This window comes from Phyllostomus discolor, chromosome 10 (assembly GCF_004126475.2).
Source record: "Phyllostomus discolor isolate MPI-MPIP mPhyDis1 chromosome 10, mPhyDis1.pri.v3, whole genome shotgun sequence".
NCBI lineage: Eukaryota > Metazoa > Chordata > Mammalia > Chiroptera > Phyllostomidae > Phyllostomus > Phyllostomus discolor.
Window position 1 is genome coordinate 80,242,320 of NC_040912.2, and position 272,255 is coordinate 80,514,574.

At 43.8% G+C, this 272,255-nt stretch overlaps 3 protein-coding genes, 3 long non-coding RNA genes and 1 pseudogene across 14 annotated transcripts; 5 read left to right on the top strand and 2 right to left on the bottom strand.

Annotated features, from left to right (window-relative positions):
- The first annotated feature begins 10,623 nt into the window (after window positions 1-10,623).
- CALD1 (caldesmon 1) lies at window positions 10,624-203,178 on the top strand. Of its 9 annotated transcripts, XM_036010922.1 has the most exons (15): window positions 10,624-10,958; window positions 75,980-76,073; window positions 96,943-97,054; window positions 166,965-167,111; window positions 170,264-171,245; window positions 172,480-172,557; window positions 177,867-178,012; window positions 181,957-182,215; window positions 185,337-185,477; window positions 190,741-190,784; window positions 190,899-190,977; window positions 192,779-192,916; window positions 193,388-193,483; window positions 199,302-199,382; window positions 200,821-203,178. In XM_036010922.1, exons 3-15 carry the CDS (start codon window positions 96,984-96,986, stop codon window positions 200,824-200,826), a joined length of 2,268 nt encoding a protein of 755 aa, XP_035866815.1. In that variant the 5' UTR covers window positions 10,624-10,958; window positions 75,980-76,073; window positions 96,943-96,983; the 3' UTR covers window positions 200,827-203,178. The 9 variants fall into 9 exon arrangements, with proteins under 9 accessions (XP_035866815.1, XP_028381550.1, XP_035866816.1 ...); XM_028525749.2 differs by lacking the exon at window positions 172,480-172,557 and having other exon boundaries at window positions 10,631-10,958; window positions 170,264-170,657; XM_036010923.1 differs by lacking the exons at window positions 10,624-10,958; window positions 75,980-76,073 and adding an exon at window positions 95,766-96,232.
- Window positions 17,152-30,633, bottom strand: LOC118497189. Its single transcript, XR_004899725.1, has 3 exons — window positions 30,622-30,633; window positions 30,436-30,438; window positions 17,152-17,867 (listed from the first exon to the last, which is right to left on the bottom strand). It is a non-coding gene; the product is annotated as an uncharacterized LOC118497189 (long non-coding RNA).
- Window positions 109,677-111,910, bottom strand: LOC118497188. The gene is made up of 2 exons (XR_004899724.1): window positions 110,720-111,910; window positions 109,677-110,500 (listed from the first exon to the last, which is right to left on the bottom strand). It is a non-coding gene; the product is annotated as an uncharacterized LOC118497188 (long non-coding RNA).
- Window positions 139,594-142,115, top strand: LOC118497187 (annotated as a pseudogene).
- On the top strand, window positions 146,104-165,404 carry LOC118497190. Its single transcript, XR_004899726.1, has 3 exons — window positions 146,104-146,431; window positions 157,203-157,211; window positions 165,395-165,404. It is a non-coding gene; the product is annotated as an uncharacterized LOC118497190 (long non-coding RNA).
- Window positions 203,179-210,176: 6,998 nt separating the features above from the next.
- Window positions 210,177-228,539, top strand: AGBL3 (ATP/GTP binding protein like 3). Its single transcript, XM_036010928.1, has 7 exons — window positions 210,177-210,565; window positions 211,821-211,927; window positions 212,838-212,898; window positions 214,831-215,016; window positions 223,425-223,532; window positions 226,265-226,403; window positions 227,714-228,539. The coding sequence occupies exons 2-7, from the start codon at window positions 211,856-211,858 to the stop codon at window positions 228,495-228,497; spliced, it is 1,350 nt and encodes a 449-aa protein (XP_035866821.1). The 5' UTR covers window positions 210,177-210,565; window positions 211,821-211,855; the 3' UTR covers window positions 228,498-228,539.
- Window positions 228,540-253,037: 24,498 nt separating this feature from the next.
- Window positions 253,038-262,653, top strand: LOC118497192 (cytosolic carboxypeptidase 3-like). Its single transcript, XM_036010929.1, has 4 exons — window positions 253,038-253,307; window positions 254,773-254,969; window positions 257,902-258,133; window positions 262,155-262,653. The coding sequence occupies exons 2-4, from the start codon at window positions 254,963-254,965 to the stop codon at window positions 262,474-262,476; spliced, it is 561 nt and encodes a 186-aa protein (XP_035866822.1). The 5' UTR covers window positions 253,038-253,307; window positions 254,773-254,962; the 3' UTR covers window positions 262,477-262,653.
- The last annotated feature ends 9,602 nt before the right edge of the window (window positions 262,654-272,255 follow it).

Sequence of the window (272,255 nt, forward strand, 5' to 3'; positions counted from 1 at the left end):
CTAATTAACTTTTAATTAAGTAACTGATGAACGAATTTAAAAAATAGGATGTATATATCAAAATCAAGTCAAATAATTCAAATAGAAAGTGAGCAGGTTTGACAGCATTTTCAGTAGAAAGCTCGGAAAGGATTATTGAGCGAGGGCTGAGATTTAAAGGATGGTTTCCGGGCGGATCTGGAGCTGGAGCCTGACTGGAAAGGCCTCAGGTAAGTGTGAAGTGGGAAAAGCCACAGGACTTACGTCCCTGGGGCAGGAGGCACATTCCATGATCATATTCAGAGGGGAAGAGGGCATAGCGTTGTGTTGGGAATCATGAGAGAGGCAAGAAGAGGGGTGATCGTAGGTCATTGTAAAAGCCTGACCCAGGCTCTGACCTTATCCCATTGGTAGTAAGATATTAAAGATTTCTGAGCAAGGGCATTCAAGATAAAAACAAACGTTCAGGGCTAAATATGTACGTTAATTTGTCATATCAGAAGAGGGCATTGTTGAAAGCATAATAGTGAATACACTTTTTAAAAAAACCCAACAGATAAAAGTGACCTAGCCCTCCTCAGTTTCCCAGAGTGACCGTCGCTGCACAGAATTTTTACGGCAACACCTTCCTGACTTGACTGCACTTACGTGATCACGTGTGTCTGCCAGCACACGGCGAGCCCTCTCACGGGAAGGGGAGCTACCACGCCTCTCACAGTGCCACTGGGTCCCCAAGACTGAGAAAAGTTTTAGCATGGGAAAGGTACTTCGTAAATGTTTGTCCCGTGAATAAATAAATGAGCATTTCGCTCACAAAGCAACTTCACCTATATTTGATCTCATTTAATTCTTCTGTCTGCCCTGTGAAGTCGGTAGGTATTCCTATTTTGTAAGAGAGAGATCCTGCCTGGGCCCTGGGGGAGAGCCACATTGAGGGAAAAGAAAAATCAAGTGGCAAACTCAAAGAGAGCAGAGAGGTGAGAAGGCAGGCCAGACCCCAGCGGCAGAAGCTACTGCAGACACAGAGAGAAGCAGGAGGGGCAGGGGGCTCGGAGGACTGCAGAGGCGTCAGCAGCCTGGGGGTCTCAGACACAGGGGCTCAGGAGAGGGGGTGGCGGCTGAAGTCCAAATGCCCAGAGTCCAGGATGAAGGGAAGTCATAGAAAAAGAAGGAGGGAGGGATCCAGCATAAACGAATCACTTGGAGAAATTTGACACGAAAAGAAAAGAGAAGAGTGAAGCTAAAAGAAACAAGTCTGTCAAAGGTATTTTTCCTCCAAGCCTGGGACATGTTTATGGACAGAGGGTAGTGGCCAATGGAAGAAGAGGGAAACATGAGGGAGTTTGAGATGAGGGGAACCTGCCAGGCCCAAGCGGAGACTTGGAGAAAGGAGACAACAAACTGTGAAGCTACCTCAGGTCTCTGTCACGCTCCCTGTGACACAAAGTGACCAAATCTCCAGCATGGCTTGATCGGTGAGTTAGCTGAATCCCCCTTACCCAGTCCCTTTGCTTGTTCCAAATGGCCATCATTCCCCACGTATTACCAGACTCAGTTATCTGTTTGCAAATACAGTTTTCTTTATTTTACCCTTAAAAATAGTTTGCCCCCCAAGAGAAATCACTGCCTCTCAGAGGACATTCTTTTTAGGCCAAAGCTCCAGAACCTCACCCAAAAGAGATCAAATATTTTAAATATTTTCTTATTTGCACCCCTCACAAATATGCCTGCAATGCAAAGCCAATTATGAGACTGGCATTTTTTTTTTTCCTGAAATGAGTGGAGGATGTGTTTCCTCATTGGGCGGGGACACTGGGTCTCCGGACATGGCCTTGATTGGATTCCAGACAACCTTCATTAAGCATGGGCCAGGGTGAGGAAATGCAAGCAGCCGGGTAAACACTTGCAGAACAGGGGACCTCTCTTAGCCCCCGCCATATGGAGTCTGTCTCGTGCAAGTGTCTGAGCTTCTCCATTAGAAGGGCAGTTCTTTAAAGGCAGCCACCATGGTTTTATGAGATTATTCAAGGCACAGAGCCTAACACTAAGCCTTGCGCATAATAGACGCTGATAGGTTGGTTGAAGGAATGGGTGAAGAAAGCTATCTAGGAAACATTCAGTTCAGAGTCTAAGTGACTCGGATACCCATTGGACTCCAAGAGGAATTTCTCATGGATGCAACCTTTGCTTTCTCTGAGGGTCAAGCAAATCCAATAGCAATAAATATGGGGAAACTGGAAACCATGGAGACATCCAGTTACCTTCCTTAGCTCCAGGCATAAGGAGACAGAGATTTCCCAGGGGGAATTGGCCAGTGGAAGTGGGAAAGTGAAACACGCATGTCTCAGATGCTATTTCAGCCTGAGTTTGCGCCGATCACGCCCTCTTTCTATTGCAGCAGGTCCTCACCCTTACTCCAGTCAACCAACGCCGTTCCTCTCCCACCCACTGCCCCGAGAGACTAGCCTCTCTTCTTCTCTCCGTGCTCCATCAAATGGAATTTGGTATAGTTCTAGTCTACCCTCGCATGGATCCAAAACTAATTAAAATGAATGAGATCATTCCTTTGCTGGTTTCTGTTCACACAACAACGTGTTTTTTGAGATCCAAGTGCATCCTGTGCATTCATTTTAGCTAACATAAAGTACTGTATTCTATAGTATTCTATAGTCTTTTATTCTATTCTATAGAAGTCACCATAGTGTGTGTGACTTCTTCCCCACTGACTGCTGCTGGATTTTTTAAAAAAAGATTTTATTTATTTCTTTTTAGAGAGAGGGGAAGGGAGGGAGGGAGAAAGAGAGGGAGAGAAACATCAATGTGAGAGAGAAATATTGATCAGTTGCCTTTCTTACACGCCCCAGCTGGGAACCGAACCAGCAACGCAAGCAAGTGCCCTGACTGGGAATTCAACTTGCAGCCTTTTGCTTTGCAGGATGATGTTCAACCAACTGAACCACGCTGATCAGGGCCACCACTGGGATTTTTGCAAAAGGTATTTTTATTACAGAAAATACTCTACTAAGCTGCCTTTTATATCTCTCCTTCCGCATAAACTTCGGCTCTCGACTCCTCAGTCTCCTTTTCTAGGCTCTAAAGGTTGGGGTGTCCGTTCCCACACTTCTTCTCTTCACTGTTTGCACTTTGCTCAAGTAACTTATTCCTGATTTACAACACTATAATTCTCAACTGTGTGTCTCAAGCCTCATCTTCTCCCCTAAACACTAGAATTGTATATCACACTACCCATTTGAACTTCTCCTTGAATGCCTTTAGTCATCTTAATATGCCTAAAATGTGTCTACTGTGATTCCCGCCCCTCCCGTAAATCTACATCTCCCTCAGTGGTCCTTTCATTAAACAACCCTTCCATTCACTCAGTTATTCGGACGGTAAAAAGAGGCATCCTTGATTCCTCTCTCTTTCTCAATCCCTTATCAGGGAGGCGTAATGTATCCAAGATTCAGTACCCTAGTCCAAGCCAGCACCTCTTGCCTATGAGGAGGCAACAGCTTCCTCCTGCTTCTTTGCTTGCAGCCTCGCTCCCATTCTGTATGGGGCAGCTAGAGTGACTTTTCTCTCTTTGCTCAGAATCTTCCAGTGATTTTCCATCGTACTTAGAACAAAACTCAAAGTCCTTGAGGTGGCTATAAGGCTCTGATGATCGGATCTGGCCGTTGGCAATTGCTCCTCCCCAGTTACTCTGGACTTTGTCATTCCTTTAATACACGCCTGCAAGTCTTTGTGTAGACAATGCCGGTCCTTCATGTATTCTGCTTTCTTCTTCACTCCTAGCCACCTGCCTGTTGAAAACCTTCAGAGAGGACTTCCCTGATTTTCTCCGTCTCTTTATCCTTTCTTGCTTTTTTTAGTAGCACTTTCCACTGCTTGACATTATATATTCACGTATCAATTAATGTGTTTATCTGTCTTTAAAAAAATAAAAATTAAAAATAAATGTATTTAACCCTGGCTGGTGTAGCTCAGTGGATTGAGCGCAGGCTGTGAACCAAAGTGTCACAGGTTTGATTCCCAGTCAGGGTACATGCCTGGGTTGCAGGCCACGGCCCCCAGCAACCGCACATTGATGTTTCTCTCTCTCTCTCTTTCTCCCTCCCTTCCCTCTCGAAAAGATAAATAAATAAAATCTTTCAAAAAAATGTATTTAGTTCACAAAACTTAGAAGAGGCCCCAGCATGAGGTAGACACTAGATCAATATTTGCTTGATGAATGTACTATTTTAGGGGAGTGGTATTTATTTTCATATTCCTACATAACAGGCTAACTCTACTATGTATTAAAATTTCAGTAGTAAGCATTAACAATTGATCTCCTGCTAAACAAAACTAAGGTCAAGTTCTCTCAACCGCCATCATCCTGCCGACGGGTTCTCGCCTGTTATCCTTTGGATCTAATTACATCATCATTGCTTTAGTGAGATCCATGTGCAGTGTGTACATGGTCACGACTGTGAATGTTTCTCACAGTTGAACTGCATGTGTTCATTCATTGAACTGGATCCCCAGTGGGCCCTTTGAATCTGGAAACTTGCACCCTTCAGAATGAAGAAATTCTAATGTATTATTTCTGTGATAACACATTTTCTGTCCCTTTTTCCTGAAACATTCCGATGTTGGATTTTTTTTTAAGATTTTTTTTAATTTATTTTTAGAGAGGGAAGGGAGGAAGATAGAGAGAGAGTGAGAAACATCAATGTGTGGTTGCTGGGGGTCATGGCCTGCAACCCAGGCATGTACCCTGACTGGGAATCAAACCTGCAATACTTTGGTTCGCAGCCCGCGCTCAACCCTCTGAGCTATGCCAGTCAGGCTGGATGTTGGATTTTGAATTGACCCTGTAATGGTCTTTTCTCTCATCTTTTTTCATCTTGCCTTTTTCTTCTATGTTTCGAGGGGCATTGGTTTCTAAACTGTATCTTCTACTTCTTGAATTTAATTTTTATAAATTTGTTCATAACATTTTTCCTTTACCAGAGTTCTTACCTGTTCTCTGAAAATAGCTTTTTAAAGCATCTTTCCCTTGTGGCTACAATATCTTCTCTTATCTCCCTGAGAATAGTAATTACAGTTTTCTTAAAGTTATTTGGTAATTATAGTTTTCTGGAAGTGTTTGGTTTCTCGCCCTGCCTTTCTTTCCTCCGAGTGTCCTTTTCCATTGTCCTGATCTCTCTTTCAGAGCCTTTTCCTAACTCGACGTTCATATTTAAGAGTGAAGTGCTTAAACGGAGGGCCTTGGGCAACGGGCCAGGCGTTTCAGGGGTCCCTCAAATTAAGATTCTTTTCCACGGGCATGCCAGTCTCCCGGGAGCGGAATATTCCCATTTCCTTTCTGTGGAGTATAAAAATGTGTCCTGGGAGCCCCACCGAGTGGGAAGACTGGGAGTGTTTAGTGTTCCTTGAGTAACACTTTCATTTAGGAGTTTGTTTTCAGTACACAGCCTCTTACTTCTCCACCGCTTTGCCGACATTCTGAGGCCGGCACTTCTCTTCAGAGGATATCCTTGCAGTGTCTGTCTGTCTGGTCTGGTTGGGAGAGGGCCGTCCACCCAGCCAGCCCTCTGGCTGCGTGCGTGCGCGCAGGGTTTTTTGTTGCTTGGTTGGTTTACATGGGGTGGGAAAGATGTCTGGGCTTTTCCCTCTTCCTTCCTCATATTTTCAATCAAACCTGTTTTCTGCTTCATCTCTCTCGTCCGGAGGTTCCCAGGGCTTCTACGTCCTGAGTTTTTCTTGCTTCGGAGTCTTGATTCAGCTTCCTTCTCGTCCCTGGCCTCGTGCTCCCCGGGGCCAGAGTTCAGTTTCTCAGCTCTGGTAAGGCAATTACCCGCCGTCCGTCCATTTTCCATATTCCAAAAATTGGCTGACATCTGAACTCCGTGCTGACTTCTTTCCAGCACTCTTTGCCTTGTGGGATTTATTTATGATTTCTTATTTCTCTTCTATCGTTTTTGTGAGGTTCGGGCACACAGCAGAAATAAATGAGCATTATGCATTTGATCTGCCAAATGGAACCGTATCCTTGAATTTTTTTCAGTCTCTTTATTTGTAAGTTCTGTTTTTCATGATTTAAGAATCCTTCCATATCTTATCTGTCATAAAAACATTCACCTACAGTTTTTCCTAATGATTTTCAAGTTTTGTTTTTCACGTAACCTAGTTTCTTTTAGTAGGGGGTGGGAATTTTGAAACTAATTTTATTGTTCCTACATAATCAATTGTAATCTTACCATTAATAGATTAGTTTACTGTTTCTTCCTGATCTGTAATGTTTCTGCTATTATTTTAGAAGTTTCCATATATGCTTGGGGCAGTTTCTAGGCTTTCTAATTTGTTCTGTTGATTTATTTGTCTATTCCCGGGCCAATAACACTGAATTAGAACTGCTCTATATCTCAGTATTTATTTTTAGATCTTTATTTTTCCCTATAAATTTTCAAATTTTGGCAAGTTCTACAAAATATATTATTTAGGGATTTTAGTTGGAATAATAAATATATAGGTTAATTTGAGGAAAATTTACATCTTTATAATTTTCAGATCTGCCATTCAGGAAAGTGATAAATTTTACAACCTATGCGGGCCTTTTGTGCCCTTAATTCCAGTTTTGTAAATTTCTTGCACATGTTTTGTTATATTTATTCCCAGGTAATGCACACTTCTGTTATTAATATAAATAGTATATATTTTCCATTATATTTTAAAATTAGAGATGGCCAGTTACAGAAACGGTGGATTTTTGCATGCTGAACTTGATTCCAATAATCTTTCTAAACTCTTTTATTAGTTCTAATACATTTGTTGATTCTCTTGAATTTTCTGCATGCATAATCACATCATAGCAAATAAAGACAATTTTTTTTTCTAATTCCAGGGGCTCTTATTTTTTTTCTTTTTCTTTGTCTTGGCTGGAACCTCCAGCCCTTTTCTCAATTGTAGAAGAGACAGTCATCCTTGTCTTTTCACTGATTATAATGGATTTTTAATATTTCACCATTAAGCATGATTATTGTTGTGGTTTTCTGGTAAATTCTCTTATTATATTTATAAAGATTCTCTTGCCCTGGCTGGCATAGCTCAGTGGATTGAGCGCGGGCTGGGAACCAAAGTGTCCCAGGTTCGATTCCCAGCCAGGGTACATTCCTGGGTTGCAGGCCATAACCCCCAGCAACCGCACATTGATGTTTCTCTCTATCTCTCTGCCTCTATCTCTATCTCCCTCCCTTCCCTCTCTAAAAATAAATAAATAAAATCTTTAAAAAAATCTTAAAAAAAAAAAAGATTCTGTCACTAGTTTTTTCTAGAAGTGATTACTAATTTTACCAAGCAGTATTTTTTATCTACAAAGATGATCTTTCTGTTTTATTTTTTCTATTTCTTTCTTATTTTAAACTGCTAATATTGTATAATGTATCAGTACATTTCCAGATGTGACCATCTCTGCATTTTTTTATGCTATTGGAGTCAATATGCTAATTTTTTCACCTAGGTTCATAAGTACACTTAGTTTCTCTCTCCCTCTCTCTCTCTCTCTCATACTGTCTTTGTTGTCCAATTTGGGTATCAACATTCTACCAGCCTGATTTCATTGTCTGAGAAACATGAGTTTCTGGAAATACTTTATTTGAATAAAAGAGGGTATGTGGGGGGTGGGTAGGGCATGGGGGTGGTTGCGTTCTATTGCTTTTTAAAATGTTTGGAATATCTGTTCCGTTCGACAAAGTACATATTTTAGGCTAGAAGAATGCATGTTTTTCATGGAATTACATGAAGCGATTTCAGTTTTAAATAAAAAAAGTATGGCCTGCCCTTCCTTTTCCTGAACTGACACACGAGCGAAATAGAATAGGTCACTACTGATCTACGTGATTACGAATAGTCAGCTGGAACTGGGAGAACTCGAGTCATCCAGATGTTTCCAAATGTCTCGTTGGGTTTGTTATGGTTGGTTAGATAGGTACAGCCCATGCCAGACAAGCTGTTCTTTATCTGGGATGATCCGAGTGGGAAATATATTCCGCAGAAACTCCCTACATAAATCCTGTGTATTTTTAGTGCTGTTTACAAATGACCTCTGGAAAAAGTAAGGGCTGTGGAAGTCAAGTTTCCCATGGCAGAAATTGGCAACATTTATCTTTTTCTTTCTTTTTATTCTCTCTCCTTTCTTTTTCATTCTTGCTTAATTAAAAAAAAACCTGTAAAAACAAAAATGAAAAATTATCTTTGTATATTATGATGGATAGCACATAAAATTTGTTAAATTATTCTCCCAACTATATAGTTTCTCCATAATAAGTCTATTTTCAAATATACAGAATAGGCTGAATGGTTGCTCATCCACCATAAGCCTGTACGTGAGGTATTTAGAATTTATCTGGGGAAGCATACTTCTCTTTTCTAAAAACACAAACCCCAAAATACTTCGCCATTTATCTTCTAAAAACCATACAAAATGCATGTCCTTTCCATGTTTCCTGCTGATAATATTCTCCCCATTTGTTGCATAGCTTTTCTTTCCTCTGGGAAGCTGGTACTTATTTTATTCATAGATTGCAAATTACGCCCTGATGTTGCGCAACCAAAGAGCATTACTCACACAAGCAGAGAGAATGCTGCTTAGGATATAATCAGCAGTGGCCGAGGAAAACAGCACGTTTAAACAGGCCTCACTGAGTTATGGACCACGCCACCTGGAGACACAGGGCCCCAAATATCTCTGGACACAGAGCCCATCTTCACCCAGATGTCACTGACTGAGTTGCTTTCACTGTTCATTAATGTCTGTCCTGCAGTATCTTCAAGCTCAGCCATTTACCAGACTGTGAAGTATATATTCTACCTTCACAGCCTGTCTGGATATGGGACATCCCGAGTGGCCAAGCTGTGCTCTCAAAGTTAATTTCCAAATTCTTTACTTGGGCTTAGAAGACATTTTCCCATAGGAACAATGTTACAAAATGACGACGCTCCACAAATGCCCCGTTGAGCTACAGGTGTCCTTGAAATGTGGCACTGACGGTCCGTTCTGTTTCCCTGGGCAAGGGCATTCTGAGGCCTAACTTGGGATGCTTGCAGCTCACCTCTCTCTCTGCCTGGCAGCCTACAATACAGTAGCAGTTGGGGAGAGAGGACAGGATGGCCTTCCCAAGAGAAAAATGAGCGTAAGGTGATGCGGATGCCTCAGGGTAGCTTGTTCACGCTGCAGGGCTGAAGGAGTCCACTTCCCTTTTGGACCAGTCACTTCTCATCCTTCTGAATGAGGCACGGAGGCCAGAGACTTTTTCCTAAGCAGAGATCATTTCTAAGTCGGAGCTTCATAAACAGGGAAAGGCGTATACAGTAAAACCTCCGATTTTTGAAGACCAAGCTTCTGGAATTGTAATTAGCCAAGGAAAATATTTTAATTCTTCTTGGTCAGTGATGAAATGGTCTCCAAACACGCAGCAATAATAAGGCATAAATCTAGCACCTCGCCCCGGGCTTGACAAATAGTAGTAAGTGCTGATAATTTTTCATTGTTGTTGAATCAAGTACTGGTGGAGTGAATCCTGTGTTTAAAGAGTGCAAGACCACAGATTGAATGCACACTTGTGCCAGTGAACTTCATTCTGATCCAGCGTCTCCCAGTTCCGACCTTCTTCTAGCACACATCCTACCAGTCAAGGGTGGGATGGAGGACTTTCAAGAAGTCACTACAAACCCTGGCTGGCGTAGCTCAGTGGATTGAGCGTGGGCTGCAAACCAAAGCGTCACAGGTTCGATTCCCAGTCAGGGCACATGCCATGCCTGGGTTGCAGGCCATGGCCCCCAGCAACTGCACATTGATCTCTCTCTCTCTCTCTCTCTCTCCCTCCCCTCTCTAAAAATAAATAAATAAAATCTTTTAAAAAGTCTAAAAAAAAAAGTCACTACAGCACCAGCGTCATCTCTGTGGGCATATGCATTCATTCATCCATACCAGCCCCAAAGTAGGTGCTGGGTGTCTCCATGCCCTCTCTGCTGGGCACACTTTTCGCCACTGTCTCCCCATTGACAAGTGAGGGAACAGAGGGGAAGGACAGAGGGGGTGCTGTGGAACACCAGGAAGGCTAGCCAAGCCCCGCAGGACTCTACCTAGCTGTGTTTGTGGTACCACGCTTACTTTGGCAAACACTACCTGCTTAAAAAAAAAACAAAACACCTCAGCCTTTTTAGTCAGTTATCTTTACAACACGTGTAGACACATTTTAGGGGTTTGTGCCCCCCTCAGGTTAGAATTTAGAAGTGAGTCCCCGTCATTTCAGGCTTTAACATTACACAATGATTTTATTTCACTTCGTATTTACAGCTACTTTGAAAAGCAATACACTGTTTAAGGCTCCCTCAATTAAAAAGCCTTCCCCACCCCCACCCGGACTCAACTTACAGACTGTTAACTTTTAGTTTCCTAGACGGCTTTCTCTTTTCAAGTTCCATTTGTGTTCTACAAGACAGCCTCTTTCTCCAAGATTAACATGTCTTATGATCGTTCCTGACAATGGATTCGCTTCCAGAGGCCCTGCGAAGGATAACCAAAAAAGGGCATGGAGCAGGCTGGTTTTGGCAGCCAGCGCGCAGTTTCTGAGCTTTTTAGGTCTTGGTTTTTCTGATGAGTGATTTCCTGAGCATGCCTAGGGAATGACAGGCATCTCCACGGGCAGGCTGCATCCACCTCGGCCGAGGTGTCGTCATTGGCTGCCTATTAGAAAAACCTACAGGACAATGCATACCACCGGCTGCCGACTGTAAACACAGGGGATGTGTGTTCACTTAGCACGGACTTCTGGGAGGGGCTAAGGAAGGGCGGTCTGCCGTTTTATTGAATAGAGCAGTGTGTGCCCGGCTGCCTGCCTGCCTGCCTGCCTGCCCTCTCGCTGTGCTCCCGCTGGAAGAAATCGGTCCTTCCTTTCGGACTCGGTCCCCGGGAAGAAGTTTCAGCCTATGAGGTAAGGCACAAAGGACTTTCTTTTCATCTCTTCCAAGAGAGTCTGGGGACTTTCCCCTCCCGAGGTGCAGTCCACATTCCTGGCCGAAGTGGCCGGAGATGCAGGACTGTAAAAACCAATAAACCATGCAAACTCTCCGAGCCAGACGGAGCTTCGCTGCCCTGCAGATGTTCCCGGAAGACAAACAGGATGAGGTTTCAAGTTTTGTTCTCCGAGTTGGGACAGGAGGAGAGAGCGTCTAGAGACGTAGAGGCGGGGACCGCCGGCAACTTTGACGAGAGTAGCCTTTTGTTTAGGAGTGCGGTGAGGGGTTTACCTGGCCGCCCCGGGCCAGGGTCCCTGCGCCTGCCGTGCCCCTCTGCTCACGTCGGCCGTTTCTCCTGCATCTTTTATTACCAGAGATTTAAAAAAGGTTTTGCTTTTAACGACAACAATGACTTCTTAGGGTGATGGGAAGCCAAAAAGTGATGCACTTTTTTTTTAAAAACCAAAGGCGTTTATATTTTATTCTGCTACCAGTGTTTGAGACTAGACTTCTAGAGCTGGGAGGAAATCAGGTCAGAGGGAGACAGAGCCCTGACCCTGAGCACTGGTTGGGTGAATGTAACTGATCTGCTATTTGCTTGGGAAGAAGATGCCTACCACAGTCTGTTTCCTATAAAACCTAAGAATCCGAGAATGCATGCGCTGGTGGGTGTGTTTTTAGGAATCGCTTTCAACAGCCCACCGAACCATTTCTTGAGAAATCTCATTTTCTGTTTGAAAGTGTGCCCGAGCATGACCCGATTATTTGAAAAGCTGTAAGTTGCAAGCGTGTCCCCAGAAAGGGAGGAAACAGTTTTTCGTTGCAAGATAGTCAGACATATTTGGGCAACCGCAACAGTAGTATCAGGCAGCTGGTCAGTGGTAGCCTGGAATTCCTTTTAGAAAGAGCTGATGGTAAAGGGTGGGGGAATTTTAGTGGTGTGGCAATCCACGGTCCAAAAACGTGAATGAGAACCAAGTAGCTGGTGTTCGTAGATCCCTTGTATGAACAGGTCTGTGCAGACTTGTAAACTGGAATAGTAAATAAAATCTTTCTACTATGTTTGGCAAAACCAGACATGTAGGACTGGAGCTGGAGTGAAGGCTAGGAGACAACGTGGCCAGAAGGGCAAATCTGATCAATTTCAGAATAAATCTGGATATTCAAGGTTCCAGCTCCAAACGGCTGGCTCTATTCGATTTGCATGCATGGAGCGAGGTGGTTTTATGTTTGAGATTCGGATTCACGCAGTCGTCTTTTCGCTTTGTATTTAGAAGTCGGGGGATAATTTTCTTGAGAATGTCTCTTTCTCCTTCCAGAGGTGATACATGATAACAGAATTCCCTGTGAATTTCTTTTCCTGGAACAGTCCTGAGTACGTGTGAGAGAGAGGCTGTGGGCAAGAGCTATAGTTTGATTATCGTCCTTCCCGCGAAGAGGTCAGGTTCCAAACTATCTTCACAGTGTTTTTCATGTCAATCAAAATATGGAAAGCAATTTCTTTTCAACTGTCCTCCAAAACCATGTAGGGAATGCAGTTTGGAAGGAAATCTGTAATCTTGGGATCTGAAGATAAATTCCGTTTTGAAACCAACATCTTCAAGTCCCTGAAAGTTCAGACTTTGCGACCGCCACTTTCTCCTCGCTTCACGCGCTCTCACAACCATAAGAACGGATTTTTCAGAGTAGTCCTTTAAGTGACTCTACTCATACTGTAGTGATGGAGCAAAGGGCCTCGGTATTTTACTGTGTGTTAAACTTTAGGCAGCTCTTTGTGCTCCTTTCCTCCTGTTGAGTACCAGCTAGAACGCATCCCCCTAAACAGGGAGGTAAAGAGAGCACAATGGAACTGCTGTGCAAGAATTTTCATTCTGCTAAAATTATTTAATAAAGAGAAATACAAAGGCGCACACACCGGGAACGTGCAATGCATTAAACCATTGGTAATAACGTGCAGGGTTGTTTCCTTGTTCAAAGCCAGTAGAAATGTGCAACGTAAATATTTCAGACAAAAAGATTCCTTTAGCCCTGGCCGATGTGGCTCAGTTGGTTGGAGTGTTGTTGTCCTGTAACCAAAAGGTCATGGGTTCTGTCCCTTGTTAGGGCACATCCCTAGGTTTCGGGTTTGATCCCTGGTCCAGGCATATATATGATGCCTGGCCTGGGCATGAACAGGAGGCAACCTATTGATGCTTCTCTCTTGCATCGATGTTTCTCTCTCTCCCTTCCTCCTCTCCCTCTAAAAGCAGTGAAAAATGTCCTCAAGTGAAGACAAAACAAAATTTTTTTAAAGATTGCTTTACACAGATACAATTCTTTCATAAGAGAGGAGAACCAGGTTTGAACTGCAGCTTGAAGGGTTTAAATGAGATACATATAAGCATGCCCTGACCATGAGGCTATTAATAATTCTAACTGGCTCCAAAGACTGGCCTGGGGAATCTTCTTCTCTGGGGCAATAGGTTGGTCCTGTGCCCGGCTGTGGAAAGTTCCAGAATCCAGCCTGGGTAGTCCCTGTTCTGATAAGTAAAAAGAACCTCAGTAGGCCTTCTCTTACAAACACATGTAGTTGTCTCCATTTGTCCTATTCACGGTAGCATGTTTACTAGTCCGCCATCCTTTACGAGACACAAAAGTGACTTATCGATGGGCATGGAAAGGGGTTAGCTTGGTCCCCAGCTGCCTGCAATCTATCACATGTCTCAGAAATGTGGTGGGGCGAGGCTGTGGTGGGGGGACAGGGGAAAATGCTGACAAAGTGGTATGCAAATTACATGGTAGGGCTAAGGAGGAGGTTAAGAGGATGCTGCCAAAGAATTTCCAGACTTTAAAAAAGAGTTTTCTGGGTAAATTCTCTCAGAGCCTGAAAATAGAACCATTAGCTCCTTACTGCAAGTCCTTCATCTGTCCGGCCAACCCACGTGTTTTGGAGAGAAGCCCATAGGTTCTCAGCAGTTGGGGAATTAAAAGAGATACCCGACTGGCCTCATGGCCATCGCTTACCCAGTATCCCTAATTATCTGTTCCTTCCTCACATTTGAGGGTCCTTGCGTGGTACCTTCTGGATCTTAGTTCTTTCTAGAACTTCGAGCCCAGAGTCCAGGAAACACTGGTCCACCCCAGTGTTGTCTAAGTTTTGCGTTTGATAATCAAAGACAAAAAAGACACGAGTATCAGGAGGCGGAATAAGATGGGTCATCAGCGGTGCGAGGCCATACCCAGGAATCAGAAAATCTGAAGATTCGGTCGAGTAGAAGACCGATGACAGGGCGCTGACAACAGAAAGGCCGTAGTAAATGAGGCAGCCCCTCTGCCTCCAGCCAAAAGCATGGAACTAATCCCAGCATGTCAGGCCGGGGGCCTTGTGGGGAGGGCGAGATAATCAGGAGCACCTGGCTGTGGTTCCTGCTGAGATTGAGACCAGACTGCCCCCTGGATCTGGCCTCTCACCCCTGTGTGCCTCAGTCTTCGGTCTCCCCAGCTGGCTCTGCCAGAACCGACTACCCGTGGCACCCTGCACTTCCCTACCCCTGGTCCTCCACCCCCACCACCGTCCCCAGCTCCTCCATCCTCAGGCCAAAACGGGGCTTTCCGGATCCAACACATTGACAGTTTGCAACGGCCCAGCTCTGGGATGAGGCCCAGGGAACGGAAGGGTCAAGCCCAGATGTGTTTGAGAGAAGGAAAAGCCTCTTTCCTTCTTAAGGCAGGAGAAATGTTAGAGCAGGCAGAGTGGGGGGTACAGTGATGTGTGTGGTGAGGAGCCATGCTGCTTCTCAGCCCCAAGTGCACAGTTGGCTGGCAGAGGTGAGGGGACAGGACGGAAGGGATGACCTTGAGGAAGAAGAGGTGACGGGTGGCCCTGGCAGGTGTTCTTCTCTGTGTTGTTATGGGCGCCTTTGGGAATCTGTAAAATCTCCAAGTCCTGATGGCCCTTCGTGAACCCGCTCTTTGTGACAGACCCTGGAGAAACCCCTGAGCTGGCAGAGGGTGGGGGTGGGAGTGGTGTGAAGCCTTCATTTCCGTGGGACACAAGGATGGAGGGGTCAGAACAGGAGCAGAGGTGTTCTTTCTAGTTTCCCCCGCTCTTTGGAAGGAAGAAAGGATGTGTAAGTACCCGGATGTTTAGAAGGCGATGACCTCAGGTGGCCTCCATTTCAAAGAAGAGGAGACCACCTCTAAAGACGCATTTTCTGGGGAACTCGTAGGGGGCGGAGAGCTCAGAACAAGGATTGCCACGCAGCCTTGAGGGGACCGTCGAAGGAGAATAATTTCTTCTCAATATTTTCAGTGCGTTGGGTGTTCTTTGTAAGTACTCATTTTAGTATATGGCTTTTCTTTGAAAATATATAGGATGGATAAAGTGAAGATAAATGGCTTTTTAATCATTTCCTGAGGCTTTTGGCATTGTGCTGTGAATATGCGGATGAAAGCACTTGACTTGAAGGAAATCATCTCACTTGGAGAGAGACACATTAAGGAGGAATATATGTAATTAGTTCCTTTTACACCCACGTGTTACATTCCCAAGCTTCGAACCAGGCGGATTTCACCTCTGTGCTAACGATGGGCAGGACCAGGGCAGGACCAGGGCGGAGTGCCAGAGGCAGGAAGGACATTAGTTCCGTGGGACATGAAATGCAACAATGGGCTGCCCTGTGAGGGCGAGAGAAACGGCAGAGAAACGGCAAAGATCAGAAGTCGGGCAGAGGTTTAGAAGCCAAGGGTTTGCTTAGCAAGACAGTGTATGGGCAGGTACAGTGACCACGTGAGAGCACTTGGCACAGAGCTCGGGGCAAGGAGACCCCAATGTTAAATAGCTTCAGTAGCTCCAGCAGAGGGACAGGATCACAAGATACACGCGGAGTAGTAAAGCGATGGGATCACGAGGCAGTCCAAGAGCAGAAGCCAAGCTAGGAGCAGGGTCCAGGGAGAGTGGGGTGGGAATCAAGGTGGGTCGAAGGCTCTCAGTGGGCGTCTGGGTGCTCCCGTTACTGTAACTCAGCTGTGGCCCATGTGGCTGCTTCTTTCTGTTGGTCTGCAGACTGGAAAATTCCTTCTGTGCTTCCCGGTCAGGTTCTGAAAGGAGGATCTGATTGGTTCAGCCGGGAACTATTGTCTTTGGCAGATTTCTTAGGGGACAGGAAAGTTTACTGGCATGCTTACGGATGAATTACCAGCCGGTCTGGCAGCGGTACTCATCCCTGGGGGTGGATAAAAAGCCCAGTGGGCAATTCTAGTTAGAAGAGAAAGTTAGACATGGAAGGCAAATTAGCTAAAATGTCCAGCAGCTGTGAATGAATATCATTTGAATGTTTTTTTTGGTGACTGAATTCCTAGAGAGGCAAACACCCAACATCAAGGTTATAGAGTCTGTAATGACCACTTGGACATGGCCCGGTGAACCAGTCTTGAGGGAGGTTAGCCTAGAAGCTTGCACTGCTGATACTTGAAAAGATAAGAAATTATCCATTTTAGAAAGATTCCAAAGAAAAACACTTGGATGTTTTTGTTGGCAAGAAGCATCGTGGAGTCATAGATGTGATATGGTTCCTTCAAACTAAGGCAGTCTTTAACATTCAATAAATAATCATCTAATAATTTTAAATCATAAATTAATTTTAAAAAAACTACACCTCATGGTGAACCCCGAGATGGAAGGTTGCTGCACCAAAACTAGTGGCTTCTCTGTGAGTGTAAGGTTTAGTCCTCACCCAGGGCCACAATGTAATCTTTCATTCACTGAGCACCTGTCTCGTTGTCCGTTAAGAAGAGTCAGAAAAGGAATGTGTTCTGTTGTGGGCTCATTCTTCAGAGAAGCATTGACAAATGGGAATCCAGGGCTGAGCGTCAAAGGCCAGGGGGTGTCAGAAGAACAGAATATGAGGACCAGACAAGGGGTCTGGAGCTGTTTATCCCAAAGGAAAGAAAATGTAGGGGCCACGTGGATGTCTTCAAACGCTGGAGTACTTTCATGTAATGAAGGGAGGGGGTCTTTGTGTTTGTCAAGACACTAGGGCTGGATACACATAGATTCACAGCTTTTTTTTTTTTTAAAGGTGGGCGGGGACTTAGAAGTCATTTAGCCCAGGGAGTGCAAATCGTTTTTCATCCGTTTGCCAGCTCCAAACACTTGGTAGTGGCTACGTGGGACACCGTGTTGAGAAGGATTCTGAGGCTGAATCTAAGATGACTGGGGTGAAAATGCTGTCACCGACAGTGATGTCTCTCACGGAAGAAAAGGGCCATTGCTACCCAAGGGCCGTGTATTTAATGTTATCGATGTGGTCCTTAGGGAGGTTTCTCACCTCTGCACCCCGGATCCCAGAGGCCCTGTGGGAGGTAAACAAACCCATATGTAGTAGCAATTTTTTTGACTAAGTAAATACACCTTACATGATGTTGTGCTACTATTTTTCTAATTATATAGCTGCATCATGCTGATAACAATGTTCATTTATTTTACGTAGGTATTGGATTCATAGTAGCTTTTGCTATTGTGTTTTCTCAGTGGGCCTAAAACAAATAATTATACTGTGTGTGGGAAGGCTGGGGCAAGAAATTGGGGATCTTAATGAGAAATTCTTTTTAAAAATGAGCAGTGGTTTATTTTTTGTGTTCCTAGCCACAGCCAGTAAAATTATACATATATTTGTAGGTTTCTTTGATCAAATGTCATTAAGATTCATAAAGGCAGGAAACATCTATTTTTTTGTTATTGTTAATATGCCCCCTGTGCCTGGCACATCACAGAAGCCCGATACCTATCTGTTGAATGAAAGAACAAACCGAGTGACTTGACCAAGGTCACACAGGTACTTCGTGGCAAAGGTGGTCCCAGGACCCACGATTCCTAAGTCCCAGGCTGTTAACTGGCCACAGTACTTGCTACCTGCTTCTCCTGCCAGCAAGAGAAAAATGCCCCATTGAACCCTTTGTGGACTGGGAGTATTGGATGTAGCCCCATTTGCCTATAATCTAGTAGGTTTTGACTAGTGTCTTAAATCAGAATCAAATGTAGGGATTTTTGAAAACATACATCCCTGATGATTCTGGTCAGCGGGTCCAGCGTCTGTGGTGTGTAAAAACTCCCCGGAGATGCTGCTAAAACGCCCTGACGCAGAAACGGTTCTGTACAGCTGTGCTTAAACTAATTTATAGTATATATTTGGAGGAACTTACTCCTCAGGAACCTAGTGGTTTCGTTTTGAATCATTTCTTTCTCAAAGTTACAGCTGTATATTCCAAAGCATCGGTTTGGCTGGAGAGCCTCCCAGGGAGGACTCCAATACTTATCCCAAAATTCCTCCGGCGTCCAGTACTCTTACGGTTTGGGCACGGAGCTATCAACCCCGTAAGGTCAAGCTTTCTGATGAAATTTCCAGTGTTTGCTTTTGCAAAGTGTTGGAAATGCGGTGAGAATACAATTTCTCATGGTATTTCCACTTCCTGTTCCAGGCACCATTACTAAGTGAAATTTAGGCTTCGGGGGAAGGGTGAATGAGGACACATTTTAAGTATTTCTGTCCTGAAGGTGTTACTTTAGATATTTAAGTAACCAGGACAAACAAAGGTTTTTTTCTTTTCTTTTTTCTTCCACCCTCCCTCTGTTCTCTGCTTTGTGGTAGGGAGTGTACAGATCCTGGGTGGGAAGAGGGGAGAAATTTCCTCCACCCTCATCCCACATCTCCTGTGGCTTAGAGACTTCCCTGGGCTGCCCTTTTAGAAGCAGGTGAGCCCTAAGAGATAAGAGGTGTGGAAGGCGGTGGGGGATTTGCTTTTACAAGACGGCACCTCCATCTCTAGGGTCTCCCTTTATTCACTGGTCAGGAATGAGGTCCTCTGTGTTGCGCAGAAGAATCTACCATATGCAGAGCACCAAGTACATAAATTATATTCACTGAGGACTGTAGAGCTACAGGCACCTTCTGCATGAGCGACCTGGAACAATGAGAATGCCAGATTGTTACTATATTTGTACCGATGCTATTTGGTTTACAAAGCCGTGCTTCCACTGTGTACATGAGGGCTGGGGAAGGCTTGCTGGGGAAGAGCAGCTAAAAAGGAATTAGGTTAGGATCCACGTCTGTGTAATGACTGCATACTGACTTGGCCTCCTTCTTTCCCTCCGACCCTGGGCCCCCTCTTCATCCACCCTAAATGGCGGTGGGTGGAGCCAGCTCCCGCCAGCTCCCAAAAGCCAATCGTTAAATTGTCAAGACTTTGAGAACCAGTTCTTAAAGTCATTTTTAAAAGTTAAATTATGTAAGCACAAATAAAATATTGAAAACCAAGGTAACCAAGCCTCAAACTCATCCCGTCCTAATTATTTTATGGTGTTTTACTATTCTCTATGCCCTTGAGGTCACTTCCGCCGGTGGTGTCTGTACGATGGAACCGCTGGAGGATGCTGCGCAAATGAACTGCTCTTTCTAATTCTTTGTTCATTGATGTTACCTCGAGAGCTTGCACCGCGGAAATATGCAAATGCCACAGATCAGACGCCCCTCCCCTCCTGAGCCCCCAGAGCTCATTGTCAAATATTCACTAGCACACCTAAGGTTTCAAGATGGAAAAATTAGCCTCTACGCAGGAGAGCCGATCAGAATGCTGCTGTTGTTTATTTGCGTGCATAATGTATGTTTATAATTGCATATTTATTTGTTTACTCACCTATTATTTCTTAAGCGCCTAGAACATAAGCACCCTGAAGTCAGGGACCTTGTGAGGGGTTTTCTGTGCTGTGACCTGAGCCTAAAAAAGGGCCTTACCCCACACATAGTAGGTGCTTATTGTGTGAGTTACATGATAAAGGAATAAATGCTCATCCTTTCTTCTTGATAACTCGGAAGCCAATATTCATGTTCGAACTCACTGATTCCTTCCTAATTATATCACCACTGAGTGTTTCGAACAGTACTTGGCACAGGCTAAGCAGCTTACACCTATGTATCAGATGAAAATCAAATAAATATTCTTCAGAACAACCAAATTTACAGAGGAAGAAACTGAATGACAATGAGTTGAAGTAACACACCTAAGGTTACATAGCCCATAAGTGACAAAGCTAAGATTCAAACCTGGGTAATCCGGCTCCATAGTCCCCGTGCTCAGCTACTAATTGCACTGTCCTCTGCTAATTACTCTCCTCCACGGAAACTCCCGATGGTGGGACCTGTTTGAGAACAGACTTGGGAATCAGAAAGGCTGGAGTCTAAATCTCCAGTTTACCATTTTCTAACCTGTTTTTTTAAGCTATCACGAGGGTATTGTTATTCCTCCCTTTTGGAGGTAGGTGTTCTCAGGACTAGGAATAGTATCACTAAACTGCTTTGCACGTGAGTGGCTGTCATCCGTGACTGCCTGTGGAGACTCTCTGTAGGCCTGGGGCTCCATTGAGTCCCACCGCCCTCAGCCACGCCCGCTCCCACGGCCAGAACGTAGATGGGACGAGAGGAGCCAACTTGGACGATAGACACCCGTTCCAGGAAACCCTAGTTCAGGTCAGCATAAGCACTCCCTGACTAAGGGTCTCTGTCCCTGGGGTCGGACAGCCCTGCCCTGCAGCAGCAAGCAGCCCCCAGCCCTCCCTTCGCAGCCTCTCGCCTTCTAACTAACCTTTCCTTAGTGTGGCTCAAGGGTTTCCTTTCACCTGAGGCTGGATTGCTCTCGCGGTTGTTAGTACTTCAGACCTGGACTGGGAGAGGGAGAGAGGAGTAGATTGAGACTCACCTGCAGGAAAAAAAAAAAAAAACCCACTGAACTTGGGAGGAAGAGTGAATAGAAATGGATGGAGAGTTAACCTGAACCCTGATAGGTCAGAGGTGGTGGAGAAGATAAGCTAGCTCATTCGGCTGCCTTGAGGGCACGCTGCTCTGTGACGGGCACTGCTGTGAAGATAACCACCTCTGGGCAGTAAATTAAATAACTTGCCCCAAGTCGCACCACTGGCCAATGGCAGGGCTGGAGCCAGCAGGGCTCCCTGCCTTCCACCCTTTCCATTTCCCTACAGCTGTCTGTTCTGTGTCTCTCCTCGGGAGAGCGATGGAAACCAGAGCAGGAGGTTTCCATAACCAATCATTATAATTTGTCAGAGAGCCACACTGCAGTTCGAGCACACTGTCATTCCCTGCCATATAAGGAAGCGGGCTAAACACCATTTCTTCCACTACCGACTCGAGAGATTACTCAAGGCGGAGCGAGACAGGATGGGCTTCTAGGCCTGTGGCAGTTGAAAAAGAAAAGAAGGAGCCTGCAGAAATCCTTGGGTTTCTGTTTTTCCCCCCACCCTGGAAGCAGAGATACTTGAACAAGCAGGTTTTGCCACGTTTCCCCAACCCAAGGAGAGATGTTCTGGAATTAGGTACCGAAGGATTAAATTCTTCGTTCAAAGACATTCAACTGTTTTAGTGCTTGATTATGCCGAACTCAGATATGCCAAAGGCCACATCAGAGCTGATTCTGTGAGCACTGGGGGGGGGGAGGCGAGGACTCCTGTACCTCTCTCTGCAATGAGGGCCCATTCGCCTGGCCAGCCATTTGCAAATAGAGTATTTATCAGTAAGACTTCCTATTTGAGCTTGGCCTTCCTGCTCCAAACACAGAATATTCATGGGATCACTCTCCGCCTTAATGAGCAGGCACAGCAGGGACTTCAGAACATGGCCCCGGGCCCAAATTCATGGAGGAGGAAGAAACTGAGGCGTGAGCAGCTGGTTATTTACTCAGAATCATTCAGTACAATTTTGCTATAGATGGTGCCTACTCTTTTGGATAACTCTGAGAAGAAACTCTTTGTCTCTGGAAAATGAAAAAACTGAAAATTCTGGACAACTTCTCCTCATTCCCATCTTTGACCAGACGGCCTCTGGGATATTAGTTTTTTAAAAGCTACTGTAACAAAGGACCACAAACCAGGTGTCTTAAACAACAGAAACTTACTGTCTTTCTTTATTTCTTAGATTTCATTTCTTTATTTTTAGAGAGAGGGGAAAGGAAGGAGAAAGAGAGGGAGGGAAATATTAATGTGTGGTTGCCTCTCCCGTGCCCCCTACTGGGGACCTGGCCTATAACCTAGGCATCACAGGCTGGCGACCCTTTGGTTCACAGGCTCAATCCACGGAGCTACACTAGCCAGGGCCAGAAACGTACTGTCTTCCAGGGCGGGAAGCTTGAGGTCCAACCTCAGGGTGTCGGCCGGGTTGGTTCCTTCTGAGTGCTCCAAGGAAGGCTGTCCCGGACTTCTCTCCTTGGCGGGTAGGCGGCTGTCTTCATGTTTACGTAGCATTCTCCCTGTGTGCGTGCTTGTCTCCAAACTTTCTCCTTTTAGAAAGATACCAGGCAGATTAGATTAGGGCCTTTCCTAATAACCTCATTTTAACTTCATTACCTCTGTAAAGACCCTGTCTCCAAATAAGGTCCCATTCTGAAGTATTGGGGGGTAGGACTTCAGCATAAGAATTTTGAGGGAGACACAATTCAGCCCATAAGATGCCCTAATTCGAATTGATAGTAGAAATCCATATGCCATACTTTCTGAAACCTTAAGTGCCAAAGATCCCACAGCTGGCGGTATTCCATCTTTCTCCCTCCAGGTCTGGGGAATGCCTAGCTAGAAATCACTTGGCCTTTTGAACTTGCCCTTGACATTTACTTTCTGTCTTTCGCAATACAAAATTCTGATCTGGCAGAGTCAAAAGAGGTCTCTGAAATGACGCACAGAAGTCCAGCTTCACATTCTGTGGCCTGTCTGTGGAAGCCTGTGGCAGCTCGGGAAGCCAGGGGGGCAGACAGTCTGGTATGCGGCCATCAAATGTGGGGGAGGGGGCTTGGTGGGGACGCTGGGCCCAGGTGGCTGGCAAGTCTGAGAGGCAGAGCATGCATGGTGGAGGGCAGTGGCGTTGGAGCAACTGGCCGGGGAGGCAGCAACAGATGAGACCGTAAGCGTGCACAGAGTGGAAGGCAAGGACAGCCATTTCCAGCCATGTCAACATTTTATTTATTTACTTATATTTTTAGAGAGAGGGCAAGAGAGGGAAAGAAACTGACTGGGGATGGAACCTGAATCCTAGGCATGTGCCCCGACTGGGAATCAAACTGGAGAACTTTGGCTTTTGCCAACCAACAGAGCCACACCGATCAGGGCTATTTCCAGTCATTTTTATGCATGCTGCTCATGACCACTAATCCGCAAATACAGGGGGAAAGCACTAGAAGCCTACACGTATTTGTGCTGGGAATCATTTGTCTCCTGTCTTTGTTTCCTTCTATCTCTTCTCCATCCATCCTTAAATGTTTGCACCCTGTTTCTCTCAGTGGCCCGTGAAATGTATCTGTGTCCACCATGGTTGGTTACACACAACCCACACATCACAGCTCTGTCCTTTTCCTCTCCTTTGTTTAGCCACTCTTTCCCTGTATGCCTTCCTGAAAGTTCTTCCTGGCGTCTGTTTCCCGGCCTCGGTCCTGCTGATGGCTGCTCGCTGTCCTGGCCAGAGGCGATCTGCAGGGAGGGTGACTATACTGTTATTACCCAAATCAGGGCACTTTTCATGGGGGATGGGGGGAACAGTTCCAGACTCGGACTGGCCCCAGCAACCTGGGGTGGCTATCCTAGCCACGGTGCAGTCTTCTGCCCTCCACCCATCTCACTTCACCTAGCAAACTCTCCCTAGGTTTCTGTACCTTAAAAAAGAATCAAGCCCTGGCTGGCGTAGCTCAGTGGACTGAGTGCGGGCTTCGAACCAAAGCATGGCAGGTTTGATTGCCAGTCAGGGCACATTCCTGGGTTGCAGGCCATGGCCCCCAGCAACTGCACATTGATGTTTCTCTCTCTCTCTCTCTTTCTCCCTCCCTCCCCTCTCTAAAAATAACTAAATAAAAAAAATCTTAAAAAAAGAATCAAAACCACTATGTCCTGATTCTTCTTTATATTTGCACCCCAAAAACCTTGATAAATTTTTGTCGATGTGCATTTCTATTTGCCCTTGTCCCCTCCTCACTCCTTCTCCTACTTTATTCTGGGCCTTGTCTCACCACTTGAGTTCCCCTTCCCTTTCCCTTCTTGGTATGGCTTTGACCGTATCTCAAGGAGGGCAGTTTTGTCTGCTGTGACACACGCAGGAGAGATTCCCTGCATTTCTGAGACAGAGCTGAGCACACACACACACAGTCACTACCACCAGCAGGTGTTACAGGCTGCGCTGGGTCTCAGGTGAGTCCCATTGGATGATACAGCACTCCAATACTCGTCCACAGTAGAACGGTCTCTGCGTCATGTAAGGAGCCGTACCTAGAACTGTCATGGTCATGCAGACATGTTCTGTGTATGTGTCAGGGATCTTACAGGCCATGTCTCCGACATGTGGACACACGTACCCTTAGAGGTCAAATCATAATGCTGAAAAATAAAAAGAAAATGGCAGTTAAAGCTAACTGTGCATTGCCTTCATTATGACTTAAGCAATTGGGGCCACTTTATCCTTTCAAGTAATATACACTGAAGGCCCAGCGATGGCTGCTATAGGGTTAGCACGCCCAGATGTAAACTTTGAGGCAAAAAGACAGAATAAACAGTAACTTAGGTCCCTTTCTAATGTAGTTCTCTTAACGATTCAGTCACCTGCAACTTGGGGTTCATGCTGAAAAATTACATTTAATTATCAGTTAGGGTCGTGTGAGGAAGGACTGAGAAAGGCAGAACATTTTTCTCTTGTAAATTGCTGGAGCCCAGTCCCTGGATGTCTGAAATACTTGCCAGGGTAGCTCTGAGTCCGCTGGAAAAAAAAGTGATTCTCGTCCTTTTTATTTAGTTGTTTCCTTGGTTTAGGATTTTGACCATAATTTTCTTTCTCTCCCTTTTTCAAGTACCCTAACAATGAATGGAAGAAAAACAGTAAAAGAAAATACTTCATGGAAGGAAATAGGATTGTGTTAAAGTTCCCTCCTTCCCTCCCTCCCTTCCTTCTACCCCCGGTACCCCTCCTCCCCCAGTTCCTCCCTTCCTCCTTCTCCTTCTATTTTTGACTTATTCTCCCATTGAGATTTATACAGTTGGAAATGTTCTATTGCTGTGAGGCTTTATGCTTTAGCCGTGATGGCTCTCTGTCTCTCTTGATTAGATATATCTTTTTAAAAAAGATTGCTGAGGCAGAAGGAAGAATCAAAATGCTTCCATCACGCTCAGCAGGGTAGGCACGTAGTTGTGGTGACCGTGAAATGGAAACATCTACTGAGGAACTCTCTGTCGCCCCCTAACGGTCCGGAGTGATTATGTCCGCCGGCCAGGAACTGCCGGCCCACCCGTGTTTGAGTAAACAGGAAATGAGAAGTGGAGGATTTGGAGAATTTTTCAAAACGTTCACCCCTTTCCCTATTTCTGCTCTCAGATCTGTTGAGCAAATAAAACAATAACTCTTTCCATTGGGAGTAGTTTCTAGCCTGCTGATTATTTTTCCCAAGAGTGTTTGCACTACGGTGTCAAGTTTTTGGTATCTTGGCCCTTGTGTTTTGCAGGGGCCTCCGATTCCAGAAGGTGGTCTGGTAGGAGAGTGTTCCGGCTCCTCCCTCGTGTCCACAGCTGATAACCTGTGTGACTTTGAAGAGACTCCCTGTGCCTCAGACTCCCTGATTATAAACCAGCAATGGCTTTTCCCTCTCGGTCACACTCAGGGAGGGAGGGAGTGCTGAGATCTTTCATGTAAGGCACTTTTGCTGGTATGTGTCTTTAAGATACGGTTTCCTTTTGTTTTGGTTTTGAAATACTCTATAGAGACTTGATGGTTTTTTGTGGGGGCGGGGCATGTAAGTCATATGTTTATAAAGGAAACTCGAGATTCAGAGTTTAGAGTTGGAGGTTTCCAAAAATGAGCCCATGCATGACAGCTTCAGCTGACTTCTAGGGCGCCCCAAACCCCCTTTTAGACTTCCCCCGTTTTTTTGCTTTGCTTCTAGAGCAAGTATGGTTCTTTCCATCCTCACCTTTAAAAGCAATATTGACAGTCATCTTGTCTGGAGACAATCTGAAACTCCAGGGTGCTGGAAGAGGATGGGTAAGACAGATTATTAACATCCATTGTTAATGTTTACAGTAATGTGGTCCGGAAGGGTTTGAAAGCTTTACCCCACACGATGGCACACGGTGAACAAAGCAGTTCTTAGAATCACGCTGTCCTCAGATTCACTCGACTTGTCTTTCATTGGCATTTGCACTTCCGTTGCGTGAGATTGCACATGGAAAAGCGCTGTGCTCTGTGATGTCTTTGATTACAATATCTGTAGCCGAATATGCGGAAGTTTCAAAGTGCCCCAGGAACTTAAGGGCAAGAGCAGAGGACAAACATGGAGCCAGGCTTGAACAAGCCATCATACGGATGGGTCAAATTGTTGATGTTTATAATTTTAAAAAATATTTTTATTTTAGAATAGTTTTTAGATTTATGGAACAGCTGCAAGAATATGACAGAGTTCTCTATCATATTGTTAGCATTTCCTTTATTGTTAGCATTACTGTGCACATTCGTGAAGCTAATAAAACAATAGCGATACGTTATTGTTAACAAAACTCCTTAGTTATTTGGATTGCCTTAGGTTTTGCCTAATGTCCTTTACTTTTAAGCCCCTTAAAACAGTCATATTTTATATGGTAAAAATTTAACATGAACTTGATGGATATATTAATGGAACTCTAGTACACAAGTGAAAATTGCATAAGCAAACTTTTCTGAAACATATACAGGGTCCGGTATAAATAACACCCCCACTTTTATTACAAACTCTTTTATTACAAAATCGTAAGCATGTAATTCTGTAACGTAATAATATCACACTCAAGCACACCATGTGACATTTTGGGTGAAATGTTCAAATTAAAACTAAAAATCCTGGCTGTGGCTCAGTGGATTGAATTCTGGCCTGTGAACCAAAGGGTCACTTGATCGATTCCCAGTCAGGACACAGGCCTGGGTTGTGGGCCAGGTCCCCAGTAGGGGGCGTGTGAGAGGCAACCACACATTGTTGTTTTTCTCCCTCTCTTTCTCCCTCCCTTCCCCTGTCTCTAAAAATAAATAAATAAAATCTTATAAGAAAAACTAAAAATTAATACACCCACACTATTACCCTACCAGCCACACTCAAGCCGGCGTGATTTCTGCTGGACCCTGTGTGTGCTCACCGGACCAGCTGAGGGCTTTCCACCTGAAATACCTTCGATCTTCTCTGCTCTCTGCTTTGTTTCCCTTGAGATCACCAGCAGATTCCTCTGCCTGCTCCACGCCAGAACCAGCCGGTGCCCGAGGTGATAAGATCCAGCAGCACCGTCTACTCACTCCCATTCTACAGTATGGGGCAAACGCACCAGTAAAAATGTTAACCTGGCCATTGAGCTGCTGAAACTGTGCCTTTAAGTAACATCATACCTCAGTTACTTGTAAGACCTTTCACGTGAATGAAGGTAAAAAGGAAGACCTAATCCAATGATTGCCAAATCTTGAAACCAGTAGGATTTGACGAGTTTAAAAACACCGCTATTAATGAAAGCTACCTCCTACTAAAATATATATATATCATGGAGGGCTTGCTTTGGAGAAATCATCTCAACAAAAGCCTCCCATATACTGAGCTTCCAAATGTTCTTTGAAATAGGAGTTAGTAGCAGATAATAGCAGGAAAAAAATCTCTTTAATTCAGTTGCTGCTTTGGAGCAACTTGATGATGTCAGGCAGGTGACTCAACCTTCTGGGGCCACAGTTCTTCTCATGAGGGGTTGTGGTCACTCCCAAGGTTGCTCTAACCTCGTTTGGATTTGTGGCTTTATAACTTTCCTTCGTAAGGTTTATCGCTGTCCTTTCTGTCAGGGATCCTTCCTTAAATGTCATTGTGCTTTTACCGGCAAATCACTTTAAAGGGGAGAAACGGCCAATTTGAGTTGAAATAGTAATTACAAATGAGTTGCTTTCAAGGTAACCAGTTATTTCATTTATAACAGTTGGTTTGTTTTTAAAGTAGATTCTATGTAGAGATACACTATAACACATGCAGTGGGATGAATAAAGATGAACATATATAATGCTGAGGAAATGTAGCTATCTTCCTTGGTACCTTCATATCAAAAAAAATTAAGTGGAGAAATCTACTTATCAATGACTAAAATAAATATTTCTTGACTTAGAGGTAGCCTTTAAATCCTCCTCATAAAAACAGTATCAGCACTTTGCTTTGGTTATGTAAGTAAAGCTGATATGAGACACCTTTCGTAAAGGGAGTGATTGAATTGACTCTCAAAAAGGAAGACATCAAAGTCAAGGAAGAGAGTCAAAGCTCAAGACTCGGGGTACAAACGGTTACTGGGTTTAGCCATCTGCTTCGGTCCTTCCCGTTCCACATGTAGCTGTAGCGTTTACATAAAAGTCCCTCTCCAGAGGATCAGAAAGAACGGATTTATGGAACCAGATGTGCGTTAGCATTTCTACAGGTGTGGCTCTGCCGCTGAGAGAACACGCTGTACCAGGGATGGAGTTTCTTATTATGTAATCAATATAAATTACCGCTAGACTTTTACAGAGGTTGATAAAGCAAACATGTGTCATTCGGACTGGCCTCCTGGTATGTAAAGGAAACTTGCTTCGCTTGGGGCACCGCGTGCAAAAATGCACTATTGAGTATTTTTGTGAAAGGCTTGGTAGCGAATCCCATCAGCGTGGTCAGGAAAAGTCATTCCGTTCCGCGCACAGAGGGAATAGCTGGTGAATAGATGGAAATGGTGTTTATGTGTTTTCCTTCATCAAGAAAGACAAGGAACAGTTCATAAATATTTATAAAGTCTCTCAGCATCTGATAGGAAAGGGCCAAGAGGATGAAAATGATTAAAAGACTGGTGAGAAAAAACACACAAGAGAAGAGATGAAAAAGAGTAGCATTGGTTCAGCTAAACAGGCAAATAGCCCATTTAAATGGTACAGAGAGCCAGGCCTAAAACCAGGGCTATAAAAATGATTAACTTAGTAAATTTCAAAGCATTTGACAATGACTCACAAGAAGAGAATTTAAACATTTTAAATAGTAAGAGTAAAAATGTTGATTAGCTTTTTGTGTCAATAAATAACACAAGTGGTTTTATCTTATTTAATTTTTTTTCAAGTTTTATTTTTTAACTTTTCAATTACAGTTGACATTCAGTTTTTGTTGTTGTTGTTTTGGCTGTACAGCATAGTGGTTATGAAGTTATCCCTTTGACCATTCTAGTACCCACCTGATACCATACATAGTTATTACAGTATTACTGACTATATTCCCTATGCTGTACTCTACATCCCTGTGGCTATTTTGTAATTACCAAATTGTATTTCTTAATCACTTTACCTTTTTACCCAGCCGCCCCACCGCACCTGCCAGTTGGCAACTTGCGGTGTGTTCTCTGTGTCTATGAGTCTGTTGCTGTTTTGTTTGTACATCTATTGTGTTCTTCAGATTCTATGTATAAGTGAAATCATATAGTATTTGTTGTTGACTTATTTCACTTAGCATAATACGTAAGATTTTAGTCTTTTTTATGGCCAAGTAATATTTCATTGTACATATGTATCATTTCTCCTTTTTTCAATTGTCTATTAATGGACACTGGGTTTGCTTCCATATCGTGGCTATTGTAAACAATGCTGTAATGAACATAGGGGTGCATATATCTTTTTGAATTAGTGCTTTGGATTTCTTCAGGTATATTTTCAGAAGTGGAATTGCTGGGTATAGCGTAGTTCTATTTTTAATTTTTAAAGAAGACTTTATTTCTTAGAGAGAGGGGAAGGAAGGGAGAAAGAGAGGGAGAGAAACATCAATGTATGGTTGCCTCTCATTCATCCCTTACTGGGGACCTGGCCCACAACCCAGGCATGTGCTCTGACTGGGAATCCAACTGGTGACCCTTTGGTTCACAGGCCAGAACTCAATCCACTGAGCCACACCAGCCAGGGCTAGCTACCTTATATTTTTTTTATTGGAGCATTTAGTCTATTTATATTTGAAGTGATTATTGATGAGTACATAGTTATTGCCATTTTATTATTCATATTTCAATTCCTTTTTGCCCCCTTCATTTTAAAGAAGTCCCTTTAATCCCTTCAACATTTCTTGTAATACTGGTTTGGTAGTGATAAACTCATTTAGCTGTGTCTTGTCTGGGAAGCTATTGCTCCTTCAGTTTTAAATGATAGCCTTGTTTGCTATAGAGTAGTTTAGATTAGATGTCCTTACTTTTCATCACTTTGAATATTTCACGCCATTCTTTCTGGCCTGAAAAGTTTGTGTTGAGAATTCAGCTGACAGTCTTATGGGAGTTTCCTCATAGTAGTTTATTAAATGCCTTGCTGCTTCTAAGATTCTCACTTTGTCTTTTAACTTTGCCATTTTAATTATGATGTGTCTTGGTATGGGCTGCTTTAGGTTCATCTTTATGGGGACTCTCTGAGCTTCTGGCTGTGTATGTCTTCTTTCCTTTGCCAGATTAGGAAAGCTTTCAGTCATTATTTCTTCAAACAGATTCTCAATCCCTTGCTCTCTCTCTTCTCCTTCTGGTTACCCCTATAATGCAAATGTTGTTGTGCTTTCTGTTGTCCTAGGATAAAAAAATCCTCATTTTTAAAAGACATTCTGTTTTCTTTTTACTGTTTGGATTGGGTGCTTTCTGCTACCTTGTCTTCCAAACTGCTGATTTGATCCTCTGCTTCGTCTAATCTGCTGTTTATTCCTTCTCATGTATTATTTCAGTTATTTATGCTTATTATCTCTTTGTTGAAATTTTCACTGAGTTTCTCTGATTTTCCCCTAAGTCCCTTGGGCATCTTTATAACCATTGTTTTGAACTCTGTATCTGGTAAATTGCTTGCCCTCATTTCATTTAGTTCTTTTTTTCTGGAGATTCCTCCTATTCTTTTATTTGGGATGTGTTTCTTGGTTTTTTCATTTTGGCTGTTTCCCTGTGCTTGTTTCTGAGTATTAGGTAGACTTTCTACATTTCCCAGGCTTGGCAGGATGTCCTCACATATTAGGAGTCTTGTGGGGCCCACCGTCACAGTCTCACTGGTCAGCTGAGCTGGGAGTATGCAGGAGTATCTCTTGTGTGTATTATGTGTGCCCTCCTGTGGTAGCTGAGCCTTGACTGACAATGGCATGTCGGTGGGTGGGATTGACACTCAGGATGACTGGCTGTAAGGAATGGCCATAACCGCAGCATATTAGCTGCTGTGCGGGGACTGACCCCACAGAGCAGAATTTGCCCCAGCGGGGTCTGGCGCCTGCCAAGACCTCCCTTTGAGTGTACCACTTGCAGAGCTAATTGGGTAGTGCTCTTTTGTAGTCTGAAGCTGGCCATCAGAAGTGTTGCTTCTGGGACCTCTTGGGAGGGATTCTGGTGCAAGTCAATGTCAGTTGCTGCCCGTGACTAGCCCGGGGCTACCTGTTAGGACCTACAACGTGATCTCCAGTTTGTAGATCTGCAGCGAGATCTGTGCTAGGCTTGGTTGCATGTTGGAGGAACCACACTGCAAACCAAGACCAGCTGCTACTAGTATTGGGCCTGAGGCACATCAGCAAAAGGCCCAAGGCACCTTGAGATCTGCTACTGCTTGCTGGCTGTCCATAAAGCTCAGCTGCTGAAAGAACCTTGGGCAGAAAGCAAGCCGGGTGAGGCAGGGTCTCAGGGAGCCACCAGCGTGGGGCAAATGGTGTTTACCAGGTTACTACAGATTCAGATCTGGCACCAGTGCTGGGTCTGAGGCCCCTCAGCAAAAGTCTCAGGGTACACTGAGGCTAGCTGCCAATTGCTGGGGGCCCACAAACCTTTGTGATGACACAGGGTCTTAGGAAGTTGTAGGGTGTAGCTAGCGGGGTTCGCCAGCTAATGCAGATTCAGATTTATTTCGATGGGGGGGAGAGCTCAGTCACAGAGACAATGTTGTCTGTCCCTCCAGCCCTCGTCCTGAATCCACACAACTCAGTTTCTCCCTGCATGTCTCTGGCGCCCCCCAGGCTTGACAGAATTCCTCAAGTTTTTTAGGAAAGACTGCACTACAGGTCTAGGCTGCTTGCGGTGGAAAGAGCCTCAGCCACGAGCAAGTTGGGCGGGGTCTCAGGGAATCATCCGGGTGGAGCTGGTGGAGTTTACCAGGCTAGTGCAGGTTTATATTTAGCCTTGTGGCGGGGAGGCTCGACACAGGGTCACTGGTGATGGTCCCTCAAGCCATTGCCCTGAAGCCACATAACTCAGTATCTCCCCTTGTGTCTTGGGCACGCCTTGAGGGGCTGCCCTTCTGCTGGAGCCCAAGGCACGTGCCTCCAAGCAAGAGTTTTTACTTGGGTCCTTTAAGAGGATGACTGGGTTTCCAGCAGCTTTCTGTCTCAGCTGGGTGGATGAATCCCCACGGATTTTCACAGCTGGATGTTCTGTGAACTCCTCTTCCTGACCCTGGTATCTAGGCTGGGGAGTCCAGGGTGGGGCTGAGAACTCTTGCTTCCTAGGGGAGACCTCCGCAACTGAGGTGCACTTCCCGATGCTCAGTGACCACATGTGGGTGTGGGGCCAGCCCATTTCACATCTCCACTCCTCTTACCAGTTTGGACATGGCTTTTCCTTATATCCTTAGTAATAGGACTTCCGTTCAGCCAGTCTTCAGGTGGTTATCCACGTTGGTTGTCCTATAATTTGTTGTGGTCACGGGAGGGGGGGAGCACATCGTCCCCCTACTCTGCCATTTTGAGTGGAACCTGGTTTGAACACTTCTACTTTAATACTTCTCACTTGCTGAAAGCTTTCTTGATTTATTTTAACTCTGTTGTTCAAATTTCTTATAGCCTTACTAATTTTTAAAAGTTTCTCAATCTATGAATTTCCAAGAGACCTGAGTCAATGATCTCCCACAAAGATTGTGTCTCTGTCTATTTCACTTTTAAAATTAGCCATCATTGTTGTTAAAATTAGTCATGTGCGAAAACAGTATGGAATTTCCTCAGAAAACTAAAAATGGATCTGCCTTTTGACCCAGCAATTCCACTGCTGGGACTATATCCTAAGAATCCTGAAACACCCATCCAAAAGAACCTAAGCACCCCCATGTTCATAGCAGCACAATTAACAATAGCCAAGTGCTGGAAGCAACCTAAGTGCCCATCAGTAAATGAGTGGATCAAAAAACTATGGTACATTTACACAATGGAATTCTATGCAGCAGAAAGAAAGAAGGAGCTCCTACCCTTTGCAACAGCATGGATGGAGCTGGAAAGCATTATGCTAAGTGAAATAAGCCAGGCAGTGAAAGACAAATACCATATGATCTCACCTTTAACAGGAACCTAAACAACAAAACAAACAAACAAGCAAAATATAACCAAAGACACTGAAATAGAGAGCAGGCCGACAGTGACCAGAGGGGAGAGGGGAGGGAATTTCAGGGGAATTTCAGGGGAGAATGGGAGGGGTTTACAGGAATAAATATAAAGGACACATGGACAAAAACTAGGGGTGGTGGAAATGGGAGGGAGGTGGGGAGGGAAGGGTGGGTGGGCTGGGATGGGAGTAATGGACAGAAAACTGTACTGGAACAATGATTAAAATAAAATTAGAAAAAAATACAAGAAAATTAGTCATGTGTTTCAAAGCTATGTTGTTTGATACATATACATTCATGATTTTTAAATCTTCTTGATGGGGAATTTCTTTCATTATTAATTCACCTTAAATTCTATTTTGTCTGCTGGTAGTGTTGTTACAACATCTTTCTATTGTTATTTACTTATTATATAACTTTAAATCTTTCATTTTTCAATGTTTTTGTGAACTAAAGTGGATGTCTCATAAATAGCATGTAGATAAATATCTAAATTTAGTAAGAGAGGTTTCCCTCATTTCATGTATAACCTACAACATAAAAGTGCTAAATTTTTTAATTTTTTAAATTTTATTTTTTAATTACTTTTTTAATTTTTAAAGATTTTATTTATTTATTTTTAGAGAGGGAAGGGAGGAAGAAAGAGAGAGAGAGAGAAACATCAATGTGCAGTTGCTGGGGGCCGTGGCCTGCAACCCAGGCATGTGCCCTGACTGGGAATCGAACCTGCGATGCTTTGGTTCGCAGCCCGCACTCAATCCCCTGAGCTACGCCAGCCAGGGCTAAAAGTGCTAAATTTTTATCTCTAATAGTAGAAAGTCAATGTCTAACATTAGTAAAGGCACATATCAAGACCATTTGGTGCTGGTGGAAGAATAGACAAATAGATCTGCGAGACAGAAGAGAAGCTGCAGAAATAGACACCATCTTCCTTATCTTTCCAACATTAATATAAATGTATAAATATTGCTCCTGACTGCAGAATATACTATGATTACATTTTATGTTTTATACTACTGCCTTCCTCCCCTTTAATGACAGTTTTCTGTCACTAATGTGAACACCAAGCCCTTTTCAATATGGTCAAATTAGGTGATTAACATTTCTTAAAAATAAAGTAAGTCTTTTTGGCCCTGGCTGAGTGGCCAGTTGGTTGGAGTGTCATCCTCTACATACACCAAAAGGTTGCAGGCTCGGTTCCTGGTCAGGACACATACCGGAGGCAACCAATTGATCGATATTTCTCTCTCTCTTTCTTTTTCTCCCCTTCTCTTTTCTCTCCTTCTCTCTCTTTCTCTCTCTAAAATCAATAATAGAAAATATCCTCAGGTGAGGATTAAAAAATTTTTTTAAGTATGCTTGCATTCATCTTCTAGATTCCAGTGTTGATTTTGATGAGTCTAATGCTGTTTTGATTCCTGAATGTTTGTATGGTGCCTGACTTTTGTCCTCTCTGAACGTATATTGGGTTTTCTATTTACCTTTAATATTCTGAAATTTTACGACAATGTTTCCTATTATCGTTTGGACTTTCATGCATTCTGTTAAACACTTCGTGGGCCTGGTCCACCTAGAAAAGTACATCTTTTGGGAAATTTTCTTACATCATTTTGGTGATAATTTTTTTCTTTCTATACTCCATGTTCCCCTTCTCTCTCCTCTGGATCTCCTAAACTGATCCTCCGATTTTGTATTTTCTCAGATAATTATTTTACTTTTCTCTATCTTATGGTAGTATTTGGGAGGTTTCATTAATTTTGGCTTTATATTCATTGTTTTTAACCATAATATTTTTAAATTTCTGGTTGTTCTTTTGTTGTTGTTGTTGCTTTGAATGTTCCTTTTTATAACATACTGATTTTTTCCCCAGAGATTCAATAGTTGTATCTCCTTGGAAGTATTTATATTTTAAGTGCTCTTCTGTTCTGCCTCATCCTGTTTTCTCTGGAGTTTCTATTTTCTGTTGTTTGTGCCCTTCTCTGCCTTTTATTCTCTCCTGAGAATCCTGCTGATGTCTGACTGCCTGTCCCTGTGTAGAAGCGAGGCAATGCAAAGCTGATTAGACGCTCTGGGCACAAGGACACTAATGGGCTAACTGTCAGAAAGTGGGTCTGTTTTTTCCAATGAACAATCACCAATGTGTGTATCTCTAGGTCATTTTCCTTGAACAAGTTTATCCAAAGACGTCTTTCACAATTTCTTCCCTGTGGCTGTAAGCCAAGTTCCAGCATTCTGAGAAGTTTTAGGGCATTGCCTAGATTGTGAAGGCATCCCCATGGGGTGGATGCTTTCCCACTAGCCTTCACTGGTCCTTGTCACTTTCAGTGGTTGTAGATCATGTTTCACATCAATGTCTTGGCTGGAGTTTCTAAGCAGAGAGTTCAGATTTGGATCTCATTTCCTCATCCAGAAAGGGGCTTTCTTCCCCTTAGACCAGAGTCTGCTTCTACAGGGTAGGTTGCTTCCCCGTGAGTAGGTTACCATGGTTAGAGTGTCCCTATTTCTGTTCACAGAAGGACCACAACTTTCCTGGCTCTTGGCTTTATGAAGGAACCCAGTGGCAGTTTTCTGCCATGTTACCAATGAATGCTACCACGCCTTTAACTCAGGCTAACCTCTCTGCCTTTGGATTCCCTCTACATTCAGTAATGTGGAGATGTTTTTCTCTTGCTTTCAAGCCCATTTGAATGTTTCTATATGGTTTTCTCACTGTTTTTCTGCAACATTTATGTGTTTGAAGCAGGGTGGAGACATTTCTGGAATCTGCTCAGTTCGTCATGTTGAACAAAAATTCAGCATGGCAGACTAAGCATCATAGCGAGATTCTTGTCTCTTAGAGACTGAGTAAATTATAATCCCTAAACTTGTTTGTATATATGTGGTCAATCCCGAACCATCAAATTTTATGTGTTAAATAGCTTTCCTATTAAAAATTTTGTAGCATTTATTTTTCTATATACTATATATCAAGTATACTATATATCAAGAAGTTTAAATCACCAAATTTTGGGGTGTTAGCCAAAGGGACAGTATTTTTCTGGTAGTTTTTTCTCTCACAACATGGATCCCAAACAGTAGATCTGATAGATAAAACTGAATGCTTTGAAACATCCTAGCAGCCACTGCCATCTTACTTCGGAAATTTCAAATGTTCACCTATTTCTTCATTCAGTCTGCATTATCAGTTGACGGGAATTGAATGAGCCTAGTGGAGATTTAGCCCTGAATATATTTGGGAGGTAGTGTGTTGCCTCCTGAGATGATAGCTGTGGTGGGAGGGAGGAAGATAACTCAGAAACACAACGTTCTGTGTCCGTGTGCACGGAGAGAGCCATCGCGATGGTCAGAAAAGCTAGCCCCGGTCCTCATTCCTGCTTTTCCATGCTCAGCCTCTTAACTAGGAGTGATTTTTCTAATGGGAGAAATGGAAATCTTACTCCTTGAAGATTATGAGGAATAAGAGGTCTAGAGACCTCAGATTGTGTATATATTAGAGTATCAGTCTAACCATACAAAATTCTTTTTATGATAACGTGGCTGGTTTATTAAGAAGCTCAATTTATTGAGACTTCCTAAGCAAATGAAGGAGTATAAAGACAAATGATTTTCGATTTTTCCCTATTACTACCCCTCTTTGTTCTACATCAAACTTTCTTTTATCACTAGGTACAGGAGTCCCTTAATTGCATCTCTACCCAGCTCTTGAGCTCAAAAAAGACAAATTTGTATTTTAAAGCATAAATCTCATCCCAATCTGATTCAAAGCTCTTCTCTCACCTCCACCCCACTGTCTCCCAGGAGTAGAGTCTAGTGGCTTCCAGCTGTGGGGCTGTGCCTCTTGGACAACCCCCCTTCATTCCAGTGAGCCCCCCTGGGGGACCAGGGGAGTGGGGAGAGGTGGAAGAAAAGGTCTCTCCTGGACTGCCCACAGTAACTGCTTGTTGTAAAATGACCTGAGCTAATTGCCTGGCCCTTTATGATGAATGTCAATAGTTTCCTACGATGAGAGGTAGGCCCCGCTTCCCTCCAGATCATCTCAATGCCACACCCGTGGTGAGTTCAATGGAAACAAGTCTTAGACGCCAAGCTCCGTGCCCATACAAACATTTATTAGCCAGTGGCACAAAAGCACTTCTAAAACTTGTTCCCTTTCCCGTCTTGCGTTGCTGTGACAAGCACCTCATGCAAAAGGTTCACTCCCTGAAAATGGTACAATATTCCGATGGCAGGATCAGCTTCCCTTCTAGGCAGGCTCAGAGAGTTCATTGAAATGGGCGTAGGCTGAATAGAATCCTCGATTTATGGTACTCTTCCAAATCAGGGCTCGCCAGATTCTTTGTCCTCGGATACACAAGGATGGAGGCGCCTGTACAAACATTTCTGACCAAGCAATCATGTATATTGAACACTGAGCCTTTGCCAAGTGAAAAATTATTTCTACATCCTTTATTGCTCTTTCGCAGGCCTTTAGGTACAAATTTAGATGGTGATATTTAAAACACAGTCTTACGTTTTCTGGGGTGTGTACCCCTGACTAGAGGCCTTCATACACTAACTAATAAGTTAATGGGTTCAGATTGAAGTTAGTTTACACACTCATGTATGCACTGTCCACAGTGGAGTACTTACAAATAAATTTCCAATGATATAACACTGAGCTGACTCTTGGAATACAGGTGATGAGGGACTCATTCTCAAGGGATAAAAAAAGCAATGAAATATTTCAGATGAGCCCTGGCTGGCATAGCTCAGTGGATTGAGTGTGGGCTGCGAACCAAAGTGTCGCAGGTTCGATTCCCAGTCAGGGTACATGCCTGGGTTGCAGGCCATAACCCCCAGCAACCGCACATTGATGTTTCTCTCTCTCTCTCTCTCTCTCTCTCTCTCTCTCTCTCTCCCCCCTTCCCTTTCTAAAAGTAAATAAATAAAATCTTTAAAAATATTTTAGATGAAAATAACAAGAAGAAAATGGTACAACCAGGGGAAAGAAAGACTATCTCATAGAAAAACTATATTTTTTTACTAAGGAAATAGTGTGAAGGCTAGAATTCATCAGGTTTTTTTAAAATAATGCTCCCAGCTGCCTACTTTCAAGCTGAACATACCAATAAAAGTTCATGTATAATATTCGGGTCACACACAAAAATACATATGCTACCAATCTTGCTCCTGGCCTTTGACGGACATTGCTAATTAAGTATAGCATTCTTTCTCATAGCTTCAGAATTCTTTTCAACTCAGTATTCCAAGCAGCTGAAGCCGGGAGATTAGAACTGATAGGCCAGGGAAAGCTGGATGTAGGGAAAAAGACGGGCCCGTATCATCTGCCAGGCCTAGGTAAAATATTGAACCCTTTTGAGCCTCCATTTCCTCTTCTGTAAAAAGGTGGGGGTGGACATTATAAGAACTAAATGAAATAATACAAATAACTTAGGAGATACCTCGTAGAGCTTCGGTCCGTGTTAGCTCCCTCTTCCTGTAGCCGTGAATTTCTTTTTACCACGTTGAGATATGTTACTTTTAGCGCATGGCTTTTGCAGGTGAACACCACTTCGTCTGGAACAACATGGACATTCAGCAGGGGAGAGCTGTCTCTATTTTGACTGTCAGTTTTAGTCACGTCTGTCATTTTCTATTTCCCAACATGAAAAGAGAGGTTTAGAGTAGTCACATTGGAAAACAAAGAAAATGAGATTAAAATTCCCTCAACTCAACTTTGGAGCCACTAAAATATTAATGCCTGGACGGCTTAGTCACAATTGCAGGAGGCGGTGGGCCAACATTTTGCTTTGTATTGTGGAGGTGATGAGAACATATCTTCCTTGCTAAAAAAAAATTAAGCTATACAGACAGAAATGGGACATAGGAGCCAAATTCCACGAGAACACCCTCGAGTTGAAGGCTTCCCCCCATATTTTGACAATATTTAGAAAACCAAATACTATAAAGTTTTAAAAGGAATCTTGGATGGCTTACAGCTAGAGTAAGGTCTCCCAAACACTTAGTAGATACTGAATTTTTATAAAAGTATTTAAAATGATGAATATTATTCTCAGAAGTAGCATAAACTTAAGAATCATAAATGCTTACTAGAAGTAAACATATTATGACTAGTTGTCAATTGCTATATAATCAGCTCATTTGGCCTAATCCTGCATTTTCAACAAATCGACTTAAATCCTGCCCATATGAAATAAATCACATAGTTGGAGATGGCCAGTCGTCCAATGAGTTACTCCAAGCTGTCTTAATCAGTGTTTTCTAAATATTCTCAGTTTCTGAGGCACCTTTGAACTGCCAGATTATGCCTGGTGAGGGATCTATTCTCTCTTTCTCCAGTTGGTTATAATTATACCATGATTTATTTATAAGAGTATATGCCATGAACTCACTGTCAGTAGGACTGATATGTGTTGTTCTTTCCAATCGTGAATATACTCTTGCCCAGCACCATAGGGCCACAGCGTGCCCGCTGAGGTGCTCCACGGAGTAAGAAGCTAGTCTGCAAACCTTGAACAGGCCAATGAGAGGATCAAACCGTTGACTTCTTCCTGAGTGCGCCCTCTTGTGGTGGAAGGCTTTCTCTTTTCCTGCAACTCAAGTGTGTGCCAATTTTTGAAACGGTAACTTTCGTGACACCCACAGGTTACCTGTGAGGTCTGCTATGGTCTTCATTCTGTTCTCAGCCTTCGCATTCTCAGCGTGCCAGCGCCCCCGTTCCTCCTTGGCTGACAGTGCGGCAGCCCCGCGTGCGGGGGCAAGCTTCCTGGCAGCTCCCGGTCCACGCAGGAAAGGCTTACCACCCAGGTTGCTTACTTATTTCCCTAAGAACATGTCTGTCAACATGAGCTGTCAGCTAAGAAGACTCTTCTTGGGTCTTGGGTGCTTCTTCCTTCTATCTACTGATTGAAAGTTAATCCATAACTCCAGGTTTAACTCATATCCCACCGCCTCTTTGCTCCCGTCAGAATGAACGCTTCTCCTCCTGGGTCCCCACGTCTTCCATGTCTGTGTGCTGTGTCTGACCAGTGGGGTTCACTGTCGTTCCCTCTACTTCACCATCAGGCAGGAACAATCTTTAAAAAGAATTTTTGTTTAAAGGTTTTATTCATTTTATTTTTAGAGAGAGGTGAAAGAAGGGAGGGAGGAACAGAGGGAAAGAAACATCAAACAGTTGCTTCCCACACACCCCCGACCTGAGACCTGGCCCGCAACCCAGGCATGCGCTCTGATGGGGAACTGAACCAGCGACCCTTTGGTTTATAAGCTGGCACCCAATCCACTGAGCCACCCCAACCAGGGCAAGGAACAATCTTCATTAACCTTTGTATATCCTGCCTTCAATTCCACTGCCAAGCTCAAGGCAGAGAGGGTCAACAAATGCTGAACTGAACTCCATGAACTGAAGACAGGAATGTTCATTGACCCTCTTCATATTTCTAATATTGCCCTACCTCCCTGGGGAATGTTACCTGAAGAGAGGGGTTGCCAATTACAGTCAGAATCAACTGGTAAGTTGTTAAAAATTACACAGGTTGATAGTGTGGATTGTTCAAAAAGCTACTCAGGACACTCTGAAATGATCTCTGCCTACTCCTCACCAAGCCTCACCTTGCTTGAGAACTTTCAAAGAAGTCTTTCTGTCCCAGAGACATCATTAAGAAGCTTCCATTAACTCCTTTTCATTTAATGAAACCTCATAGAACTAGCCATGGACACGTTCTCATCACCTTTGAAGTATAGTTGACTGATAGCTCAGACACAAAGACGGTACTTAGATGGATTCATTTAAATTACATTTAAACAAAACCATTTACGAGCGGTCTCTTCAAAATCGACTTCTTAGATGGGCTATTTTTAATGTTTCCTAAACCAGTTGCTGTAGGTGGGCCAATTTTTCCTCTCTGCGTGTCACTTTAAAAGCCCATTCAGACAAGTCCTCTTTCTGCTGGTTCTCTCGCCCCACTGGCCACAGGGTAGTGCATTTTTGTTTGAAAGGGTCCAAGCCTTCGGAATCTGACATCCAAAATATGTGCTCTTTTTTTTTTTTCCTGGAGTCAAAGCCCCTGAAGTATAAATTCTTTTTAAATGAAGAAAGCAGTGCCAAAAGGAATGAAACATTTTTGGTCCCTCTCCAAAACAGAGAGATAGCGCTGAAGCAGGAAGTGGATGATTTAAATATCCACTCGGCATCTTGGCAACGTAGTTCTGTTTAAGGGACTTAAGGTTAAAAGGTTTTAGTCTGGCCTGGGAACACTCTATCTTCCCCAAGGGTTTGGCAGTTTGGGGAAAACTTTAAAGCACTTATCAAATATGTGCCATTAGCCACTTTTCTGAGACCAGACTGTCACTGGGAATGTCCTATAGGACGGTGTTCCTGTTGCTTGGGATTATTATCTCTTTAGCAATCTGCTTGGTGTGGTAGAGCGTAGCTGTATTTTCTAGAAAGAAAGAAGAATGCCGTTCCCAGTTCTTTTAACTACTTCTCCCAAAGCTGGAACTGCCCAGAATGTTGGAACAAGCAGAATGCAAAATTGGGGTTTATTGGATTTTATATAGGCCCTTCCCAAGGGTCACTGAAGGGCCCCAACCCCCAGGAACTTCCTTCACCCCCGAGTTACATGCCTCTGTCTTCCCACAGTGGCACATATGTCCATACCACTAGCCTTTCTTGCCTTTTTCTTTTTTTTTACCCTCCCTCCATTCCTCCCTCCCTTCCTCCCTCCCTTCCTCCCTCCCTCCCTTCCTTCCCTCCTTCCATTCCTCTTCTCTACCCTCCCCTCCCCTTTTATTCTTTCAGTTAGAACCTTGTAGGCCATTTGTTGGACTTTGGCTTGTATTCCGTCTGAGTCGGGAGGCAGTTGGAAAGTCGTCCTTCAGAGTTTACATCTGGCTTCTGTGCTGAGAACAGAATGGCGGGGTGAGGGAGCGGTGGGGGCGACCATGTAGCTGAAAGGTAGTGATGGCTTGGGTGAGGGCGGCAGTGGCGGAAGCAGTGAAAAACGATCATATTCTAGATAGGCACGTTAAATGTGGGATTTGCTAATGAATTGGAGGAAACAAAGGAAGAGGCAGTGGTGTTCTGGAGCCAGCTCCTTTGGGCTCGTGAGAACCGAGAGTTAAATCTTGAGGAATTCTGTGAGCCAGTTGTTAAACACACGCCATACTGCAAATTAGATCATGTAAACTTCCAGTTGAATAATTATATTAAGACAAAAGGTAGTAAATGCTAAAGGTTTATCACTTCCTGGTTATTTTACTACATTTTACGATGATCCATGCCCTTGACATTATTTACATCCTTTGTACCTGTCTGGTGGAGATACTGCACAATGGGGTGCCACTGTGCGTCTCTTCCCAGCTCAGTGTTCAGTGAAGTGACATTTGTAGCTAGAGATGGGTGGCGGTGGGGGTATTTACACAAGGAAGCTGGGCCTCCCGCTATGACCTGCCCTTCAGAGCTGAGAGAGCCTGCTATTACATGTTCACCAGCATACCACTGGGAAGAGGAGTCAGAAATGAGCTCAAGGTTTTTGGGTTTAAGAAACTGGAAGATGGAGCTTCCATTTACCAAGTTTAGGAAAAATGTAGACAGAGGAGTTGTGGGGGTGGAAGTCAGTTGTTCAGTTTGTGCATTTTATTTTTTTTTAAGATTTTATTTATTTATTTTTAGAGAGGGAAGGGAGGAAGAGAGAGAGAGGGAGGGAGAGAGAGAGAGAGAGACATCAATGTGTGGTTGCTGGGGGCCATGGCCTGGAACCTAGGCATGTGCCCTGACTGGGAATCAAACCTGCGATGCCTGGTTCACAGCCCGTGCTCAATACACTGAGCTATGCCAGCCAGGGCCAATTTGTGCATTTTAGATTTGATGTGACAATTATGCATTTGATTGGAACTGTTACATGGGCAGTTGGATCTACAATGTACAAGTCTTGGGTTCAGGGAGAATCCTGGGGGAAGATAAGTATTTGGGAGTCATCAGCTTTTGCATGATATTTAATGCCAAGAGATGCAATCAGGGCAGTGAGTCAGATAGAGAAACACAGTCCAGCACAATTTCTGGAGTCTTCCAACCTTTAAAGATCAGAGTGAAGACCAGGAACCAGCACAGGAGACCAAGAAAAATAGCTAATGGTGGAAGGAGAGCCAGGAGGGTCTGATGTGCCAGAAAACAACTGAAGGAAGGACTTCCAGAGGGAGGAAGTGATAGACTGTGTCAGATGCTAATAGGTTGCGTTGGACAATGACTGAGAATCGATCATTGGATTTAGCAATGTAGAAATATTAATGATCCTGAAAAAAGTGGAGAGAAAGACTGATAAGCATGGATTCAAGAGAGGATGGGAGGGAAAGAAGTAAAAACAATGAGTAGAGACAGCTCTTCTGAGAATTTTTGTTGAAAAAGGAACAGAGGGTTGAAATAGCTGCTGGAAACTCGTGTGAATTTAATTCTTTTTTTCTTTTCTTAATTTATGATGAGATGTATTTAGGTGTGCTTGTATGGCGATGGGAATAATCCAGTGGAGAGAGAGGCACTGGTGGTGCTGAAGAGAAAGGACAGTGCCAGAACAATGAATAGCCTTTGGGTTGGCGGGAGAGGATGGAACCCAGATTGTAAGTGGAAAGGTTGGCCTTCGGTGGAAGCTGGGACAAAACAGACATCGTTGCAAGAGGAAAGGCAGATTATCTGATTCAGCTCTGGGTCCATTGGAAAATCTGGTGGTGGAGCCAGTGGAGTTTTCATCTGATTGCCTCCATTTTCTCAGTGAGATGAGAAGCAAGTTCATCAGCCAAGCGTAGGAAAAGAGGAAGTTCAGGAGATTTTAGAAGAGAGGATGTCTGAACTTGGGAAATACACTGCAGTTTCAAGACAGCGCTAAGGACCCATCTGACGTAAATGGCAATGAAGTTAAAGAAAAACCAGTTCATTTAGCTGTGAACTTTCCCCCAGCTGAGTTCAGCTGCCTGCCTGCTACACCCAACGTAGTGTTTAGAGGGATGAATCATCTGATGTTATCTGGGGAAGGAGGTGGACGGACAGCTGAGGTATGTCGAAGGACGAGATCACTGGAAAAGAGGAGCTCAAGGAACTAAGAGGCCAGGGTATTAGAGGGATCACACACATGGCTATTTGAAATTACTGAGAATTATGTTAGACATTGTATTGAAAAGAGTTACTACCAGGAGCTAAAACCTTCTAGAAATGAAGGGGAGTAAAGCAGAGATCAGCGAATGACTGCAACAAGGAGGAGTCGTGGGTGGTATTTGAGAGAAAAAAAATAAGGGATGAAAAATGGCAAAGAGGAGAAAGGAGGACGCCTCCTATACCCCCCAAGCTCTGTGGTACAAGTGTGTGGGTGTTAGAAGGACTGTACATTGTAAGGGGATGGATGAAACATGGAGAGAACATTCACAGAAGAGTTTGAGATACAGGATCTTGGCTGATGACTGATCCTGAGTTCTAGAGAAGCCAGGAAGGGGGTGTCACGTGGGATCAGAGCAGGAGATGCACAGAGCCGGATGGGCTGGGAATTTGGGTGATGCAGGGGGACCTGGAAGCCTTGGGAGTCTTGCTGAACATTAGGGCATGACCCAGCCAGCCCTGATGGTCTCACGTGCAGACTGTGATCATGTGAGTGAGACCGTTGCCGAGGAGGGAGGGATTTCCTTTCAGTAGCATGCAGAATTCTGGGGGTATTTTTTCACTCCTGCTGAGAGTTCAGTGGGGGCTGGGGAGGGGTTTCCTGGGAGCACACAAGACTGTATAGCCCACCTTCACTCCTGCACAATATCATTCCCTCTTTTCAGCACGTACCTCACCGTGAATTAGTAACGTGTTCACTTGACAGTCTTCCCCACAACTTGAACTTTACCTTGCTTATGTCTGTGTCCTTAGTCCTACCTTTCTCCTGTAACGTGCTCGGGAATATTACATAAATCAGTGGATGAATGAGCGAGGAAATGAGTGGATGGCAAATCTTTAAAGATTTAGCACCAGGGGCAGGAGCAGAAGCAGACAAAGTGAGAAGCAGCTTCTGCTCCCATCCTAGATCTCTCAACAGACTTCTCCCTCCTGAATCTAGAACTCGCTGAACTCTTCTTGGCTTCATTTGCAGTGTCTGCCCAATCCTTTGCCCTTTGTCTTTCTGACTGGACTTTACTATCATCTATGACTGGTTGTAACCCCAGTAGATGGGTCCTAATGACCAAATCCCAAGTCCCCTGAGCCTGCCTCACGTCACTGCTTACCAAACTCTGAGAGCTTAACTGAGATCCCCTTAACTGAGCTCAAGATTTGCCCCTTCGCTGATGTGTTTAGGACGAGCTCTTGGTGAACTACGTTGGCTAACTTCAGTGGCCCACAGAAGCAGTCTCCTGCCTGCTTCATCCCATTTACCTGAAACAATCATTGTCACTGACAGCTATTGGTTCTTCAGAATACTTGGTTCAATAGTGCTATCTTGTTTTGTAAGGGAATGCTAATTCTAATTAGCTTCAGGAGGCTTCAACTTGAGAACTCTTGGAGTGAATACGATGGGTGGTTTAGGGGATTTAATGTGTCTTATACTAACTGAGATTTACTTAAAAGATTTAAATTGTACATTTAGAACCATCTGTCTTTCTAAAAATAATAATGGTTTTCAATGAACTGTATTTGTTGTCACACTGGTGAGCTGTGAGAAGATTATAAAGAGGAGCAAAGTCAGAGATTTTGAGATTGTTGGAATGTGGATGAAGCTAATGATCGCACATAAAACCATAGACAGCGGGGTAAAATGGTGTGTGATTAATGATAGAAGGTAGACTCACACCCCTAGACAGAAGACAAGAGGTCATGTGAGAGCTGTAATGATCCAGCAAGACATCTTGGAGGAGATGGGTTTTAATTGGGTCTTTAAGATTAAGTAAGATTAATCAGATGGCAGTATTTCTATTAAAACACAACAACACAGACGTTATTATGAGACTATCTGGGGAGTTTCCGGCCCTGACGACAGTGGAAGGTGCATGAACACGCAGCAGTAATGAAAGGTACGGTGGAGTCCGCAGTGGTGCTGCGGACATGGCCTCTCAGGTCTGCCGCCGGGAGTGAAATTTAGCGATGCCTCTGCAGCTGCGCTCTGAAACCCACGTTCTTGCCGAAGCCACATTTCCGGTGGAGCTCGACAGGGGTATCGAGGCAAGTTCATTCCCAGGAGATGTGTGACTCCTGTGCTGGGGCAGCTGTGCTGTGAGGGCTCTCCTGGGCCTCGCCTGACTCGAGTTTAGAACACTCGCATCCCACCTGCCTCCTCCTTTCCCTCCTTTATGGAGGCCGGGCCTGCACTGCAATCCACCCTGCAGCTCCCCCCGCCCCTCCTGGGGCCTCATGGTCACGGGCCGTGCTCGTTCCTCAGAGGAGCTGCAGTGGTATCTTCACCTGCGCCTGCTGGAGGCACCAATATTATATTCTTATAATTGGTGTAGGGGGTGACCCTCGCTATTTTGTATGGTTTTTAAGGTTCAGGGGATGTTAGTCTTATAAGATCCCAGTCAAGAGTTTTACTTTCGCTTCTAGAAGCTGGCAGATCATAGGGTTCAAACTAGACTGAGCAAATTGAGTGAAGTAGTTAAACTAAGAAATGTGGTGTTTGAACCAAATACATAGAAAGAATGAAGTGGAGATGGGATACTTACCATAATGTAGAAATGTAAGATATTTTCAAAAGAACTTGTTATCCAATAACGCATTTTTAAAAAATCAATTCTCAAAGAAGACAAAGTATATTACTTTTAAAAAAATTTAACCTCTAGACAGCATCTATTCCTTTAAAAAGTTATCAGTTCCTTAAGAATCTTCCTTTTAATTACGATCCTGTTAACCAGGATCATTCACTCGTGAATTGGTCCAGTGTCTTATTGACCAAATCTAGAATGCTAGTTTTTCCCGGTGCCATTCTGGTTTGCTAGTTCAATTCCGTTAGATAACTTCCTATGGCGATGACAGTCATCCTTCAGCCCTAACACTGAATTTGTCTGGGAAGATATAACAGCTAGGGACACAAATATGGACTCCAGGGTTTTAAAATGAAACCAAAATTTACATCCAGTTAGAGCTGGTCACCTGTGTGACATTTCAAATTACCAGCTGTGTTCTGAGCTCTGTACTGAGTAGGGCTGAGGAGCATAGGGACCCTGGCCATGGCCTTCAGCCCAGGAGTCTCACAGTTTATCAGTTACCAACTATTTATGGAAGGAAATTGCTGGAGTTCCTGCATTTCCCATTTATAAATTTTCCCATGCTGGAGAAGGTGGGAGCTTGACCAATTACATTGAGTTAGTGATGTCAAAACGACCCCAAACCGTTTTACAGGGCTTATGGTCATTCTTCGACCCCGTGTACATTCTCAGAAACAAAGCCATTCCTGAACAATCTCTTTCCGTTCGGCTAATTGGAGCTAGCAGTTGGCTGTTTTGTATATACAGCATCAATTAGTTTGGAAGGCTCATGTTTATGTTGCTGCTTTGACTGAACTGGCATCTGGGAGGTTTTTTAGAGTCTTCAAATGAATGGGTAACATTTCCAGAGCAAAGGGCACTTTGAAGTGAACGCGACGCTGTCACGTGATCAGCATCTCCAGCCAAATCCTGGAGAAGACAGCTCAGCCGGTTCCAGCGCTAGTTGCACTTCATTGTCATTTCCACAGCTTTAGCAGGTGGGGCTGTACTAAGTCAGAAGGTAGAACAATGAGCTTAAGTCTCCTTGGTCTTCTCTGACGGTGTCTTGTTTTCTTTCTGGCTTCAGAAATAGTTATTTACCGTTTGTTTTGGAAGAGTGGCTGTGAGGGGGATAGAGACAGGATTCACTCGGTTGGATTATTTGTGGGAGAGAATGTTAGTGTGAACACCAGAGCAATGCAATGAAATGCTGTGTACATTTACTGGGAAATCGTGATTGCTTCTGTTTTCTTTATATCTTATTTTTAAAAATCTCTAGCCTTTTTATGTAGGGTCAGTACTGTCAAGAGTGTACCTCGGGAGAGTGGTACAAGGAAGGCAAGTTTACTGGGAGCGGGCTGGTCCAGTAAGACCGTGTTAAAGAAGACTTCTGTGTAACATGTCGTCTCAACAGACAGACATGGACTGTCTTGAGCTGGTTAGAAAGGCTGGAGCTGACTTTTTTCTTTATTTGCTCTTTTGGACTGCTGACATTATTAATTTGAATATTTTTCATTTTGTAACTTGGTGTTGAAATAATTATAGGCAGGAAGTTTCAAAAATAGTACAGAGAGGTCCCAACAACCCTTCACCCAGTTTTCTCCAGCGCTGACATCTTACACAACTACAGTGCAGTGCGGAAACCTGAGGACTTGACATTGGGACCATCCCCGACCTTCAGGCAGGAAGGACTTGGTCAATCAAGAGAGGATTCAGGGCAACCACAGGCTTCCTCTAGAACCTGTCTCTTTTACGGAGAAATACCCGGGCTTTGTTTATCCAGCAATTTCCCACACTTTTAAGAGACAAACTCACTAGCAACTAAGCTCTTTTTAAAAATTACATTTTTTTCCCTAAACAATGATCTTCCTACGGCCTAGTCTGTTAAGGATGGAGGACAGTTATGTCTCCATTTCATAAAGTACACAAAAGCCAAATGGTCAAACCACATGGGAGGGCAGAAATCAGCTGGCACGAAATTTGGGACTCTGAGTGAAGCAGGAATTCTCTGACTCAACCCGCTGTTTAAGGAAACTTTCAAGACAGAAGATAGTGTTGTTTACTTCCCCATGCAGGATTTGCTTGCGAAGTCACAAGTGTGCGTCGACAAGATTGGGAATTTCAAACAGTGGTGTTCCTCACAGTGACTTTAACCATTTAGCTATAATATCATCTGTAACGAAACCACAGGAGTTCACCCTTTTTCCCTTTGCCTTTAACTGTTTTTGAGTCATCGATGCAAAGAGTGTGTTCCTTGTAGGAGGCCCTTGTTTTAATTTTTCTTACAGTATACTTACACTACTCTGAGTGCAAATGGCCACATATTCGGAGGGGACCACGATATTTTAATTTTCCAGATTTGTATTTTATTAGCAATGAATTTCGTTTTGCGGGGCAAGGATGGAACCCAAGTGTGGAAGTATTTCCTTAAGGTCAACGGTAAACCTGATACCATCCAGACCGGATTGAAGACTGATTTGAGGTTTCAATTAGAGTTTCACCTGACATACCTTGGGCTTCTTTGGTCTTAATACTGGCTGATAAAAGGAAGAGTAAACTGATTTCTGGTAACTAATTATTGCAGGGGGGCCTCTACTGAAAACATAGATGCATTTTATTCACGTGCTTCTCTGGTTCGATAGAAGGGTTTGATGTTTATTTGAGGGAGGTTTATGTCAATTATCTAATCAGAAGCAGACCCCAGACTCCGCCAGAGATATTTTGGAATGTACGGCCTACTTCAAAGGAAGGTTCCATGTCTCCTTACCCAGATGAACCCAATTTTTCACAGTGAAGAGCTAGGTAATTAGATTTTCTTTTTTCAGAGCAAAAAAAATTATTTTTAGGCCGAATTTAATGGGTCATATTTCTGGGCTCGGTAAGTCTTGCCATTATTGCTCCACTCTGGAAAATGTAACTTGATGAGCCACCGCGGTGCCAGAGCTTCTGTGGGTCACCACAGAGCAGGTCAGGTGGCAGCTGTGCTCCCAGAGGCAGCCGGACGCAACGCGAAGTTGGTGTCGGTGACACACTCCGAGATCGAAATCCAGCGGTCAGCCGGTGGCAGGGGTCCACAGGCCGACATCTTTGTTTGTTTGTGATGGAGAACTTTGGAAGGTAAAACCAGAAGCCTGTGTGCCAGCGGGTGGTGGGAGAGATTTCAGTCATGTCTGGTCATGCTAAGGAAGGCCTTTTTTTTTCAAGGAAAGGCAGCAAGTCCAGATCCCAAATCCAGACAAATGTCTTCTCCTGTCTCTTCCGAGAGCTCTTCTGTCTTTGCACAAAGCAAGAGTGACTGCGGAGGACAAGGACTCTGACCAGTGGCTGGAGTGACTCCAGTGAGGCCCAGGGGGGAAAAAAGCAAAGGCCTAGATTGGAGAACACACGTGAGGCGTGAATGACATTCTCTGGGAAGTTCAGAAGGATTCTCCACTCCATCCCACACCCTCTTACTCCACCTGAGGTCTCAGCTCAGGTATCACTTCCTCAGGAAAGCTTAACGGCCTCAGGGTTGACTAATTCCCTTCCTCTGTGCTCGACAATGCCTGATTTCTTCTCTAGGGCAGGATTGTCACCCAGTATTGTGATATTGAGTATCTCCACCCCTACTAGACAGCAAACTTAATAGGACTGGGACAATATCTCTTACATTTGGAATGCTGTCTGTTTACTACTCTGGGATCCACAAGATGTTGGGAGAAAGGTGTGAATATAAGGGGAAAATCATCTTGGCCTCTCTGGGAAGATGGCTTTTTGACCGCATTACCCCCCAGAAATGTTTGGGGGTACTCTGAAGATCTGCCTTGCCCCTTAGGAATTCATGTAACTTAAAATGAGATTCTCTGCAAACACTCGATGTCCATAGCTTCTCATTAAAGAGACCCCAAACTCGGTAATATTGGCCAAACATTTTTTTTTCCTGGGGTAGGAAGAAGCAGGGTCTGGTGAAGAATGATAGAAGTTTTGACTTTAAAATATGTATTAGCATTTCTATTATTTTAAAAGTTTTTTTAAAGACTAATAATGTAGCATGTGGACAATGGGATTCATTCCTTAGAATAATGTAAGTGGTGCCCTGAAACCACAATGGCCGTTAGAAGAAGGGAGAGGAGGAGAAAAACTTTGCAAACTATTTACTTGCCTTTATTCACCAGAATGCAATCATTTTCGATTATTCTTCTATTTATTCTATTTAAATATAAAACTAAGGCTAAACAGCTCTTGGTATTATGATGAAAAATGTAAATGTTATATGCTTCAGCAGTGTAAAAATAATGATATCACTTTAAAGTGGGGAAGGGAGGGACGTGAGGAAAAAATGTACTGAAAAAATGTCCTTATGTTTTATAGTAAAAACAAATAATGTCTAAAGATGCCATCTGTAGTTCAAACAGCAGTTATAACTCTGGTCTATGTATCTATCTATCTATCTATCTATCTATCATCTATGAATCATCTATCTATCCATCTATGTATTATTTCATTGTTTCCTTCAAAGATTTAACGATCGATTCTTATAAAAGTGAGTAAACTGCGACCCACTGAACTCTCCTGTTGGCCAGACACTTATAGGGGAAAGTCTGAAGCTATTAATAAAATTGTTGAGGCTGGGTTCACAAAACAACTGACAGCTTTGTGGCTTTTCACCAAATTCTTGTTCAGGGCTGTGCCAATCCGCGGGCAACCCTGTATTATTTTGGGCACAGTACTGCTTGCTAAGTTGAAGTTTAATGTTGAGGGGAAATCAGAAATGTTCACTTTTAGAATTGTCTATTTGGTAAGGTGCCAATGGCTAGCTTTTACCATGTCTGGGCCCAAAATAAGGTTTGCCAGGTCTATGGGAAAATGTTATATCTCCTAGCTTTCTACTGACAGTTTATTTGGTGAATAATAATGGGTAAATGGGATGAAAAGAGACTTGCTAGAATTTCTAGAACCCTGTGTTTGAACAAGACATAAATTTGGTCAGTACAGTTGTGAAACAAACTCATTGCCCAGCGGAGTACAAACAAGTCATTTAGCAGACTGGCCAAGGTTTTATTCTTCACTTGCATGTCATAATATACTGATTTTCATAAGAAACGACAACATTTAATGTTACACAATTTTTAAAGAAAGGTACAGACTTGGCTAGTATACTCCTTGGACGATGTAGGTGTTTGATCAATGTATGAATGAATGCTAACACTCAGTATAAATAATTGATGACATTGATACTTCCAAAGCATTTCAGGTTTCTAAAATATCTCCTGGCCCTGGCTGGCGTAGCTCAGTGGATTGAGTGCGGGCTGCGAACCGAAGTATTGCAGGTTCGATTCCCAGTCAGGGCACATGCCTGGGTTGCAGGCCATGACCCCCAGCAACCGCACATTGATGTTTCTCCCTCTCTCTCTCTCTCTCTTTCTCTCTCTCTCTCTCTCTCTCTTTCTCTCTTTCTCCCACCCTTCCCTCTCTAAAAATAAATAAATAAAATCTTAAACACACACACACACCAGAAGTGGCAAAAAAAATAAATAAAATAAAATATCTCCTTATACCATCTCTTCAAACTTCTTCTCCGAAATCCTAAAACTTGTTCTCCTTCATGTGAAGAGAATTGGGTACATTTTATTGCCTTTTTCACACCGAACCTTCTATCGGGTGACATAGTTGGTTGTGTTTGTCTCCCTGACTGGGTTGTATACTGTCTGAAGGCCGGAGCTCTGCCTTCATTCACCTTTGCTCCCCTCCGTCTGCACCGTGACCGGCTCAGACCTTCCACTTGGAGACCCTGTGCTCGAATCCACCATCGCTGAGTTGACACGAGATGAAATTGACAAGTGGAAGAAGTTTTGATAAACTGGTGTCAGTGGCTGTCATCACGCCCATTCCTAGGTTGGAAAGTTTAACTTCAGAGCCCTTAAGCAACAATTCCAGAAGGTCTCCATGTATCCCATTCACTCACTATCATTCAGCAAACAGATTGATCGCCCCTGGAACAGTCCCTCCTCCCGGGGTCATCCTGCCCAGCCCAGCCCATCCCAGCCGACCCCTCGCCTGCCTTCCTTAAAATACCGGAGTTGCTGATGGGGTTGGGGAGGACTTGTCTTGAGCATTCTTCTCCTAAATATACATAGACATCATCTCAAAAGTAGAATCTGTGTGATTTTTATCCAAAAGGTGTTTACGAGAACATAAACAAATTGCTGAGGCCTTACGGTCCCGGTAGAATGAATGCAGTATCTAGATATTTGCAGGTTTCGCAGACTCATTTTGAATCTAACCACAGGGCAGTGAGTATCTGCATGAAAATTAAAAAATTCAGCCTTGTAGATGACTGATTCCAGCTAGCCAGACATTCAGTCATGTGCCATCCACGTCTGGTTGTTACAATGGGAATTCCTCCCTTTTCATCCAGATGGCTTCGGCCATGGATAAAGCGTGGAGACTTTTTCACATTTTACATGGTACTTGGTGTTGCAGAATTCAGCTCTTGTGCCTCTCTCTCCCCTCTTCTCGCTATTGCCTGGATCTCATTAGAAACCATTAGTGATGTAATACTAAACCTATGGAATCTTAAACATGCTTTTAAAATCCTGTGGAATAAAGATGTCTCCCTACCAAACCAAAAATGCAGTGGGAATAGACAAAGTTACATTTCTTTAAGAAAAAAAAATGACTCATGTCATAGTTTCCAAACTGTTTTGACTGAAGCTTCTCAAAATAAACTTTCTGCAATATGCAGGCCTTGATGTCTGACTCTGAAAAAAAAATCATTTCTCGAAGATACAGTTCAATCCTTTTGGGGTGTTCATGTGCTTTTGCAGATAACCTGCTTTTTTTTTCAACCAGTGAATGGCGCAATATTAAATAGCCATCAGACTAAGAAAGAAAAGTATGTTTGAAGTGGTCTTAACTCCTACATAAACCAAATATAAAGAACATGCCATCTAATTTTTAAAATTACCACAAAAATAGAATTTTCAGAACATTACCAGAAGGGGGATTTGGCCCATTAAGAAAAACAAAACAGTTTAGATGTCATGAAAGTGGAAGATTAGGAATGCAGTTAAGCTTAGTAATGATATTTTTGATTCATATGCTATTTCCTAGGCTAGGCAGCATTTTTAATTTTTCACAGTCTTGAGCCTTAATCCTTGAAGGGTAATTCAAGTTTCAGAGCTTACATACTGCAATTTGTTTGGGGTGGCAATTTGCCATTAACTTGCCTCTGGGGTTTTTTTTTTTTTTGTACTCTTTCAGCTGGGGGACTCAAAGGTGGTCAGTTATTAAGTCCAGGTCTACATATGGCCACTGAAGCAAACTGGTGTTCAGTCAAATCTCATTTAAAAATCCAAACAATCAGTTTGTGTTCAGTTGATCAGATTGATTTAAGACATCAATTGCTTCTGTTCAAACAACAGAAGTTACTTCAGTAAATGAAGTAACTGAGTAACTGGATTCTCTCTCTCTCTCTCTCTCTCTCTCTCTCTCTTCCTCCCTCCCTCCCTCCCTCCCTATGAAATGGTAGAAAGGGGATAGATTAAGATCTATATTCTCTAGCCCTGGCTGGCGTAGCTCAGTGGATTGAGTGCGGGCTGCAAACCAAAGTGTCGCAGGTTCGATTCCCAGCCAGGGTACATGCCTGGGTTGCAGGCCATAACCCCCCAGCAACCACACATTGGTGTTTCTCTCTCTCTCTATCTCCCTCCCTTCCCTCTCTAAAAATAAATAAAATCTTTAAAAAAAAAAGATCTATATTCTGATTCCAATGCTTTCGCCTCTAGGTTGTGCTTACAAGTTTTTTAACCACTCAAGCCCCCATTTCTTAAATCTATAAATAGAGAGAAAAAAAAACCACTTACCTCGTAGGCTTGTTGGGAACATTAAATAAGAGATGTGCGGCATTTGATACACACTTGGTATACACTCTATGTAAATTTCTCCCCAGTTGTCTCCCAGTGGCTCACATGGGGTTTTCTGCTTTTCCATGTCCCATTGTGATGGGACCTTATCAACAACAACAACAAAATGAAGGCAATACTCAACACTTAACCCATTAGACTATTATAAAAATTATAATTTAAGATGTATCTTACTTGGTCCAATCTGAGTTTAGAGCCCAGCGTCTCTGATGATGGCAAGAAGTGGCCTTTGTTGGGATTTGTGTTACTATTCCCTGAGACTTTTAATGTTATTTTACAATTCTCTTTTCCTTTCCTTCAGCAGTCCTTGTAAATCTATCATACAAAAATAAAATAAAATAAATTAAAAAAAACTATCATCCACAAATGCCTCAGAAGTCCTCTTGAACCCTATATGCATTTTTAGCCTGGCACTAGCACTTAGTGTACTCTAAGTGTTTAAAAGGTTCTTCTAGGATTTGACTTGAAACTATCATTTAAAAGCATTAAGATTAAGATAAAGTGGGGAATGGAGGATGGGAAAAGGGCAAGACAACGAACATTTTTAAGATGACAGGCAAGTTTAATGGGAGATAAATGGGCTGATACATTCAGGAAGACCTGGACTTAGATTCCAGCTCTGTCTCATTCTAATGCATCGAGTTGTTAAGAGGATGTTATATATCTAGTTAAGGCAAATTTGCTTTGCTCATTTTTTTATACCACCAGAAAGTTAATTTTAGATTTCCTCTTTCAAAGCATTTTAGTTTAATGAGTAAGTAAGGCAGTTCAAGGATCTCAAATTGCTCTCAAACATCTGCATATTAAAGAGGGAGAGAAATAACTATTTTTCCCTCTCTACAGATAATTTCATAGCCTAGCTTTGAGATTTGTAGGAGTCTTATACTATGTATATTCTTTCAAAATAATGAAGATTTCTCCTTTAGTGAAGTCATTTGGAGTTGTTTGTACAATTTACAAAATTACATTCAATTATGTAATTAATGTAAAGACCTCTAATTGCAAAGTAACCTGAGGTCATTATATAGTTCCAATAAAAAAATGATCTTGGCCCTTCCTGTAGACTTGATCTCCAAAATGATTTATTAATCATTAGTAGCACAATTTTTAGACCTAGGGTCAGAGCTCAGTGTTGCATCTGGTAGGGGATCCCTCTATAAATTAATCAGAGGAGACTGGGATATGCTCTGGAGAAATAAATGCACATTTCTAGAGTCTACACTGACTGCTTTTTCCTCCAAAGATTAAGTGCAAAATTGACATCCAAGGATGTAATTAATACAACCCACTTCCCGAAGCCCACCTAGGCAAGCTATCAAACGCCCTCACTCATGAATCCAACTTGTGGTGTTTCTGCTCCAGTGAGCAAGAGTGAAACACCCTCACTCTTCCTTTCTGACGGTCAGAATCTTCACTTTCCTCTAAGAGGCAATCTTCTGGAAGCCTGAGTTCAGCAACCCATCAAACCAACAAAGTTTTTCTAGTCCATTCTTCATCTTTTTTTTTTTAGATTTTATTTATTTATTTTTAGAGAGGGAAAGGAGAGAGAAAGAGAGAGAGAGAGAAAAACATCAATGTGCGGTTGCTGGGGGCCATGGCCTGCAATCCAGGCATGTGCCCTGACTGGGAATCGAATCTGCGATGCCTGGTTCGCAGCCCGTGCTCAATCCACTGAGCTACGCCAGCAGGGGCCCATTCTTCATCTTTGTACCGCAGGGGACACAGGCCTGCAGAGTCACAGTGCCCAAAGTCACATGGCTAGTTAGGAATGTCACCAGAACTTAAAATCGAAATCTTTTAACATCATCCAGCATTTTTTTAGCACACAACAGCTGTCTGAATTGCTTAAACTAACCGTGACAACAGGCATTTTGATTATAATATCGTTTTTTGTATTGTTGGAACCTTGTTCGTAAGTGTGTAACCTGGAAATAACCAAGTTTTTCCTGGGTTCCTCCTTCCTTTTGTGTTCAAATAGAATTATTTGGGCCACCATCCCAGTATGTCTGGGAATCCCCAAGAAAGAGACAAAGTGGTAGGCAAGCCCATGCTTTCTGTCACACCCTGCTCCCAATTCCTGTCACCTCTCAGTGTCCCGTCTTTTCCATTCTCTGTGGGTTTCACCCTGGCATGGAAAAGTTCCTTTTCCCCTCGTTCCCACAGAGCTGCTGTGTTGAACAGACTGTGACGAATGGTTTGGCTGGATCGCAGTCTAAAATGAAGTATTAGACAAGGTGGTCAGTGGGGCTAAGGAGGAAGAAGGCTAATGAGAAGTTACCTGAGGTTGGTAAGGCTGAGGAAAAAAACCAGTTTTTTAGCTCTTTGCCTTAATTTTCTCCCAAGGAGTTCAGGGGTGAGGACATGGTTCACCTTTTACAACCACGAAGGAAAATCAAGAAGTTTACACAAACAAAACTGTCATCCACCCTGAGCTTATGCCCTTAGTAACTCTAAGAAGCAACACCTTTTTGCCGTTAATTTTTCTTTAACTTGGGCCACATTAAATACTTGGGCGGTGCTTCTTCCTCACTGACCAGGGCACCTTTCAGGAGTCAATGGGTGTATTTTCCCCTTTCAATTTCCGCATCTGTGGTTGGAAAGCGAAAGAATTGAACAAGATTGTGTAACATTTCCTGAGATCAGGAAGGGGACAGACGCAGAACACGGAGTTCGCTGGTGGCAGCTGAGCGTCACCTTCCTGTCAGGTGCCATCCTACCGCGTGCACCTCATTAAATTCCCCCAACAGCGATGCCAGGTGGACAGGGTCCACGTTAACAGAGAAATTAAACAGTTTATGGAAGTCACCCAATAAGCGGCAGGTCCGGAATTCAAGTGAAACCTGTCGGACTTTAAAACATTTGCCTTGGCCTCCGAACTACTGAAGAGACTGTGGTGGCAAGTCCCGGCCGACAGGTGTAACGGTGCAGGTGCAAGGGAGTGTCCGGACGATGGGAATGGCAGTAGGAATGGAAGCGAGGCAGCCCTTGTGGCCGAAGCACCCAGGCACACTCCTCAGCTGCGATGACTGTTCATTGTATTTGTGATGAGAGAGAGGGTGACGTTTCCGATGATAGTGATATTTCCAATGCATCGGAGTCCTGGGAGTCAGAAGAAACAGGAATGTCCATCGGAGGTGCCGTTGGAGGAAGATGACGGTCGATCCGTGGTGGGCCCCAGATGGGAGACGCAGGACACAGATCCGCCCTTCTTCTGCTGCAAGCTGTTTAATTTTACACAAAGCCAGAGGGCCTTGGCATCTGAGCTGGGTATCCCCAGTCACTCAGTTTTTATAACCCAAGAAGGGCAACACATCCAATAGACTATCCCCGGGAGCCTTTTTGGGCAGCCTGTGTTTGTTCGCCCTGCCTGCGAGTGGGCAAAGGGCGCAGGTGTCTGCTTTTCATTACCGCGCAGAAATACAGCTACGGCTCCGTTGATGTGAGCGGATAAGCGCTGTATCTTAATTGGAGTTCTGTCTAAACAAAGGACTCTGTGGCACTTTTCTTACTAAAAAGTCGTGAAGTTTGGCAATCCTCACCCTGTTCCAGTCAAACATTTTCTTAGCCATATTAGGTTATGGGGACAGAAGCCAGCATCACGGCTGGCGTATGGGGAGGACCTCTGCACCAAGGCAGTTTTCTTGAGAGCCCTCTCTCCCTAGTTTAAAAGGATTCGAGGCAAGTGGGGCTCGGAGTGTGTTTTGAAATAAGGCTGGAAAGAAAAATAAAGTCTCACCGATCTCCAAAGCAGTGGAATAGCAGTGGAGACCAAAGTGAGATTTGTAAGCTGAAAGGCTTGGAAAGATTTGGGTATTTGTTTATTTCCTCTTGAAAGGCTGTATCAATGTATTAAAACCTTCATCAGAGATTCCGGGGAGAGGATCAGAACAAAAGCCCGTCAGCTCTCCGATGGGTTTCCAGGCTTGCTCGTATTTCTTAGTCTCTAGGGTTAGGATGCTGGCATTTGAGTTCTGGGTCCACTACAGTCTGGGCAGTTGGAGACATTGAACTTAAGTTCATTGTCAGATGGCGGTGATGTGCTGTCTTCCTCACCGGGTTCTGATGAGACAATGCACGATTCAACTATTACAATGTAAAGCACCTTTGTGCATTTTCTGTACATTCTCTTTCAAAGTACAACTTTCAGAGAGAAGTTGTAGTAGCAGAGAAAATAACACTTAGGCTATGCAGTAACTGGCTGCTTTGGTACGGTGGTGTGTCCTTGATTCAGAGCTTAACCATGTCCTGCCCTGAGAGCTAATACATATTCATATACTCATTCATCTATTTAGTTTATCGATCCCTTAGCAAAGGCCACACTCTGACTCAGTATCCTCTCTGCAAATACGTGGTAAGCCTGCAGAGCTTCCCTGGCTGTCTTATCACTCGATACTCCTTTGAAATATTTCTGCTGTTTGTTTGGCCACTTAATTCATTCCATACATATTTGGTGAGTGACTACTCTATTTTAGGTAACTTCAAAGGTCTGAGGAGTCAGTGGTAAAAACAAACAAAAAGCAGACATGCCCTTATGCAGCTCTCCATCTGGTAGGAGAGACACAAACATTCACTAGAGAGGCACCCCGACATAAATGTCAGCACAGATTGTAATTGTACGTAAAGATAAATAACAGAGCTGTAAAAAAGAATAACACAAAGGTAATACACTGAAACTCTGTACTTCTGACACAACAATTTTTAACTCACTGTCCCTCTGCAGTCAGGAGATGAGATGCTTGAAGCCTTCCACATACATCTTGGGCTCTACCACAAAAATCAGTGCCAATGCCATCCCGACTTTGACGTTGTGGGTTTAGGGAGAGCTGAGAATCATCCAAGTGAGAAATGTGCTAGTTCACTAGGTAGAGGTGGGGCAATCACGTTAGTCTTGGAGAACAGCAGGTCCCAAGGTAAGTTCCGAAAGAAGGACACACCACCGAACCAAAGCAGCCAGGTATTACATAACCTAAGTGTTATTTTCTCTGCTAGGGTCTATGCAAGAAATGGAAAGAAAGCTAGTGTGACCGGATCACAAAAGAGAGTGGCAAAGAGGAAGCTGGAGAGGTAGGCGGGGCCAGATCACACACAGAGTTGTGGGTCACAGTAAAGCATTGAATCTGTATTCTAAATGCACGGTGAAGCTATTGAGGTATTTTAAGCAGGGCAGTGATGTGATCAGGGCAATGTTTTCAAAAAGATTGTTGCTTGCAGAAGGCCCGAAGATGGAAACAGAGAGACCAGTAAGGATGCTTCTGAACTGGTCCAGAGGAGATAGGGTGGATTGAATCAGGGGGACAGCAACGACGACAAAGAGGGGGAATCACTGAATTCAGTCATTGCCTGTCTGGGAAGTAGGGAGATACGGGTGGTGAGGAAGAGGTGTCTGCAGTGAGTTTCAGGTGCAGGCTACCACACGGGTGTCATCTCTAAGAAGGGAAAAATTCGGGGACTATGGACTCTGTGTAGTTACATTGTTTTTGCTGAAAGAAAAAGTCGCAGTGCTTGAATGTTTTGTGAGGTGTCGAGAGGAAACGAAAGCACAAAATATAATCTCCACCTTCAGGGTGTTTGCACCCTAACCTTGAGACTCACAGGTGACACTTCTTCACAGACCTTCTCAAACCACCAGCGGCTCTGTTGGGATGCACTGGGATGTGCTGGGATGTGCTGGGATGCGCTGGGCTCCCTCCCTGCCGGGGCTTTCTGCCCCCTCCACTGTGTGTCTCCCTGTAACATGTTTGGCTTTAATTTTTTAATTTACTGTGCCTTTGAAGTAGCTCGTTTCTTGAGGCTCAAATGCGTCCGTCTTAAAAAATACGGCTTTTAAAGACAACTTTTTTGGAGGGCTCTTCTATAATCCTGGCAGTGAATGGAAGCTACTAGAGGTCTTAACCATTTTGCCCACTGATATTTCCTGTACTGTACCTAACTCAACCACAGATACTTCGGTGGCATTGCAATTACCATTCCAACTTCTCCAGTTGCTTGTTTGGAAACAAGGAGAATTCATAGAAAGAAAACGTGATCAATTTGATCCCCCCGAGAGTTACTAAGCTCTCTGTTACTGACCAATTCAAAGCAAAGCGGTCAAGATTTAGGGATAAAGATGTATGTGAAGGGAAGTCCATTATAGCATTACTTATAATAATAGCCTAAACTTGCAATATGCTGCATGTCCAATAATAGAGGAATGATTATGTAAATCACATTGTTAATCATGTTAAAAGAATGGTGTAGGGAAACATGTATAAGTGAAAAATTAAATACATGGCATTAAATTTTCCTTTGAAATAGGATCCTATTTGTTACTAAAAATAAAACTAGAAGGAAATACACTGAAACTTTAAGGTAATCTCCGGGTGGGAGGCATTAAAAGAGGCTAAACATTGTTTTTTACATACAAGGTCCAACAGAAGTAAGGCTCGCTTGGGTGTGGCTGGCAGGGTATGTGAATTATCTCGCACGAGATGGACAGCAATTTGAACACTTCACCTAAAATGTCATATGGTGTGCTTGAGTGTGATATTGTTACGTTACAGAATCACATGCTTATGGTTTCATAATAAAAAGTGGGCATTATTTGTGCCGGACCTGGTATATTTTGGTACTTTCTATAATGAAATGCATATTCATATATTCTTTATAATGAGAGGGATTATCTATGTAGCATTCAGAGATAGGTCTGACTTTACAGATGATTTGGAACCTTTGCAGTGGAGTAAAATGGAAACGAAAGTAGTGTTGAAAACCACCAACTATCTCACTCACTCGGCAGGCGTCGTCAGCTGTCCTGGGGATGGAAAGCAGCGTACACATGGGATGGCCCAGGCAGGCAGCTCATGGTCCAATGCCCGCACTCCTGGATCGGACTCCTCTGGGTTCAGACAGCCTACACCCGTAATAAGGGCAGTTTTGATGTTCATCTCTGAGTTTTCCCTTTTGTGCCACATCAGGAAAGAAAAGGGCTCAAAGAGAGCGCGTGAGAGAAATAAAACACTCCCCAGTCTGCACAGTGTCGATACCTTGTAATTCTGGCTAAATGTAACGTTTTCCTTCCTCACTCTTCCAGCATTCTTTACACAATGTATTTGTAGTTCCTGTGGAGGTCCTGAGATGGCATTCGTATGGAAGCTTAGATGTTTCAAGTTACTCAGGCGTTTGTTTTTCATTCTTTCACAGTCATTTGTCACAGTCACATTTTTATGTTGCAAACACACAGAACTGTTGTCATATCTGGAAAGTTTCTTTTAGAGCTTTGCCTTCTGAAGCTGAAAAATATGTTTTATAGTTATGCATGTCAGCTCTCTTCAGCCTATAATTGTACCTTCCTGATGCCAGAATTGTCATTTCAAAAAGAGACAGAGCTAGCTACCCAATAATTATTTGGAGACAATTGCCCAAAAGGTTTTATTAAACTAATTTATCTTTTTTTTTCATTTAATTCAATCAACTCTGCTATAAATGTTGAACATGATGAGGCTTCTGTTGGTATTTTTGTTGGCATATGAATAGAGGCATTGCTATGTCCAAGAAATGCTATTCTTATTTATTATGGGATATTCAATTAGAAATATTGTATTCATGTGGACGTGGGTTTCATTGACCCATCTGTATCTTCACTCCATCCTCCAGTTGGTGAATAGCACACTTTATTTTTTTAAAGATAGCAGCCCGGGTTTCAGTTGGTGGCCACAACAGATCGAAGACGAGATGTGTTCTGCCTTACCACCAACCATCTAATACGATTGCCAAGTACAATGTCAGTGCCCAGCTTCGGTGAGATTCTGATTACTCACCTTGTGTCCACTTTCAGCCTCATCCCTCGCAGAAGGACACTAGATAATGAACCAAGATTTAGAAATGAAAAGGTCTGAACACCTGGGGACCTCATTTATTATTTCTTCACTCAGCCCGTATTTATGGAGAAACTAGTGTGCTCAGGACTAGGTGAGACATTGGGGGCATAGAAGCAAATAAAACATTAAGAGGACACATCACACGTTCAGTGTTCTAACCACATTTTAAAAAGTAGCTCAGCCCTGGCTGCTGTAGCTCAGTGGATTGGGCGCGGGCCTGCAAACCCAATGGTTGCCAGTTCGATTCCCAGTCAGGGCACATGCCTGGGTTGCAGGCCAGGTTCCCAGTAGGGGATGCATGAGAGGCAGCCTCACGCTGATGTTTCTCTCCCTCCCTTCCCTTCTCTCTAAAAATAAATAAATAAAATCTTAAAAACAAAAAGTGAGTCAAGAAAAAGAAGTAAATAAGTCATCAATAGTTCAGTGTTTATCTTCCGCCCCCAGAGACAGCTGCGTGAGGGCAGAGGTCTCGTCTCTTTCCATCTCTGCCGTGTCCTTAGTAACTGGAAACAGAAGCCCAAACTGGGGTTGGCATCTTGTCTCACGAGATAGAAATAGTAGAAGAGCAAATCTCAAAACATTTTTCTCCGTGTGACGTACGTGACGGATGGTGTGTCCACAGGAAGATGCCACTCACCGGAACTCACGCAGGTCGGCCTTTTTCTCCCACTCAGGAGAGATTCCTAGGATGGAGTCGCGTGACAGTCAAGTTTATAGGAATGCTCTCGAATCCTTTGTGATGTTTTAAAAAAGTAAGCCACGTGGAACTTCCCACTTCTGCTGACACACATCCCTGGTCACGGTGCTATGATGGACACTGTGGGGAGCCACAGCGGTGGGCCACCCTTCCTGGACAGATCTATTCTGATGTCCACGGGCTTTGCGTTTGGGACAGTTGCTTGAAGGATTTATTACTTGTTAGACCCTCGCCTCTGTGATCACTGCAAAGACGGTCTAAATGCCAGAGGCCTCAGAGAATCCAGTCTCCAGCCTGTTTCTGTGAAAATGTTCAGCCCGTGATAGCAGCTGGGGGTCGGCAGTGGATTGATCTGATTTCCAAAAACAAAGGTATCGATTGATGTGTCTCACAATAAAGGTAACCAGCTCCCGATGAAGGAACATGGTTGTGCAGTAACCGAACAGATAGAATGGTGTTCTGCGAAGAGAACAGACTTGGGGGCCCAGATCTAACCACCACTAGCTGAGAGGCCTTGGGTCAGCCTTTTAACCTCTCTGGGCCTCTCGAGGTCCCGTTTATAAAATGTTGCCAGTAATATTTGTCTTACTCCAGGGCTGCCGTGAAAATCACTTGAGAAAGGGGATGTGAAAGCTCTGTTTACTGTAAAAGTGCTGTGTGTTTGTATTCTTAACCCATTCGTGATACCACGAGCCACTTGGAAATCAGTCCACGGAGGGCTGCTCTCCCTGAAGCTAGACGCTGGATGGCCCTGTGACCAGCCCACTTGGTCCCTACCAAGCATTCCAGACATTTCAGCGCGGGACCAGAAGCTATGGGAAAAAGTCAAAAGGAGACTGATCAGAGGAATTCCACTGGCCCTTCCCAGGGCCCTGTGCACAAAATGGTCCCCTGTGCATTGTTACTTTGCTGTGCTTGCTGATGCCCACAGTTTCCAGGACAATCACAGACCAGTAAATGGGCGATGAAAAGCAGACGGAGAGAGAGTGATGATGTACCGGTTTTCTAGAGCAAAGCCCTCTGTGTCTCGTCCGTGGGGTTTGCAGTGTTCACTGGCTACATTCCTTTTCCTTGGAAGTGACAACAGAGAGCGTACAGAGGTGGACTAGCTTTCAAAGGCCAAGGATGACATCAAGCAGCGGATTTTTTCAGAGCTACACCCGGATGGTTTTGCCTTTTGTTACCTGGGTAGGACCAGGTGACTCCAGGTTCTGACCTGAGCCCTGAGTCCCACCAGCGCCTGACGTCAGAGTTTCGTGCTTCACCGTGACCAGGCTCAGGGCTGCGGATCGGGTCTCGGCTCGCAGCTGCGGGGTGGACGGGAGCGAGGCGCGCTGGCTGGTGAGAGGGTGGAGAAGAGCAACAAGATCGTTCCACTTGGGTGTATTATTGTGCTTCGTGTTTTTGCTTCTCTGAGCCACTGGCTACGAAAGAAATATAATGTACAGCTCTGTCCTTGGGTAGCTAAATTTCCATCGGTAGCAACACTAACACGAGAGAGAGTCTTAAGAATACTGGAAATAAAGAAGCACATTATTGTACACCAAGAGTATCAAAATCAATTCACTAAATCAATAAAGCATACTTAAGTTTTCCACTGAGTTGATGGAACTGAAAAAAAAAATAATTCAGTTGCTTTGATGACCTATCGTCTTAACCAGAAAGGACTGAATTAGGATGTTGCTTCTCTGTAAATATGAACAATTCCTGAGCCCGACTTCATTGATGAAATTGTTGATACATCGAGAATATCCTGGAAGTAAAGGAATTCAATTTAGATAAACTAGCAATTTAAAACTATTTTATATGCCTAATGCTGTGCTGTGTGGCAGATCTCTCCTGCATGTTCGTCTTGTGCAGGGAGGATGTGGGAAAACCGGAAACCCCCTACGCTGCTTGTGGGAACATGCAAGGGTGCAGCCACTTTGCAGACACGACTCCTAGTCCCTCGAACAGTTAGGCATAGCATTACCACATGGCCATGCAGTTCCGCTCCCAGCTGTGTACCCAAGAGAAATGAAAACACATGTCTCAACAAACACGTGTACACAAGTGTTCATAGCAGCATTATGCATAGTAGGCAAAAGATGGAAACAACCCACATGTCCATCGACAGATAAACAAAATGCGATGTGTCCACACGGTGTCACATTGTTGGACCGCAAAAAGGAATGAAGTACAGATACATGCGACCACAGGGGTGAATCTTGAACACTGTGCACTAAGTGAAATTATGTATTTACCAAAGACTACATAGCATATGATTCTGTTCATATGAAATGTCCAGAACAAGGAACTCTGTAGGAGATAGAATATAGATCAGTGTTGCTTAGGGTTGGGACATACAGGAGGGCGATGGCTGCAGGGTTTTTTTCTGATTGAAATGTTCTAAAATTGATGGTGGTGGTGGCTGCATGACTCTGAACATATAAAAACCATTGAATCATGCACTTTCAATGGGTGGATTGTATGGCATGTGCACTCTACCTTAATAACACTGTTGTTTAAAAATAAAATAATGCCTGATAAAGAATGTATACTCAAGAAAAAAATAAAAAAGCCATACATAGACTCCTAGGCAGAAAGGACCAAGAACACTGTCTCCATTGGGAAATGCAGTCTTTAGGAAAATTGAGTGTGCCTTTCTGATTGGTCACCGGCACCTAAGCATCTAACATAGTGCTTTACGGATCAGACAGCGAACATCAGTGCTGAGAACAGCAGCAGGCGTGGTGGTGGTGATGGTGGGGAAAACAGACGTAACTGCTGTGATCTCTCTCCAGTCTTTGGACCTTCTAACATCGCCCTCAGGTCTTTGTTGACGTGTGACCGTTAAACTACAGTCCAGCTTCAGAGACACCCCGATTGTGTAGGAACGACTACATTTCTCTCAGGAGCCAGCATCTTCTCGGCCAGTAGCCCCAGGAAGCTTACTAAACGCTGCCACCAGCCACTTTCCCGTGAGAAGTCCAGAAGTTTCACAATGCCACCAATGACTTTCTCTTTCCTCTTTGCTTCAGACAAGTGGAGCACTTTTTATAAAATGTGAAAATAAACATCCGACTTTCACCCCGCGGTGGGTGCATTTCTCGGACCAGAAGTTATCTTGCCTGTAAAAACCCACTTCCATTCTTCTGCTAACAATTGAACGGTCTTGGCTGGGGCAAACAGTGTCGTGGGTTATTCTCAACTCAAAAAATGTCCAAGGAAAACATAGGACAAGCGATGGCACAGAGGCACTTGCTTTAAGACGTAAAACAGCCCTTTCTTTGTAGCACGATGTGATCTTGTTCCGTTTCAATAAGGAAACATTTTGCTTCTTCATAGTTGTACAGAATGGCTCTTCTGAGAATATACACCTAAGCATTGTCCTCTGCATTCCATGGAATTTCCAGGGGAATTCAGCAAAATTCCCCTGGCTTCCTTTGCTAGTCCTGGCCTCCTAAGGTATAGAAATAAGCTGCGAGTTGATTCCTTCTGCTTTCTAGATTCAGAGTAACAGGAAAGGAGGCTCACAGCATTGCGGGTTCAGTAAGAGGCACTTTGTTGTTATTCATTCATTCACTCACTCAGCTAACAAACTATGGAGCATATGTTACATACCATGGAATATGCTAAAAAAAACCGCTTGGGATAGAGTTATCAGTAAGACCATGTCCTTGCTATCAAGAAGCCGATTCTCATACAATGACAGTCCGGTGTGGCAATGCCACCATAAAGGCATTAACAAAATACTGCGGGGACACAGAGGAGGAGAAGCCCTTCAAGGCAGTTATTGTTATCCTGCTTTTCAAATAAGTAACTGGTAGCTGACAGGGAACTTCCCTAAGGTCATACCTCTATAGTGAACCCACAACCTGTCTCCTTTCACAATCCACGCTGCTTCCGAGCGAGGGAGCGACATCCAATCTAGTGGAGTTGTTTTAAGTTCGGTCAGGAAGCCAGTGGGTCTGGTTGTTGAAGAATTCCAAGAGAATTTTTACTTTTGTTGAATAGCTGACATTTTCTGGAATCGTAAAAACAATTCCCATGGTCTTTCCCTTCGTTGAGCCTGCTTGATGGATAAATTCCTAACATAGTGTCTTATTAATATACACCTTGCTCCTCCTACCTACTAACTTAGGCAAATATCTGTATATATATATATATCTGTGCATAATTCCATAGTGAAAGAAAAATGTATCCCATGAAAATCAAGAGATTCTCCTACAGACATACACATTGACCCTAAAATATAAGCATACTATGGCCAAATGTTACTCAGGGCACACGGGCAGAAACTTAACTGGAAACACACAGTTTAAACAAGCTAAGAGGAAGTCTGTGCAAGGACTTGATGGGCACGTGAGCCAGTGGAGACGTGTTGTGGAAGGTGGGTGGTGGGAAGTGAGGAGGAGAAGGTGAGGTTAGTGAGCCAGGGGCCAAATGTGCTGTGAAGTTTCCCAGCATCTTGAGATGCGAACAGGTCCTGTGTTTGAATTGCTTCAGCACGGGCCACTTGCAAAAACATTCAATATTTCCCTTCTAAGATACAGTAAGCCAAAATATATATATGGAAAGTTCACTAAGTCACTGGTAAATAATCCCGTGTTGACTTTTAATTTAGCAATAACTGGCCAAATTGATCCCAGCCTTCCCGACGACAGTTTTCCCACTGCAGCGTGCATGGAGTTGTCTTACCTTATTGTTTTCTCTCATTGTTTCTCTCTTTTTTAGTGATTTGGTTTTCCTTCTGATATAATATATGACCTTAGATATTGAACTTGTATGATTGTATATATTTTGAGCTCATAAATTCCTTTGTCACCTTTCCAGACTGCAGATTTATCTTCCCTTCACACGTTATAAAAACAGTGCTTTTTATCGATGGATAACAGAGAAGAGTGTACAAGTCCTAACTCTATGGCATGATGAGTGTTCACGATGAGTGGGGTAGTCAGCACCCAGATCAAAGACACGGAACAGTATTAGCACCCCAGAAGCCCCGCCCCCTCTCGGAGTCCTGTCTCCTCCCTCCTCCCACTGCCCCAGGATAACCGTTATTCTGATTTCCAGTACCGAGTGTTAGCTTTGTCTTGGTTTTGAACTGCCTACTAACGGAATCCTATAGTGCGTGTGCGTACGTGTGTGAGAGAGACTTCTGTTACTGAACGTCGTGTTTCTGAGATTCGTTGCCTGAGCAATTTTTCCGTCATTCTAATCTCTGTACAGTACTTCATTGTTTGCTGGCCATAATTTATGTGTTTTACTATTGATAAACACTGGGGGTGATTTCCAGCATGTGGCTGTTATGAATAGTGCTGGCTATGAGCATGCTAGTCCATGGTATTTGATGAATACATGCATGGGTTTTTGTTGTGTGTTTACCTAGGAGTAAGGTTTCTGGGGCACAGGTTATACAAATATTCAGCTTTAGCAGATAGTGCCAGCATATTTCTTAAATGACCGCACCAACTGACATTTGCACGGCAGAGCACGAGAGGTCCAGTTGCTCACCAGCACTGTGAGTTGTCTTTAAGTTTTTAGCTATTCTAGAAGTATGTAGTTTAAATTTGAATTTTTCTGGTGACTAATGAGAGTGAGCACTTTTCACATGCTTATTAGCCACATTAATATCCTCTTTTGTGACAGGTTCATTTAATAGGGAAGTTGACCCATTCCCTATTGGGTCAGCTATCTCTGCATTGTCGATTTGTGGAAATTCTTTATGTATTCTGGATACAAGTCTTTTGTCAGATGCTGCTAATATTTTTTTTCTCAACCTATGGCTTGCCTTTTCCCTTTGCCTTTTCACCTATTCTTAATTTTAATGTGGTATAATTTATCAGTTTTATTCCTTTACGGTTAGTGGTTTTTAATGTCTTGTTTACAAAATCTTTGCCTAAACCAAGATCATGGAGATACCTTTTACTTTATCCTAAAATCTCTAGTGTGTAAGTTGTCACATTTAGAGCTACAATCAAGTGGAGGGGGGTATGGTGTTAAATAGAAGTTAAGGTTTGATTTTCTTTTTTTCATACGGATATTCAGTTGAAGTGCTGGACGATGTTACTTTCCTCCAGTAAGCTTACACTATCTTCTGGTAATTTAGTAGAGTTGGGAAGTTCACTTCAGTTAAATGAAGGCTAACGTGATTTGAAGCTCATCTCCCATTTTTTCCCCTTTAATTTCTTCATTTACACTTGTACATATTCAGGATCGGTCCATTATATTATTTTGTGTGTTTTACATTTCAGGACAACATTGTGATATACATCAGATTCTGTTTCTTTTCCTTTTCTTTTTTCTCCTTACTAAACCTTGTGTTTTAAGATTCTATTCTGCTTTAAGATGTGAGATTGAATTAAAGCACAATATTTGGTGAACTAGCTCAGTTTTATCTACATATACCATATGTTCATTGGGCCATGTACTTATCATGTAAGAGTTTCCCCCAATTCTTTGCTGCAATGAGTATCCTTGAATGTGTCATTTTAGGTATCTTTTGCGGGGTTATTTTTCTAATGTATCCCTAAAAACAGAACTGGATTATAGACTGTAATACACATGTTAATTTTACTGAACACTTCTAAATTGCCCTACAAAACCTACCAATTTTTTTGTATGAAGCCACAATCTTTAGTTTGACCCTGTTTCCATGGGTGATCTCACCAAGGGTCCTATCTGAGATTACATCCCAAAACATGTTCTTCTTTTTTTTTTCTTATTTCTATTTTTTAATCAAAGTATAATTTACAGAGAGTAGACTGTACTCTTTTTAGTGTACATTTCTGCAAGTTTTGACAAATGCATACAGTCGAATAACTACCACCACAGTTAGATGAAACATCTCTACCAACTTCAGAATGGTTCTTCCTCCTTGAACTTCAAGTTTTTCCCAGTCAGCTGCAAGAGACGTTGCAAACTCTGCTGTGTGTTTTGTAAACTTTCTGCTTGGTTTCTTATTCTCTTCCATCCTCTTGTACTCTGTATCTTAAGGATTCAGCCAACGCCTTGAGGGAGAAATCACTGCGTGTGAGGTCACTTTTCCAGACCTTGTTTCTCTCCAGATGTCGGCCCTCAAACCTTGGTTACTGCAACAGCTCTCCGATGGCTTCAGAGTTTGGTTTTTCAGAATTTTATGCAGATTGTCTAGTTCTCAGTGAGAGCGTTAGACTGCCACAGGTTGTGGCAAACACCTAAGTCAGTCTCTCTACATGAAACAGACTCATTAAGACCCTCTTCCAAAACGTTTCCTTTGGTGTGGATCTCAAAGGGTCTAAGGAATGTCATTGTTGGCAGCCATGACTACCCCACGTGTTCAATCATGGAAGGGGCTTGGGAGTCGAACAACTGGATTCCAGTTCCAACTCTGCTACTTATTAATCATGGGACAGGGAATCTGAATGTTTCCTTTCTTTCCAATGGGGACAACAAAAACAACTGGTTTTACAGTTCTCTGTTGAAGACTGAATGAGATTACAGATCAAGTGCCCTGCACCTGGTAGGCATTCAATAACTTGTAGATATTATTATGTGATCTATTGCCATTTCTCCAGGAGCTGCAGAATACACTCCTCTCTTAGAGATGACGGAGAAGGTGTGGGAGTGGGTGGTCCCTTCGTGCTAGTTGCTGGAAAGGGCGAACTTGATTGAACTTGTTTTAGTCGCAACTGTAACGAGATATACACAGTACTTTTTTCCTTAAAAATTCATAAAATTATACACAAACCATCTGAGTTGGAGGGATCTTAAAAATCTGTTCCAAATGCTTCATGTTACAGATGAAAGAACTGAGGGGCCAAGAGTGGTTAAATGACTCGGTCAAGGTCAATCCACTCGTTAGTATACACTTAAGTGACCCAAATTCCCTAGGATCGCGTATTTCTTCCCTTCTAAAATCCCTCTTGCTCTCATATTCAACTATAAATGTAAAACAGAGACAATTCGCAGGAGACAATTATTAATGTTTTATTGTTACTGGCTCATTCTAAAACCCATAGACCTATTTTTAAATATTTTATTTTAATTTCTCTCCACACAAATTACGGACTTCCTGCCAACTAAGACTGAAATAGCTGCTTGCCATTCCTTTCCCATTCCAAAGATGTGTCCTGTAGCTTTTATTTTTTTCTATTATTATTAAGAAATATGCTGCTTTATCCTCACATGCCTAAGACAGAAAGGAGCTTGAGTAAACCGACCGAAAGCAGCTCTCTTCACATTTACCAAGTGAGGGGGGCCCAGGGGGACCTCTACCGTGCGGGGCACTGGGTGCACAGGGGGCCACGTGCATCCCTGGCTCTCTCCTCTGTGGGCGTGGCCACAGCGCCAGCACCACTGCCGCCCTCATATTTTCCACCAAAGGCAGCATTTTGAGGGTCATTTTTTTTTTGGTGGGCCCCTCTGCTGAGCACATCTCAGCAGTGTGTATTCTACTAACGGACAAACCAGCCCAAACCCCATGTGGACCAAATAACTTGGAAGAGCCTCAGGATCACAGAGCATCTCATAAAAGCCTGACGGAACAAACACCCTCTCCCTGGATCTGCCCCGGGGTGACTCCTTCCGAGAAAGGGGTTTTCAGCCTAGATGTCTCCTCTTCGAGCGAACATCCCTCGCCACCCAGGCTCCCCGGGCCCTCTACCACAACACCCTGTTGTATGCACTCACTATAGGAAACCCGTGTGCCGTCGGTGCCCCACCAGAATGCAAGTCCTGTGAAGGCAGCGCCCTTGCTCCTCACGCTGTGCCCCGTTCTGGCTCCGAGGACCCACTCAGCGAATAAGTGAGTGTGGGCACGTGTCCTTCCAACATTGCTGTCAGCCTGCCTCAGTCTCTGAGTTGGACTCCTGGCTTCACCCCTTACTAGCTGGGTGAACTAAGCCCATGACTAGAATACAGTGAACTTCTCAGTGCTCATCCTGAGATACGAATGCGTGTCTCGCTAGGTCGTTGCGGTCAGCAAATGAGATAGATGTGGGCGATGTGCTTGGAACAGGCCCTGGCACTAAAGCCCTTCATGCGCAGTAGTTGTTATTGTTCTCACAATTAAAGCACGGCGTATTATTGTAAAGGAGTCACGGGGAGGTTACGTAAATATTAAAGTTGAAATCAGGGGGTCTTAATGCAATCACATAAAGCCAAATTTTTAATTAATTGAAACCAGGTTCTTCTTGTTGGCTGGACCAAGTTATTCATTTTTATAAAGCGTCCCTTACTCAACCTTTGTGATAACCCTCTGTTACAATAAATGATCATTTGGGACCTTCTCCTTCACCCAACCCCTTGGGATCCGTTTGGAAAATGGCGTCTTTCTGTGAACACATGTGGTGAGATTTTTAAAGTAGAATTTTAAACACTTTTTACCGATGTGTATTGGCAACGATTTTCCACTGGTGTCGTCAGCAAGGTGCTACTTTCGTTTTTTTGTGCTTCTGAATGGTTTGGACCAGCAGCATCCTGAGGCTTTTAGGAAAATCACTGCTCTTGGAGCACCAAGAATCTAAGTGGGAGGAGAGAGAATCCTTCTTTCCTTTATTACACCTGGATTCTCCCCTAGTGAATGAATGCTTTCATACAAAACCCGCATTTCCCCACGTGCTGCTGGCTCAGGCAAAGGTGCCGTGAGTAAGTAGCGCCTGGCTCTTTGCCACTGGCTGGGAAGGAGGCTGTGGAAGGAAGACCCACCCATCTGCTCAATGCAGCCCAGCTCTCTCTCCTGCACATCCCCGGGGTCTTCTTTCCCTTCCTTACCATGTCCGGTCCAGACGCAGCCTTGTCTGCAGAGAATTTCAGCAACTACCTCTGAGCCAGGTCAGCCAGAATCTGTGCGTCGGACAGTGAATTAAAAGCTGGCTTAAGGGACCATGAGTAAGGGAGCACCCAGGCTTCTGTCTGAAGTTCCAAGGTGACTGACAGTAGAGAAAGATCTTAAAACAAGGTGTGAGAGAATTTTATCCCCTTTCCAGCCCTTTGATCCTAAATCTGAAAATAGAAAAGTATATCTGCAGGGAAACTCCGCTGCTAGTCCCTTTGCCACTCACTTGATGCTTTCTCTCAGAAGCCTTTCTAGCTTTGTCTCGCTAACAAGACCTATCCATAGACTCTAGAGACCCAACAAAGTTTTCCACTGATAGTATTTTCCTCCTCAAATTTGCAAATAAAAACACTGCAGGAAGAGGAAGCAGGGAGAGGGAAATTAGACAAAAATAAATACTGACCCTGCCAGTGGTTTGGAGGAAGATACTGTGAATTTTGTTCTTTACAAATTTAAATGTCTCTCCATCGGTACCTTTACCCAACCAGGCAAGTAACTCCTTGCTTCCTTCTAGTCTCCTGTGCCTTCCCTGAAGCCTGAGGGTCGAGGATGGGAGGCCTTGTGGGAGGTTCTGCAGTCCACATCAGCACTTGACTGCAGGGAATTGTTCTCAAGGTGAAAATTCCTGGGCACCTCTGAGGTGTATCCTATATATATATTTTTAAATTAACATCCCCAGAAGGTTCTGATGTGCAGCCAGCCTGAGAATCCCCCTTTTGGGTGGCGGTATATGGTAAGTGCCGTGAGGCCAAGTACGAGGCTCCGTGCTCGTAGTTGTGTGCCCGTCCTCTTCCTGGCACACAGGGGGCACTCGATCCACGTTTGTTTATAAACTTACCCAGAGGAACACTTTGTAATTGGCCCTCATCTAAATTCCATCCTCTAGTACCCTGCAAATCACTCAGCAAGTGGTTGGTTCATTTTTTTTAATTAAGGCATTTAAAGTTTTTTTTAAAAGATTTTATTTATTTATTTTTAGAGAGGGAAGGGAGGGAGAAAGAGAGAGAGAAGGAAACATCAATGTGCGGTTGCAGGGGGCCATGGCCTGCAACCTAGGCATGTGCCCTGGCTGGGAATCGAACCTGCAATGCCTGGTTCGCAGCCCACGCTCAATCCACTGAGCTACGCCAGCCAGGGCAGCAAGTGGTTCTTAATCAGGAGGTGGTAGGGGCGTGGCGAAGGGAGCCTGAGATAGCTTTGGGAGATCAATAAATGCTCATGAAAGCTCAAACACACAAAATTTGGCCCACAGTTTCGGGGAATTCACAGACTTCCCTGAAACTCGTTCATGATTTCTGTTTATTCATTCACTCATCATTCATTTCGTAATGCCCTAGTGGTCACTGGCGGGGGCTCAGAGATGTGAGGGCCCAGGGTACGCACGAGGTTAGGCAGGATTTCGGCTAGGAGAGGGCTCACAGTTTTCTGTCCTCGTCTCCTCGGGTGTGTAGAAAAGACCTCCAAAATTTGGCCCACAGGAGAAGAAAAGGAATTTCAGTGAGATTTGGAGCTCTTACCACTTTCTGGCTTTGAAAAAGAAGTGTCATGATATGTTTTATCACTCCAACTAGATTTTTAGCTCCTGTAAGGCAGAGCCCACATCCCGTGTATGTTGAACAAGGCACTTCAGAGGCACCCACAATACAATATCGGGTGGGTGCACTCGTGCCGAGTAGGAGGAGACGGTACATCATATTCAGGGCAGGGAGCTAAGGTAGCCTGAAGTGGCTGTTCAGAGTAAGGAACCGGGGGGCAGCTGGTTTTGCCGACTAATTCAGGAGCCCCGATTCCTCGTGTGCAAACCAGCCTTCCTCAGATGCAGACAAACCATAGGTGCCACACTAGGCAGGTTTCCGTTTTGGTTTGATTTGTTTATCTTTTTACCTATAAAACCTGAAATGAGAATGTAGGCCTCCAGGACCAATTTCCAGCAGTGCTATTTCAAACCAGCCCCTTGACCTTGACAGAGGGTGGGGTTGGGGGGTCCCGTTGGGACCCATGTTATTCTGCTAAATGAAAGGCAAGCATTTGAAGGCCAGCGTTGCGATTCCTAGACTCATACTCATTAGCATCCCTTGTAGTATCGCATCAGGGAGGTTTAGGGATGTGACGGTGCTGTAGGGTCACAGTTATGATTATTTTGGTCTAACGTTGAGTGTCTATTGCTGTGTTTCAAGTGCAAGAGAGTTCACCCTAGATGATCTACTAGCGCGTTCTTTCCTATGGTCATCTCTCACCCTCCAGCACCTCCTCTTCTACGACTGGTTGAGTTCTTGACCATCAACAGCAGGAGACCTTGGACAAAGCAAGGGGTCTTTGAGAGTCTGGAACTTGGGAGGCCTGAAGGCTGAGCTTAGAGACAGGATGTTCCTCACTGTGGTCTAAGGCCTTCGTCTCTGACTCTTGGCGTGTGTGGTGCTCCGTTTTGTATGAACTATACCACCTTCTCCACCCCATTGTTTAGAATAATTTAGGGGTTGCTTCTGTGGTGATTGTATTTATTGCCTTTGAAATACACAGCGTACATTCATATCTATGCCTCATTTCCCCTTTCAGGGCCTAGCTGAGAAGAAGACCTGAGGGAGAAAACACAATATTATATAATGTATAGTCTGCATTAATAAAAATTCATTCCACTTAATTGTGCTTCCATTTTCCTTTTATACCAGGTATCACTGAAACATCCCGAGGTCATCCAGCCGAATTCCGCAGGGATTGGTGACCAATCAGAGGGCGTAGACGTGGATATCTGACTGCTTGCCTGTGAGTACGGTTTACGTGACTTGTGGGCAGGGGGCTCTTTTCTTAGCAATTCTGTTGCCTCTCAGCCTGATTTCCTAAGTTCTTGCACCGAAAGATGAATTGTGAGAAGCCAAGTTTTCTGCGATGCCCCTCCTCATTCACTTCCCAGGTAATCAATCTATCAAGTTCAGAAAGAATTGTTTTGTAATACAATTTTTTGCTTTATTTTAAAAATTTTTCCTGCATATATAATATCTTAAGCAGCTCAGTCCCCTTCAGTAGAGAAGTCCTCCCTTCCCGCAGAGAATGCTGGTGACATGAGGGAACGTAGAGAAGAGGAGTCAGTGTTCCAGGGGGGGATAAGCCCACGGCGCACAAACACTGGTGACGTCAGGAGTGTTAAGTGCCCTCAGTTTCCACCAACTCTCCTCAGTTGGGGCCGAAGTTCTACCTGGGCAGCAGGAAGAGGGGATTTTAAAAGGCAGGGGATGGAGAAACTAAAGAAAACTTCACTTGTGCACAGTTTTGCAGAAGTTGGCACCCATAGGAAGAGCAGTTTTTCAGGAATTCAGCGTGGTTCTCAGGCAATTATTGCTTCAGGACGCTCTCAGTTACACCCTCCACCCATCTGCTGTGGCCACCACAGCAAAATACCACAGCTGGGGGGCTGAAGCAACAAAGATTTATTTTCTCAGAGTTCTGGCGGTTAAAAGTCTAAACCAAGATGTCAGCAGGTTTGGTTTCTCTGGAGGGCTCTCTCCTTGACTTCCAGATGACAGTCTTCCCCTGTGTTGTCACACAACCATCATCCCACTGCGTGAGCGTGTCTGGAGCCTCTGTGTGTGTGTGTGTGTGTGTGTGTGTGGTCCAAACTTCCTCTTCATGTAAGGAAACCAGTCATATCAGGTCAAGGCCCACCCTAATGACCTCGTTTTAATTTAATCACTTCTTTGAAGACCTGATCTCTACATTCTGAGGTGCTGGGGGTTAGGACTTGAGCATATGGACCTAGGGGAACACAGTTCAGTCGGTAACACCCGTCGTCACCTCCTCTCTAACGTGCTGATGTTCAGCTTATAGCCTGTGAACTTCTAGTTCTCCTCTCCCGAACTCCCTCAACCTCTGTGTCCCTCTCAGAGCGCTGTTCTGCGCCGCAGTTCTCGAGCGTTCTTTGTGTGCACAGCTCTCATGTCCCTGTGGCGCTTCATGATTTTTGGAACTGAAGAAGGTGCCTTTTACATCTCTCACAGCCCTAGCGGAGGGTTGGGGTACAGTAGACATTTAATAGTATTTAGTAAATGACTGACTGAATGAATAAATAAGTGAAAAGATTAGACGAAGCCTCTGAATCTACAATTTACGTGCTTTAAAACTACTTTTAAAGGATGGTTGTCGGTGGCGCTTTCTCTTTATTTGCCACCCCTCTGTCCCCGGCAACGGGTGGAAATAGGTCAAGGTCAAGGCTGGTGAGGGGCTGAAAGGAAAATGATTAACTGATGGCGGAGAGTTACCTCTCTCCTCAGAGAGGCAGGAAACAGGCAGTAAATAGCATGCGTTTGCCCCAGATAAGGTCACTCTCCCTTGAGAACATGGCTTGGGAACCCAGAGGGAAGGGTAGTGAGTTTTCGCTGGGACGGAGTCTGAGGGCCTGTGAGGCATCCAAGGGCACAGGTCTAGAACATAAGGGGTATGCATGTCCGAAGCTCAGGTGGGGACTAGAGACAGAGATGTTCACGGTCCTAACCTCCACGCAGGAGTCAAAACCGTGACAGTGGGTGAGGCCACCCAGAGAGATTGGGTGGAAGGAGGGGAGCGGGGCTTTAAAAATGCCACCCGGACTTGTATGTAGCAAGTTTCCCTGTTAAAGAAGAGGAGAGAGACCCTCTCAAGAGAAAGAAATCTTCATGCTACTTCTAATGAGGGTTTGTAAGAACATGTGTATTAGCGAATGTGTATGTCTAGCTATTTCTCTGTCCTCTTATTTCTTTAGGTCTTTTTTTAAAATTTTTCCCCAAGGACATGCTCCTTGCTTTTTAGAGAGGGAGGAAAGAAGGGCGCAAGAGAGAGAGAAACATTGACCACTTGCCTCCCTTATGCTCCCTGACTGGGGATCAAACCTACAATCTAGGTATGCACCCTGACTGGGGATCGAACCCGTGACCTTCATGGTGTATGGGACAACGCTCCAACCCACACATCAACACCTTCCTTTGGGACCATTTTCATCAGCCAGTCAGAACTGGCCAGACTGGATAGTGGGAGGGACCCAGGATTCCGTCTGAAAAGATAGAAAAGTCAGGTCCCTTTCAGGGTCAGGTGCCATGGAATATTGTCTTGTCTGGACAGTAAAGGGACCAGTTGGGGAGAATGTACCTCTTTTGCTCCCTGAACTCGCTCCTTAGTCCGTGGTTCTCTGCTGATCTCCCCGCATCTCCTGTGCTTTAGTGAAGCTTCGGAAACAGTTTAGAGTTTCCCAGCAAGGCCGCAATGGGGGCTGGTGGGGTGTCAATGGGCCATGGGTCATGACCCCATAACAGGCTTCTCCCCTCTGGGCTCCACCATCCAATATCACATCTAACGGGGTCATGTTTACCCCCGCGCTGAATTTCCCTAATTTTTCCTGCTTACTGTGATGCAAGGAAAAGGGGAAAAGGTATTTGCTTCTCTTTTATCTCCCAAAGTGTTATTTCTTGTAAGTTCCCTCCTTGCTTATTTTTCTCTCTCCCTTAGTTCTCTTTCTTTAGCAGAAACCCTTGATCTTTCCTCGAATTGCCTGATTATTAGCCAAAGAGGCCAACAGAGGTCTAGAAGCTTCCTCCTTCTTGTCTGCATACCCCCACCCATTTTTCAAACAACGAACTTAAAGATACCAGCTTTCTTCAAGTAACTTCTTACATGCTTTCCTCTTGGTGTGCTTTGGGTAGCCCGGAAACAGATTCCACTTTTCTCATAGCTACCCAGAAATGCCAGTGACACTGGCATCAGTGGTTTTTGTGCACATTGCTATTTACCTACAAGGAGAAGGGCGAAATTCTGAGGTCAAGAGGAAACAGTCCTGCGGTCTATGAATGGGCGAGGTGAGCGGGTCCAAATGAATGGTGGCCGGTGGCCAGCAGAGGTGCCTCCTGACTGTGTTTCATTAATTTCAGGCAGCTGAAGGACTTGGACAGAAAGATAATTTTCCCATGAACACGTAAAAGAAGTGCTTTCAGTTGTGTGCAGGCTTTGCCCTCGTTTCAGAATAGCATAAATGGGAGACTTTATAACCACTGTGGGCCAGTATTTTTGGAGTCACTTGAAGCTCCAGATGGAGTGGAAAGAGAAGAGGTTTTTTTTTTTTTCTTCCTTTTTCCTTGAGTTGTGTTGAACAAGCCTCCCTGGACACCCTCGACAAAGCGTTGGGTCTCCGGTTTAGTTCAAGTGTGCCCAGACTTCTTGCAGTAAGATCTAAAGGGGCCTCTCCCACAACTCAGGGTCTCTCCCACCGACTTCTGGTTGTGGATGTGCAGCGAGGCTCATATGTGAGAAAGCCTGGAGACCACTCCTTCCCCAAGAGTCTTACCCCACGGAGCCTGCTTTCAGGCCCCTCTCATGGGGCCTGAGAAGGAAAACATACCATGAGCTCAAGTTTGGTTGGGGGCTGAGAGGATATGAGGAACACGGATACCGTGGTTTCCCAACATGCTGGAAACCTTCATCATAAAGAGGGTGAGAGAACATTCCAGCATCACCCACGTACAGATTTTTGGCCCAATGCTGGCGTTTTCCAGGCCAGGGGATTACGCCTGGCCCACCAAAGCACCTCCGTGAAAGCACACAGCCCTGCCTAGCACGGCCGTGGATGGAAATCGGTTGTGCCAGGGTGGACACGCCCTGGCGGAGGGCACAGACAGCAGGGAGAAAAACAGACAATGGTACCAGGAGTTCTTTTCTAGAACTTTCCGGCCTTTAGTTTCAGTAAGCGTGAGTTAGTAGGCAGTGAAGAGAAACAAGATGATTGTGTTATATAGCTTTCAACCAAAACTACCAAGTCTTTGTTATTGTTATTCTATTACAGTTGTCCCAGTGTTTCCCCCTTTGCCCCCTCCACCCAGCCTATCCCCTGCTCCCACAGTCCATCCCCACACCGTTGTCCACGTCCTCAAATTCTTACCTGAGGTTCCAACTCTGATGAAATCTGCCCAGTTCAAGGACACAGACTCAACTGCTTCCCAACTCTGCTTTGGGATGTTCAGCAAAACACAGTTGGGACAATCTTGTGCTATTCCACGCGACAGACCTCCAGTGGGATTAAGTAGAACAAGCCCTCAACCCTCGGAGGCCCAAAAGTCTGAGACGTTTTCCCTCCCACCGTTCTCTGTGTCTCAGGTCCAACCTCATGTCGAATTAAATCTAGATATTTTTAAATTGACTTTTACTAGAGGAGACGGCAGGACTGCATTCCCGGAAATAGGTATTTTAGGCCAAACTTCATTCTTAGGTTTTGTTTTTTTCCTCCTCCTCTTTTTTTTGCTAATGCAAAACAACATGTCCATCATTCACTCTAACACCAGCCTTTAAGAGCTGGAGACAAATGGAGTCTGAATATTCACGCCCATGTGCTACAAATGAGCTGTGATTTCAGGATGCTGGCTGCTGCTCTGACAGGGGAAAAGAGCGGTTGACTCGTTTAATATTTTTGGCTGAAAACACTTCGTTCAAGGGGGATGGAGAAGGCCAACATTAATATTGAGTCCTGTTATTTAATGACCCAAAATGATATACCGTGGAATGGAGCATCCTGGGTCTGGGAAAAAATTGGATTGATCACATCCAGAGATGCGGAGGGGGAGTGAGTGCAAACATATGGGGGGCCCGGAAGGAAGGGGCGCTTCTAGAAAGCCTTTTCTCCCGATTCTTCAAAGAATTGCACCCTTAAATATGTTGTGCCCATGGGTGGGAATGTGCTTCCATCACAGACGTACAAAATGTATACACATACAGACGTGTGTTACAATGAGAGACTCTGGGGATGTATCTAATGGCCTCCCCCAGATCGCCTGCTAACGCTTTAGAAATAAAAGATGCAGTTGGGGTTGTTGGGGAGGCTTGTGACCGCTATTAGCACCATCTGTCTTTCTTCTTGTTCTTCAAACATATATTCAGTCACTCATTAAGTTATTCATTTTCCAGCTGTATATTGAATTGGACCCCCTCCATCCCAGGTGCTATGTGAGGTCTGGGCTGCATTAGCGATTCGAGCGTTCCTTCCCTCTCTCCTATAAAGTGGACTTTTGTTTGATTCCATGCAATGGAAAATTTGGTGAATCCAATAATGTGGTCATTGACGTAAATTGTGATTTCTGATACTTTTATTTGTTTTTTCATGGGCTTCATCTTGGCGAGGAGTCACAATATTTTAAATTTCTCTGCCCTCTCATCCACCTATCATACTTAACTATGTGGTTTATGGGCAGAACACGGCGATGCACTGGCTCTATCTGTAATTCTCCTTTTCTGCAGATTACTTTGAAGGATGATGCATAATGGATCCCCAACACCATGTTTCCTAAATTCTGGTTTTCATGAAGCATTTTCTTTAAGGGGGCGGGGGTATAATAGCAGTTTTGAAGTAATTGAAAAGTAGAAGCAAAGGAACAGTGCTGCGGTGGTTTTTATGGAATGCTCATAAGAATCCAAGGTGAGAGACCCAAGGTGAGAGACCCCCATGGCGGATTTGCCATGCAACCAGTGGAGCTTAAGCCGTGGGGCCGTTCCCTTGGACAGATTCCTGCCTGGTCCCTTGTGCCTGACTAGTAACACACATTTCATATCGCGTTCTCTCCCTTCAAGCAGGCCTCCCACAAAACCTGGGTCTGCCCTGAGGCCGACACAAGCAGACCAACTTAGATGACACAGCGGGTAGCTATCGGTAAACAAGCGAAACAAAAGAAATGGTGGAAACTGAGAGGTATTCTACATGGATCTTTCAATGTAGAATGAAGTCAGCTTATTGTCTAAGGTGAAACCCACTTAAACGAAATAATACATCGGTTTGCCAAAGCACCGGTGGGCATAAACAGGGTTTTTACTTCATTTATGAACATCAAATAGGAACTTCCCCTAACGTGGAGCAGGCCCAGCACAGGGCTTTTAGGAAGGGGCTTTGCAGAGGAGCGGGGATGCTTCCAGACAACCACATGGTCGTGTCATCACTGAGGATCTTGCCACGGTCTGCCTGTGTTACGCATTTACAGGTCGTGTGAGACGGAGCTCAGTAGCGTGATTAAAAGTACAGACAGGGAGGCCCGGCTGTGGGGTGTAAATCCCTGCTCTGCCATTCACTAGATCCGTGACCTCGAGCAAACGACTCACCTTCTCTGGGCCTCAGTCTTCTTATCTAAAATGGGGACACTAGGATTATTATAAAGGTTTAAAGTGATATTCATAAACTTGTTAGAACTGGGCTTGGTAAATAGTGAGTGCGACGTTACCGTTGGCTAAGTAAGTAAATTTCTCCATCTGGACCCACGTGGAGCCCACCACGTGTTCACTGGTGGGGTTGGCCTGGCACGTGTGTGTAGTGCCTGACCCAGCCCATGGTCAGCCGTTAGCGAAGGACTCCAGAGGTCAGGGGTCACAACCTGCAGCCTGAGGCCCCCAGAGACCTGCAGATGTGCTTCCTTTGCTCAGCATGGATTTTTTGTTTTTAATTTGGATTTGAACGCTTTTAGGGATCCATGCATTCTCCATTTCCCCACAGGCCACCACTTCCCAAACATGGACCACTTTGGTCCTTGAAAGCATTTGAGTTGGTCCTTGCTGGAGAAAGGAGCAAACACATAGTATGTGGACACTCCGACAGTTACGGTTCCTGTGTCAGGAGTGGGGAGGCGGGGCTGGTGAGGACGTGCACTGTGAGCCTCTCTCACGCCCTGAGGCCCTGCCTGCAGGGTTCCAATGAGCCTACCCATCCCTGTTTCTATACTAATAGGCACAGAAGTGGAATAAAAAATAAGTCGAGTAAGTACCTGCTTGAAACAGAGATGTGCACGGCCTGATGCTGGAAGATCATTTTCGTCACGGACTGAGCTGACCGAGGCTGTGTCGGTCATGCTGGGGTCAGGAGCAACTCAAAAGCTCAGTGGCATAAACAAAAAATGGTTGTCACTCATGCTTTCCCTCTAACCCTGGATAGGCCAGGGTCTCTGGTCTATGTCATTGTCATCCTTACTTGGGGACCTCAGCTGGCAGCTGCTTTCTGGAGCTCTTGGTGGTTACCGCGGTAGAGAGAAAGGAAACCTCCAAAGGGTCTCGTATCAGCAATTAAATGGTCTGCCCCCGCAGTGACATGACACTCGTGTTCGCAGCTCACTGGCCAGGACCGGTCACTTGGCCCCAGCGGACCCCAGGGAGGCCAGCAAGTCACAGCTGTGGCGTTCTTTGGAACTTGGGTTCTCAGGCCAGAAGCTTTTCAGCAAGTTCAACTCAGCAAATATGCCCTTGCATCTGTAAGGGCACCACAAAAATAAAAAATAAAATAAATAAAATAAAAGGCCAGCCAACCCACGGAACAACAAAATGCACTTTGAGGGGTTGGCAAAGGACATCTGGGCCCTGCCGTTTTAGGAGAAGCAGGAGTTCTGGAACATTTGAATAGCAAAGCCGTAGAGCAGAGATCACCAAAAAGAACAGTGACAACAAACAATGTTGCAGAAGTTGAGAGAGAAGGTGGTGCTGGAGTAAAGACAGGACCGAGTCAGACTCTAGACACGTGTATGGGATTGGCAGAGAGACTGGAGGCCACTTCAGGTGACAGAAGAGAGGAGGCGGGGACAAAGGCCCGGAGGTGGAAACCAGGGCCGGATCACTGTAGGATGAAGAAGGTGGCCTGGACCGTTTGCGTGTGAGGGTGGCGTCGGGAGGGGAGCCAGGTGATAGGTGCACAGAGCGAGTCCACGGCGGACCTCTGAGGTCCACGGAGAAACAGCGTGGCGGCACGTGGGAGGGAGATCATCCTTCCTCACTAACGCCCTCTGACACCGAGGCACCTAAACTTCCCAGTCACTTAGCCCTCACCTGCTTATTCCCCAAACCTAGTGTCCCGGATGCCCAGCTGCTTCCCGGGCCCACAGGACAGTCCTGAACGGAGACGGTAGTAAACCTTGGGTTGGTCCTAATGCCAGAGTAAAGCTTCTTTAATCGCTCCTCCTGCTAAGAAAGAATATTCTAGTTCAAGTGAACTAGCCTCTCATTGCTAGGGTCAGCTCAGCCTCGTTGCTATGTAACATCTGGTTTTGAAATTCGGCCGAGACCCTGACTTAAATCTGTTTAACTTAAAAAGCAGCAAGAGAACATCTTGTTTTCATGACTGTCCAGAGGCTGAGTGTCAACAAATGAAAGGTCTGTTTGGGGTATTCGGAGTGGAAAAGCTGGTCGTGAGATGTTCTGCCACTGGGGGAGATTTATTGCGGACTATTTGTTTCTTGGAATCGTGCACCAAAGTTTGAAAAAAAAACAAGTGGGCCAGCTTCGTTTAAATCAGCCAAGTTCTGTTTGATGGTGGGCGAGAAACACGCTTTTATCGTCTGACGGCCCCTGAGCTGGACAGTTTCTAGAAAGACGCCTTCACTCACGCCGCCCGCTTTGGCCGTGCGAAGGTCACGCCTTACATGGATTCCCTGTGTCAGTACAGAGCCATCGTTTCTACGTCTCTCACACAGGGTCTGCGGAGGGAAAGAAGGGGCGGGAAGAGCTGGCCATCCCTCAAACCTGTGACTAGCGCCTTCACTCCCTCACTCCTCACTGCGCTGGAAGACAAGAGTGGAGAGGAGTTTGACTTATCAGCACCTGGAAGAGAGAGGGTCTGGCACACAGGAGATGTCGATATATATTTGCTTAATGAACAGGAACGCTAGTGTTCGCGTCTCCTTTATGATGCACGTCTGCATGCGTTACTCTCGTTCCTGGTTGGAAAAGCTCTTTCTTCTGCCTCCGGCTTATGCTAGCCCCTCCAGAACCACTGAGTCATGCCCATAGTTCTCTCTGATAGCAGCTTGTGTGTTTTCCTTCCTCACCCTTATCCCAGTTTATATTTTATTTACTGCCTGTCTCCACCATGAGACTGTCAGAATGATGAGGGCAGGTATTCACAAATTACATGCCCCGACAACCAATGTGGCTAGTGCGTGAATGGTGCTTGAAAATACTTGTTGAGTGTTTTTATTGACGTTTGCATGGTGGTAGAGCCTTAAGCAGTCTTATTATATATAAATTTAAGCACAAAGAAGATAACAATAGGGTTACAATGCAGCTGAATGTACGGGGCCTTTTGTGGGATGACTGCCGTTCATTGGACCGCACACTCTACTGAAGGTCAGTCACAGTGGGATGGGTTGGTCTACCCACCTCTCCGGTCTCACAGTTGTCAGGGCGCATCTGCCATTATTGCTGCCCACGATTAATGTCATGGCCCGTGGCGGTAGTTTAGGGTTGATTTTTCTCTCCAATAATTGACTCACTCCCAGTGGAATGAAATCTTTGACTTTAGCCTCACGAGCTAAATTTTGGCCCACCAAAACACTGGGTAAAGGCAGTACAAGGAGCTGTGGTCAGAAAGATGTGCTGGGTGCCTGGTGGGCATACGGCTTCAAACGCACACCCATTTGTCTGGTGGTCCTCGTAGATGTTTTTGAAGGTCTCGCAAAATACGAACATTTCAGCGGGAGGGGGAGCGGACTGGATTCACTTGCTCCGGGTTGCTCTGGCTGCCTGTGTAGACAGGGTAGACGTGGGAATGGTGTGCGAGTTCCAAAGGCTCTCTAGGGACATGCTCGTGCATTTACAAGAGGTGCAATTCCACAAGAGTTTCTTGCTTTGTATACTTGAAAACATTCCCAAAGCAACAAAGTTGGATGCAGAAAAAATAATGAGAGAGGAGAAAAATAATACTCTGAATTCTGAACAATTCTACTTTAATAGGTTGATCTGTCTGCCAGCTGGCCACATTGTTGACTACTTGTAATATATACTTTTGGTAGGCCACATTTAGTTCTTGGAACTGTTTATATTAGACTGCAGAAACTTAATTATTCTAAAGTTGGCAGAACTCACTTTGGTTACTTAATACAAAATTGCTTAGTCATCTTTATACATAGTGCAGACAGCATTGTTTGAGTGTGAAAAACTGGGAAATGGCAAATGTGCCCCAAAGAGATTTCGGGTCAGGTAGGAAAATAAGAAGGTGACGTTTTTTTCAAGAGGCTTAGCAGGTGGCTGCCACATGTTCTAATCTGACAGTCTAGGTGACTATGGAGTTGAAGTCCTTGATTGCAAGTTATTTTTCTGTTGTTGGCTTTTTTTTTTTGGTGGATTTTGTCAGTAGCAAAATACGGCTGCTTCTGCCGCTTAGTTTGTATTCTAATCCTAGATTTTTCAAGATTCATGATTTTCCAACAAGAGAGGGAGGAACTCCGGCGTCAGCTGACAGAACAGCTTTCTTCTCAGAAACAAACAAGGATGTCATTTCAACCCCGTTGTCACAAAGACCCCCCCACCTTTGTCCCTTTGGATTTGATTATATATCTTAGCATCCTTGAACTACCACCTTCCAAACGCGATACAGATTTATAGAGCTTCAGCAGGAAGCGGGTGTGCAAAAGGAGTTTCTTCCGTGTATTTTTGAGTCTGAAGTGGCGCTGAGGGGCTCATTTTTCCGGGAATGCCCACGGCAACCTCACACTCTTCCTGCGACCTGGGCTGGGGCTCCTAAGAGAGATGGTGGAGAAAGATAAAAGTCCTATAGCCAGTGCGTGGCGACAGCAGGCCTGGAGAGGGCGGGTTCCCCAGCCAACATCCAGAACAGGGTCTCCTGTTTCTAATTACCGAGCATGGTCAGAGAGCAAAATCGGGCAACACTTCTCCTGAGACTGATGGAAGCATTTAAATCAGCTCTGCATGTCAGTGTTTTCTAATTATGATGGAGGAGTGGCAAGGAATCTCCAAAGGCCTTGGAAATTTGGAGTGTTTCAGGTCAACCCCGATCCTCTTTGTTTCTTATCCATTATACGTTCTGCTTTATCCTTCTTTCTCTTCAAACGTCACAGAATCAACTTATTCCCCCAGTTAGTAAGCCCAATACCCCTCTTTCTGAAACCGGAATGTCTTTCTAAGGCCAGGTTCTTTTCCACCAGAGGACAAGAACTTCACATCATTACCTAAAGTGGAGCTCCAATATAAACCATCACCACCCCCAAGGTTACTAAGAGCTTAGATGGAGACATGCATTTTGACAGTGTGTTAGCTGAATTTGTCTGTTAACCAGTTAAATCCTTTGAACAAAAAGTGCCCTGGAATCCATTTCACTTCAACAAAGGTGAACCTAAGGCTGACTGACTATAAGATACAATCATAGCCAGATCTCTGAGGGATTACAATCTTCTAGGAAAGACAGCCATGTCCTTAGTAATTAAAGTACAAGCTATAGACTAAGTGTTGCAATAGAAATATAATGTGGGTATCAGGACAAACTCATATCGGTGTGTCCGTGGTTCGGAGATCCTGGAGTCTTATGCTGGTCTTACGCCTATGCTGTGAGACATTCTTTATGCAAAAAAAGCCCAGAAATTCTCAAATTAACAAACTGATGAAAGTACCATCTAAATGAGTCATATGAAAGCAAAGAGGAAGCAGTCTGGGTGTTTTTCAATGTATTATTTAACTGCTGTATAGATTTATATGTTTAAATTATGTGTCTATTGTGTCTAAGGGGCGTAATGAATCATGTCCCTTGGTTCGGTGTCAGAGCCTCTCAGCTTAGATTCTAAACTCTCAGAACGTCGTCTTGAACTTGCCTCAGGATTCCAGAATGCACTAAATGCGTTTGATGATCATGATGAATAGAAGTTGAAAAAAACTCACCAGGGAGTAATTAGTCCCTGGTCAATAATAACATGTCCTTCATGCACAAAAATGTTGCTTTGGACACAGTACCTCTAGGACAATCCTTTGAACTGTTTCCAACGCTGTGCGTGGATTTTCATTGGGCCATCTAAACTCTGTCACCTTGCTAACATCTTGTATTAACAGGATAGCTAACTGAGGCTTTCGATCTTGTTTTTTTACGACCATACTGGAAGTATTCGTTGAAAAGCCAATTACAAGGAGCAGACCCATGGCTTGCTGACATTTTATAGCTGAGGAGACCAGAAAGGTCAGGAGGTCATGCGCAAGTAAAGCTATTATTATGTAAAATATGATGATCTCTGTGCTGTACTTTTCATTGATAAAGACCTAGGACCTTTGGTTTCAAATAAACTGCTCTTAGGCCTTATTGTGCAAATTGATCTCTCTTCAGTGTCTTCCTCTTCTTTTGTATTTGCCAAGCATTTTATTTTCTTGTAGCAAGGGCCCAGGCACAGCGAGATGGCCCAGCCAAAAAGACTCTCCATGGGAGAAGAGATGGGTCCCTAGTGAGGGGACTGAAAGGGTCCAACCATGCTTTGAGATTTGACCTGTGCCACAGCTCACATTTTATTCCCTCTTTTCTCGCAGCTTGTAAAGTCTTTGCAGACAGACACCGTGTCTTACACACCTTCATGTCTCTGAACTACATAAGGTTACTTCACACGGTACGATCATTTTGTGTTAGGAGTTGGAGGGACTTCCAGCACAGCTACCCAGCAGAACTTTGTGTGACGACAGGAATGCTCTCAGTCCTGTCTAATGTGGGGGCCACTGGACACAAGTGACCACAGAGCACTTGAAGTGGGCTACTGAGGCCGAGGACGCGAATTGCTCATTTTATTTCATGTTAATTCATTTTAATTTTCATTGCCTCAGGTGATTAGTGACGTAGAATCTTAAAGATATCTTTCCCTACAGTCCTGTAGGGATGGCTGTTTCCCTTCCACCTGGGTGTTTCTACTAACAGGGCTTCGTGCTTTCTTAGCAGACCTACCCGTTGTCAGAAAACTCTGTTGGGGCCAGGACCCAGGCCTCACCACATCAGAGCTAACCTCGGTTATCAGGAATACTTAGAAAGCACATTTATCCTTTTTTTTTTGCAAAGCTGTGCATTTTTTTCCTCACACAGACACAGTCTGTGTAGGTCGAAAACCCTTAGTTCACTCTATGCCTCTTAGTCTTCCCCAGGGGCCACAATGGCTGCCGTAGCCATGTGCCTGCTCCAGTTGAGTCTTATCCCATGTCTTTCAGTCTAATTCTCCTCGAAGTTGCCAAGGAAAAATACTTTTAACTTTTGGAAATGGCACAGAAGGAATTGTGCTCCAAATTTTCACTTCTTCCTCTTCTAGGAAAAGCCCTCAGGTTGGTTTAGAGATCAGTATAATAGCAATCCTGGTTTTCCACTGATGGGCTGTGGCTAAGGAGCTGGTACAGAAGTCCTGTATGTCTTTGTCACCTTTCTTTAAATGGAGGTAAATCTACCTGTCTTCCGAGGGAGGATCAAACAACGATAGCCATGGAGTTTTGAACAACAGGAAGTGCTCCAAATAAGACAGTAGCAATTGTGATAACATTTGAAGATGCGACTACAATTTCTAAATGTGTTGCCTTCCCAAGTGTTGGAGTCAGCATACAAATATATAAACACCGTCACTTCGCAAATCTCAAAGGTCCCAAGTGTCCATTGAATTGGACAAAGAAGGCACAAAGACATTGCTTTTAGTGACATTAAGTCTGTCGGTTCCCCTGTTTTGCAAATGGAAAGTTAAAGATAGAGAAAAGGTAACAATAAAAGACTGAGTGGGGAAAGGGAAGAGGAACAGGATGTGACCGGTTAGCTCTAGGGCTCTGGGTTCTAGATTCCGCTGATCAGAGAACAGAAGCAACCTGACAAGGCCAAGTTCTCCATGTTGTTCCCAATCACTCTTATTTTTGTATTGCTGGTCTTTGCAAATGTGCCTTGATGACTTCGTGTGCTTTTTTTTTTTAAAGTAGCATGGATTTTTGGAACAAAATGGTGAAGGTTGAACTAAAGTTAAGTCCAAACTGTATGTTACCATCCATGTGTTTATTTGGTTTTTGAGTCCCAAATGAACCATTCGGTTCAGAAAAGAGCAAAGCAAGTTGATAAATTGAAATGTTTTTTAAAAGGACAAAAGTTCATTTTCTACGGTCAGAGTGAAAACATTGCCAGATTTACTGTGTGACTACCGCGAATGTGGGTTTATATAACTTTCGAGATTCATATATAACCTATTACCAAAGTCTTTAATCCTTTTTGTAAACACTGATCAGTCAATAAAATACAGAGATGAATCAGCTTGAGTTACATTTTTTATACCCAGAATGATAAAATCAAGAATCAAAGGCTAATGGTTCAAATTAGCTATAATTCCTCAGTGCCTATCATGTTTCAGTAGTTTGATAGTGAAAAGGTTTTTTAAAAGACTGTATCTATTCACAAATGGCCTTAAGAACAAATATGTAGAAAGTAAAATATCAATAAAATATTTAAATACTAGTCAGAACAATGGAGGAGCTGTGGCAAGGCAAGATATTATTATTATTATTAAAGATTTATTTATTTATTTTAAGAGAAGGAAGGGAGGGAGAAAGAGAGAGAGAGAGAAACATCAATGTGCGGTTGCTAGGGGTCATGGCCTGCAACCCAGGCATGTACCCTGACTGGGAATCGAACCTGCAACACTTTGGTTTGCAGTGTGTGCTCAATCCACTAAGCTACGCCAGCCAGGGCGCAAGATATTATTAATTGCCAAAACGAATGCTAGAAGTTCAAGGAGGGAGCCATCACTTCCAAGCTGAAGTCCTTGGGAAAGGCATCATAAAGGAAGTGGCATCTGAGCCAGAAATTTGTAACTGAATAAAGTATGGACGGTGAAGAGAATAGAGAGCCCATTCCAATGGACAGAATGGCATTAATAATGAAAGTGCAGAAGTGAAAAATTATATGACACATTTCAGAATCAATAAAGTATTTTTTATCTAGGATGCTATGGGATGATCTGCTTGAAAGAAGGTTAATGCTTTTTCTAAAATTAAAAAAAGTCATTGATTTGAGCGAGTGGGTGGGGAGAGAGACAGAGACAGAGAGAGACAGGAAGAAAGACAGAGACACTGATTTGTTGTTCCACTCATTTACATATTCATTGTTTGATTTGTTGTTCCACTATTTACATATTCATCAGTTGATGCTTGTTTGTGTCCTGACAGGGCGATAAACCCACAACTTCCGTGTATCCGGATGATGCTCTAACCAACTGAGACAACCAGCCAGAGCAGTTTCCGTAATGCTTTCTACATAAGCAAATTAGGAGACAATACACTTAGATATCAAAACATACTGGAAAGAAGAAAATGTGGGCATGTCATGTTTGATGCATCTGTCTTTGCTGGATGAGAGAGTAGCTATAGACCCGTGTCACGTGGGGTAGGATGACGCTTGGAACATCATCTGGTCCAACCATCTCATTTCACAGAGAACAAAAGCTTGAAGAAGGTCAGCAGGTCTCCTGATTCTGAGTCCAGGTCATTGTTTTGTAGAGGAGAGCGGTTGAAGATTTGGGATGAGTAAAGATAACTTAAAGGGCAGAGGTGGAGGGTCCGATGGAGTATGTTCCACCCAGAAATCACTCAGTATGTGTCGAATGAAGAGAAGTATCACTGAGTTGCAGTGATGACCTGGCTAAAATGAACACAAACCTTCAGGGGAGACAAAACACGGTCCCTGGCCTGCTCCCCCAAGCCCCCGAAACTCATGAACAAAAATCAAAAAAGCAAATGATGAGTGTGACCCAAGGTGGGAGATGGGTATGATAGGCCTGGTAGAAGCTTAAAGAAAAAAAAAAGTCTGAACAGTAAGTTCCAGGAAGGCAGGGAGGGACCTTTTTAATCTTGTTCACTGTTGACTCCCCAGTGTCTAGAACAGAACCGGGTACACAGTAAATGCTCAGTAAATGTCCCTTGAATATTGGTGGTATAAATGCTTTTGTGAGGCTTCAGCGAAGCTGTTGGACCATGCGATTTACAGTGGGCACCTAATGGTGACTAGCCATAATGGCGGTGAGTGTGGAAAGATGAGGGCTCCTTGCAATAGCAGAGGAATAGTCACATTGTGAGTGAGGCTGTAGTGGATCACAGCAGGAAGGCAGGTATCGAGGAAGGTGCAATGCGAGAGAAAAAACCCTAACGACTCAAAGAAAAGGGTGCAGTGATGTGCTCCAACACGTGGCCATCCTAGTTTATGAATCTTACAAAGAAGTAACAGTAAAATGATAAGGGCTTAATAAATGTTTGCAAGGTTTGATTTAATTAAGACCTCTGAGACATGATGATTTTATGATTTAAACCAAGTGGGTTTGAAACTGAAGAGACATGGGTCGTTTTAAAGATTACCTCATGCCTGAGGTCATGCGATCCAATGGATTAAACCAGAGACCGCTGATGACAATAGTGTCCCCAGAACTTCCCCCGGACACGCGTACGTATTTCCTGAAAGGGAAAACAATTCCTAAAGGAAAGTGTGGATTAGTCCAAGAATACTTTTGCAGTTAAGAGCACATAGGTTGAATTCTGTAAAACGGGGAATATAATAGCTGCCTCACAGGTTTGTTATGTAGCTAAAATAAGATTGCATATTCTGAAATGGCTCAGCACACTATCAAGCCACAAAAAGACATGGCGGAACTTAAGTGCATATTGCTAAGGGAAAGAAACCAGTCTGAAAAAGCCACATGCTGTGTGATTCCAACTATGTGGCATTCTGGAAGGGCAAAGCCACAGAAACAGCGATAAGATCAGCGGTTGCCAAGGGGTGCGGTGGGGAGGTAGGGAAGGGGAGGGGCTGTTTAGGGCAGTGAACCTATTCTGATACTGTCATGGTGGACACATGACATGATGCATTTGGCAAAACCTCTAGAACTGTATCACACAAAGCGTGAAACCTAATGTAATCGGTGGGCTTTCATTAATAAGAACGCCAGTATTGGCTCACCAATAGTAATAAATGTACCCCACTACTGCAAGATGTTACTAGGGTATAGCAGATTGCTGAGCTGCCATGGCTTCAAACAGGAGGGACTCACGGTCTCACAGTTCTGGAAGCTAGCAGCCCGAGACCAGTGTCAGCAGACATGCTCCCTCCGCAGACTCCAGGGAGAGATTTACCCCACGCCTCCCCCCCACCTTCTCTCTGGTCACTCGGGTCCTCCTTAACACTCCTCCTTCTCGTGGCATTCCCTCTGTGTGTCTGTCTCTGTCCAAAGTTTCCCTTTTTATAAAGACATCAATCCTAGGAGATCAGAGCCCATCCTAAGGAGCTCACCTTAACTTGGCTACATGTGCAAAAGACTATTTCCATATAAGGTCACATTCAGAAGTACTGGGAGTTAGGACCTCGTCCCACCTGAGAATACACAATTCAGTGCAAATAGAGAAGAAGTTGTGGGCAGAGGTGAAGGAAAGGGAATACATGGGAACTCGGTACTTTCTGTTCTTTTTTGTTAGCCTAAAACTACTCTAAGAAATAAAATGTATTGATTTAAAAACGTTTTTTAAAAGGCCCAGCACATAGTACGTGTTCAAGAAATGTTAGTTATTTTGGAAGCTGAGTTAACTTACTCAAAGTCCCGGACACAACAGGTTTTATTCTCGATGTATTTTGAGACCAAAGTTGGTACTGCACCCAAATTGCAAAGACTTGGCCCCGCCCACTCAGTTTATGGTCATTTGAGGGTACATAGGACTTAGCTTCCACCACCTGGCTTCTCCCCCTGACAACTGAGTGCTCAGGGTGCATTACCAAAAGGAAAGACAGCACGACTTGAAATCCGTCACACTGCCTTGTTACTTCCTTCTGACAGCATAGGTGTGGCCTGTTCTAGGAAAACCTGATATTGGAAAACCCATACTGAACAGACAGATACATATATCAGTAGGTAATGCAGCATTGGCCTGTGTAAAGTGCTCCTTTCCCTTTACAAAAGGCGTCAGTCACATCAGAGTTCTTTCAATAGCATGGCTACAATCCCCCCAGCACAAAATTTTAGTTTTCACGAAACTTTTCAAGAACCCACCTGTCACGTTCATTGATATGTACCTCCTTTAGCCAGGATTTCTCTTTCCGGCCCCTCTGTCTGTTCTTGACACTATAAGAGCTCCTGAGTTTACAGAATCTCTCTGCATTGAGATTTCATCGCTTCATTGGTTGGGAGTTTGTTTCCTAACCAATGCTGCTGGAAGGAATTCAGCGCGGACCGGAGGGGAGGGGAGGAAATGAGAGATTACTAGCTGGGGACATGGGAGCTACTGCTCTCAAAGGAGGAAGGGGGTGGGGAATCACGTACAGTTCTACGCCGACATGGCTCCCCTGACACAAGAACGGTGCCAGAGAAGTTCGGAGAAGCCCTGTGATGTAAGGGCGTGAGGATTAAGAAGGATCTTCAGCTCGGTGGTGGCGTGAGACCAACCAAGAGCCATTCTCTCTCCCTCTCTGTCTCTCTCTCACACACACACACACATACCCCAGAGTACACAGAACACAGAAGTGCTTTCTCTTCTCTCTTAGATATGTCCTCCACATCCCACAAAGCATAATGCAGAAGGGTACTTGTCTATGTAGATGCATTATCTAGCTGTCTGTCTGTCTATCTATCTATCATCTTATCTCTCTTTTCACTCTCTCCTCTCCCTCCCCCCACCCCCACAGTGCCCCGCATACATAATCAGCAACATTAAAATAAGTAAATAACCGGATAGGTATAGAGTTTTTCTATGGTTGGAAAAGAAAAGAAATGCTTAACTAAGTAATAAAAGGTGGGGAGTAGGAGGAGAGATGGGTGGGAGAAAAACTGTGTTTGCAGAGAGCCAGGGAGGCCGGCCAGCCGAAGGGGCCGGCCCAGGTTAGCGAGTTTCCCTTCCGTGGTGTAGTCTGAGGCTCTGCCAACCGCGCGCATCCTCAGCCTGCTGGGGGGCACTGCTTTCCCTGCTCGTTAGCACCCCCACCAGCGGTGGGGGCTGAGAAACCCGCACCCCTGTGGCCCTCCCGGACCACCCTGACTGCCTAGCTTGGATGAGGGGAGAGCGGAGGTTCAGAGGATGCTCTCTAAGCTGCTTGGATAGATGAGGAAGAGGGAAATCCTTTGCTTACAGGCAGACCCCTTTCTCCCACTTCTGTTTGTGGTTGCTGTAGTTGTTGGAGAAGGGGCTCACAGACAACAGGAGACTTGACTGAGGAAAGGAAAGAGCAGAGTTGACTCTCTTAGGGCACCGAGTAGCCCAGGTGCGGTCCCACTGCCCACCAGGTGGTCCTCACGCACCCTGCACTGTGCTCAGAACGGAAGCCCATCCCAGGGGGGACCCTCAACTCCCCCCTCCCCCACTGTTTTTTTAGTCTGATGACTGTGATGAGATCTGACTGGAAAATGTAGAGACATTTCTTCGTGGTTGATGAAATAATTTTTTTAAAGGAAAAACTGATTCCTTCTCAACTAGCAATGTCTTAGAAAGTACTCTTAGTAGGGGTGAGATAGAAAAACACCTTAAAATTTAAAAACCCCAACTAAACACCAGAATTTGAATTTCTAAAAGATTTATAAGCAGTATAAATAATACCTTGGGGGAGGAGAAAGGGGAAAAATTCAAACATTGGATACTTTTGTTTTCGTTGGCTGAGGTTTTATTTTTGTTTGTGTGGGTTTCCTAAGAGGGGAAAATGCTTGAAAAAAAAATCTGACGATTTATTTAAGGACTCCAAACTTGGCTTCAGAATCTAAGTTGTGCTCTCTGCTCCCTCGAACAAAGATGCATTTAGGGGGGTGCCTTCAGGTTTTGCGCGCCGCCTGATTTTCTCGCGCGGAGCAAATGGCTCGCCTCGTGCGCACAGAAAGGGCTGGAAAATATTTTTTGTGATCTGAGCGCAGCGGAGAGTCTAAGATTCCAGAGGAAGTGGAGGCCTCCCGCTCCACACAGGAAACAATCTTCAAGCAGGCCTTAAATGCCAGATTCCAGGCCGAGTTTAACTAACCACTGACAGCTCTGTAAACAAAGCAAGGACAAAAAGAGCCCGCTTCCCCTTTTCTGGTAGTCATTTTGGGTTTGGGGGCTGCAGGGGAATTTTGCAGTACTTGACTCCATGGCACAGCCACGCAGGGGAAGCGGGCTCCTCCGCTGAAGAGCTGGAAAGGGAGGACCTGCCCGGGATTAAAACCATCGCGGAGGAGGTAGGAAAGGAGAAAACCCCGGCGTTACAATGAGCCGGGACTTTTAAGCTCTGGAAACGGCTTGATCATAACGTAATCGTTGCTTTTTGAAATGCTGCTGCATTACGTTGATTCACGGTCTAATTGCTTCGGTCTTATTATCATTCTGCGATTAACACTCGCATCTTCTTTTAGAAGATGCAAATTGTGGCTGGATACCTGTATTATTATTTTACTTCTCTTTCACTCTTCTCTTTCTTCCTACATATTCCTCTTCTTGCCACCGTTCTTTTTTTACTCTTGTTTTCTTTCCCTCTTTCTTTGTTCACTTTTTTGTAACTTTTGTCTGTGTGTGCTTCAGCAACGTTACAAAGAACAAAAACCTTTCAGTAGCTCTTAAGTGATCCTATCAATATTTCAAGTTTTCAAAACCTCTCTGTCTCCTGAGGTCTTTGTGTTTTTTTTTTTTTAAACGGGAACCCTGGAATCTTACTTATTTGTCTCTACTGGTTTCATGAATGAGACTGAATTCAGCACATAAAGGACTCAACTCAGGAGTCAGAAATTGATCACTGGCTACCTCCCCCGATGTCTAAGGTGTTTTTCTTAAGAGTAAAGAGAAAAAATGAAGGAATTGAAAAATAGCAGGAGTGGGGGAAGGGCTTAAGTGATTCCTGGGAAATCATAACTTGGACTCATCGATCATACTCATTCTCCCTCCTCCCCTGTAGATCCAGACATCACCTGGTCTCCCTAAACCTGACACCACACCATGGATGATTTTGAACGCCGCAGAGAACTGAGGAGGCAAAAGCGGGAAGAGATGCGCCTGGAAGCAGAAAGGTAAGGCTCTGTGCTGAGAAATACTTTTGCGCAATGTTACTAACAATGTTGGTTTCAGGCCTCAAAGATCATCGTTCTGAAGGGCCAAATGTATTGCTCGGTAAGCTGTTTGCAACAGTAGTTATGAAAAATGTTCCTGTTAGTACTCCAAATTTTGCCTTAAAAAAAAACAAACAAGCATCAAGGAAAAGGGGAGTCAGGAGAATGAAATAATGGCATTTATGCCGTGCCCTTCCTATTGGAATTTTGAAATCACAAAGGCAATGTGTGGATAAAAGGTTCAGAATCAATCATAATATTAAAATGACATAAAATGACAAATAATGAATATGGAAACCACTTGGGAAATGGGAGTCTTTCATCTAGGAAAGTTGAGGTAGTAAGCCCCAGGTGGACCTTTTCTAATAAGAAAAGTCTATGCAAATGCAGCGATCCAGGTACTAGGGGTTAAAGCCACTGATGTGCTCCTGTGGGGACTCTGAATCTAGTGGGACTGTCGCGTTGTGTGAGGTGTGAGGCCTGTCTGGTGACTTTGAAGGCAGGTTGGGGGACTAAAAGGACCTGTGAAGCACGGGACATAATGCATATTTTTATTTTTTTTGGCTTCAGAGCAAAGGACAGCGGCATTTAAAGTGACTTACATCAGATGATCTTTGGAGGAAGCAGAGCAGGCATTCACAGGAAGAAAACCGCTAGACAAGGGTCTTAAAATCAAATCCGTGTTGCCTGGCAGTAAGTCTAGTGCACACGCGAAAGGTGGTCATGAGGTGACCCCTCAGCGGTCCTGCAGTGGAAAACTAGAGCTTACACCTATAACAAAAGTATCTGGGGCCACGGGCTCTCCTTATTCATAGGGAGAACAAAAAAGAAGAAGGTAAAATTGCTGCCTTTGATTAACTTGGGCAGAATAAGCAGCCGTTCTCATGAAACGTCTACGCACAGACACACATGGCACCGTGAACCATACCTGGGCTCTGTGGGTTTGAATCCCAGCTCTGCCACTTCTGAGCTGAACATGGAGGAGCAAGTGACTTCTCTCTAAGTCCCAGTGGCCTTATTTGTAACATAGGTGTCATATCTACATAGCCTATATGGTTGCTGAGAAGATGGTTGAACTTCATAAATGGCCTAGCTCCGTGCTTGGCACCTAGTAGGCTTTCATAAATGGTAGTTATTATTTTTTTATGTTTTAACCATCATCACTAGCTAAACAAGCATGAAACAAAATGTCAATATAGCCAGAACGAAACATGAACTTCAAGAGAAGGAAAGGCAGCCACATCCTGTGATGAAACTTTCATCACGACTTCCTGTGATGCAGCTAGCCAGGAAAAGCTCCTTGGAAGTGGTGGGCCCTGCAGGAAGTTGTGATGGCGACCAGGGCTGGAAAGGGAGCTGGGTAGGTGAGGGATCACACCAGCTGAAACCCAGACGCAGAAATAAGGATCCTTCTGCAAGAAATCCATTGAGTGCCTGGGCAAGAACTAGATGGACTTGCACCTCTTGGGTGTTTCCGTTTCCCATAAAGGGCCATAGACAGAGACACAGCAAGGGAACTGTGTGTGTGATGAAAATACGTTAGAAAAAGTTATGCACGGTGGACTAGACTGTGGGGGATACCGGCACGGGGAGAATTAGCATGGAACATGCAAGGATGAATGAGGGCAGTGAATAGGAAATGAAGATTGAATAGGAGAGTCTTCCTATCGGGAGAATTAGCTGAGCTTTCAGAGAGGGAGACACTCAGAGACAAGTCCAAGGACTACGTGCCCGAGGAGCTGGAAGGAAGGTCTCTGCCGTGTCCCAAATGGGAAGTTGGGGTGGGTTCCATTCTTGGGTGGGTGTGGGGGAAGTGTTTCATTTCAGCAAGAAACCACATCCAAGTGGAGATTTCCCCCAGGCGTTCCGAGCTAGAAATGTTCTACATGTGCTCAGAAAGGGAGAGAATTTACTGCTCGAGAAATAGATTTTGGCACCCTTGGTATGGCAGTCGCTGTGCAGACACTGAAGGTGGACGGTAGTGATGGTGGCAAGAAAGCACGTGTATCGAGAGCAAGAGGCCCATAAAGACATAGTGGAGACCATCAGAGAAGACCCCCCAAAACCAAGGAAGTTGGAGAGCCAGGGAGAGAGTGTGTGGGCACCAGTGTTGAGTGACATTGAGGCCAGGTAGGGTGTGTCCAGGCCCGATGGAGCATGCCTCTTATGCTCTCCAGGGATGTGTTATTTGGCCTTCGCTTCTGAAGGTCCACAGGACATCCTTACCCAACAAATACTTCCTAGGCACCAACCAAGTTTTGGTGCCTGTGTTAGGGACAGGGAAAATCATGGTGACAGATAAATAGCTGTGGTTGTTGTACAGTAAGATTAGAAAAGACACCGGGCCAGAGTGTGGGGCAGGCCTGACAGAATGGGGGCTGGAGGGACCCAGGAATGAGCACAGGAAATGGGGCAGCAGCCTAGGTTGGTATTATCAGCCTCTTCGCTTTCTGTGAGGCTAAGGGGACTGGGAATCAGCCCGAGAGGAATGTCAGCGCTAACTTGCTGTGGTTAGAGCCCTACTGTAATTAGAGGGAATAAACCAGGTGTCTTTAGAACCAGGATTTTGCCCAAGAATTTTCCACACAGCTGCATGGTTCATTCCTTCCAGTTTTTTTTGTTTTGTGTGGAAAGATATGTCTTCCTGTCTTTCTTTAATGTCAATCTTAAAAGGAGTGTACTCAGTGAAGCTGAGTTAGGTAGGTGTCCTTAATAACCTTAAATAAATTTATGCAACTTTATGCAAACTCTGTAACTTACATTTCTGTCTGTATTCATTCTTTTGGGCTATGAGCTTCCATAGGATTTCTTTTCTTCCTTTCTTTTTTGAGAGAAGCGTGGTACTTAAATACTTTTTCCTATATTTGTGCTAAGTTGACCCTTTCGTGTTCCAAGGCAGTCCTTCTCATTCTGTTGTTCTCTGCTCTCTGGTATGTAAGCCCCTGTTTACCATTTAGGACTTCGTCGAATCCGATCATTTCTGGGAATAGCGAAGGTCAGGCATTTTGCTCCAGCCAACTTCGATGGGAAAGTTCGGGGTGTGTACAGGAAACAGGTGGCCAGAACCAGAAACCAGGGGCTGCCTAGAATTGTGGTTTCGGTCTGCAGATAAAAGGCACGTAAGACTTTGAGTGCGTCCCTTTTCCTTTAGCGTCAGACCTTGGCATTCCCATCTGCAGCAGGAGCCTGTGTTTCCTTTGCGGGGGTCGGTGGTCATTTTTACTTTACTTTTGCTTTTGGTATTATCTAATTTTCTTTCATAACAATCATCTATCCCCTAATTTAAACCCAAATAAAACCTATAAGGCAGTTTTTCACTGTAGAAAATGTGATTCTGTGGTCCTGCCCATTAAGCTTGAGATGACCGAACTTTCCTTTGGATTTAGGGAAATAAAGGAAGAATCAACCCGGGTCTGGAGTGGCGCTGGAATAAGTTAGCAAAAGTGGACTGGCCCCAAGGCCCGGAGCTGCAGGTTGCTTAATTCTCTCGCTCATTCAACAACTTTTTATTGGGCAACTGCTCTGTTCCAACCTCTATTTGGAGCACTGAGGACAGAGCAACAGAATGACAGAATTGGGCAGATGGTTTTACTACATTTGCATATCTTCAAATATAATATGTACCCTGATATTCATTGATACTTATCAACAATGGCTTGTGCTTTTTGTATGCTGCCCCCCATGTAGACTGGAGGGGGGAGAGTCTGTGATTTTCCATCTGTTACCCACACAGGCTTTCCACATAAAAATGCCCTGTTATTTTAATTTGTTGTTATTGAGTTTGACTAGCAGGTGCAGTCCTGCTTTGCAATGATAAATAATTTAAAATTTGTACTCTTACCAGATGTTTTGCCCACAAATTAAAATAAGCCAGACTCTCATACAGTTTATTCCTCAGACACAGGTCTCTGTGCCACGCTGGCTTTCACGTGCCCGGGCCTGGCGTTCACTCACCGCCTCTCGGCTGCCCCGAGGCTGGTGCACACATGCCTGGTTCCAAGGGTCGCAGTGCAGTCCACCCCGCATCAGCCAGCTTTGCACAACCTGGGCTGCAAACCTGGCTAATCAAAAACATCCTTCCCTTCTTTGTCCTGCCCCTCAGCCTGTGCATCTTTCTGTTCTTCCCCTTGCCCTTGTCCTTCCTTTGGCTTTCCCACTGAGTCCTTCAGATGAGGTCTTTAGATTAGTAGGAGGCACTTCATTTGGGCATCGAAAACAAACGTATGACATATCGCCATGGCTGCTGTAGCTCAGTGGATTGAGCACGGGCTGTGAACCAAAGCATCGCAAGTTCGATTCCCAGTCAGGGTACATCCCTGGGTTGCAGGCCATGACCCCCAGCAACCGCACATTAATGTTTCTCTCTCTATATATATCTCTCCCTTCCCTCTCTAAAAATAAATAAATAAATCTTTAAAATAATCTTTACAAAATGTATGACATATGTACAAACTATGAGATACTATAAGAGTGAGTGGTCTCCAGTCCAGGCAATGCCCTTGTAGCTCCAAGCTCCTATCCTAGGTGCATTAAGAACTCGAGAGCAGTCTTGAGCCAGAGAGACAGAAATCAAATGTCAGTAGGCAGAATGCATTGAGCAGGTCATTGGTACAAATTCAAATGTGTTGGTTCTGTGCCAAAGATACTGTTAGTACACATCTCAAATAAAACTACATTTTTGACTCAATTGCCTATCGGAAGAAACAAAAAAATAATTCATTTCCCTGTTTATTACTCTTCACCTCTCTCACAGGAAGAAAAATATAACAGGTGTATTCCACTTCCCTTTCTGTTTCTGTGTTTTTATGTAAATCCCTGTCTGCTTTTGTCTCTGTATTTCTTGGTGCAGCTTCATGTAGTTTGCCCTGGTCCATGAGCATCTTTCTCAGCACTGGATTGACTTGTTTTCATCGCTCCTCCCACCTGTACACCTAACCCACCTACTCCGGATTACGTATCCGCGTGCTTTTGTGCCATCAGGGAATCACAGCCTTCTGGTAGGAGAAGGGGGAACATTTTCAAAGGGGTCAAATTCACCTCTCTCCCTGGCCAACAAGTACAGAACAGTGCTCAGCCTTTTATGTGTGTCTGCAAAAATGGACCGATCCCAGCACCATCGATAGGTATGTGTGGACAGAACATAGATGCTCTCCATGAGCGAAGGGACACTGAGAAGCAAAATGGCGGGAAACAGTCACAAGCCTAGCAGTCAAGAGCATGAGCCATTGCATTAGGCAGCTGGGTGTTCCAATCCCAGGCCTGCCACTTACTAGCTACAACGACCCTTACAAGTTCAGTCTTCTAACCTGCCGTTTCCTCATCTGTACAATGGAGAAGAATAATAGTACGCATCTCCTAGGAGTCGTTTGGGAATATAATCAGAGAACACGTGAAAGCACTAACAGTACTAATCATCTAGTGTTTGTTATTTGTTTATTCAATAAATATTACCCTTAATGATTCTTTATTAACATGATCTATTGTGATTCCCTGCAAAAGATACTGTTAGAATCTTTAAAGATTCTACACAAAGAATTAAAGATACGTTTTCTATCTACCCTAAAATAAACCAAAATAATACCATGAGGGTTTTCTTTCTACACTTCTCAGAAGATTCAAGAATTTAGGAAGACAAAGGGCGGGAATTGGCTACTGACTGATGTTTTGAGTGGGCGTGCTTGGTGGCAATGTCCGAGGAAGGATTGAGTTTTCTCAGCTAGAAGAGCGAACACTGTTTCAAGGTGAGCTCTTCTTTTCCACTTGGCCAAATGGATTTTTGTGGATCTGCTGAGACACCTGCAGGGATGTTTTATCCGTGGAGAGATACCGAGTCACATGTGCTACTTTTCCCGGTGTTGGGTTTGCCGTCACACCAAGCCGCTCTCTCACTCTCCGAGATGTGAACTCCTTCCCAGCTCATGCCTTCCACACCCCCGTGAGTCCCTCTTGCTCATCAGAGGAAAGGCCCCGGTTGTAGAGTTGCGTTATCAGGTTCACAGGCTCGCGGGCATGAATGGAAACTCTTGCTGTTGTCATTTTTATGGGCCTCTGAAATACAGGTGATTAGACATTTTTGAAAGTAAATATTTTTACTACACTAGGAAAAAAAACAATTTTAAAAAATCCATTGGGTCTAAGTTGTCCCCTCCCAGAACGCTGTCACTGAAACTTTTGTACATGATTTAGCAGGTGGCCAATCAGTGGTTACACAACAAGCAGGCACACACAAAAACACTTCTATTCACAATGCTTAGTATTGACCTTGACGCTTTCGATCAAAATCTTTTCCAATGCATTTTTTTTGTTATTCTGTAATCATAAAATTATTTCTCATGAGGACATTAAATAAAATATTTCTTCGAAACTGTTTAAATCATTAGAGTAGCTAAATTTGCTGAAAACTTCCCTTCGGGCCACTTTTCAATAACTTAACAATTCCTTTGCTCCTAGAAGTATCGCCCTTCACAGTGACCCGTGGGGCATCAGGAGTCCGTCCGGGACCTACCCAAGGTGACATGTGTTCAGTAAAAATTGAAAATCTAGAGTAAGGGCTTTGCATGACGACCCATAACTTCATTCCTAGCTGGAAAAATATGTGGCATGTAGACAGAGGCAAAACACGGTTTCAAATAGCAATGACTTTTTCCTAACAGTCTGTGTGTGTGACACAGAATGGTCTATCTTCAGTCACCCAAAGAAATGCAGGATGATCTGTTGTGTACGGGCGACAAAGTCTGACAGACCCGGGTTCAAATCCTGACCCTGGCAACCGACTAGTTAGGTGACCTTGTATCAAATTACTTAAACATCTCTTGCCTCTATTTCTTTATGTATAATAATGGGAATAATTATTCTGCCTCTCAAGGTAATTGTAAAGACTAAGGTAGTTAACCCATATAATTAACCCAATGACTAGCACATAGTTGATACTCAACAAATGTTTTGATGTAAAATTGTATTAATGTTTTGTTAGGTCTTTGGTACAAAATAATATTTTATACATTTTGAATTTTTATTCATTTGTCAGGTCAGTGATTATAATTTGCTGCATTCTTACTACAAAGCTTCTTTCCTATACCAATCTCAACACATGCTGAGATGTTTCTATTGAGGTTGGGAAGGAGTTAAATCTTTTGGTCACATCCAAGTGTACCACACAAATTTAATCGGCATCTGAGGACTTTAAAATCACATATTGTAAGCCATGTGGTTAATTTCTAATTCATCAATGCTCTGTCTTTTATTTTAAATATATAAACATAACTCAGAATTTCACCTGATGAATGCAGTTCAGCAAAAGTAGTTCTTAAGTGAAAAAAGTATCAGACAGATTTTTCGCCTAGTGTTAGAAGGTGAAAGGAACTATCATTTGTTTAGCATCAACCAAGTACCAGGCTAGGTGATGCATTTTACATACCTTATATCATTTAATTGTGAAAACAACCCTATGACCTTATCCTGGTCTATTCAGGCTGCTGTAATAGGATAGCGTAGATTGAGTGGCTGATAAACAACAGAATTTTACTTTTCACAGTTCTGGAGGCTTGGAAGTCCAAGTCCAAGGTGCTGGCAGATTCAGTGTCTGGTGAGGGTCCACTTACTAGCTGATAGATGACTGTCTTTTCGCTGTGTCCTCACATGGCCGAGAGGCAACGGAGCTCTCTGGGGTCTCTTTAATAAGGGCACTTAATCTGATTCTCGAGGGTTTCACCCTCATGACTTCATCATCTCCCGAAGGCCGAGCCTCCTAACACCATCACATTGGGCGTCAGGTTTTCATATGAATTTTGGGGGGACACAGACATTCAGTCCATAGCAGACATGGATGTTATCATTCCTATTTTATCACTGAAAAATCTGCAGGTCTGAAAGGTTAAGTAACATGTCCAGCTTCATATAGATATGGAGTGCAATCTGGCTGCTTATCTCAAATCACAAAACCTTTCCACTATAATAAATTGATCAATGGAATTTTTCGTTGGTTAAATGAAACCTTGGCTAAAGCTCCATCATCTCTACAATGCCAAATAACTCCCTAAAATGGGAAAGGATATCATTTAAAGCAGTTTGCAGCCACAGACTATATGAAGCTATTGGGCTTCATTGAACTGTTCTTTATGCTCACGCAGGAAAGTTGCCCACATGCGTAGATGCACTCATTGTTTCCTTTGCTCCCCCAAAATCTCCCACATTATTCCCATTTCACAGAAACACATAAACAGAAAAGATCAAGCTTTTCCCTGCAAGCCAAAGAAGGCTGTTGGCACAACTGTTCTTGGCTTTCTTCTGGGCTTTTCTCAATAAGACCGTATTCACCATCAGCACAGGGGTTAGTCACATCATCACTCATAGAAGCTTAAGGCTGTCAATGACCCCACAGATAATCTTCTGTGGTGGAATGTTACTTTTTCGTTTCTGGACCACACACTCCTTTGAGTCTCTGATGAAAGCCATAGACTCTCCTCTAAGAAAAATGCACACACGCACCCACAAAACTTGGCGCTTACTTTCACTGGCGTCACAGACCGCCACCCACAGACCTCCTGGGGACCCGTGAACTCTGGGCCAAGAATCCCTGATTTAATGAATATTAAAAACTTCATTTTGCATGAAGAGACTTCAGTGTAGGAGTGCTGACCTGCTCAAGATCACCCAGCTAAGCAGAGGCAGCGCCTGCCTGTATGGAGCAGACCCCTGAATGAATGGGGCTGTCTGTAAAAAAAAAAAAGAAAGAAAAATTGACCTGGTAATTCCACTGCTGGGATTATACCCTAAGAATCCTGAAACACCAGTTCAAAAGGTCCTATGCAGCCCAATGTTCATAGCAGCACAATTTACAAAAGCCAAGTGCTGAAAGCAACCTAAGTGCCCATCAGTAAATGAGTGGACCAAAAAACTGGTACATTTACACAACGGAATACTATGCAGCAGAAAGAAAAAAGGAGCTCTTAGCCTCTGCAACAGTGTGGATGGAACTAGAAAGGATTGTGCTAAGTGAAATAAGCCAGATGGTGAAAGACAAATATCACATGATCACTCCTATTAGTGGAACCTAATCCACAAAACAAATAAGCAAAATAGAACCAGAGACACTGAAATGAAGAACAAACTGACAGTAACCAGAGGGGGGGCGTAACGGGGGAAAGAGGAGGAAGGGTCATCAAGGAGCAGGTATAAAGGACCCATGGACAAGGCCACAGTGGGTAGGATTGAGGATGGGAGGTGGGGGTGGGTGAGGCAGGGAAGGGTGGTGGGAGGAAAGTGGAAACAACTGTGCTTGAACAACAATAAAAGAAAGAAAGAAAAAAGTGCCAAAAAAAAAAAAATCTGCCGTGGCTATTGATTAGGAAAACAGAGAGTGCTTTTGGGAAATTAGTGTATACTGTAGTTTATTGCATGTAGAATATTTTTAATTTAAAAAGCTTATGGATAATATTTCTAAATAAAAGGAGATTAGTTCAGATTACTTAACAGTGAATAAAATGAAAAGCAAAGAAATGTGAGTGGTTAGGCAGAGTGAAAACATTTAATTATGAGGACCTAGGAATAAAACTTTGCCATTTGAGTCAAGATGGGAGAAAAAACTGTGATGGTTTTGCAAATAGAACCCTATTTGCCATTAATTTTGGAAGTCTTTTATTTGGTATCTGTGGTCTTGGCAAGATTTTGTCAAACACAGCTTAATTATGACAGTCAGTTATTATGTAGGATTTCTCCATCCTTACCAGTTTCATTTTAGCAATTCAAAGGATATTTCTCTCTAAATATGAAAGATACATGAACTGATTTGATTCCTTAAAGAGGATTTTGTGTTTTACCTTTACCGCTGCTGTCTTCTGGGAGGACGGGGCAGATGGTGAGGGGACACAGGCACGACACCTCCCAGAAAGCAGGGTCACGTGGACTTGGGTTTGAATTCCGGCTGGGTGAGAAAGGGTTACTCTACTTAGCTTCTCTAAGCCCATTTTTCCCACCAGGAAAATGGCCATCATAACAGTTCTTCCTCATCAGGTTTCATGTAGATTATAAAGCAATGGATTGGATGGATGGATGGTTAGATAATGTATATGATACATATGATATATGTTGTGTAGGTGATACAAGTGTATATACAAGGTCTGTCTGGAAGGTATCCAGCCATGCAATATAAAAAATAGAGACATTTATTGAAGAAGGTACAAGATACAAGGAACACTGTACATAGGACAAGGATGCCTCAGTCCCCCTCAAAGTAAGCACTTTTGGGACCTCACACAGTTCTCCCGATCACCATCAGCTGCCCAGTTGTATTTTCCTGAATCTCATAGATGGTCTGAAATCTCTTCCCTTTCAAGACTGATTTTAGTTTTGGGAAAAGCCAGAAGTTTCAAGGCGCCAAATCTGGGCTGTGGGGGGGGAGGGCCGAGTCACCTGGGTGATTTGATGTTTCACCAAGAAACTCTGCATGAGACATGATGCACGAGTGGGCACATTGTCGTGATGAAGCTGCCAATCACCAGTTACCCATAGCTGTGGCCTTCTGACTCATTTCAGTAGTTTCCACTGAGGAATATTCAAGCTTAACGTAAAACCTGATGCAGACTCATGACCATTTGCTAAGTCATGCAACGGCCACACAGTACACATGCTCATTCAACAGTGTCTACTACCCCATTGACCTGTACAGTGATGTCATCATTGTTCATGCATGTGCATTCCAGTCCCCTCTCCTTGCCTGCCAGGTTCCATAGATGTTGTGCAAACCATTCTCGTTATATTAACGACAGCTGGACTTTTTCCAGACAGATTTCAGAGGCTTTTGGTTACTGCTTTAGAGAGAACAAGAAGCTTGCCTTTCTAAACATCCGGACCAAAGGAGCCCCGCTGTCTAAAGCTGGGAAACTTGGAGAAGTATTACAAAGTCTCTGTGAGCAAAGAAGTCTCATCAAAATCAAATAAAAATGGAATGAAGTCTATCAAATATGTATGTTGACTATATCTACCCTGCCCCTTGGTTTTCTCACTACCAGCCAGGTGTAAGGGGTCTGCATTTGTAGCCGTCATTTGGTCAGATGCAAATTCTTCATCAGGGGAAATCCATCTCATTTGCCTTTAAGTCTTCTAGGGAAGTTCTTGATCTTCATTATTCCAGAGGTCCTTAACAATGTTTCCAGAAAGTACCACTGGACATGAAACATGAGCCGTGTTGAAAAGATCCACTGGCTGTGTAAACAGGTTCTCCTTCTCCTGTGAATGAGGTTCAAGAGGAATAATGTTCATACTCTGTGAATTAATTCAGTTCTTTTCACCAGTTTGCTGTCTGATAGCAACATTCATCAGCAACTGGAAAACCCAGTTTATCGTTTATTGAAATCTCCAGTAATTCACATTCCTCCATTTCTGAATTTTTCTCGTTTATTCTGGGATTGTGGCAAAGTATAACTTGGAACTATTTGTAAGTAAAAAATGGGATGAACTTGTTAGATATGGAAGCTACAGTCCATGGCTTAGTTTTTAAACCCTTGAGAGGACAGTTTTTAGGAGTTTTTTAAAACTTGGGAAACACGTAGAAGCCTCATTTGCTCATTATAAATCACTTTTCTTTTTGCAGTTTTTAAACAAGTTTGTAATGGTTTGTCAGCCCGGTGAAAGTCACCAGGTAGACTGAATCCATTTTCGAAACTGAACTTCTTTTAAAATATGTCATGATGTGTACGGGCTTGCCTCCCAGCTAGTGAGCCCTGGCGTAGTCTTTGAGATTACCACCAACTGACCACGTTAACACGGGCGGGTTTATTTTCCATTTTAATAACTCCCTACATCACAGTTCCTACAGTTCCTTTGTTGGAAAAAAAATCTTGGTAAAGTACACAGTGGCCACTATAAATAGCAGCCATGGCCTGTACATTTAGAAGAGTCTTCAGAGAGTATATTTTAAACTGCAAATTGTTTAGAATAGGAAATTTTTTTGATGTTCATATTTTCCACTGTGGGTGACACGGACTATGCCGTGTCATAATTCCACTGGCTTCTATTTTACTGTACCATGTAGGAATCCAACCAACAGGATCCAGAAAATGGCTCCATAGACCTCTTTTATTTTCCTAAGGCTCTCCCGGGTCTCACTATCCAATGGGAATTTTGCATCCTCAGGGACTTTCCAAATGAAAGCTTGATAACTCCCAGAGCCCGCGCCGCGATGAGGCAATGAAAGAGCCCTTTATTTCTGGAGCCGATGGCTCTCCAGTGCTTGCTTAGAATAACAGCAGCCGACCCATGTTTGAATCCCACAGAAAACCTTGCACTGTTGGCAGGGCTGTCTTGAGCCACTCGAGAGACTAATATGGGAAATCGCTAGACAGGAAGTGAACGAGCAGACGAGCGGGAGGGGTCATCGTGCTGGTTTGAAGACAAGCAACCTCAGCAGGTATGATCCTTCCCAAGGCGCTACTGCAGCTACAGTAGGTGGAGACCTCTGCCCACTCCTTCCTCCGACAGCCCTGTTTCTCCAATCAATACCGTTGTGTAATTCTTGATTTATTGGAGTGGGGACCCGCTGGGGAGGATCTAATATCCCCTCACCGTTTCTGTTTCCTTGATGAAGAAGATGAGACACTGCAGTTAAGGAGCCTTGGATGCAAGTTGTGATATAGATCGTGTTGCTCTCGGATGCTCTTCCTTCCTGCTACTCCCCCTTTTAAAAAAGAACCTGTAATTCTTCCTATGTAACCATGAAAGCCAAGCATTCCAAACGCGTGTCTTCCAAGCCAGCATCCTCAGCGTTTATCCAGGCTACCCAGGGAGTAGCGTGGCTCCGGAAGCTCCATAGTTTATAAACTGAACAGAATGAAGTTTTTCGTAAACCTCGAGGCTGAGGCAGGCTGGACATTCCTAACCCTTTCATTTCTAAGTGCCTCACACCATAGACACAGGAACGTAAATTCTGTCTCCTTAAAGCATGTGACAGAGCTGTGGGAGGGCTGAACTGAGGAGGCGTGCCCTTTGGAAAGGAGTTAGTTTACCAGGAGAACTCCCCCTGAAGTGCAGAATTGCTGCTGGACACAGATTCTGGCATCCTATTGGGTTACGTGGCCAGAAATGAAGGCTGCCTCTCCTGCTTCTCTGAAAAGGGTTTGGCAGTCCAAATCACTGGACCCAGGCTTGCAAAGGGGCACGTCCATGAGTGCTCGGTCAGTAGCGGGGGGTGGGGGGAATCTGGAAACCTGGTCATTTATTCCAGTTTTGGGTAAAGGTTTAGCAGGTCCAGGCTTCTTCCTCATCAAAACAGAACTAGCCCTTCTTGGGGTGGCTGAGAAAATTAAATGAGATCATGAGAAAAATGCCATTGAAGGCATAAAAGGTTGGGGCACGTGGCAGGTGTTTACCATGTAGAGGTGCCTGTGTGATTCATTCAAATCAGATTCACTTCTTTTTTTTAAAGAAAGACTTCTTTAAAAAAAAGATTTTATTTATTTATTTTTAGAGAGGGAAGGGAGGGAGAAAGAGAGAGAAACATCAATGTGCGGTTGCTGGGGGCCATGGCCTGCAACCCAGGCATGTGCCCTGACTGGGAATCGAACCTGCGATGCTTTGGTTCTCAGCCTGAGCTCAATCCACTGAGCTACTCCAGCCAGGGCTCGGATTCACTTCTTAACTCTCTATGGAGTTGCACGTTTCATGTGGGTCACACACTGTTTTTCAAAGGAATTTTCCCACCTCTCATTGTATCTTGTGCTGTGGAGCACTCTAGGCTTTCAAAAATCAGACACAGAAAAGGTGCTGTACAGCAGGGGTCCCAGACCCCCAGGCCATTGACCAGTACTGATCCTGGCCTGTTAGGAACCGGGCCGCACAGCAGGAGGTGAGCTTGAATGTACTGCGCTTGGATCATCCTGAAACCATCCTCCCCGCTCCCCCCTGCTGCCCGCTGGTCTGTGGAAAAATTGCCTCCCGCAAAACGGTCCTGGTGCCAAAAACTCTCCCTGGAGCCTGTCACCCCTAGAGAGGACTTAGGATGCCCACTGCAGATTAGAAGAAGCAAAGCCATTTCACCTCTTCATTTCCTATCGTCATAAACCAAGAACAAAATTCAAAAGCTTTTACACGGTGGCTTTTTTACTCACCTGGAAGGCCCAGTGCAGCTGTCATCGTCTGGAAAATACCTTCCCAGAGGCCCGCAGTCAAAACAACTGATTTCTCGCCTCAGTTTTCCCATAGCGCATCGTATCTATGTTAATGGTTACCACCTGTTTTATGTGTTTACTTGTTTACGTGTCTGTTTTCCCCACCAAACTGAAAGCATCGCTAGATCGAGAACTTCATCTTTCTTTTATTTCGCCCCAAGACCAATATGCAATGTTGAATGAATGAATGAAAGAACAGATACTTCAAGTCCTGTCTGTGTACCAAGGCAGAACTTTGCTGTATTTGCTAAGACATTCAAGGGAGGCGGAAATGGCAGTGACCCCTGTGGTGTTCCCCACGTGCTGACACTGCCCACACCTTCCTTTGGATGCCATCCTTCCCCTGCTGGGCCACTGGAATTTGGACTTCATATCTTTTGCTCTAGAGATATGAAGAAACTCACCTCGTGTATTTCTCTGATTCTTAAGGACAGTTGGGCCTCTGCATCATTTGATTTTGACCATTGTGCTTATTTAGTTGCATCATGAAGACAAATGATACTAATATGGTGGGTCAGTTCCCTCTCGTTGGGCTTTGCTCTGATATTAAAGTCCCTAGTGTTATGTGCAATTAACATCTGCATTGTAAGAGCAGATGATCGTCAAATTACAGGGTTCATACCAAACCCTCAGGGGTCCAACAGGGAACAAACGGTATAATCGAGAATTTCTCTAATGAAAGACCAAGTCTGTGGTCTGGAGGAGTAAACTTCTTCAGTTAATCCCAGGAGGGTGGCCAACCTCTCAGACCAATATTTCGTTCTGAAATAGAGTGTTTAACATCCAAACTGGGTCTCAAGTTTAAACTCTAAATAGTGGATTGTTTTCTAGTGTTGGGATGTAGTAACGAACCAAGGGGGGGAAAGGAGTACAGAAATGTATTAGAACCCAAGATTTTTTAACCAAGTTATGGGGGTTTGGTTTCTTTTCCGTGAAGTGGGACATGTTTTGTTTTTATAAAGAGTTTGCACACCTCAAGAAGTACTGTTTGGACGAAAGAGGAGGGGTATTTCTAAGTAACTATTGGTCAAATCTCTAAGTTAAAATTCGAATTAATTCCGTTAACATTGACTATGATACATATGTTCTACATTAGGCACTGAGTTTCTTAATGAGTACAAGTATACCCTTTGGTTAATTTATTATCATAAGATTTGTAATTAAAATAAATGTAGTGAACTGGAATACACAGACCTAGGATGCATAGACCTAGAAACACTCTAAAATAGCCTCACAATTGAATCTTTTAATTTTTAATTCTTAGACCCACTGGGAAAGAGTCAGAAGGAAAGATAATTTGAAGTTATCCTGGGAAGACTCTGAATTCTAAAACACTTAGGAGGATCTCAGATTACATCAGCCCTCTCTCTACTTTGCAACATGTTTTAGAAACCTGCGTGCATATTTCAGATCACTGGCTTTCAAATTAGAAGTGACTGTCTGCTACTTTTTGTATAAGTATCATCTATTTTACTTTCTTTGTTGCCTTCACGAGGTCTTAAAATTAAAAAGCTTTCCAGATGGCTTTTAGCTTTTAAATAAGAAAAATGAAACTGATTTTTTTTTATTAAATGTTTTCACTGGAAAACCTGCCTGGTGCTAGTCTATAAATTAATGAGTAAAGAAGAACCCCGTTTGCTTTTTTTTTTTGCCTTATCCTAACAATAGCTTGATTTCATCGCTTAATAATTTCAAAGTAAAACAGCATCCTAAAGCTTTTTCCTAGCCTATTTCTAATCTCTTCATAAGCTGCTGCCATAAAAGCACCCACAAATTCTACCAAAGAATATTCCTAATAAATTCAACACATAAGTATCCTGTCATGGTAAGTCTCCCAGATGTAAGCAAGTGGAGTCTAAGTGCAATTTATTGTCCTAGTCCGTTTGGGCTGCCATAACAGAATACCACACACGGGGTGGGTTAAAAAAGAAACATTTATCTCTCACAGGCCTGGAGGGCGGGAAATTGAGGATCAGGGTGTTGGCAGATCCGGTGCCTGGTGAGGGCCCACTTCCTCCTTTGCTGTTGGCTGTCTTCTTGTATCCTCACGTGGTAGAGAGAGAAAAAGCATGGTATCTCGTGTCTCTTATTATAGGGACACTAATCCCATTTGGGGGGACTCCACCCTCATGACCTAATTGCCTCCCAAAAGCCTCACCTACTAATATCAGGACATTGGGGGTTAGGGTTTCAACATATGAATTTTGAGGGAACTCAAACATTCAGCCCAAGTCATATGTCATTATTAAGTCTGCAGAAAGAATGGGCCAACAGAAGAGGTCTTCATGAATGCCAAGGTCAAGACCAGGGTTGGCACTGGGCATCCAGGAATATCCAGATTAGGTAGACCTTGCACCTCCGGGCTTGTTCATCTTGTGACATAGGGAGGTGTTTCCTCCGTACCCCACCGGCTTAGGTGAGATGCTGGCCTTCCTGTGCTCTGACTCCCAGTCCCTGGTGACCGAGTCTCCCTGCATCCTGGCTCGGGGAATCACGGTGCCCTGGTTGGGAAATGAGAGCTCTTCAAGTGCTGAAGAGGGCTCTATCTTACTGAATTGTCTTTTACTGGCATTAGTTGGCATTCTGATGTCTACATCAGTCTCTTGTGAGTCTGTGGGCCAGGCAGTGTCCCTGAGACCTGTCAACTTTTGAGAACCCCCAAGATCCAGGTGCTGGTGCACCAGAGCTATCTATAAAAAGCCCCTTCGTGGGAGCACCAGCCAGTTGACCTTCTTGAGCGTCTCTAGCTCCATTGCTGTCCCTTCTCAACCTAGACGGCAGGTGACAAGGATTTATTGAGTGTCTGCTATATGCTGAACACCACTCAAGGCTGTATCGGGTGCAAAAGAGCTGTTAGGAAATACCTCTGCCAGCAGGATGATTGCAATGTACTTTGGTGAGAAAAGGTATATGCACATGAACAATGAATCAGTGAGACTCTGTGGAGCCATCTGTCTTTGTACCTATAGGTAGACACCATAATCCTGGACTGACTCATGTGGTCCGTTAATTATAAAACAGGACAGGACCTTACAGAGTGTCATGTATATAATGTAAATAATAACCACAACACCTGAAGTATCCAAAACACATAACTGACTACTTCTGTAGCAATGAGAATTAAATATATGCTTGAATCCAGGTCTGACCTCCGCAGAGAAGAAATCAATATTTATTTAGACATAAATTATATGGCATAACAGGGAAAAAGATGGATTTGACTCCAGCTATGAAAGTCACGTGTAAATGTAATGTCCAGATGCATAATGTGAACGCCAGAAAATAAATTCATGGTTGTGGACATATTCAGATGCTTTTCTCTGAACGAGAGTGGTATGCAGGGAGGGTCCTGTGGCTGTGAGCTCACGTGCTTCCTTTGAAGATCTGTCTTTGCTCCTGCACTAAAAATATCCTCTTTGAGTCCCCAATGATAGTTTCTTAATTTTCTTCACAGTTTCATTGTGTACAAATCTACGTTCTCAAGTGAATAGAAATTACATCCTCCACGTACATACTTCTTTCCTAGATACTGTTTTTCACCAAGAAGGCACCAGAGTCCACAGACGTACACCAGCCACCATTCATTGAAGAAACTGATGTCGGGCACTCCTATTTCGAAGCATTGTTTTATTGTTTTATTTTGGGGGGGGGATTAACTTCTTAATTTTTTTTCAATTACAGATGGCATTTAATATTATTTTATTGTAGTTTCACATGTGCAGGATAGTGGGCAAACAATTATAAACTTTGTGACGTGATTCCCTCGATAATTCTAGCACCCACCTGGCACCGTTCATAGTTACTGCATTATCACTGACTGTATTCCCTGTGCTGCACTTTCACCCTGGTGACTGTTGTGTAACCGCCAGTTTGTCCCCCTTCATCCCTTTACCTTCTCACCCAGCTCCCGAACCCCTCTGCTATCTGGCAACCCTCAGTTTGTTCCCTGTATCTCTGGGGCTATTTCTGTTTTGTTGGTTCACTTATTTTGTTCTTTAGATTCCACGTATAAGTGCAAGTATATGGTATTTGTCTTTCTCTGTGTGACTTATTTCACTTAGCATAAGACCCTTTAGGTTGGTCCTTGTTGCAAATGGTAAGATTTCCGTTTATTTATTTATTTAGCCAAGTACTATTCCAGTCTATACATGTACCAAATCTTCCTTATCCACTCACCTTTTGAGGGGCACTTGGGTTACTTCCATATTTTGGCTACTGTAGGTAATGCTGTGGGGAACACAGGGGAGCATTAATCTTTTCAAATCAGTGTTCTGGATTTCTTCAGACGTACACCTGGACGTGGAATTGCTGAGTCATAGGGGGTGAGTTCTCTTTTTAATTTTTGGAGGAACCTCCATCCACACTGTTTTCTGTAGCCGCTCCACCGCTCTGAACACCCACCGAGACTGCACGAGGGACCCCTTTTCCCCACATGCTGGCCAACACTTGTTCATTGACTTACTGATGGTGGCCATTCCGACAGGTGTGAGATGATACCTCATTATGGTTAATCTCCATTTCTCTGATAATTAGTGACATTCAGGATCTTTTTTGTCTATTGGCCATCTGTTTATCCTGTTGGAAGAAGTGTCTGCTCAGCTCTTCTGCTCACTTTTATATTGGATTGTGTTTCCGTGTGTTGAGTTATATGAGTTCTTCATACATTTTGGACATGAACTCTTTATTGGATGCATCATTGAAGAATGTCTTCTCCCATTCAGTAGGTTGTCTTTTGTTTTATTGATAATTTCCTTTACTGTGAAAAGCTTTTTCGTTTGATGTAGTCCCATCTGTTTGTTTATTCTTTTGTTTCCCTTGCCTGAGAAGAAGTATCAAAAAAATATTAGTAAGAGAAATGTCTGAGATTTTACTGCCTATGTTTTCTTCTAAGAGATTTATTGTTTTGGCTCTTATATTAAAGTCTTTGATCTATTTTGAGTTTATTCTTGTGTATGGAATAAGAAGGTGATCTAGTTTTATTTTTTGCATGTATCTGTCTAATTTTCCCCATACCATTTATTGAATAGACTGTCTTTATCCCATCGTACGTTCTTGCCTCCTTTGTCATAGATTAATTAACCATATAGATGTGAGTTTATTTCTAGACTCTCTATTCTGTTTCACTGATCGATGAATCTGTTTTTTGCCAGTGTGATGCTGTTTTGATTACTATCCTTATAGTATAGTGTGATATCAAATAGCATGATACCTCCAACTTTGTTCTTCTTTCTCAAGATTGCCATGGCCATTTGGAGTCTTTTGGGTTCCATGTAAATTTTGGGATTATTTGTTCTAGTTCTGTGAAAAGTGCCATTGGCATTTTGATAAGGACTGCATTGAATCTAAAGATTGCTTTAAGTGGTACAGACTTTATAACAACATTAATTCCTCCTATTCATGAACATGTTATTGTAGATGCTTCCATTTATTTGTGTCTTCCTCAGTTTCTTTCTTCAATGTCTTATAAGTTTCTGAGTACAGGTCTTTTACCTCCTTGGTGAATTTTTTTTAGTCCTCACCTGAAAACATTTTCTCAGTGCTTCAGAGATAGAGGAAGGAAGAGAGAAAAACATGGATGCAAGGGAGAAGCATCCGTTGGGTGCCTCCCATACATGCCTGGGCTGGGGATCATATGTGCCGGGACTGGGGACCAAACTCACAACCTTGATATGTGCCCTGGTTGAGAATCGAACCCCAACCTTTCAGTTATGGGACGACACTCCAACAAACTGAGCCACACTGACAAGGGTGTTAAATTTATTTTTGATGCAATTATATGTGGGATTTTTAAAAAAATTCTTTTTGATAAATTATCATGTATACAAATGCTGAATATTCAATTTCTATATATTAATTTTGTATCCTGCTCCTTTACTGAATTTATTTATCAATTCTAATAGTTTTTTGGTGAAATCTCTAGGGTGTCATGCCCTCTGCAAATAATGACAGCTTTACTTTTTTCCAGTTTGGATGCTTTGGTTTTCCTTTGTCTGACTGCCGTGGCTAGGACTTCCGATAGTATGATGAATAAAAGTGGTGAAAGTGGACAACCCTTCTTGCTCCTGGTCTGAAGGGAAACCCTTTTACTTTTCTCCCTTCGAGTGTGATGCTAGCTGTGGGTTTGCCATACATAGTCTTTATTATGTTGAGGTATGTTTGCTCTATCCCCACTTCGCTGAGAGTTTTTATCATTAAGTGGGAGGAGCCAGATTTCATCAAAAGCCTTTTCTGCATCTCTTGATAGGATCATATGATTTTTATCCTTCCTTTTGTTTATGTGGTGTGTCAAGTTCATTAACTTGTGGATACTGAACCGACCTTGCATCCCAGAAACAAAACCCATTTGATCTTGGTGTATGATCTTGTTAATGAATTGCTGTATTTGCTTTGCTAATGCTTTGTTGAGGATTTTAGCAACAATCTTCATCAGGGATATTGGCCTATGACTGTTATTTTGTAATGTGTTTGTATATTTTTGGGATCAGGATAATAGTGGCCTCATAAAGTGGGCTTGGGAGCCTTCCCTTCTCTTCAGTTTTTTGGAAGAGTTTGAGAAGGAGAGGCGTTACTTCTTCTGTGGATATTTGGTAAGATTCCCCTGAGAGGCCATCCCAGTTCAGAACTTTTGTTTTGGGGCAGTGTTTTGGTTACTGATTCAATTTTGTTGCTAGTAATTGGTCTGTTCAGAGTTTCTGTTTCTTTCTGATTCAGTCTTGTAAGATTGCATATTTCTGGGAATTCATCCATTTCCTCTAGATTGTTCAATTTGTTAGCATATAACTGTTGGTATCACTTTCCTATAATCTTTTGTATTTCTGTGCGGACACCTCAAGAGTGTGACTTGCCCCAGTGGGATCAGATGCCTACCAGAACCTCCCATTTGGTCTACCATTTGTGGGGCCAATTGGGTGGCACTCAGCTGGAGCCTGAAGCCAGCCACCAGGCGGGTGTGTTGGTTCTTGGGCCTCTCGGGAGGGTCCCCGGTGCAGGTAATGTCGGGTGCTGCCGGTGACTGGCCTGTAGCTACCCGTTAGGAGCTACAAAGCAATGTGAAGTTGGTAGCTGCCTGTGCTGGGTAGATGCATGGTGGAGGGGCCGCGCTGTGAACTGAGGTCAGCTGCTACCAGGATTGCAGCTGGGGTAGGTCAGCAAAAGCCGAAGGCACGTTGATACCTGCCAGCTTCCCATAAGGCTCAGCTGCTGAAAGAGCCTCTGGCAAAATGCAAGTTGGCTGAGGCAGGGTCTCAGGGAGTTACCGGTGTGGGGTGCGTGATGTTCACCAGGTTCATGCAGGTTCAGATTTGGCACCGGTGCTGGGCCTGAGGCCACGGATCAGAAGCCTCAAGAGCCCTAACCAGTTGGTTGGGTGTCGTCCCACAAAGCGAAAGGTCACCAGTTCTATTCCTGGTTAGCGCACATGCCTTAGTTGCAGGGTCAGTCCCTGTTTGGGGCACTCACAAGAAGCAACTGATTGGTGTTTCTCTTGCAGATCCATTTTTCTCTCCCCCTCCTTCTCCCTCTCTTCCCCTCTCTCTAAAAATAAGTAAATAAAATCTTCTTGAAAAAGCCTCAGGGGACCCTAGCGCCAGCTGCCGCCTGCCTGCGCCCCGTTGTGGTGTGGCGGTGTCTCTGGAGTCCTCAGGGTGGAGCTGGTGGAGCTTGTCGGGCTAGTGCAGCTTTGGTTGTGTGGGGGCAGAGCTCAACCCCAGGACAATGGAGGGTGTCCCTCCAGCCCTCGCCCTGAAGCCACACGACTGAGTTTCTCCCAACACCCCCAGAGTTTGACAGAATTCCTTGCGTGTTTCTAAAGAAAGACTGCAATGCGGGCCCAGGCTTGATGTTGCCGAAAGAACCTCGGGCCGTGCGCAATTTGGGCGAGGCGGGGTCTCGGGTAGTATGTAAGTACTCAGGGTGAAGCTGGTGGAGTTCCGCAGGGCTAACACAGATCAGGTTTGGCCGTGCGTGTGGGAGGAAGGCTCTGTGCAGGCACCATGGCGGCTCCCCCTCCAGCTCTCACTCCAAAGCCACGCAACTCAGCTTCTCCCTCTGCTTCTCAGGCACCCCTGGCGCCTCTGTCCCTCCGCCTCCAGAGCCTAAGGTGAGTGCCCGGGAGTGACCGTTGGTGTGCTGGGGTTTTAAGAGAAGGAGGTCTGGGATTCCAGCAACCTTCTGGCTCGCCCAGATGGACAGAATCCCTGCTGATTGTCACAGCCAGGTTCTTCTTCTCTACACTGGTGGTCCAGGCTGGGGTGCCCAGCGTGGGGCGGACCCCTCATTCTTTAGGGGGCACCTTTACAGCTGAGATAACCCCCTGAGTATCTGAACCTCCCCAAGTGGGTGCAGGGCCAGCTTGTTTCCAGTCTCCACCCCTCCTACCCAGCTCGACGTGGCTTTTTCTTGATATTCCTAGTTTAGAGACTTCTGTGTTGGCTAGTCCTCAGACGGTTACCCAGGTTGATGTTTCTATCGTTTAGTTGGGGTTTTCCATTTGCCACGGGAGGAAGTGGGCACAGTGACCACCCACTCCTCCATCTTGACCAGAACTCAGAATCAACTGAAGCTGTAGTGTATTAAAGATGGGTTTCAGGCTGGAGAAGAGAGGGCAGTTGGAGATATATTCCTTTTAAGAGAGAAACTTTTCTCTCCAGAAAAAGAAAGTAGTCCAGCCGGTTAAAAACCCCAGATTTTAAAAAGAACTTAGACAGTAGACCTAAATAATTGTTGCAAAAGAGTTCACACAGACGGGGAGCGCCTCCTTGCGTGTGAGCTGGAGGGGCCGATTCATGCGTGACAACACAACTAGTTACCAAATGCGTGCCGACGCGAGTGGGCTCAGACCTTCTCGTGCGTGCTCCTAAGGTGATGAATGACAGAGAAATACCATCAAACCTAGGAAGACTTCCTAAGTGTCCGGGGGCCAGACACTGGTCCTTACGGACTCACTGTAACTCAGGGAAGCCAAGAACCTTGGCAAAGGAGCAAGAGTCACTCTGTCGGGGACAGGCAGGAAGCTTCAGGAAATGTCAGGCAGATGGTGGCAGATGCCAATTAATTTTCCACTGAACAAACGTTCCCTTTAGGTAAATGTTGGGGTGCACTGCACTGACTGAAGGTGTGTGTCCCAGTGCCAGTGGGGGGGTAGAACCAGAGGTCAGGATGTGCTGAAGGGGAGGAATCAGCCGAGGAATACTGGGACTCCAGGTCTGGCCTTGGGAGGGAGAAATGCCCTCCGTGTGACCGAACGGTGGTGTCACAGTCAGGGGGCTTGTGCTTCACCACGAAAAACACAGACGCATCCAGACAGGGTGAAGGGGTGTCTCAGTCCCACACTCGCATCGTGTTTCATTCTAGACCCTAATGTGGCATTGATGGTGGCATTGACGGCGGTCCCACGGGGGTGAGAGCGGAAATGGAGGATGGGGAGGAGGGGAAGGTGTTCGAAGTAGGCAGATCCGGACACAAGCAGATTTGGGGGGGATGGCTATTTCCGGGGGCCCGAGAGAAAGGGCTGTCCTAGAGAGCACACAAGGCACTGTTAACTTTGAAAGTTTTCTTAAGCTGGGTGCTGAGCACATAGTTGTCTGCTCCAGTTTCCTTGTCCCCTTTTAGTTTGTTTGAAAGATTTCAATGTAAAATGTAATTTTAAACGGTACAGCAATTTGAAAGCTGTCACCCATGCGTCCTCAGTTAGAACCTGCCTATGGGTGTCAGTAGAGTCACACTTAATTCACACAAAGAATGTAATTCCTAATGCCATCTGCTCCTGCAGGACTACCACCGCAGCCCCCGTCAAACGGGTTTTTTAAAAAGCCCCTCTGGTTGCTCCTGGAGACTGTCTCACACAGTGGCAGACTCTACCACCCTCTGCAGCCTGCCACGGCTTCCTGCTGGTGGGCCCAGCCCCCGCGAGGCCCTGGCCCCTCTCTGTCATGAGGTTGTTTGCAGAACACCCTCCCTGGCCACTGCCCTGGGGCCCACCTGACCCTGAGCCTCTGCGTCAAAGACGTGGCCCTTTCAAGATTCCAGTGCGGCCACACATTCCTTTCAGGCCTCCAGAATTCCAAAACCACTCTGCTCTCTGTACAGTAGAAGGAATCGTGCCCCTCTCCTGCGCTGTGTTACTCAGGGCATCACCTGAGCGTCACCTGAGCGTCACCTGAGGGTCAAGGCGAGGCCTGGACTCAGAAAAAACCTTGTGGAGACAGCCTCAGCTTCTCCACGGCCCACATTTCCTAGGGCACAGGCATGCGGCCAGGGGGCTGGCTCAGGGAGCAAGGCCAACGCATTACGCAATAGCAGACCACTCCCCCAGCCCCTGCCAGTCATCTCCCCAGGCCCGCCCCCCACTCAGAGAGGGGTGCCCAGGTGCACCTCAGCTCCAGCCGTGGGTACAGCTAAACTTGAGGCCAGGCATTCACATCACTTCACCTTCCACCTCAAGTCAATTAGAGAAAAAATAATAATAAATTAACTTGGTCAAGGCCATTATTGGCATGAAGCCATGTGCGTTCATTCTTTTATGCAGTACGTACTACAGAAGGCCTACTGCGTACCAGGTACTGTGCTCGATGGGGTGACCGGAAGGTCACAAAGATGAGTAAGATACACTCCCCCTCCTCCAGGAGCTGCCAGCCTAGGAAGGGGGTGGTGGGCAAACACATACCAAAGCAGTAGTGGTACCACCTAGAACCTTGAACTCTGTGCTGCCTCAAATAGATAGTTAGACATCCCAGGGACTGGAATTCAGGGAGGGGCTCTTTGAAAGATTTTTTTTCCCTTTGTGAAATCAGGGTTTGTGTTCCTCAGTTTCCTATTTAAATGACCAAGATCTTAGACAAGACGAATGCAGCACCAAGTATCCTGGAAGGGTTGCAAAATGGGCCTCTGAACACAGCATAACAACAAGAGTTGCTTTCCAGTTCCATGCTGGAAGTAGACTAAGCAATAAACCTGGAGGAGAAAAAAAAGTCTGGATGGAGCACAGAAATGAATGGGTGATCTCTGGAAGAGACGCTCTCATGGACACGAAGACGCTGTTAGGCTGTGTGAGCAGGAACGTGGCAGGCAGCGCTGGGACGGTGCCCAGGGGGCGGGCGACCTTGGTCTAGTCTCTAGTATGTCCGATTTCGGTTTCTCACATGAAGCGTTGTTATAGTTCAGGCTGATATGAAAAGAATGGAGAATAGGCACTGGAGTCTAGCCTGGAGAAGGCGAGACTAAAGGATGACGTCATGCCTGTGGCCCTAATAGAGACAAATGGAGTTCTATTTCAGCAAGGGGAAGTCAAGTTCAATAGCAGAATAAATAGAGCATGAGGGTGATTCGTCACTGGCACCTTGGTCATAGGACATCACCCTTGAAGTGTAGGCCTGTATAGCTCTACTGCTTTCAGAGTTTGGATCGCTTTCTATCTTGCGTTAGAATTGTTGTATGTGTATCTCATCTCCTTTTGGGCCTGACCTTCTCATCTGTGGGTCCTCCACAGCACTTAACTGCGTGACTTGATTGCAGTAAATATTCAAACAAGGTTCGGTGAGGAGGGGGTTGGGGGAAACATGCTGGGCGGAAACTGTATGGCCACCATTGTGGAGGAGATAGGAGCGGGTAGCACCCCAAGACATGTTACAGGTCTAGACAAAGACCAGGCCAGGAAGGGTCCGGGAATTCATCAGCAAACACCTTGAGGACTCTAGTGAAGGACAGGAAGTTGCATGGGAAGATTAGGATGAGGAGTAAATCATGACTTTCCAGAGCATTCCATGCATTCATTCCTCCACCCACCCACCCAGCCCACCCTATCCTCCTAAAGGAACACACAGTAGGAACCTCAAAGACATTAGCCAAGAAGATGGGGAAGGAGAGGAAAGAAGGAGGAAAGAGGGGAGTCTATCCTTTCGACAAAAGGAGATAGATAAAGGGGGAAGTGTTTCACGAGAAGACTTCTTAGGAGGATCCATGAGAAGAGCGCTATGACAGGGCAACACAGAGCACTATAGTTTAAGCGAGTATGTCCGGGGCCATGAGGTGGGGAGGGGCTGGGAGAGGGGCAAGTGGGAAGTCCTCAGCTGTGGAAGGAAGACTATTAAGGGGCCAAGGGAAAGGAAGAGAGAGGTTCTGCTGCCGTTGTGTAGTTAACTCCTTCGCCTCCGTTTCCCTTCAGCCCGTGGGGAGCGGCTGTCTGGGTGAGACCTTCTGCCTCATTCCAAGATTACAGAGTATATGAATCTCTTCATAAGAAAATTTTTCTTTAAGAGCCTTTTTAAAAAATGCCCTTTCAATTACTTGAACTCTTGGGTCAGTTGTCTTTGGGTTTAAGTTGAGTTTCTGTAGGAGGAAAGCAACTGTGTGTGTGTGTGTGTGTGTGTGTGTTAAGAACACGAAGGCGCTTCCCACATACCTCTCTCCGCCCCGGGGAATAGCTCCAAGGTGCAAGCTGCTCTCTAACCACTGCAGACCGTAAAGTCTGGAACAGATCATGTGGCCTAGTCTCCTACCTCCATGAAGTAAAGTTATTTTTTCAATCATATTTTATTAATGAAGGACCACCCTGTGGTGGGAGCTAGTCCTTTTCTCTCTCACTGACCTCCCTCAAGCCTTCCCGGTTCAGACTCTGGTGCAGAACTAGACAAAGTATCCAGAAATGACGGGTGCAATGAAGAACTTGAGAGCGGCCAAGACTTGGGTTTCTCCTCTAGTAAGAGTCCTGAAATGTCCTGTGTGCAACATGCCATCCTGTCCTGTGGCCTACCATCTCTGCTGAAGGGTCATGGGCCCGGTTGTCCGTGGTGCCACAGACAATGGTGATTCATTCAGTTCTCAGAGACAGCCCTGGAAGTGGACTCTGGGTACCCGTCTGTGCTACACAACAAAGGCGCACGTGCCTGCTGGTGTCTGCAGGAACGGAACACTGCTCACGAATCACCTTTTGACAGGTTCTTCCTCATTTCTCTCACCTGGCCTCTCCAACCCCAGCCAGCTGGACCTCCGGGGGCTCCTTGGAGGCTGTTGCTCACCCCGGCCTGCTCTCCCCTGCTCACTCACTTCTCTGCCTGCCTCTCGAGTGCATTTAATCTCCCTTGGCTTTTGTGCTCTTTCTGTTCCCCACTGGTGTCTGCCCAGGTCTGACACTCACTTCTTTCTTCATATCCTCAGGTCAGTACCCTACAGATAGCACAAGTTTTGACACCCATGAGTTTTACTGTCTCAGACTAAAGACAGACAGTTACATCGCAAATGCATTCCGTTAATGACAAGGGGGCCACCCAAGGGTGTATGTGTGTGTGTGTGTGATTTCTTCTCCCCATCCTCACAACTAGGAAAAGAGCTTGGTGGATAGCTTCAGACAGCTGGCCTTTGGCATACTTTTTACACGATCTTATGAGCTTAGTTTGAATATGCCAAAACTACATTTGCCACCTCAGCATCAGGGTGTGGCGGGGCGGGGAGGAGGGGAAATTAGGAGGTGAAATATACTCCCAAGGCCAAATGAGTCCCATAAACAAATGTATTCGTTTTTTCTGTCACTGCTGGAACAAATAACCACAACCTTGGTGACCTGAAACAGCACAAACTCGCTCTCCACTGTTTTAAAGGTCAGAAGTCCAGCACAGGTCCCGCCGGGCTGGAATCAAGGTGTGGGCAGGGCCGCATTCCTTTCTGGAGGCTCCAGGGGAGAATGCATTGCTTTGCCTTTCCAGCTTCTAGATACCGCCGTGCTCCTGGACTCTTAGCCTCCTTCCTCCTCCTGCTGGTCTTCGGTCTGGGCAGTACTTGTCTCTCTCTGACCATTCTTTTAGGGTCCTGTCTCCCTGGGACCACAGCGGGAGAGGGTTCTCTGACTTAAAGACCCACGTGACTAGATTGAGCACATCGGGATTATCCGGGATAACCTTTGCATCTCAAAGCCTCTAACTTAATAACATCTAAAGTCCCTTTGGCCATGGAAAGGAACATACTCCCGAACTCTGGGGATTAGGACATCCTGATATCTTTGGGAGGAACATTATTCTGCCTGCCACAGCAAGCTGCTGAACTTTTTTTCAAAGGAAAGAAATTACATGGGCAACATTTGGTCCAAAGGAGACTGGCAAGATGCCTCGATCCATGTTTCTAGCTCAGCTCTGGAGCAATGAAGTCGTGCCAACATCCGTGAGAGTTTCATTAAGGCGTCTTGTGTGAGGGCGGACATAGCTCTTTTTATGAGTGTCTCATGTCCTTGACGTGGTCGATATATGTTGAATAACAACATGCATAATCGAAACGATATGTAAATGTGTATGCGCATCGTGATACATGGAAATAGTTAACTCGGAAGTTCATGAAACTGTATCGACTCCATAAATGATGACTGTGATGACAGCGTAATGGTTAAGTAGGAAAACAACCCAAATTTTCCAGCCTGTTGAAGTGAAGAGAGCATTTAGCCTAATTAAATTACGCCTCTTTAAGTTGAGCACAGGAGTGGCTGCGGGAGTTCCGCTCCAGAACATGAAGCGCATTGTTTCAGCGCTCCGCGTTCCTGTGTCCGTGTTGGTGACGTGGCACTGTAGATCTCAGAGACGGTTTTCATTCTAGAAAGGGGACCTTGACCTGTGAAGTTGATTGCTTCTCCTGCTCTTTCCCAGAAGAACCACCTCAACCTTCCATTGTGAAGATCTGAGTTGTTCTTCTCGTTTGACCGAAAGCCAGTCCCCTAAGGAGCTCAGGGCCCCAGCCCCCGTCTGCTCTTTGCCTGTCAGAGGTAAAGAAATGTATTTATGACTCAGGCCCAGAGGAGGGACATCTCCATGATAGAGTCAACACCGCCCCACCCTCAGGGGCTAACATTTGGCTCCTTTCCAAGCTGTTGGCGACCAGGCTTCCTTTCCCCGCTGGGTGGATGAGGTCACCAGCAGGGTGCCGTGGGGCAGACTGGGCCCACATACCCCAGGCTGGCTGTTGCGTTCATTGCATGGAGGGGTATGGGCACCAAACATTCTGCCCGCTGATTGGGCAGTCTCTCCTCTTCTCTTTGCCTTGGCTTTGCACTTTCGTATCATGCTTGCATCTTTCCCTGGAAAAAAAGGGATAAGAGGAGTTTCTTAGATTTGATTTCTCAGTGGGAACTGTTTGCTTTGGAAGCCACCTCCACCAATGCTAATTGAGAACAGAGCTCGGAAGGAGGGCCTGGGAACTGCACCCGATGAACTTTTCGGTGGGCTGATATCTGTTGATCCCTTCAGAACTGAATTGTGTGTGCAAGTGATACTATGGTCAGCTATTTTTCACACAGGTTCAGGGTTTTTCCCTTCGACCAGTTCTCTAGCTTGGGATAATTTATTTCTAATTAATCATATAGTCTTCATCATGACAGCTTCTGGGGGTCCTGGCCCCTACTGCCCAATAGCAACATTCTGGAAATCTCCGAGCAATCGGTGCCCTTTACCATCTAAACACGATGGGCTTCTATTAGAGAGATTACAGTAAAAAATAACAATCAGCTCTCTGATGATCCTGTGCTGAAGGGGAAAAAAAAAAAAAAACGGGTGGGGAGGAGTAGATTTGGCAGAGGACAAGCCCAGACTTTCGTCACAGGGACAGACCAAAAAGTGTTAACACAAAGGGAAAACACGGGAGCATCCTGTACACGGCCTTTCAGCCACAGATGACATGGCACGTCAGGGCGCCCGGCCCCCACCCTGACCTTCCCGAGGGTCCCAGCACCTCCAGCTCCTCCGCCCCTTCCAGCTGCAGACATGCTCAGGGGATCCGGTTCTCAGGGAAGACGCAGCCTGGCCGCGCTCTCCCAGTGAGTGCTCACTTCGCCTCTTTGGCTTCATGTTCTCTCTCTCTCCCCTCCCTCTCTCTCTCTCTCTCTCTCTCTCTCATTGTTGTGTAAAAGAAAATTTTGTGTTTAATTGTCAGAGGAGGAGGACAGAGGAGAAATCAGCAGGCAAAGGGAGGCAGCGAGTATGTGAGTTTCAGACCTGTAGGAGCCGATCTGGTCTGAACTTTGCAGCTGTTCTGATTGGTTTCCCTCATTTCCGTTTTTAATGGTGGTTTGTAGACCTTCGCAAGGGTTTAGACCTAGGCTGGAGGTTTCTCTGATCCAAATACCGGGCCACAAAGCCTTGTGTTGTCTCAAGATCTGCTGTTAATTTAGACCTGAGCCCTGTGCTCAGAATGATCCATTTGCAGGACTCAGATTTTGGCTGGAGCACACATTGCCCAATCCTTAAAGTCAACAGCCCAAAGCCCTTAATATACTGACCATCTGACTGTGTCAGAGGGACACCGAGCACATGCTATTGATCTGGGAATTGCTGAGATAACAGGCTCCAAGGTTTAGGATCATGGAATCCTGGAATGTTGATGCTCCAAGGGGCCCCTGGGTTTGTTTGCTGCGATGCTCTCATTCTAGAGACGGGAACCGAGGGCAGTAACTGGACTTACCCAAAGCCTGGCAGCAGTCAGTCGTGAAGCCTGTGGTTTTTATACCTGCAGCCAGGGCACCTTTTCACTCTGGCGCCGAGGAGGTCTGGAGAACTCCCTGCGTCTTAGAAAAAGGTGCCTCGAGAGAGGAAGAACACCCAGGGGCCTCTCAGTAAATCTTTCCCATTTTTGAGAGTTTTGGCACTGAGTCAGCATGACATTGTTGTTCCAGTTGCTCCGGCATTTGTGCAACAGTAAATCAAATAAACAGAGGAACTCAGCGGGGTCCTGAAAACGAGACCCACGTCCACTCTATTAGCAGGTCTCTTGGACAGCCAGTTTCTGGAAGTGTGGTTAGTGAGCTCGAAGGGTGGGAGAGGTTATCTGTATCGTCCCGTGGTTATCAAACTAGTTGGCTTGTTTGTTTGTTTGGGGGCTTCTTGTAGAAATTTAATGTTACAGAGAATTCTGTTCCATCAGGGAAATGGGCTGTTAAGTAGGTGGTTTGGGGTGCAGGGCACCTCATCTCCACGACACTCCCCAGGCCAGCCCCATGGTTCACTCCCACCCCACTCCCCGGGGCTCCCTTCTCTCCCCACCCACTCCACACAAAACTTCCTTGGAATCCTAGGTTTCCAAAAAACAGTTCAGAAACATCTCGTTCAATGCCTCTGTTTCCAGTGAGGAAACTGAGGCCCGTGGCAGGGAGGGGTGGGTGGTGGTGAAGGGCTTGCCCAGGGCTACACAGCTGGTCAACCACACAGCCTGGAATGCTAGGGAGAGAGCCCTCTCTCTCTGTGTCTGTCTGTCTGTCTGTCTGTCTCTGAGTCTCTCTCTCCATTCCTGGTTCTGACTTTTCCCCCAGTCCATCGTGCTTATGGCTCTAAAGTTCTATCAGTTCACTTTCTCTGTGTGTCTCTCACTCCTCCCCGCTCACCTGAATTTCCTGCATTTAGCGGTTGCCACCACCCACTGCACAATCGTGGTTCCCTCTCCTCTGGGCCCAGCCTCCGTCTCTCTAGCCTTTCCGGCCTTTCGATCCCGTCCCTGCTGCCTCCACCTCCCCCTGCCTTTGAAGTTCTCCACAATCTGCCTTCAATATTTTTTTCCCTTCTGCCCTCCCCCTCCTCTGGCCCAACCGGACCACTCCTTGCTCCCCAAGCTCATCCCAGACGAGCCACCTCCATTCCTTGGCTCCCTCAGTTCCCTAAGCAGGCAACACCCCCGGTGACTCAGTTTCCTTATCTGAAATGGAGGCATTAAACAAGATTAGGTTTCTGAACTGTTCCTCAGAGGCGTAGGAGTCCAGAGAAGTTTTAGTGGAGTGGGTAGGGTCCCTGGGGAAAGAAGGCATGGGGAGTGAGGTGGGGGGAGTGATGGGGTGTGGCGAGGGGTGTGGGGGAGATGAGGAGCTCCATCTCGTCTGTCTGACTTCCTTCCTGCCCTTCAAGGCCCTGATCCAGTGCTGCCTTCCTCCACATGCCCTCCTCAGTCCCTCTTTCCTCTCCGCTCTAATAACCCTGGTCCCTCCTCCCACTATTAGCCTCGTACTCAAGTTAGTGGTGAGCAAGCCTGCTACCCCCCTAATAGGTCGATGGTCATTCATTGGCGGGCAGGAACCATTTTGAATCTTTGAATCTTCCGTTTCCAGCCTGGTGCTGAAGCTCCAAATCTTTCCTTTAAGTTTCCTGTTATTGGATAAATGCAACAGCTCGTCCGAGGTCATGTTTTTCACGTGGGTCATTTGAGCACGCGAAGCCTCTGCACCTTTTGTTTTGGAAGAAGTAGCAGGTTAAATGCCAAAACAGGTCCCCAGCAAAATGGATTTTAAATTCCTTTGCATTTGCATCAGATAATTATCCATTTCATCACCCACAGAGCAAGATTGGCAGTGGTTTATTTGTTTTTTTTGTTGTTGTTTTTTTTTAATGAGGCACATTAAAATTCCTGAATGTGAAAACCTACCCCAGGCCATGTTATCTTCAGGGGCAGGTGTGACTGGCGAGCCAGTTCTTTAGCGGAAAAGGTGCTGCTTCATTTGTTCCTGTTACATGGCTGAGAGGTTCTGCCACTTGGAGCCTCATATGTTTGCCGCTGCTTTTCTCATTTCCCCAAAGCCCTAGTAAAGTCTTCTTGAGTCAGGATTTTGGGTTCCTTGTAAATACTCATGCTTTAGTCCACGAACAGTTAAATTTCCTCTTTGCCGCATCCTGTGAATGAAAGGTTTCGCTCCTCTGCCGCAGTGAAGCGAATGTGGAAGGGTATGTAAACTTTACAACCTTGGAATAAAAAAAATATATAGGACATTATTTAGTTCATCCTACTGTTTTCTGAGGAAACTAAGATAAAGACATGGCAGGGAAATAAATGATGGGCGTAATTATAGAAGATTCAGCAGATGTGACAGAAGAAATGTACATAAAAATGTTCAGTTTATAAAAAGTCTAGGAATGCCTGGATTATCCAGTCTTACCAGGCAATGGAGCATGACAGTTTTCCAGCATGCTGAGTTTTATAACAAAAAACCCAAGAACTTCATTAAAACTCTCTTTCCCTTCTTTAAAATAGATACCACTACACCTTTGAAACACTGCCCAGGTGCTGAGGACTGTCGCTATGAACACAGGTTTTGAAATCATGCTGTGAAACGCTGACACCTCAAGACTCCCATCCGAAAGCGGATGCCATTATTAAGTGATGTCCTCCGTCTTCTTATTTGTGTCTTTTATCTCTTCTAATTGCTGCCACAGCACCCACCTCTGGGGACCCCGTTTTCTCTTCTTCCGTAGCCAAAGATATCTGTGAACCCCGGCTTGTTAGAAGGGTGTTCAAAGTAAAAGGCAACAGTCCAGGGCAGGAGGAGTGAGGGGCCTTCTCTCTGACGAAGTCAAGGGCAAGTGCACTTTGGGACTCTCGGTTTACATACCAAACTGGCCAGTTCCGCTCACTTGGAGGTTCAAAGATTGGTTTTAAACAGTTGGGTTTTCTGCATGTCTTACCTGGTGAAGGGTGAAATGATGACTGGCAATGTATAGATGAAAAATGAGAAAGAACAGCAGCGAAACAGGCCATTGTGCTTCATGTCTATTAGGAACTCTGCAGATAATGTTGTTGAATCGCCCGTGTCCTGGTGACCCCAAATCCTTAGGGAGGGAGTCTCAGCTTTCTGTGTGTGTCGTCCTGGCTGGCTGGCCACAAGCTCCCTGGCCTGGTAGTTGGCAGCCCCAGGCCTTTCCCTCTTTGTCGATGCCATTTGCACTGCTCATTTCTCTTTCCCTCTCCTTCCCTCTGACCTGTGCCTGTGCCTGAAAGGAGCCCCCACATCATGCTGCTTCTCATGTCCCTCCCAGCCCATCGAAAATGGCTTTGCAGCTGCAGGTCTGGTGCAGCAAGAGGAGTTGGGGGTGGGAGGGGGTGGAGAGGTGCTCCTTTGACCTCTGGAGGCCAGTGTGTTGCTGGCCTTTCTGACTGGACCAGTGAGGACGTGTTTTTTCCCCCATAAAAAAAACACACACACAGTTTCACTTCCCGGTCCTAGCTGCAGCTGTGTCTCTGGTCCAGAAAGGTGGTTGAGGGCCGGCCGGAGGTCCCAGCTGCCATGTGTAATGTTTGAAGTTCCAAACACTAACTTGCAAATTAAACTCTTGGAAGCAAACTTTCCATAAAGGCGGGACTGTCTGGATTCATTTCCAAGCCTAATTGAATTTTTAAGAGGAGCCTTAAAACGATCTGTAAACCTCACTCATTTCTGTGCATTCATTCCACAAATATTCGTGAAGGGTTTTCCTATGCCAGTTAGTGCTGCTGGATTAGGCACTAAAAAAACATAAAAAAAAAGACAAAACACAGGCTCTGGCTTTATGATTATCTGGCCTTCTAGCTTCCCACCCACTGCAGGCATCTGTCGCCTGTCCCCCTCAAACCCCCCTCCCCCCGGCAGCGTCCCTAGCACCATTTCGGGCTGTGGGTGCTCTCAGACCCGGTTCAGCCACCTGATCAAGCATTCGCTACATCCGTCTCTTCCTGCTTGCTTTTTGCCTCCAAACCTCTGAAAGAAATGCAAGTTACTTTTAGCTTATACTTCAGTGAAAATAATCTTGAATTTAATAAACTTAGGTTTATTTTATTAAGATTCAGCGCCATATCCTTACATGTATGCATTTGAAACAAATATGTCGCAAAACGGTGCTCACTCTTGCTGTGTACCATGCTCCCCCGATATATTTTAGCTTTATCATTAAAGCGTGCAATGTGATGATTTGATGTTGTCTATGCATTGGGAAAGGAGTCCCACCATGAAGTTCATTAACACATCCATCACCTCTTGTATTTACCTTTATATTTTTCTTTCTTTGTGTTTTGATGGGATCAGTTAAGTTCTAATCTCTTAGCACATTCCAGTTATACGATACAGTATTTTCAGCTACAGTCCCTGTCCTGTACGTTAGATTCTCAGCCTTGATTCATCTCATCACTGAAAGTTTGTGCCCTTTACCAGCCTCTCCCTATTTCCCCCAAACCCAAACTCCCAGCCCCTGGAAAAAGCATTCTAGGTTGATGTTTTTATTTTTAATTCTACATATAAGTGATATCTACACTATTTGCTCTTTTCTACCTGGCTTTTACCACTTAGCGTAGTGGCCTCTAGATTCATCCACATCGCAAACAGCAGGATTTCATTCTTTTATAAGGCTGAATAATATTCCATCATATACACTATCATATATATGTATCTAAGTATACACTATGTATATATGTGTGTTTATACACATTTTTTAATTTATTCACCTTGACTATTGTGAATCATGCTATTGGGTTGGCCAAAAAGTCTTCTTTTTTTTTCATTTTCACCAATAACTTTATTGATCTGGATATTTTGAGTATGTCGGCTATCACCTACTTGGTATAACGCTGATTGTTCTCAGTGACTCTATGTGATCGCTAATAACTTCGACTGGTCTACCTGACCATGGGGTATCCTCCAGCAAGAAATCTCCAGCCCGAAACTTCGCAAACCACTTTTGACCAGTCACAGCACCTTCTCCATACACAGCACGAATCTTTTTTTGTGTTTCAGTTGTGTTTTTACCTTTCTTGAAACGATAAAGCAGGATATACCTAAAGTGTTGCCTGTTTCTTCCATCTTCAATATTAAAATGGCTACACAAAAAATCACCAGTTTGGTTAAGTTTTTTTAAATGCAGGCTGATGTGACAGCTGTCACGACACAATCTAACAAAATTGTTTCGAGTGAAGTTAAAGACCACTAAGCTCTACTAGAGCCATTATACAGAAAAAAACTAAACAAACTTTTTGACCAAATGAATACAATAATGTAGGGATACAGATATATTTTTATTTAGTTTCCATCCCTTCTGATATTTTCTATACTCTTTTTTTTATTTCATTAAAACATGGTGGTCATGACCTACTAAATAGACTTCAGGAGTTGCAAATGGAGGTTTGAAAACCGCTGAACGTACTGCATCATCCTGCTGCTACGCTGGTCCCCGCCTCCCGAGCAGCAGCTTAGGAAGCTCTGCTGGCCAGTGAGGGCACTGGCTGCCTGCTGCCGGGGTCAGGGGTCAGCCTGGAGGCTGAAGGAGAAGCCTTCCTTCCGGGGGGGAGTCAGAGGGCCTGGCTCCTGGCCTGGCTCCTTCAGTCATGAGCCCCGTGAGCTCCATCCTCCATCCAGTAGGAAGATGGGAAGCCCCTCCATCTTCCTCCAGCCCAGCTACAGAACGGAGAGACAAGCCTGCCTGCCTGCTGCGACTCGCACAGGGGCAAGGCCTTCCGTTAAAATGACTCGCCTTCAAGTACACAGGAAAACATTAAGTGCAAGACCAATGCATGCCATTATTCAAGTGCCTTATTTTTTCCCAATTAATGTTTCGTATCAGAGAAGCAACTTAGACCACTTGTTTTCGTAGAGTGGGGAAGAAATTCTTGCAGGGGCTCTCATATTATGCAACTTCAGACATAAAAATCTCAGAACGGCATTTGTTTGCGATGTCGTAACCAGGTTTGTGTTTTAAGAAGCTCAGCCAGGTCATCCTCACTCCTCTGCCCTTACATACTTCTTCTGGCTGTAAAATCAAGGAAGCCAGTAGGTGGTCGGTGGGCTGTTAACGCATGAGCCAGGTTTGAAGGAGTCTGCCGTGCCTGATAGTATCTACTCCAGCTCACTGGATTTATAAACACTAATTCCCACTGTTTTTAAGACCGCTTTTTTATTTAAAACAACTGACATTAAGCAAAAGCGACTAGTAAAGGGAGTTACTTTTATGAAGAAGTATAAACTTGTAGAAAAAAATAGGGTACTCTTATTACTGATCTTTCACCTTTTCTTTATAAGTGTATTGTAAACTTCGTGCCATGCAGACATTGATTAGAATGTTTCATTCAAGCCATGGTATCTTTGTGGGATCTTTGCTATGCTGGTGAATTCTTCCTTGGGGCCTCACCCCCGCTAGACACGTTGTCTCTTTGAGGCTCGTTCTGCCTGCTACATTAGTTCTGCCTGCTGCATTAGCTCCCCTTGTCTTTTCTTTTTTTTTTAAGATTTTATTTTAATTTATTTTTAGAGAGGGAATGGAGGGAGAAAGAGAGAGAAACATCAATGTGCAGTTGCTAGGGGTCACAGCCTGCAACCCAGTCATGTACCCTGACTGGGAATCGAACCTGCGACACTTTGGTTCGCAGCCCGAGCTCAATCCACTGAGCTACGCCAGCCAGGGCTCCCTGTCTTTTCTTTACCTTCCCATGCCTGCTTCTGTCCTTACGAGCAGTATCTACACTCACCTTTTCCAAAACCCGATGCTCCAAATCACTCCCCTTGTGTGTAGCAGAGGAAATGTAAAGTAGTAACATAAAAAGATAAGGACTATATTCACCCCGAAGAGAAGGAAATCAGTTGGCCACTTTTGCTCTTTAAAGAGTGAAAACAGTCTTGACGCAGACCAGTGATACCCCACCGAAGGCCACAGCCTATAACTACCCTGCACGGTTTCCAGAGAAAAATACATAAAATGCAAACAGTTTTAAGTAGTTTTTTAAAAACCTAGCCTTAATGGGATTCCATGACATTGGTAGCTTTTGTAGATAATTTTCACAGCTATTTAACACATTGTTACGATATGCCTGCGGATTTACTTGAAAAAGACTGCTCCAGCAACTTTTTAAAGAGTAAGTGAGGCCCAGGCAGGTTAGCGAGCCTGAGCCTTTGGAGCAGGAGGAATGCCTTTAAGGAGGAAGCTGAGGCTCACCTCGGCTTGCTCTGAAGGGCTCTTTCTGGGGTGAAGTAGCACTGCTGGTGGGAAAGGGGGTCTCAGTACTTCTGTCGGCCAGACGCACCTCCTCTCGCAGTGCAAAATGGGCACGTTGTGACAGATGAGAAACCAGGGCAGGATCCCCCGACTCCCACATGTGTCATGAGTGTACCCCTCACTCGTGACACAGTGTGTAACTTTGCACAGCCCACTCATTTCTCTGCCCCTAAGTTTCTCCATCTGCAGAGAATGAGTAGCATACTTGTGGTGCACATTTGGTGAGCATGGAAGGAGCCAGCCAGGTGAAAGTGCATAAACCACGGGGGCTGTTGAATCCCTGTTACACTTTCTACCTGTTCCTTGCTTCTTCACTTGCCTTCCGAAGGACCCCAGAAGAGAGCTGGCTTGATATCTTAGGCCAATGTGGCGACTGAGGGGGCGAAAGGCTGCTAAATTCAAGTTGTGATTGACAGGGAATCATGAAAACATCCATTTACTTTTGAAAATCAGAGGAGGTCTTCATCTCAGGCTTTAGTTGTTCCATTGACTTACTGCTTAAAAGTGACCGCCCGTACTGCCACCCTTTGGGTAACTCTGTCGCTAAATGAAACACACTGAAAATGGGCTTTTGAGGCAAAATAAAGAATTACTACTTTTTGTAGTCAGCCTAAACTAGAGACGCTTTGAAGGAGAATGCAGTAAGAAGTAAAGATTTGTTGGCCAGAGATTTGGATGCCACCAGTCTTGAAGTCATCTTGACCGGAGCGGAGGGTACAAATTCAGAATACGGGCTTTGAACTCCAGGTAAACTTGGGTTCAGATTCTAGTCATAGCATCTTATTAACTGCATGCCCTTGAGCAAATTACTAATTTTCCCTGGGTTTCTTCGTTGATTTGTCTACAAAAAGAGGAAAATGTATGTAAAGTGCTTAGAACAGTGCCTGGCACTTACTAAATGCTCAAAAGGTTGTTGGGGGGAATGGGGGTGATGACTGACAATGGTAATGCTTGGTGTGAACTGGGTGCCTAGGAGGTGAGCCCGAGGTGGCTTTCCGGTAATCACTGAGAGCTGTATCACCATATTTTACCGTATATAATAATGCACACCCATGTTTGTGGCCCAAACTTTCATCGGGAAAAATCTTTTATTTTAATTTTTTAATTCAATTATTTACTTATTTATTTATATTTAGATACTTGTTTTTTGCATTATAAAGGAACTCTAGCATTTATTTTTAAACATATGGATATTGTTACTGCTTTCTAGAGTTACACTTTTAACACATAAGCATAAACAAAAGAATTAAACACATTTATATAAATACAGAATGAGAACCACCCATGGGTAATGCGCACCCTTATTTTTCCCTTCAAAAATTTGGGCCAAAAACATGGGTGTGCATTATATACGGCAAAATACGGTAATCCCCTGGGGCCACTGTAACAAACTCCTGGCAACTGAGTGGCTTAGAACCACAGAAACTTACTGTCTCACAGCTCTAGAGGCGAGAAGTCTGAAGTCAAGGTGTCAGCAGGGCCACGCTCCCCCTGGCTTCTGTAAGGGGAGAATCCTGCCTCCGCCAGGTCCCGGCGGCCCTCGATGTCCCCCATTTGTGGCAGCCAAGCTCCAGCACTCCCATCACTTTACCTGACCTTCTCCCTACATCACAGTGTCCTCCCTGTGCATCCAAGTTTCCCCTTTTCCCAAGGACGCCAGTTGTGGGGGATCAGGCTCCCCGCTAATGACCTCATCTCAGTTCAGTTATGTGTGTGAAGGGCTTATCTCCAAATAAGGTCACATCCTGAGGTCCTAGAGGTTAGGACCGTGGCGTATTTTTGGAAAGGGCACAGTTCCTCCCATAACATAGACACACAGACTAGAATTCAGTGCAGCAATCCTGACCCTCACCTCCACGCATGGGGCAAACCTGTGCACCCCGGGGAGGCCTAGTGTGGGAGTGACATTCTGGTATCAGTTAGGTGCGTAGTGGATACTTCCTAACCACAGCAGGGAAAGGGCTCCTTAGACTCAGGCGCTGGCCGAGACTTTTCCTTTGATCTCACAGAGAGAAGTGCACCTGGGAAGCGTGTACAGTCTCCAGTCATGCCCAGGGAAACAGCCTTCAAGTCACAGAAGGGACCGCCCCGGGCCTATAAGGAACTGGTATCACAGGAAAGATTTATTTTCCACTCACTTTCCCTCCCCTGTACACGTTTTAAAATTTCTGAGGCTCCTTAAACATTGAATTTGACCTAGGGAAGTATTATGAGTCTGTCTCTCCTAAAAGTTTATGGGCTGGGAGGGACATCCTGGGAAACGTCCCCTCCACCCAGGGAACGGAGGCTCTGTCGCCTGGCTGTCCTCGGAGCCTAAGAAGGCTAGAGCGTTATGAGCCCAGCTCAGAGCCGAGGGTACATCTCCAGCCAGGATCCCCAGGGGCCAGACGAGCAAAAGGAACACAGCCAAGGCGGAAACTGAGCATAGGAGAGAGCAAAGGTACAAATTGCAACATCTTCATATATCAGATGGGCTGCTGGCTCCACGTAAGGCACCACTCACCCAAGTAGGCAGTAGAAGGTGCCAGAAGCTGTTAGGAAAAAATTATATTAGCAAAGTAGAACCATTCAACCCTTAAACTGAGTACCGCATTAGTTTTCCTAGGGCTGCGGTAACAGAGTCCTGCATACTGGGTATCTTAAAGTCACAGGCAGGGTTGCTTCTCCCTGAAGGCTGTGGGAAGAGTCTGCTCCGTGCCTCTCCCATAGCCTCTGATGGTTTGCTGGCCACTTGCTCCGTTTTGCATATGGATTTGTCACTCCCGTCCTCTGCCTTCACATGACATTTTCTCTGTTTCTTCACATCGTCTGCCCTGCATGCATGTCTGTTCCTGGGTCCAAACTTTCCCCTTTGATCAGGACACCGGTCATATTGGAAGAAGCCCACTCTCTCTAATGGGCCTCTCCTCATCACTTGATTCCCTCTATAAAGGCCTCATTTCCAAACAAGATCACATTCTGAGGTACCAGGAGATGGGTCGTCAATGTATCAGTTTTAAAGGACACAATTCAACCCCTAACAAGTACTGAAAGATTTCAAGTACTTTCACATAGCATTTCGTAGCTTAATTCATAAGCCATAAGTGGGATGATTCTTGAGTCCAATTCGAATGCCAGCTGGCCGAAAGATATCGGGACAGTGGGGACATGAGGATGCTCTGAGGACAGGCAGTCTGTCTGATGCCACTCTGCTGAGAGACAGACCCACCTCCACGTGTAGAGCTCGGACCCACCAGCTCCCCACTAAGTTTGGGGTTTCAGCCAGCTCCAAAGGAGAATAGAAAAGGAGATTACCTTCGTCCACCAGGACACATGCATATTTCGGCATGAAAAGATCCACTGTCTGATGATAAGTTTCCATCAACCTTTAATGAGAGGTGACATGGAATAAGAGAGGGACAACAAATGTGAGATAAAAGGCATTGCATTTTTTGGAAGTTTGAGGTACAGCTCCTCCCCCCTCCAAAAAGAGAGCAAGCGAGTGAGAGAGAGAGAGAAGATAGTCAACACAGGAAGAATAAGGAAGTACCAACCATAAATAAATAAGAATTTCCCCTACATTTATTTTGCATTTGCCAGTCTTCTCTGGTGTTCACATTTTCAGTGAAAGGGAGTTTAAGATCTTTGAGTCAGAAAAACCTTTCTGCCTGATCCTCCCCTTCTTGCTTGGACAGAGCAGCAGGCCCTGGAAGACAGGGACACAAAGGATCTACTTCCCATATGAGGAGGAGGAGGAAAGGACGAGGATCATAAGAGTAATGATAATAATAAAATAATAAAAATAATTAACACTCCCTTAGTGCTTACTATGTGCCAAACGCTGTTCTAAGTCCTTTGCAAGTATGAATGCATTGAACCCTTCCACAACACTCTGAGGTACGTAAGTCCCACTACCTCCATTTACTGATGAGGAAGATGAGGCCCAAGAGGCTGATTGACTGGCCCACCCCCTCCCCGCCCGTGTGTGTGTGTGTGTGTGTGTGTGTGTGTGTGTTGACTGGCTCCTGGCTCCCGGCCTGCTCCAAGCTGGCTCCTGGTAGCTCCCTTACCACCCCGCCCCCCACAGCTTAGCACTTAACGGATGTTACTCCCTGCCTGGGCTCTCACAGTCTCACCTCTGGTCTCTGAGTGGGAGAATCTGGCAGCAATTATTACATGACATCAGATCCTGCTTGGTGAGCAAGCTCTCCCCCTGGCAGGACAGGGCTAGAGGGGGTGAGAGGAGTGGGCTGGAGAGGGCCTTTGAACTTTCATGACTCATTAGCCTTAAAGAACCAGTCCAGGGGACTACACACTGTTCCATGGGCCCTAGGAAGAGGCGATGAGCGTGCCTCTTCTCCCCGGGGGAGACCTGGACTTCCAAACAAGTAGCAGCTCCTCTCATTTCATTGTTAATACTATCACATGACTTTTCTTATGTCAACAAAAAGAAAATAAATTATTTAAATAATGTTGAACTTCTCCATAGCTTAACTTCTAAATCTTGTCCTGTTCAAGGCAAAGAACTGAGACCTGGGAAGAAGTAGATGTGCTATGTTGTAGCGAGGCAAACAGCCTAGACTTTGGGGTCAGCCTCATGGTCGCTAAAATACTACTCGAGTAACCCTGGGCAAGTGATTTGTGCCGGGTTTGCTCATCTAGACTGAAAATAAGAATAATCGTGTCTAGAAAGGGAGACCGGAAGAAAGTGCTCAATCCATTTTCTAAGGAAGATTGGTGTGGTGTGGTGTGGTGTGGTGTGGTGTGGTGTGTGGGAACACCAGCTACATTCAGAATAAGAAATACCGGAAAAACACTAGTCACAAGAACTCGGGGAACCCAAACTGCATCTGATGGTCTCCGGGGTCGTGTTTTTGAAGAGAACTTAGCTGATCTGCAGAATGATGAAGTTGCATTTAGAAAATTCAAGTTAATTACTGAGGATGTTCAGGGCAAAAACTGCCTGACTAACTTCCATGGCGTGGATCTCATCCATGACGAAATGTGCTCCACGGTCAAAACATGGCAGACCATGCCTGACACTCATGTTGAAGTCAAGACTACTGATGGGTATTTGCTCCGTCTATTCTGTGTCGGTTTTACTAAAAACTGCCAACTATTGGATCCAAAAGACCTTTCACACTCAGCATCAGCAGGCCCTCCAAACCCAGAAGGAGATGATGGAATCATGACCCGGGAGGTGCCGACAAATGATTTCAAAGAAGTGATTAATAAACTGATCCCAGATCACACTGGGAAAGGCACAGAAAAGGCTGCCAATGTATTTATCTGCCCCGTGAGGTCTTGGTTAGAAAAGTCAAAATGCTGACGAAGCCCAAGTCGGAACTGGGAAAACTCCTGGAGCTTCGTGGTGGGGGCAGCAGTTGTGGAAAAGCTCCTGGGGGTGAGACAGGCGCTGAGGTCGAACGAGCTGATGAAGACGAGCCCCCAGTCCACGAGTCTGTTTAAATTCAGACTTTTAATGGTGACAAATTTTTTAAAAAATCCTATTTCTGAAAAACAACAACAGAATAATGGTATCTATTTGATGCTGTTATAAGGGTTACAGGAGATGCATCCTGTCGATTGCCTAGCACCTAAGGCTAAGTCCTGCCCCGATGGGAGTTACCGCCATTGAATAAGCATCCTCACCGTTTTAAACAACTAACTTGTTTGCTTCACTCATTCACAGTCAAGGTGGGCTGGCCTAATTCAGTCCTCTTTAGTTTTTTTAAATGACCAGTGTTACTGTTTATTTTTAAACAGACAGTGGCTGTTGTGTTTGATTTTTTTAGCTTTAGAAGTGTCACCTACACTTGAGCAAGGAGTCAGCTTCAGCAGAGTTGGTTGTCAGCCGCAGCCTGGGCCCAGAGGAGCGATGTGAATCCTGGGGCCTCCCGCAGTCTCCCGGGGGCCCGAAGACCCCTCGCTCGTGTAGAGGAACCAGGGGGGCTCCTTCATCTGTGACGTGGGGATGGTAACAGCGTCTGTCTCCCAGGTAGTCTAGCAGTGAAATCAGAACTTGTCCATGATGGTGGTGTTTGAAAATTCTAGAGAGTCAGAATTGCCATCCATTATTGCTGGAATGGGTGTGAGTTCGTGTATTGGCTCTGAAAACGGCTGAGGCACCAAACAGGATGGGATGAACAGGACAGCCCTGCCGACACAGGTCATAACAGGGAGGCTCTCGTTTTGACGGGGAAGCTACTCCAGCATCATAGAAAGAAGCGGATGCGAATGGATGGTGCTACCGTGTGAGAAAAGAAAGAGGCAGTGAGCTCGGATGAGGACTAGAGCCGGGAGAGAGAGGCCCCTATAAACAGATAAGAAGCAGAAATACAGAAAGGGGACAGGGCTTTATTTTATTCCATATTAAAAAAAAAAAAGAAATGAAAAGGACACCTCTAGGTTCAGGCATTTGCTGTAGAACTGGGAGAGAATACCCAAGCCCCGCCCTCCTTAAAGTGGAAGACCAGGTACTACTCATTGGCCATCTATTCAACTCCCCAGAACATTCAACTTGAAATTCCTTGACTGCCTTTCTGAGGCAAAGACACCCTTCCCCCAAAAATGCACTTTAAAAAAATATATTAGCTTTGGGTTTTTTGGGTTTGGCCTTTTAAAAAAAAAATGTCTTCTTTAATCCAAAACCATAATTGTGGCCTACCAAGACAGATTGTCCTCCATACAGAGAGGATTGAATTTTTCCAGCCTCCTCCCTCAGTGGCTGTTACCCTCTCCTCGTTTCTGATGAGCTGCACATGTTGTGGAAGCCGCTCCTGGGCCCCCGACACGAGCAGCCTCTCTCGCCACTGCCAGTGTCCTAATAAGGGAATGAACACACTCCCGCTGGTGAGGTCAGAGGAGTCCAGCGGCGGACGATATTTCTGCTGATTGAGAAGGATAAGGTGTGGTTTGGCAGGTACCTCATGGGTTTGGCCGGCTCCCGACCTTGTTTTTTTCCTCTTTCTCCTCTTCACATTCCATGAAACAGACTTGGAGAATGGTTTTCTCGTGGATCCCGCAGCTGAGCTCTGAGAGTAGCATCCTGACAGACTTCACCCATGATGGGGGAAACGTGCAAGTTGGGGGTTATATGACGTTTTCATCACACAAGGAGGTTGAGGTTATAGGTTAAATCCTCTACCAGTCCAGGGGGCTGCCCCCAGCGAAGGAAGGTGTTGTGAGACACAGTCAAATTCAGACGTGGAGAGAACAACAGCTATAATGACAGTGGATTTCACTGATGTTTAATAAGTTCAGAAATATTATCTGCACAACAAGATTGGGTAACAGCTACTTTCTGCATGTAAATATCAATATAACCTGATTACAGAAAATAAAAGCAGCAAAAAGAGCCTGGCACTGAAGGTCCTAAACATGAGTGGCTCCTTTTATTTCCACTCTGACCTCTAACTAACTGCTTGCCTATGACTCCTCTCTGCACTCTGTGTTCTCAATGAGTCTCACTGCTTTTGACATAATTGCCTCTGGCCGGGACTGTTCACTCACTATGAATCAGTGTTTCTCAACCCGGCTGAAGACTGGGATCACTCGGGGAGCCTTAATGCCTAGATCTGATCTGATTGGTCTGGGACGCAGCCTGGGCAGGGGTGAGGGGCACTTGAAAAGCTCCCTCGGGCGATTCAAACGTGCAATGAAGGTTGAGAGCCGCTGCTCTAAATGCATCTTCTATCCTGTCACCCAGCTTCCAGATGGCAGAGCCAGGCTCCGTTTCTTTCTGGCATTTTGAAACCTTTAAAGAACGTACTATATGTACGAAACGAGTCGGACAGGTTCCTTCTCAGGAAGGAATGAACTGTAGGTTCAATTCATTTGTTTTTACCATAACAGTAGAGAATTGTGCTTTCGTTTCCATCCACATCAACTTCCAGACACACGGGTATTGTTTAAACTTTATTTCCCATGCGTGTGAGGGGTGAGATTCTCAGCCAAGTAATTGAAAAACCGTGTATCCATTTCAAAGTCATAAATAGTGAAGATATATTTTTAATGTTTTCTCTGTGTTGATGCAAGGTACTCAGCCCTCAGTAATGAAATTTAGTTAATAGAGGCTTCTTTGTTTGGCTTCTTCTTTGCATCTTTTATTTTTAGTTTTTAATTACAGTTTACTTTCAATATTATTTGGTACTTGGTTTCAGCTGTACGGAATAGTGGTCAGACAATCATATACTTTACAAAGTGCTCCCCTTGATGTTTTGGCTTTTCTTTGAATATTCAGCCAAGTTCATGTCCTACAAGGTGAAATTGCTTTCTGTGGCAACAACAGGATGATATGACCGAGAAATTTCTTTCAAAATACAATGCTAATGTTAACTTATTAATAAACAGAAAATATAACTGGCAAAATTACCAGTCTTCACCATGTGTACAGGGTCCTCACTTTTGAGGGAGTGAGGAGAGGGGGACAGGCACCAAATCACAGGTTATCTCATAAATCTTTGATGAACAGAGAAACGGAATGAATGGAGTCAGGATGTCCTTGAAAGGTATTTCTTTAAGAGGGCCACGGTGGCATTCTGGGCTTCAGCATGGGCGTGTGGTCGTGTGCAGTAGCTAACCAGTACTGGTCATAAGAATCAGGGCATTGAAACCACACTATGGGAAAGGCATAGTCATAAATCCTCGCTTTCTGTATTCTTCTTTGTCTAGAATGTATGTAGAGCAAGAAAGAAACCTCATTACCCTGGACAACTTTTTAATGGATGGGTTACCTCCGTTACATTGCGGTCTTCTTTAAAAAAAAAAAAAAAGATTTTATTTATTTATTTATTTTAGAGAGAGGAGGAGTGGGGAGAAAGAGAGGGAGAGAAACATCAATGTGTGGTTGACTCTTGCATGCCCCCCGCCACCACCAGGAACCTGGCCCGAAACCCAAGCATGTGCCCTGACTGGGAATCAAACCAGTGACCCTTTAGTTTGCAGGCTGGTGCCCAATCCACCGAACCACACTGAACCACACCAGCCAGGGCACGTTGCGGTCTTCTTAATCAGATGTTGTTCAATAGGTGAAACAGTTACACACCATCTCAAAGGTGGTCCCTTCTGTGACCAGCTGATTTATTTTGTGCTGTTCTTTCTTTTATTTAGTTCTATTTTTTTAATTACAGTTAACATTCAATACTATCTTATACTAGTTTCAGGTGTACAGCATAGTGTTTAGACAATAATGTGATTTACAAAGTGATCGTCCTGATAATTCCAGTACCCACCTGGCATCATATGTTGTGATTATGATATTATTTGACTCTATTCCTATGCTGTACTCTACATCCCTGTGGTTATTTGGTAACTACCAATTTGTACTTCTTAATCCCTTCACCTTGTTCACCCAGCACCCCTGATTGCCTTACATCTGGCAGCTCTCAGTTTGTTCTCTGTATCTGTGCATCTCTTTTGGTTGTTTATTTTGTTCTTTAGATTCCACGTATAGGTGAAATCATGTCCTATTTGTCTTTGTCTGACTTATTTCATTTAGTATAATACCCTCTAGCTTTGCCTGTGGAGTCACAAGCTATAATATTTCATTCTTTTTAATAGGCGATTGATATTCTGTTGTGTTTATGTACCATTCCTTTATCCACTCACCTACTGGTGGCCATGGGGTTGCTTCCACATCATGGTTATTGTCAATAATGCTTCAATGAAAATAGGAATTTATATAGCCTTTCGAATTAGTGTTTTAGATTTCTTCAGATATATACCCAAAAGTGGAATCTCTGGGTCACAGGCAGCTCCATTTTTAACTTTTTGAGTAAACTTCATACTGTTTTCCACAGTGGCTGCGGCAATTTTCAACCCCACCAACAGTGCACTTAGAGTTCCCTTTTCTCTGCAGCCTCGCCATCACTTGTTGTTTGTTGATTTATTGATGAGGGCCACTCTGATAAGTGTGAGGTTTTAATTTGCAGATCTCTGATGGATAATAAGATTGAGCATCTTTTCACATGTCTATTGGCCATCTGTGTGTCCTCTTTGGAAAAATGTCTATTCAGGTCCTTGGCTCATTTTTTTATTGGATCATTTGTTTTTGGGGGGTGTTGAGTTGTATGAGTTCTTTATAAATTTTGGCTTTTAACCTCTTATCAGATATAGTGTTGGTGAAGATGCTGTCCCGTTCAGTGGGTTGGCTTTTCGTTTTGTTGATGGTCTCCTTTTCAGAAAACATATTGCTAAGAAAAATGTCTGAGAATTTACTGCCTATGTTTTCTTCTAGGAGTTTTATGGTTTGGGGTTTTACATTTAAGTTTTTAACGTATTTCGATTTAATTCTGGTAAATGGTTTAATAAGGTGGTCTGCTTTCACTTTTTTGCATGTATCTGTCCAATTTTCTCAACAGCATTTATTGAATAGACTTTCTTTACCCTATTGTATGTTCTTCTTCCTTTTTCATATATTAATTGACCACACAGATTTGAATTTATTTCTAAGCTATCTATTCTGTTCCATTGATCTATATGAAACTGTTTTTATGCCACTGTGATGCTGTTTTAATTACTATACCCTTGTCATATATCAAATGGCATGACACTTACACTTTGCTCTTCTTTCTCCAGATTGCTGTGGCTATTTTAGGTCTTTTGTGGTTCCATAGAAATTTCGAGATTATTGTTCTAGTTCTGTGAAAAATGCCATGGGTATCTTGATGAGAATTGTATTGACACTATAGATTGCTTTGTGTGGTTTGGACATTTTAATGATGTTAATTGTTCCTATCCATGAACATGTTACATGCTTCCATTTATTTGTATGTTCTTCTGTTTCTTTCTTCAGTGTCTTATAATTTTCTGAGTACAGGTCTTTTACCTGCTCAGCTAAATTTATTCCTAGGTATTTTGATACAATTATAAATGGGATTTTTTAAATAGTTCATTATTGGTATAAAAAATGCAACCAATTTATGAATATTAATTTTGTATCCTGCTACTCTACTAAGATTATCTATCAGTTCTAACAGTTTTTTCATGGACTGTTTAGGGTTGTCTCTCCATTGTATCATGGCCTCAGCAAGTAATGACAGTTTTACTTCCTATTTGTATGCTTTTTATTTTTTCTTGTCTGATGCATTTTTGGCATTTATTGATATAATCATATGATTTTTATTCTTCATATTGTTTATGTGGTATATCATTTTAATTGACTTACAGATATTGACCCAAACCTACATACTAGGAACAAATTCCATTGATCCTTGGTGTATGGTCTTTCAAAATGTATTACTGACTTCACTTTGGTAATATTTTGTTGAGGATCTTTACATATGAGGTCTGTTGGGAAAAAAAGTCCAACCATTGTTAATATAATGGGAATGGTTTGTGCAACATCAATGTAACCTGGCAGCCAAGGAGAGTGGACTGGAATGCACATGTGTGAACAATGATGACTTCACTGTACTAGTCAGTGGGGCCGGTAGACACTGTTTAGTGAGCATGGGTGCTGTGTATTCAAAATGCATTCATTTTTCAAGTTTTGAAATGCATTTCCAATTCATTGCATTCAAAATGACTGAGTGAGTAGAGAAATGAATCTGCATGAAATTTTGCATTAAGCTTGAACCTTTGTGAAAACTATTTGGATGATGCAGAAGGCCACAGCTGTGGGCAACTGGTGACTGGCAGCTTCCTTATGACAATGCACCTGCTCATGCATCACGTCTCATGCAGAGTTTTTGGTGAAACATCATATCACCCAGATGACTCAGCCCCCCTAAAGCCCATATTTGGTGCCCTGCAACTTCTGGTTTTTCCCAAAACTAAAATCACCTCTGAGAGGAAAGAGATTTCAGACCATGGATGAGATTTAGGAAAATACAACAGGGTAGCTGATGGTGATTTGGAAAACTGTGTGTGAGGTCTCAAGGTGCCTACTTTGAAGGGGACTGGGGTGTCATTTTCTCCTACATGCAATGTTTCTTGTATCTTGTATTTTCAATAAATTTCTCTATTTTCATATTACATGGCTGGATGCATTCTGGACAGACCTTGTGTATTAGCATATATATGGTTTTATATATATAGTCTCTAGTTTTTTGAATCAGGGTAATGCTAAACTGGTAAAAGGAGCTTGGGGAGGGGTCTTCTTTCCTCTTGAAACTTTGGAATAATTTGAGAAGGATAGGTGTTAATTCTTCTTTGAGCGTTTGGTAAAATTCGCCCGTGACGCCATCTGTCCCAAGACTTTTGTTTGTGGAGTATTCTTTGATTACTGATTCAATTTCATTGCTAGTAATTGGTCTGTTCAGATTTTCTGTTTCTTCTTGATATGGTCTTGAAAGGTGTTTATTTTCTAGGAATTTATCCATTTTTTCTAGATTGTCCAATTTGTTAGCATATAATTGTTGGCAGTGTTTTCTTATAATCCTTTGTACATTTGTGGTGTCAATGGTCATTTTTCCTCTTTTACTCTAATTTTATCTATTTGCACCCTCTCTCTTTTTTTCTGGATGAAGCTGGTTAAATATTTATCAATCTTGTTTACCTTTTCAAAGAACTGGCTTTTAATTTCATTGATCTTTTGCATTTTTTAGACATGATTTTGTTTATTTCTGCTCTGGTTTTTATTATTTCCTTTCCTCTACTCACTTTTGGCTCACTTTGATCTTTCTTAAGTTTGTTTTTTTAGGTGTAAGTTTAGATTGCTTTTTTGAGATTTTTCTTTTCTTGAGGTAAGCCTGTCTTACTATGAAATTCCCTCTTAAAACTGCTTTCACTGTTTTCCATAAATTTGGAGTCATTGCATTTTCTTTCTCATTTGTCCCAAGGTATCTTTTACCTTGGGACATAGGGTAACAATGATCTCATTGTTAACCCAGTCATTGTTTAATAGCATGTTATTCAGCCTCCACAAGTTTTTGTGTTTTTCATATTTTTGCTAGGGTGAAATTATCTTAAAATATCAATTAAGTCCATCTGGTCTAATGTGTTATTTAAGGCTGCTGTCTCCTTGATTTTCTGTCTGGAAGATCTATCCATAGACGCCAGTGGAGTATTGAAGTCCCCTACCATGACTGTATTACTGTTGCTCTCACCCTTCATGTCCATTTACATTTGCTTTGTATATTTAGATGCTCCTATGTTGTGTGTGTATATGTTTACAAGGGCTACATCCTCTAATTGGATCGATCCCTTTATCATCATGTAATGTCCTCCTTTGTCTCTTATTATAGCCTTTTTTAAAAGCTTTGTCTGATAAAAGTATTGCTCCCCCAGCTGTAATTTTTCATTTCCATTTGCATGAAATATAACTTTCCACCCACTGGATCTGAAGTGGGTCTCTTGTACACAACGCATGTATGGGTCATGTTTTCTTATCCATTCAGCCACCCTATGTCTTTTGATTGGAGCATTTAATCCATTTGCACTTAAAGTGATTGTGGTTGCCCTCTTTGGGCCATGCCCATGCCCTTCTCTTGGGCATGTACTTTTTAAAAAACTCTGTGGGCCCTTATAGTACTTGCAACCAGGGGAACAATGGTTACACCCACTGTTCATCTCAGTGCCACTTATGGAAACCCCTGAACCTGTCTCTAAGACCTTTTTGCTCTGATTTCTCAGTGAGCCAAGAAGAGCCTCACCTTGGTACATTTCTTTCCTAGAACATTTCTAGGGACCCAAGCAGCCCCGCCTGGGCCCTTCTGTTGCCTCTTCTCTCCCAAGCCCTTCCTCGTCTCAGTGTCCCTGGCTTTAATAAACATGTTCTCAAAATAAAGAAAAAGTAATTGTTGATAAGTATGTGTTTATTGCCACTTTATTATTGATATATTTGATTCTTATTTTTCTTCAAGAAGACTCTAACAGTTCTTGTAATACTGGTTTGGTAGTGATGAAATCCTTTAGCTATTTCTTGTCTGGGAGGCTCTTTATCTGTCCTTTGATTCTAAAGGATAGCTTTGAGAGTAATCTTGATTGTAGGTCCTTGCTTTTTTTTCATCATTTTAAATATTTTGTCCACTCCCTTCTGGCCTGGCATGTTTCTGTTTAAAAATCAGCTGACCGTCTCATGGGAGCTCCCCTGTAGGTAATGAACCCTCTTTCTCTTGCTGCTTTTAAGATTCTCTTTCTGTCTTTTAATTTTGTCATTTTAATTATGATGTGTCTTGGTGTGGGATGCTTTGGGTTCATCTTGTTTGGGGCCTTTTGTGCTACCTGGACATGTATGCCTTTTTTCTTCACCAGGTTAGGGAAGTTTTCAGTCGTTATTTCTTCATGTAGGTTCTAAATTCCTTGCCGTCTCTTCTCCTTCTGGCACCTGTATGATGCAGATGTTGTTATGCTTGATGTTGTCCCAGAGGTCTCTTAAACTATTCTCTATTTTAAATTCTTTTTTTTTTCTGTTCTGATTGGGTGTTTTCTGCTACCTTGTCTTTCAAATTGCTGATTCAGTCCTCTGCTTCATTTAACCTGATGTTGATTTCTTCTAGTGTATTCTTCATTTTGTTATTGTATTATTCATTTCTGACTGGTTCTTTGTTTATGGTTTCTCTGTTCCTTTTTGTGCTTATTATCTCTTTGTTGAAGTTCTCAGTATGTTCCCCTATTCTTCCCCTAGACTTCCCAGAGCATCCTTATCACCTGTGGTTTTAACTCTGTTTCTGGTAGATTTCTTGCCTCCATTTCATTTAGTTTCTCTTCTGGAAATTTTCCTGTTCTTTCATTTGGGGCATGTTTCTTTGTCTCCTCATTTTGGCTGCTTCTCTGTGTATATGTACTGGGAACAAACTAGATGTGGATCTGCCATGTCTCCCAATTTTGACAGTGTGACCTCATGTAATACATGTCCTGTGGAACACAGTGGCACAGTCTCCCTGATCACCTTAGTCGGGTGGCCCAAAGGTGGGTTGTGTGTGTGCTCCTGTTGTAGTTGAGCCTTGATTGCTGTTGATATATCAGTGGATGGGACTGACCCTCAGACTGGCTGGCTGTGAGGATTAGCCACAACAACAACATACAATATACTGTGGAGCCTGACCCCATGCAGCAGCAGGATTTGTCCCGTTAAGTTCTGGTGTTTGCCAAGACCTCCCTTTGGGAGTGCCACTTATGGAACTAATCAGGTGGTACAACAGTGTACCTGAAACCTGCCAGCAAGTGGATGGACTCTGATGCCTCTTGAGAAGGAGTCTCATGCAGATCAATGTCAGACACTGCCTGTGACCAGCACTTGGCTGTTAGGAGCTACAGTGTAATCATTGTTGGTAGTTGCTTGTGCAGGACCTGGATACACGTGGGAAGGACCATGCTGTGAACAGGGCCAGCTGCCAACAGTACAGGCCTGGGATAGGTCAGCAAAAGGCCCAAGGCACCACAAGACCTGCTCATCCCTGCCAGTTGCATAAAAGTTTCAGCCACTGAAAGAGCCTGAGATGATATGTGAGTTGGGTAAGGGAGGGTTTCAGAGAGTCACCAGGGTGGGGCTAGTAGTATTCACCAGGCTAATACAGATTCAGATTTAGTGCCAGTGTGAGCAGAAGCCACTCACCAAAAGTCTCAGGCCATACCAAGGCCAGTTGCCACCCACTTGGGGCCTGCAGGCTTATGCAGTTGGGTCTCAGGTTGTGGCCAGAGTGGAGCTAGTGGAATTCACCAGGCTTATGCAGATCCAGATTTGGTCATGTGGGTGGAGGGTTCAATATAAGGACCATGGTGGGTGTCCCTCCAGCCCTCCCTTGAAGCCACACAACTTACTTTCTCCCTGTATGTCTCTGTGACCCCCTGAGCTTGACAAAAATTCCTTGAGAATTTTAAGAAAAATTGCAATGCATACCCAGCCTGGTTGCTCCCCAAAGAGCCTTAGGCCATGGTGAGTTGCTTAGGGCAGGGTCTCCTGTAGTCATCAGGGTGGAGCCAGCAGAGTTCAACAGCCTAACAGCCTAGCACAGAATCTTGGCCTTGAGGGAGGAGAGCTCAACACAGGGACAATGACGACCACCCCTCCAGCCCCCACCCTGAAGCCACACAACTCAGTTTTGTCCTGTTTATCTCTGGCATCACCAGAGCTGGATAGAATTCCTCAAGGGTTTTTAAGAGAGACTGCCTTGTGGGCCCAGTCTGGGTGTTGCTGGAGGAGCCTAGGGCCGTATTCAGGTTTCATAGGGCAGGGATTTTTGGGGTCAACAAGGTGGAGCTAATGAAGATCACCAGGTTGTTGCAGATTCAGTGTTGCTGTGTGGAGGGAGGGCTCAGCTCTGGAAAGCTGGCATCCGTCAGCAGCATGGGTGGGAGTCTCAACACAGGGATAATGGCGGCGGTCCCTCCAGTTCTCACCTCAAAGCCACACAACTCAGCTTCTCCCTGTATGTCTCTGGCCCCCCTCAAGCCTCTGTCCCTTGACCCGAGGCCAAGGTGAGTGCCTGTGAGCAACAATTTGTGTGCCAACTCTCTAAGAATGTGATTTTAAGAAAATCCTTATGTGCCACAAGGCACACGTCTGGGTTGCACATCACACGTGGGTGGGGGCCAGCCTGTTTCATGTCTCGATGTGGCTTCTTCTGTTCGTCCATAGTTCTAGGGCTTCTGTTCAGCCAGTTCTCAGATGGTTCTTAGGGTTGAGTCTTCTATAATTCAGCTGTGATTTTCTTGTGGTCATGGGCGGAAGTGAGTGCAGCGTGCTCCTACTCCACCATCTCGAATGGAAGCCTCGTGATTGAGGAATTAAAAAAAATTTTTTTAAACCATCCATTTTGAAAAGTATAAGGATCTGAGAGTGCAGAACCAGCACAGAGAGCATTTTTAAATTTTTGGATGAGTCACGGACTAATTAGATGTCCAGAGTAAGTCATTACTCTCAACTTCCTCCCTGGAAATTTCATTACCAAGGAAGAAAAGCCATTCAGAAATTCAAGAGAGCAGGCGTAGCTAGGAACATAAATGAGAAAATCAGCGCCTTGAAACTAGGACTAGCAGGTATAAGCATAGATGGGATCACCCAGAACGAGCGTGTTGCGTTAGAAGAGAAGAGAGCAGAGGAGGAAGACACAGAGGAAATGACAAAGTAAATGGCAGGCAGAGAATTTCAAGAAGGAAGGTGTGGTCGGTGAGGAGCGACTGGACACATCATTTCAAAACATAGCTCTAGAGAGCACGCCCCATGATACAATGTCATCAGGAGGTAATGGGTACCAATGTCTGAACCAAAAGTCGTCAGTGCAGCTTTCTGAGACATTTCATAAGCAAATCGAACTGTTCTTTTGGGTGTTTTGATCAACTGAGCAAATGGTTAAGATATCTAGATATAAAATAAAATCACTGTACATACATTCTGAAGTATATTGAGGTTAGCTACTAAATTAGACTAACTTGTAAGCCCAACTCTGAAATTAAACATAAGAATGATAAGATAGACATGGAATTAGCTACTTTTGGCTCCGTTAATGATTTAGTCTATTACAGAATCCATTTTGACTAGAATACATGACAATATTTCTAAAAGACTGGTTAAGTCAAACTTGTGTAGTTTACCTACTTGTCCTGAATTATTTTTGCTTTCCACATTCATTGCAAAAGGCCAAGACCAATATGCCCTAATTGTCAGAAGACAGCAAATAAAGAAGGATATATGACATTTGCAAGGGAAGGTATGCAGGAGGAGTTACGGGGGGGGGGGGGGAAGGCAGGTACTAGAGTAACAGGAAGACAGTGAACTTCTGCTCTGGCCCAGCCCAGGCCAGTCACGTGACAGTGGCAGAGCCAGGAGGACAGCAGGTGTACATGCGCACACTCCCTCACGTTCTAGCTTTGAAGCAGGTGAGGGCCCACAGTCAGACTGCAAAATGCCAGCTGACTCCATTTGACGTTAGCCCATGCTTTACTCACTAGTTTCAAAAGTCAGATATCTTCCCTGTCTACAACCATTTGGTTCTTTTAAATAAGGAAAACATTTTCTCCAGCTCTGAACTCAAGGGAACTTTCTGTATTCAGTTGCAACATCATGCTGTCTACAGACAAAGTAGCATAAGAATGGGAAACAAATTTATAATAGATGCATTTTGGACCAATGAGGACAATTCTCCAAGTACCTACACAGGCAGACGCGGGCAAGCCTTTGATTGACAGCTGCTTGCAACTTCCAGCAGGAAGGAATCGGGAGAAATGTGAAATGTTAGGATCCACCTCCTACATGTTCTTGCTAGCACTCTTCAGTCTTCAAGTCTAGCCTTGAAGCTGCCACTGTCACTCTTAGGAGGGTTTAATATGGCTCTTGTCCATCCCGTCATAGTGTTGAGGTTTCAGCCTGAGAGAGCACGTCTTCCCTTGGTGAATGAGCCAGCTTTGGCTTCTGAAACTCACGATTGATCCGAGAGCAAGCTCACTGGCCCATGTGACCGAGCAGCAGGCGGAGCCAGGCCTCCCTGGCGCATATCCATCCACAAGCCAGTGTGGAGCGCCTGCCTTCCTGACAGCCCACACAGCTTCTGAGGGCACGTGGGGGTGGGCGCGTCCCCACACACACAGCTTTGAGACGTGCTCTGGAGGGGGCCTTCTCCCACTGATGAAGCACTAATTACTTGGTCATCGTCTTTTCAGTAAATAGTCAGGAGCCCAGGATGAAATTGGTGGCTTTTCTGTATTCATGAAGCTGAGCCACATTTCACTTCTGTCCTTTTGGAAAGCATTGCTGTCCAGTATTTGACGCTAAAACTTTTCCGTGGGATTGTGTTGGTCTCTTCGTCCTTCCCATGTCTGATTCAGATAAACCCCTGAGGACTTGGGCAGTGCACCCCGTGTCCGGGGAATGGAATTAGCCTTCACCGTCGTTAATTCCTCTCCCTATTTGCCATTGTTCAGTGTCTCGTGCCACATGCCTTTCTTGAATTCCATGATTAAAGATACTTATTAAATACCTATTTTACCCAAGATACATTGAGAAGGAGAGCTAAAAAACGTATCAAGTATCTTGCTTTCAACAAACATGACATAATATGGGAAACCAGATGATATACAAATAACAGTGTCACGGTGATATATGCCCGATACCTAGAACCATGGCAGACTTCACGTAGGCGAAGAGTCCTTCCCTCCCAGTTGGCCTTCATCGTGTCTGATAAAACATCACAGAACAGTGTGGCCTTTGAGCTGGCCTGGTGGCTGCAGAAGATCACTCTTAGTAAAAATGGAGAGGAGAAAAAGAACATGCTTATTTTTTTTAACTGACAGCAGTACATTATAAAAACAATTCTGAGACTATTGGCTTGGATCAGGGACCTGCACACTCTTTTTGCAAAGGGTGAGATGTATATATTTTCAAACTTGTGGGACATACACCTGCTGTTGTACTTACTGGAGCCTGGCACTGGCGTGTGAAAGCAGCCATAGATGATCTGGGCATGGCCCTGTTCCAGTAAAACTTTATTGACAAAAACAGGATGTGGGCTGGATTTGGCCCTTGAGCCATATCCCCAGCTTTGGTGACCGAAGCTCTTTGTTAATCTGCACGACACCCTGAGAAAGCGCACACAGCGCCGTAGGTTAGAAAGCATACAGGAATGGGAACTGAAGACCTGGGCCTAGTCCGGACTGAGTCACTCACTTCACCTCTTAGACCCCGGGTTGCCATGGACGACGTGCGCTGCTCAGATTGCAAATAACCTTGAAAATTCCTTCCAGTTTCATTCTTCTATTAGTCCTAATATAGCACCATCATGGTGGATTTCACCTGGGGTCTGATTTACAGGCAGGAAACGTAAAAACCTCATGCGACTCTTTGCGGGCACAGTGGGTACGAGAAATCGGAGAAGATGGCAACTCCAGCAAAGGGTCTGCGTGCCATTCTCGGGGAAAAACGGGACGTTGTGGCTTGCTGCTCCTGAAGGAGCCCCTTGAGTGCCTCTGCTCTAAATGACTGGAGACTTTGCTGGACCGAAGTCTCCCCCTGCAGCTAAGATTTATGGAGCCCTGGATACCGGGTAGCTGGCCCATGACTTCATGGGGAGAGCTGCAGAGTGAAGTGAAACACCTGGAGTAGAGACTGAAACTAGAAAATCCTCCCCGTGTGCTTCCGCGGGGCCGCCGCCGCCGCCGCGGAAGGAGCCTCTCTCCTTAGGCTGTGTGAAACGGTTGGTTTACTCTCCCATTTATTAGAAGCCGGCCGTCTGCATGTGCCAAGCACAACTGGAGCTTACTAATGCCCTTCACGCTCTCCAGGCCCTGGCCAGACTGAACTGTTTGCTTTTCCATGGCCCTATTTCCTGGCTCTGCAGCCTTGCTGTTTGAGCTCTCTGTATGTGGTAGGGTCCTCCTCTGTCCCCGGTGCCCCCACTCCTGGCCCCCAATCCTAAAACATCCAGCTCAAATATTACTTTCTCCATGAAACCTTCTCCGATCCTTTAGCTGGAATTTTCTTCTTCCTCCTCTAAACTTTATTTATTTCTTTAAAGATTTTATTTATTTTTAGAGAGAAGAGAAGGGAAGAAGAAAGGGAGAAAAACATCAATGTGTGGTTGCCTCTCATGCACCCCCTACTGGGGGCCTGGCCCACAACCTAGGCATATACCCTGACTGGGAATCGAACCCGTGACTCTTTGATTCACAGGCTGACACTCAATCCACTGAGCCACACCAGCCAGCACTTCCTCTAAACTTTCAGTCACTTTATCAATAAGTCTCCTATGGTATTCACCACATGTCTTAACTTCCCTATTGGATTACAAATGCCTTGCAGGAGTTTTCATTCACCTTGGTGTTCACCATGAGTGGCTTGAATAGAGGAAATACCCCATAAATAACTGTGGAATGGGTGTGCTAATTCTGGCCACCTGGGTGTCACTTGGCATGGTGGAGTGGCATTACCAACCAGCATCCCACTGTCACAAGTTAAGACCCCACCTTCATCGCCCACTACCTCACCCTCAGGATCTCAGCCCCTCCTGCAGCCCCCTTTGCTGCCCAGAGCTCACCACCCTGATGTCCCACCTGAATTGAACTGTCCTCCCCTCCAAGTCCAGGTCCCACATGGGTTAGTGGTTTTGTTGGGGAGAGGCAGGTACGCAAGATTAGAAATCCTTGAGCCAATACCGATGCTGTGACTTCGTGATTTGTAATGAGAAGATATGACACTTTCTGCATAAAGTGGGTTATCTCCCCTCCTGAAACAGTGCCTCCTGTGCAGGGGAACAATTTTAAGGAACTAGTGATCGCCCTGATATCTGGTCAGAGACGGCATACGCCTTGTTGGTTAATAATCTACTGTTGGGAGAGAAATCTGCTGGCGCAGACAGGTACCCTCAGGAGTTCATGGGCTGTCCAAGAATGGCTGGCTGATTCTTAAGCTGTTGATGACTCCAATTCAATTAACACACACAAATGTAATGTTCAGTTATTTCATATGACTCTGTGTGCTGAAATACTCATTTTTATGGGGGTCTTCTATTAACTCACAGGGGGTCTTGAGCATGGAAGGTTTTTATTTGGTTTGGTTTGGTGTGGTTTGGTCAGACAGGCTTGTTGCCCAATCACCGCGAGTGGGTGTCAGCCTTTTCCCCTCCCACAGAGCAGGCCCGGGCTCAGGTAAGGTTTCCGTTGACTTAGGAAGATGATCTGCCGAGTGCAAAGCAGACTCCTGGACTTCCTTTCTGAACAGCAGGGCACTCGCCTCAGTGGTTGGCCCCAGGTCCCCTGCAAGAATAAGTGTTGTTTCCAAAGAGCCAAACGTCCAGGATATGGCCCTTCATTTTGCATTTCCTCTCTCCACTCACAGTTTGTCTTTCTGCTTGCTACTGCCTGTGAACGAGAGCCTGTGCACGAGAGCCTGCGTTCTAGCACTGGCGGGGAGCTACGCAGGGTGTTAGGGACGTTTGCAATACCTCTCGATTGGGGAGGTAGTAGTAATCACCCCAAAATGTGCTCTCTTTTAGAAATACAGTCACTTCTTTTACCAGAGGTGCTGGAAACAAAGCTCCCGTGTCAGACCTGCCAGTATATTTAAACTTTCTCTTTCTAAAGAAGAGAAGAAAAGCAGAAGAGTAAGGGGATATGGGAGGCTCTGCCACCATAATAGGGAAACATGGAGCTGAGAATACTGGGAAAGAGGAAGTGAATAGTAAATATTTTTCCAATTAAGAAAAAGGAGAGTGGAAGCAGGAAAGCTCCAGAGGGCACTTCGAGGGGAGGGAAGGATCATAAAAGGGCTGTTGTGAAAATCCATGATATATAAATTTCCTTGCATTACGCGCTGCTTGTCTGCAGAGGCTGCGGAGAATCCTCCCGGCTGACAGGCAGGTGACTTTCGTTAGCGGCCTCCACGTGTGGTGTGCATTTCTATTGTCTTGTCTGCAATGCCACTTTCCCTTCCCCGGGATCCCCTTTAGTTAGTCACAGGTTCATGAGTCACAGGTTCGTCATCTCCACTTAGGCGCATCTCGCCTGCATTTTTCCAATCACTCTATTTCTTTTGCTGAATGCGTACCAATACGATAGCGGGACCACAGTTCGAAGCTCCACCACGTGAAAGTATGAACCTTTGCACTGCATTGCACAAGGATGTCAAATTTGGGGGTAAGACTTGAATCTCTGGATCACACTAAGTGTAAGGCTCATCTAAAATGAGTTCCTGCTTTTCCTTTGGAAGAGAGGAATGGAAATTTCTGTTTCTAGGAGACTCGGTCCTGGGCTATGACAAGAATCTGCCTGTTTATCTGTGGTCAGAGGCATCCAAAGGGGCCGGTGGGAATGTGGGGGTTTCCTGCGAGGTTCCTCTGGGGCAGTTGCTAGGCTTGTTCTACACCCAGGTCGAGAGACCTATATGCACAAGAAAGAGTGAGTGAGTGAGAGAGAGAGAGAGAGAGAGAGAGAGAGATTGAGCATGCGCAAACAGTGTTGCCCAGCCATTGACACCTGGGTTGAAGTGTTCTATCATTGTTTACTTAAAAAGAAAATAACTAAGCCCCAGGTTTGTCATCCACACCTACAACATCCTGTCTAAGCGAGCTTGTCCTTTAATAGATAGAAGTCAGAAAATGGCCCCAATTCAGATTTTACTTTTGATTCACAGCATTTTATAAAGTCTAAGTTCATTAATGATAATATTTATTTACGATTCTTACTAGAGTGGAAAAAAAAACAATCCTAGGTTGGAGGTGAAGAAAAGGTAATACGTATGAAAACTTGGGTAGTAATTGAGGTTTGTTGTTTGTTTGTTTTTTTACTGGTTGAATCTTAGATAAGCATTGAAAGAGAAGAGAGTTTGATTGTTTTAATTATCTTACTGACCACTTAAACATTTCTCATACTTCTTTTTATTCATTTCAGCCAAAGTTTAACTTGAGTAACTAAGTGAAGGGGAAAATATGTCTTCTCCAACATCCACCTTCTCCTTCCACCCCTCCTCTTTCTAAAAGTTACACATTAAAAAGCGAACTGTTTATATCTGACAACGCTTATTGCTTCAATAGGGTGGGGTAGCAGAAGCGATACAAATCCAGTCCTGTTGGTGACAGGATAAATAGATTCCAGTCTATCTTAGGAAACTGTCATGGAATTATCCCTCCAAATAGGATGACAGGTGCATTGTTCTTTTTAAAAATAAATGGGAGAATTATAGCAATTCGGTAAGAAAAGAAACTCAGATTCTATTCCTTTCTGAATATCCCAGCCCATCTATGGGCTTTTAAACAAGAAAATGGGACCCGTTGCACAAGAGGTTGGACATTTATCTGATCCAAACTAGGATATCAGAAACGGTTTGGAAATGCCGTGCCTCATCTGTTACTCTAAACTGCAGCTCTCCGTACAAACATGGAGCATTCTGGAAACATACTGCATGTGGAATGATCATGCAGGTTTCTAGGAAGGCAAATGTGAAAGTTGAATCATTTCGGGATGCATACCTTGGGGGTAAAAACTACAAAGAAAGTCAAGAGAATAACTAAAATAACCCAAAACTTGGGCTAGAGCTTATTTAGAGGCACTTAAAAAGAAACAGGGATGGGATTGAAAAGGGGCCCGTGAGAATTTCCAAGGTGCTGCTGCTATTTAAGCTGGGCAGTAGGTATTCTGTAGGTTGGTTCCATTATTACTCTTTAAAATGGTCATATTATGTTGTACACTCATTTCTGGGCACAGTATATTTCATGCTAAACATTCTTTGTAATTTAAAATACTGACCCCAAACAATTAGAACCCATCTTTTAAAAGTTTCCTGTGACTACCTGCTTTGATTTAGAAATGAGTCACCGGGTTTAGGGTCTGCGTGCCCTGCAGCAGGGCTATTCTGAGAGCCGAGTTCCAGCAAACCTTAGTTAGCCACACAAGCCCGAGTCGGAATCAGAACCCCCAGAGCTCCCAGGTCTCCCCTCACCTGACGCTGCAGCCGTAAAGACACGTGGAACCAGCCTGCCGGGGTAGCATTCCGAGGCAGGGTGGAGAGGATTTTCTTCCACTGGTTCTTTCAGTTCTGCTCTGCTCTAACCACAGACCCACCGTGGTCTGTGGTTTTAGAAACGCGTGTGATGACAGGGTGACACCATTGTATGAGGCATGTGGTAGGCTGGTGGCGATCTTTTGTGATGACAACGTAGAAAAGAACACCAACGTGTACAAGCACACAACCTCTTACTATTGAGAACCAAAACTTAGGGTGGGTGTGCAATGTTAGTAATTCTCAGGTGTGCGTGTGTATGGGAGGTGGGCTGGGAGGAGGGGAAATGGATGGCGTAAAGCATACCTCTCTTCCTGGGGAAATTTCTTCATCATAATATACCACCTCATGTGCCTTCACCTGGTAAAAGGCACACGACTGGTACAGCAATGTATCCTGCAGTGAAATTCAGCATATTTTCACCTTTCTTCCCCCATTAACTATATCTAAAATCAAGAGGGCTTTCTTTTATTCTATTTTATACTAATTACAAACAGACCACTTGGTGATTGGCTTCTGACCCAAACATAAACATATTCTGACTTGAAAATATTTTTATTTTCTGGAGTTTTTTCTCTATTATAATTTTTAATGCCTTTCTTTGAAGGAATCCAAGGGGGAAATATTCAGAATTGGGCCTTCCTGTGCGTTAAATGAAACCACCACATTTTGCAGACACCACATAGAAACAAAATCGTCTTTAAGAGCCTGGAATGTTTCTGTAAACCTCTTTTAACTTTCAAACACACAGTCAATCTGCGGGGCGGAGATGACCCACTTCAGTGGCTCAGCATTTTCCCTCCCGATCACAGCGTGGCCTGGGATTTTGCTGAGGGCGTGTGAGCAGTTCCCAGAACTGACTGGATCCTTTGGGGGAGTCTGCTTGCATTTCATATCAGGAAAGCACATCCCGGGGGGGGGGGGGGGGCGTTGGGGTCCACGAAGAGGCATAGTGAAAGTATGTACCAGCCATTTGGCCTCCTAATCGTTGACAAGCACACTTTCAACCCACATGAGGTGTGCTAGGTCTTTAAGTTGGATCCCATATGAAGACCCAGGTCAAGACGAAGACACCAGTAGAACCACGAGTGATGGGAATTGAAGAAAAGCAGTTGACTAAGAGGTTGTCCTGAGTGGCTTGAAGCCCAGGCAGTCTTCCTCCCAGACCTGGCCCTCCTGGGGAGGGCGCAGCTGCAGAAAGCTGGGCCAGGATCCTGTGTGAGACGGAGCGGCTCACGGACAACCTGTAATCGCTCCTTAGCAAATGCTGCCTTCTCGCAAACGACTCCTTCCACGAAAGAGGAGGTCCAGGGGGATGCGGAGAGGTGAGCGCTGAGCGTAGGGTGCAGCGGGCCATTTACCTAATGTTGGAATCTTAGGCGCAGCATTCTCCTTTTAAATATACAGGAGTGAGGTAGAAACAACGAAAGAAAACCCAGAGACTTGGAAACTTGGATGTGAACGGCATCTCTGTGGGTCTGTCACCCGTTGGCCTCATTTTAAGGTTGGGGCCTTTTCTGTTCTCCAAGGTTTTCCTCCCGTAGCCTGTGAGTCTGCATATGTGGCCATACATGTGGGTGCTTACCAAACACGAGGAATGTCAAAAGAACCCCAAACGTTCTGGAAGTAACAATTCAAAGTCTGTTCCGTGGCTGTGGAAGTCTTTCTACGCACCGGTGGGTCTCTGGCGGCGAAGTAACGGAAAGAGATTCCTAAATTCATATCCGCACCTGTAGTCTGATAAACAGCTCTTTCGGGTGTGAGAGACTGTTCTTCAAATATGTATAAATATAAATGCAGTGGTTTATAAGATAGATTCCTTTTTATGTACTTTTTATAGGCACTTTATAAAGCAGCTCACTAATCAGTAACAAAATATAAGCAACTGTGGTTTCTTCATTTTTTCTTGACATTTTAAAACAATCCTCATTTTTAAAATGCTACCAACCACTGCTATACAAGATATAAAGGATGGATTTTTTTTTCTCTGACTCTATCCGTTAGCCAAGGACGGTGTCACTGTAGGTGATCTGACTTGGTTACTTGAAGTGACAGAGCATGGGAGTGTGACCCGACACAGCTGCGGCCGTGGGCAGCCAGATGGAGTCTTCTGCCTTGAAGTGAACACAGACTGTCCCACTTCGCAGCCGCGACCCTGGAGAAACACGTGTGTGCGCAAGCAGGCATCACAGTGCCGTGCACTGTAGAGAACAGTTGGGGAAGCCCAAATGCTGACCAGCAGCAGAACGGTGACGTTCACTGTTGGGGGGGGTGGCCCTACGCAGAGCACGATGGAAAGGAGTTACGTCTTCATAAACCGATTTTGGAAAGCTGTCAGACATGTTCCTGAATTTTTTTTCATTGTAAAATAATTATATCATATATACCATGTATGGAAAAAAAGTAGAATCGCAAGACTGCCAGTCCAAACTTGATTAACTACTTGCTTATTCAGTGAGTTCCTCAGAATAATACTGTGATCGTCAATATGCAATAAGTAAATATATACTCAGTATAGACTTAACCATGGTTTTTTTTTTCATTTACTCTCGATTTTTAATGCTCTTAAACATGTAATAAAATCAGGCCCCCTCATTAAAATGCTTATTACCTTTTCTTATTCTATTTTTAATGCTGTTTCCTGATAAGAGATCTTGTTTTGTTAATTAAGTACTATTGCTGGCATTTTTACTTGAAGACATCAAGGATTGTGTACTATCGTCTCAAAACAGAAAATAACAAAATGGAAAAAAAGAAGACAAAATGAGAGGAAGCAAGAGCGATGTTCTTCAAACCATGAGCCACAAGGGGTAAAAGCAAAATAAAACCACCCGGATTGTGGATGAGATTTTGCCACGTTGCACGGGTCTTCAGAAATCTTTAGGACGGGGCGGGGCGAGGAGGGCGTGAGGCAAGGCGACCACTCACGCCGCTCCCTTGTCTTCCTGTGGAAGCTCCTGTCGCGTCCTCCCCCTCTCGTCTGGCGTTCATGCAGACCCCGGCCCAGGGAAACACAGAGACGCCGATTCCTTGGTGATGTCCTTACGTGCCATAGCTGCAGTACTTTTCTTGATTTGAACTCTCCATTGAAAAGGCACAGCACCTAATGTGACTATCTTGTGACTTTTGAATATCCTGAGGCTGGGCCACGCCGGTGGCAAGAGACTGAAAACGCCGTTGGTGTGAAAGCCACAGCATTCCAGGAGAGTTTTCCCATCGCCTGGATCTGTTTTTTCTTATAATTTAACACCGGAGCCCTCCAGCTGTGGTTCTGGGAGTGGAAGAACAGCCAGGTCTCTCTCCACTTTGTTCGTACCACCGACACGGTCTAACAGCATCATGTGGTAATTATAGACTTTGGAGATTGTTTAACACTTAGTCATACACACACACCATTTCTCTTTCTTTCTCCCGAACACTTGATGAACGGTTTTGCTCTGCAGTAAGAGCAAATGTGTGAAAACGCAATGGTGTCTATAGGAGGCAGCCCTGGCCTCCTGCTGTGTGGTCGCTCATACCTTTCTCCAAGCGTTTCTGCCATAAGATAAGCGAAGGCGGCCCCCCAAAACTGGAGCAGAATACTCCCTAGTTGACCCGCCAACACACAGCAGGGTGGGAAAGTCATGGATTCTGGTAGTTCACAGAGCATTTGTGGTCACCTGGTTTTTGAAAAATGAAATAAAAGGCATTTGATTAAAACTCTAATAAACGTGGTTTAATCTTTCCCAGATGATTCAGAGGAAGTTCAGGTCCCACGCTGCCTCTGAATCATCTGGGAACATCGCCGGCTTTGTAGTGGAGAGAGCGCGGCGGACTGCTTCATGCCGCATCTGCTGCCGTTTCTCAGAAGCAGCGGACGGACTGTTATGCTTTTATCACAATCCAGTGGGCGGTTAGGTATGACTTTTTGCTAGTCAGCAGCATTTCAAATATGTTCTAATCGGGTGTGTGGGAAGTTAGAAATGTTAACATGCTGCCTTTCACTGGAGCATAAAGCAGAGGCTGTTGCTAGCATTTGGGTGTATTGAGGATACTCCGTACTCGCCTGCCTTTGCATAAACCTGCGTGTATTGAAATGAGCGCTCGCGTATGTTGCTGGTGGCACAGACCTTTCTGGAGGGCAGTTTGTCGATGTGGACCAAAAGCCCTTAAAGTGAGCGTGCTCCTAAACTCAGACATTCTCACGTCTGAGAATTTTTCCCTAGGTAAGCAAATGAGCAAGTGGTGTAAGTATAGCTACAATGATGTCCTTTGCAACATTGTTTACAAGAACACAAAGTTGGAAAACTGTGAACTGTCCATCAGTAGAAAGTGGGTTAAATAGAGCATAGTGCATCCATGTAATTACGATGTGCATCTATACATAGAGTTCGGCATTGCTCTGAAAATGATATTTTCCTAATATGTTAAAATAGGCATAAATAAGGTAACTTTTTCAAGCTGTTTCTAAATATCAACATAACCCCACTTTGTTAAAAAGAAAAATACCCATGAAGCATAGGAAAATATCTGGTAGGACACATCAAATTATTAGCCATGGGTGGTGTGACTAGGGAGCTAATTTTTACTTTCTCTTTTTTACATTTTGCTTTGTCGGGTTTAAGAAAATAAGGGTATGTTACTTTTTAGAATCTGAAAAAAAATAAACAAGTAAGTGTTTGCAGCTTTGAAAAAAATACCTAAACCTGAGACAGTGACGCGGAGGGCAGACCGCTGTGGGACAGGCCTCAGAGCAAGAAGCCGCCTGGCTCTTTGAGACGAGGGTCAGTGTGGGCACACATACTGGGTCCTTTAGTAGGGCCACGGCTTCGCTTACAAAGCCAACTGGTGGGTTACTGAGCCAGCAACTGGGCGTGTTATGATTCGAAATGCCATGAAGCTGTTTTGGCTATTTATTTTGTTGTTGCTGCTGTTCTTAACTCTGAAAGCAATTTGAATATGTGTGTTCATTAGTGGTGTTAAAAGATCCTTAAACATCCAGTTCTGGGAACTGTGTACTGAGGGAGAGGGGCTGACAGGGAATGCCAAGCTCCACCAAGTGACGAGAGTTACAGGAGACTGGGTGGGGGGTGATCTGGTTGTCCAGGCCACCCTGCCGATGAGAAATGCGAGCGAGGCGAAGAAAGGCTGAGTGTGACTTGGCCTCCATGACAAGTCAAGTTTGCCTCAGAGCCAAACGCTGACAACCGAGCAAACTGGTGAGTGGGAGGAAGACAGTAACTGCTCAAACTGTTCAAACACAGTGGGAAATGAAGGACTAAACATGGAATTCCGTTTCAGAAGGCGGGGGGGGGGGGGAGGGTTCTGTTTGTAGCATCGGATGTCCCGTATGAGCTTTTATGTCTTTTGCTTGTCTTGGACAAAGAAGGCACCAGTCAAAGCCAAGGCCTCGTGGCCCATCCAGAGATGTAGAAGAACGTATTAAGACTTTGTGTTTGATTAGCTTGGGAAGCAGTCATTAAGGACCCTGCTGTGGTTAAAGCTGTCTGCTGAGAAATAAGCCAAAGGGATATTAGGCCAAGAATCTGAAGACTGAAGCCAAACCACTGGGAAGGTCTTCTGACTGCAAATTACAATGTGATTAAATTAGAAGGGAACATTCACATCGTGTCATGCTGTCACCTCGGGTTCAACAAGTCTAAAATTGAACTCCTCTTCCCTCACAAAGCAGCTCCTTGACTGCACTTTTCCCAAGAACCAAAAAAGATTGCACTGTAGAATGCTTTACCATGACATCCATGATTCCATTCGACCCTCACACCCTTACAGACCAAGGACATTTAAGTCCAGCGCGTCAAGGGCTGCCAGCGCGAGGAAGAGGCCAGGTGTAGGAGCCAGCTTTTCTGAGTGCTAACCTAGCGATCCTTCAACTACATCACACGGCCCTTCTCGCCACATCTGTGGAAATAAACCACTCAGTGACATTTTATTTATTTTGGAATTTGAGTATTGTTTTCAGTAAGTATGAAGTTATATTTATGTGAAGTAGCAAAGAACGAACCAGCCGACCGTAGGAATTGTCCGTCTTGTTTTTCATGAGATACCAAGGTGAAAGACATTCATAGCATTTGTGTTACGGAAGTCAGAAGAGAGGAGCAGGTGAGGGAAAGCCCTGAATCTAAGCCTCACCACACCTGCTTTGTGACTCTGACAGCAACGAACCACTGTCAATCACAGTAGGTTCATATGGTTGGTAGGAATGCCTCCACGGTTTTGTTTTTTTTCATTTGCAAGTTATTTTAGCTGTGTCGTTATGTAAGAATTGTAAGCACGAAACTTACGTGTCTGGATATCCATTTGTAGATGGGTAAGTAATATTGGAATGAGAGCACTCTAACCGTCTAATGTGAAAAGCAGCCTTCTGCACAGCACGGCTCCGTCCCCGCCCGTGGACCCGTTGGGGCAGCTCGTCCCTGGGCCAGGCCAGCACAGCCGTGCCTTCTCGGCACTGCATCTCAGCATGCGCATTGCTCCTTCCAGAGTATCCACGTTACCCACGCAGGTCGTTTCTTCTTGAGTCTGGGCATCTGGAGTTCCCAGTTCCGGTTCTTTATTGGAGGATAAATACCAAGGGAAACGTATTTAATGTGGTGATGTTGATTGTGTGATTTCCCTAAGTAGGCATTTGCTTCGGCTGAAATGATGAAAGCTAAATAAAGTGCATGCAAAGCCCTCTGTGCCCCTTCTACCTGCCCTCACCCTTAAGTTTCTACCGAAACATACCTGTGGGGCTGTGGAGGTGTGCCCGGCCTGTGGCTGAGGAACTTACAGGAGTCTCAGAGGGAGTGGCACTGACTTGGAAGCCTCCTATCAGTTGCCACCTTCTCTCTCCAGCGAAAGTAAACTAAGAGGAAAAAATAAAATCCAAGCACAGAGGATACCTGTTCTCAGTTTTAATTAGCTATTTGGGCTTTTTAATGCCAAAGTCCTGGTTTATTAACGTAACTTGATTCTTTTCTGACCTTGTGACAATGTCTACACAAATAATGAGTACACGTGCTGAATTTTAAGTAACTATTTTGATTATCTTTAATTCAGTGCTTTGGATGTCTGCTTCTTTTTTTAAAAGACTTTATTTATTTTTAGAGAGAGGTGAAAGGAAGAAGAGAGGGAGAGAAACATCAATGTGTGGTTGCCTCTCGCACACTGCCCCCCGCTCCGCCCCCACACTGGGGACCTGGCCTGCAACCCAGGCATGGGCCCTAACTGGGAATCGAACCAGCAATCTTCTGGTTTGCAGGCCTGTGCGCAATCCCCTGAGCCACATCAGCCAGGGCCTGGATTTCTGCTTCTAAATCTTACATGACTAAGCTAGTCATCAGCTTAGTCAAGAAATCTGAATAGGCCAACACGGTCTCCGAAGGCAACCTGCTTTTGTGTACATTTTTAAATGTAAGCTGTTTATTGGATCATTGCAAATTACCTTCTGTAGATACTGGATTAGTGCTTTTCAGATACATAAAAGCTTGAAAACTAGTCAGGTTGGGTCTCTAAACGTGAAGAAAGGAACCGTCCTTTTAGAACTCGGGTTTAGCAAGGAGTCCAGTTCAGAAGAGGACTGAGGGAAGCTGGTGAACGTGGTTGGCAGTGGGCATACTCAAGAGGTGGTTTTTGTGCCGTTGCAGAATCGCCTACCAGAGGAATGACGATGACGAGGAGGAGGCCGCCCGGGAACGGCGCCGGCGAGCCCGACAGGAGAGGCTGCGGCAGAAGCAAGAAGAAGAATCACTGGGGCAGGTGACCGACCAGGTGGAGGCTAACGCCCAGAACAGGTACTGTCCTCTCCGGGGTGGGGAATTGCTCAGCGGCTTCTCACTCAGCCTGTCTGTTGAGTGGGATGTGGTGGGCTGAGCGTTCCCTTCTCTGCCCGACGCAACTGGTTCCGGTCTATCCAGCTTTAACAGCAGGCACGCATTGCAAATGTCTGACTTTTCATGATATACAGACTGAATGGATATCCTGTGATCACTGCAACAGGCAGCAAGGGGCAGAGCCCTGTTTAGTTTAATGTAATTATATAAACAAGCTTATGAATTTACTTCTGCATCTTTCCTCCGATTCCCCGGTAGGAATCAGGGAAGTCGAGAGTACTTAAGAGATTCAGCTTCTTCAAAAAGGGCTTGTACAAGTTCACGTACACAAGGTCACACAGTCCATTTTGCTAATGGTTAGTGTGTGTCCTATATATGCCCTGAGGTATAGAAAAGATGGGGCTATTTGGAGGGGGAAAAGTTATTATTAATGTATAACTATGGACTGATTAAATATAATGACACTGCCATATAAGATCTTGTATGTGGTTGTGGTTTGTTTTATGTGTGTTGGGAGGGCACTGTTGATAGTTTCTTTAATTCAATCTGTCTAGAAAATTCTGAACGGAAAGAATTCTGGCCCCTTTAGCCCAAATTGGAGTGTGTACACAGAAGGTCTCTGAAGGCAGTCTTGAAGATACTGGCAGGCAGGGTGAATTCAATAAGGAAACTTATTGGTTAGGTGGGGAAATAGCCCCTTGGTAAGTAGCCCCTAATGACAGAGCAACATAAGAAAGCGGGTGTAGGTATATTCTCTGGGGTTCACTACTTGGCTTTGAATCTGAACTTGGCCTTTCATTAACTGCATTTCTTCAGTTACATGGAAACGAAAATTATACCTTCCTCTTAGGAACATTGTTAAGTTTAAATGCAATAATAAAACATGCAGAGTGCACAAGGCTTTGCCCACCCATGGTAGGCACCCGATGGTAACTACTGTTGGGAAGATAGCCCCCCCGAGTCCTACAGAGGACGGCTGCACGGTCAGTCTCTGCTTGTGTGACTTCTGAGCTGAGGAAGGGAGGGGGCTGGGGGGAGAGCTTCAGAATAGCAGCTTGAGGCCTTGCCTGAATCTGGTTATTTGTGAATGGTCATCAGTGACCCCCAAAGTTACTCCTGGTCTGTAGATTTTCTTGCTTTTCAAGTCTTGCTTCTTTTTGAGTTTCTCTTATCTTTTCACATTTCATTAATAACAGTTACTTTATGCTGTTGATTGAACACAAAATTCTTTGTCTGTTTTCAGTAAAGCATGTTGAGATCTAGAATGTAGGACTCACCTCTGAAATACAGACAACCCTAACTGATACTTCTACTGGTGATCCCTGGCAGGATTTCAAAACAGGCAAAGAAAGGGTCAGGAGCATCTGCTCATTTCTTAACCCAAGTGCGCTTTCATCTGGCTAGCTGTTTAGAATTCGGGGTACCTTTTAAAAAATTATTTGAATTCAAGTTGATCCCAGTGCCTATGTATATAGACTTTTCCCCTTGAATTCTAAACTACTTGTATTTTCAGGGAAATTTAATCCTGATATGTCTAATTCATGGAGACAGTGCCCTGTAGCAACAGCTAAGGCCAAGAAAGTTTAAAATCTAGCCTTTACTCTACCATTTCTTGTTAAATGAGAAATGTGTTTTTCCAAAATTAAGGGAACTTGGACTTCAAAAGGGCCAAGTTCGGTATGAACCATGAAATTTGATGGAGTTTCTAAACACTGCAAGGCATCTCCTCCCAGCTGTGGCCACAGCTCCTGGCATCTCACGACTGGTTGTTTTCTGCCAGCCGAGACCAGCACCCCTGGCTCAGGCTGTGTCCAGCGTCCTACAACAGTGAGGGACATGACGAACGTGGTACAGCGTGCTTTTCAGAGATTTTCTTTTCATTTTAAATAAACATCAAACTTAACTGTCCTTTGTTTACTGGGGAAAGAAGGTCAACAGACCCTTTATTCATGGAACTCTTCCCAAAGAATGTAGATGGTGGGTATATTAGTCAGGATAATGATGGCTGCTGTAACAATGAGTCCCAAATTTTAGTAGTTTTTAATTCAGCAAAACCTACCAGTCCATTGTGGTTACTTCTGACTAGTAGGTAGAACTGGTCACCTACTTTCTTTCTTTGTGTGACTCTTATCAATTCCCAGGGCTTTGGAGTCCTCTGACCTAGCCAGTAGAGAGGACAGAGCATGCGTCTTTGCTTCCTACTGGCCTTGGTCTGGACACATCACTTCTGCTCACATTCAGTTGGAAATTGTTGGTCACATGCTCTACCAAGGTACAGGGCAGAGGGGAGGGTAGAAAACAAACTCCTTGACAGACGGTCACTTCCTGTGACTCTGGAAGGAAGAGCATGGGTCGTGGCGGACAGTTCCACGTCTCTCCCTTGGGGATCATCAGCGTGAGTGTAGCATTTCCACGCCCCGACATACACTCTCTTCCTCTCAGAGGGCTGCGTGCTCCGCCAACCCAGTTCACGGAGTCTAGGTGACTGGGCGACATGTGAAAATACTGTGCGACACTAGGGGAGTTCACTTATTATTTCAGTGTGGTCCTTGTCTTTGAGTTCACCGAGACGCGGCTCCTAAAACAAAGATTTGACCACGAGTCGTGTATTTGTAAAATGAGCCCAGAAAACACTGGTGGTGGTGGAGGGAAGTGAGCCAGGGAGGGGAAGGCAGCCAAATAAAGGTGTCCTTACCAAGCAAGTGACTGCTGTGGGGACTGGGAGCTTAACTCCCTGGGGAACTCTGAGATCCAGTGTGGCGCAGGCACCCCAGAGTTATCCAACTCAGAAAGGGTGGGGAACGGAGGTATTTATGCACCATCACACATCAGTTTTTGTCTGAGGGCTGCTCAGAGAGGGGGCTGATATTCCTAGCACTTTTAGCATGGAGGGTAGACTTCAGTGTCCAGAGAGGGACCAAGGGCACAGACCTGCCCATGCTGTCAGCCGAGAGCCAGGCGGGCATATACAAACACGGTAATGTCTGCAGTGGGTGCCCGGGTGTGTGTGGTTCTGCTGGCGTCCGATGGAGTTCCAGGGTGGGTCAGACCACTGAGTCCAACTGACTAACCAGCAGCACGCTGTCTCCCGTGTTGTCTTTTCTGCTGTACAGTGTGCCGGACGAGGAGGTCAAGACCACCACCACGAACACGCAGGTGGAGGGCGACGATGAGGCTGCCTTACTGGAGCGCCTGGCTCGGCGGGAGGAAAGACGCCAGAAGCGCCTCCAGGAGGCGCTGGAGCGTCAGAAGGAGTTCGACCCGACCGTCACAGATGGGAGTCTGTCGCTACCGAGCAGAAGAATGCGCAACGACACAGCGGAAAACGAAACCGATGACAAGGAGGAAAAAAGTGAAAGCCGCCGAGAAAGATACGAGATAGAGGAAACCACAGAAATAGTCACCAAGTCCTACCAGAAGAATGACTGGCGGGATATTGAAGAGAAGAACAAAGGGGACAGAGAGGAGGAAGAGAAACCAAAGCAAGGGAGCATCAAAGAAAACCAGGTAGAGGTGATGATGGGAGAAGAGAAAACGGTAGAAACCCAAGAAGAAACAGGGGGAATGTCTTTGAAAAATGGGCAGATCGGTGCAGATGAGTCTAAAGTAGAGGGTGAGAGGGAACAAGGTTCAGACAAGATTTCCCAGAATGAAAAGCGGGAGGAGGAGGAAAGGGAGGCCCAGGCAGAGAAGCTCAGGTTGGAAGCAGAAGAAAGAGAAAGAATTAAAGCTGAGCAAGACCAAAAGGTAGCAGAGGAAAAAGCAAGACTTGAGGCAGAGGAAAAAGCAAGACTTGAGGCGGAGGAAAAGGCAGCCGCCCTAGAGAGGGAAAGGAGGGAGGCAGAGAAGAGGGAGAGGGTTCGGGAGGAGGAGGAGCGCAGAGCAGCTGAGGAGAGGCAGAGGGCAAAGGCAGAGGAAGAAAAGAAGGCTCAGCTAGAAGAGCAAAGTCGTAAAAAGCAGCTAGAAGAGAAAAAAAGTGACGTGCAAGAGAAAAGGATGAAAGGGGAAAAGGGAGAAGAGACCGTAGAAGGGAAACGGGTCAATGGAAAGAAAGGAGAAGAAGATAAGCGCCAGACAGCTGTGCAAAAGAAACAGGTACAGTGGACATGGTGCACCCAGTGTGTGACGCCTGTGACGTGTGAGAAATGTAATGCACATCAGATTTGGGGCCGAGGCCACGTTCCTGAGCCCGCACGCTTGCTCATAGTTGGCAGGCCGCTCGTTTGTTTTTTTTTAAGGCCATAGCAATCTGCGAGCATGACGCAATCAATTGATGGCTAAATAGCCAATCAACCAAATTTCCTGAGACAACCAGAGGACATGTGTTGCCCTGGGCTTGCTTGTTTTGAACGCGAAGATGGCACTCGTGGTGGTGCTGTGTTGACCTGTGACTCTGCACCTGCATCTGCACTTGTTCCTTTTCACACCTTTACCTCTCTATCCACGGGTCTACATGAGGCAAGAGCATCTTAACTCTTCCCCTTACCCATGGTTTTGGCATTTAACTAAAAAAAAAAATTATAAATGTTGGGGGTGGAAAACTGACAAAAACGAATCGTGGTCCCAAATAGCATCATCAGAAGGCAAATATCAAACCTTTGAGATCAACTGATAACAAAGGAGGGAAAGTAGCCAGTTTGGGCCGTCTTTAGAAAAAAAAAATGTCAAATCCATGATTGGCACCATGTAGACCTGAGCTTAATGTAAACTTGCAGAAAGCCAGTCCTCTGGGGCGACATCGGCTTATAATTGACTGACAATTAAAAGCATACATTTTGTTTCTTTTACCATCTGAATGATACATGCCAATTGACATAATCTGAGGAAGGGTGGAAGTGGGGGGTGGGGTGTAAAATACCGATGATTTTTTTCTGTCTGCAAGGCTGCATTAGAAGCACCGCGTTTAACCACCATCTGCTTGCATGTTCACCTTCCGGAAAGAACTCTCTGTCACTATGTCTGCACCGCGCTGAAGCTGTCTTTCACTCCTGCTAGTTCTAAGGGGCTCGTGAACACAGCTGTGGTTGAGACGACCAGAGACAAAATGCACTGAAGCACACACGAGGTTTGTAAACACGCACAAGGAGCACGTCATTCTAGGTATCCGTGAGCACACGGGCAGGCACATGGAAGCAAATTTTGGGTGGAAAGAAAGCACCCGAGGCTGCTGTTTACAAGCACTGGCCCAGGGGCTTGGGGGAGCATGACACAGCAAAAGAGAGGTCAGCCTGAGCCACATGCCCAGTGACCTGAGCACCTTCTCACGCTAGTAAGAGCTAGAAAGGGCTTCTTTGACATGAGTGACCTGACCACTCTTGCACATAAAAAGGAAGAAGAAAAGGGGGCTAAAGTGCAGCCCCAAAGAGAAAAGTCCCAAGAAGACAAGCCTACATTCAAAAAGGAAGAGGTAAATATTACTGGGAAGTAGCCTAATTATTCATAAAGCAACAGAGAGCTGTGTTCCCCTACAATTGTAACCTCTCAGCCAGTGTTTTTCAAGCCATGACTCACAATGTATCGAATGGTGAAATCGACGTAGAACATCTCAGAATTAGTTAAATAGTGTCCATCGGCATTTTAAGAAGTGCAATGAAATAGACAATATCAGAAAACGTAAGCACTGCATTGTGACATCCATTATCTTCCTTACTGTGAGTCATGGTCCAAAAGCTTGAAAAACACTCCTCTGATCCTTCCTCCCCACTTTCTTTTCCTTTAAGTGCTATTTCTTTTTTGCCTTGAGCCGTCCTCCTTTCGTGTCGTTTCCAATTGGCTTTGATTCATGATTTAACTTCTCCAAGGGAAACCACCCCCACACGTCCCGGTAGAAAATTTGGTGAACGGAAGATGATATTTGGTTTTCAAAAGAAAACTCTGGCCCAATGTTTTGCATTGCATTTCTGAGGCACTCACAGGAGCAGGTGCCAGAGTGCATGACTGTAGGTAAGTGGCCGATAAGGGGACCAGAGGCCGCAGCAGGCAGGGTGCTGTGATCTGCTGTCCCTGAAATGGCACAGCAGGAAGCCTGACTTTGTTGCAACCATTGTGCTTATTGTGAGCCCTGAGTAATCCTAAAAATTGTGACAATATTCAGTAAATTCCAAGTATTTGAACAGGGTAAAACTCAAGTCTCTGTAAGGGAGGAGTTGCGTTATTTTGCCCGTGGCCTGACCTATAGCTATGGCTACATTTCTCTACCTATGGTGGCATAGATTAAGAAACGGGGAAAAAAATCCGTACTTAGAAAATAAATAGCCAGATTAAATAGAGGGGGTGGTTATTTTTCTTGTGTTTTTTAATAAGATTCATGTGCAAAGTGAAAACCCCTAGTTCACATTACACTTGTTTTATTTTGCATCGATGTCCCTCCTGGTCCCTAATAGAACTTGTGGTGCTTTGAGAGTGAGAACCGCATGTGAACTCTGCCCATTTAAAGGAAGGAGAAAGCGTAAATGCTAATCACTGGAAAACTGAGTTTGGCTCAAATGAGGCAGCTAAGGAAATGGTCGGACATGTGGGAAAATGCTGTTCTTCATTTCGCAACAGAAGAACACTACGAATTCATCTACCAAAAAAAAATGAAAGTTCCCTCGGAACTAAACTCGAACAGAAACGTCCCATGTGGGTTCTCCCCTAGAACTCGTGCTGCGTGGTGAATACCCTCACAGAGAGAACAGGGCATGAAATCACAGCTCAGTGATTAAGGTCACGTTGGGGCCGGGAAGCTGAAAAAGTGCTGTTTGGATTCTATCCTTTCAATCCACTTCCCCGCGATGTGATTGGTTTTCAATGACCAGAGCATCTGTCTGTGCACCGTGTCCCGGAGCTGGAAAGAGCTAAAGAGCTCGCCGGCAGCCATCCAGACCATCTCTTTGCCTCTTTTGAGATAAGCCCCCGCCCCCCCCCCCCAGCATTGTCCCTGGTAGAATGACTTCAGAGCTGCCTCTTTTCCAGTCTGCCCCGCAGCACATTCCAGCGTCCCAAAGCTTGTGGCCTCTCTTTTTGTACAAGGCCAGATTAAATCCTCTGCACAGGCTGGAAAAAACACTCTGCCATTCCTGCTTTAACAGCACGTACCTAAATTACTAGTTGAAGGACTAAATGTTCCCCTCTCCAGCTAGTTAGTTGTGTGGTTGCTTTATAGAGACAACTTGAAACCATATTTTACATGTTGTAGTCATTGTAAATACCCTCCTCCTTTTTTAATTTCCTTTCAGTTAAAAAAAAATTAAAAGGCCTTTTCTTTCAAGGAGCAACGCACGATCGGTCAACCACAAGTAAACACAAATAGCACGTAAGCCTTCTGAGAGAAAACATTTCCAGAAGTCGCTCCAGTCCTTTACAAAACACCTTCTTTCTCCCCCTGCTGCAGCTTAACTCTTTCGTGGCAGTGGATCGCACATGATCTGCAACCTTGAAGCTTAACGTAGCTGTTTTTTTTCTCCTCTCCAACTATGAAATGCCTCTTTCTCGTTCTTCACCCTAAAGCTCTCCCCCCTCCTCCCACCTCTCACAGAAAAACAACTTCCAGGAAAGTTGCTCATGTAATATTGAAATTGACCTTCATGCATCTAGTCCAAATCTCCCCAGCGTTGCCGTGCGTTGGAATCACCGGGGAATCTTAGGAAACGCAGATTCTGACTCAGTGGCTCTGGGCCGGAGTCTGAGCTTTCTGGTGAGGTCCATGTTGTCCCCAGACCAAACTTTAGGTAGCAAGGACATTCACGTGGCACATATCAGACCCAGAGAAGGAACAGAGGTTTGAGTCTAAGAACGGTAACTTTCGCCAGTTCTTGTCACTATTCTAGAATCAGATAATGCCAAACAAACTACAAAGACTGATGTTGCAGTCCTTTCTGGCCTGCTCCCTTGACCTTCTGAATGTCTCTCTGGCACAGGGTCGCGTCGCTGAATTCCCACCCCCCACACACCTTTGTCATCCCAATGCACATCTCAAATACCCAGTTTCTCCAAATGATCACGTTTGGCCAGAGCCTTGCATATTCTTTTGGGATACTTGGCTACCCATTAATAACCCATCAGCGCAGGTTTTCTCTATGGTAACATTCCGACCTAGGAGATCCAGTGCTTTTCCCAAGGGACTCTTGGGAAAAAGAGTCTCTTGACTCTTTTAATCCTATGAGCTTGGGTTAAATCTTCTGTAGAATCCAGTCCACTGTGCTCCTTAAAATAAAACATAAAGCTGTTATGGAATTACTTTATTTATTCATTTCCCAAAAAGATAAAATAATTTGCAAACTCAAACTGTCATGATTGCACTGGGAATTTTTCTAAGGAAGTCTTCCAGAGAGAATACAAGCATACCATCCACCACAGCCTTTGCCAATCAGGCAGGAAAAGGATTGAGGAAAAGGATTTTTTTTCCTTCTGTTAAATATGCATTGTTTTACAAATCTATTTTACATACATTTTGGAGCAGTAAATCAGATAATACATTTGGGAAGAGTAGAAATATCTCTGACTCCAAAACAGGAGAAGTGAGGTAGAGGTATTATTACATCTTTGCATACTATTCCACCAACCGTGAGAATGGAGTCCGAATTACTTTCATGGGTTTTCTGAAATGGGACCCTCCTCACCGCCAAGTTTGTGTCCCCAGAAACTTCTTAACCAAGACGTATAATGCAGTCCATGGCTTCTGGGGCTGTGTCCACCAATGGTAGGCCAAGGCAAGGACAGACCCCGCCCGCCCAGTGAATGCTGATCTATGATTGGGCGAGGACAGCCACCAAGGAGCTGCAGTCAAGTTGTAGGACAAGCCAGGAACTTCCTCCTCTGTAGCCCCTTGTGACAAGTCAGAAGACACGAGGGAAAGGAAAGGATGAAGGATTAGGAAGGGGTCATCTCCAGGGCTGTCCCAGGATAGCTGTGAATGCGGCCCAACAAAAAATTGTAAATTTACTTAAAACATTATGGGATCTTTTTATGACTATTTGCTGCAGTGCATTTAATGTGTGGCCCAGAGACACCAAAAGGTTGGACACTCCTGAGAGCCTGACCTCCATGGTTTCTGTACTCAGAGCCAACACCCCAGAGAAATCCGGTGACTTCATCAAAGTAACAGCCAATTTGTCAACAGCACTGGACCCAAAGCCCAGGTTTCTCAACTTGCAGCCGAAGCTCTCAAAGGGAATGGCAAAACAATAGATCCCTCCTTCAGCTTGTCCAAGGGATCCCCTTTCTCTAAATGTGTACCCTTTGGAGAAGGATTGAAGTCAGGGTTTTTTTAAAATATTTTATTTATTTATTTTTTTAGAGAGGGAAGGGAGGGAGAAAGAGAGAGAGAGAAAGAAACATCAATGTGTGGTTGCTGGGGGCCATGGCCTGCAACCCAGGCATGCACCCTGACTGGGAATCGAACCTGCAACAACTTTGGTTCACAGCCCTCGCTCAATCCACTGAGCTACGTCAGCCAGAGCCAAGGACTGAAGTTTTAACTAACTGGGACCACACGATAGTTGCCCGTTAAATTCCTACAGCATAGTCCATCCGTAGTAACTTAATCAGATACTACCTGAAGAAGGCCATCAGGGGAAAGACGACCTAAGGCTCAGTAATAGAGCAAAAAAGTGCACTCGCCCTAGTAGAACACACACTTCTGAATAGTTAATGCTCAGAGGGTATCGGAAGCTTAGCTGGAGACAGGTGAGTGATCAGAGAAGGGGAGACCGCTGGGCAGCGCCTCTTAAAGCCCAGAGCTCTGACCCACACCCCCCTTCCTCTGTGGGGTTCTTAAGAACATCAGTGCTTTCTCCGTTTGTCTTGAAGAGAACAATAATGAGTCGCCCCTGTTTTTACACTCATCTTTCAAGATTAGGGGAGATGATATAGGTCATTTGTATTCCTTTACCCCTAAAAAAAAGCTATGTAAATTCAGCTTGCTTTGAAATAATCTCTTATTTACCACAAGGAACTTGTGACATGACACCCACAAAATATTAAAGCCAATACCTGCTCTTCATGTATAACCTCACACCCGCAAAAATCACAAAACCACTCTGGAGATAATTTATTACCTGGCCCCCTGGAAGTCAAGGTAAACCCCAGAATGTTTCCTATTCCATTCTAACTTGGTGGCTTAGATGTCTTACACACACAGTCCCACAGCCGTGAGCCATCCCCCTAAAGGTAGGGTCGTTATGTCTTCTGTCCTGGGGAGCCCAGTTACTTATTTGGTTAGGAGACTAGGGTCATCCTCCTCTGGCAGCAGTCAAAGTTGGCACGGCAGATCTGGCTAATCTGACAGGTTTGCTTTTTTCTCCTCAACGCATCAGGGCCCTTCACCCAAGAAGGAACCTGTCCAAGCAACCTGGGCATTTTCCCAGCAAGGCCACCCTAATAATCGCTCCTCCCAGGGGGACCCGCAGACAGCCACTCATGTGGGGTTCCCAGGACCTAATAGTTTCCAGTGGTAATACCACCAAAGCCTTTGAGAATAAAACCCCCAGTGAGATCAGGAATGATCTTGACTTCCTAAAAGGGTGGTCAAGGTCTCGCCTCGGAGGCTGGAGAACCATCACTCATGTGCTAAGAGTTTCCCCCTCACCCCATCTCTACCACGTCGTCCTACGGGGCTTTGTTTCACTTCTGAGTCTAGGGGCTTCCTGTCAATTTGGGGTCTTCTTTGGTGACACCAACCCAAACCTAGTAAGATTCTCATCGTTCTGTTTCTTCCCGGTGTGTACTGTTGGTTAGGTCAAAGATGAGAAGATTAAAAAAGACAGAGAGCCCAGAGAAGAAGTTAAGAGCTTCTTAGATGGGAAGAAGGGATTTACAGAAGTGAAGTCGCAGAACGGAGAGTTCATGACCCACAAGCTGAAACACACCGAGAATACTTTCAGGTAAGACGTAGCGACTAAGTAACAAACAGTGACTGTGTTCACATGCGGGGGAGAAAATGTCAGCTGTCTATGCCTGTAGATAGAAACCTGCTAAACAGGCAACATAGTTCTGTTGTGAGACCATCATCTTGGAGATGCTGAGTCAGGTCCGGCTGTCAGTCACTAACAGAAGACCGGCAGTCACCACGCACACGAAGGTTTAACCTGCTTTTCCCATAATTCAGTGAGGTAGATTATGCTGGGCATCTGGGTTTTTGTCCTTGACCTTGACCTACGCTCATGTTATGATCAGTTTATTAGAAAACATTGTAACTGGGATTAATACCATTAATTCATTCTCTATACGGGCCAGGCAGCTTCAGAGGAGACCCTTCCCAGCACCATGTTCAAGAATGTATTTCCCAAAGGTTGCAAATAAATGTTGTGTAAGACTAGGATTGCTCTGTGGCCAAATACTTGGCAAACGTAAGATTAAATGAAATTAATCAGCTCTCTGCCACAGGACTTTGAAAGCACTTGGAGTTAATTTGCACTGGGAGTCTCTAAGAGGGAGGAAGGAGGCATCTGACTGATAACTAGGTCATTTATTGCCCTTTGGAAAACCCTCTTGCATAGCTTCAGCTCCCCCCACCCCATTATGTTGAAAATCTGGGCAATTGATTTTGGGACAGATAGGCGAGTATATGCAGGTCAGTTCTCACTTCTAGATCCATTGAATACGTTGAGCTCCCCAATGATTTAGTAAGAGAAGTCAGAGATGCCTGCCGTGGACACCAGGCTATAGGATTCTCTGGGCCACACTCCTACTCACACACTCCCTCCAGCTGCGGGTGCCAAATGTCAACCTCTGTCATGTCACTGGTCGCTGTGCCAGATGTTACAGAAGAGAGTCTGGGTCCCCATGACGTGGATTTCCATGCACCCTTGCCCACAGACCCCGCGTGTCTGAACACTTGAAAGAAGAACGTCCCCAAGCGGTATTGTGTAGAAGCTAGACATCGTCCTCACGACAAAGCCCGTGTGACACCCAGGAGCAAGCAGAGCTCCTAGGGGTGGGCGTTTGCAGCCCCTTGTCTAAGAGGCTAAAGTGGGCCAACGAAATGGGCCCCAAACTGTCTTTCTAGATAAAAACTTGAGCAGAAACGTAGTCATGGGTATCCCATTGAAAGCCCAAATTGGCAGAAAGCAGATGTGAGAAATTACGAGTTTATCAGGAATTCATAGCAAATTGGAAAGCAGGTTGATTCGGGCAGGTCGGCCGAGCCCAAAGGTTACTGAGGTGTCTGTAGGTTAATGTTTTAAAGCCCCAAAACAGCGTGGAGTTCCCGAAAAGTCTTCGATGCGTATTACCTAACAGTATTAGTGTGTTGTTGTTCGATGGTTTAAAATATGTTTTGTGGGTATGAATACACTTTTTTGTTAAGAGAAATAAATAATGCTTTGAAAAAAAACCCGTTGGTAGCAAGTTCGGTTAACAATTAGCAGACTTACCAACCAGCTTCAGCCACAGCTCAAATTAATAATTAACACATCCGTGGTGTGGAAATGCAGAGAACTGGGTGATTCCAGGAGAGAAGTCAGAAGGGATGCCAGCAGGTCGAGCAGGGAGAATTCTGAAATGTGACTCTCACTTTAATTTTTCCATGTTTAGGCAGGGGAAAAAAATGACAGAAACAAGCTGTCGCCATAAAGTTTTGGTTCAGCTGCCAACATATGTTAGTTTTAGTTTCAATTAGAAGCAGAGATGACGATGGAAGCAGAGATGCCTGGGTTTGCTCCGCACAGTGAGGAGCTGGGCAGGAAGAGGCTCTGTTTAGATTAGCCGGGGACCCTCTAGCCTGACTGGGAACAAGCCGGGTCCTTGATGGCGAGAGGTCTGAAGTTCCTCTTGCCTTCACACCTAAAGAAGCCAAGGGGGGCAGGGAGAGGCTTCTAGAAGGAATGTTCATAGTATGAGCGGCACCCTGATGCTGAGGGCATGCCAGCACATCTGAGCAGAGGCGACGTGGACAAAGCTCTCATTCCTGTTTTGAGCATAATTCCTATAGTTTGATTTAATTACCGTCCCCTTGAATAGTTCTATTTTCTTACAACTAGATCGTTTTCTCTAAGAGATCATCTAAAAATCTCACTTCAAGGAACAATTTTATAGAGGTGGATTGGATTTTCTAGAAAGTACAAAGCAAGGATTTGTTTTGCTTTCTGATTATTTTTGTATGTGGGAATTATGTTTTTTTTCTGGTAATAGGAAAATTGTACTCCTTATAAAACATTCAGAAAATAAAAGTACAAAAATAAGTACCCACCACCCAAAGAAAACCACTAGTAACATTTTCCCTAGATATTTCCTAGATATTTCCCAGATATTTACATTCAAAATAGACATGCATATAGATATATAACATGTATATGTGTGAGTATAATTATAAATCTACATTTTAAATGGATTCTTGCATTATGCATACCAAGGTACCTTAGCTAGCCTTCTAAACCAATGAGTATAAGCCTACAGTTCACCAAGTTAGAGTGTCCCCCAGGGTGGAAGTATGGCGATGCAGTTAGCCAACCCCTGACAGTGGCCTTCTGAATGTCCACCATGAAGACTGAGCGACACCTAGTGGAACCTGGGGGCGTTCCTGCAGGCGTGGGTTGCCCATCCGCCTGCACACAGACACGATGAACAACACGGAGAAAACGAATGTCTCCGAAGATGGAAAGGCCGTAAATGAACTGAGAGGGCAGATTTCCTCTCTGGGGGCACAAGTCTGAAAACTAAGACCCCGCAAGAGCAGCATCAAGTGTTAAGGGACCGTCAAACCCTGACCAAGTTCAAAATAAAAACAGTTAGTTCCTCTTTCACCATCACCAACCTAGCGTAAGATTTTTAAACGTGTAAACCTCAGCTCTTGGTGAGAAAGAAACTTTACACCATGGCCCGGCGAGGTCTCCACACGTAACGGAAACTGGCACGTCAGGACGCGGTCATTTCCCTTGCCCGGTGCAAAGCACTCTGATGTTTCCTAGTTCTTTTCTTCTTTTTTTTTTTTATGCTGATTACAGTCCACTGAATTGATTTTCTGACGGGCAGTTTGGAAAGCATTGTTCTAAAGGACACAGTATATTCAGAACCACCTCCATGTTTCTAAAAAGCGTGAGCCGTACACATGCAATCAGTACGGGTAACTGTGTCATCTTGAACTCATCTTCGGTTCTGTTCTGTTCTTCCTCTGGCCCCGCAGCTAGAAACACTGTTGTTCTCCATATGGAGTAAACGGTGCTACACAGTGATTCATCTGTTGCTTGAAAAAAAAGTGTTAGACGTGGGCTACCTACATTCAGATCTAGTTAAGAATGCCCTCATTACTTGTTCATTAGTATTTAAATAAGGCTTCTTTTTATGGCAAAATAATATTCCACTGTAAATAGGTACCACATTTTCTTTATCCATGCATCCTTCAACGGACGCTTGGATGGTTCCTGTCTCACTCAGCTCTTGTAAAGAATGCTGCATCGCAGTCAGCATTTTCTCCTTTCTTCAGAAATTTTTTTTTATTCAGATAAATGCCCAGAAGTGAAATTGCTGTATCATATAGGAATTCTGCTTTTAATTTTTGGAAGAATCTCCCTACTGGTTCTCACAGCGGCTGCACCATTTGACAGTCCTACCACCAGTATCTATTCACCCCCACGGTGTTCCCGGGGACACCCTGGGTAAGCGGTAGAGCAGGGACCCGGGTTCAGACCTGGAGCCTCCGGATGCACCCAGCCTGCCTCTCCGGCTGGTGTGAGGACCTGCTGTCCAATGACGGGCAGTCAAGTTTCTGTGTGGTACCCGAAGCCTGCGGGCCCACCTACCCTCCCTCCAAGGGAGCCTGCAAGGCAGCCGTGCATCTAACTCTTCTGCATCTCTCCCTGCCCCTCTTCACCCCCACCCCCGCCCCCAGCCGACCCGGAGGGAGGGCCAGCGAGGCCAAGGAGGCGGAAGGGGCTTCCCAAGTGGAAGCTGGCAAACGCCTGGAGGAGCTGCGCCGCCGCCGCGGGGAAACAGAGAGCGAAGAGTTCGAGAAGCTCAAGCAGAAGCAGCAGGAGGCAGCGCTGGAGCTGGAGGAGCTGAAGAAGAAGAGGGAGGAGCGCCGCAAAGTCCTGGAGGAGGAGGAACAGAGGAGGAAGCAGGAGGAAGCAGAGCGGAAAGTCAGAGAGGAGGTAAGCAGGGCGCAGCCCGCTGGGCCGGTGGGCACCCCAACATCCGCGAGTCCCTGAATTCCTATCTCTGGGGACCCGTGCAGCTCAGGGAATAGCTTCTGGCCTGCTGAAATGCTGCTGCTCTTTTGAGCATGGGCTCTTACAAATACATTTTAACAACAGTAAACTCACTCTGTGCTGAGCATGGTTCCAAAACCAATTCTCATAAACACAGGTGGTCAACCAAAAGCAGGTCCAGCTGCCTGCCACTCCAAAGCCAATACTTGAGAGGCAGGTCCTGATGTAAAGGAAAGTGGTTTATTTTCAGGTGCCGGCCGTCTGGTAGATGGGGGACTCATGTCTCAAAGCCATCTCCTGGAAGATGGGGGATTCACGTCTCAAAGCCCATCTCCTGGAAGATGGGGGATTCACGTCTCAAAGCCCATCTCCTGGAAGATGGGGATTCATGTCTCAAAGCCCATCTCCTCCTCTCGGTGGAAGCAGGGGTTTTCATGAGGAGGGAGAGGGGAGGCAGAACAAAGAGACCAAGGGAGGGGGTTGCAAAGTTCTCTACGTGCAGATGAGCACAGTCCACTCCGATACGGCAGGAGATGATCTGGGGTGAGTCGTCCTGGTTTAGTCATCCCGGCTTCATGTCATCCTAGCCCCACAGCTGAAGGTCAGCAAACCTCCCGGAACTAGGACGCTTGAAGGTCAGAGTCTGTACGTTTCGAAGTGAGTTCCTAACATTCTTGTACAAATACGCTCTTCATGTATAAGCTCCTTACTAGTCAGTCAGCACTTACAGAAACAATGTCAAAAGAATGAAGGGGTGGGTTACCATCCCCCCCGTTACAATTTCCGACTATTACAGCATCCCCATTTTACAGATGAGGAAACTGAGGCATGGAGAGGTTTTTGTCATGGTTTTTTTTTTAATTTTCCCAAAGTCCCACTTGTCTTAATCCATTACCCTATGCTGTCCCTCATAACGAATATAGAGAGCAGAGAAGAATGCAAAGATCTGTAAGAACCAAGAGTCACGTGATGGTTGTGTTTTGATGTTGGAAGAGTTTTTAGAGAGCTTTTTTAAAATAAGTTTTGGGCTCTTTTAGTGGAAGGGTCTGTATTTTTGCAGTGAGGGACAGTATCAGCTTTGTTCCTTCCCGTATACCCAGCACGCAGACCTGGTGCCAGGCAGGTCGCAGGAACCCAATAATTATGAGCAGATGAATTTGTTCCATATTTTAAGACAGAACTACAAACAGCAAATAAAGTTACCAAAAGGCTAATTTTAAAAACTGCAAAAGTACTTAACCACCTCAACTTACACTGCTGCCTTTTACAAGGAGCATTCTTTTCTTTCGTCCTTAGGTACATTTTTATTCCCCTTTTGTGGGCAAAGAAACGGGAATCCAGTAGTTTGAGGGCGTTGTGTGAAGTCACTTGACTAACGAGTGGTAGGATCAGTGCTGGGACCCAGCTTCTCCGGCTCAACCCAGCGCTTTCCCCGCCAGCCTTAGGGAACCGTCGCCACCCAGCATTCAGAAGATGCAAAAAGACTTCAGATAACTTTCTGACTCGGATACTAACATTCCCTAAATTGTGTGGAAAATCTGGAAAAATGACTCCAAATTCTCTTCCAAGTCCAGCTATCAGTGGGGCTCGCATCCTAACAGCCACTTGCCAGCTGGGCCCTTGGGAAGGTCACTGGACCACTCTGAGACTCCCTGCCCTTGTCTGTGGAAAACCTGCTTTCAGAGTGGCTGTGTGATTAAGCAGTGCCTGGTCCATAACAGGCACTCAGGGGCTGGTAGTGATAACCATTGTTACCATTATTTAGAAGAGCAGAGTACCAATGAAGGCAAGATGAATTCTTGGAACTGGATTGAACTGGAGGTTATTTGCTCTAGCCTCTTACCAATACAACATAGACTGGATGGCTGAAAAGCAACAGAAATTATTTCTCGCAGTTCTGGAGGCTGAGAAGCCCAAGATCAAGGCCTGCAGACTCTGTGTCTGGTGAGGGGCATGCTTCTAGGTTCACAGACGGCCGTTTTCTCGCTGTGTCCTCACGTGGTAGAAGGAGCGAGGGGCTCTCTGGGGCTTTTCCCTTAAGGCGCTAATCCCGTCCATCAGGGCTTCACCCTTATGATCTAAACACCTGTTAATATCATCCCACTGAAGGGTAGGGTTTCCCCCTATGAATTTCGGAGCGACACAAACACTTAGTCTACAATACACAAAACTCTTCTGCAACCTCCTCTGACAGACAGACAGACAGACAGTCTCTGCTTAAGAACATCCAATGATAAAGATCTCACAACGTGACAATCAGAAAAGACAACGTGAGTCTCCCAGAAAATCGATCCCAGGGGATGTGCGACTTCATCAGAGCTCTGGAGCTTCCGCCTGAGAGAGAAGCAGGGGAGAGTGTTGATTCAGGCCAGCGGTGAAGGGAGGCCCAGAGGGGCTCATGGGACAGATTGTGAATAATCTGTGGTTTCACCACCTTGAGCAATATCTACCTCATTTCGGGTGTGTCAGACCATCCACAATAACCTGCTCACCCAAGGTGGGGGCAGCCGTGAAATCATCTCCGGTGCAGTTCCACGGATGTAGTGGTGCAGATTTGTGGTGCTGGGCCCAGACGTTCTCACTCGTCTTCACAACTTCCCCAGAGAGTAGGGAGAAGAGAGACATGTATTCACACAATATGTGACGCCGATTTCACACCCTCGGAAACGGGAGGTCCGTGTGAGAAAGGGCTTGGCAGGTTGATGATGATAATGGTGATCGTCACGCTGAGCTCCGGCCTAAGCATTTTACATGGGCTTTCTGACTTAGTCCTCCGTAAAGCCCTGCTCAGTGGGTTCTACTATTATCCCCATGCTACAGATGAAGGGACTGAGGCACAGAGCAGATGACTAATGTTGTCAAGGTCACATAGTTGGGACGTGGCGGCACCAGAGTGTGAATCAGGCAGCTGGACTCTAGGGACCGCCCTTGAGGACTCAGGAGCACCCAGGCTAGGACCCCGGTCTTTTTCCTCTGGGACTTGTGCCTGTTCCCCTACAGCACTCCTTCCCCTTGGCTTGGAGCTGACAGTGGTGCCCTAGTCACGTGCTCTTTCTCTCTTAAGGAAGAGAAGAGGAGGCTAAAGGAGGAGATTGAGAGACGAAGGGCAGAAGCTGCTGAGAAACGCCAGAAGATGCCGGAAGACGGCCTATCAGATGACAAGAAGCCGTTCAAGTGCTTCACTCCTAAAGGTTCATCTCTCAAGGTATTTGTTCCCCCCAGAAACCCTTCTTCTATGGTCTCTACCAGCATATCTCAGAAGCTGGACTGCAGCCCCTTAGTTACTGATTGTTAAAAGCCTTTGCTTCCTTTATCTTTTTGCTCCTCCGTTCAGCCACTTCACAGCTTTTCTCTGTGTTCAACATAGGTGAAGCCGAGGAGGTGGGGACATTCATGTCTGTTGCTCATTAGATGCCCTGGGACGTGTTAGAAAGACAGGCCGTGGTTGTCTGCAGAGCGCTGTCCAGCTGCCTCAGGGCGTTGGGCAGTCAGAAAGGGGAGCATGGATAAAATGAGCAAATACAAAGGTTAGGCTACTTTTCACACTGGCTGATGGGTTTTTTTTTCTTTGTCATTATTCAAAGCTGGGCAGCTGGAAATGGTACAGTTCAAATTTGAAAGCTGGGGTAGGAGAGGAGATGAAATGCGGCTTGGAAGGTCCTTTGCCAGAGCGCGTTTGGGGCACCTGCTGCCTTTTCGGAGCATCGCTCCTGTGAGACAGACGTGCCGACGGACGAATGGGCAGGAACACCGACTTGGGGAGTGGGGGGGTGAGGGAGTGGTTGAGATGGGACAGGAGTGCAGACTCAAGAAAGAACTGTTACCTAGATTCCGGCTGCCATTTTCTTCAAACACATTTTTTGCTCACAAGGGTTAAGGCGTATTGAGCTCCTGGCACAGTGAATATAAGCAGTGAGTATTTGTTGAGTGGATATATGAATGAATGAATCTTCAGAGATAGGAATTTTTAGCGTTTTTATTTCACCTTCATTTTCCATTGACCTACCTAGGTCACAGAGCATCGACCATGGGCGAAGCCAATGCAGAACCGCAGCCAGGCTCCAGGCAGTTACAGTGTGTGGGTGCATGTCTGCAAATGTGTGTGAGGTCTTACGTGGCACACTGAAATGAGCAGAAACCCTTGCCCTGACAGGTGTGGCTCAGTTGGTTGAAGCAGCGTCCCTGTAAACCAGGAGGTCCCCAGTTCGATTCCTGGTCGGGGCACATGCCTGGGTTGCACATTCAGTCCCCTGTTGGGGATGTGTACAAGAAGCAACCAACTGATATTTCTCTCTCACATCAATGTTTCTCTCCCTCTTTCTCCAAAATGCATAAGCATGTCCTCCAGTGAAGCTAAAATAAAATAACCAAAAACCAGTTACACTTTATAGTTATTACCCGTTTCACAGGCAAATCAGCATGTTCCATCCCTAAGTAACTTCACTCACTCTTTACGATCTTCTGGGCCCCCGTCATAGTTCTGATGCGTCCGAAATAAATTACTTGTAGTCAAGATCTGCTTCAGGGGGATCCAACCCAAGCCACTGGGGGAGGGGGTGTTATTTGATCTTTGACTTTTATAATGCACCTAGTGGTGCTGTGCACTATGAGGGAGACAACCCCAAGACAAGCTGGCTGCCCCAGGAGAGTTGCCTGGCTCCGGGGAACTAAAGAATTAGAACTGCAGCCGGACACAGGCTGCCCCAGAGGTGAGAGCTCAGAGCTAACTGAGCAGGAGAGAGCGGCTGAGCTTCATTTTTGGACGCCAAAATGTGAATTGCACAGAAGTTACTTCTGTCGTAAAATATTCTGCTTTTGATTTTTTTCAACCATTTAACAATGTCAGATATTCTTAGCTTGAGGGCTACATGTGGCTCATGGGCAAATGGCTGTCAATTACAGAGGCTACCAGAGAAGAAAAAGCAGAAAGTCAAACACCCGCTGGGTTCAGGCTGCCTCCAGGCAAGCCCTGGAGTCCGCCCTGTTCCCAGTCCAGGTCCTTGGGTTCCTGGCTCATCAGTACTCAAAGGAAACCACGTTTTTCTCTTTCTACCTTCCTCAAAATCCCGCCCAAGCTAAGCATTCCTTGGACAGGCTTGATAACTAACACAAGGAAAGTGGTAGTGATCTAGACTTTAGTTTCTACTTTTTTGTTCAGAAGAAACTATAACCCATCTTCTTCCTCCAAATATCTCCTCTCTACCAAAGTTTCAACTTCTCTAGTCTCTCCATCGGCTGGACTCCTGGGTCCCCCGGGAGGCGTGGACCCACTTCCTCTGGTGGATGCACACACAGAGAGGCACGTGTGAGCAATCAATTAAAGTAGGTACACTTAAAAAAAATCTTAATTTCTATATAACAGAACATACTTTCAAGAACAACCTATTGCCTTTCTCCATAGTATGTGCCTTGAAGAGCTTGCCATGCCTCTGGTCTGAGAACTGGATTTCATAGTCTATGATTGGATTCCTGCAACTCTTGACACTCATGGCCCTGCGACTTCTGTAACTGGCCCAAGTTAACATTCTAGAAGCCAGTGGGAGGCAAGGCATTTCATATTCATCCTCGAAGTATTATTGACTAGTGTATTTCGATACTTCTCATGACTCCAATTCCTGTCTGGGAACTCTGCACCTGGTTGCTTATGGTTCAATTATTTTAGCGGTGGTTTTTTTTTACATAATACATGCAAAGAATACATTTTAAGGAAATAAATTTAAATTTTTGTTTTTATTGTTCTTGTTTTCATACATGGGTGGTGCAGGAAGTCTGGAGTAAAGAGAGTATCATTTTCTAAAACTAATAATATGCTTTTTCTTCAAGTTTTTAAAAATATTTTATTTACTTATTTTTTAGAGAGGGGAGGGGAGAGGAAAAGAGAGGGAGAGAAACATCAGTGTGTGGTTACCTCTCACATGCCCCCTACTGGGACCTGGCCCACAACCCAGGCATGTGCTCTAGACTGGGGATTGAACCCGCAACCCTTTGGTTCTCAGGCCGGCACTCAACCACTTACCACACCAGCCAGGACTCTCCAAGCTTTATCCAGACAACGCTGCCACCTCTTGGTCTCCAGAGAAACCGGTTTTCCTCATTAAACTTACACAGAACATTTAATTTACAAATTTAGTAAAACAAATGGTTACATTACATAGTCACCAAGTTCAGGAACTTCCCAACACGCATGCTTCTGTAAACAGATGGCGTGACCTGACAAAACGTGCTCATGAACTCAAGCCGCATCGAAGGAGAAGGTGGGACCTGAGAGCCTGTATAAGTTGGAGGCATGTGATGGCCAAGGTTAACAGGACGAGCCCTGGCTCAGAGCGATGCTGGGCCACAGAGAACAAGTCTCGCCTCTGCCCCACCCTCTGCTGGGCCCCTGTCCTCCCCCCATGCTGAACATTTCTTCATTCGTTTGCATTGGTGAAGGCAGTTTGCACTGCCTCCTGCTTCCCCAGATGTGTGCTCTGCTAGGAATGTCCTCTGTCCTCCAACTCCTACCCTCGCTTCGTAAACTCGTTTATAAAACTATGGAAACGATAAACTACAACTATCAGCTCAGGTGTCAAAATGTCAGAAAAACCTTCTCCAACTCCCCCAAGTAGTTGCATCTCCCATAATCACAGCATTGTCTTATCTCTTGAAATTTAAATATTTTATTTCTAAGTTCTACTAGTCTCCCCTACTCAAATGCGTTCTAAAAGAATCTAATACATCGTTGGGTGCTCAACTTTATATAGTAGGTACTCAACATACTTTATTGGTTGGTTGGTTGATTGACAGACTGACAAGGCCGAGAAGTAGGATGGATGGATGGATGGATGGATAATATTAAAGGTTCCAGTGCATTGTGTGGTTTCAATTGTATTTCACCTTATTCAGCTGAGAACATTTTCTCCAGAAATGCACTTCTAAGTTTACATTAAAACCAGAAAAATAAGATTTAAGACCCTTTACATCCCATAATCTCAGGGACACCTATAACGCTTTCTTGCATAAGGTTTTATTTTATCTTCATAAGAAATCATTGGAAAAGATGCAGTGTACCCAGTAACATCTACAAAGTATTACTCAACTGGCATTAGGAGTGAAGCATGTTTTCCAGAAAGCTTAAGGGTATTTATTCATCGTCCACAAGTCCCAGGTCAGTCTGCTCACATCTCAGAAAACGGCAGGGTCCCTCAACCGCACCAGCCTGTGGTAACAGTAGTCTAGTAGATCCCTGGGCTGCCCTGAATAGGGCAGAAAATGGACCCCTTCAGAACCTGTGCTTTGCACGTGCGCTTATATGCAAAAAAGCTTTCACCGCTTGCCAATACTGGTAGGTGCTGCGTGGCAGGGATGACTTCCAGCCTGGAGTTGAGTGTCCTAAGGAGTCAACAAATGTGTGCTGAAATATAAAGAAGATCTGGATATAAGTGATGCAACTTCATTAAAATATTGTTTGATTTAGTAGCTTTAGCAAAAAGAAGTTCCTAGCTTTAAAATAAAAGAGAATGTATTAAAGACTAATGAACTGCCTGTTTAGTGTACATCTGTTGCAGTTTCTCTGAGCTAATTTCCTTATTTCCCACCTGGGCTGATAGGGGCTTCGTGGGAGGCCTCAGCATTACCAATGAGCTGTGCCCCAGGCTCACTCCACCCCCACCCCATCTTCTGCTTGCAAGGCACATTAAGTTTAGCAAATAGGCTTGGCAGCTGTCAAATGAGGAAACCAGGCTAAACTGTGAGTGAGCGGTTCACACTTCCTGATTATCTATCTTTCAACTCTGTTACATACCAAATACGCAGTCAAAACGTTGTGGGAAGTTTTCTTCATCAAAGGGCATCATGGTACATGTGTACTCCTATAAATATGTCCCAAAGGGTAACAGCATGTATTTTTGAAAAATGTTGTTGAGAGAGTCGATCTTAAAAGTTCTCATCACAAGAACAAAAAAATTTTATCAGGTGATGAATATTAGCTAGACTTATTGTGTTGATCATTTTGTAATATGTTCACATATTGAATCATTATGTTTTACACCTGCAACCAGTATAATGTTACATATTAATTATACCTCAATAAAGAAATGAGTAGACAAATTTTAAAAGTACACCAGAGGGCACAAAAGAAAAAAATCATTGCCGTGGTCCTGAAATATAATTATTTTGCCATTGATGTAAATTATTTCAAAGGCATTTTTATACCACTTCTGTCTAGTCTTTAATTTGCCTCCGGGACTTCCTATTTCTCTACCGCCCTTTCTCAACCCTCTGCCAGTCTTAGCTTCATCTCTCGAACCTCCTTCTCCAAGACCTTATACGTGGTTTTCCCTCTGGCAGAGCTGCTGCGCACAGCACCCTCATCCTCCTCGATGCTCTTGGCGCTTTTCTGCATCCGGTTCAGAGGGGTAGGGGTATGGTGTGAGAAGCACTGGTGATGAGATGAAAATATTAACTGTTTCCTTTTCTTTCATTCCTAGATAGAAGAGCGAGCAGAATTTTTGAATAAGTCTGTGCAGAAAAGGTACGTATGATTGATTGTTCACTTGAGAATCACTGGCCGTTATGTGTATGGAAAGATTTTCTCTCATATTTTTATGGATGTGTGTGTGTGTGTGTGTGTTTATTCACTGAACAGTGGTGTCAAATCAACTCATCAAGCAGCCGTCGTCTCCAAGATTGACAGCAGACTGGAGCAGTACACCAGTGCCATCGAGGTGAGAGACATCCTGGGGTGACAGTTAGACAGAAATCACCTCTGATTGTGTAAATGACCATAGAAACACTTAGGACAGGAATCAGGTCCAATAACCACAGGTGTTAGAACATTAATAGTGCTTGACTATATGCTCTGAACTCGTTATAAAGAGCAGTAATAAAGATAAATTATAGAAGGCTTTTAAATAAGTTATTGCTCACTACTTTCAGCCTGAGTATTCTTTAATGAAGCTGTTATTCTTTGAATGAATTGGTTTATTGATATTCAACTATATTATTTATATGTTAGTACCTCTTCTAATATTAATTCCTTATAAAACACGTTCCCATGTGTAGTTTAAACAGGTCTCATATATCCTTGGTTAATCTTCGGTCTATAAAAACTTATATTATCCAATAAAAGTAGTAGTATGAGTTAATAGAAAGATGATTGCCAGCTAGAGTTTCATCACCATGAATTTCAAATTGATTATTTTATACTTGAAGGTCCATAGTTTTATGCTTCTATTTCAACTTCTTTCCCACCAAACCAACCCAGGGGTTCTACCATATTTAGAAATAATGCCCAAATTTCCAAGCACCCAGCACTGAGAAGGTAGGGTGCAGTAACCAAGGCATGACCCTGGTTTTTCTCCGTGGTATAGACTTCATTCCACAATTGTAGCTGCCTTCTCTGTCCGAACGCCTGCTAGGGAGTAATTGGATCAGTTCGATTTGATTTTCTCCTCTCGTTTGTACTGCAGAGTAGAGATAAGTTTAAAGTAATTCCCAATCAAATAAATGATAAGAGGGAGTAAGAGAGAGATCTGAATGAGGAAGTCTGAACACTCAAGAGGTGATTTGCATGAGATTCGATGTCCACCAAAATATAAGACAATTTGCAGAGGGTTATTTTTCTGTGGTGAAAGTAATTACGGCTCTAATAGGGTTAGTGAAGCCAAACCTGTGGCTTCAGCCCTTGCCAAGTCCAGTGACAGTGCCACTCTCCATGGCCGGACACCTGGACAACACTGGCCACGGGCCACAAAGCAGGACCAGGCGAGAAATGACGTGATTCTGGGCATGCCCAGCACTCCTGCTGGAGAAGTGTCTCACATGCACACTTCTCTCTTTTACATCCATTCTTTCCTGCTCCCAGTGTGTTCTCCATGCAGTGGTCTCCCGGTCTCTCCTTCCTTTAGCCCACCCCTGTCTCCAGTCTTGCACAAATGCTGCTTGCTCTTCACGGAACAGTGTCTGTGCCGTCTTTCACCGAGTCCCTTCCAAGCCTCCCGTCCGTCTGGGCTTAAATGTCACTTCCTCAGTGGAGCCTTCTTTGCTCCCTTAGATTAAGTATCACTCCCTTATTGGGTGCTCTCTGGGCGTGCTTTATAGCACTACATTTTTCTTAATTCGAACTAAGAACTTGTATAATTAGTTACTGTCTTTCTGTTCTATTAAAATGTAAGTCCACTGCAGCTTACAGAGTAGACCGTCTTGTTTTGAGGACCATCTATCCCCGAGCAGCTGTTGAAGGAATGAAGTGGACTATAAATGCAACAATAAACCGCATCCCAGTAAAAAGCAGATTTCATTTTTGAAAGACCTTCTGATGACCTAGACCTTGGCGGTGGGTGGGGGTTGAGGTATATATGTCATCAGAATGCAGTTTTACAGCAGAACTTAGAACTCTCCTTTTTGGTGAAGGCACAGTGACTTTTACATGATACTGTCATTTACAAATGATGCTTCCTGTTGAGGAAGACAGTATGTACCAGCACAAACGTAGCACCAATGCTAAAGATCGTTCACACACTTCAGGGAACCAAAACGGCAAAGCCCACCAAGCCAGCAGCCTCGGATCTTCCCGTCCCCGCCGAAGGCGTTCGCAACATCAAGAGCATGTGGGAGAAAGGGAATGTGTTTTCGTCCCCGGCCACGTCGGGCACACCCCACAAGGTGAGCACGGGGGTTCTGCCTTTTCATGTTGGAGGGTGGATACTTTCCCTTCTTTTCTGTGTTTTTTTAGTCATCACACTAGTTCATTATAAAAGCAGGGAAGATTCAGGTGTAATTCTTGCTTTCTTTGGCAACCACCCCAAGGGCAAGCCCAGATGCGTTAGACTGTGTACTACGCTCTGGCCGCAGCATTTGGAGTCCCTGAAATTAACCATCCACCTGGTGGGTGGGGTGGGGTGGGATGCAGGGGCACGCAAACCAGATAACTTTCTTTAAATATCAAGTTTAAGGTTTATTTTACTCAAAACATTAATTATAATGATCAGTCGTTAACTGGTGCTATGGGATGGTGAGGTGAAATAACACTGAATAGTGTTTTTGAGGTTGCTTTGAAGATTTCTTTCCAGGTAAAGGTTCTTTCTTTCTTTCTTTCTTTTTTTTTTTTAATATTGGATCATTGACTCCTTGTAGGAAACCGCTGGCTTGAAGGTGGGGGTTTCCAGCCGCATCAGTGAGTGGCTCACTAAAACCCCCGATGGCAACCGGTCACCTGCTCCCAAACCTTCTGTAAGTAGCTTTGGGTTTTTCTGATTTCTTTGGTCTCTCAGTTTCCCGTGGTAGAAGAAAACGGGCTCTTGGAATGTTTGCCCTGGGAAGGACAGTGCTCCTGATTTTTGCTGTTGCTGCTGAATAACAAACAAGGAGTGGTTCAGATTTAGAGACAACAGCCCCAGGCAGCTGCATGCTAATTGCCCAGAGGGTAGGAGTTGGCCAGCCCTCTGAAACCGTTCAAATTTACACCCTGGGCATGGTTAAGTTAGCCAGAATGCAGAGGCCGTTCAAAGTTACACTCTTAACTGGTCTGTGTGTTTAGCTCTTATTCTATAAATCTCAGCTAGGAATTTGAAAACGAAAGTGTCAGATTATGTTGGCCACTTCTCTGTTAAAAGCACCCCTAAACTTACTCTGCAAAGAAAGTGTATGTTGGTGATTTTGAACCCATAGTTTCTAATTTGCCTAACTCCTGTAATTTAACAGAAGTAATTGCCATAAATTTTTGTCACCACCTCCAAAGAAAAGCCGTCTTATAAAACTGAAAACTGTAAAAACTGGTTATAAATGTTATTTTTGGAAATCTAAAATTTTCTTAATAAGTGTGGCTACCTTACTGTAAAAATATTCTTTTAACCTTTGCATCGAATGTGTATGATAATTGCCTTGCATTTATCACTGTAATCAGAAACCTTCTTAAGCTCCCTACTGTGTCCTGGTGAGCTTTTTCTTTTAGGCTGGCTTTGATATTGTTCTCGGCACCCAAAGAAGCAGAGACTAACCTGTCATTACTGCTCCATTCCAGAGGTAGAAGAAAACCTTTCCAAATTCCCCTAGACCTCTGACCCACTGAGCAATTAAGTGTATCCATCGGTTCCATACTTAACCTCCAAAGTCACCAAAATGTATCCCTTTTCCAATTTAAGAAGAAAAAAATGGAAATATTTTTTGACCCTTCTTGAGTGTAACTCCTTATAGTCCATTAATATTCAGCCCAGGATTTTTGGCACAAGGGTTCAGATGAGGTATAAAACTAATGTAAGCCCAATTTACAGTTGGAAAGTCTTTAAACATTGAAAAAAATTTTCCCCGTCTCCCAGTAGATACAGAAAAGAGGGCCTATAAGGGGAGACAGTGGAGGTGAGGGGTCATACCCATAAAGCATGTGCTCTGAAGCGCCTTAAATTTCCCCAGCACCCAAGGTGGCACGTGGAGTAGAAGTTATTTTTTAATGGCAATTTATGTAAATTTTCTGGCTCCAGGCCAGTGGTTATTAACCTTTTTGAATTACGGACCCTTTTGAAACCCTAATGAAATCTGAGGACCTTCTCCCCTAAAAACATGCATACCACTCAAGTTCCAGAAGTTCATGGACCCACTAAAGGACTCTCAAAATAGCAAAGATAGAGAATGGTATGTTTTCCTCTTTGATGAATTTGGCACCCTGCTAGAGAATATGGTCACTTTTTTTTCTCTTTTTAAAAAGACGCTTATTGATTGATTTTTAGAGATACAAAGGGAAAGAAAAAGATCAATTTGTTATTCCACTTATTTGTGCATTTATTGGTTAATTCTTGTATCTGCCCTGACTGGGGATTGAACCTGTAGCCTTGGTGTATTGGGATGACACTCTAACTGTGCTACAGGGCCAGGGCATGGTCACTTTTTCACATTTATTATATTTGTGACCTATTTCATTTCTATATCAGATTATAGCCACATTTGGTACAGGGCTTGACCCATACTCCTATCAGGACTTGAACCAATCAGCCTAGCATCCTCTATGTCATCCTAATGGGAGGGCTGAAAAAATCCAATTCAGTTATTAGACTAGGTATAACTATGTCAAGGTTTCCACCAAAAGCCCCATATTCTGGAGTTACTGACAGCCTCCTAAAAATGGCGGGCCAAAAAGGAATTACAGGCACGTTACAAAATCATTGCCTGCTTTACCTACTAGTTAGTACATTATTTGCTAGACCATCTACTAGAGGGTAGAAGGAAAAGGAAAGGAGAATGTGGCAGTTCATACAGGGTGTAGTGATCTCTTTTCCCACGACCCATGGGATTTGGCAGACTAGGTTGCTTTCCTGAACGAAAGCCGGATGGGAAGAAAGCAATATGGAGCTGCTGCTGTAGGTAAAAAGCTAGCTTGAGTACACTGAATAAGCAACCTTGACTTTTGTGCCCATTTCAAGGGTCCCAGAGCCAGCATTTATCACCGTGTGAGTAGCAACATGACAGTGGCTTTGGGAAAAGACTTGACCTGGAGTCCAAGAAGGCACGAGGGTAACTCACAGACACTATGGATCCAGCAGAAAAAAAAGATGAAATTCCCAAACTGCAGAAAGGGCTGGGAGGGCTCTGCAGATGCACAGGACTTGGCTGGCAAAAGGTGAAGTCCAGGAAGGCAGCTTAGAAAGACAGGTCAAGCAAGGATCTTGCGCAGTTCTTCTCAGGGGTCTCGCACTGGGCCCGCAGCTAAGATTTGTGTTGTTTCGTCCATAACATTGTGCTTTATTTTCCTTTTAAAAAGTATAATGTGAGCCTGGCTGGGTGGCTCAGTAGGTTGGAATCGTCCCACACACCGAAAGGTTGCAGGTTCAATTCCCCGTCAGGGCCCATACCTAGGTTGTAGTCCGATCCTTGGTCAGGGTTCACACAGGGGGCAAGTGATGACATGTTTATCTCACATCAATGTTCTTCTCTATCTTCTCCTACACCCTGCCACCTTCTTCTGTCTCTAAAAATCAATAAATATATCCTGGGGTGATTTTTAAAATCAATTTCAATATATTTTTGAGATGTGGAGGCATGTCTCTTGAATTTGTTGCTTCCCTCTTTTCCTGATTTTCCTACACCAAGCCCCTCCAGGCCTTTATGTTTCCAGCCTGGCCCGTCATAGGAGGTGTCCGAGTTTGACGCCTCTGGGACTCTGGTCATACTGACCCTGAGCCCAGGATGTCAGAGGACTCCCTAAAGACAACAGCAAATAGTAGGCACCCAAAGTTGCCTTCTGATTTTGGACTAGGGGTGATTTATTCCCTGTCCCTTGTTTACATTCCCAAGTGTATATGGGTAGAGCGGAAAGCCTGGGTTTGCATCTGTAGGTGTGGCACATGGCCATTAAGAAAAATCAGAGGGAAATTCTTTCACCAAAAAGAGCTTCGCCTAGTGAAACCTCAAGGGGAAATTGGTCTTTCCTTTGGGATTAATGTTCAGTTCTAAAGTTCACAGGAGAGAAAAACCATCCTCTACCAAGTTGTATAATTTCCATATATGCCAAGAAGTAAAAGTGCTCAAAACAGTTTGTCAAATCAATATGTTTTAATGTCCCTGAAAGTTTATTTAAAAGTCACCATTGATCTACATCGGATCCCTTACTGACTGGGACGTGTGCTGCTGTTTGTGGGTAGAATTTACCAGCTTGCAACTTTGTAATTGGACTTCAGTGCGGAGTGTGCCTATGTTAGCTGGCTTGCCTGTTCTTCGTATCTGAACTACATGTTATATACAGCTAAATTAAAATGCTAATTTGTCTTTCTTGTTCGTTTTTTTTAAGTCTTTCTCAGCTGAATTCTCTTCTTCATTCTTTGATCTCTGGTTGACTGGAAACCTGCTTCTCCTGCTTCATTTCCTCCTCTTCTCCCGGAATGGGTCTTTCTCTAAACTGTAGTCTGGTCAGGTAATTTTATGTATATTCCCCTTTGATTTAAAATGCCAACTTACCACTTAGATGTTAATATTTTTTTAAATAGACTCTTCAAACTGTTTAAGTAATCGCAAAAGATTCATAAGTAGGATTTAAAGGAGCTATAATCCATTTTCTTCTGTAGAACATTCATGTGAAAGAAAAATATTTGTCTTCTAGGAGTCAAATACATAAAGTAATAACAGCCACTTTCCAGAGCTTCCATCCGCATGTGCCTAATTATAGTTTCTGAAATTTTAAAACAGTCTTCCAGACAATTTGGCAGCTTTATCCTACATTGGCAAATCTAGTGGAATCCTTCAAAAACAGTCTGATTTGTTGCTTACCGGTTCCAAGTTAAATAGGTGTAACTCTCTAGCAGAACACCAGGAATTCATGCCACAGCGGAACTCCAGAAACTCAGTGAGATTAAGGCAGATCTGAAATGCCTCACGTGGCACCGTTTACCCGGCGCATTTCCAGTGCTGAGCCCTCCATACTGTCTGTCAAAATATGTCCATTGAGACGGGTGTCCGTGGATAATGCAACTGCTGTTAGCTTTGCCTTCCTAATGAGAAGAGGATGTGCCAAAACAAACATCGCTATTTCAGTTGAAACACATTTATTTTGTACGAGCTACCCTTTGCCAAGTACTAATATAAGCACATGCTGAAAGAAAAGTAAATGGAAACAGAAACGTGGATCCTCATCCAAACCCAATTAATTACGAGGTAGCAAATAAAGAATCAAAGCTATAGAACTGGTTTCTTCCCAAGATTTCCACATGTTCTCACATGTGTCATGAAGTGTCGGTTTCTCTTGTGGGTACGATTTATGGTAAATGTTTCTTTTGGTGGGGCGAGGTTCTACTGATGCGCTTCGGAATTATCCCCTTGCTCCACGGGAAGCGCGAAATGATTTTAGTCTGAGGACGGTGCAATTAGAGAAGTGTCTTAGTTTAGACTGTCTGGAAGCAGATCTTCACATAGGGATTCCAGTGGAAGAAGTAGGTTACTTGGGAGGGGAAGAAGGCAAGCCAACCAGGAATATCAGTAATGCTATTAAGCAAACCACCGCATGGGCTGCGAGAACTTAATCCCCCTGGGGAAACCCGGGAAGCCACCACACTACACAGGCTGCAGACTCGTCCCACCTGAGGCCTGAGTGCGCCTGAGCAATATCCCTGCGCCCGATCTCACGGGGGAGCGCTGGAGGCCTGCTCTTGGGGGTGTTAACTCTGAACGTCCAGCCTGCCTCCTGGTGGGCACAGTGGGCATCTGTGCCCAGAGAAAGTCCTCAGGGAAAGAAAGGCAGTGTTGGCAGTTGGAAGTCGGGCTGGTACGCACTAGAATGGTGAGGGCTCAGGGACTTCGGCAGGGTTCCGAAAGGTCACCTGCAAGGGGTGGAATGCCTATCCACCCCCAAAGGGGTTACAGGTGACCTTTGAATAACGTGGGTTTGAGCTGCATGGGTTCACTTATATGTGGATTATTTTTCCAATAAATACTGTCCATGTATTTTGTCTTCCTCATGATTTTCTTAACCACAGTTTTTCTCTAGCTTACTTTATTCTAAGAACATAGTGTATAATACAACATACGAAGTATGTGTTAATCAACTGTCTCTGTTATTGGTAAGGATTTCAGTCAACAGTGGGCTAGTAGTCATTAAGTTTGGGGGGAAGTCAAAAGTTTGATGCAGATTTTCTTCTGTGCATGGTTGTCAGGGAGGGGGCATAGGCACCCCTAACCTCCACATCGTTTAAGAGTCAACCGCATTTAACACCAGTCTATGCTGTATGCACGTCTAAAGGCACAGAACATTAGAAACAGGCTGCGTTACTTTTAATATGCTTATTATTCCAGTTTCGCTGATCAGTAAGCAGTAAGTCCTTGCAAAGAACAGGACCTAAATGCTGGATAGTTCTAGTGCATTCTCGTATCACAGCACAGGTCAAGGTCTATATAAAAACAAACACTGGCCAGTGGTCCTTTCAATTCCATCCGTTTCCGATCACTAGGATAAAGAGTGTATTGAACAACATGTTGATTCATACAAACATACACTAGATGTGATTTAGTTAGACCTGGCCAGTAAACATAAATAGCCATGTATGAATTTTTTCTGCTCTCTCCTCACTAGGATTTGAGGCCAGGAGACGTATCTGGCAAGCGGAACCTCTGGGAAAAGCAATCTGTGGACAAGGTCACATCCCCCACTAAGGTAATCTACTGGGAGCATTTGAGTTTCCTAGGGCTTCTCCCTGCAGTCTGATGTTGTCCTGGGTCAAATGACAAAGATCAGCATCACTGCCCGACCCCCTCCCAACAGCCAGGAACTATCGGTGTCTAGAGAGACCTGTGTGTGGTGCGGCGAAGTGCAAGCTCACAGAGCCTCCAGCATTGCAGGTGTGTCAGGCCTGCAACATAAACAGTGCAGACCCCCAGATAGTGCAGACCCCCGGGACAGTTCCCAGTAAGGCACTCTGGACACACCAGCGTGGTGGCAGTGTCGACAGCTGAAGGCCTTATGTTATAACTCACACACAACACAACAGCGGGATTGTGCAACAGGGTGGTGCAAGGTGGGAAGGTGACAGGGTCTTTCTGTGGTAATAATAGCGTAAGCACCAGGCCCACAGCGGAGTTTATGGGATGGCAGACCAGGAAGCTCCTTTGCTCCAAAATGTCAAACTCACTGCGTGTCAGGCAGTCACTCATTTGAAGTGAAAACACACAACACATTTGAAAATGCAGATTCGCAATACAACATCTGGCCCTCTGTGTCCTCAGTTTCTTATCTGCAGGTTCAAGGAATCATGGATTGAAAATATTTGAAAAAAGTTGCACCGTTGCCGACACATACTGTGTAGTTAGGCCTGCGATGGCTGCATCCACACTGAACGTGGACGGGCTTTTTTCCTTATCATTATTGCCTAAACAGTACAGTGTAACAGCTACTTATATAGCATCCACATAAGTAAGCTAGAGATTTGCAGTATACAGATTATATGCGAATACTGTGCCATTCTCTATAAGGGACTTGAGTGTCCACGGAGTTCGGTGTTTGTGGGGATGCTGGAACCAATCCCCTAAGATACTGAGGGACGACTGTACTTTAGTATGTGTGAATACCTCAGCAGGGACTTTTAGCAGCTAGCTGGGGAAAAGAAACGGCATACAAATAAGAGTATGAGTCAGGTCAGGTTCAAGGGTACAAGAACAGGAGGGGAAAAACGAAGAACGGAAGAAAACCAGAGGTAAGCACATTCCACGTCACCATCATGCCTTCACATGGCGGAGACCCAGCCATTCCCTCACGTGTGGCTGTGTGGAACAGACACTGTCCATTCCTGGCCATTATATGGAAGTTAAAAACATGATTCTGAGTGCCCTGAGCAAGGTTAAAGGTCAAGATAGACAAAAGAGAATATAAAGAAGAAAGAGAGGAAGGGGAGAGGGAGGGAAGGAAGGAAGGAAGGAAAAAGTGAAAAAAATCAACAGAAAGACAAAGAGGAGCATGTTTGAAGAGGATGCCCACAAAAAGCCTCCCTTTCATAAATACTTATTCCTGCCTATTACAACTCTTTTTCCTCTTCTGACACAAGACGTTGGGCTGGAGCACCGCGACCTGCCGATTTAAAGCCGTCTTCTCTTCGCAGGTCTGAGACCGTTGAGGCGAGAAGCCGGGGCAGCCCCTGCAGAGGCCGGACCCGCCCAGTGGCAGAGGGCTGACGTGCTCTGTGTTCTATTTATGTTGATTTACTCAATTTGGGTTAATTTCCTTTTGTTTTATTTTTCATTATCCCAGTAAAGCCATGTATATTGTCACTCTATTTAATAATCACCGTCTAGAGAAGTTCGTGGGAAAAGTACTGCCTTTGCACAGGAGCCTGTTTCTAAAGAAACCCATGCTGTGAAATAGAGACTTTTCTACTGACCACCGGAACTCGGAACAGTGACACCAGCCACGTCGGAGCTCAGACGAAAGGAGGCGCGAGTTGAAAATTGCCTGAGGAATGTGTGCAGTATCCAGAAAAAAACCAACCATAGTGTGCATTGTCATTATTGGTATTTTCATTTTAAATACAGAAGTCATGTTGTTTCTGCACTTTAGAGTAAAGCATGGAAGAAATCATCGTAGTAGGCCATTGTACCACATTCTGAAAGTAACCCGTTTCGGATTTGAGATACTGCAATAATGATTTTTCTTTTAAATGTACTGTTAAGGTGTTCCTTTTTTTTCATGCTGGTGGGTATCTATGTTGGATGATGTTAGAAGAAGACAGTGGTACCGATATCTTTAGGTTGGTTGCTTTGTGGATTTCTTTGGTAGTGATAGTAAACCACATTTTAGATGGCCTGTTCCTGTATGTATGTGCATTCCTATACAAACACACTAATGCTAGGGAGCTTCTTTATGTGCTAGGCTATTATATTTAGCAGCCTGTCCTTGTAACTAGCCAATATCACAGCTTTTCAAAAATTAAAAAAATCACAATATTATATTAATATTCATATTTGCCAATAGAGACATGGCAGAATAGGTCTCGATGTGTGTTCAAGGCCCAGGAGACAACCTGTAGAAAAAGGCGAGATTCGGAATGTCAAAATGAATGGGTATTTTCTATAAAACACAGTATTTAGCTTATCCTTAAAGGCAGTCTTGAAGCCCAGTGTGAATTTTACTAAATCTGCCACCTGGGTCAAACTGAAAGCTTGCCGAGAACTTGATTCTGTTAACAACCAAGTTCCCAACAGGGTGGCCTACGTGATACCTGAGGTCTCTTTTTCATCTGAAATTGAAAGATGAGAATTTCAGTGACAGGATTGTGCAGACTGAAATTCCATGTCTGGGCACAAGAGACCAACTTCGGCTCGTGTCTGCAAGCAGAGACGAAAAGTAAGCACAATCCACATTTAGAAGTCATGAAAGTCCTTCTTTCTGCCTTTAACATACGGAACCGTTTTGTAACTTAAATGTTTCTACTTTTATTCTTAGTCATTGGTACTTGCCATAAGTTGATAATGTGCTGAACTTTCCAAAACTTTATATAACTTGCACTAGTTTTACCATTTCCCCCCCAAATCTGTATCGACTCATCTTGTTTACACGTGCAGTCCCGACATCAGCTCTTATTAAGTAAGTAAGTGTAAGCGTGCGTGTTCCTCTGTTCCTCACGACTGATGGGAAGAGAGCTCTCCAGCGTCTTGGCAATGTGTTCTAGCATAGTGATATGTAGGGTAGTTCTGCCAACTGATACCTCATTTGACTTAACCCAAAGTGTCCTGGCCTCAATCCCTACCACACCGAGGGAGCCTCCCAAATGACCATTTTCTAATCAACAGTATTTCCCTGGAGGAGCTAGCCAGGGCAGGGCTGGCATGAGCTGGGACCACTGCCTTGCAAAATCTCTTTTCCTCAAAAATCAGTAAAGAGTAGCTGGATTCTCTAGCTTTTCGCACACCTGGGCCAAAGGAAGGAAAGCCACCAAGATTGCACAGGTCACCCACCCGTGACAGGGTAGATAGGAATCTATGACAAGGTGAACTAGAATCCACCTGTAGTGTCTGGTTGAGCATCGACTCCCATTACTGGAGTGAAATGGACCAAAGTGTGAATGAAGGCCCACGGCGATGTAGCATTTGCTTTGTTGTACTTTTGAACAAGAGCTTCTCCTGATCACTATTATATATATTTTTTCTCGAAAGTCTAAAGTTGAGATGAGAAGAGAATATATCGATCCTGACTTTTATTCCAGTGTTTGGATGGAATAAGTTTTAGGGTAGAATTTTGTTCCGTTTGGATTTAATCTTTTGAAAAAACGAATCCCGTGTTTACTTGTTTGATTACAATTCTGTTATCTTTAAGAGGTAAAACTGCAAAGTGACTAGCATGTTCTGTGAATCTGCCATTCCTGAAAATTTTATCAACACTTGATATTTTTCACTGATAATTGATCGCTGCAATAAATATATATTGTGAAAATGCATCCACAATAAATGAAATTCCTCCAAATGTCATTGCCTCGCTTGTTTTTATGTACTATGTCAGTTATCAGAGTTCTATTTGCTGTAATAAAGATGCCAGTGTAGCAAAATGTGTATTTCAGATTAGAGTCTTGGTTTCATTCTTTAAAGAAGAAAAGCCATTTCATGTTTTTTTTAACTTGTTATTACAGGCAATTTTCTAACGAAACACTGAAAATTGCTTTGGTAGGGACAACTGACCGAGCATGTGTGAACAAGGTTGAAAAGGAGGGTCTTCAAAAAAAATATGAAACGTCCCTTTGTCCTCCTCTCACTCCCAGTGTTGCCACGCACCGCCCTTCCTGCTCCTAAGGGGACAAGACTGTTTCCCCAAAGGTGGTTTCTTCTACAAAAAAAATGCTCATTTAATAGACACCATTTGTTTGCGAACACTTACTCTTGGCAAGGCAGTGGCGATTACATTTAAGTCTAAAGGTGTTTCTTCGTAGTAATTTTGCATATTTATGTAGCGCTGCCTGGTCTGAACTCTGAGATTCTTCTCCTAAAGGTTTTCAATGGTGAGCCCACAGCTCCTGAGCAGTCTCTAAATCCTGCGCTAAGTTACTGTGACTTAAAGAAGAATTAGTCCTTTTTACCTCTATGTCCTAACAAGAAGGGCGGTGGCACTAAGTTGAGACAATAAGATAGTGGTCATCAAAGTCCATTCAGAAAACGAAGCGATGAAAAGAATACAGTCTGTAGTACCGATACCAAGATGACGGGTTGGAGAGGGATGAAAATTAATTCTACGATGTTCATAGGGTGTAAATGCTATAAGTGTCTGGTGGATGTAGACAGGTGTGGTGGAGGGCTGTCCCTATCCTTGCTTGCATGTTTGCTCCAAATGGAAACACCGATAAGAAAAAAAGATCTCATGATCCTAAGTAGGTATTCTTCCACAAAAGATGAACTAGTAAGGTCCTAACTTGAATCCCGTGCCTGTTTGTGTGAAGCTTGTTATTCATGTTGTCCAAACATTCTATATCCTTCCTGATTTTTGTTTTTGTTCCTTTGTTCTATTACTGAAAAAAAAAGTAAAAATCTCCCACTATGATGATGGATGTGTCTGTTCTCATAACTTTGTTCATTTTGTTCTCCATATTTTAAGGTCATGTTTTAGGTAACAAATCTAGAATCATCATATAGATTCCTAGTGAATTAAATATTTTATCAGGATGAAGTGAATATCTGTAGCAAAGACTTTTGCCTTAAGTTTTGCTATCCTTTTAGTTAGCACTTGCACAGCGTAACTTCCCACCCCTTTACTTTCGGCCCTTGTATACCCTTTAGGTGTAAATGCACGTCTTTGAAAACCGTGTGGTTGGAGTTTGGGTTTTCACCCAGTCTGATTCTCTTTAAGCTTTAACTGGAGTATCTAGTCTTTTTATATTGGATGCAATTACTGATATGTTTGCATTTCAATAGCACCCTAGTTCTATGCCGCCTGTAGCTTTTTCCCTCTTGCCTCTGTGGCTGGAATTTCTTAGGCTTCCAAGTACATGCTGATCACAAGAGGCAGCTGAGAGGCTGGGCTAGACTTTTGGCAACCCAGTGGGACAACAGAACAAAAGAGTCTTCATCTGTCAAGGATGAGGATTTGTTTGTCTACTTCCGACAATGGGTTTCCAAAGAGCTGCTTCCCGAATGTAAGGATGAGCTTGAAGGAACCTGGTCTTCATAAAGACTTCCTCCTGCCTTCATGCTGGGGGACAATTGCATTATTCTAGTGGGGAGGTAAACTATAAATAATAGACATAGAAAGTTACAAAACACTGAGTAATAATTCAAGAATTTTTTTATTGTTCAAGAACAGTTTTCTGCCTCTTCCCCCCACCCCTCCCCACCACCCCAGCCCTCCCCATCTCCCTCTCCTGTTTCCACCCCTCATTATTGTCCATGTGTCCTTTATACTTGTTCCTGCAAACCCTTCATCTTTTCCCCTGTAATCCCTTCTCCTCACCCCTCTGGTCACTGTCAGCCTGTTCTCAATTTCAGTGTCTTTGGTTATATTTTGCCTGCTTGTTCATTATGTTGATTAGGTTCCTGTTAAAGGTGAGATCATACGGTATTTGTCTTTCACTGCCTGGCTTATTTCACTTAGCATAATGCTTTCCGGCTCCATCCATGCTGTTGCAAAGGGTAGGAGCTCCTTCTTTCTTTCTGCTGCATAGAATTCCATTGTGTAAATGTACCATAGTTTTTTGATCCACTCATTTACTGATGGGCACTTAGGTTGCTTCCAGCACTTGGCTATTGTAAATTGTGCTGCTATGAACATTGGGGTTCTTAGGTTCTTTTGCAATTCAAGAATTTAAGAGATGAATTATCACAAGGTTTTAGTACATAACTGTCCAAGAATTATGTAGCACATAATTCAGTGTTTAGAAGGAGGAGAGAATACTTCAATCTGGGGTGATCAGAGAAAAAAAACTGTCTGCCTTGTATTCGTTTGTGCCCTCAGAGGTATACCCAGTGGCCTACACATAGTGGTGCTCGGTAAGTCACAAGATGATTTCCTGAGCAACCCAGTTTGTAAACTGCCAGATGTACTGCTGTCAATGTCTGGAGGGTTCTTAGAGATCTGAGAGATCAGTTCGTTTTATGACACTCTTATTCCCACATTTGTAATTCCCGTGTCCGCTCAGCCCTGCATCTCAGCCCGTCAAGAACGCTGGCCTCTGACTGGACCTGATACAGCTCTAACAGCAGAGTTTTGCCAAGGCATGCTTTTAGGGATGTCAGCTTTTGTTCTTTTGACATTTTCCCCAAAAAAGTTTCATTAAAATGGGTTTTAGAAGTCCAAACTGATCATTTCTACCTAGATTAAAAAACAACAACAACAAACCCTTCAACCAATAATCTCTTCCTGATGGTACTAATAAAAAAATTATGGCCCTGGCTGGCATAGCTCAGTGGATTGAGCTCGGACTGTGAACCAAAGTGTTGCAGGTTCGATTCCCAGTCAGGGTATATGCCTGGGTTGCAGGCCATGACCCCCAGCAACCGCACATTGATGTTTCTCTCTATCTCCCTCCCTTCCCTCTCTAAAAATAAATAAATAAATAAAATCTTTAAAAAAATATGCAAAAGAGCTGTAAGTCATACAGAACACAGGATTAGCTCCTTAATGAGTTTTCAACCTAAATCAGCGTGACTTGAGTCATCCAGGCTTCACCGCAGCAAGGCCAGCAGGTGCCCAAGTATCAGAGGGATGTGGTGTCATTGCCACCAACTGGAGATCAGCTAGTCAAATGGAAACGACAGCTAATGTTCATTGGGCCCCTCCAAGTCCCAGGCCCCTTATATGATATTCATGTAATCCTCACGATGCCCCCACATGACAGGTTCTACCCAGTCACTCCCACTTCACGTGTAAGTAAGTGGCAGCTCAGAGAAGTTGAAAAGCCTGCTTAAGGTTACATGGCTACTAAGTGGTGGAATATCTGACCTAAGGCAATTGGCTCCTGAGCCCACACCCTACCCTCTAATCCCCAGAATCTCTCAAAAGAGATTGTCACTGTGCAGCAGCAGGCCTGGAAGAGGGTCCCCTGTCAGCGGCAGGTGGGAACCAACGCTCTCCCCCTGAAGCCCACAGAGAGGAAGAACAGCGCTTGAGGCCAACACTGTACACTTCAACTCGGCCCAGTTAAGGAGACACTCGTTTTTTTCCTCCCCAACCCCTGCTCACCCTAAGACAATAAGGAACTGGTATCTACAAAAAAAAAAAAAAGCTGGATATAAATAGCAAAATGCCAGCTCCCTCCCATTTCCCAAGCCACTAGAGCTGGGGACCAGGAAGGAGGGGAATTGAACTGAGTTTGAAATGGAAGTCTAAACAGTACTTAATACCAAATCCCAGAATGAAATCTCACATACCAAAATGAAACTGTTTTAGTAGCTAAGTGTGGCTGAAGATTTACGGAATCTGGGTGACACGTCCTCTGTGGAAAGGGATTTCACCATTACCATTCAGGAGCAGTTATTGGGAGGGGGAAAAAAAGGCTATTTCATGTTTTTCGTCATGAAACTTGACACTAACCCTGGGAACTAGTCTTTCTCATTTGAGGTGATTTATCCTATCCGTTTTTCTGTGGAGCAAGCAAGGGGCATTTTTACTACCTCCTTTCCAAGTGTTTAGGAGAGCAATGTTTCCCGGTGGTCCCCAAATTTAGACAGTCTCCAAACTAGTTCTACCAATTACAGAGGGGTTAGGAAAGACTTCCTTGTGGGGATGACCTTTGAGCCCAGTCTTGGTTAGCTGACCGGCTGGGATACCTCATGAGTTGAGCTTGGAAACATTTTGTGAGGTTCAGCGCTATATTGGGGCGTTCTAGACCCAGATAGTCTGAGAAAGGCCAAGATGGGTACTACATGGAGGACCCCAGGGCTTGCAGGACCTAGTAGGGCTTCCTCAGCCAAATTAGGACAGGAGCGCTATAGCCACATAACCACCAACTTCTGTGATGTCATAAATAACTCTGCCCTAGTCACTTCATGTTCCCATTTAAGTCTCCGGTCAATAAATTCAAAATGACATAATTACACAACATAAATTATAATCCTAACACAATTTACATCTGGCCATGTTGCCAAAGTGAACTTTCCTCCTGATTCCCACACTAATAATTGTGTCTTTAGGAGACTTGTTTTGGTTTTTCTTTTCCTTTTTTCTTACTCTGATTATATTCCTTTTATATACTGCAGGCTTGGAGTAAATAAGCCTGTGAGGCATTTGAGTGGAGACCTGAAGCAAGTTAGTTCCCCACAAATTACCACAAATTAGAGGACGGGTTGCTGGAGGGGGAAACCTGCCTTCCCAAAGGCAGAAGCTGGCTGTATAAGGAGCAGGTCCGGCAACCTTCTCCGATAAGATCATGGGGAAGAGGAAAACATTCAGACTGACAGCAAGCCCTTGCCTCACCTCCACCACACCCTAAATGCAAAGAATTTCGTCTCTCCTACATACCACTATCTGTAATAGGAGAATAAATTTAAAAAGGAGGAGGAAGAAGTAGAAGAAGCTGCTTAAGAAAACCATGTTTCATTTATCTGGGGAAGGAAAAAAAAAAGTCCTAATGAAATCTCTTCCCTTAAAATGATACTCACTTGAGCCAAGCTTTGGCTGACCAGTACTCCCTAGTACAATTCATGACCGTGGTCTTCTCTTGGAGCCTTTGTACAATATTTGCTGCTTCCCCTGCCTGGCTAGGTCTCCCCCTAGACAGCCACATGGCTTTTCCCTTTACTTGCTTCAGGTCTCTGCTGAAATGCCTCGTGGTCAGAGAAGCTTCCCTGCACACCCCATCAAAAGAGCTACTCTTACCAGGGGTATCCAGGGGACATACTGAAAGAAGAGTTGTCTTGGGCCACACATTAAATACATCGAGACACATAATCACAAAAAAGAATCTGATAATGGTTTAAGTAAATTTACGATTTTGTGTTGGGCCGCATTCACAGCCATCCTGGGCTGCATGCAGTCCATGGGCTGTGGGTTGGACATGCCTGCCAAGACCCTGGTCATTCCTCATGCTGTATTTTTCCTGCTTTATTTCTCTCCATAGCAGTTACCATTGCCTGAGTGTCTGTTTTCCATTGGTTTATCTATCTTCTCTCAATGGTATATAACCATGCAATTGCCTATACCCGGAACAGTCTCTGACAAGCAGTAGGTATTTGATAAATACTTGTTGAATTAATGATAGAATTATGATTTTTCAAAGTTTTTTTAATTTCTAGATATTTTAGGCACTGAAATATTTTTTCTATAGGATTACTTGAAATATCATTTAAATATCTGCACTAAAAGTCATGGGACTTAAATCCCCGCTCTGCTACTAATTTCTTGGGACACCTAGCTAGATCATTTCTTGGAGCTTCACACTGTACACCTGACATCCTATGGCTCACAACCACGGCTCCAAAATCCAACCAGAAAATAGATTCCATACATAAAAATTCTCTCTGCATGTCACCTTCAGAAACACATGTAGGGCATAAAACAAGGTACAATAATGATAAAGGATAACTATTTTTCAAGAGAGCTTTATCTAACATATGCTTGCTCTGTTTCTTTTTCTGGAAGGTCCAAACTAAAATGCTAACCTCAAAATAAAAAAGCAAACCTGTTATTTTTCATAGACTTACAAAATCTCAAGATAGTGATCCATTTTCATGCTTAAGCCAAAGTGCTTTGCCCTTTATTCAACTTTCGAACTTGCTATAATTCATTATCTCCATGTCTACAGTATGACAAATCTCAGGACACATAATGCCCAGGTAGGAACCAAACATTTAGACTTTTTTCCTCAAGCAATACTACTACTTTGAAAACTGTTCCAAATATATTCAATTATCCACCAGAGCTAAAGACCAGGAGAAAATCAAATGGGATGTACAGGAATAATGTCTCAATCTGTTATGGGAAGATCATACTTAATTAGATGAGGCAATACATGTGAAGCGATTTGCATAGTGCCAGATCTGTGTTCAATGTTAACTAATGATTATTATATTTAAAGGATCTCTGAGCTGGAGAGGTCGCCCCAGCAAACCTAGGACTCCTATATCAAGTCCTTTAAAGGAAAACTTTTCATTTCTGAATCAAATAAAGATCATTAGGCACACAAATGTGCCAGAACGCAACTCTGTGGGGTGGAAATAAAGACCAGCAAAGCCCCAGTCTTAACCAGCATGCTCCACAGCCTCCTCGCTCAGAGACCGGCCAAGGCAAACCACCGTCGTGCAGAACCCAGAAACAGATCAGGGTCCCGCCTGGCCGCACCTAAACTTCCTGCTAGCCTCACCGTACCCTGCGGGTCCAACTCTGCATTCTCCCTGCCTCTAGGGCCCGTCATCCCTCGGGGTCTCCCTTTCTTTGATATCCGAGGTCTGTCTGAAGTCTCGCGATGGTGGTCCCGTTGCCGTGGTAACGAGTGGCCCCGCTTCTTGGTGATGGGCGTGGTTCTGGGGCTGCAGAAGCGAACCTTAATTATCCGGGAAGGGAAAGGTTACTATGGCCCCGCTGGAAGAACTAGGGGCCCGCGGAGGTCAGACAGTGACGTGTGCGATTCTGAAGGAAAGGAAATCACAGGCAGGGCGCCCCGTGCGGGGAACGAGCGCACCTGGACAGACCTGCCGGGGAAAATGAACTACCCACACTGCAGTGACCAGACGTGAGCGCGGGAGGAACACTTTGACAACACGAATTGTGGCTGAATCGTCCTTCCCACCAAGAAAGTCATCGCGCCTACCCGCACACCTGCCGGGCGTGGCTGGGCGTGGAGGCGTCCGCTTTTGCCTCTTCTGCTTCAGCCGTGGAAGATACACGCGGGGTGCCCATTAGAACATCAGTGTGTAGCCCATCTAAAAGCTCAGGTCGGCACAGTTGGCGTTACCCTAATCCACGTTGGTTGGTTGGTTGGGGTGTTCTCCTCAAAAAGGAGGTGTGGTTGTCGCTAGGTAGTTTTAAAGGGAATTCACATCCAAAGCTCTGTCTCCCCACAGGAAGGCTTAGCCATCCTTCTATACACTATTTGGCTAATTACATGTTGATTTCTTCTTTGCGATTCGCTCAGCATATTTGTTTGGGTTCCAGTCAGGCTCATCAGGTTACAGCTGTGTCTGCAGATACTGTACCTATATTTTAACATTTAGCAAGAATAGCATTTAGTAACAACCACCCAGACAATAAGATCCTTGTCCTATCTTACATTGGTGTACCTCATATGCCCATGTAAGGAAATAGAATCAAGATTTATGCCAATCCACTTTCCCAAATTTGGAATTGTGGGATCCCCAGGCTGAAACTTCAGTCTCTCAGTTCTGAAGGTCCTAAAAAGACAGACCTGTCTGTTGCATTTGTAGTTATTTGCTATGGAGCTTGGACTTTTTCTGTATAGTCTTGTTCCAAAACATGCTTTTTTTGTAAAGAGGAGCCTGAACAAATAGACTGGGAACTGGTAAAATCCTTTGGTCTCAAAGATAATAGAATCTTTCTATTATTTCATTGTCTTAGTAATACACACTTGGGAGGATACTTGCAACAGAGAGGTAATAATCGTCACCAATGCAGCCTTCTAAGAGCTACTGAGATTTCAGTGGGACGAATATAACTGATTATTAGAACACTGTAGAGACAGTATCTACAGAATGTTCATCAAAATATGTAAAGTCTGTTGTAGGCATTTGAACTGTTGGTCCATTGAAAATTTAGCAGAAAATACATTTCTTCTATTGCTACATTTAACTTCCTGAATAAGTAGCTACAATTTTTTTTGATTCATGATCATTTTAATGCCTCGAGATGATTCTGAACTTGCTATTGTTCTCTGGTATTTAACTGTAAATACAGGGTATACGTGATTTGGCTGTGTACCCTATGAATTCTTTTTCAATTAAATTATTTACTTGATTTGTCTTTTATTGTGATTTGGTCTCATAGAAATGAAAAAATGTTTCAAATCTTTGACATTGAAGGTTTATGTAGCTATCTCCTCATAACTTAATTTTTAAAAGAAGCCCGTTGTCTACGAAATACAATTGAATATATTTTGGGCACTCATTTAATATAATAAACACTTTAAATTTAAAAAGACAATTGTCAGTAAATTCCTTAAAAATTGTTTTCCAGCCTGCCTACATAATAAAAGAAATCTTGAGCCAAACATGGAAGTGATGCCATTAGAAGACTCAGAAGAGGAAGACTCTTCGGACGGAACCATCAGTGGAGATGAATCAGTATGTTTTCTTCAACCTCGTCTTACTCCATTTGAGATGAAACTTGTGTTACAGAGATTCCCAGGAAAAGTATCATAAAGTCAGTTGGATGTCAGAATCCATCAGATGTTTAAATCACTGGTCAGCGAAGTTGGGAAATAATTTGATTGAAAGCCAAGATATTGCTCTGTGCTGTGTGCCCTATAGTGATAGCATTTTTATGAGAAAAAAAGTTGGGTAGGAGTCTTCTGAGTTTCATTAAAATGTGTGTATTAAGTCATTATTAGGGTCTTTTATCATTCCTGTCCACTTTCTCATGTGTACTGATTCTACTGTGTTCATCATGGTATGATTTTGGAACCTCCTTGTGTTTTAAGCCTACTGTGTAGCTCCGTAATAGTTTTGATGTGGCTCTGATGTAACAAAGCAAAGGACATGGATGAAGAAAAGGAGAAGGACAACAAAATGCAGTATTTAAAAATATTTTGTCTGATTCTAGTAATATTTGTGAGATATAGTATAGTATCAATTACCATGTGTGTAAGATAAGGTCCCAAAATAAGCTCTCCAGAATGATGTATAATCTTGTAAGTCTGGCTTTCTTTGTTTCTTTTCTTTCTTGTTCATTTTTGTTGTTGTTGTTGTTAATTTTTATTAATTTAAATGGTTTTGCCAAGTTTACCAAGAATCTTTAAACTTTATTTCTTCCCTACGGTCATTAATGTGAAGGAAAGGAATGAAAGATGAAAACTTTCAGGTTTCAGGAAGTATTGGGTGTTTTGAGACCAGGAGCCCATAATAATTCTGTAATTTTTTTCATTAAATAGTGAACACATGCACTCAATTCTGAGTGCAACCTAGATGTAAAAAAAATTCTGGATTTGGAAGTTGTGGGTTTTTAAAAGAGAAATACTTTCACACTCTCTTGTAGGATGAGGACACCTTCATGAAATTTGCAAGTGAAGATCTCCAGCAGTGCGCACTTCTAGCAGGTCTGAATTTACACATATGTTTCCATATCCATGTGTCTTTGTGATATGACCTTGAGTGGGTGAAAAATAGCAAGATGAGGAAACTAGAAAAAAGTCAGATTGCATAATTTAGGGAATTATTCTGTTACTGAATAAGGAGAGGGGAATGTATTCACTTTTATAAAAATCTTTTGGAGTTAAAACTTTTAAGGTTTGTTTTAGATAAACCTAATTTTTAAGGAAACTCAATGAAAATGGTTAATACTTGATAAAGGACTTAACATAAGAATTTACCTTGACAGTTCTTTCAATAAGCAACTCTTTAAACACATTTATAGCCCTGGCTGGTGTAGCTCAGTGGATTGAGCATGGGCCTGTAAACCAAAAGGTTGCTGGTTTGATTCCCAGTCAGGGCACATGCCCGGGTTGTGGGCCAGGACCCCAGTAGGGGATATGTGAGACACAGCCACACATTGATGTTTTTCTCCCTTTCTCCTTCCCTTCCCCTCTCTATAAAAAAAAGCTAAAAATAAACAAAATTTTTTAAAAATTAACTACGTTTACAGTGTGACTGGAGTTGTAATGGGTACAATGTTTTAGAACTGCATCTTTATTTAAATGAAGTATGCTCATATAAAGACTTTTCTTAAAGTCATTCATTTGCAGATGTGTGTGTGACTGTGTGTGTGTGTGTGTGTGTGTGTGTGGACATCTTGATGTAGACTTGGTTTTTTTAAATTTATACATTTAGAGTTGTACTTTCAAACACACACTAAAATACTTCTTCTAAATATTCACATATCACAGATATTTTGAAATTGAAGATAAAACCTTTATTTATTTTTTATTATTTTGTCTTTTTCTCTGCCATCCCAAAGCAAATCCTCACTTTTGAGATAAGCTCACTGTTCCTCATTTGGTGTTTGTCCTTCTAGAATTTTTTTCCTTGCGTTCCCACACAGATCTATAATCACACTCATAGAGAACTTGTAGTACTGTTTGGTGTACTTCCTGTTGCCCCTTTTTTTTCTTTTTAAAACTTTTCCAGTCTGTTGGGAAAAAGAAGGAAACTCACTATTTTAACTACCAACATTTCCTTGATTGCGAAGGAAATTGATAATTGTTTCATATGCTTGCCTGTTTATATTCCCTTGTGTTATGGCTCTGTTATAGTAATCCTTTCTTAACTTTGTATACATTGTTTTCATTGTTTGAAACTATTTTGATGTTGTTTTATCACTATTCATTTGTGGCTTTTTATTTTTGTATCTGGTTAAGCTACAAAAGCCCCTACTCCAAAATCATCAATTATAATTATCAAAATGTTCTTTTAGTTCCAGTAGGTGGTGAGGAAATATGATCAGTGGGTATATTTAATCTGTTAGACACATAGTTGCCTCAGTGTGATTAAGTTTTGTGGGGTTTTTTAACTGATTTTAGAGAGAGAGGAAGGGAGGGAGAGAGAGAGAGACTGCTTGATTTGTTGTTCCACTCTATTTATTCACTGATTAGTTGATTCCCATATGTGCCCTAATTGGGGATCAAACCCACAACCTTAGCACACTGGAATGATGCTCTAACCAACTGAGCTACTGGGCCAGAGCTCAGTGTGATTAAGTTTAAGAGGACCCAGTGGTAAACAGCCTGCTAGAAAAGCTGCAAGAAACAAACACAATCCCTATCAAAATCCAAAATGTTTTTGGAGTAGCAGTAACAATTTAGCATAAATTAATACTATTTGAGATCAACAACTGTTTTTTAGCCACTATGAAGATCAGCTGTTACAAAATTTGCTTAGTACTTTTATTTTTAAAATGCCGTGAATTATAAAATAATTATATTCACAGATATTTACAATGAATGATGTTAGAGGAAAAAAAGGAATACATAAAAAATTACAAGAATTGGAGTTTTGTTTCTTAACACTATGATTGTGTTTGAATCTCTTTCCAGCTGATTCCATCAGTGACTCGTTTTTCCCGCGGACTACACAGATTATACTGCAGTGTCAGCGAGGGAAGTGGGTGCCTCGCCTTCGCGAGCCACGCGATTTATTTGGCGTCTCTTCCTCTGGTCCACTGAGCCCGACACGGTGGCCGTACCACTGTGAGGTCATCGATGAAAAAGTCCACCATATTGGTATGTTCTTAGCAGTGACAGGGGTCCACACTTATTAGTAAACTTACTCTACCAACCCTGATTTTAATGAGAAGACTCCTGGTGTCAGAATAGTCAATCCAACCGAAATATAATGTGAGCCATACAGGGGTAGGCAAAAGTAGGTTTACAGTTATTTGTACGGAAGATAATACAATAATTAATAAATAATAACAGAAGAATAAACTGTGTTTCACATACTCACAGTTGTAAACCTACTTTTGCCAACCCTGTGTATATAATTTAAAATTTTCTGGTAGCCATATTTAAAAAGGTAAAAAGAAACAAGTGAAATTGATTTCAAAAATATTTTTTACATTACCCATATATTCAAAATATTTTACATTCTTTTTTTTTTTGTATGAAGTCTTTGAAAACTGTTGTCCATTCATACTTACATTTCAATTCAATTCCAATTTGTTCACATCCTTGCTAACATTTGTCCTTTGTTTTGTTTTGTTTTTAAGAAGAGCCATCCTGACAGGTCTGAGATGGTATCTCACTGCAATGTTGATTTCCATTTCACTGAAGATCAGTGATGTTGACAGTGCAATCCCTATCAAAACCCCAATGACATTTTTTACAGAAACAGAAAAACAACGGTAAAATTCAGATGGAACCACAAAAGGCTACAAATAACCAAATCAATCTTGAGAAAGAAGGACGAAGCTGGAGGCATGGCATTCCCTGATTTCAGAATATATTACACGGCTACAGAAGTCAAAACAGTATCGTACTGGCATACAGACAGACACACCTACCAGTCAGCAGAATAGAGAGCCCGGAAACAAATCCGCGCGTGTATATTCAACTGACCTTTGATGAGAGAGCCAAGAACACAAATGGGGAAAGGATAGTCTCTTCAACAAATGTCGAGAAAATTTGAATATTCACGTGCAAAAGAATGAAATCAGACCCTTGTCTTACACCCTACAAAAGCATCAATTCAAAATGTATTAAGGACTTAAACATAAAACCTGAAACAATAAAACTCCTAAGAGGAAACGCAGGAGAAAAGCTTCAGGACATTTTTCTTGGCAGTGGTGCGGACATGGCACCGAAAGCAGAGGTGACAAAAGCAAACAGGTGGGACGACATCAGACGGAAATGCTTCTTTGCAGCAAAGGAAATGATACAGTGAAAGGCAACCTGTGGGATGGAAAAAAATAACCTGCAAACCATCGTTCTGGGGGGTGGAAATGGGAGGGAGGTGGGGAGGGAAGGGTGGGTGTGCTGGAATGGGAGTAAAGGACAGAAAACTGTACTTGAACAATGATTAAAATTAAATTTTTTAAAAAATCTGATAAGGCATTAATTTAAAATTTGAAGAATTTCTACAACTCAGTAGCAACTAATAACCAGATTAAAGCATGTGCTAAGGACTTGAATAGACATCTTTCCAAAAAAGACATATAAGTGATGAACAGATGTATTTATCGACCTTTTATGTAAACTGATATGATTTTTTGCTATTTGGCTATTGGTTGTCCTTCAGATTTTCTCCTTGATCTGTAAGTGCTCTCTATGTATTTATGAGGTTGGCTTAATATGTCATGTATGTTGCATACTTTTTTTCTCAGTTTGTCATTTACCTTTTTATCTTTCTCATGTAGAAAAATTTAGTTTTTATGTAATCGCTTTATCATTTTTCTATGGCTTCTGGGTTTTGAAATTCTCACATGTCTCTTAACACTTTTCAAGTTTTATTTTAATGATTAAAATTTTTTTTCTATCAGTAATCCATTTTGAAGGAAGAAGTGAGACCCAGACTACTTCCGTTAACTGTCTAGCCATTTGTCCCAACAAAATTATTAAATAATTTGTTGTCTACTGATTAGAAATACCACAATTATTATATACTAAATTCCAAGGCGCAATTTCAAATTCTATCCCATTCCATTAACCTCTCTATTCATATGGTAACTCAAAAACCTTTTTTAAAAATTTATATTTATTTATTTTATCCTCACCCAAGGATATGTTTATTGATTTTCAAGAGAGGAGGAAGGGAGAGAGACAAAGAAACACTGGTGTGTGAGAGAAACATCAACCGGTTGCCTCCTGTATGCATCCCAACCGGAGGTCAAACCCACAGCCTTTCTGCGTGGGGGACGATGCTCCAACCAACCAAGCCGCCTGGCCAGGCCTCAGAAATCTTGAGTGCTGTCATCCTTAAAACTAGAAATTTTGATATGTGGTAAACTTAGTTCCCCAATGTGCCTTGTTTTGTTTTAAAAATGTTTCCAATTTCTTGCCTTATTGTATTTTGCCTTATTGTATTGGCTTATTTTGCCTTATTCTAGGTATTTCTATATGGAATTTAAAATAAACTTTCCTAGTTGTCCCAAAATTAATACTGGTAACTTTATTGTGATCACATTACACTTACAGATTAGACAAGAGCAACATCTTTACAATACTGCATCTTCCTAGCCAAGAAAAAAGTATGTCTCACTATATATTCTAGTTTTCCTTTACCCTCCGTAGTATAATTATACAGTTTTTTTCCTGCACCTTTTCTCACTTTTATTGCTAGGTGTCTTACCTTATTGCTATTTTAGATGGAATCTTTATTGCATGTTATTTTCTAACTTGTTTTGTAGAGGAAAGTTACACTTTGTATATAAATTTAGAAATTACCCACCTCTTATTTCTCATTTTTAAGTTACTGTGTATGTGTCCTCTCTCTCTCAGACCGTCTTAATTTTTGTGTAGTTCAAAGTAAGTTTCAGACATTTTTATATTTCAGTTCTATAAACATTTCAGCATGCATATTATTAGCTGGAGTTTAATCCTGGTTTATTATTCCTTTCAGTATTTTTGAGGTAGCTTTTACATCCAGTGCAATGCATGAATCTTGAGTCTACCCGTCAATGCATTTTAGCAAATGTGCACATCTGTGTGGTTCAAACAGCCACCGCAGGATATATAACCATTGCAATCACTTAAAAATTGTAAGTAACAAACATGCACAAGACTTGTATGCTTAAAACTACATAATGCCAATGAAAGAAATCAAGGAATTTCTAAATACATCAAGGAATATACCATGTTCATGGTATCAGTCCTCCCTAAATGGATAGATAGGTTCCAGGTAGTTCCTATAAAAATTTTCTTGTAGATAGAGACAAGATTGTTCTAAAATTTGTATGCAAAAGTGAAGGAACTGAGAATAGCCAGAACAACTTGGAAAAGCACCATAAAGGGGGGGAATCAGCCATCAGCCTATGTGATAGCAAGACCTTTTATGTAGCTGCAGCAATCAGCGCTCTGTGGTCTTCGTGGAGGGATATACGTAGATCCGTGGAGCAACAGCACCCAGAAGCACGTAAAGCTTTATGGCAGATAACTCAAATGCAGGACACACAGTACTATGATTGAGAACACTTTCAAAAGCTTGACTATTCTAAATTTTGAAGATGTGGGTAACTGTCCTGGGAAGACTGTGCCAGAAAACTAGGAAGATCTAATTATCAAATTAAATGAGAACGAGGTATAGGCTAATAAGGGATGTGAGTTAGATAACTTTGATATAGTGGGCAAATGCCTGGAAAGACAAAACTGCTGAAACTGACTCAAGAGGAAATAGAAAACATAAGTAGATACACAACAAGTCAAGGGATTGAGTTAGTAATAGAAAAGCCAGCTACAAAGAAAAGCCCAAGCTCAGATAGCTTCATTGATGAATTCTACCAAACACGTAAAGTTTGGAACATTCTACCAAACAGTTCCTACCAATTCTTCAGACATTCTTCCAAAAAGCAGAAGAGGAGGGGAAACTGTACAAGACCAGTATTACCCGGGATACAAAGCCAGACAGACATCACAAGAAAGCTACAGACATCGATTCATGTAGATGGAAAATTCCTCAACAAAGTACTAGTCAACTGAGTCCAGCAGCATCAGAAAAGAATTACACACCACAAACAAGGAGAATTTATCCAGAAATTCAAAGTTAGTTTATCATTCAAGAATCAATCAATGTCATTGATGTAATAAAATCAAATAATGTAATGCAGCATTCCAATAAAATAAAAAAACAAAAAGTATAATCACTTCTCAGTAGCTACAGAAAAAGCATTATTTAAAATGCAACACCCAAGGGCAAAATTGCCCCTGGTTGAGAATCACTGACCTTGAAGTTCTGAGAATTTCTGGAACCTGAGTGATCTGGCCTTGGTCTTCGATGACTAAAGAAGCAATCTTCTCCATCCTAAGGACCAAAGATGTGCTAACCGCATACTGACCCAGTGCTGATGTGACAGGAACCCTGCTCGCTCAGTGTTAGGAGTCAGCCGCGTGAAATTAATGCCAGGGACACTGCCAGCTCTGGAAACTGCTGCAGCTGAGACACCATGGTCATCTGCTGGCAATGCTGCATTGTCACATTGACAGACATCTCACAATGGACATACAGGCCAGAGCCCACACACACATCAAAGTCAATGTGTGTCAAAATTGGCATGTGTGTCAGAGTCAACATGTATCGAATGGTCACATAGTAGAATAAATAGTGCATTGTCAGAATTGACACAAGTCCGATATGTAGATTTGTGTCAAAATCTACATATGTAAGAATATGCACACATCTCAGAATCATGTCAAAATGAACACAAAATAACATATGTTTCTACATGTGTGTCAGAATTGATGTTTGCAAGGACCAACATTTGCATCAAACTGACGTGTTGGAATCAATAAATGTGTCAGAATTGACATGTGTCAAGTTTGAGGTGCCAGAATTGACACTCTTATCACAGTGAACACACTTGAATGTGTTGAAATGGACATATCACAATGGACATACATTTCAAATTGATATATGTTTCGTAGGTGACAAGTGTCAATAGTAACATGCATGTCATAAGTGACTTATTTGCATAGTTACCTACATGTTGCAGTTGATACGCATTTGGCTAACATCTGTAGAGCATTTTACCATTTATAAAGTTTTCTCATACATATAGAAAACCCTAAACAACCCACTAGAAAACAATTATTAGAACTAGTAAATGAATTTGGCAAGGTTGAAAGATAAAAGATCAATATTTTAAAAATCAATTATATTCCCATAAACTTATAGTGAACAATAATACTAAAACAAACTTAAACAATTTCATTCATTATACAATAGCATCAAAAGTATAATATAGGAATAAATTTAAGAAAAGAGGTGTAAAACCTACTCTGAAAATTACAAAACATTGTTGAAAGGAAATTTTCAAAAATCTAAATAATAGGCTCTGGCTGGCGTAGCTCAGTGGATTGAGCGCAGGCTGCAAACCAAAGCATCGAAGGTTCAATTCCCAGTCAGGGCACATGCCTGGGTTGCAGGCCATGGCCCCCAGCAACCGCACGTTGATGTTTCTCTCTCTCTTTCTCCCTCCCTTCCCTCTCTAAAAATAAATAAAATCTTTTAAAAAAAACCTTTAAAAAATCTAAATAATAGAAAAGTACTGATGTTTGTGGATCAGACAATTTATGATTGTTATGATAGCAATCCTCCCCAAATTAATCTGCCAATTCAATACAATTTCTGTCAGAACACTGCCTGCTTTGTAGAAATTGAAAAACCGATCCTAAAATTCATATGGAAACTCAAGGAACCTAGAATAGCATGCAAAAATAAAAGTCTTGAAAAAGAACAATTTGAGACTCATTGTTTCCAATTCTAAAACTACAAACTAACAATAACTAAAACAGTCCTGTATTGCCATGAATGTCGGAATATAGGTCAGTAAGTCAGATTGAAAGTCCAGAAATCAACCACGTGTTTGCGGTCAGCTGATTTCCAACCCAATGGGCAAGTCTGCTCAACAAGGAAAAAATAGTCTTTTCCACAAATGGTGCTGAAACAACTGTGTAAATAGTCACATGAAATGTCGATGAAGTTCGACCTTTACTTCACACCATATAAAAAATGAACTTAAAATGGGTCAAACGCTTAGAAGAAAACATAGAAGTAAATCTTAATGATGTTGAACTTGGCCATGGATTCTTAGCTCTGACACCAAAAACACAAGCAACAACCAACAAAAATGGGCCAATTGGATTTCACCAAAATTAAAAACTTTTGGGTTTTAAAGGAAACTATCAAGAAAGTGAAATTACAACCCACAGAATGGAAGAAAAATATTTGCAGACTATCTGGTGAAGGATTTACATAGAGCTCTTAAAACAATAAAAAGGATGTATGTGTAGAATATGTAGAATTCTTACCGCTTACAATTTTCAAGGACACAACTCGCCCTGACCAGGGTGGCTTAGTTGGCTGGGTGTCGTCCTGCAAAGTGAAAGGTTTCCGGTTCGGGGCACCTGCCTAGGTTGCGAGTTTGGTCCTGGCTGGGGTGCGTACCAGGGGCCACCAATCGATGTTCCTCTCCCTCTCTTTCTCCCTCCCTTCCCCTCTGTCTAAAAATTAATTAATTAAATTTTTAAAAAGACAACTCAATTTAAAAAGTGCAAATGATCTAAATGAGCATTTTACAAAGAAAATAAACATGGCCAATAAACACGCGAAAAGACATTCTACATCTTTAGTTCCGAGGGAAGTCATGCAAATCAATAACACAATGAGATAGCACTTTACACTGCTCCGATGACTAGACTCAAAATCAGAGAGCAAATGTCGATGCGGATGTAGAGATGTCAGAAGCCTCATTTGTACTCTGACAGTGGGAATGTAAAATCACACTGCCTCTTGGGAAAGGTCGGCACCCCTTCAGAAAATCACAGGTACCATAAGAGTACTTTGATAAGCTGCTAATTTGACCCTATTGTAGATTCTTTCTCCAGTTCTAATACTAGAGCCTCATACTTCTTACTATAAGGACTGTTCACTGTTGAGTAATTAAAGAAGAACAGTAACAGATGGATGAAGTCTCATGTCTCTAACTGGGATGCCTGGCTGTCATGCAGCTTTATATGGTATACAGACACCAAGGCAAATAGCTGAAATTCCTCAAATTTCAGAGTCCGTACTATGTTATCAGTTCAGGGTTCATTTTGATTTGAGTCGATTACGGTTTTCAACAAGTAGGGATTACTTTTTAGTTATGACTTCCTTTATTGTTTATTACCAATTTTGTCTGGTTGTGTATTGTTCAATTTACTGACAATGTGCAGAGATGCCTCTTGGTATCAATATTTAATCTGTGCTTTCTCTGTAGCTAGACTTGGCCCCTAATAATTATGTCAAGTATACTTATGTTGCTAAAATAACTGTACACATAATCTCCCAAATGTTTTTGAAGTAATACTTGTCTATTACCACGAGTTTTTTTTTCTTACTGTTCTGATGACTGTGTTTGTGATCACAGAGGCTGGCTCCCTGTCTAGGGATATATTCATTGCCAAGGCCAAGCACAGTCTGACACACATAAGCCAATAATAAAAGAGAAGTAAGGTGATGAGTCAGATCCTTGTTCCATTAAAAATGGGAACAACTAGGGTAGTTGGGCTGTGAATATGTCAACATGTTTTTCCAATCAAGTAGATCATGGTCCAGAATAGACCATGCCTTTGAGCGTGGTTCGGACAACTTTTAAGAAACTCAGGCCTGCCCCAGCTGGTGTGGCTCAGTGGATTGAGTACCAGCCTGCAAACCTAAAGGCTGCTGGTTTGATTTCCACTCAGGGCACATGCTTGGGTTGTGGGCAGGGTCCCCAGTTGGGGTCATGCAGGAGGCAACTAATGGATGTTTCTCTTGCACGTTGATGGGTTTTTTAAGTGATATAAGTGTGACCAGCATAGCCTAGCCTTTAAAAAATAGAAGAAAAGAAAGAAGGAAACTTGGTCCCAACAATAATGAAGAAAAGGGAAGCTGCCATAGCTAAAGATGAAGGTGGGGTCCAAGGATAGCCCATCTTCGGGGAGACAGAAGATGCTGGAGCATGTTTATAAGCTCAGGAGACAACCATTATCAGGCAAGATGCTGAAGATACGGGGAAAGGAAGAGTAAAAGGTGGAGCAAGATTTCCAAAGATGGGTCAGAAAGATATCAAATGTCCCAGAGAAACAGAAACTTGAGTATACAATCTACAATGACACAACATAATCACGAACTACTCACCACAACAACATAGAACAAGGAGAAAGTGAAATGTTACGGATTTTGTTATAGTGTGACCATACTCACTGTTACTGCCAATGAATCCTTGGTAAAAATCTAGCCCTGCACAAAACTCTAAATTGTAGCCTGGATCTACCAATGAACAATTTAAAAATGTCCAATAAAATTTTCCTTTTTTATTGTTGACATATTCAAGTAATGCCTCTCCCTCTCTCTCCCTCTCTCTCTCTCTCCCTCTCTCTCCCTCCTCCTCCCTCTCCCTCACTCCCTCTCCCCTCCCTCTCCCCTTCTCTCTCTCTCTCTCTCTCTCTCTCTCCAGATTGGACTCCTTCTTATTCTGAGCCAGTGTACATCCCAACAGGCCTAGAGGAGGAGCCCTTATATCCAAACTCTAGTGAAGATACAGTGGTTTACCTAGCTGAAGATGGTGGGTACACAATGAAACACATTGCTCTAAAATGTAATCTGGTACCTGAATGAATCTCTTAGTTATATAAGTATTTATTTTACTGATTACAGTGGAAATTGCAGATTACCAGGAAATCTTTCCCCATAAAGATGTTTGGTTACATGTTGATCCAAACGCTGGTTTAGTGCTCTTTATATTCTTGAAGGTGTGTTTCAGTTTATGCAAAGTTACTTTAAAATAAAACATCATAAGTCCTGGTTGTGTGGCTCAGTTGGTTGGAGCATCATTCCATGTACCAAAAGGTTGCGGGTTCGATCCTCAGTCAGGGCACATGCCTGGGTTGCAGGCTCAGTCCCCAGTTGGGGCACACACAGAGGCACCTGATAGATGTTTCTCTCTCACATTGATGTTTCTCACCTTCTCTTTCTCCCTCCCGTCTCCTCTCTCTTTAAAAATAAATAAAATCTCTGAATAAATTGAAATAGTCGAGGTAAGTCAGTCAAGGTCTTGTCAGGAATTGGATGGCATACTTGGAGTAAGTTTCAAAGTTCAAGGAAAATGTGAGATGGTGTACTGAGTTAAGGGACACTAACAAGGGATGGCAAAGCAACATGAGACTCTCACCAGATCAGAACCATTCGGTTCCTTAGGCCTGAAAGGGTAAATGGCAGGTAGAAAGGGTAAATGACAGAAAGGGTAAGTGAACCTGTAGCTGTAGGAGAGGGATGCCCCCAAACAACTGTCTGTATTGAATTCCGGTTGACATTTTTTTTTCAAAGATTCATTTCCTTTACAGACATTGTTCCAATGTCTTGTGACCTCAGTTGTCTTTAATACAAAGCCAGCCATAACTTGTATCAGTGTTTCCTATACATTATATTATGTGTCTTTTTCCGTCTCACTGTTTTCAGCAAATCTAGGCTCTGCCCAGATTTGGTTATCTTTATATTTATCCTGCTTGGAGTTCCTGATCTTGTTGGATCCATTGGTTCATTGACTTTTTTCCTTTAATTTGAGACGTTTTTAACCATTATTTCTTCACATATTTTCCCATTCTATTCTTTCTCTGCCCTTTGGAATTCCAATTTCAAATGTTGGATTTCTAGGTATGTCCTGCATGTCCCTGAATTTTTGTTAATTTTTTGTCTTCCTTTGTCCTTGAGTTTTTCATTGTTTTTATGTTCATGGAGTCTTTCTTTTGCAAATTTCAACTTCTTGTAAGCCCACCTAGTAAATCTTTCATTTCAGTTACTGCACTTTTTATTTCTAGAATTTTCATTTGGTTCTTTTTTTATAGTTTCTGTTTCTTTTTGAGATTAATCTGTTTGTTCATTATCTCTATCTTTTCCTTTAAGTCTTTTAACATATATCCAAAACCCTCTAACTCCCGTCTGAGTTGTCTCGGGCTCTGTTGACCATGCGTGTGTATGCATGCATGTGTCACCATGGATCCCATTTTCCTGATCCATGTTTCTCTCCATCACTTCATCATTTTTTAACCATATGGGGAACATGGTGAAAGATATGTTGTAGGAGTCCATATCATATTCTTTTTAAAACTTAAGTTGAATTTTGTTTTGGTAGGCAGCTAAATTGCTGGTAGATAACTTTGTTTCTCTCAGGCTTGATTTTATTTTTTACGTAGGGAAGATTTATTTTCCTTCTGTCCTTAGTGCCATAGTGATCATGGATGGCCCTTACTCTTCGTTGTGGCTCTTACACCCAACGTGCAGCCTTTCTGGGGTCATGATGAAATGTCTGAGGTGCTTCGTGAAGTCTTTCCACACTGGCTACGTTGAAATTCTAGTATATTCTAGAACTGCATACCCTCTATTATCTCATCCGCACAGTAACACTCTTTCCTGTCTTGCTCAGTCTTATCCTGTGCCTGTACGGCCAGGCCCCCCACAATGAGCTGGGAAAACAGCATATAAACTGTTGAGGCCCTTCCTCTGTGTAGCTCCCTTCTCTCTGGCGCCCTGCCTCGCCAACTGCAGCAGCCCCGGGGCACAATCGCCTCCTCAGCCCAGCAAGAACGTTATACTAGTCTTTTTTCCCTTTTAATCCTCACCCAAGGATATGTTTATTGATTTTAGAGAGAGAAGAAGGGAGAGAGAGGAACATCAGTGTGAGAGAGAAACATCAGTTGGTGGCCTCCTGTGTGTGCCCCGCCAGGGTCACACCCGCAACCTAGGTATGTGTTCTCACCAGAACTGAACCTGCAACATTTTCATGTAAAGGCTGATGCTCCAACCAACAGAGCCTCCCTGCCAGGGCCTGTTCTGATATTCTTCAGTGCAACCTTCCGAAGATGAACTCAGAACATACTCACAGGAGGACAGCCAGGGTTGAAAACAGGGCTTATTGCATGTATTTATCGTCTTTCAAGAATCTGAGATAGTTCTGGTCTGTGTTGTCTACATATACTTTAAAAGTTAGCTCATATGGCATGTCTAGTTTTATAGTCATGTATAGTGAAAGGTCAAGTTCAGAACCAATTATTTCATAATAACCAGAACCAGAATATTTTTAATGTGAATAATATATGAATTTATTTTAGGTATTGCTTCCCTAGTCTAAGTACTCTTAGATTTTCCTACTTCAACATAAATCTACACGTTAGGATCAAATTACTTTGCAAGTTAAAATTCTCAGCGACGCTTCACTTGTCCTGTAGCTGCAGACTCCGTGCAGAATAGCCTATACCTTAGACACGGTGCGATAGCCTCATGGCCTGTTTCTCTCGTCAGCTTACAAAGAGCCCTGCTTCGTGTACTCCCGGGTCGGGGGCAACCGGACATCCCTGAAGCAGCCCGTGGGCGACCGTGACAACACGCTGATGTTCGAAGCCAGGTTTGAGAGTGGCAATCTACAGAAGGTAGTCAAAGTGTAGGTTGGAATCACGCTTGTTTGAGGGGCTAGGCCCTCAACTGTCTGTCGTTCTCTGTATCTGCTCCATTGAAGTCTTAGTGTCCAACTGGGAACCGTATGTCATTTCTTGAAGGACACGCTGCTTCTCCAACTTTTTCATAGAATAGTTCTTGGGATGGGTGTTCCAGAAAACATGCTTAGGAGCATGTATGCCAACCCAATGACATTCAAAAAAACAATTCTATTGTGGCCCTGACAGTGTGGCTCAGCTGACTGGGTGTCATTCCACAGAGTGAAAGGCCATCAGTCTGATTCCTGGGCAGGGCACACGCCTGGTTGCAGGTTCGATCCCCAGTCAGGGAGCGCACAAGAGGCAACTGACTGATGTTCCTCTCTCTCACATCAATGTCTCTGTCCCTCTCTTTTTCCCTCCCTTCCTCTCTCTCTAAAAATAAATAAATAGATTATTTTAAAGAATTCTGTTATGAAAATGTTTAAACATGTATTATAGTTAAGTACACAGGATAATGAAATTCTACATTTACCATCACATACCGATCACCTAGATTCAGAAGCTACCCAGGTTTTGCACAGTCATTCCACCTATTCCTAGGCCAGTTTGCAACTACACAACACACACGCACACTGAGTGCCTGATGCTGATGAATGGACAGTTACTTGGTAAAGAACAAGGAGACAACTAACCAGGTGAGTTTGGCCATGTATATATTATAAGGACTATACAGTAATGTTATTTTTGCCTTTACTTACATATTCTCCATGACTGAACACAGGGGTTCTGGGTAGTGGTCAAGTGCAGCCCTCAAAGTGTTTAAAACTGTATACTGTGTGGTCATATTAATTTATATATGTTTTAAATTGTTCTCAGTGATAGTATATCAGGTCCCTACAGTTAGAATCTAATAGAAAACAGAAATATATACCTGAAGTAAAAGAAAGACACATTGAACTGTACTTCAGTTTCAGGAACTCTTTATTTCTTTTGTAGGAAACATAATTGGAGTGAAAATATAGTTTTTTTTTTTAATCAAATGCCCATTGTTTATGTGTTCTCTTCAATAGTCATAAAAAAGCTTCAGAATTAGCATGGAAGAGCTTTCACATCCAATAACAGAAAATTTCCAAACTCTTACGTTTTGCAGTTACTTGCAATTTAGGATACTGCTTGAATACACATTTTCTCCCCGCCCCCAAAAATTCTTTCTGTGAATAGGTAAAAATAAAATAACTTTCCTTATGTATTTAAAACTAAATGTCATTTTCCACATTTTACGTGCTTTCTTTTTCCTTCCTCTTCTGTGTATTAGGGCAGACCACGAATACCTGCTGACGGTGCGTCCCGACCTCTTCACCAATAAGCACACCCAGTGGTACTATTTCCAAGTCACTAACACCCAAGCAGGAATAGTCTACAGGTTCACGATTATCAACTTCACCAAGCCTGCTAGTCTTTACAGCCGGGGTATGCGCCCACTCTTTTATTCTGAAAAAGAGGCCAAGACTCATAACATTGGCTGGAAGAGAATAGGGGACCAAATCAAGTATTACAGGAACAACCCCGGGCAAGAGGGGCGCCACTATTTCTCCCTCACGTGGACATTTCAATTTCCACACAGCAAAGACACCTGCTACTTTGCTCACTGCTATCCGTACACTTACACCAACCTGCAAGAATACCTTTCCAGCATCCATAATGACCCAGTGAGGTCCAAGTTCTGTAAAATACGTGTCTTGTGCCACACGATTGCTAGGAACATGGTGTACGTCTTAACGATCACTACCCCCTCGAAGGACGGGGACTCAAGGAAGCGCAAGGCCGTGATTTTGACCGCGAGGGTGCACCCCGGAGAGACCAACAGCTCTTGGATCATGAAAGGCTTCCTCGACTATATTTTAGGAGGCTCGCGGGACGCGCAGTTGCTGCGGGACACTTTCGTCTTCAAGGTGGTGCCCATGCTGAATCCGGACGGTGTGATTGTAGGAAATTACCGGTGTTCCCTAGCGGGACAGGATTTAAACCGAAACTACACCTCTCTCCTGAAGAAGCTGTTCCCTTCTGTGTGGTCTACGCGGAACATGATCCGTAGGTAAATGGAGCCTCGAATTACCTCTCGGCTTCTGTAGCCAACTTGGCAGTAAGAGTCTGGGGTCCACCATCTCACTGGTAGTGCTGTAGATTTTCTTTAGACAGATTAACTATAGTTACTGAGTTTTCCCCCCATTCTTCCCAACTCTGCTTCTCTATCTTTCTGGCACTGTGCCACAGGATTCACTAGCCTTATACTGAATAATGATTTCGACGCTGGAACATTTTAATGGCGTTGTGGAACTGATAGGTACATTTGCACATCCCAAACTTGATTTCCTTGCTAAAGCTAACGCTAACACTGATGTTTACCTTGAGATCCTTGAATCCTTTATATGTGAAAATTACACCCCACAGAGCCTTCTGGCGCTATGTTGATCATTCGTCGCTCAGTGATGAGTCTTTTGATTAACAGGTTACATAATTATTTAAAACCTGCATGAATAATAAATAGCCTTAGTTTTCCCTACAAAAATGGAACAGCTTTCAAATTGCCAAAGAATCCGGAACAGTAAGGGCACATAACATTTAAAATTTTCATTAAATGACCAGGTCAAGTGTGTGGAGCTTGAGTTAAACCTATCAGATCGGAATCCTGCCTTGTCATTTGCTAACAAGGTGACCTCGAGTGATTTAAGAACAAATAAATGTAAGCCTCAGCTTTATCACCTATAAAATGTGAATAGTAATACCTCCTAGATGGGAGGATTAAATGAGATTATTGTTACTAAAGTACCTGGAATAAAATCTGGAACACTGAAAGCGTTAAGTGTATTCAGTGTTTCCTCAAATATAAAAAAGAAAAAAGTTGTTAAGGAATATGAGAAATAGAGTAGATTTTTGGGTAAGATACTAGAATATTTTACCTGAGAGTAAGAAAAATATCCAAACTGTTTCTAATGTGATTTAAATTAATGTAAGATGAGAAACCCTTAGATCCTGTTTTACTTCCGAAGTAGTAACATTTCCTTGGAAACTAATTACTTAGAAGTAGAAATTTCTTTGGACTCAAAAGAAACCAAAAGACCATTAAAATTTGGAAATTGTTGACGTCAGCATGTATAGCATATTTCATATTTAAGGAGCTAATGTGATATTCTTGCTTTATAATCTAGTTTTCTAAAAACTTGAGTTGGTCATTCAGTGGCTCTATGTCCATTGTAAGTTATCAATTAGAATTTGTTTGGCACCAAATGAGATGAGGACAATAAATTAATACATGTAGCAGACTTCAATATCCAATTTCACTCTAGTGTAAAGGTGTATTATTCCTGATAGAAGCTATGCTTTGAAAGTTTTGATTTTTGGTTTCCATATTTTTGGTATAAAAGTACAATAGTCCACCAGTCCCAGTTTCACTCTCAGACAGCCACGGTCTGAAAGCGTCAGATGGGAAAGCTTCAGAAACGAACAAGTCATCCGTTTTCAATTGCCCGCCATTCTGAGTAGCAGGATGAGATCTCTCCTTGTCCCATCTGGTACATGCATTATCCCTTCATCCAGCGTAGCCATGCTGTGTGTGTTACCTTCTGATGGCCACTTAGTAGCCATCTCATTATCAGATTGACTATCACCTATAGCAGTGCTTGTATTTGAGTCACCCTTATGTCTCTTAAGAATGGCTCCAAAGCACAGGAGTAGTGATGCTGGTAATTCACATATGCCAAAGAGAATCCATGAAGGTTATGCATGTCCAGGAAAAAAACACAGTATATACAGGGCTAGGTATGGTCTGAGGTTTTGGGCAGGGGGAAGACCACTGTAACACATTTCATATTACTAAGAAACATTGCTAACATTGTGCTATTTATCCTTTCTATTTATGGGCATATCCTTCACATATGAAATTTTGATTATTTAAGTAATATGGTAATGTTATATAAAATTTAGAAATATTAAAAAGGCAAAAGTACCCATAATTCTACCACCTTAACATCACTACTTTTTTACCTGTTAAAAGCTATCATCAATCAGTTTGGGGGACTTATTTTTTATTACTTTAATATTTATTGATGCCTAAATTATACAAGCTAAGGATTATGCCCTTTAGAATACGTAATAATTTTCTTAAATTATTTACTATAAATTTACTGGGGGAAAAAGTCAATTCAAACTTTGGTACCATTTTTCTCAAAGTGATATTTACTCACCACATTAATAAAGGGTTAAATATTCATTGGCGTCAGCACCGAGTGATAAGGCACTCAACTTTTAACAAAGATTTTGGGCACCTGTATGCGTAGCACTGTTCCAAATGATTTAAAGATGATCTGAAGCATTTCTTATGCTGAAGATTAGATCTCAAAAGTATGAAAACTTTCCTATGCAAGTACCAAGTACATGATGCCAGTATTAAGTGCTGCGGGTGTTAAAAAAAAAAAAAAGATCTCCAAGCTTGATTGGTTAGAGAGGAAATGAGTGGTTAGAGAGGAAATGAGATGTGAGGTCACTCTGGAGGGGTGAGGGGTAGTATTCATGAGTTTGAAGAAAGAAGTTTTCCAGCCAGAAAGGATCCATGTGAGCACTAAAGGAGAAAGCAGTGAACTCTTTCTGTATACAACAGAGAGCCAAAATGGTAAACCAGATCCTACTGGAAAAAGTGTTGGGAATAAGGTAGGTTTTGTCCTTTGAATGGAAGGCATTTGCATTTTAGATATAGTGAATAGGAAATTACAGCAGCCATCTTTCAAATTCCATATTAATAATCAGTGTAGATAAGAAGAGCAATCGAAAGCTGATATGGAAGACATTCTACTTGGATGCTGGACTTGTAAACCCGTGGTTACACACACAAAAGGGAAATGCAAAAGTGAATTTGAGTGACTTGCGCTTTTTCTTCTTGGTAGACTGATGGAGGAACGAGAGGTGGTTTTGTACTGCGACCTCCACGGCCACAGCAGGAAAGAGAACATCTTCATGTACGGCTGTGGTGGCAGCGGCAGATGTAAAGCACTGTACCTACAGCAGCGAATCTTTCCACTTATGCTGAGCAAAAACTGTCCAGATAAAGTAAGCCCTTTCTAAGATGTTAAGTTTTCCTTTACTAAGTGTTTCCCACATGAGACAGAATGGATAATCTTATTCAGCACACTAATTTTTTTATTTAGTTATTTTGCCTGATTTTACAATTGGCCATAAGAAAGCAACTGTGCGGAATGTTTAGTGACCAATAATTTGAAATATGAAGAAGGAAGTGCCCATTATCCTGCCACCATACTTAATGATTAAAACAAACAAGCATTGTTTTTCTCCTATGGTCAAGAACAAGGCAAGGATATCCACTCTTACCCCTTCAGTTCAGACTTTTCCTGGAGGTTCTAGCAAGTGCAATAAGGCAAGAAAAAGAAATAAAAGGCAGACAGATTGGAAAAGAAGAAGAACAATAACGAAGATGACGTGATTGTCTTCCTAGAAAATCCAAAGCAGTCCACAAAAAGCCCTCCTAAAACTAATAAGTGATTTAGAATGTCATAGGATTCAAGGTCAGCCACAAAAACCAATTTAATTTCTGTTAAACTCACAGTGGACAATGGGAAACTAAAATTCAAAACAGTACCACTTACTGCATGTAGCTCCAAAATAAATGAAGTACTTGTGACTGCAAAGGAGTAGCACAGAGAGCTTTTTAGAAGTGATGAAATTGTTCTCTATCCTGATTATGGTACTGGTTACACAAATCTGCACATGTGTTAAAATTCATAGACTGGAACACAAAGCATGTCAAATTATGTTAATTTAAAAATAAAATGGCAAAAACTCTATAGATACTGATGTCGTAACAATCTCTCAGGCAGCTCTCAAATGCTCTTTCACATGAAAATATAGCATCTTTATTCTGACCTGAAAATCTATAACACTAATCTCCATTCTTAAACATGTTGAAGCTTTTTTGACATTTAAAATCTTATCCCAACTGTGTTAAAAATCACTCAACTGGTTTTGAATGTGTATGTTACTTGTAGATAAAAAGTAAAATTTATTGCTAGATTTTAAATCTGTAGTTCTCAGAAATGTAAATATATCGGTTTTAAAATGAATTCTTTCCACTGGTCAGAAAATAAAAGCAGCTCCCGAAGTTTTAGAGAGAATTACTGGTTTTGCACAACCACGTTTTCCATCTTCCTCCCTACTTCATCCCCACATTGTTATCCTAAAAACAATAGCTCTTGTTCATTTGTTTCTTTCCAGTTTTCCTTCTCAGCTTGCAAGTTTAATATCCAGAGGAGCAAACATGGAACAGGAAGGGTGGTAATGTGGAAAATGGGGATCAGGAACAGCTTTACCATGGAGGCCACCTTTTGTGGATCCACTCTGGGTAAGACTAAGTGTTCTCAGTCGTGGCTCTCAGAGCTTAAACCACTTTTAAGGTAAGATAACAGTGTAGATAGTTTAATAGTGAGCACAGTCTTCCCACTTAAATACATACTGATGTCTGAGCAATGCTATTGACAAAATGAATAAACAAACTCCCTCTTCATGTCCCTTTTTTCAGAGTAGGAAGTTTTAGCATGTCGATAAAATACGTAATTGGTTGTTTCATGAATTAATTCTTAATTGCTTTTTTTAAGAAGGGGTTCCTACAGATGAGTCTAACGATTTCAAGAAAAGCAGTGCTCATACTTAAAATATCAGGCTAAGAATGTTTTTAGTGGATTTACTCATCACAAAGCAAATAGACTGGTGTTTTGTTTTTGTTTTTGGTCAATTTATATTTTAATGGAAGTACTTGGTTCCTTGAACTAAAAATAAAAATGTTCTGTAGTTCCATTTAAGAAATCTTTTAATCACATCTAGCAAATCATTAGAATACTCCACATTAAGATAATTGTCAATTATTAGAGAATGTATCAACTCAAAGGAAAGTGGGAAATCCACACATAATTTCTAGCTAGTCTTTAAAGCACCTTGAAACTGATATTATTAATGATGATGAAAACATTATAATCATTACCCAAGTTTTCCTTTAAGTGATTGTTAGGGTGTGTTTATAATTGGTAACCAAGTATCCCATAACTTTTGTACCGAATTCTCTTCTGCCTTACAGCATAGACTGACCTTTGGTCCAGGTGGTGGACGGGGAATGAAGGAAAACAATAACCTGTTAAATGACCTGCCCCAGAGAAGAAAATCCAAAGGACAGGATATGGAATCATATCAGATGCTTTGTTTATACTCTGTTTTACAGCTTAGGCCTATCGACTAAGGAAAAATTAAGTCATCCTCAAGGGTGAATTAACTTATTGATGTTCTAGGTAATAAACGAGGCACTCATTTCAACACAAAAGACTTGGAGTCCATGGGATATCATTTTTGTGATTCTCTCTTGGACTATTGTGATCCAGACCGCAGTAAGGTGAGCAATGTCCCCTCGGTAGCACAGCCGACTCCACTCTCCCAGGCAGCACAGCCCACCTGCGGGCCTACGGCAGCCCACTCCTTTCAGTGTCCTACCTAGTTCAGGGTGTTGTGGTAGTGGATGTCCCAGTAGCTGTTGTTCCAGGCGTCTATAAATATTCAATTAGTTTAATTAGAAAATAAAGTTATTTTAATGATCATCTCATTGATCATTTTCCCTAGTATTATCAGTGCCTAAAAGAACTGGAAGAAATGCAAAAGCGTATCAACTTGGAGAAAGTCCTTGATGATTCAGATACTTCTCTGGAAGAAGTTGTTTTGGATCTAGAGTCTAGGTGAGTCAAGAGGTGGAAGTGATGTAATTTGGTGTGCTGTTTCACTGGTTTTCATATTACTCCTTTTCATATTATTAGGATGTAATCATCAGTTTCAACTGGAATCCCAACTATGGGTGGAGGAAAATTTTTCCCATGCACATTACTTTATCCAGACCTCATCAAGACTTTATTAATTCATTTAGTCAAGTAATATTAAATGAGCACAAACTATGTACTATATGTGAAAGACAGACTCAAATTGTTTTTAATGCTGTCATTACCCGCAAAGAACCAACACATTTATAAAGATGCCTCATAAATACTCTAAATGAATAATAAGTGCCAAATTCAGTGCTAAAGGAATGTTGTTGGAAGAAAAAAGGTACTAATCTTAATATAGTTTCTATAGGAAGGGCAGAGTAAATATTTGATTCTTCCCCTTTATTTATAAACGTTTAAACTTTGACTTAGTGCCCCGGTGACCTCCCAGGGTGACTCATAAGTTCACCTGCAGATGGAGAGTACCGTTTTGAACTCATGGATTTGTGTATGTTTGCTGTGTTCCAGTCAATTTAGGTCATTATTCTTCCAATAGCCTAAGAAGCCTAGAACTACCAGACATCTATGTATACCATGTTTTTAAACATTCTTCTCATAATTAGAACTATTTCTACCACTCCAAGAAGGCAAGAAGGCAAAAGTCACAGTTGAAATTTTAAAATGGCACTGAAACATTCCGTAAGCTAAAAAAATATTTCGTTCTGTTTTGTAGCAGCCGTGGCTCCGACTGTTCGGAATCCAGTGACTCTCAGACCTCTCTTCCCAAGTTAACCCCTCAGGTATGGCGGAGGTGTCTGCTCATGGTGTGGAGGTGCTGCATAGGCACTCTTTTCTTGTCACTAGGAGACGGGCAAATAAAGCTCCCAGTTGTATAATTACTGCCCAGCAATAACTGTTATTTTCTGATTATGTACCATGTCTTTAAATCACAGCATTTTTTCACCTGATGGTTTCTTAACACTCTTACTTTATAGATGAAAACAGGTAACAGCCAGAGAGATTAAATGATTTGCCAGGAGCCACACCAGTTCCAGTGGGAGCTGGTGGTATAGCGTTGCTTGAACGCTGGTCCAGTCTTTACTCATTCACTTGGTTAACAGCCATCTATGGAGCTCCCGCTCTACACCCTAGGAACAGAGTGGTAAAAAATATCGGGCAAAAATCCTTCCCTTTTGTCGCGTATATTCTAGTTGGGATATAAAAAAAAGATGAGGAAGTAAAATATATGGCGTGTTAGATGATGGTAAGTGCAGGGGGAGGAGTAGAGACTTTACGTGGAGAGGTGTGCCGAGTGTCTGCGCCCCTACCAACTACGAATGTTGACACCCTGCGCCCCAGTGTAGTGCTAGTAGGAGGTGGCCAAGACAGGCGAAGACAGCCAGTGCTGAGAGTAGGGTGCTGCTGTAAGAAACACCTAAAAAATGAGATGTGGTTTTGGAAGTGGGTCATGGGTAGATGCTGGAAGAGTTTGAAGCGCATGTTAGAGAATGGTGATACTGCCATGGAAGGGTTTCAGGGCGATTCTGGTGAGAATCCAGAAAGAAAAGAGGAGGGCTGTAGTGAATGCAGAAAGGACCGTGTGCAGCATGTTGGTAGGCTTGAGTTTTGCGGAAGGATACCTCAGAGCCATTGTGTGAACATGCGCTGTTCTTTATAACAAGATTTTTTTGAGGGCTCGAAGGTAACCAGAAGGTTATCAGGGCCACTACCACCTACGTTTTAACAGGCAGACAGTCTTCAACAGAGGCCAGCAGGTGGGGAGGTGACCCACCCGGAGCCGGGAGCTCTGGTGTGGCTGGGCCCCACAGACAGCCAGGCAGGGGCGACACCCTGCCAAGCAGCGGGAGTGACGCCGCCACCCCAGTGGGTCCCAATGCCAGAACATGAAGTCAGAGAGTATTCTTGGGCCTTAAGGTCTCATTGAGTTTTTCCTTCCTATGTTTTGAGCTTGCTTGGGACCCGTCACTCATCCTTCTTTCCTTTTCCTTCCTTTTGGAATGGGAATGCCTGTCCTGTGCCTATGCCACCCCTGGGTTTTGGAAGCACATAATTTGTTTGGTTCGTAGAGTCACAGCTGGAGAGGGACTTTACCTCTGGGTGAACGATGCTTTGAGCCTCACCCGTATCTGACTTAGACAATACTGAGATGAGACTTCGGACTTTAGGAGTCGATGCCGGCATGAGTTAAGACTTTTGGGGTTGTCGAGGTGGAATGAATGTATTTTGCATGTAAGAAAGACAGGAATTTCTGGAAATGGGGAAAGGATGCTATGGTCTGAATATTTCTGCCCCCGCCCCACCCCCGCCATTTATATGCTGAAATTATAATGCCCAGTATAACGGTACTAGAAGGTGGGGCCCATGGGAAGGGGTTAGGTCATAAAGGTGGAGCCTTCGTGAGAGGTAATAGTGCCTTGTACAGCAGGCCCCAGAGAGCTTGCTAGCCCCTTCTGGAGGATGCAAAAGCACCCTGTGACCCAAAAGAGTGCTCCCACCTGCCCATTGCTGGCGCCCTGATCACAACCTGCTGGACTCCAAAACTGTGAGAAATACATTTCTGTAACCCACCTAATCTAGTATTTTACTGTAGCAGCCAAATGGACTTAGACAGATGTTGTATTAATGTTCTTTACTGAGTAAAAACTTACCCAAAACGTTAGCACTTGAAACAACAGACACTTATTATCACACACTTTGCGGGTCAGATATCCAGAGGTGGCTTAGCTGGGTGCTTCGAAGGTCTCTTCAAAGGCTGTGGTGAAGGTGTTGGTCAGGCAGAAGGTGGTCTCACATAAAGGCTTGACTGAGGAAGGACCCACTGTCAAGGTCACTTACATGGTTGTTGGCAAGATTCAGTTCCTCACAGGCTGTTGGGCTGAGGGCTTCAGTTCCCTGCTGGCTGTTGGCTGCACGTCTCCCTGGGTACTTTGCCCTGTGTGCTTCTCTGTAGGGCACACCCAACTGGGTTCCCTCTGAGTGAGCGAGCGAGCGGGCAAGAGAGGGCGTGCAGGGTAGAAGCTACGGCCCCGCGGCAGCCTGGTCTCTGAAGCAGAACCCCATCACTTCTGCCATATGTTAGGAGGGAGTCACTAGCCTGAGCCCCCCTCAAAGGGAGAGGATGGTAGAAGGGTGAGGATGCTGGGAGACGGATCATTCTAGTCATCTTAGCAACTGTCTACCACAAATGTAAAAGTCGTAACTTGGATTCAACCTTTGCCTTAAGGTTGGTTGCCTGAAACCAACCTTCAGATTCTGAAACTGGGGGCTCTCCGTTTTCCCTCTCAATTCAGTTCTTCTGTCCAAATGATTTCTTTCTTGTAACAACTCATCAGATGAAGCAGGCAACAACCAATTTATACACTAAACATTCTGCCTCAAAATCTCTATGTCCGCTGACCCAGGCCTGTTAGGTGCATTTTCTGTCCGTCACGCTGTCACAGGAGACAGTTGTACTAGATGTGTCACCTCTACATCCCTTGTGTCACTGTTTTTCTAGCTTCCCAGGACTGTGTCCACACCACCTGTTGGCAGCTCGTCACGAAGGCAACGCCTGTGACGTAGTTCAGGTTTTTATTAGGACAACAACACACCTCTAGGTGCCAATTTCTGTCTTATGCATATTCATTACACATCTTCTGTCTGTTCGCTCTGTCCGTCATGGAGAGTGGGAGGATCCAGCCATTCTGTGGAACAGTCTGTTTCCCCCTTCAATTCTGCCCATTTTTGCTTCAGGTATTTTAATAGTCTGTCATTAGGTATGCAGGTGTTTATAATTGCTATATCTTCTTGCTATATTGAATCTTTTATTACTATAAAATGTCCTTGTAACATTTTTAAATGTACAGTTTATTTTGTCTGATATTAATATAGCCATCCCTGCTTCTTTTGGGTACTATTTGCATGAAATATATTTCCCATCCTTTCCCTTTCACCCTGTTTGTGGATCTTTTGAGTCTTTTAAAGACAGCATATAGTTGGATCATGTATTTTTTTATCCATTCTGCCAATATCTATCTTTTGACTGGAAAGTTTAATCCATTTACAATGAAAAGATGCTGGTGCAAATGGGCGGACTCCTCGCACTCTGCTACTTGTTTTCTGTACGTCTGACAGTGTTTTGTCATACACATCCTGCATTACTGTCTTCATTTACGTTCAACTGATTTTTTTGTAGTGAAATGTTTAAATTCCTTTCTCGTGTCCTTTTGTGTATATCCTAGCGGTATCTTCTTTATCATCTCTGTGGGGGTTACCTCGGACGCCCTAAAGCTGTAACACTAATATGCACTTGTCCCGGCTAACCTTCAACGACTCACAAAACTCTGCTCTGTGCAGCTGCAAACCGGCTCCTTTCGGTTCTTGATGTCCAAAAATTATGTCTGTATGCAATCGTGTGTCCAAAAAACATAACCCGATAATTTTTATATGTACTTGTCTCTTAGGAAGAACACAAGATTTGGACTTACAAGTCAAAATTACAGTAATTACTAGCTTTTACACTAATAATAGTTTTTTTTCTTTAAATGTGTTAGTCACTTATCACATAGCAAGCAAAAGTGCAGTTTCAAACCATTGTTACAACAACGCTAGCTTTCATAATTGCCCACATGTCCACCTGTACTGGGATCTTCGTTTCTCCCCACGCCTTCAAGTTCCTGTTGTTACTGGACTAAAGGGGTGCATTTCCCCACGAAGCCTGATAGGACATGAACATGAGCTTGCAGCGAAGAAGGTGAGGGTTTATTTCAGGAAGTGGCTCGCACCTGGAGACAGGTGGGCTAATGCTCAAAGACCTGGCCCCCCAGTGGCTTCCAGGGCAGGGGATATACAGGGGGAAAGCCCTTAATCGTGGTGAGCAGGGGAGTCAGGGTTGCAGTCAGGGCTGTGTTCTCTACGGATCTGTCTGCGCTAGGGGCGGTGTGTCTGGTCCTGACCTCAGCCACGGCGTCTCTTTGTCTGGTTTCGCTGACTTTATGGGCCTGGAGCTGAAACTCAACTGTGGCCCAGATGCTATCTTTAGTCTGATGAAAACTGTGTCTCTGTGGTCAACAGACCTGAGGCTTCGTTCCTAAGATTATCTGATGCCAACCAGAACCTCGTTGTCCTCAGGGCTTCGTGATTAGGCTGATCAAGGGCGCCGAGTGTAAGGGAGAAGGGGGCAGGCGAGGCGGGGTGCTGGGCGAGACCACTTGGAATCAAAAGGAAAGAAAGAAAAGGTCATTTTAAAGAAATAGTTTCTATCAATGCACAGTCAGGCTGTCTAGTGTCCTTTTGTTTCTCCTCGAGGGCTTGCTTGAGCACTTCTTGCCAGGCAGGTCTACAGGCCACGAACGCCCTCAGCGTTTGTGCGTCTGGGCACGTCTTCAATGCTCCCTAAGTGCTGAAGGACGGTTCTGCCCAGGTTTTTTCCGTAAGCCCTGTGGCTGCATCGGCCCACTGTCTCCTGGCCTCCGAAGCTGCTGATGAGAAATCCGCTAACAGTCTTATCGAGGATCCCTTGCATGTAATAATTTGCTTCCCTCTTGCTGCTTTCGAGATTCTCTTTTTATCTTTGACTTTGTAAAGTTGATTCTAATGTGTCTTGGTGTGGGGTTTTTATTGTGAATATGTTTTAAAATTTTTTTTAATGTAAGTATAGTTGGTATACAATATTATATTAGTTTCAGGTGTACAACATAGTGATTTGACATTTTTATTTATGCATCTTACAATGTCACCATGCAGACCCGTCACAATATTATTGACTCTGTTCCCCTTCACCTACCCACCTACCCTCCCGCCCCCCCCACCAGCGACCACCAGTTTTATCTCAGTCTCTCTGAGTCTGTTTTCAGTGTTTTGCTTTGTTTGCTCATTTGTTTTGTTCTTTTAGATCCTGCATACAAGTTAAACCATGTGATATTTGTCTTTCTCTGCCTGATTAACATCATTAAAATAATCATACTACTCAAACTAATCTACAGATTCAATGCATTTCATATTAGAATACCAATGGCAGTCTTCTCAGAAGTAGCATGAATAATGCTAAAATTTATATGGAATTGGTGTGGAGTTTTTCATTTCATCTTACTTGGAGTTCATTGAGTTTCTTGGATGTTTACATTCATGTCTTTTATCAAAGTTGGGGAGTTTTCAGCCATTGTTTAACCCTTTGGCATTTCTGGGTTGCTGGCCCCTCCAGGTCTAAGGCCAGTACATGAGGCAAAAACAAACAAATAAACAAATAAACAAAACCCAAGGAAACTGTTCAAGGTCGTGTTGCTCCTCTGCTCCCCAGATCCTTCACCCAGATCTCTCTGCCTTTTTTTTTACCTTTTAGAGTCCCTTAAATTTATTTTGTACATAACAGCCAGTGTTTTTAGTTGTACTTCATGGGAGGCATAGGAAAAGTACCTCATCTCCTTACAAGAAGGTCTGAAGACAGTTCCATGTCTGCATATATACCATCCTTGATGGGTTGATTAAATGTTGACTTCAAATGTGAATTTTTTACCTAGATACAAAGCAGTAGAAAACATCTGAAAACAAGGAAGGAAAGAAATTCCGCCATAGCAAGCTGTCACCATAACAGAGACCGTCAAGAGGTAAATATTCATTTGTCTGGTTGTTAGCAGCTTCTGAAAAACTGATTGCAAGAGAATGGCAAGTTATGTCCTCTTAACCTTCTTATACCTTAATTTTTTCCTCAGGGAAAGTTAGTGGTTAAAATTTTGCTCATATTCTTACTGGTTATAAAAGCACAAAAGGACCTCGACAGATGAGAGGTGGGTCTCATTAAGGTGCAAAATTTCACTTATACTTACCTTACTCAGGGAAGGATTTGAGGCATCTTACAGAGCTGCATCCAGAATAGCAGGGAGAAATAAATTAAAACTAGGAAACGTTGAATGGGAACACCGAGGATAAACTGGATGGTGCAGGGCGACTGTTTCCACCCTGCATGACGGGAGCCCTGCAGACGCATTCACTAGCAAAAGTTGGTGAAAATTATTTTAAGAAAACAAAACAAAACAAAAACATTTAAACCATGAGGTTTGAAGACTTCTCCCACAAAGTTAAAAGGCAGGAAACCAGACGCTGATTCTGAGAGAGAGCAAGTGAAAGCGAAAGAATGTGGCATCCCCATTTTCTCTGGGTGCATCTGCTGAGCGCTGTGGTGCTTTTCAGCTGCCTCGAAGAAGTCACCTTTATTTGCAGCTCCGAAAAACACAACTTTACAGCTTGTGTACTGTCCACGTTTGGAGGACAACACAATACAGGTACCATTGGTTATTCCTAGGCTGCGGGGGCACTTGGCTTTCCAGTGCTTACACCTCTGTTGTTTGAATACATGCACGCTACTCATGCAATTGGTAAGAAGATACACAAAAAAGGATATTCTTTCTAATGCATTCGGCTGCTTATCCGTGAAAAAGGTGAATCTTGGCCAGGATTAAGGCAGGGCTGGGAGGTAGTAGTTAATGGGGACAGAGTGAGGGAAGGTGACAGGGCTCTGACAGGGATGGTGGCGCCAGTTGCACAGCGCGGTAAATGTACTTACGGACACTGAACTGTGCGCTTACAAATGGTGAAGATGGTAAATTTTATGTCTCGTGTATTCCACCACACCAAAAAAAAAAAGTTTAAGGGAGGGTTTACAAAGTGCATTGTACACCAGCTGCTATGAGGTTGGGCCAAAGACGAAAATGGAGCACACACAGTAGGGAAAACACACCCAACCCTGGGGCACTCACACACACTGGGCTTTTTGTGCCGAGTCTTCATCTGCTGTGAGCACCCTGCCCGTCTGTCACCCCAGCGTCCCGTTCCCCAGCGCACAGAGCATCCACCCACTGGGTAATTGGGCAGAAATGACTCGATATGGAGTTCTTAAATTAAACTAACAAAAAAAAATCCAGAAGTGGTCCTAATGGGATCCAGCAAATGAAAAAAACACACCTGTTTATGAAAATCTACAACTTGGTAAAAAAGGAGAAGAAGAAGACAGAGAAGAAGAGCACAGTGAAAGCCCGTGGTGTTTGAATCGCCTCCCCCTCCCCCCTTCACCCTCCCACTCCCGACTAGTGTGCCGGGCAGGGCCCCCTCTCCCATGACACCACCAGTCAGAGGACACCTTCCCGTGCATCCAGCTACCTGTCGCTGAAGCTACATTCTGGGTGAGTGCAGCCCAGACACAGGGGCCCCTCCTTCCACCCAGACCCCATTCATGAGAAGGAGACTCTACCTTGGGTGCTACATCACTGAAAATACTTTTGGCCCGAATCGCCCTTGCCTTGGCTTGTCTAGCAGTGGTACCACCCTGGGAGAGGCAAACCGAGAAAGCCAAAGACTGCTGCCGTCTTCCACCGACAGCCCTGACAGCTCAGCTCGACAGTGGGGATCCCTGAGAGAATGCCATGGTCCCCACCCCCAGCTCCAGAGACACTCAGGTCAGAAATTCTGCCTTGAGGGAAAACCAGATAAAACAGGTAGCTCTCAGTCTCTTTCCCAAAGAAGTGACTTAATTTCCAAGAGATCCTGGAGAAACTCAAGGACAGTCTCAAAATCGGTGGAAGTATGGGGAAAGGGTGGAGGAGAGTGGTAGATTCATTGGAAATATAGGTAAACTGTAGGCCGTCTGGTTTGCCAGAGAGAACTGGGAAAGAGACAGCTGGGAGGAGCCCTCCTGAGGTCGGAACAAATCTCCAACACTGACCTCAGGAGCTCTGCTTTCAGAGGAGCACACATTTGGTTGGACTGCTCTGTGGAACAATATATTCCCCAGGGCACTGTTGAACACAGTGAAGCTATCAGCCAGAAATTAGTGGAATTTCATAGCTGGTTGTGCTCAGGGAAAGAGAGACAAAGGCCACCATGCAGAGCCACTGCCCTCCCAGAGTGAGTGTGCGCATACCCAAGTCTGCACCCCTGGGGAGCAAAGCCAGAAGCCTGCCACTGCAGGAGGACAGGCAGCTGTCTAAAACAACCCAGCCAGTCTCCCAAGAAACAAGTAAATAACGAGCCCAGAGGGATAAAAGATGGAGCCGGTAGAAGTCAGTACCCAGAGTTCAGCAGAATTGTCCAGTTAGGAAGCAAGCCTGACAAATACAGAGGGACAGTTACAAAGCGATGTCCCTAGCTGACCGGGTCCAGCCAATCCATCCCTGAGCATCCGTCACCTTCAGAAAACCCAGAAGCTGGAGAAGACCTTAGTACCAGACTCAGAAGATGAGAAGATTTCTACTCAAGTATTCAAACAATGCGAATGCTAGACGTTGCTCTGCAAACATCCCCGTTACTGTGATGGAGCACCAGTGGGGAGTTCAAGTCAGCGGTGACAAGCTCACTCAGCACGCCCTGAGCACAGGACGCGCAGTCACCTGCCAGGTGCGGGCTGAAGGAACAGAGTCTCATTTCCCAAGGACTTTTGGAATGACTTTTTCCTCTCTTCCTTTTTAAATTCTTTTATTTTTACTTTTTATTTTGGAATAATTGTAGAAGCACAGGAGTTGTAGGAAATGTATGTATGTACAGGAGGTCCCCCGCATCCTTTACTTCCCCTCCCCCACAGGAGCATCTTGCCGGGTCACTGCTCTCTCCGCACCAGGAAGTTGGGGTTGATACAACCCAGAGCTCATGCGGATTTTACGGATTTTACCGGGAGGCCTGTGCTGCTGGTGTGTGGGGCCTTCTACATTAGCACTTCTCCTAAATTTTAATTCTGTTCTTTAAAGCATACTGTTGCAGTAATACTGCATATTTTGACATTGCTATCTCAGTTTCTCCTTGTAAAATATGCAATGTGAGTATACTTGGGGGAGGGCCAAGATTATAAATAAATCGTTTTGCAAACAAACTCTCTAATTGATCTTAATGTGTTGTCATTTACAGAACCCAAGTCAGGTATGTAGATATTGTGAAACACATATTTATTTAGTTCTCGTAAACATCCACACAGTGATTTTCCTCATCTATCCAAGCTGTATTTCATGTAAAATGTAATAAATTCCTTTATATTAAATATCTATGTATTTTCATCTGTCTTGATTGAAGATTTAGAACTTGTTATGAAATCATACTCTACCTATAATGTTGGAGTTGCAGATGGAAAACAACTTTGTTGTTTGGTTATTTCAGAATGTTGCATATATTCTAAATGTGTCCATACACTAATAGGAGGTCTTAGTCATTGATCCTGAAATTTATTTTCTGATAATCTTTGGCAAAAAGAGCAAACAATGTCATCTTAACTTGGTGAACACCTGAGGACCGCTCAAATTCCTGCTCTTGAGCTATTATTTCAATGGTTTGCTTGTAAAACATCAATACATCCCAAAATAATAATAGTAAGTTATCTAAAACTTTTTTTTAGTTCACTTCATTTCCTACCAGGACACACTCAATAATTTTGCAGACTTTCAGCAAAAATAATCATAGATTACTGTGGTTAAAATTCGTAGATCCCATTCAGAAGGCCATTGGCCCGGTGGTTCCTGTGAACAAATGTGATAGTTCATTATGGCTCACAGCATCCTTTCCGTCAAGGGAAGAGGGATGCCAGTGACACACACTGAGAGTCCATCAGACCAGTCTTACCAGCCGTTTTCTCCGGCCTAATCTACCCCTGTCTCTCCAACTCCTATTGATTATGTAGTATCGCTATGTTGAACCTCGTGTCATTTGTTCTAGAATAGTCCCCTTTCTCCCTTCATTCATCTTTCATTTTTACATTTTCTTTTATTTCATACCGATGATGTCAAATTTGTCTTGCTACCAATCAGTTTTACCTACAAAGGGATTTTATTTTAGCTTTTAACTCTATGTCATGCTCCACTTTCTGTCATAAATTGATATGCATGACATTTGACAAAAACTGTTTTAATTCTATTTTCCTTTCTCAGGCCCTCTTGGAAAATTCTTTATAATACCCACATGGCACCGATGCAGAAACAAACGTTTGAACACATTTAAAATGTGTTCAGAGTCACAACGACCTGTGGACTACTCACTGTTAGCAGCAGTCACGGCTCTACAGTGTTTTGTCTTTCAGTCCATCGGGGTCACATGGGCGCCTTCTGTCAGGATAGAAGGCAGGGTCATCTCTGTTCTTCCTGACTGGCATCTTTGCAAGCTACGAGAAAATATTTTCCATCTTTTCTATGTAAGCATAGTTTTGTAAGTGCTTATACATTTGCATGCAATTTTACATATTTTTACCCATCACACTGTCTTATCTTCCTATATCTTAACTTTTCTCATTCTAATAAGTGAGATTATAAACTACATTTTTGTCTTTCATCATAAATAGGTTCTACATGCAGTGAAAAATTATAAAACTCCCTTTAATGCCAAAATATGATACGAATATTTTCTTCTTTTTAACTATTTTTTTAAAGATTTTATTTATTTTTAGAGAGAAGGAAAGGTGAGGAGAAAGAGAGGGAGAGAAACATTAATGTGTGCTTTCCTCCTGAGCACCCTCCCCCCACTAGGGACCTGGCCCGCAACCCAGGCATGTGCCCTGACTGGGAATTGAACCAGTGACCCTTTCATTTGCAGGCCCACGCTCCATCCACTGAGCTATGCCAGCCGGGGCTGATACCAATATTTCCTTCCACTCATTGCTATAGGAGAAAAGTGGTGTTGTGAAAGGTATTAGGAGGTTCTGGTTTAATAAATTATTTTATCCATTCTAAACCTGCGAGTATAAAAGGAATAATGTTGAAACAGCTCCTCTGTTTACCATATAGGAAACACACATTTTCATGTTTGTAACAGAATTGTTTTCCTTCTCGTTCTGTGCCCCATTAGGATTGTGATAAAGGACGTTTCCTGCGAAGACACGAAGCCTCAAATCCCGACGTGAAAGGTAACATTCTGTTTGTGCCACCTCATGAATAACTCCCCTCTGCTCAAGAAACGCTTGTTTGTGCCACCACTTGGAGGTCGCCACTGTGCGTGGTGCCTGGGGGTGTTAGGAAGTACGCCATACCATTTCTTCCCCTTGGGGGCTCATCTTTCAGTAGAGACAAGTTAAGTTCGACTTGCTTCGCAACTTAGGTTTTCCTTTGAAATTGCAGTCTATTATTAACTTCTTTCCATGTTAATAAACGGTAGCAAAGTGCTCCATTATCTTAGTAAACCTTAATTTAACCATCCCCATTGGTAACCACTGTTCACTTATGCTTTTTCTATTATAAACAACAATGAAGACTTTATAACTCCCCATTGGTGTATATTCTTATTTAGTTATAATTCTTAGAAAGAAAATTGCTGATTCAAAGGGTATGAACTTTTTTAGAGTTTGGCTCTAAATAGCAAAAATGCAACAAAAATTCATAAGGTTTGACAGTTGTTTGCATGGGTTTAATTGCACTAAACTAAGTATGTACACTGTTTACATGCTTATCTGCCGGCACGTGTTTATTTAGAAAACAATAAAAACACGAATCGTAAAAGAGTCAATGAATTGTTTCCACACGACTAAGGCTCTTTTACCATCTTTTCTAGATATGAGGCCAAACATACCAGTTGACTGTGTATTTGACTACCTGAGAAGACGGCTTCCTGATCCGGGTTTGGGTGAGTAAAATGGGAATGTCGGCAGCGGTGAGTGGCGACTCACCACCTGTACGTGAGCCATTTACTGAGATGCGTACGATCACGTTCTGTGTATAAGAAGCTGGATTAGTTTCAAAATGAATAGACAAGGATCAGTTCACCATTCCAGAAATTTTAAACCTCAAATTTTTATTTTTCATTATAGCTCCAGAAATATATAGTGGAAGCCAGCAGATATCATTGCATGTCAATTTGCTCTTTTGTAGTTTTACCCAGACAAAAAAAAGAAAGAAAATATTCACCTTATTGTCTAATTTTTTTCATTCCCATCTTACTGAGTCTTAAAGCAGAGAGAAACCTTGAGAGTCCCCTCTAGTTACCTCCTGCTCATCACAGGACCCAGGTGCATCCAACCTTTGACTGACGACACTTGGTAACAAATAATGTACCAAATTACAATATGGTTCATTCCATCGCTATAGAGCAATAGCCCCGAGAAAAAGTTCTTCCCACGTTGAGTTAAAAGCATGTGTTTCTGTAAATTTCATCCATCTATCTAATAACATAAAACATGGAGTAAAAGAACCTTAAAGGCAAACATTTCTGACTGACTCATTTTCCCCAATTCTCCTTGAAATAATGAGAACAAACGTATGCCTCTTCCACATGATAGATTGTAAGTATTTTTTTAAAGCTCTGATTTATTTCCCTGAAACTTTCCTTCCATTTCTTTCAACCGTCCCTAATATGGCATGGTCCAACTCCCTCTGCCATCTTATTTCACTCTTCTCCGTCACTGTTCAAGCTTGGATGAAGCTGAACACGGTATTGTAAATGCCATCTACTGAGTACACAAACCTTCATTGTCATTTGCTTCTTTCTAGATACTCGATTTCCATTAATGCAGTGTACGATTGCATTTGTTGTCTGAAAACTGTCCTAAACCAGGGGTGTCAACTCATTTTCACTGGGGTCCACATCAGCCTTGCAGTTACCTACAAAGGGTCGGATGCAATTTCAACTCCTTAACAGTTAAGGAGCGGTTACATTTACACAGTCCTAAAATTATTTCGGCCCTTTGAAGGCATCTGTGAGGCTGAGGTGAAAATGAGTTTGACACCCCTGTCCTAAACTATTGACTTCATGGATTTACGTATACTCCAAACTATAAAGCATTGTTTTCATAGGGCGGCTGCTAAGTAAGTTATGACTCCCCTATCCTGTACTTCTTCAATTTCGGTTTGGTATTTGGCTCAGTGTACTGGTTCTTAAATTCATGTCTGCTAACTTAAGTCTTCTTAGATGCAGCATCTCATGAACTCTTGATCTTGATTATGTCATAGTGTTGTACTATATACATATGTGTGTTTATATACATACATATTTGTGTATACATATAAACATGTATACATGTTTATCTATACATATATCTGACCTCTTTCAAAGCTTCAGACTCACATGTAATTGTCTGCTTGCTATGCATCTTCTCCTAGATGCCCTCATATTCAAATTCAGGTTCATCTAATTCTACACTAAATGCTGTTCCTCCTGCATTTTGTATCTTGTATAACTTTGGTAGCAGCACTGTCTCCATAACCAGCCACGCTAAAACCTAATAGTTACCCTTTTTCTCCCTTCATTTCTACATCTCATGTCTAGTCAGCCACCAAATGAGGCTGAGTTTACCTCAGAATCCTCTTTTCTCCGTCGTAACTACCACCATTCTTTTCAGACGTTTAGGACCCATCACCAGGAGTCCCACCGGTTTCTAACTGGCCCCCTAACCACCAGGACGGTTATCCCAACTGCGCCTTTCATTCCACCCAACAGCCATCCATCGGGAACACAGATCTGCTCGTGTAAACCACGTACCCAATGTCTTTCCGTAGTTCCCAGCTTTCTTACAGTGGTTGAAGTTGGCACGGCCCAGACTTACGTATTTTTAGGCTCTTTTAATTTTTATTTTTTTTTTACTTTTTTTAAAGATGGTTCATCTTTTTTTATTTTATTTATTTATTTTTAGAGAGGGAAGGGAGGGAGAAAGAGAGAGAGAGAAACATCGATGTGCGGTTGCTGGGGGCCATGGCCTGCAACCCAGGCATGTGCCCTGACTGGGAATCGAACCTGTGATGTTTTGGTTTGCAGCCCGCGCTCAATCCACTGAGCTACACCAGCCAGGTAACTCTTGTAATTTTTTTAAACATTTGCTTTTTAAATAATTTAGTACAAAGAACTGCATCTACCTACCCACCTCTATTTCCCCCAGTTAATTTTTCATAGACGTCACGCTTTTTCCCTAAACAACTTCGGTGTGTATTTTCCAAGAATGCTCTCTTACATCCGGATCAGGACATTCAACTTTGATGCAATACCATTTTCTGTCATACCACATTTAAATTTTGCCAAATGTGTCAACAATGTCCTTTAGAGCAAAACCTCTCCCTGAGTCGAGATCATAGATTGCATTAAATCGCCACATCCCTTTAATCTCTTTTAATATGAAACAGCTGCTTGGCCTCTATTGTTCCCAGCACTGGCAGTTTTGAAGAGCATGGGCCAATTTTCTTGTAGAATGTCTGGTTTTAAAATTTTAGTGTACCCGACAATTACCTGAGGAGCTTATGAAAGCATCGGCTTCGGGTTCTGAGTTGGTCTCTGCTGTCAGCCCCAGATCTGCACGTTCTGTATGTCACCTCGTGTTATTCTGGGGCTGTGATCTGCAGACCACACTTTGCAGCTCCCTGCTTTGGGGGTGACAGGCAGAGCTGGTGGGACCTAGCCCATCCAGCCATTATTCATCCTGAACAGTTCTCTTGACGACCACCAGCTGCAGCACAGAAAACGAGTTTTCTAACACGACTCCCAGTGAGCTGGCCCCTGATTACCTCTCCAGTTTCATCTCTGGCCATTCTCTGCCTTTTACTTAACACCTTTGCAAAGATGATCTTCCTGTAACCTCAAATTACATGTCTTCTCACCTTCTTGTCTTTGCTTATGCTGTCTCCTCTGCCCAAAACACAACTCTCCCTCTTGTCAGCCAGGCTGGCTACTCATTTAAGGAGCAGGTATTGAAGTTCACTAAGACTCACATTCGGTTCCTTACAGTGGGCGTGAGACAGGCGCCGGTGATAGTGATGCGCTCCAGTCGGGCTGCCGCATCACACGGGGCTCTGACCTAGCCTGCCGGTCTCAGGGAATGGTTTCCTGAAGGAATTGATCCTTAAATTATAATGGAGTCATAACTGACAAGTTAGGCATTTAACGGGGAGAGGAGAGTCACTTCCTTGAGTTCTTAAATGTTGTTGTCAGTGGTTTTGTGATCTTAGATGCAAATTCTGTTCTTACTTGACAGGCGGTATGCCTGAGACGAGAGGTGACTCATTCGGCGGAGGCTTCGACTTCTGTCATCTCGTGCCAGTGTTTACTCTTCCCTTCGTCCTCCTTCTAGTCCGAAGAAAGCTTTTTGCCAGGAAAGACAGAAACAGTGTAAAGGCTGAGGGCTCTGCTCTTTGACACCCATCAGTATTTTAAAATAATCCCAGCAGAACCAATCTAAACATTCGTTGGTATATTTTCATTCTGAATACAGCTAAGCAAAATTTATTTCTTATTTCCCATATATCTTCATATCTTAGTTTATTTGATATTTTAACCTTACTGATACTCTTTTTCCATGCTTCAGCCATTCTTTCATATTCATTCTTTGTGTATAATCTCCTTTCCATCTTTGCTCATGTTCTTTTAAAAATCTGATGTTGGGCCCTGGCTGGCGTAGCTCAGTGGAGTGAGCGTGGGCTGCAAACCAAAGCATCGCAGGTTCGATTCCCAGTCAAGGTGCATGCCTGGGTTGCAGGCCATGACCCCCAGCAACCGCACATTGATGTTTCTCTCTCTCTCTCTTTCTCCCTCCCTTCCCTCTCTAAAAATAAATAAATAAAATCTTTTAAAAAGTCTGATGTTGATCTCCTTCCCAGAGGTCTCAAGTTATACCATGCAAAGTTTGTGCTTTATATTGGAATAAAATGGGAAATAAAATATTGTCTGTTCTCAAGAAGCAGAGAGAATGACAAGTGAACAGACAATAGAGGTATGATTGGATAAATGCAACTTACTGTGCCGTGGGATTGTGCAGGCGCTGTCTGGGGATACAGGAGAAGCAGAGAGGATTTCTCAAAACGGTGATTGTTAGCATTTACAGGGGCCTGATAAACAACATGTTTCTTAACCAAGTTCCGAATCATTAAGAATTCAGACAAGAGAGCAGGACAAGCAAAATCCTAGCCACTAAATCTAGCAACATGTGAGAAGGATCACACATAATGAACAAGCAGGATTTATCCCAGGAGTGAGAGGTTGGTTCAATGTCGGAAAGTTAAACAATGTCACCCAGTAGCACCCCCATCCACAGTTTTGCTTTCCACGGTTTCCATGACCTGAGGTTAGCCTCGGTCCTAAAACATTAAATAGGAAAGTCCTGAAATAAACACTTCACACGGTTAAATCTCCTGCCGTTCTGCGGAGCATGAGGAAATCTCGCTCCATCTCGCCTGGGATGTGACCCACCCCTTTGTCGGGCATCTCCCTGCGGCAGACGCCCCCACCCATTAGTCACTTAGCAGCCGTCTCAGTTACCAAATAGACTGCGCTGGTGTCACAGCGCCATGCTCACGTAATCCCGAAGTACGAGAGCAGTGACGCCAGCAGCTCGAATATGACAAAATAGGCCGTTAAAGGGCTTGTCTTCAGTGAAAAGCTGAGTGTGGTACAGATATTTTGAGAGAGTCGACATTCACATATGTTTTAATACAGTACACTGTTATAACTGTTCTACTTTATTACTAGTTGTTAATCTGTTATGGCTAACTTGTAAATTGAATTTTATACAGGCGTGGAGGTATAGCAAGAACGCGGCGTATGGAGGGGTCAGTACTATAGGCGGTTTCAGGTGTCCACGGGGGGCTTGGCACATGCACCCCGTGGGTGAGGGGGGACCACTCTACGCTGTTTCTCTAGAAGTGTTTTATGGCCTTAGCAGAGTCCATAAGGCGTGTAGGAAAGGATGAATTAACTGCACCTGACTTGTTCGATATTATGTGTATGGTGGCAAAAACTCTTATGGCGAAATTTCATTTGGGGGTGAATAAGCCTGACTCAGAGTTCAAAACTATGTCACCAGAAAAGGGCACCCAAATTAAGCAACACTAAAAACTGTCATTTATTTGACATCCACCTTCAGTTTAAACTCACATTACCTGTGTGCTTTAAAAACATGTCCCTGAGAAAGAGGTTTCACTTGCGGTGACAGCCAGTGTGCTTTGGGCTCTCTGAAAACAAGGGACATCTAGACGTGGGGACCTCACGTCATGAATTTGAAGATGCAAAGAGCCTGAATGTGGAAAAGCTGGCCTGCTAACACAGGTCTGTAGACACCAAAGGGATGGACGTTTTTACACAACCAGAGCCTTAGTCCTACAAGTCTAGGAACCTGTTATTGCTGATCCCAGATCAGACTCCTATCTAACTCGACAGGGTCAACAGGGTATCTAACTCGATGTCATGGAACAGGACTGCCACCGGCAATCGGTGTGACGTGGGCTTGATGAGAGGAGACCTGCAAGCCAAAGAGAGCTCGATTTTGAATGTGTTCGGTCTTACCACCGCCTAGAAGAAAAGGAGGGTACCCCCAATGCCGCAGGCAGCTTAGAGAATATTACTGGGAAAGGAAACACAGGGCAAAAGTCCCCTGCTGTGTCATGGGACGTGAAGAAACGAGTCCCTGTTCAACTGTGTTAAATATGGGTGATGTCTGTTTAGTTAGGGCCATTGTACTGACATTCAACTTCTAGAAGGTCTTCTATGTGTGTGTCTTAAAATAACACAATAATATGGCTTGTAAAATTTAAATATCCAATCAAGTGTTAAAACCTATATCAGAGAAGAAACATAAATATATTGTTATACCATTCTCCTGCATACCATTTGTTTTATTACTATTAATTACCACTGTTAACTAGTTCTGTTGTTTTTGCCTTAAAGTGTTCATGTAGCATAAAATCAAATAATATATAATTGAAATAAACACCTATTTTATGTTAAGATCATAGTACATGTGTGTATAATGATTTATTACATATTTTACTATGTTTGGGTCTGGTATGGCTGTGCCCTGGGTTGGCCCCCTGAAAAGTTAGCCGTCCTACTACTCATGTAGGTGCCCTTCATACGCCCTAACAGACAAACACTCAGTTCTCAATTTGGACTGTTATTGGACAGGTATTTCTACTGTTTGCTATTCTGTTGAAGCAGTTTCATTTAAAAGGCGTCCAAGGGAAATATGTACTAACATATTTCATGTGTCTGAATGAGACCATTGAAGATAAGCCCAATTAAGTTAGCCCTTAAATATATAAATAATTTTCAAGAACATAAAGCATTAAGTTTTGTTCATCTTAAAATCTAATTTCAGAAATTTTATGGTATAATTTCTTTTTTAGTGAAAATATCTGGACAAGCCCCTCCCTGCCTTCTAAAAGGACATTTGAGGTAGGAGAAGTACTGCCTAACCCCTTTCCCTCTGTTTTGTAAGATTTTGATTTTGAATGAAAGCAACAGGTGAAAGTCACATTCTGATAACAATTGCTCATTGGCTGTCTCCTCACATTCTACACAGTCCTGTGGCTAGGTCAGTTTCACGTACAGGAGTGCCCGTGTGATGTGTTTTGAAGGGTTCTGAGATTTCAATACTCCCACACTGTCCCCGATGGATGCCTTAAAATCTACATCAGACATTTGGTTCTCTGCATTTCTCATTGCATTATCTGAGTTCGTCTTTTTAAAAAGGAATGTTTCTAGCATAAGAAACCTATTTAGCATTTTAGAATGAATGTCTATCATGTATTCCACTATCTGCAATAGTAATTGGACCACTGGTCATGTAGGTATAATACTGTGACCTAAACACGGAAAAAGGAATGATGGGAAGAGAAGTCAGGGCTAACGGAGATAAACTTTGTCGTTGTGTCTAAATCAGTAGTTACTACATCACTAGCTCCCTCGGCAAGTTTCCCTGGTGCTAGGGATAATGTGAATGACCCTCTGACCCGTGGAACAGGCACGTATTTGAGAATAGACTGATATTGTACAGCAAAGGCGTTAGGGTGTGTCCCCCCTTCCTTGGCATATCGCTAAGAACTTGGATGCTGTTCAGTAAAGATGGGTTCTGTTGAAGTATACAAACTCACCTACCCCCAGAATTTAAGTAGGAAACCATCTTGGGCATACCTTACTTGGATCTAGGATTGACTGATTTAAACTAAGATTTATTTTATTTTATTTTATTTTATTTTAATCATTGTTCAAAGTACAGTTTTCTCCCTTTTACTCCCATTCCAGCCCACCCACCCAGATTTAATTTTAAAAAATACTTTATTTATCATATCTAGGGAAAGAAATCAAATGGTATAGCAAGATAAAAGAAAGTAATAGAAGAAGTACTGAAGTAAGGAGATATGAATTCCAGACCTTCCTCTCCCTCATGTTTTTAAAAGATTTTATTTATTTATTTTTAGAGAGGGAAGGGTGGGAGAAAGAGAGAGAGAGAGAGATATCAATGTGCGGTTGCTGGGGGCCATGGCCTGCAACCCAAGCATGTGCCCTGACTGGGAATCGAACCTTCGATGCTTTAGTTTGCAGCCCATGCTCACTCCACTGAGCTACACCAGCCAGGGCCCCTCTCCCTCATATTAACTATGTGATCTTGAAAATGCATAGCTTAATCTCTCTTATTCCCTAACATTCGCTTACATTCCCTCTCTGATGTAACATTGGGGATGACATTGGCCACCCTGCCTCTATCACAGCACTGGCCAGAGCCCCCAGTAAGATACTGTCTGTAAGAATACTCTGCATACTGTAAGTTGTAATATACAAATACAATGTGGTACTACATTCCTCTTGGTTAGAGGGCTCACTGTTGACATTGAAATCAGAGCACCCAATTTTTTTTTAGGTCGCAAAGCACGATTCAGAGGCTTAGCAAAGACCACCTGGGACATCTTTTAGACGCCCGCAAGAGACCAATCCAGGAGACAATTCAGCCCAAGAACACGGATTTGTATGGAAACTGCTTCCAAGTGATATCCTTAAAGCCCGCCACGAGCAAGGCAATTTCCAGTTGGACCAAGAAAACAAGTACACCAATGGAAGGTGGGTTTTTTAGGATTTTAATAAATACAAAGATGGCTTTCACTGTATCATCATTAATAAATCTTACAAAATCAGGATTTGGGGGAATGGCTTTTGTAAACAGGTATGGTTAATAGCCATTTTATTCCCAACTTTGAAAAAATACTTGCCTTATTCAATCTCTGTATGAGTTGAATATAGAAGAAAATTATTTCAGTTTACTATAGCCTTGAAAAAATCTATTTAATTGCCTTACTCCCAATATCTCCTTGTTGATGATCCCTTCCAGTACCATGCAATCCAAAATCAGTGAACTGCTGCTACAGTGTGAATGTGCCTGAGCAGCACTGTGCTAAGTCACAGAAGCCAGACACAGAAAAGTATACGTTACACGAAATCTCACTTTATGAAATGGGAGCTAATCTACAGAGACAAAAACAGATGAGGTTTCCCGGAGTAGGAGGGGCTGAAGTAGGGGATGACGGAAGGATGGACTGGGAAGGAGCACAGAGTCTTTTTAGGGTGATTGTTCCTAGATCGTGACTGTGGTGATTGTTTACAGGCATCTGCAGTGGTAAAGCCAGGGTTTGGGGCCAGAGCACCTGGCTGGCTTGAGCCGTCTGTCTGCTGAGATGGCAGAGGGGAGAGCAGCTGACAGGCTGAAGAGAAGTGAGACTAAAGATGGGGAGACGAGTGAGAAAGCCCATGCAGAAATGCAAGGGAGGCAGAAAGGGAGTCTGAACCAAAGGAGCTGCAGGATAATGAAGAGAGGCAGATCCAAGAGAATCTTTGGAAGTACAATGAATAGAGCATCCCATTACCGGACACCACAAACAGAGGCACGGGAGATCAGGCTGTCTTGGGTCGTTACTTAGATAGCTGGGCAACGGCAGTGTTCCTGACTGAGGCGTGGAATGCAGGAGGAGAGGGGCTGCGATGGGCAAGTTGAATTAGAAGTGTCTGTGGGGAAACGCAAATGGAGATGCCCAGAGGGCAGATGAGTAGGGACTCAGCCACGCTTAGACTGAAGAGTAACAAGTATTAGGGTCATCCGTGGCTTGTGGCAGCTACAGGTGCAGCTGTGAGTGCTCAGAATAAAGCATGTGGTGAGAAGAGGCGAGCCCACGGGACGGAATCCCGGGGAACAGCCCACTTAAAAGTCAGGCAGAGGGAGAGAAGCCCACGTAGGACACCGAACAAATGACCAGAGGAACAGGAGTAAAATGGGGCGAGAGCGGCACCCCAGACACTTGAATTGCTCAGTGAATCAAGGGGGGAGTCTTTCAAGGCCCTGGGAATAAGCAACAGCAGCGAAAGCAAGTACAACAGGTCAATGGCTTGGGAAATGACAATTTCACTGGTGCAGGGGGAGTAGAAGCCAGACTGTAGCAGGGGAGAAGTATACAGGGAAGGAAGGCGATGATGGTTGTGACTATTGACTATATTTTGACAAATGTGAGAAAGGGGGTAGTAATTAGAATTACTGTATTTTGCTGTGTATAAGGTACACTTTTTTGAGGGGAAAATAAGGATGAGCATTATACATGGGCAGTACTAAATCTGTACCTATATAAATGCTTTTAATTATTTTATTTAGGCTTATGCATTAAAAGTATAACTCTAGAAAGCAGTAATGATATCCATATGCAAAATAATAACCTGGAACATGATAATCAGTTTTGTTTCTAAATATAAATAAATAATTGAATTTAAAAGTTAAAATGAAAGATTTTTTTTTCCTGAAAGTTTGGGCCAAAAACATGGATGCGCATTGTACACCGGAGTGCATTATCCACAGCAAAATATGGTATGTCCTGAAGACATTGACGGTCATTAGGGCCAGATGGCCAGTGACGGTTGAGTGAATGCACTTTTGGACTTCGTTTTAAAAAATTTCAAGAGTTAGAATAGTGTAAGAAACTCCCCCTTAAACCCATCACTTTGCTTCAATAATGTGATTTATTTTTGCTGGTGTGGCTGATCAGTGTTTGGAATCCATCAGTTGCACTTGCAGAAACGGTTTTAGGTAGCTAACGGACACATCCCATGTGGGTGAAGCATGACCCAAAGACAGAGCAGGGGCGCCTGGAATGAGAGGCCTGGCTAACAGAAGGCACCCTGCAAAGGGCGGGGTTTGTTTTTACCAAATTCAAAGAAGCAATGACTTGGATACAAAGCTGTCTGGCCACAGCCACCACCCTGGTCCAAGCTATCACCCTCTCTCCTGGACCATCTCACTGACCTTCCAAGAGAAGGGGGTATCATTTCAATAACCTTCCTGCTTGTCCAGACTTGCCCTATTTAGTCTACTCTTAACTCGGCAACCAGCATGTTCTGTTGCAACAGATCTAGGAAGTGACACTCCCCTGCTCACAGCCCTGTGCTTGCCCCCGTTTCACATTCAGTGCCGGTCAGAGTCCTCACAGTGGCCTCTGAGCCCTTGTGGAAACTGAGCCTCACTGCACCTGTCAGAGCTCTAGTCTCTTTCCCTTTAGTTCATGCTCCTTTAGCCACTGCACCGTCGTGGTCTTCCTTGAACACACACTCCCACGCTCCCAGCTCAGGGCCTCCGCACTCACTGTTCCCCTTGCCGGTGAGAATGCTCTCTCCTCAGGAAGCTGCCCACCTCCCTCCCCAACTCCCCTGACACATCAGCGGCACGGGGTGGGGGGGGGGGCCCTCTCTGAACACCTTTTTGAAAACAGAAGTCAACATTTGCCCAGGAATTCTCTATTCCCTTCCCCAGCCTTATTTGATCCCATAAACTTTATCATTATCTAACATACATTTTACTTGTTTATTTGCTTATTTTCTGCCCCTGTAATTAAAGAATAAGCTTCAGATGGGTAAGGCTTTTTATTTAGACAGGATCCTTGGCACGTAAGGCTCCATGACTAATTGTTGGAGCAGTTCCATCTGTACATCTGTACGTGTTTTTGCGGTTGCTCCCCAGATCTGCATCACAACATAAAAGGCAAAATGAAAAAATCTACAACTTTCCAAAGCAAGAAGACTAGCATAAACTGGACAGATGATGAAAAAAGAATATACAGGAATAAAAGACTGACTCAAACCGAAGAGATACTGCAGTACTTGATCCCTCTCGTAAAAAGCACTAAAAACGTGCAAACCACTCAGATAAAACAGATGCTCAGTCCAAGAACCTGCTTCCAAAACCAGCACCAGTAAGTCAATACAATGTTGTCGTTCTTAACTACTTCAGGCATTCTTTTTAAAGGAAGCAAGGCTAAGTAATTCATTAGCCTAAGAAACCAACATAGACTCTTAAAAATGGTGGCAGCTACATCACGTTGGACAAAGGGACACAGGCCCAAAGCCGTAAGAAAATACTGGGTGTGTGAAGGAGTGAGTTATCGGGTCTTATTTGAATGTTTATCTGTGTGAAACCACTCATTAATTTGAGTCTATGAACAAAGTACGCTCTAATAAAGTATGACCATAGCCTGACTTGAAATTTCTCGGGTGTGCTTAAACTTTATGATCCTAAGAGGCAACCAAAATTAGAAACAGTTAATTTGAGTTACTTCAGCTTATCGATACTCAGAGGAAGACAGAAAGGATGAGACCAGATTTCTTTTAAAGATAAAAAGAAAATAGAACCAACACTAAAACCAAAGGAAATCTATGTACCATGTTTTTAGGACTATAAGATGCACCGGACCATAAGACACACCTAGGTTTTAGAGGAAGAAAATAGGAAAAAAAGTTTTGAAGCAAAAAATGTGGTAAAACTATTTAATAACCTGTGACCCCGCTCCACTGCTGCCAGCCCCCCATAGTGAGCCAGGTAAGCTACATTCAGACTGTAAGACACACCCCCATTTTCCTCCCAAATTTGCGGAGGCCAAGTGTGTCTTATAGTCCAAAAATACGGTAAATAAAAGTAACACAATGACAAGCAGAAAATAATAAATACAACACTAGTATTATCAACAAATTTTGAAAAACTGCTTTCTACGTACTAGACCCAGCCCTATGTTTACATACGTACACACGTTTTCCATTCTATCCATGAGGAAACTGAGGTACAAAGGAGTTTGGTAATTGTCCGAGGTCACGCCGCCAGTAGGTAGCAGAATTGGATTCAACCCCTGCTAGACATTCTGACTCCAGAGTCTCTCATTGCTACGCTTTCACATTTCGCTTTTTAATATGAATGAAAAACGGGACCAATATACTTACCGTATTTTGCCATGTATGATGCACACTGTTTTGCCCAAATTTTTGAGGGAAAAATAAAGATGCATACTGTACATGGGCAGTACCTGAAATACCTTGTATCTGTCTGTTCCTGTGTTTTGCACAGGAAATTTGTCACGTAAAATTTCTTGACCCATATGTTCAAAAATAAATGCTAAAATTCCTTTATAATACAAAAAGCAAGTATCTAAATGTAAATAAATAAATAACAAAATTTAAAAATTAAAATGAAAAGATTTTTTTCCTGAAAGTTTGGGCCAAAAATGTGGGGGCACATTATACATGGGAGTGTATTTCACATGGCAAAATACATGGTAATGTTAAAAGATAACTTACAAATCAATTCTAAAATTATGAATATTTCAATAGGAAAATGGGCAAAGGCTAGGAACTAGAAATTCACAAAGAGTTAAAAAAAAACATAGGCAATGAACATTTTAAAATGTTCAATCTCATTTAAGTCCAAAGAGTGCAAATCAAAACAATAATGAAATGCTATTCATTTTTGCTTCTCAATGAAAGAATTCATTCACTAATTATTGGAATGTAAACTGGTACAGAGTTTCTGGAAGACGGCTCAGCAATATAAATGAAAAATCCTTCATATCTTCATTCATTCTGATAAGAAATTCTACCTTTAGAAATTGATCTTAAGGGAAAAAACCTAGGTAGGGGCTACACAATTTCTATAGTGATGTTCATTTCAGTATTGTTTACAAAACCCCAAGGAAAAAAGAACCAATTTGAAAAAGCAGGGTAAAGTAGAATCAGTCTATCTGATTTGAACACCTTTTATATAACTACTGTAATCAAGAGTATAGTATCGGAGGGGAATAGACATCTTGATCAATGGAACCAAACAGAGAACCCAGAAATAGACCCATACAAATCTGCTTGACTAATTTTGACAAAAGTAATACGATGTAGGAGAGAGAATTTTCAACCAATGTTGCTGGAGTAATTAGTCACCCAAAGTCCAAAAAAATAAAACTTAACTTAAACTCATTTCTCATACAAATAATAATAATTCAAACTGGATCATGGACTTAACCACACAATAGAAATCTATAAAACTTTTAGAAAACTAGGAACTCTTCATAATCTAAAGTTGGGCAAAAAGTTATACTTTACAACAAAAGCATAATCCATAAAGAAATATTGATAAATTAGACTACATCAAAATAACAGTGTTTGCCCTTCACAAGGCCTAGTTAAGAGAATAAAAAGACAAGCTATAAAGTAGGAGAAAATATTCATAAACCACATAAACAAGAGACTAGTATATAGATTAAAGAGGTCTCAAAATGTAACAGTAAGAAAACAAACATTTCATTCAGAAAATGAGCAGAAGATATAAGCACATCTCATCAAACACAACATAAGATGGCACATAACCACACACACAAAAAAAACATTCCACATCCTTGGCCATTAGGGAAATGCAGATTAAAACCACAATGAGATAGCTACACGCTATCGGAAGAGCTAAAATAAAAAGCGGTGATAGCACTGAGCGCTGACGAGGATGCAAAGAAACTGGGCCTCTCGTGCATTGCCGGTGGGAACGTCAAATGGTGCAGTCACTCTGCACAACAGCTTCACAGCTTCCTTTAAAACTGCATATATGACTGCCCTATGACTCAGACATTGCGCTCCTGGGCGCTAATCCCAGAAAAATAAAAAACTTACATTCACACAAAAACCTGTACACAAATGTTCACAGCAGGTTTATTTGTAATAGCCATGATTCAGAGAGAAACCACGTGTCCTTCAATGGACGAGCCATTAAACACACTGTAGTGCACCGGGTCACCGGCTACTCACTGCTCAGGAATAATCAGGAATGGACTACTGATACACAGGCTAGCCTGGATCCGTGCCCAGACAGCTGTGCCGGGGGAGAAGGCCAACCCCAAACGTTACGTTCAGTGTGATTCTGTGCATATAACATTCCTGAGATAACAAAACTACGTAATTCAGACAACAGATTAATGATTGCCAGGAGTTTAGGAGGGGATGGGCAAGGAGGAAGGTAGGTATGTCTATAAGAGGAAAATACGAGGGACCCGTCTGCACCTTGACGACCAGTAGCAATGTCCTGATTATATTACTGTACTATCGCTCTGCAAGGTATTCCACTGGGGGAACTGGGACAAAGGCTACCTGGGACCTCTCTGTGTTATTTCTTCCAGCTGTAGATACGACTACAATTATTTCAAAATTACAGTTTTAATTGAAAATATAGTTGATATTTTTGGGGGAGAAAAAAATGAATTCGAAAGAAAACTGAGACACTGTAGGTGGCTGCAATTTGTAATTTACAAAACCTCCTTCTCTGGAGGAAAACCTCTCTTTCTTGGACTTAGACTGATTTTTTTTACTGGCTGTAGAAAAAAAAAATCTCAGTGTATGTACAATGGGTCCATTCTAAGAGAATAAGGTGGGTTTGTGAAATTTTAGAGAATAGTCACTTCCACTTCCACTCATTCCATGTGAGGAGCTGAGGCTCGGAGTGACTGTCCCATCAGGAAGCCTGGGGTCAGGGCAGGCCTCCAAATAAATGTATCCTCCAGGCATTTAGAAATGCGGATCTGGCCCTGGCTGGTGTAGCTCAGTGGATTGAGCATGGGCTGTGAACCAAAGTGTCGCAGGTTCGATTCCCAGCCAGAGTACATGCCTGGGTTGCAGGCCATAACCCCCAGCAACCTCACATTGATGTTTCTCTCTCTCTCTCTATCTTCCTCCCTTCCCTCTCTAAAAATAGATAAATAAAATCTTTAAAAAAAAAAAAGAAACGCGGATCTGGAGTTATCCTGAAAAATCATCACCAGGGATGAGGACTTAGAACATTCTCGTAGAAATGGCGGTAAAACATCTTCAGGGAGGATGATCTCCCCGAAGGAGAAAGAAAATAGACTGATGCTATCACAAATACCTAGGGTACATAGATTGGGCAAAAACTCATACGTTTTCTTTCTTCCCTAGAAACCCAGCTACTTGTGTGAACGAAAAGAGATACAGCGCCACTTGGGTACCACCCAGACACTCCCCTTTTATGAGCCAAAGGAACCTCATGGTAAGCTCTTCAGAATGGCTCCAGCCTGTGTCCCAGAGGTCATTTTCAAGTCTGTCAACTTTCAAAGGGCAGGAGGAAACGTGTTCTCGCGTCAAGGCCATAAGGACTAAAGGCATGACACCCGTCCACAGCAAATGGGAGCCCCCTTCCTCGAGTTTTGAAAAAGATGCGACGATTATCAGAGGCAGGAGTCTTCAGGCTAAAGAACCCAACCAGCAAAGCCCTGTGTAGTCGCTCCCCCCTCCCACTGAGAACAAGGGTGAGCAGCCAGATAAGAATGATGGACAGCCCACCTTCCATCTGGAGTTCCAAAGGCAGAAAGAATGTAGCTTCACGCTGCTCTGAACACTTCGCATGAAAGGTCACTCGTGCTTGCCTATTAAAAAGAAAAGAAAGAGAGAGAAAAGCCCTCTGTCTGCCCTCTGTCTGCCTCTGCCCCCCAATGCGTGCGCGAGCACAGCCAGACTACGGAGTCCAGACACCCATCTTCTTTAGCGGGGTACCTTTCAGGGACGGACTCAGAGATCTGGGGAGAACACAGAGGATTTCAAATCTTCTCAAGTGTTTATATTTAATTTTTCTCAGGATGGGAAAAAATTCTCATTTCACCCAAAATGATCTATGTATCCAACTCCAAAAGCCAGGAGCTCAGGGGGGAATGAATGGCCTGTCCTATCTGTCACTGACTTGAATGTCCCCACTAGGCACTTGAGTGAATCAGTCAACAAACACTTTCTGCATTTCTGTTACATCTGTAGTGTGATAGAAAACACTGGGGATTAAAAAAAAAGACATTTCTCCCCACTAGAAGATTGCTGTATAATTGTACACACAAAACATACATGAGTAAAATAATTACAGAATAAGACAATGCACAGTGCAGTGCTAACATTTGAACAATTTGAAAAATACTATATATTGGAAGATGCTGATTACACAGAGCAAAAGTTTGGCACAAGATGGCCCTGAACTGTGTAGGTTTGTAGGTGATGGTTTGCAATAGTTATTTCACTCCTCACATTTTAGCAGAAATGTAAAAGGTGACATGGGCAGTGTCCTTTGAGCCACTGAATGTGCAGCTTCAGCTTCGTGCAGGTGAAGCCCCCTGTGGTTTGTCATTCAGGAGACAAACTGCCGACAAACAGGCGTGCCAGCCGGTGGGGGTCAGGGGGTGGGGGGTGGTGGATGAGAACCGACCCAGCCTGCAGCCGCTGTCAGCGACGGCACCCATCACGGGGGAGGGTAAGAAGCCCGAGGATCGGGTAGGAGAGGGGACCTTGCCGGCACAGGCCACAAGCCTAATTAGGTCACTGTAGCCAGATGGGACTCGAGAGGCTGAGGTTGGGCAGCCTCCTCTCCACAATATTTTCAGTAGCCAAAGGGGATTCACGGAGAGCTCGTTGGGATATTAAACAGTAAGTATGATGTTTTTGTTTTGGTTTTTAATAGACTAGTTTACAGAGTTTTAGGTTCATAGCAATACTGAGCAGGAGGCACGGAGATTCCCCGTGTGCTCCCGGGCCCCTGGAACCACAGCCCACCAGAACGCTTCATCTGGCACAACTGACAAGCCTCCGTTGGTACCGGGCATCATCATCCCCCGAAGTCCCTATTTCCACCAGGCTCCACCCTTGGTGCTGCACGTTCCATGGGCTTGGACACACGTATGAGGAAACGTGCCCATCAGTACAGTGTCATGCAGAGTGGTCCACTGCCCTAGAACTTCCCTGTGCTCTGGCTTCTAACCCGGGACCACCGCTGATCTTTTTGCTGTCTCCACAATTTGCCTTCTCCAGAATATCACACAGTTAGAATCATAGAGTATGTAGTCTTTTCAGACTGGCTTCTTTCACTCTGTGATATGCATATAAATTCTATCATTTTTTTCATGGCTTGATAGCTCATGTTTAGTGGTAAATAGTATTCCATGGTCAATCAAATATATAATCTACCACTGTTAAGAAAAAGAAGAAGAAACAAATGACCAATCAGAAATGAAAGCAGGGCCACCAATACTGATCACATAGACATTGAAAGCATAATAAGGGAATGCTATGAACAGCTCTCCGCCCACAAATTTGATAACTTACATGAAATGGACCAATTCCCTGAAAGACAAGATCTGCCAAAATTCACACAGGAATAGACCATCTTAATAGGCCTATGTCAATTAAAGAAATTGAATCAATCAATAATAACCTGCCAAAGAGAAACACCAGGCCCAAATGGGTGCGCTGATGAATTCCACCAAAACTTTATGAAAAGTTTCTCTACAATCTCTTCCGGATGATAGAAACAGAGGGAATACTTCCTAACATACTCTATGCGGCCAAGATTGCCTTCATATTAAAACCAGACAAAGATACTACAAAAAAGGAACATCACAGACCAATGTCTCTCATAATCATAGATGCAAAACTTCTCAACAAAATATCAGAAAATGGAATCCAATAACATCTAAAAATAGTTATACCCCACGGTCAAGTAGCCTTTGTTCTAGGTATGCAAGGCTGGTTCAATATCCCAATATCCATCCACCACACCAACAGATAGGAAAACCACATCCTATGATCACATCAACAGATGCAGAAAAAGCACTTGACAAAGTTCCACACACACATTCATGATTAAAAACTCCCAGCAACTCTGGAATGGAGGGAAACTTCCTCAACTTGGTCAAGAATATCTCCCAAAAAATCTACAACTAACATTATAATGATGGGAAACTAGGGGCTTTCCTGCTAAGATCAGAAGCAAGCATAGATGTCTGTGCTCCCATTCCTACTCAACACCGTAGTGGGGGTCCTCGGTAATTCAGTAAGACAAGGAAGTAACAGGTATACACAAGTGAAACTATGTTTGTGCACAGGGAACAAGATAGTCTACGTAGAAAGTCCCAGATAACCAAAAACAAACAACAAATACAAACAAACAAAAGCAAACAAAACCCTACTGGAAGTGATAAGCAATTATAGCAAGGCTGCAAGACACAAAATTAATATACAAAAGTGAATCACTGTCTTAGATATCTTCCATGAATACAGGAATTTGGAATTAAAAACAATGCCATTTACCTTAGCAACCCCCCCAAAAACAAAATACCTAGCTATACACCTAACATGTTCAAGATCTATTTGAGGAATACCACAAACTCTAATAACAGAAATAAAAAACCTAAATAAATGGAAAGAGATTCATGTACATCCATTGGAAGATTCAATGTTGTCAAGAGGTCAGTTCTTCCCAATTTGATCTACAGATGGAGTGAAGTCCCAATCAAAATCCTAGCCAGTTATTATTGACAAACGTGATTCTAAACTTACAGAGAAAGGCAAAGGGTTCAGAATATCCAACACAATCTGAAAGGGAAGAACAAAGTCAGAGGACTGATGTTATCTGACTGGAAGACTTAGAAGACTCACCATAAAGCTATAGTAATCACAACGATATGATATTGGCAACCTCGACTTCTCTGTCCAGCAAAAGGGAAAAACAGCCCTGGCTCAGCTGGGGTGTCGCCCTGCAGCCCAAGGGCCCTGGTTTTGTTTCCCAGTCAGGGCGCACGCCGAGGTTGCGGGTTTGATCTCCGGTCCAGGAGGCAACCCATCGATGCTTCTCTCTCGCATCTGTGTTTCTCTCCCTTCCTCTCTCTCTAGAAGGAATGAAAAAAATGTCTTCAGGTGAGTAAAAAAATTTTATTTAAAAAAAAGAAAAACAAGAATTGAGGCTACTGGGAAAGGAGGGCTGAGTGTCTGCTGTGACCCATCCGTCCTCTGCGCAGGCCTGACCAGATCGGCCTCCCCTGTGGCTCCCAGCACAGGCGGCAGCGTGAGGCCCGGCGGGGCCGGATTCTGCAGCGGCCCCAAAGCTTCTGAGCAAGGCAGGAGGCCATCACGAGATGAAACAAAGGACAGACGCTGACTCTGGGCTTTGACCCTGGCTTTGACCCTGGTGCCATTAAATTGTTCTCTTAGGCTTTCAGATAGGAACAATCTGCCCACCACCACCAAAAAAAAATCGTACTTCATTTTTACCCCGGAAGGGTGAGCACCCTCTCTGCATATAAAAGGGATTTGCTCTTTATGTCATTTTTCTCCCGAAAACAAAACTCTTCTTTATCACGGCTGGACACTTTCAGAAACATGTTATCAACTGTTCATTGGTGATTTCACTCTGAAATAAGTTATAAGCAAGCAATGGTCACTTTGTTCAAAGCTCAGCCACGCTCACCCCTTACCACCGAGTCTGGTAAGAGCCTCTGGTCTCTGCAGTCGTAGGCAGACCACGGACCCAAACAAGCTGCTGGACTCCCAGGCCAGCCTCGGCTGACTATTTTGTCCTTTCTCCTAAGGGCCCCAGGAGAGAACTGTTCATGGCAAGTTCTGGGTAATAGACCACCGGGGCTGTGGGCCTGGGCCTAGGCCTCCTAGAGCGATCCTAGGAAAGTGAGGGTTGTTTTTTTTTTTTTTTTAAGATTTTATTTATCTATTTTTAGGGAGGGAAGAGAGGGAGAAAGAGAGAGAGAAACATCAATGTGCAGTTGCTGGGGGCCGAGGCCTGCAACCCAGGCATGTGCCCTGACTGGGAACCGAACCTGCGACACTTTGGTTCGCAGCCCGCGCTCAATCCACTGAGCTACGCCAACCAGGGCGGAAAGTGAGGTTTTGTTTAAAGGAAAAGCAGATCGCAAATCCACCGGGTGGAATAATATTGTCCATTCGCGGAGATAAGTGCCGTTCTGAAGGTAACTGTGTGCTGAGGACGGCAGGGCCACTTCCCGGCCACAGGAGCCTGGGTGGCTGAGTCACACCATCTGAGAACTCTTGCAATGACCTATGAACTGTGTGTGACAAGGCTCAGGACATTTTGCTCAGTGAGATCATTAACACTTTTGGTCACGCCCTCCATTTCTTTGACTCCGCTCCTTTGCACTAACCTGCAGAGTGAGCCCACAGGGAAGGGAGTTCCCTGTGACCTTTGTGATCAGGGTCGGACTTCAATGCTACAGAAGGAAACTTCAGGCCAGAAGAAGGGGCCTCACCCAGGACTGTGGGCATGGGAGTCCTCCAGTGCGTCACGTCCCACCCTTGTTGCCCTCACATGCTCTCCTGCAGAGGGTGTTTGCTGCAGTGGCAGGTGGGGCCTCGAGTAGCCAGAGCTCACGGGCTAATGACCTCGGGCTGTAAGCAGCCTTTCCTGCCACCCCCAGCACACAAACAGCGTCACCTCCTGTGTGTGCCAGCAGTGAACGAAGCCAACAGGGGAATGTCTTATTCAGCCAGGCCTCACTTGCCCTGCCCCGAGGGTGGTCTGGCCCGGCTGCCGGGCACTTGTGTGTTTTAGAAGTACAGCAGTCCGTGGGGTTCCGAGCAGGTAGCTGTGGTCTGGTCCCCCAGACACTAACGGGGGCCTGTGGAGGGCCTCTAGCTGCCACAGAAGCATCGGTCCAGCTAGCTCCCCAGCTGTGCTGGCAATGTGACCTGACTCCTGGAGACAAAGCCCTTTGGGTTTCCCCTCTGTTTCCGCTGCTATAATTTTTTTTAAAGAAGTCAAACATACTTTAAGGAGGAATAAAGAGTTGGCCAAAGGCTTTTCTGCCCTGGTTGAAGAGTATCATTATTTCAGTGACGCCCTCAAGTCACCAGTTATAGAGGCCGTAATGGCAGAGGACTCAAGAGCTGGAAAATTTTAGTTTCAGTAATAGCTAATAAGCTTAGTAATCAATGCACATAAAAGCTGTTGTTCCAGGAACTGAAGGTATGACCACCCCCCGACTCGAGGAGACCACAGACAGTCCCACCTGTGTGCCCCAGGAGGACTGCAGGTCATCAAGATGGTACCTGAGCCACTGTGCTCCAGAGATGGCCACTGCCCAGGACACAGCTAAAGACCACCGCCGGAGGCGAGAATGCTGCAGCTTTTTAATCCAATTAACTATTCCCTGTATTCCAAACCTGTTACCTATACTTTTCTTCTCCTTATAAAAAGGGGCTGTTTGAAATGGAATTTAAGATGGTCTGTTAGGGTACGAACCCACTGTCTTCTCAGATCACCGGGCATCTGAATAAAGCGCCCATAAAGATTCAATCCCTGTCTCAGCTTATTGGGTTCGGTATGTGACGGGCAGCCCGAACGCCGGTCTTTTCCGGTTTCAGTCAGGGCTCATCTTCCAGGACAGACATCAATCAAAGATGGATCGCAATCCTTCTGATCCCAACTGAAGGCAAAGGTATCTCAGAAAACAAAAATCGGGAACAACTTTCGAGGGAAATACTAAATAACGGATGGTTTGGGTGAAAACATTCATCTAAGGGAAAGCCTACAGCCGCTTCCTCAAGGAGACGGGGCATAGGAGGAGTGTGGGAACTGAAGGACCAGGGGGGAGAGAGGCTTGAAGAGTAATGCACGTGCATGAAACAGGACACAGAGGATGATGGGGCCCCGAACATCTCTGGCTGAAACGCTGCTGCAGGCAGCACATGCACCTGCCCCCTTCAGGGAGAAGCAGGCAGCTGGCGGCCAACCTCCCCCCCCAAAGCAAGGAGGAGCGTTCTCTCACGAGGCCACCGAGACCCAGGGTCACAGGGTCCCTGGCAGGCTCAGTTCAGATTTCCAGCGGAAAACCCTGATGTCCACACCCACTGTGAGATATCTGTTTCTTCTCTCTTTAAGAGTAATCTAGATTCACCTCCATTCAGTTTAACTGCCGTTACTTAATCGTATTCTTTGTTCGTTCTCATTGAGTTCTGATAGAGTTGTAATTCCTAAGAGTGTTTTTAAATACAGAGGGGTTTAATCTAATTGTGACACATTATTTCCGTTTCATCGGACACCCTGATCAAGGACATGAGTGCTGTGTGTTCACGATTACTTTAGACCACCATTGACATTCTACAAAACCAGGTGGAGATATTTGAGACAAAGTCTCTTCCAATGTATCTGTTATCAGAAATCTGCAAACGTAACTTAACATTTACCTCAATAAACTTTTATTGGCTTTAGTAGTTTTAAGAAAACAAAAAATCTAAACAACAACGATGAAGAGATCCCCAGCTGAACCTATCAGTAAATTCAAAATTCATAGATTAACTTAAGGGGTGAAATGTACAGCCACTTATTTCTCACTCTGTAATTTTCTGAAGTTTGTCATTTTAGATTTATTCATGTTAATGCTATGTAAAGGTCTGTTTATTCGATTAAAACTTTTCCCTTTAAAAAAAAACAAAACAGGAAAGGCTCAGAGATCCTAGTCCAAAAGCCAGTAGCTGGATGCTCTCTCCCTATTTCCACAACTTGGTTAAAGAAGAAGAGGAGGAGGAGGAGGGGGAGGAGGGGAAGGAGGAGGAGAAGAAGAAGAAGAAGAAGAAGAAGAAGAAGAAGAAGGGGGAGAGAGAGGGGGAGGGGAGGGGAGGGGGGAGGAGGGGCACAGGGGGAGGAGGAGAAGGAAGAAGGAGAAGGAGAAGAAGAAGAAGAAGAAGAAGAAGAAGAAGAAGAAGAAGAAGAAGAAGATCATCCCTGGAAATTGTCCTAAGGACATACAACATATGAAGAAACATTCATCAAAGAAATCTACTAAATCCCAGTAAGAGCAGTGAGTCTAGAGCATGTGGCCAGGAAAATGGGGATCACACTGCCCTTCCCCCACAAGGGCTAAGGGCTATGGAATCTCCCCAGGAGGGGCAGGCTGCAGGCACTCCTCAGGTTCCTACCTGCAGGACACAGAGGCTAAATTCCAAGTGAGTAGGGACAAGAACTCAGGGCCTCCCTCCCTCCACCCAGCCAGAAGACAAAGGCTCTTCCCAGAATCACCAGGTCAAGAAAACAACAGCCCTGGTGTTTGCCCAAGCTCATTGGGCGTGGAGGTTCCAAGCCGGGAGAGGCAAGCTGAAAAGACCCAAGGCCACTGGCCACTCAGCTCCACGCTGGACAAGCCGAGGTGTCACTCAGTCCAGGAGAAATGAGTCACTTTCTCCACCTTCAGCTGCACAGCAGTGGCTCAGAGGTTTTGCCCCAGGAGGAGAGGCAAAACAGAGAGCTCTGAAGTTCTCCCCAGGTGAACGGATCTGTTTGGTGGATCTGTTAGGAACCGAGTGTGGAGGATTTCAAAGCTAAGGGTGTGGTCAGAAGCATTGGAGATTTTGGTGGTAAGCAATTAAGAGGAGGCTCATCATTTGTTTAGAGCAACGAGCCTAACCAGAAGCCAGCTTTGGGGCCAGAGGGAACCAGTAAAAAAAAGACAGAAATAACCCACCTAGGGTTTAAATTAAAAAAAAAAATCCAGTTAAAAATGGCAAACTAAACACACATTTAATTTGGCTCCTTCTCCAAAACCCACTGAAATGACAATCATTTTTACTTTTTAAGACAGGGGTGCAAGGATGAAAATAGGAGAGGAAACCATTTTGGAAGCTATAAAGCAAAACGGCTTTCAGTTCCTCAACAGTAACTCGAAAGGTAGATGGGGTGGAACCAGGCTTTCTAAACTACAAAGGCAAGTTATTCTTAACCTAAAATTCTATGCTCTGTCTACCTTTGAACCATCCTGTTTAAAAGTAGAAGTAAAGAATAAAGAAGCCCTGGCTGGCGTAGCTCAGTGGATTGAGCGTGGGCTGCGAACCAAAGTGTCGCAGGTTCGATTCCCAGTCAGGGTACATGCCTGGGTTGTAGGCCGTGACCCCCAGCAACTGCACATTGATGTTTCTCTCTCTCTCTAGCTCCCTCCCTTCCCTCCCTAAAAATAAGTAAATAAAATCTTAAAAAAAAAGAAATAAAGAAGAAAGAAAGAAAAGCCTCCGATGCTGGAAACGGGAGACCCCTCATAGGAGAGAGGGGAAGGGAGCCCAGGATGGCGGCGGTGAAGAGGGATTCCAGCAGGACCACCGTGTGTCCGGTGGCAAGGCCCTCGGCCCAGGCTGCAGTGGCCTTTCTCGGGGAGAGGTCAGAAACTATATATACAAATTTCTCAGGAAAAAAAAAAGATTTGATGAAGATTTGAGGGTTAGACTAGTGTTAAGTACATTGAAAAACCAAACAAACAAACAAAAATGAAGGAAATTATCTCCAAGGCAGACAAAAAGTTATGCAAGAAAGAAAAAGAAATCGTAATTTTTTTACATGGCTCAGCTCCTGTATTTACGTAGTTACAATGCTGTAGACACTGAGTATTGATTTGCATAAAATTATCATCGGTTTGGAAGGAGGAGGGAGATAAGACCTACTCCTGTGGAACGTGGAGTGAGGAAGAAAAAAGCCAGTTCTTCGTAATCTATTGAGAGTCAATAGATTATACCTGGAACTTCTAAACCATCAAGAAGTACTAACACAAGCATGTTACTTAGAGAACTGCGGTGAATACCATAAGCATCAGTTAAAACAAGCAGAAGTGTTTGCATCAGGAGCAGAAAGGAGGCAGGGCGGGAGATGGCTCTTTTGCATAATAAATTCTGAAGCATACTTGACCCTTGAAGAACTAATATGCATCATAACTTTGAATAAATTTTTAAAATGCATATTTCTATCTCTTCTGCGTTGTGTTTCTTCACTCATCAGTATCCTGTTTGCCAAGTCAGTAGTTTATATTAGCCCCCAAATGTTCGTGTTGCCTCTGCCTGGAAGACATTATTGTGGAAGCTGAACTGATACTTGGGAATTTTGCTTTTAATAGGAACAGCCACCATGACCGAGTTCCCAGTATAAACTCAGCATGCCCGTCACCTCCCATCCTCACGGCAGCCATGCAAGGTAGGTTTTGCTTTCACTTTGCGGAGGAGAAGCTGATGCTCACAGAGGTTAAATGGTGGGCTAATCTCTAGCACAGCCCCCTGATGCCAAGGCCTCTATTCCTTTCTCTGTGGTCACATTACCCAAATCTAGGATTTGAGTTGAACGGACCTGCAAATGGAGCAAAATATGTAGCAGGTAAAGCACTCATCTGCGGGGAGAGAGAAACCCGGAAGGATTGAGCAATACTCCATATCTGTCTACATACAGATTTAGCCAAACTTAACCCC

Bases quoted from the DNA above. Each gene is read 5' to 3' on its own strand.
- CALD1 (XM_036010921.1), top strand. From the start codon at position 119,247: ATGGCGGCTCCCCCTCCAGCTCTCACTCCAAAGCCACGCAACTCAGCT. The intron at 185,478-190,740 runs GTATTTGTTCCC...TTTCATTCCTAG, and splicing joins CTAAAGGTTCATCTCTCAAG to ATAGAAGAGCGAGCAGAATT. The intron at 190,978-192,778 runs GTGAGAGACATC...CACACACTTCAG, and splicing joins AGTACACCAGTGCCATCGAG to GGAACCAAAACGGCAAAGCC.
- AGBL3 (XM_036010928.1), top strand. From the start codon at position 211,856: ATGGAAGTGATGCCATTAGAAGACTCAGAAGAGGAAGACTCTTCGGAC. The intron at 212,899-214,830 runs GTCTGAATTTAC...ATCTCTTTCCAG, and splicing joins GCAGTGCGCACTTCTAGCAG to CTGATTCCATCAGTGACTCG. The intron at 215,017-223,424 runs GTATGTTCTTAG...CTCTCTCTCCAG, and splicing joins TGAAAAAGTCCACCATATTG to ATTGGACTCCTTCTTATTCT.
- LOC118497192 (XM_036010929.1), top strand. The intron at 258,134-262,154 runs GTAAGTCAATAC...TTTCTTCCCTAG, and splicing joins TGCTTCCAAAACCAGCACCA to AAACCCAGCTACTTGTGTGA.